This window comes from Equus quagga, chromosome 14 (genome assembly GCF_021613505.1).
Source record: "Equus quagga isolate Etosha38 chromosome 14, UCLA_HA_Equagga_1.0, whole genome shotgun sequence".
Taxonomy (NCBI): Eukaryota; Metazoa; Chordata; class Mammalia; order Perissodactyla; family Equidae; genus Equus; species Equus quagga.
The window spans coordinates 31,057,509-31,279,071 of NC_060280.1; the positions used below are offsets into that span (position 1 = coordinate 31,057,509).

The 221,563-nt window shown below is 41.8% G+C and overlaps 3 protein-coding genes across 28 annotated transcripts in view; all 3 read left to right on the forward strand.

Annotated features, from left to right (window-relative positions):
- The first annotated feature begins 59 nt into the window (after positions 1-59).
- On the forward strand, positions 60-14,244 carry TSKU (tsukushi, small leucine rich proteoglycan). 6 transcript variants are annotated; one of them, XM_046685959.1, is made up of 3 exons: positions 3,419-7,000; positions 7,083-7,201; positions 11,903-14,244. In XM_046685959.1, the coding sequence occupies exons 2-3, from the start codon at positions 7,198-7,200 to the stop codon at positions 12,982-12,984; spliced, it is 1,086 nt and encodes a 361-aa protein (XP_046541915.1). In that variant the 5' UTR covers positions 3,419-7,000; positions 7,083-7,197; the 3' UTR covers positions 12,985-14,244. The 6 variants fall into 6 exon arrangements, with proteins under 6 accessions (XP_046541919.1, XP_046541914.1, XP_046541915.1 ...); XM_046685960.1 differs by having other exon boundaries at positions 3,419-5,307; XM_046685961.1 differs by having other exon boundaries at positions 3,419-4,438.
- Positions 14,245-58,243: 43,999 nt separating this feature from the next.
- On the forward strand, positions 58,244-205,345 carry ACER3 (alkaline ceramidase 3). Of its 2 annotated transcripts, none has more exons than XM_046685662.1 (11): positions 58,244-58,446; positions 116,818-116,928; positions 140,573-140,625; positions 153,097-153,149; positions 155,115-155,196; positions 160,389-160,424; positions 173,674-173,732; positions 190,873-190,974; positions 193,070-193,174; positions 204,808-204,853; positions 205,271-205,345. In XM_046685662.1, exons 1-11 carry the CDS (start codon positions 58,344-58,346, stop codon positions 205,322-205,324), a joined length of 804 nt encoding a protein of 267 aa, XP_046541618.1. In that variant the 5' UTR covers positions 58,244-58,343; the 3' UTR covers positions 205,325-205,345. The 2 variants fall into 2 exon arrangements, with proteins under 2 accessions (XP_046541618.1, XP_046541619.1); XM_046685663.1 differs by having other exon boundaries at positions 58,339-58,446; positions 116,818-116,825.
- Positions 205,346-217,926: 12,581 nt separating this feature from the next.
- Positions 217,927-221,563, forward strand: part of B3GNT6 (UDP-GlcNAc:betaGal beta-1,3-N-acetylglucosaminyltransferase 6) — an 18,046-nt gene continuing 14,409 nt past the window's right edge. For 3 of the 20 annotated variants that reach the window (XM_046684635.1, XM_046684641.1, XM_046684639.1), the window contains exons 1-3: positions 218,608-218,619; positions 220,124-220,218; positions 221,238-221,357. Coding sequence is in view for 8 of the 20 variants with exons in the window: in XM_046684639.1 (XP_046540595.1) it covers positions 221,316-221,357 (42 nt within the window). In the remaining 12 variants the exon portion in view is untranslated. The other 17 variants (XR_006891853.1, XM_046684628.1, XM_046684637.1 and 14 more) reach the window with 14 other exon arrangements.

Consider the following 221,563-nt stretch of genomic DNA (forward strand, 5'->3'; position numbering starts at 1 on the left):
CCCGGAGCGAGGGGAGAGGGCTTCCCGGAGACAAAGGCTCGGGCCGGGGGCCCAGGGCGTGGGCCGGCGTCTCTGGGGTCTTTGTGCCGGCACGTGCATCTCGCGTTTGTGGGTCTTTGTGAGTTTGGGTCCGGGGACGTGAATCTGCCTGCGCCTTTGTGTGTCCGTGCCTTTGCGTGGTTGTTTCGCGCCTGTGTCCATGTATTGTGGGCCCGCGTTTGGTTTGGGTGTTGGTGGGTGCATCGTTGTGTCCGCGTACGTGGTGTGTGCCTGTCGACGTGTCTGGGTTGGGTGTCCGTGGAGTGTGTGCGCGCCGGGAGCCAGACGCCGCCCCGACTCCTCGCTCTCCTGCTGTCCCCAGGGCCCCCGACTTGGCTGCAAACTTTTCTCCCGGTTCCTGGGGCAACAGCCAGCCCCCGTCCTCCTCCCCGCTGCAGCCCTGGCAGGGGGCGCTGGCAGCCCTCCTCTCCTTCACCTCCTAGGGTCCTTAGGGCCGTGAGGGGACGGCATAGGATTGGGGTGGGGATCGGCCTCGTCTGGGGACCGTCCCGGGCCAGGGCTGGGCGGAGCGTGCCGGACACCCTAGCCGAACCGGCTACGGGGAGGGAGGGAGACGTCCGGTCCTGGGCTCCGCCGGGGGCTGGAGAGAGGAGAGGAGAGGACGGCCGGCGTTGCCTGCCCCGCGCTTCTCTGAGAGAGAGTGTGTGACCGAGAGAGACGTGTCTGCTAGGCGGAGAGGCCGGCCCCAGCCCCTGGCTCCGCTTTGAGATCTGCTCTCCGTTTGCCTCCCGCCTCCGGGGTGGGGGGACAAGCCATCTGATCCCATAGGTGAGAGGGCGATAGCTTCTTGGGATCCGGGCCTGCCCGAGGCGCAGGCTCCAGGCCCCCGAGCTGGGCTTCGGGGAGTGGGAACTTTACACATACTGGTGTCGAATGGGACGGCCACTGGCCCACTGTACGGCACTGGACAAGTTGCGCGGCCTCTCTGAGTCACAGTGCCCTGTTAGGGCTGGGGCTGAGAACTCCCTGGTGGCGCAGAGCCTGCGTTCGGGATAACCAGCGCAGCGGGAGCCGGCTGAGAGCAGGGCCCGCCCACACTTGGCCGGGCGAGGTGGTGACTCAGGAACTTCTCGGGTCCCTCCTCTCTTTGCTCTACCCTTCGGATAAGTCCAGACTTGCAGAGCCCAGGTGGCGGGAGCCTGCTGAGTTTTTGATCCTGAGTCGAAAAGATAACCCTGACACCTTCCTCCCTACCCCCACCCCTCCCCAGTCCTTGAGAACTTTGTTGGATGCTGCAGACCTGAAGCAGGAGCACAAGCCACTCACTTGGGAAGGAGGCAACCGTGGGCACTTTCGTTCCCCTCTCTGGGCCTCAGTTTCCCTTCTGGAAAGGGAAGTGTCGACTGCCTCTCTCCTCCCTTCCTGTTCTGGCTGACTGCTGGAGATCCCAGAGCCTGGAAACAACTGATGTTTATGTAACACCTCCCTGCATTCTGACCTGACTGATTCCCAGGCACTACTTTGCTCTTTTGAAGGAGGGGAAGGAAGGTGGCTGTGAAGTTAGGGAGGGACAAGTGAGGTGGGCCTGGAACCCCTGGAAGGGAAGGCTGAGGAAGCCAGGTGAATATACCTGGGAGCCAGGAAGTGTCTCCCACAGAGGGAACAGCGCCTCACTGTGCCTTCTGATAACAGCACAGAGATGGTCAGCCTTTGGGACTGTCCAAGATCTTGGCGGGAGGGAGGGGGAAGTGGAATTCAGCCTGAGGCTAGAAAGGAAGGCAGGCCAAATATGAGGGCCTTGAATGCCAGGTCTAGGAGCTGGGGTTTGAACCTGTAGGCAGTGGAAACCTGTTGGAGGTTTAAGCAAGCACGACAGGGTGAGATTGGTCATTCTAAGAAACCTAGGACTGGTGGTGGTGCTGGAGGCCAAGGGCTCCAGCCTCTTTGAGTGAAAAGACCTGGATTTTACTCCCACTCTTGCTTCCTAGCTCTGTGGCCTGGGGCAAGTAACTTGACCTCTCTGGTTCTTTGTCTCCTCGTCCTTCGAATGAGAATAGCAATTCCTGTCTCACTGATCTGCTGAGTGTTAAATAGGGTAATGAATTACCTGTGCTAATAAAATGAGAAGAGGTGTGCAGACAGCTGTGGGACTGCACTGACAATAGAAGGCGGAGACCATCTCCTGTGGTCCTGAGCCCGATTTCACCACCTGACAAAGCCCTAAGTCCCCTGCAAGCTTGAGCCAATTGTTATCCTCTCCAAGCAGAGGGAAGCTTTCTGTCCAGGACACTTCATTCATACGGTTTATCCCCCTTCACATCTCCCATGCAGGAGAAGAGCTGCACACGGTCAGATTCTGAGACGGCCACAGACTGCAAATTGTGTCGGGACATTGAGGGGGCAGCCCAGGGGCCACAGGAGCCCGGGGAGGGTGACCTTTTGCTGGATGAGGGGCTGGTTACACTGGGAAGGGCTCACAGAGGAGGTGGCTTTTTTTGTTTTCTAAGATTGGCACCTGGGCTAACAACTGTTGCCAATCTTTTTTTTTTTTTTCTGCTTTATCTCCCCAACCCCCCCACACCCCCCCCCCCACCCCGTACATAGTTGTATATCCTATTTGCAGGTCCTTCTAGTTGTGGGATGTGGAATGCCACCTCAACGTGGCCTGACGAGCGGTGCCATGTCCGCGCCCAGGATCCAAACCCTGGGCCGCCGCAGCGGAGCAGCGAACTTAACCATTCGGCCGTGGAGCCGGCCCCAAGGAGGTGGCTTTTGAATCAAATGAGTGAGGGTTTCCATGGTAGGCCGAGAAAAGAAGGGCATCTGTTGTCACCTTCGTCAGAGGGAGCAGCCTGTGCAAAGGCTCTAGGAGCGAGGTGGGGCTCTCTGCTGGCACACTGTCTTCCCGGGATGAGTTCAAACAGGGAGCAGTGGTGGGGTCTGTTGGAATTGCTCTCTGGCGCCCAGCCTGACTGGCAGTAGGAGGCAGGGGGTCAGGAATGAGGCTGTTGCAGGTGTCCAGGCCAGGAGGCCTCCTGAGCCAGCCCTGGGCGGGGTGAGGTGACTGCCTGGCTTGGGAGCAGTGGAGACAATGACTGACCCGCCTGGGGTAGCTGCTGATTCTGGTTCTGTCACAAGCAACACAACTACTTCCACCTGGCTCGGCCTCTGTGACCTTTCTGCTCCCCTTACTAATTCCCCAGGAGAGCCTGGGCAGCACTCATAGCCCGAGGGGGACTCTGGGGTGTGGGTGCACAGGAAGAGAATTCTAGGCCTCAGAGGATGCATTTTGGATTCTTGGTTTTTTTAAAGATTTTGTTTTTCCTTTTTCTCCCAAAGCCCCCCGGTACGTAGTTGTATATTCTTAGTTGTGGGTCCTTCTAGTTGTGGCATGTGGGACAGTGCCTCAGCATGGCCTGATGAGCGGTACCGTGTCCACGCCCAGGATTTGAACTGGCGAAACCCTGGGCCGCCAAAGCAGAGCGCATGAACTTAACCACTCAGCCACGGGGCCGGACCCGCATTTTGGATTCTTTATCCTCTGCCCCTGCCTTGCCTTTCTTGGCCCCTGAAATTAACCATTAGGGGGCAGGAGGCTGCATGCAATGAGCACCAGTGTGTGCCAGGCCAGGCCGAGTCTCCACTTTACCTCGTGTCATCATCCCGGTGACGCACTGGGAGCCGTGCTAGGATTCCCACCACACTACAGAGGCAGGCACTGTGGGGTTGGAGCCCGGTCTGCCTGGCTGCAAAGCCCACTTCCTCTGCCCCACGTTGCCTCCCTTGTGTCCAAACGTGCTGCCTCAGGCCAAAGGGAGCTTGAAAAGCTTCAGGAAGAAGACGCATTGGAAGGAGAAAATGGTATCTGGAGCCTTGCCCATTTCCCTGTGGATCATCCTCCTTGGATGAGGTTGCTGGGCCTCCAGGCCCACCTGTACTGGGGATGATGTCACAGAGGAGGCTAGGTACCAGGTGTCAGAATACCTAGATCCTGAGTCCAGCCCCTGTCCTCACTGGCTGTGTGACTCTGGACAGATCACTGAACCTCTCTGGGTCTCTATGCAGCTGTAAAATAGATACGATGCCATCTGATCTGCTGATCTTATAGGGTGACCAGACAGATAATAGTTGAGGAGGCGCTGGAAAGGTTGAGAATGTCCTTGGTGAGGTGGAGGTATCCTAAATACCTAGTATGTCTTCATATAGTACCTTCTTTGTGCCAGGCCCAGTGCTCGGCTCCAAGGACATTAAAATGAATCGAGCCCCATCCCTGGCCACAGGAGGACAGACAGGTCAACGCAACTACAGTTGAGCACGGTCAGCTCCAGCTGTCATCCACACGTGCCCATTTGTAAGCTGAGGCACAGCAGTAGAAGGAGCACTGGATTTGGAGCTTGGACATCTGGGTTGGAGTCCTGGTTCCTCTACTGCCCAGCTGGTAATGTCAGTCTCCTTGTCTGCAGAGCAGGGATGGTAATCCCCACGGTCAAGGATGGCAGCGAGGTAGAAACAAGATGCTGGCGGAGACGTGGGGGGCGGGCTGACGGGTTTGTACAGAGTGCAGCATTAGCGGTGCTGTTGGGAGGGCCGGCCCTCAAGGCTCCGGGAGTTGGCCCTGAAATTCTTTCTGCCTTATGTTTCTGGAACTGACTCAGTGGTCGAGGGGCAAGACATTAATGGCATTTCCACTTGGGGATTTCCTTGGCGTCAGCTAGAGGGAGCTGATGACGAAGGGGAGCAGGGTGGGGGGCAGCTCCAAATTGAGGGGTAGCCGATGGAGGAAAGGCCTGTCTCGGGTGGATGCCGGGGCCGAGGCTCAGCCCCCTGCCCACCTCGTCCTTGTGCCAGGGGCTCCCTCTCGGAGTTGTGATGAAGCGCTGGGAAGTTCTATGGGCCAGAGATGCTGTGGTGCAGCCCCAGGGGCAGGCAGCTGGGGCCAGGAGGGCCGGAGCTGGGACCCCTGACCCTAGAGAGGTCTCTTCAGACGAGCGGGGAGATTGGGGCCTTGCCAGCAACTCCTGCACAGTGACCGGAGAACCTTAGCACAAGCGGTCACAGGCCTGCCGGGTCCCTGGCACTGCATGGGGTACCTGGGTAGAGAGGAACGTAAAGAAGAACATGGTCATTGCCTTCAGGAAGCGTAATAAATCGTCACCATTGCTGTCTACCATGCACTGAGCACTTAACATGTGGCAGATCCTCAACTGAATGCCACACGTGCTGTCCCTTAATGCCTTCACCAACCCTGTGTTGTCATCCCTGCTCTGGACACTGAGACTTGACAAAGGAGAGAGTGGCCCAAGCCCGGTAGGTACAGGGCTGGCTTCACACCGGGGCTGAGTCCAGCGGTTGGCTTACCTGCCGGGCTCTCCATTCGTCCAGCAGTGTTTGCCGGGCCCGCAGGCCTGGCTGTTGCCCTGAGTTGGGGAGGGATGCGCAGGTGAAGAGGGCAGGGTCACCGCCCCTCGCCGAGTACACTTCAAGTCAGGAAATGGGCAGGTACAGGAGGGCAGAGAATTGACTGCGTTGTTTGGAGGTGTGCCCGTGGTGAGATGTGAGAGGAGGCAGGGAGGGCGGCCCGGGAGCCCGAGGGCACAGATGGGCTTTGTTCTGCTGGCGGGGCCAGGGCAGGCCGGGGGATGCAGGCAGTGCAGGCAGCAGTGTGTGGCATCGGGACCCAGGTCCCAGGTCCTGCTCTGCTGTTTCCTGGCCGTCACGGTCCCTCTCTGGGCCTCCGCCTCCTGTGGTCTCTGAGAGGCCGTCCAGCTCCCCAGCTCTGGAATTCCCTGAGTTGAGAGAAGCGTGAGCAGAGGCTGAGAGTCGTCCAGAGGCCGTCACCTTGGGTTCAGAGCAAGATGGGGGCTCAGCCGGGGCAGGGAGGAAGATGGGGACAACCTGCAGATGCCTCTATGCCAGGGAGAACCCGATTTCTGTAGGTATAAGTAGAAGTCAAGGAGTTTTGTGGCCAAAGCTGTTTTAGGGGCTCTAGCAGGGTCTGGGGTGTCACAATGGGGAGACCTGTAGGGCCACACCGTTTACCGACCTCACAGGCCATCAGCAAACTTTCCTGAGAGTCTCTGTGGGCCCAGCAATGAGTAACTCGAGGCCCCTGCCCGGAGGACCTTACACCCTGTCCCCCGCACCAGCGGCGGGTGCAGTTTCCGGGCCCTCGGCCTCCCTCCCGCCCTGGTGTTCTGCAACCTGGCCAAAAGTGCGTGTCTTATCTGCAGGTCAAGTTTGGAAAAGAAGGAATGTTATCTTGGGCCAAAGATCCCTTTTCTCCCTCGGCCTGCCTTGGTGGCCACCTCTGTGCCTTTCCCTTTCTCCCGTGGGTGGAGCACAGGCCCCAGAGGGAGGCAGAGTTCATACCTTACACAGAGGAGCAAACCGCGGCTCAGAGAAGTCAAGAAAACTGCGAAGGGCACACAGATAGTGCCCTTCCAGATGGTACCCGCCAGACAGTGGCAGACCTGGGGCTGGAGTCCTGGTCTCCTGGGTCCGAGGCAGGTGCTAGTGATCTTGAGCTGAGTTGGTGTCCTGGCCCACCCCCCTACCCCCCCAGCCCAATGCATACCTCACACGGCCTAGCACAGTGCCTTATACTTAGAAGAGATTCAGTAAATGCAGTTGTTTAATTCTGAGATGCTGGAGCTGGATTGTTTAGACTAAGCCCCTTATTATGAAGCAGGAGAAATGTTTAGAGAGGGGAGGGGACATGTCTGAAGTTGTGAACAGGCCACGCAGAGCAGGGACTAAGACTGGGGCTCCTGACTGCCTGCCAGGACTGTCTTGTCACTATGCACGGTTGCCCTGTGGCCTCCCCTCCAGTCCCCCTTCTAGCCTGTGGCCTAGGAGAGACACGCCACCCGCTGACTGTGCCTCTGTGGGTGTCCTGGCGCTGTGACCGCTAGTCCTCGCAGCAGCCCCTTGAGGAAGGGATTGTTGTCTCTGATGTGGAAACAGGCTGAGAGAGAGGAAGTCGCTTCCCAGAGTCTCCCAGGTTAGCAGGTGACTTCTGTTCCCCGGGCTGTAGCTCCTTCAAATCAGAGAATTGATCCCAGAATGACAGTTTTCCTCTCTAGAGCCAACTCCGATCGGTGGGTAGAGGCAGTCTGAGCACCACGTCCAGGAGAGTTCTGAGGTCCCCTGCAGATTGCCCAGGAAGCGGTGCTGCGATTAACTGTGTCTGCAGTGGATATGGGTGAGTTAGATGAAAAGGCACAGTTTTTCCAGTCTGTGGCTTCCACTCCTTGGGGCTTCCTTTCTCTGTGGGAGCGTTCAGCTTCTCAGTCTAATCTTCACAGCTTCCTCTCTGAGGCCGATGGGACCTGCATTACCATCCCAGATTGACAGTTGAAGGAACTGGTCCAGGGAGGTAAAGCGACTTGCCCGGTTCACACTGCAAGTTGGTGTGCAGGGCCTTCTGGCTCTCTGGGGGGGTCTTTCCTCTCCACAGAGCTGAGGCCGGTGGTTTTTGTCAAGAGGAACTCACATGACTCATCCTTCCCCAGATCCAGCAGCCCTGTTGAGAAACCGCATGGTGTGGCCTCCATGGAAAGAACTGCTCTCGGGGAGGCGCGGATAAGAGCCCTGACACATGTGGGACATGTCTGCTGAAGGAGGGAGGAGGAGAGAGCGCAGCAGGGGCAGGCCCACCTGCCCATCGCCACCTCGCCTCTCCCTCAGCTCCCAGGAAGCCAGGGCACCCACACTACGCCTTTCCCGTGTCCCAGGAGCCCTGCTGGGTGCCTGACTTCCACCATTTTGTTTCATCTTCATGATAGTCCTGTGAGGTGGCCGTTACTATCTCCATTTCACAGATGAGGAGACTGAGGTTCAGAGATAGTGACCAGCCCAGACCAGAGAGAGCAGAGATGGCCATGCAGCCATCCTACTAGGAGTCTTGGTTACTCAGAGTGTGTTTTTTATATATATATATATATACATACATGTTTTTTTATATATATATACACATATATGTATAAATATATATATAAATGCATATATATGTACATATATATTTATTTATTTATTTATTTTGGAAAGGAAGATTGGCCCTGAGCTGTCATCCATTGCCAGTCTTCCTCTTTTTGCTTGAGGAAGATTGTCACTGAGCTCACATCTGTGCCAGTCTTCTATTTTATGTGAGATGCCACCACAGCGTGGCTTGACGAGCGGTGCTAGGTCTGCGCCTGGGATCTGAACCCGCGAACCCTGGGCTGCTAAAGCAGAGTGCACAAACCTAACCACCATGCCTTCAGGCCAGCCCCTGTATATATTTTTACTATAAGAGAGGAAAGGAGATTGAGATGTTGAAGTCACTCAAAGTCCTGCCATCTAAAGGAAAACCACTGTTGTCTTGATCTATTTTCTTCTCGGCTTTCCAAAGTTAGGATTTAGGTGGGGTTTTTTTTAAAGCATAGTTATTATTTTCTTAGACATGCATTTTATCCTTATGATAGCTGGCATTGTGGTAGCAGCACCCTCCGTGAGGTTACAGACTCTTCTGAGCGTTACTTTTATGCCCTCAGTAAGGTCCGTAGGAGACTTAAACAGCCGTCCTGACAGATGGGGAAGCCCTGGGCCTGGAGTCTGAGTATCAGCTGCCACCGCCTCACTGGGTATCCGCAGACCAGTCACTGCAGACTCCCTGGGCCACAGATTTGTTGCTAAAGCAAGAGATTGCACACCCTGCTCTGTGGCCCTCACAGCATCACATAAGCAAAGGCCTCTTGTAAACTGTAGAGGGCTGTGCCCCAGCAGGAGTTTCCTTATCTTCCCTCAGTCTCCTGGGAGAGTTCTGCCTTCCCCTTGGCTCCAGAACCTTTTTGCTAAGGGACTTGGAGTAGCAGTGCCAGACGTCAGCATCTCCCGTGACGACTTGACGAGAAGTGCCCCTCCTTATATTACCCCAACGGGGGCATTTCCTCTGAGCAGAGCAGGGCGCTGACTCAAGGACTGCCAGCCCACACCCCCGCTTTGCCCCTCTCTGGGTCCAAAGTTGGGAAGCCTCTAGGGATTCCTCCCTTCTCTTCTCCCAACAGCCTGGGACACCCCTGAGAGGCTCTGGGCTCTGCTGTGACCTCAGGAAAGCCCCAGAGCCGTTGGGTGTTGAAAAGCTTGGCACCCATGTCATCAGTCTTCATGGCAGCCGGAGCCTGGCCCTCGGGCTCTGGACGCTTAGCTCTTCTGTCCCCAGCAACACAGAGAAGGTTGTGCGCCCACTTGAACCCAACTGATTACAAGGTTACAAAGCCCCGAGATCAGTTCCCGCTGTGCCACTTTCCTTTTCTGAGCCTCAGTTCCCTCCACTATAAATGGGTCCTGGAGGACTGAGGGTTGAACGAGAGAACAAGGGTCCAGCTCTAGCAGATAGTCAGGACTGGCTCTGACTGTCACCATCCATGCTTTCCACTGAATGTCCGCGTCTGGCACAGAGCAGGGGCCCGGGGGAGAGGTGTCCGCTGCGCAGGGCTGAGCAAGGACCCCATCCAGGGTGCCCTGGGAGCGTTCATAAGCGCAGGCATCCAGGTGGGTCTCAATCCACGCTTCTGCTCCCCTTACCCAGTCAGGTCCTCATCTGCAGCGGCCCCATGCTGACCCCCTGCATGCGTGCACAGCCCTTCGCAGTGGGCATTGCACTTCAGAGAGAGCTGGGTCAACTTCTGTGAGGGGGCAGGGCAGGATGACTGCCTCATGGTACAGGGGATAAGGCTGAGGCCTGGGGGGCGGCCAGAGGCCCTCTGGAAGGGCAGCATTTGGGCCATGTTGGGGCTGCCAGTTACATAAGCGGGAGCTCAGGAGGGGTCATTTGGCATTTAATAAGCACATTGTATAATCACCTTTGGGGACCAATGGGTAGTCTAGGGGCCTTTTGTGTGTGTGTGTGGTGTTTGTGTAAACCCCAGGAAGGACGGGTATGAGCAGATCAGCTTAGCAGGGGGGGTGCAGCCGAGCGGTAATGAACCCCTGTGGTGAGGGCCCCCCCCTCCCCAGGGACAAAGGCGCCTGAAGCAACTTAATATTTTCCTTTTTGTTCCAGACATTGGAACACTCTGTCCTGCCTCATTTGGGACCAAGCCCAGGATGCACCTGGGCCGGGTTTAATCCTCAAATTGGACTCTACAAAAGAAAGGGGCGGGAGGGGAGGGGCCCCACTTCTCCCTGCCCCTGCACAGGGCTGAGTGCGGATCAAGTGGCTGCCCCTTTCAAGTGTTCATGGAGGACTAGTAAAGCTATCCTGCCGCTCCCTCGCCACTCACCCTCAGTCCAGAAGGTGAGCAGGTCCCAGGTCCGCCCCTCCCAGAAGGCCGGTGGGAGGGACAGGTCCGGGGAAGACTGCAGAGGTGCAGAGGGGGCCACCCCAGATGAAAAGTCCTGCTGGGGTGAGGCTCAGGGCTGCTGTCCCCCGGAATGAGTGGCCGCTGTGTGATGGGAGGGGTAACCACAAACTGCAGTTAGAAGCTCTCTGTGCTCGTCCCTCATCCTCCTGGGAGCACCACTGAGCACCACTGTCCCAAGAAACACAGTGGGCGTGAGCTCGGGCCTTGGGTCAGACACGTGTGCGTGAGTATGAGGACTGAAGGTGGTGAGGTACATGTACCGCCTGGCATCGGTGGCAGCTGCTGTTATAGTTGTACAGGGAGGGAAACTGAGGCCAGGGTCATAGGATGTGTCAGCGGGGAAAACCCACTGGGGACCCTGTCTCTGCCGGCCACCCTGCCAGGACTGCTGGAGGCAGCAGGTGAAAATGGAGGAATTGGAATTGAGCAGGCCTGGGTTCTGATCCTGCCTTGCTTTTTACTAGTTTGCAGTAAGACCTTTTTCTTCTCTGAGCCCCATTTCTTCATCTGTATATTGGGGAGACCAGCCCAGCTGCCTGCGTGGGTTAAAGGAAGGGCCCAAGAGAGGAAATGGCTGTATCAGCTGGGGGTGAGGCAGGGCAGGGGGAAAGGGGCTTGGGACGGGTGTCCCCAGAGCCCTTCTTGAGGTCTAGACGCTGGGTCCCCAATTGGAATGAAGGGGGGTCCTGCCTCGAGGACAGGCCAGGTGAGGGGGCTTAGGACTGTGGGGATAGTCATTGCAGCCCCCCTTGCAGGGAGAGGCCTCGGTCTGGGAGGCTGGAGCGTGGGTCTCAGGCATGGCTCCTCCACCGCTGAACCACGATAGGGAGCCATGCTTCCTCTGTATGCCATGAGGTTCTGCTCCCACTATGTGTGGCCGTGCGTGACTCCTGAACCTCTCTAAGTCTCAGTTCCCTCTTCGAGAAGCAGTGACAGAAACTGCTGCCTTGCAGTTTTTGTGGTTGTGGGGGTTAAGCGAGACCGGGCTGTGAGGCAGCTGGCTCAGCACCCAGCACCTAGCACCTAGCACCTGTCAGCAGAGGTGAATGGAACCCCCTAACCCCAAGCCCTAGGCTGTGAGCCCGTCCCCAGTAGGAGATGGGTCGAGACTAGCCCATGGACCTAGACAGTTGGAGCTGGAGCAGCCAGCTGAAGACCTGTCTAGTCCAGTGGGTTTCCAACTGGGTTCTTTAACATCCTCCAGCACGGATGGTGAGCGGGCATGGAAGGCTCCAGGCCCCCACCCTCGCTTCAGCCAGAACAGCCCCCTTTCATCTGCTAATCTTACTTAAGAAAGGGTTCTGCTGTTTCCAGTTTAAAATCGACCAATCTGGCCTAACCCTCTTTACCATACAGATGGGGAGACTGAGGCCACAGAGGAACGGGGACTAGAAATTATATGAGGAGGGGTATCCAGGGAAAGCATCCCAGGGGACTGAGGGGCTGGCGGCAACCTTCAGCTGTGCCTAGACACATCGGCTGGTGTCTTAGGGGGTGGGGTTCAAACCATGTGGTCTGGGGAGCCTGCTGTGGCCCCTCACCTATGGCTCTCTTTCTAGCCCCCACCATGCCGTGGCCCCTGCTGCTGCCCCCGCTGCTGTTGCTGGCCGCAAGCGGGGCCCAGACGACCCGGCCATGCTCCCCCGGGTGCCAGTGTGAGGTGGAGACCTTTGGCCTCTTCGACAGCTTCAGCCTGACGCGAGTGGACTGCAGTGGCCTGGGCCCCCACATCATGCCCGTGCCCATCCCTCTGGACACAACCCACCTGGACCTGTCCTCCAACCGGCTGGAGACGGTGAACGAGTCGGTGTTGGCAGGGCCAGGCTACACCACACTGGCTGGCCTGGATCTCAGCCACAACCTCCTCACCAGCATCTTGCCCACTGCCTTCTCCCGCCTTCGCTACCTGGAGTCCCTCGACCTCAGCCACAATGGCCTGGCAGCCCTGCCGGCCGACAGCTTCACCAGCTCACCCCTGAGTGACGTGAACCTTAGCCACAACCGGCTCCAGGAGGTCTCAGTGTCCGCCTTCACCACCCACAGCCAGGGCAGGGTGCTGCACGTGGACCTCTCCCACAACCTCATCCACCGCCTCCTGCCCCATCCCGCAGGGGCCAGCCTGCCCACACCCGCCATTCAGAGCCTGAACCTGGCGTGGAACCAGCTCCGCGCCGTGCCCGACCTCCACGACTTGCCCCTGCGCTACCTGAGCCTGGACGGGAACCCACTGGCTGCCATCGGCCCAGGTGCCTTCACGGGGCTGGTGGGCCTGACACACCTGTCGCTGGGCAGCCTGCAGGGTGTCCCCCAGCTGGCACCCTATGGCTTCCGTGAGCTGCAGGGCCTGCAGGTCCTGGACCTGTCGGGCAACCCCAAGCTCAAGTGGGCAGGAGCCGAGATGTTCTCTGGCCTGGACTCCCTGCAGGAGCTGGACCTGTCGGGCACCGCACTGGTACCCCTTCCCGAGATGCTGCTGCTCCACCTCCCGGCGCTGCAGAGTGTCAGCGTGGGCCAGGGTGTGCGTTGCCGGCGCCTGGTGCGGGAGGGCGCCTACCCCCGGCAGCCTGGCTCCAGTCCCAAGGTGGCCCTGCACTGCGTAGAAGCCCAGGAATTGGCTGCCAGGGGCCCCGACACCTTGTGACAAATGGTGTGGCCTGGGGCCACACAACAGACTGCTGCCCTGGGCTCACTCAGGTCCCAGGTAATTCATATTTTAACGTGCCAATGCCAGTGGGGACTCTGCAGGCTTCTGTGGCAGCATCATTGAAAGAAAGGCTTTGGACCTGGACCAACACCCAGGAGCAAAGTCTTGCCCCTTTGTCTGTGTTGCCCCCCAAACCATTAGCAGAGGGTCTTCCATGCCAAACCACACAGCAGTCCCCTGCTGTCCTTCCCCACTTGTCCCCAAAGTGCCTTCCCTCAGGCCTGGGCCAACCTGACCCGTGACAGGAAAGGGTGGGAGGGAGATCCCACTGCGGGGCAGAGGTCAGGTCCATGGCTGAGCGCCCCTGGGCCCATGGTCTAGTCACTCAGGGGCATGGGTTTCTTTTATGACAAAGCCCCCTCTGCTCTGGGCACATGAGGCCCACTTCATCCTTTTCTTTTCCCCTAGAACCCTGGGTAGAACTTTGGTTGTAGAAAAGGCTGGAGAAAAAACCAAGTCCACCTCCTCATGTGACAGATGGGGAAACTGAGGCCTAGAGAAGGAAAAATGCAGATCTGAGGTACCACATCAGCAGAGGCAGCACTAGACCCAGCGTCCTGCCTCCCAGCCGGCCCCTCTACACTTTTCTGACTTCTCCAAATCATGCCCTCCCCTCCCCTTCCTGGGCTCCCCCTTGCTGCCAAGACCCACCTCCTGCTGTTTGTGACCTGTCCCTGTCATCCTCAGGACAGGCAAGGGCCTTGGACTCTGGGCCCTGTGACCGGCTGTGTGGCACAAGCTAAGTCAGTTCACTTCTCAGGGTCTCTGGAAGCTTCAGGCATGCCAGGCTCAGCCCTGCCAGTTTCCCACTCTGGGGTGGGGTCCCCCAGCATCAAGACTGGAAATGCGCCCACTGACCCCTGAAGTGCATGCTCCCCAAGGAGTTGCTGCAGTCCTGGAGCCCCACCTGGCCCTGAGCTCCGGGGGGCCTCCTGGATTCAGCCCCCACTGGCCCTGAGCCCAACAGTCCCTGAGTCCATCTCACCCTACTGAGGAGGCAGGGAGGCCCCACTTGTCTATGCGCCCTGCCCCAGGGTGGCATCTCAGCTTCCCAGCCCTGGGCTCTTTCCTTAGGGTTCCTTTTATAAAAGTTGTTGCCTTTTTAATGGACTGTCACTTTCAACCACGCCACCCCCCACCCCTGCTGGCAGGGGATGGAAACGTGTCATTTGTAAAAGAAGAAAAAGTTGCATTTGTTCACTTTTGTAATACTGTGTCCTGGGGATGTGCTGGGAGGAGGTGTTGGATGGAAGCCAGCCACCACTGGCCATGTGGGCATCAGGGGGCGGGGCCCACAGAGACGCCCACAGAACAATGAGGGCTCTGTCCTCCCCCACCAGCCCCACCCAGCACCTACTGGTCCTTGGTTTAATAAACACTATAAAGAGCCCCTCTTTCCATCGGTCGGCCAGTGTCCACTGACATTCCCTGGGCTGGGCCCTGAGGCCACAAGGATGAATCGGGACCAGCTCTGCCCTGGGCAGCTTGTTCTCCCTGAAAAGCCCGATGACCTCCCAGGATTTGGGGACTGAGGTGACATGAGGGAGGGAGTTGCTCCAGGGTGGGTGGGACCTCTCGCAGCAGCTTGCGCCCTGTCCACCTTCTGGATCCCCCAACTCCATGAACTCGGCAGGCCCCTGCACACTTCTGCCTTTGCTCAGGCTGTGGCTCTGGCATCTTGCCCTTGCCCCCACCCCTGCTTCTAAACTCCCTCCCACCCTAACGGACCCAGTTCCTGCCTCCCCTCGGGAGCTTTCCTTGAGGTCCCTCTCCTCTGAGCTCCAACAGTGCTTTCTTCCCTCTTGGCATTTGGACCACTGTGGTACCCTAACTCCTGTTTGCACACTCCCAGTGACAGGGAGCTCATTTCCAGCTCACCCCACTGGCTCTGCTGTCTAAGTTCTTCCTTCTAATTGGCCGATTTCTGCAGGAATACCCATCACCATCTTCACCAACAATGACAAGTTTTCCTGATATCTTCTCTGCCCTAAGGGGACTCACATTCCTGGGGTGGGGGGGGGGGGCCAGGGGGAGGAAGGACACAGGACAGCTGACTAAGAGCAGCACAGGTGGCTGTGAGTGCCCTATACTAGGGTTAGGAAGGCTTCCTGGAGGAGGCTCATCCACACAGCCAAGGACAGCGGGGGCTCACACTTGGGAGGGGTCATAGGTAAGCAATAGTACAGAATGCAGAACATTCAGGCCACAGGTATGGGTGGGGAGCTTGCCCATCTTGTTACTCAGGCTCCCCCGCAGGACCTGGGCCCCCTGAGCCTGAGGCTGCCCACCACAGTCAACACGGGAAGGGGCTGAGGCCTGGTAGGGGGCTGTCAGGGTGAGACCCCAGCCCCCACAGTCCTGGAATTAGTTCCTCACCCCTCCTCCATTCCCTGCAACGAGAGATGCTTCAAATGTTGGGTTAGGAGAGGGATCTCGGGGTCTTTCACCCAGTGGGGCTAGGCCCTCCCAAAGCCCCCTTGAAGGAGTCCTCCTTGGGGGTGGGCCATGGGACATGCGGCTCTTAAAGTCAGGGAGAAAGTCAGGGAGAAAGCGAGGCTAAAGGTAGGGGAGGGCAGGCCGGGCGCTCACAGTGAGCTCGGGGCAGGTCGCCTCCGCCCTGAGCAGCAGCTGCACGTCCGCAAAACGGGGCGGGGGGCGAAGCTCCAGTGGGAGGATGGGCCGACACTGTCACCCCCGCGGGGTCCTTCTTCCTGGTGGGGGCATGACCCCGCACACCCCGCAGCCCTGGCTCCCCACATGCCTTAGGGATAGCAGGAGCCCCGCGGGGCAGCGCCCGACCGGGTGTCCACGCGGCCCCTCCAGAGGCTCCCGGCCCGCAGCGCCACCTCGTGGTCGCGCATGGCCAGACACGCCAGGTCGGAGGGGTCAGCGAGCAAGGCCCAGAGCGGCGGGAGGCGCAAGCGGACCTGCGCGGTTTGCACGGCCCGACTGTCTTTCCCCATCCCGACCGCCTTCATTCTGCTGCGCTCCACCCTCCCGAAACCCTGGAGCCAAGAGTGAGGCATTAAAACCTTACAGAATTATAGAGATTTCGTTTTGGTGTTCACAGAAGAGGGTTAAAATCCTGGGTCCATCACAAACTAGCTGTGTGACTTTGGCCAAGTCACTTTACCTCTCTGAGGCTGGAAAATGGGGATGGAAATATCTCCCCCCATGGGATTATAGGAAGAATAATGGAAGTAACATTTGTCAAGAATGAAGTACAGTACCGGGCACAAAATACTCCCTCCACAAATGCTTGTTGCCTCCCTCACGCCACCATAGAATAATGAAACACAGAACCACGTAGTCTTAGACTCCTATTTTGATAACTGACTCAGAACTGAAGAATTTCCTAAAGGTTGAGGATTGTAGAATTGCGAATGCTGCAAGCAGAGGGTCTTCGCTCTGCGTGCCCACAGTGGAATAGGCCTTGCCCTCGCCCTTCAGCTGAGTTTCAGAGACGGGAAACAGCTGAGGCAGTTTGCCCTCATGGCCAGGCTGGGTCACAAACATTTCCTTGCATTTCATTAATACAGTTGCCATTTACAGGGCACGTGTTCTTGGACTTGGTGTGTGTGCTGTCATTTCCTCAGGGATAGTTGTCACCATCCAGATGAGGGGGACCAGCCTGGGCCTGGCTTCATCTGGGATTCCATTTATTTTTCTGTTGAAAATAAATTGGGGAAGTTACGCAGCTCTAAATACCTGCAATCAGACCATTGATTCTAAATCCTACAACATGAAAAGCCAAAGATCCAAGTCCCTCCCCTCCTGGCCCCGTTTCACAGATGGGGAGACTGAGGCCCAGAGAGGAGCAGCCCAAAGTCACATGGCAGGTGGCCGAGTCTGTGCTTCAGAACTGGCTACAGAATTTGTGGGACCCAGAGTCAAATGAAAATGTGGGGCCTCTTGTTCAGAAGTGTTAAGAATTTCAAGATGGTGAGAGCAGAGCGTTAAACCAAGCACAAGGCGCTTCTAAGGTCCGGCTGCCCATGAGGCCAGCCTGCCGCGCTTTGATCATATCATCTACAGAGAAGCAAGGGACACACGCCCGGTGGTGGTCAGGACGGCAGAGCAGAGTCTGCGTGGATGTATGTGTAACCCAATCTGTCTGTAACTCAGAGCTAATTAAACTCTTTCTAAACCCAGGAATTTCCCTCCATAGCTGTTGTGACACCACTCAAATTGTCATAGCCAAAGCGGTTTCAGAGAGAGAGGACAGACAGAGATGTATATACTAGCACCCACCAACTGCCTCCAAACCAGCTCAGAGGATGTTTCCCTGGACAAGACTGCCAGGCATGGGGCAGGTGGGGCAGAGGCCGACTCTGTGCTCAGACTTCATGTCCACCAAGACAGGAGAGGTCATCAGAGGCTAATAGAGCCTTGCCCATCAATGTTCAATGTTCCCTGTTGGCTTATGTTCACCAGGGATCAAATGTCCATTAATACCTAATATTTACCGATACCTAATATCCATCAGTGACGGCCCTCACCAGTGGCTGATGTCCACAAAGGGAAGATGTCCAGTGGTGGCAATGTCCACTACTGCTGAACACACACCAATGCCCAGTGTCCGCAGGTAGCTAATTGCAATCATAATTGCCCTGCGCATCGACCCCTAATGTCAGTCTGCATCTCAACATCTGGCAACAGCAAACAGCCATCCAGTTAAGTCACATGCCCTGTGTTTATTCTTCCCTTGTATTTATTTAAGTACCAGTGGTTGTGTTTATGGGGATTATTGTGTTTGTTGAGCTAGGCGGGAAATTCTTCCTGTGTTTACTGTTTAATTCCAAAAGCTATTTATTATTTTGTTTTGCATACCTGTTAGTCAAAATATTCTGAATTAGGAGCACAAACACATATTTATGTTTCTTGAAATATACGCATATGTCTAGGTACCATGTATACATAATGATTACACACATGACACAGCAAGACAGAGAAAAAGAGAAACTGGTTTGAGGACAGAAGTGTCAAGCTAGGAAAAATTTTCTAATTGGTTGATTCTTAGAAGTAGCAACTTTTCCAAATCTGAGTGATGGTTCAAGGCATCAGCCCCCCTGCTCAGGCAAAGAGGGACAAAGAGCCCTACTGTGGGCTGCAAAAAGCCAGGTTCCTTAATAAGGTGGAGGCACTGACATGAGCGCTTCCTTACAGCAACATAACCAGAGGTTCAGGCACAGGCTCAGAGGGAGAGCGCCTGGGCTCGGAGCCCGGCTCTGCTGCCGAGTGGCCTGGGCTAAGCCACTCCACCTCTCTGTGCCTCAGTTTCCACATCCATAAAAGGGAGATAGTAGCTACCTCATGGGGTTGCCGTGGGGAATGAGTAAGTCAATGTACATAAAATACTTAGAATAGTTCATAGCACATAATAAGTGCCATTTAATAAATAATATGAAATACGGTGACCCTCCACATCCATGGGTTCCACACCTGCAGATTCAATCAGCCACAGATGGAAAGGCCTGCAATGGTTGCATCTGTACTGAACACGTGCAGACTTTTTCTTCTTGTCATTATTCCCTGAACAATACAGTATAATAACTCTTTACATAGCATTTACATTGTATTAGGTATTATAAGTAATCTAGAGATGACAAAGTATACAGGAGGATGTGTGTAGGTCATATGCAAATACTCCACCGTTTTATACAAGGGAGTTGAGCATCTGTGGTTTTGCTATCTGTCGCGGGGAGGGGGGTGGTCCTGGAACAAATCCCCCACAGACACTGTGGGACAACTGTACTATGTTTTTGGAAAATTCTTTATTTTGTCAAACTTAGAAGCATGCTATGACTCAAAATATTCTCCGGCAGGGTTCTTCCGTGGCCATCGGCTCTCAGCAGTTGCCCTCATAGAAGCTGTTATGTTTAGGAATTTGAGAAGAGGCTCTACCCACCGCACCAGTACATCGAGACCGCCTCACCACGAGCTTCCTTCTGACCCAGCACTCGTACGGACACAGGGCTGAGGAGACATCGCCATGACCCTCCTCCCCAGGCCCGGAAGTCACGGAGGGAATGGCCCACCTGCTGTGATTTGAGAGCAGGGAGAATCTTCCACTCTCCTCGCTCTCCTGACAGCCTCACTGTCTGAGATTCCACCATTGCTCGCTGGCTTAAGCCATGATTGTTGTCTGGTGTCCTTGCTAGATAGGCAGGGGCCCAGGACAGCAAGAGTGCGATTGGGGGACGGAGGCCAGGGCATTCACTAAGTAATGAGGAGTGAGGGGTACCCGACCACTTCCCAAATGCGATCCACCCTAAGCATGATTTCAAGGCGGCACATGGCAGTTGCTAGGGCTGTGACGCTAGAGGCAGGACGGGAGACTGACAGAGAAGGTGGCTCACAGATGAGGTCTTTACACGTGCTGCCATCTCTACCAACCAATGTGATGCCCCGTCATACTGAGGCCCCATGACCCACACCTCTTAGTATTATCACCCTCTGTAGAACCTTCCTCTTGGATCCGGGCAGGGCCCGGGATTTGTTTTAGCCACAGAATACAACAGACGTGGCTCTGGGCCAGTTCCAGACCGAGTCCTAGAACGGCCTGGTGGCTTTCACTTTGCAATCTTGGGAGTCAGGAGCTTCCTTTTACGGAGTCCGGTGAGACCACGCGGAGAAGCCCTAAGGCTATCTGGAGAGAGAACAGCTCAACGGTCCAGTATCCCAGCCCATCTCAGACCCGGCCACCTCCGGCACACAAGAGTGACCAGAGCAAAACCAGGAGAAGAAGCAACCAGCTGATCCCAGCCCTGGTTGCAGGATCATGAGCAAATGAAATGACAGTTGTGCTAAGCCATTATGCTTGGAGGGGTTGCTTACATGACAACAGCTACAACCATGTCACAGGCTCCACGTCCCCCCAGCCCTGTTGCCCCTCCTCCACCCCTCTGGCTTCCCTGGGAAAAGAACTGCTAACCTGGCCATGGGACATGAGCAGCTGAAGATGCAAAGATGCCAAATGAGAAAGCAGACCACCACGGCCTCCTCGAGCATGGCCAGTCTGAAGGGACCGGGCAGAGAGGCCCAACTGAGAGAAAACACATGTACCCAGTGTTTTTAAAGTTTATGAGGGGCCGCCCTGCACATGAGGTCATCTCTTGTTATATTTTTGTCTCCCAGCCACCCCGCAGGCTTGGCCTGTCTCCCCGCAGCCTCACACTCTCCTCCAGCCCCCGTCCCCAGCCCAGACAAATGACTAGTGGTCCCCAGACCCACCCACTCTCGCTTCCCCTTGTCTCTCCCCACAGCCACAGCTGGGAACTGGCAGAATAAAGACCTAAAGCCACTGTCCTGCCAAGATGCCTTCTCCTTCCCTCAGGGGCTTGCCTCCAGACGGAGGGGCTTACATGAGGGGAATTGAGGCTGGTCGAGGCCAGTCATGGGTGGGGGCAGGTGAGAGCTGCTCAGAGGAGAGGAGGCAAGAGGGGAGCCGGGCAGGAACCCAGCAGCCCTCCCAGCAGACCCTGGGAAGGGTGTAGCTTTTTGGTGCTTTCCGCAGACTGTGGGCAAAGTCATACTTAGCACAAGCTTTAAAAATACCCTCCCACACACAGACACAAACACTGCCGTTCCCTTGACTGGCCCGACCCGCCAGTAAAATCCTATGTGGTGTGCAGACACATGGGGGTGTGGGGACCAGGATGGGTGCTTGGAGGGACTTTGTCTTGGGTTCTGAGCAGACCCCTCAGGAGCGACTACACAGAACTTCCCTTTGCTAACATGTTCTCAAGGAAAGTGACCCTCGAAGGAGAAGGGGAGGGGCAACGAATGCTTCCCTGTCCTCACACCCAGCAGCCTGATAACCTCCGACTTACCCTTCCTGTCTCAGGAACTACGCCACCTCCTCCAGGAAGCCTCCCTTGACCACCTCCCCCCATCCTACCTCAGGCAAGATTACATGCTCCTCTGCTGTGCTAACCTGGTACCCCATCTTCCCTCCAGAGTGACACTCATCAATTAGTTTCTGTTTAGTTTCCCAGCTTCCACTTTACACTGAGGGCAGGAACTGTGCCTACCTTGCTCCCCAAAGGGTCCCTAGCACCCAGGCTGGTGCCTGGCACATAGTTGGTTGTCAGTACACACCTGATAAATGAAAAAATGGGTCTGTTACGTCCATGTTATTTGATGGTTAAATGGAGGCTCAGAGAGGTTAAATGACTTTCCCAAGGCTGCAGAGCCAGCTTATGGCAGAAACCAGTTCTCCAGACTTCCAGTTCCTCTGCAACAGGAACCTCCCTTCCATGCCCCCTCTTCTCTCCCTCAGAGGGCAGGTGTGTGACTGATAGGCCTGAACCTGGGATGGAGCAGTTGTCCCCTGTGAGGTTCCACCTCCTCTCCAGCTCCCTGGCAGGGACCCACGTCTGCTCTGACTTCCTCCCGGTGACTAAGCCTGTGCCCCACCTCCTCCACCCCAACAGTAGCCCCAGTGGCTACAGAGCAGGAGGGGCGAGACCACCTCTCCGAGCCTCTTCCCCAGCCGTAGGACGAGTCCACACAGGAGACCACGCGGCTCCTTCTAACTTGTGCACCCTGTGAACAAGGCTGGCCCAGCGGCATGCTGCTGGCGGCAGGGCACAAAACACAAGCACCAGAAAGACCCCGAAATCTCATTTTTTCAGATGTGCCGGAAGTTTACTTCGATGTTGCATAAGTTTTCATCTTTCGCTATCGCGTGTGCGTGCGTGCACATGTGCCCATGAATGTCGATGGTGGTAGTTTCCAGGTTTTAAAAACAAGCAAGGCAGGCTGATTCTACGGCATAAGCAGGTTTGGGCAACACTTCACACAGATCTTACACGTCGCATCCAGACCTCGTGTGCTCTTCATAACCTTCTCGTGCGGAAGGCTGGGCAGGGCTTACCACTAACTCGTTTCACAGACGGGGACAGTGACGCCCAGAGGGCCCGGGGCCGAACCCGGGACTTGCACTCAGTAGTCCCGTTCCAAACGCCGTCTCCTTCCCACTTCCCACTCCTCCGCGGAGTGATTCAGGTTCAAAAAAAAAAAAAAAAGGAAAAGGGCGAATACGATTACTTGGCTGGTAGACCCGCGCGAAGAACTTGGTCAGCCCTGGCAGAGAGCGACATCGTTTGGTGGGAAGCCATCCTCTGGGAGATGGGGGATGACAAGAATAATAAAACTCTGGGACAAAGGCAACAGGATGCTGAGGGAGTGACTCAAGGGATCCGGGCAGCCCAGGGGGCGCGCCCGCGGGCCTCGGTGGGTGCCCAGGCTCCGCCCCACACGCACCCTGCAGCCCAGTGTTGGTCCAAGGGGCATCGCCGTCCCGGCCGCGGGCCGCGCAGAGGAGGACCAAACGCACCCCTGCCCCGCGGCGCCCGGTCCGCTGCGGCCCACGGTGGCAAGTGGCTACGCAGGCCGGGCTGGAATTCGAGTTCCCATCCGACAGAGGGGCAATATGGGGGGCCTTGCAAGACCCGAGCTGCAGGCAGAGCCCGGAGCAGAATGCGGGTCCCCGTCCCCACCAGAGGGCGCTGCCGGGGGCCCGGCTCCCCGGATTTGCCCCGTTTCTCCGTCCTGTTCCCGGAGTGGCCTGCTGCCCCAGGCCGGGGCTTCGGAGCTGCCCGCCGGAGAGCAGAAGGCGCACCCAGAGAAGCACAAGTCTGATGAACAGCGGCTGTCGGCGGTCACCAGGGCCGTCGTTGCCTTCACATCTTCCCCTCTGATGAAATAACTCCCAATTTTTGTGTTTTACAAAATTTTAAAACTAACATTTATTCAGGTGTTTTTTTTTGGTTTTTGGGGTTTTTTTGTGGGGAAGATTAGCCCTGAGCTAACATCTGTGCTAGTCTTCCTCCACTTTATATGACTGTCGCTGACACAGTATGGCTGACAAGCATTGTAGGTCTGTGCCAGGGATCCCAACCCGGGAACCTAGCCGCCAAACCTAACCACCATGCCAAGGGCCGGCCCCTCAGGTGTTTTTTTGTTTTTTAATTCAACAAATAGTCGGTGATTATATATTGACTTATTTCATGCTCACTATACAAAAACAAAAAATGTTTGATAGATGAGAAAACTGAGGCTCAGAGAGGTCAAATAATTTGCCCAAGGTTGCACAGCAGGTAAGTGACAAATTCCAGATTTTAAAAGCAAGTCTTTCTGATTCGGTAGCCCTTAAATAAGCTGCTCAGTGCATAGAACGGAAGGCAGAATGCTAACCTAACAGAATCAGAGACGGAGAACCCTAGAGTGTTAGCCTCCTTGGCTCTTCCCTCACAGAGGCCGACACTGGGGTTCGGTGAGGACCCTGGAAGGGACTCGAGGTCCTGCAGGCCAGTGGTCCAACTGCTTTGCCCCAGGCTCCAACCCTATCCGCCGACCTCTGAGCAGCATCGGGCAGGAGCGGCTTCCGGTCCCCACACTTGGTTGTTCTCCTGGCCAGGGGCCGTCACTCTGGGGTTGGGAAGCTCCCTACAGAAAAGCCATATGAGCCCAAGTCTTCATTCTTCCCCTCTCGGGGAACCTGCTCAAGGCCACCCAGCCGAGTGGGCCTGGCTTTGAACCTGGGTCCTCTGACCTTCCTGTCCAGGCCTCCTCCCTGCCCCTCAGGGCCCTGCTCAGCACAAGGGAAAGCTGAGAGCAGGTTGTGGGCCGCTGCGCCTGGCGGAGGAGGGTGCTGTGTAGTCCCTGCTCAAGCCCAAGTGGCTTTTGAACAGGGGCCGCAGAGAGTTAACTAAAAATAATTTTGTGATGTGGGAACACCTCCAGGCAGGAAGGTAGGTCAGCAGGGCAAATATTTTGCCTCTTAAGTCAGGTGGCAGGAAAAGTTGAGGGCACGACACATCCCATCGCTCTTGCCACTTTCTAGATGCGTCGCCCCAGCCAAGGCCTTTTACCCGCTGAGCTCCAGCTTCCTTGCTGGAAAGTGGAGACGTGAACACTGTTTACACGCTCCAAGCCCCCTTCACGTGGCCCGGCACATTGAGGGGCTCAGGCAGTGTCAGCTCCTGCCTCTGCTCCCCAAGGCTGAGGGTCAGGGTGCAGATCCCAGGACAGGACCCCACGTGGGTTTTCACTGGACAGTACTGGTGCACGCTGGTACTTAAATCCTGTGACTCTCTGCCTGCTGCCCCCTAAGCCATTAGGTCTAATCTGGACTCCAGTGGGGATTGGGTCATCGCTTCATTGACGCTCAGCCAGGGGCGCTGATCAAACAAATTATGCTAATGCAAAGTGTAGCCAGACATTATGGAGGAAAAGGAACTAAAAGTAAGTAAAATTTGTAGTGCTTATCTACCATCTGAACAGCATGTAATGTTTCAAAGCAATTGGATGTCTGTGTTGTTTTGATCTTAACAAAAATCTTAGGAGGAGCTAGGATGGCATTCTTAGCTCCCTTTACAGAAGAGGAAACTGAGGGTCAGAGAGGAGGTGTATGGTTAGTCCAGGGCCGTACATCCAGTGACAGAGAGGAAACTCTGGTCGCCCCATCCCCTGGCCTGCTGAGAACCAGTGAGTGGGAAGACACGGGGAAAGAGGAAAGGATGTGCGCACACAGAATCCCCCTGGATCTGCTCCCCAAATTACCCTTAGCAAACAAAGAAATACAAATGAAAACAGAGTGGAGATACCACTTGCAGTGTTCTTGTTTTATTTCTAGGAGTTGGTCCCTCCTTGGAGGAAAAGACTAGAAAGGAGACTGTCTCATGCCCAGCTGGAGAAAGAACGTTAGCACAAACTTCGCTGAAGAGCGGTTTGGCAATACAAGCCCAATGCCCTAAAAATTACCACGGTGATTCCACCTCTAAATGCTCTTCTTAGGAAACAGTCACAGAGAAGTAAAAGGTTTACCTACGAGGGTATCCATTGCTTATGGATAATAGCAAAATATCGAAAACAATCTAAAGATTCATCAATAGGGTGGCTGTTGGAATAACTTATGACGTGTCTAAGGACAGAATGTTGGCCAAGCGTTAAAAATTAAGCTGCACATAAGCAAAAGCAAAACAAACAAACAAAAAAACCCTTAATCTAAACTCCACACTTTATACAAAATTAACTTAAAATGGGTCACAGACCTAAATGTAAAATAAAATTATACAACTTTCAGGAAAAAAAAAACCAGCAAGATGAAATCTTCAAGATCAAAGGCTAGGCAAACAGATCTTTAGAATTGATATCAAAAACACAATCCATAAAAGAAAATATTGATAAATTAGACCTCATCAGAATTTTAATTTTTGCTCAGTGAAAGACTCCGTGAAGAGGGTGAAAAGACAAGATACAAACTGGGATAAAATAGTTGGGAACCACATACTTGACAAAGGACTCTATCTAGAATATATAAAGAACTCTTAAGTCTCAATAGTAAAAAGAACAAACACCTCAATGGAAAATGGGCAGAAACACATGAGCAGACATTTCACTGAAGAAGATACACAGATGGCAAATAAGCACGTGAAAAGATGTTCAACATCATTGGCCATCAGTACAATGCATGTTAAAACCACAGTGAGATATCACCCCACACCTATCAGAATGGCTAAAATAAAAAATAGTGATGACACCAAATACTGGCGAGGATGTGGAGAAACAGGATCACTCAAGAATTGCTGGCGGAAATGCGAAAGAGAACAGCTATTCTGGAAAACAGTTTGACAGTTTGTTATAAAACTAAGCAATGCACTCACCATATGACCCAGCAATCACACTCTTGGGCGTTTATCCCGGAGAAATGAAAACTTATGTTCACACAAAACCTGTACACAAATATTCATGATAGTAATTCGCAATAATCAAAAAGTGGAAACAACTTAAATGTTCTTCAACAGGTGAATGGTTAAGCAAATTGTGGTGTATCCATACCATGGAATACTACATAGCAATAAAAGGGAGCAAATTATTGATACATGTAACAACTTGGATGGATTTCAAGAGAATTATGCTGAGTTATAAAAGGCAATCCCAAAAGTTTACATACTATGCTATTCTCTATTTATGTAATAGTCTTGAAATAACAAAATTATAGAGATGGAGAACAGATTAGTGGTTTCCCAGAATTAGGGGTGGGGAGAAGAGAGTGGATGTGGTTATGAAGGAGGAAGCCTTGTGGCACTAGAACAGTTATGTATTTTTATCGTGGTGGTGGTCACATGAATCCATACAGTGATAACAATGCATAGAGCTATACACATGTGCGCGTGCACACAGAGTACGTGGAAAACTGGTGCAATCTGAGTTCTCGGTATATGATAGCGATGTCCATTTCTCAGTTTTGACATTGTGCTATCGTTATGGAAAATGTTGCCACTGGAGGAAACTGGGTGAAGGGTGCACTGGACCCTCCTTACATCTCTTTTGCAACTTCCTGTGAATCTATAATTATTTCAAAATAAAAAATTTTGAATGAAGCTGCAACTCCTGGGGTGGTGGGGGAGGTAGCGGCTGGGAGGAAGCCTGAGGGGACCCTCTGGGGAGGCTGCTAATATTCTGTACTGTTGATCTGGGTGCTGGTTACACAGATGAGTTTGATTTGAGAAAATTCAATGAGCTGTACACATAATGGCCCATGCACTTTTCTGTATCGATATTATACTTCAAGAAAAAGGGATTTTTGTTTAAACCTGTAGAAGAATCTTAAGGATATGAGAAAATGTTCACATATATATATATATATATATATATCTTAAGTAGAAAGAAAAGCAGGGTACAAATAGCATATATTCTTTGACACAGTAGTTGGGTTAAAATTATATAAATGTATATATGCACAGAAAAGTGACTAAAGGAAGATATGCCAAAATATTAACAATGGCTATCTCTGCGTGGTGGAATTGTGGGTAATTCTAAATTTTCTCCTTTGATCTCTGTATTTTCCATATTTGCTATGATAAATATGTATTACTTTTGAAAAAACACATGAAAAATTTGTTTTAGATGCTAATCTTTGATATTTGTTGGGAATTTCCTAGCTTACAAATTGTTTTTTTAATAACTGTGTTCTTGGAAAGATCAGCAGGACAGAGGTTATTATTCTATTTTATTTATTTTACTTTTTTAAGATTTTATTTTTTCCTTTTTCTCCCCAAAGCCCCCCAGTACATAGTTGTATATTCTTCGTTGTGGGTCCTTCTAGTTGTGGCATGTGGGACGCCGCCTCAGCGTGGTTTGATGAGCAGTGCCATGTCCGCGCCCAGGATTCGAACCAAAGAAACACTGGGCTGCCTGCAGCGGAGCGCGCGAACTTAACCACTCGGCCACGGGGCCAGCCCCTATTTTATTTTTTTATTTTTTTTTCAGGTCACCTTGGTTTATGACATTGTATGAATGAGAGATTATTATTCAATTTTAAAGATCAGGAAATGGCAGCCCAGGGAGGGGGAGCCACCCATCCAAAGTCTCGCCACAATTACATATTTGAGTGAAGGCTAGTGCTCAGGTCTCCTGGCTCCAACCCGGAGCTTTCCCTATCACTCCCCTGCTAACATGGGCAAAGGACCATGCTGGGCACAAACAGGACTTCAAAGGTACTTACAATCATAGCTTTCTGAGTTGGACCTCACATATCATTCAGTCCTATCCTACCATCCTCTGCATCATGCCCAAAATTGGCCACCTGGTCCCTACTTGCATATCTCCAATGACAGGGAACTCACTACCCACTAAGGCAGCCCCTTCGGTTCTAGAGCTGCTCTAGTGCTCAGTAAATTGCCCAGCACTCCCACTGATGCCAAATATACTGTCCCTGTCTCTAGTTCCCAGGGATAGGATTACAAGCATCTAATTTTCTTTCTTTCTTTCTTTCTTTTTTTTTTTTTGAGGATGATTAGCCCTGAACTAACATCTGCCGCCAATCCTTCTCTTTTTGCTGAGGAAGACTGGCCCTGAGCTAACATCCGTGCTCATTTCCTCTACTTTATACGTGGGACACCTGCCACAGCATGGTTTGATGAGCAGTGCCATGTCCGCACCCAGGATCCGAACCAGTGGACCCCAGGCCACCAAAGTGGAACGTGCGAACTTAACCACTGCACCACCGGCCCAGCCCCAAGCATCTAATTTTCTAGATCCAGATCCTCAGGCCCAGAGAAATTGAGTGACTTGCCTAAGGTTACACAGCAATTTCAATAGATGATTACTGAGTGTCTGCCATGGTATAGCACTCTGTTGATTCTGCTGATATGGCTGGAGCTGCCTGGACACTGGGGGTCCACCTGGGAGCCCCCTTTCAGGAGTAGGAAGTGGCAAGGAGACAAAGGAGATATCTCAGTGCCAAACCTGCTCTGGGGTCCTCTCGGAGCCATAATCACCATCCCCCACAAGATACACACACACACACGCACTCCAGCCACATACCTTGCAGCCCAGGAACCACTTCCAGGCCCCTGAAATCCCTCAGGTTCCACCAAGAATCCCAGCTCTGCTCTTGCAACCCTGAGGGATGAGTCAGGCAGGAGGAGCTGAGGAAGAGAATGTGAGGAAGGAAGGAAACGGTTCCTGGTCTCCCTCAAGAGGTTCTGAGGTGACCTTGAGCAAGTCACTTCTCCTCTTAGGACCTAGCTTCCTCTTGCCAACCAGGAAGCCGGTCCCTGCCCTCAACCAGGTCAGTGCCGCTGTGAGGATCCAATAGGATCAGGGGTGGGGCAGGGTTTAGAAAAATCAGGGACCTGGGCTAACAGAGGTGCTGCTGCTGTTTAAAGCCATCTGAGACCCTCCTTTCTTCCCTTCTCCTTCACTCACTCAATCACTCACTCACTTATTCATTCAGGCCTCCTCTCTTTGCCAAGCCCGGGGCCAGGCACTGGGGAAAGAGAGATGAGTCAGCCAGGGCGCTACCCTCAGGAGTGTCCATGGTGGCGGGAGGGGGATGGAGAAGGTGGTCAGAATACATACAAGTAAACCAACATTGCAAATAATCCAGAGCAGCTCAGGGCACTGTGGGAGAATCCAGAGAGATGGAGTCAGCTCAGTCTGCGAGCCACAAGGAAGGAGGAAGTAGCCTTGGGCTGGGATTCGAAGAAGGAATGAGAGTTCGCCCTGGTGGACAAGATGGGGAAGGCCGTAGCCTACTCACACAGCAAGGGCATGCAAGTGAGAAGGGGCCTCCCCCTTGTGGTCCAAGAAGAGCTGTCTAAAGATCCCTACGAAGATGGGAAGACCTCCTGGAAGGAAGGCATGGGAAAGAGCTGGCTCTGTTCGTGAGGCTCTGGAGAGACAACAGCAAGTCGAGAGCAGAGAGGCTGGAATAAAAGGCTTTTCGGGTCTTCCTGAGGTCTGAGATTCAGAGTTGACCCTGACTGGAAGGAAAACATAAAGTCATTTTTTCCTCTCCATCCAACAGGCAGTGTCACATCTCAGGACTACAGAAGTGTCTTGAGCCAAAGTCACAGGATTACAAAACTCACAGGTGGGGATCTGTATGCTGTTGCAGGCAACCTCCGACACGCACAGCCCTTCCTGCCCCCAGGGCCTTCGTTTTCCCAGAATCCAGCTTTTAGCATCCCATTCTGAGCTTCTTAAGGAAGGGCCTCACCCCACTCCTCCTGCCAGAGCGAGGACCTGTGACAGAGCAGGTTGGCAGAGGAAGGGCCGGGAAGGGCTGCAGCCAATGACCAGGGGCTGAGCTCGCGGTGGCAGAGCCAGTCCAGCCAGCGCCCTGACCCCCAGGACTCCCAACAGGCACCCAAGCGATTCACAAGTCCTTTCTCGTTCTGAGACTGTCACCGATTTCTCCTCTTTCCCAGACACCTGCCTCCTTAAAACAGTGGCACGGTGATCCCCATCAGATACGGTTTTCCTGCTCTGCCAAGACAAGCAGCTTTTGGCTTCTTTCTCTATCCTCCAGGATGGTAGGTGAGTAACCTGAGTATCATCCTGGTTCCAAGATGACTCAGGATGGAGAGGAGGAGAAACTGACGGGGCCTGCAGGAGGAGGCCTTTGTGACGGCCCAGAGAGGATGGATGAGGTCTGAGCTGGTGCTGAGACCCCGGGAGGAGAAGGCCACTTGGTGACTGACTGCACAGGGAGGGGTCAGGGTTGTCTCCAGAGTTCTGGCTTGGCTGATAAGTTGGGGGTGGAAACACAGAAGGAAAAACCAGGGGAGAAGGATACGCAGTGAGTTAGCAGGAAATGCCCATCATCTTTTTAAAAATTCACCTTTTGCATAATAGAAAAACATTGTAAACAACTTAGACGTCAATAGACACAGTAAGTGAAGTAAACTGTTACATCTAAACTAGGCAATATTATGAAATATGAGGTATGAGGAAATAGTCACAATAATTTATGCTTTGAAAGGGGATAGTAAAAATGTATTGCACAATAATCCTTTTTCGTAAAAATAGATGTATGTGTCTATACATGAATTTTGTTTAAAAAAGTGAAATAATAAACATCAAAATGTTGAAAGTGATTATCTCCTGATGATGAAACACAGGGCATTTTTACTATCTTCTTTGTGTATTTTCCTCATTCTTTTGTAAGGAACAACAAATGTTACTTATCTGTGTCCTCTGCCATGAAGATGTGGAGTCTGGATGGACAGTCCCTTGGAGCAATGCCGAAGGGTCTGAAGGTACTTCTGCCCCTGTGTGTGTGTGTGTGTGTGTGTGTGTGTGTGTGTGTGTGTGTGTCCTCGGCCCCCCGGGTGTTGTGTCCCACCGGGAAGCAGCCCCTTGGGCTGAGTGTACGCTTCTCTGCGCTCTGAATGGCACAATCCCTCTTGATTCTTGGGTCCTGGCCCAGGTGGGAGAGAGGCCACCAACAAATTGCATCAGGGTCTCTGGCTTAGGAGGGGCTGGGAGCACACTCCAAGTAGGATGAGGCCAAAATACCAGGGCCAAGAATCTGGCAGAGGAAAAGGACAAAGGGCAGAGCTGTGGAGCTGGCCCAGGGGCACATGGTAATGTTCAATAAAAATACATTGGATGAACTAATGAAAGGGCAAGATCAATGTTGTGAATCTTTTGAATACATTGGGAATTCTTTTTTTTCAGATGACAGGTGAATTAAACAGAATTATAAAGAAATTAAATCCAACACCAAATGCTCGTCACAGTTTCTCAGCTGCCCCAGATTCGCAGAGCTCAGTCCTAGCAAGATCCCACGGGCAAGAGACACCACCGGCCCCTTGAGATCCTGCTGGGTTCTGGAGCCAGAGGTCCTGCTCTTCTCTCACAGCAGGACCCAGGCCACAGTGGCGGCTCAGTTACATTCGGCTAAGTGAAGAGAAGGGGCTGGAACAGGGGCCTCACCAGCTTCATCCTGTCAGTCCCCTGAGCTCATTAGATTCTCACACTTCCTTCCAGAAGTTCTGCACAAAGGATGTCCTTAGACACTTGACTGAAATCGGTGGAAAGCCCCTGACCTTTTCCTAGCAAGAGCATTATTAATGTTCGCTGATTCTAGAATGACAGCTTGTTGTTTTTTACTTCCTTTCCTGAAAATCTATTAACGTAGGAGCGTCTGGGGAATTTCAAAGTTGGTAATGACCTTGACGGCTTCTCCAGATGCTCTGTCCGGGGAGCCCTCAGGCATTCAATGGTATTTCATGGGCTCACGTGAGCCCTCCAAGAAGATCCACGATTTCTAGGCCAATTCCCATCTAAACACTCTGACACCTTCTGAGCAGACGTGGTTGCCCTTCCCTGGTATTTACCCCTCATTCTGCTCCCTCTGTTGTGCATCCCTGTGATTTCTGCCCCCAGCATTGGCAGAGGTTTAGAATCAAACACTGAGTTCATGCCCTCACGAAGGTCAGAGCTGGAGGGGGCCTGGGAGAGACTTGGGTCCAATCCCCTCACGTGAGAATTCATTTCAGTGCTTTTCATCCAGCGTTACCAAGCCACTACTCTGTGCCAGGCTCAGTGCCAGGCTCTGGGGGCACAGAGCTGGCGTTCCTCAGTCTCCCTGGCAGCCCTTGAAGAATTTGCTCACAGTCTGAGGGTAGAGACAGACTGTAAACTTACCAAATTCGTTCAGTATGATAAAGCTTCAATAGAAGGCTGGGTAAAAAGTCCAGGAGTGGGGAACACAGGAGCTCGGAGGGAAGGGCTGACTGGACTTGATGAGGTCAAAGAAGGCATCACAAGTGGAAGGGACATTTAAAATTTAAAATGTGACATTTTAAGGATAACGGTTAAGGATTTTTCAGGGAGATGAGGGAGTGACAAACATTTCCAATAAAAACAGAGTAGCCTCATGATGCAGAGCATGAGCTCTGGGGTCAGGCGGATTCTGGGTTTGAGTCCACCGCTAACAGGCTGTGTGACCCTGGTCAAGGTAGTCAGCCTCTGAGCTCAGCTTCCTCAGCTGTAAATTCATAGACACCTCTATGCAGGTCTGTCACACACAGTCATGCAGAACGTCAGGGTGCTCCTTCTGAGGACGTGCCCTTCACCAGTAAGAGCTGTGTTTGTCGTGACAGTTTTCCAGTGGATAGTAGTCAAGGGTTTGCTTTCTCAAAATGTCATGATGCTTATGACAGATGGAAGGAAAGTGTCTCGAGGAAGGATGCCTTTTTCTAATTTGCACTAAGGAACCAAGTGAGCTACAGGTGGCCTGGTCCCCATGGTGTCTTTTTTTCTCCTGTCAAAAGTGAAACTTTTCTAACAGGTAGGGGTCAGAGGAGCTTCAATCTTCTTGCCTCTCTAAAGTTGTCCCCAGGAGCACTCCTGGCTGTTTGTGGCCACCGTCCGTAGGGCTGCAGGTCTCTTCCTAGGCCCCTGGGCCGAGGTCCCCTCAATGGGATGGTGACTACCTGCTTCGTGCCGGTCTCAGCCTGTCAATAACCAGTATTGTGGCTGCACCAGCCCTTGTGGTTCTTATTACTATTGCAAGACGCCCTTCAGCAACAACCATCAGGAAACTTTGAAAAAATGAAAGTTTATTACTTACAAGACCTGGAAATTACACAACACACCTGGGGCCACACAGCAAGGTCACAGGTGGAAAGAGAGAGAGAGAGTGGGCACACGGGCTTGGGGTTCTGCTTTTACTGGAGTCGGAGGTGAGGGCCTGGGGTTTTGTAGGCTCACTCTTCATTGGTGAATTTAAAACATAAGAGCGGGGATTTAAAGGGCGGGAAGAGAAAAAAGAAAAAACCTCAACAGCCCAAAAGGTCAGTTATTGAAAGCAACCGGGATCTCTACAACAAATGGGCTTCAGTTGGGGGAGGCGGCCTGGCTCTTTATCTGGGGTGTGGCTGGCAGTGTGTGTATCTGAGATAGCCCTCCTTGAAGTGGATACCATTTGAAAGGGATGCCTCGGGCAATCAAAACTTAAGTCGGGAACTTACATTATAAACAAGGAAAAAAAGCAACTGTTACAGTTGAAGCTACACCACCCTTCTCCCCAGAAGCCCTGGAGGAGAAACCCTATGGATCTTTCATCAAGGGACAGGTTCCCCCAGGGCACAGCCCAGTTTCTAACTTCCCCTCCCCTGCTCTGAGATTCACACCTCTCTTCCTCCAAATGCCTCTTTCTCTCAGGCCTCTCTATCCTCCTCTATTCCAGCCCCATGGAAATCCAGTCCCCACCAAGGGGAGGGAGGTCTCGCTCTCTGGATCCATCCTCCTCCACCCCCTCCCACCCCCAGGCCTGCTGAATCAGGATCCTTGCTGGTGAGGCCGGAAATCTGTGCTTTTAACAGGGTTCCCAGTTGGTTTTTAGACACACTGAGGCTTGGAAACTTCTTTTTTTCTTTCTTTTCTTTTTTTTTTGAGGAAGATTAACCCTGAGCTAACATCTGCTGCCAATCCTCCTCTTTTTGCTGAGGAAGACTGGCCCTGAGCTAACATCCGTGCCCATCTTCCTCTACTTTATATGCGGGACGCCTGCCACAGCATGGCTTGCCAAGCAGTGCCATGTCCACACCCGGGATCCGAACCCGCGAAGCTCAGGCCGCTGAAGTGGAACATGCACACTTAACTGCTGTGCCACCGGGCCGGCCCGAGGCTTGGCAACTTCTGCCCTTGGTTCTCTCCCTCAAATAAAGGAAGGACTCAGATTGACCATCCTCGTAAGGATTTTACTAAATTCTTTAGTTTTTCTCATGGTGTGTGTGGGATGTGTATGTGATGTAGATGCATGTGTTTTGGGGGGTGTGTGTGTGAGGTGTGCATGCGTGTGCGTGCGTGCGCGTGCGTGTGCGTGCGTGCGCGTGCGCGTGCGCGTGCGTGTGCGTGCGTGTGCGTGTGCATGTGGGTGTGTGGATGTTGAGAGGGTAGCGGGCGGGCGACCGGAGGGTAGATCAGTTTTTCACACCACTGACCAAAATGATAAAAGTGCTTATCTCCGGGTGGTAGGGTTGACAGCTGTTATTCTTTTGCCTTCTCTGTATTTTTCAACTTTTCCAAAAGGAAAATAAACGACTTATGTAATAAAATGAAAAAAATTAAAAGGAATTCACCATATTCTGTCATCATCCATCTTGAATCTCTTAGTCCTCGCAAATCTTGTTGGCATCCAGCTATCCTAACATGATGTGACAGTGGGAGAGAGATGACAGATTGCTCTCAGAAAATGAACTGTTCATTGGAGCCCTCTGGAAACGTGGACCCCACCCTGTTCTGTCATCCAGGGCTTGCTCAGATGGCCTGATAGGGCCTTAGCAGGGTCCTGAGCATTTGGTTCCCAGAGTTCCAGGCAGCTTTGGAATGGATCCTGGCCAAGGAGAGGGAGCCACGTGCAGGGGCCAGCTCTGGGGAGAGGCCTGGGGAGAGCCAGGGTGGCCCAGAGCAGTCCCACCCAAGGGAGCTGCCGCAGCTCCTCACCTCCGAGTCATGCACTGTTCTCCTTGTATTGTGTTTTGAAATCAGGGTGTATCTGGAAATTGACATGTACGTTACTGACGTGCTGTTTCTTGTTTTCCCAAAAGGCTCATATTAAATCTGCGAGTTATACACAGAATGGAGCACAGTGGCTGGCTCATAGGAGATGCCAATAAGCGTCTTTAATAAATGAATACATATATGAAAAAGGAAAAAATAGTATCTGTCTTTTTGTAAGAGCGATATGCCTCCACTCATCCCAAAGTAAATGATGTTTATTTTGGGGTCTCCCTTGGGCTTGGTTAGCTTGGCACAGTGCCCCTGGGGAATGTGCAGGACACAGTGACCTGTGAGCCCTGCCCAAGGAGACAGGCATTTTCCCCCATGTCTTTATACACACTGTGCTCCTCAACCATCTCCCCAAGAGCACGAGAAAGTTCCTGGTGCAAAGCTGATGCTCAGCGCTGGGTTCCACCACGCCACAGCCCCCTCTCGTCAACGGCACATGGAGATTCCTGCCAGAGCAGGGCTTCTCCTTCAGGAACATCTGTGCTCACAGAAGGTAAGGGATGGACCTGAGCTGCCACAGTGTAACCAGATGTTAATTTAAAGCAACAGGAACATCCCACTCCTTATTCCAAGGCAAAGGAATGACGATATTTAAAGGGACATTAGACAGAACCTTACTAATGTTAAAAAAAAAAAAAAAGTGATCCATTCCAGATGTGGAGTATTTCATCACTACCAGAAAATTCATTATTTTGAATAATTGTCGCCTTTGCCTCAGAAGGGAGTGACTGAGTTCAGTGTCCACAGGGGTGTGGCATCTAGCTTAGTAATCTCTAAGTGGGTCCCCTTGGTGGGCTGGGGCCCTCCACCCCATCCTTTAGCTGCTGTTGTCCCCCCACACACTCTAAACCCCATTAGGTTTAGGTTTAGGCTAACAGGAGGAGAGATAAGGGGCAGCCAGCACCTGACTTGACTGGTGCAGATATAACTCAGCACTGGGGCCTCTTCAAGATGGCCGTGTGATCGTGGCATGTGTCTTGAGGGAGGGGCCATGGGGAGCGCACACCCTTTCCCACCCCTGGAGATCTTCCACCTACAGTATCTTGACTTGGCTTTGCCTTCTCTGACTGAAAGCTTTGCCTATTCCCTCACCTCAGCTCCTGTTCGCCCTCTGAGGGGCCACCTCCCCTACTAGAAGGTCCTCTTAATCCAGCTCCTCTCCATGCAGCCACATCTGGCCATGGGAGACCCCCAGGCATCTGTGCCCAGCCAGAATCTGGGCCATTCCCAAAGCTCCAGTGGGCACTCTAGCTGAGCTTCTCAGCCATAGAGATTTTCAGGTGTGGGTCAGGGACCGGTCCTACACCCACCGAAGATCAAGCCACACGGACCATATTCTCTGGATGGTTCCCTGCAAGCCCCCCTCAATTGGCTTAAGTAAGGAAAAGGCTCCCCTTTGCCCTTCCCACATGGGGCTTGGGAAGGGGCCCAGGCAAGGACACAGATGGATAATAGGGTCCACTCTCCAATGAAACGTTCATTTCTTCATTTTCCACTGAAGTCCCAGCCTTCTGTGTATCCTCATGTTGGGGGTTTTAGTTTCTTAGCACGTCAGCTGTCTTGCCCTCGGTCTTTGGCGCCTCCTCGGACACTCTGAGACAAACAGGAAGTCGTTTCAGCCCTGTCAGGCTTCACTGGTTCCAACACCCCTTAGATTCACACAGAGTCAGTGGAATGTGGATCAGATCCCTGTCCTTTGTTTAACAAGCCCCTGGGGCAAGTAGCTGAACTTCTCTTGGCCTTAGCTTCCTCACTTGCAAATTGGGCTTAAAAATCCTTATTTCTTGAGTCTTGGGAGAAGTTTAAAAAGATAATATGCCCTGCGGGGCATTGGACCCAGTGCCTGACGTAATAAATGCTCACTAAATGGGAATCATCATGGACGCGGTCCTGCTGAGACGTGAGCTTCCTGCCCAGGAGGCATTCTGGCTTTCAAGCGCTCTTCTGCAGGTAGCGGGATAACCTCATCCGTTATGCTGCCAGCTGCTGGCTTGGCTCCCTGAGGCGGTGGGGAAAGACCACAGGTGTCGTCTTCACACAGGGCCTGGTTCGCATCTTACCTGGTCACTTCTCAGCTAGATGATCTTAACATTGCTGAGCTTCAGGTTCCTCCCCTGAAAAGTGAAGACAACATCAAACTGTCGTGGAAATAAACCCTCCTCAGCCTCACCAGGCTGCTGGTAGGATGAAATTAGGCGGCATATGGCAGGTGTCTGGCAGAAAGCTTGCGACCTCGTGGTGGGGGGGGGGGGGTCCCTCAGCAGTGGTTAATTCCCTCCCCTTCCACCCTGAGACGGAGCAGTGGGGGTGGCATCTGTCACCTACATGTCTTAATCCACAAAACTGTTGTGATGGTTGAAGAAAAGAGCACGCAGAGCGTACATTGTAAAGGGTCGCGTGCATCGTAAAGGGCGAGTGGGCTCTGCCGATGAGCAGGAAGAAAGGAGGGGCCAGAGGAGCTCTGGGAACTTCCTGAAGAAGGAGCCACCTTAGACTTCCCTCCCCAAGGAGGTTTCAAGGCAAGCTGCTCTGCAGAAATGTGTTTCTCCCTTGGAAGAGCTCGCACACGATTGGTTGAGGGCGCACAGCGTCCTTATGATGTTGAAGCCGCATGGATTCATATATGCAATATATTCCAGCATGTTCGTTTTGAAGTCCTCAGGAGCGAGCTTTCGCACAACTAAACAGGAAGTTGGACCATGTTTTGAAGCCCTTACGAGAATGCTGGAAATCCTGCAGAAGTGCTCTCCTCGGCGCGGGTGGTCAGAGTTAGCGGTTTTGAGAACCACTCTCCCTCCCGCGGTCGGGCTCTCTGGGGAAGCGGAGACTGCAGATGAAGAAGCTGCGAAGCTACTTCCCCACATATTTAAGAAAAAAAGATTTTGTTTTTGAAGAAGTCTAACCCTTAGATAAGGCTTTGATGAATCCAGTCTCCCTCTGTTGGAGGCGGATGCAAGGGTCCCACCCCTGGAGGAAGGACAAGCTCGGGGCCCAGGCTGCCCCGCGCTGGCGGCGCTTTATTTAGCCCTGCTGCTGTGTGATGGGCATCGGTGCTGTTTTTGTTAGAGCTCTGCTTACAAGGACCCATAGATTCTCAGTGGTCTGCCCCAAACTTATTTTTTTGTTAAACTCTATCATTTTTACACAACATGATTTTGTAAAAGCCTTTTGTTTTGTTTTCAGAATCACATATATTGCATTAGGGCAAAAATGCTGTGGACGAAAATAACCCATAACCAATCTATAAATGAAAATTTGGGTGAGTTTATTCTGAGCTGAAATCTAAGGACCATGGCCTGGGGCCCTTCTTCTCGAAGGAAGAAAGGGCACCAAAGAAGTCGGGTGCACAGAGTGGTTATATACCCCCAAACAGGACGTTTCACATATGATTGAAATGTCCCTCCCACAATAGTCACAAGATTGCCCTGTCAGCACAGCGCTTGATGGACACAGCAGGTAGTGGGTCTCCTATCTCTGAGGGCGTAGCAGGAGGCAAGTCTGTTGTCTCGAGCTGGGCGGTCACAGGTGAGCGCAGCAATCAGTTTCTAGCCTAAGGAAAGATGCTTAATCCTTAAAGAAATGCCAACGTTGGGAGGGGGAGGGAAGTTGCACCTTTATCTCAAGGGCCTTTTGCTCTTGCCATAGGGAATCTCTAAAGCAGATATACAATGCATGCTCAACGGCCTCGGTCAGGCCCTTTTGGAAAGACAAGGTCAGGCCGAATTAGGTTTACACAAGATGGCTTCCTCATATACTCCAATATATCCTATTACTTGCCAGTTTTATTTGTCAATGCCCACATCAGGATCCCCGTGGGCAAATCAGGATCCCCTAAACCTCCAAGAAGCAGAACTAAAGTGTTTTTGGGGTAGTTTGTTTCCCCTCAAACGCAGGTTTTCCAGGTTTGGTAAAAGCCATGACACCAGGACAACAGAAAACTTTTCATATAGAAAAAGGCGAGATTGTTACCAATTGAGCTCTCCCCTCAACGGGGAGAAACCTGAGGAAGAGCCCTCTGCCCCAGGCTTGTTCTGAGCAGGCTTCTGGTTAATGTCTTATGGGATCACTGGGCTGGGGAACAAATCTCAGATGTCACCTCCTCCAGGAAGTCCTCTCTGCAACCTTCTACCAGGTTGGGTAGGGTCTCCTCCTCTCGGTTCCCCCAGCTTCCTGTGTTTCTGTCTGTCTCTGCTCAGGTTACATCATGTGGTCATTGCCTATCCTATGTCCACTTCTGCCCCCACCCCACAACCTGGTCTCACTGGTCTTTGGGGCTCCAGAGCCCAGCACAAGGCCAGGCAGAGGGATGGCGTCAGGAAGCATTGTGAACAGAACAGAATGATATAGAAGTGGGGCTGAGGAATATAACAGTGTGACTCTCTGCCTGTCCTCCCCCTCAGTGAGAATTTATTTCGGAGTTTACCATTGTAAGCCAGTAGTAAGCCTGTGTGTAAACACTTTTTACAATGCTTGTGAAGTAGTTCAGTTTTGTTTACTAGCCCTGGCACAGGCTTCTTCAGAGCCTAAACATTCCTCCCCCTGAGCCTTGCGGAGATCTATGGATGCACACAAAACTGAGGGCAGGACCCAGAATGCTGTGTGTAAACAACAAATAAAGCCGGAGCAGTGGAGTGTAGGGGGACAAAAAAGCACTGGGCTCTAATAAAGCCACGCTCTAAGCCACACTCTGCCATTCACGTGCTGTGTGACCTGGAGAGCCACTTTGTAGTCTCTGGGCTACCATTTCCTCATCTGCAGAATAAAAGCCTTGGAGTAGGTGCCTCCATTTGTTCAACGTACACTGATCTGCAGGACCTGTGCAGTTCCACAGAGGAAATGATGAAGACAAAGCTGGCCTCAGGAGGTCACAGCCTGGAGAGTGAAACAGCTCAGGCCTGCAGAGCCCCTTGGTGCAGGGCGGAGGAATTAACATTGACTGAGCACCAACTGTGTCCCTGCCACCGTATATCTAATATCTAATTTAATGCCTCCTCTAAGGTAGGCTTTATTACCCCATTTTATAGCTGAGGAAACTGAGGCTCATGAGGTTAAGTGCCTTATACATGCTTGTGGGACTAGCAAGCAACAGGGCTGGCATTTGAGTCCAAGTCTGCCCGACTCTAAAGACTAAGATGAACACCCAATGAACAGTCTATGACTCCATGATTATAAAAAAAAGATTGGGGGCCAGCCCCGTGGCCAAGTGGTAACGTTCTCGCGCTCCGCTTCGGCAGCCCAGGGTTTCACCGGTTCAGATCCTGGGTGCAGACATGGCACCGCTCATCAGGCCATGCTGAGGTGGCGTCCCACATGCCACAACTAGAAGGACCCACAACTAAAATATACAACTATGTACCGGGGGGCTTTGGGGAGAAAAAGGAAAAATAAAATCTTTAAAATAAATAAATAAATAAATACATAAATAAATAAAATTTTAAAAATATTAACTCAAAACAATTCATGTTCATTTCCTTCCTTAGATCTGTGCTTTTAATCAATTAAATTAAAAAAAAATTCTGAGTTAGGAAATGGATAATGTCCTGTTCTAGAATATATGTTACAAATAGCTGAAAGATGGCTCATTTGTTCATTCATTCATTCATTTATTCAACAAATACCTATAGAGTGTCGACTATGCACCAACCACAAATTGTTCTAAGCACTGGATAATCACAATGAACAAAGACAGATGAGGTCTCAGCTCTCATGGAAGTGACACTGCGTTGGGAAGACAGACAATAAAGGTGTACACAACTACATACTATGATTTCAGTTTATTCTAAGCTCTAGGAGAATTGATGTGGCAGATTGGGGGTCCATCTCAGTTAAAGAAGTCAGAAATGGCCTCTCTGAGGAGGTGAAATTTGAGTTGAGATCAGAAGGTTAAGAAGGACTTAGCCATGTGATGGCATATGCTGTTCCCTCTTCTTTGAAGGACGCCCACCTCCACACCCGTCTGCCATTATCTGATAAATGGCTGTTCATGCCTTAAAACCCAGTTCTGGTGAAAGCTGTGAAGGAGGAGATGGCTGACTGCACGAACACCCCCCACAAATATGGGGCATTCACTGTGCACCAGATTATCCCTCTGGGCAGCTCCTGTCCGGGTCTGATAGTCAGATTCCTGTGGTTGCAGCCATCACCCTGGGTTGAGATGAACTGTGCTCCTACCTGCCTCACTTCCTTGCCTGGAGCCCTGAGGTCTGGACTGCTCCTGAGCGCTCACTGAGTGCTTCCGTTGGCCACTGAGTGCTAACACGGTGCGGGAGACCAGCAAATGAGATGCACTGCGTGGACGGGAGGGGAGGGGAGGAAGTCAGGTGGGGAAGAGAGCAGGACAGCTGTGAAGGTCCTACCCAAGGCTGACAGGGTCTCTTGCATCTTATTTTAGGGTCCAGGATCCTGCTGATCCACAGTAAAAAGACATTTCAGCTTCGGCCGTCCTGGGGCTCCTGCTCAGGCTTCAGTGAGTGGTTCTCAGTGGCAAAGTCCTCAGGAAATTCCTTGCACCCCCCAAAATGCTGGGCCAATGAATAGGTCATACAGGCTGCTGACAGCCCAGCACAGTGCGAAATAAGGCCTCCTTAACCGTGAGGGTGCAGGGAATAAGTAAGTCCTGGCCTTGGCTTTGACTATTCAGACCCTCAAGGTGTCCACTCTTCCCTTAACAAAGCTCGCTGATGCCCGCTCTGTGCTTGGCGCTGAGGACAGAGAAGGGAGTTAGATTGCTCCTGCCCTAGAGAAGCTCCTTGTCTGGGGAAGCAGCCCGTGTGCTCCAGGACACTTCCCTGACCCAGTCAGTCACCACGCGGCTGAGCGCCAAGGAGTGAGCTCCTGAAGGAAGAGGAGCATGGTACATTCTAGGAACTGAAAGAGGACGAGTGGGGAGCACCAGGAGATTAGGGAAAAGACCCCAAGGTGAACCTGGAGAGGTCGTGCAAGGCAGGGGTGGGGGAGCAGCACAGCCTCGTAACTCTAATGACAGTGAACGTTTCTGTGGCTCTCGCTATGTGCCAGGCACTCTTCTAGGTGTTTTTCAAACGTTAACTCCTTTCCTTGTCCCGATACACTATGAGGTTAATAATTGTGATTATTATCTGATGAGTCATGGGAAGTCATTGAGTGGGATCAAGCAGAGAAAAGAGATCAGTTCATATATGAGAAACTTCCTCTAGCTCTGGGGTGGAGCCACTGAAGGGGGTCTGAGTGGATGCCAGGAGCCCCATCAGGAGGCCTCCGCGGTGGTGGTTCAGGGAGAAAGGCCAGGAGCTTGGACTTAGGGGGGTGGCTGAGGGGGTGGAGAGGAGCGGACATATCTGTGAGCTATCAGGGGGAGAGCTGACAGGACTGGTTAGCACTTACTCATTCATCCGGACTCAGCCCTGCCTCCAACAAACCTCCCCTCCTCCGGGCAGGCGGGTGGAGCTAGGGCCCCTCCTCCAGGCTTGCCCACGCTCTGCTTCCTACTGACGGCTCTGATCTTCCCACACAGACTCTAGGTCAATTTCCCAACAAGCAAATCACAGAAAAACAGCTGCCCAAATGAATAATTCCTCAAGGCATCATTTTGCCAAATGGGTAATAAGCCAGAAGCTAATTCACCAAAAGCCAAATCCTTCAAAGCTAATTCCCTAAATTTGCTTGCCTCTTTTTAAAACTATTATGTCACTACTTACAGCAGTTGGTATTACTGGTATTACATGGGATGGGTTTTCAATTGTTGGTATTAATATTAAGTAGGTTAAAAAAGATACTTATAAAATACGCATAAGGTATAAAAAACAATGATACAACAAAACTCCTGCCCCCAAAACTAGTTTTTAAAAATGAACATTACTGGGGCCGGCCCAGTGGCACAGCAGTTAAGTGCGCATGTTCCACTTCAGTGGCCCCAGGTTCACAGGTTCGGATCCTGGGTGCGGATATGGCACTGCTTGGCATGCCATGCTGTCGTAGGCGTCCCACATATAAAGTAGAGGAAGATGGGCATGGGTGTTAGCTCAGGGCCAGTCTTCCTCAGCAAAAAGAGGATTGGCAGCAGTTAGCTCAGGGCTAAACTTCCTCAAAAAAAAAAAAAAAAGAACATTACATTTACCTTAAAAACCCCGAGTGCTCCTCCCTCATCCCATCGCCTTCTTTCTCACCCCAAAGATAATCACAGTCCTAAATTTTCTGACTTTCTCCCTTGCTTTTCTTTCTTTTTTTTTTTTAAGATTTTATTTTTCCTTTTTATCCCCAAAGCCCTCTGGCACATAGCTGTATATTTTCAGTTGTGGGTCCTTCCAGCTGTGGCATGTGGGACACGGCCCCAGCATGGCACGACGTGCGGCTCCATGTCTGCGCCCAGGATCTGAACCGGCGAAACTCAGGCTGCCGCAGCAGAGCTCAAGAACCTAACCACTCAGACACAGGGCCCGCCCCTCCTTTACTTTTCTTTATAGTTACGTATTTGTATCCTCAAAGAGTATTTTTTTTAGCCTGGCATATTTTTGAACTTTAATAAAGGAGTTAGAGTGTATATATTTTTCTGTGACTCATTTTTTTCATTCAACATCATGTTCCTGAGATTCATTCTTATTGATGCATAGAGTTCTAATTCATTCATTTTCTTGGCTGTATAGTGTTCTGTTTTACGATTCTTTACAACAATCATGTGATACATATAATTAGCCTTATTTTATAGGTAAAGTATTTGATGTCCAGAAAATTTAAATTACTAAAGATATGAGTCTGATAAGAAGTGCAAGACTTTTTTTTTTTGAAACAATTATAAAATGAGTATATATTTAAGTGTTGCAGGGGTTTAAATGAGGAAATATAAGGTTGGGAATATAGGCCTGATCCAGAGACTTGGGACAACTGCCTACAACAGATGCTGTGTTCTTCTCATCCTGGTTGGGAAGTGTTTGTCTCAGTCAGTCGAAGTCAGGTGTCAGAAACAGGAGTTGAAATCCACTCATACAGAGGAGCCTGGTGGGCTCTGGGGGCATCTTGGTGAGATGAGGGACCTCTCTGGAGACTGAAACATTGGTGGGGGCCATTGTTCTGAGCTGGTCCAGGCATCAGTGCAAGACTTTTACACATTGAATCTCCTCGTGTCATGAAGTGGTGTCTCAGAAGAGAGACCCATCCTCTGACCCATTCCCTAAGCAAAGAGTTCATCTCTGGACAACTCCTACCCTTTATTCCCTCCCCCAAACCCCCAGCCCATGCTTCACAGCATCCTTCCAGTCTCTCCTTCCCAACCTCATTCCTCCCTGTCTGCTTCCTCTCCATCCCTAAAACCCACCATTGTCCGTGTTTCAAATTGATGCTGACCACCCACTGAGTTAGAACTAAGAGCCAAGGAACTTAATCTCTATCTCTCAGCCTCTGGCCGCCAGGTAGGCGTCTTCCCGCCCCCTCTGACACCCACAGCTCTGCCCTGCTCTGATGAATTTAATTACTCTGCCCAGGATGCAGCATATCCCTCTCCTAGATGAGAGCTCTTTGAGCAAGGGACTGGGTCTTTCATGTCTTTTCCACAGCAGTTCCAGAGAACTTCACTAATGGTGTTTAGCACCTTTTATCTCATGTTATAAAGGACCAGTTTTATTCTCCTTTCTCTCCCTAGGACCCAGTTCAGAGCCTTGCACAGAGTAGTAACAAATATTTAATGATGGGATCAATTTTCACCCTAACCACTTCTCATCCCGTGCTTGGATTAATTTCAGCTAATGTTTACTGATCCATTTTAAAGTACCAAATACTGCGCAAAGCCCTCCTGCTCTGGGCGAGCCAATCCATTCCCTCCATCTCATCTCACCAGGCTCAAGCATAGGGCCGCCCCTGCATCTGGTACCTTGTTGGGCACAGTCTGCTTCAGGAGACATCTTAAAATTTTAGCCCACGGGGCCGGCCCCGTGGCCAAGTGGTTAAGTTCACCGCTCCGCTTCGGTGGCCCAGGGTTTCGCTGGTTTGGATCCTGAGTGCAGACATGGCACCGCTCATCAGGCCATGTTGAGGCAGCATCATACATGTCACAACTAGAAGGACCCATAACTAAGAATGTGCAACTACGTACTGGGGGGCTTTGGGGAGAAAAAGGAATAAAATAAATCTTTAAAAAAGAAAAATTCTACCCCCTAACAACAGGCTCTAACACTCACGTAGCTCTTTCAAGTTTAAGCAGTACTGTTGATGCGGGGTCGGTGAGCCGAGGAGTCGAAAGAAAGATTTCTTGGACTCTCAAGATCTGGCAGTAGTGCTCTTTTATTTAGAGAATAGTGTAGCATGGGGACAGGACCCATGGGCAGTCAGAGCTTCTGCTGCCACCATGGGGACAGGACCCATGGACAGTCAGAGCTGCTGCGTGGGGATAGGGCCCATGGGCAGTCAGAGATGCTGCTGGCATGGGGAGCTGCTGCTGCTGCCGCTGGCATGGGAACAGGACCCATGGGCAGTCAGAGCTGCTGCCGGCATGTTGCTGCTGCCACTTCTGCTGCTGCTTCTGCTGCGTGGGGACAGGACCCACGGGCAGACAGAGCTGCTGCATGGGGACAGGGCCCACGGGCAGGAGGAGCCGCTGCTGCTGCCGCTTCTGCTGCCCACATGGGTGGAGAGTAAGGCTAAATTTAAGGCATAGGTACGTGAGTTATCTCTTTACAAGACAAAAAAAAGTTAAAATGGTACCCATGCTGGTAGGGTCCGGCCATTGGGCAGTCCCACAACTTTTAGATAAGAATCAAACCGGATTGAGTAAATGGCAGAAGTCACCGCTTAAATATTATCCTCAGCTAAAGACAAAAGAGGATTTTGGGGGCGGGGGGGTCAGTTACATGAGGTTGCCAGACAGTAAACAACTTAAGTCCTTGCCTTCCCCATTAAGAGTTTCCAGAGATAAGGCCATCCCCCCTTCCTCCTGGGGCAGAGAGGGAGGCATGGAGATTTCCTTCACGAATGCAACTGTCTCTGATCAAAGGGCAAGCAAATTCCACTCCTCGGAGCCTGCTTCTCATCTGAAGTTTTAAAATTAACCAGCCTAAAATCCTCGTCACTCTCAGACCCATTTGATCTGTCCAGCCACTCACTGTTAAGGTGTCATCATCCCCATTTTGCAGATAAGAAAATCAAGGTCCAGAGATACCAAATGATTGCCGTGGTCCACACAGAACGTCTCCAGAATTGAATCCAACTTTTCTAACTGCAGAGCCCTTGCCTCTCCACTACACTAGCCATCTCCTCCATGAAGCCACCATCAAGGCAATGGAAGTTGACAAGGTAGCATGATGTAGTGGGAAAGGATGCCAGCTGGGGGTAAGTCAGCCTTTGAGTTCGCGTTTGCGTTTTAGCTCCATCACTTATTAACGGTGTGACCTTAATCAATTCACTGACTTCCCTCATCCTGAGTGCTTCATCACCCACCTCACAAAATTATGAGGATTCAATGAAAAAAAATGTGTAGTAATTGCCTTACATGTAGTCAGGACTCAGTACATGTTAATCCTCACCTGGCTCCACCATGCTCTTCCCCCTTCTCAGTCTCTATGACAGTGATCCAATACTCCAAATTCCGTGCCCTAAACCAAAGTATTAGTCTGTGCACAAGGCAGATTGCTCACCCACAGAAGATGGGGACACTGAGTTCAGCACAAAAGAAAAATGCATAGTAACTTCCTCCCTCTCTGCTCCAGCTCTTTCTTTTCCTCTTGTTGTTTGCCTTTTCTGAGACTTTTGAGAGCACATGTACTTGGGTGTGCCCACAGCCTCCTGTGGCCTGCTTTAGCTACAGACCATAGTCTCAGCCTTCCTTCTGCTACACTGAACCCTTCACCCCACCCACCCACCAGCTACGAAGCTACAAAGGAGTTTGTGGGTCCTTGAAACCCACATCACCTTCAAGGGAATTTTTTTTACAGCTGCTTTTCATCTCAGAAAATATTCCCTGCCAGGCAAACGATCTATCAGTCCATTTCTGGAGACTTAACAAGTGTCAGTTCATGTGCCACACACCCGTAATTACTATCGTGACTGCACCTGGCAGTTACCGGGCATTTGTATGTGTGCAATGGCATCAGGGCTTTAGACATATGATCTCATCGAATCTCTACAATAAAATCTTGGGACCAGTGGTTACCCCCATCTCAAAGATGAGAACACTGAGGATCAGAAAGGTTTGGTGACTTGCTCAGGACTACTCTAGTCCCAGAGCTATGGTTCAAAACCCTGAGTCCAAAGCTTGAGTTCTTTCCTGCCCTACGAATCTCCCTTAATGGGACACACAAACCCAGAAACAAATACTTCATTCATTGCAAATGTCCCTTTGTTTCTGATTATAAAAATTGGTTCTGAATACAAAAGTCCCCCTCCGGGAAGGAGGACTAAGGCACTGGAGTGCGAGGAAGACTTTCTTTTTGAGTACTTTTTTGTACTTTTGATGAATTTTTGAGTGTAATTATTATTTTTTTTACCTAATGAAGGGGGGTAGAATATACCACTGCAAAATGTGCCGCTCGGGCACGCACGTGGATCATTTTGAGCTGAAGGCAGTCAAGACCCAGCCGACTCAGGAAAAGCGTTTTACCTGACCTCCCTTTCAGCTGCCTAAAAGAATTTAGAAAGGGAGCCTGCACCAGGAAGAGAGCTGTTCCCACAGATAAGGCTTATCTGTATGGCAGGGCAAACATTTGCTTACCAAACACTTCTTCTCACCTTCCCCTGCATTGCCTTTCTCACCCCTCTGAAGCCCCAGGCCTCTAGCCCCTTCCTTAGCTCAGGCTGGTATATAAGCCTCAGTTGCCCAGCTGCCTTTGCGTCTGAAATCTTTGTGGGAATTTGTTTTTCTCCTGTTAATCTGTCTTTTCATTCCATGGGGGTCTCAGCCAAGAACCTAGAAGGGTGGAGGGAAAATGATTTCTCCTCCCCTATACTAGTTTTAAAAAACAATTTAAAAACATAGTAGAACATTGAGAAAACACAGTCAGCAATAAAAAAAATCATTCCTAACCCCACTTTACGTAGACACTCATTTCTGGCTTTTTTTCTAAGCACAGGCTTAAAAATGGGATTCTATTTACACGCACTGTTTTGTCACCTGCTTTTCACTTATCAATATTTTATGATATGTGACGACATCTTTTCATGTCCATGAATATAGATCTGATGGTGCTGACGGAGCTCAGGTAGCATGAGAAGGCTGAGGTGAACTTTTGCGAACGGGCATTGGCTGTGCCCAGTCCGTGCACGCCTGCGGCTCAGCTCCGGCTGACGTCCCATGCCGGGAGGCAGGGACTGCGGGCTGGCCGCAGGGCATGCTGGGTCCTGGCCAGCGGTCGCAGGGAGTGGGCGGGGCCGGGGCGGGGCGGGGCTGGGATCTGCCCGGGCTGGTAGCCGGTGGCCTGGTGTATGCAGGCTCTCCTGTCTGCCTTGCGCTGGGCGGAGCAAAGGTGGAGCTGCCTAGGTTCCTGGCCGGTCCTCGCTCCTGGAGGGGGACTTTGGTACCACTCCGGCCCTAAGCTCACAGGCACTGGCGGGCAGGCATCTCTGCCTGGGGCGGTTGCAGACCAGGTCACACGAGTGCCCAGGGCTTGCTAGACCTCAGACCTGCGGGCTCCCAGAGGCACCGGTCAGTTCTCTGACGCTGACCAAGGGCTCCTGTAAGGGTAGGCGCCCAGGCACCTAAGAGGCTTGGGGAGGTAGCCACCATCAGGGATGGCGGTAGAATGGCCCAAGGGAGATTTAGGATGTTTCTGGACCCCAAAGTCCCTATTCTATGTGTTCTTAATGAAGCCTTTAAAAAATTATAAAATAAGGCATACACAAAATAGAATAATGTAACTAATCTCTAAGTACCTAGCTTAGTCACATCTTAGTGTTTTCCTAGATTTGTTTCAGCTCTTTTGTTCTTTAAGAAATGAAGCATTAAATATACAGCTGAATGTCTCTGTATAGCCCTCTGTAGTTCCATTTCCTTCTCTCCCTATAGGTCACTGCCCTCTCAAATTCCAGGCTTATCAATTTATCAGCTCAATGTGTGGTTTGTTGTTTTGTTTTTTTGAGGAAGATTAGCCCTGAGCTAACTGCTGCCAATCCTCCTCTTTTTGCTGAGGAAGACCGGCCCTAAGCTAACATTCGTGCCCATCCTCCTCCACTTTATATGTGGGACGCCTACCACAGCATGGCTTGCCAAGTGGTGCCAGGTCCACACCTGGCGTTCCGAACTGGCCAACCCCAGGCCGCCAAAGCGGAGTGCGCACTTAACCCCCTGTGGCACAGGGCCGGCCCCTCAATGTGTGTTTTTATGTTTCTAGTACATATGTATTTATCCACAAAAATTGATGGATTGTTTTGCGTGTTTTAAGCTTTATATAAACGCTATCCTCCTGTGACTGTTCTGAAACTTCCTTTTTTTCCTCAATATTATGTTTTTGACATTCATTCAATATAACTGTTGTATACTATTTCATTTTGTGATTATACTTCAGTTCATTTAAACATCCTTCTGTTCAATAATCATGCACTAAATATTCTTGTACGTGCCTCCCAATACATAGGTGTGAGAATTTTTTTAGGAGTGTATTCACTGAGTCATGGTGTATGCACACCTTCGCCTTTGCCAGACATTGCTCTGGAAAGTGATTATGTCATTTTACATTCCAACCAGCGATGTATGAAAGTTTATGTTGTTCTACATGGCTGCCAAACTTGATTTTTTCTTTAATAAAACCTTAAAAACTGTCTTTTTTAACCAAGTCCAAATTTCATATTTTCCTTTGCTCTCGATTTTACCTTGTATGAATTACTTTGCCTCTCTAAACCTTGTTTTCCTTTTCTGTAAAATGAGGATAATGATAGTTATCTTGCTAAATGACTGGGAGAATTAAATGAAATAATGCATATAAAAATGCTTACTCAAACACCTGGCTGGAATTCTTTTATTTATTTAATTTGTTTTTGAGATAACATTGGTTTATAACTGGCTGAAATTTATTGGCAGTCCATGAATGGTAGTCGCCATTGTCGTCATCATCATCATCATCACCATAATAAACGGTCAGTCTGTACTGAGTTCTTTTGTGTGTCAGGCATTGTTCTAAGCGCTTTAAACTCCTTATCTCGTTTACTCATCATTACCTTATGAGGTTGGCACAAGTAGTAGCTCAGTTTTTCAGGTGAGGGAGCCCAGGTGTATATACTTCAAACTGCTCAGAGTCACAGAGGCACTGCTGGATTCCAATCTCAGGTCTGTCAGGGAGTTTGGACTTGAACCTGCAGATAATGGAGAATCACTGAAGGAGGATCACTTATTTATTTGTTTGTTGTTTGCTTATTTGCCCATCTGACAACAGTTTATGCTTCCCTGTAAATAGTAATCATTATTATGTGGATGAGGCAATGGAGAGGAGCGAAAGGAGAAGGGGCTGGAATTGGATAATGCACTTTGTGCCTGGCCGTCTGCGAGGCACAGGGACATCCTGGTGACCGAGCCACTTTCCTTGCCCTGAGTTGCCTGAGTCTGGCTCAGTGTTTCTCCAGATCCAGTTCCTGGACCATCGGCCTCACAGTGGCCAAGCCTGCTTGTTCAACATGCAGATTCCTGAGCCCCCAGAGATTCTGATTCTGTAGTTTTCTGGAGGAACATAACAAGCCTCAGTTCTAACGTTCTCATAAGTTTGAGAGCCACTGATCCTGCTGGTGAGGAAGACAAGTAAACAGACGGCTACACTGCGTGCGGAGTCATAAGAGTTCCAACGGCTTACAACGGCGGGCCCAGGAAGAGTTTCTGGAGGAAGCCTCGTCTGACCTGAGACCTGAAAGGCAGGAAAAAGTTAGCCCAGGCAGCAGGAAGGGAAGGGAAGATTCAAACTGAAGGGAAAGTGTTCACAAAAGCGCAGCTTGAGAGAAGTGGCCCTTTTAGGGAGGAGTATTTGAAAGTATTTTAGTGTGACTGGAGAGTGGAATGCAGCAACGAGGCCTGAGAGGTGGGAAGGGTCCTGGTCACAAAGAGCCTTGTTGATCAGTCAGGGAGTTTGGACTTCATCCCATAGGTATTGGAAAATTACTGAAATTTATTCATTTGGAGGAGGGCATTGATAGTTTTGAATTTAAGAAACAACCCCCTGGCAGCCACAATGTAAAGAATAAGCGATCAGAACAGGGCAAGACTTTCCTCAGGGTGATCAGGCAGGGCACAGGCAATCAGGACCTGGACTGAGACAATGACAATAGAAGAATCCATAGGGGTGATAACTGATTGGATGTGGCTGGATGGAGATAGAGAGAAGTCAAGCCTTCTTTCTTTAGCAAACTAGGTCAATGGTTGTAGATTTCACTGCAGTAAAAAGTCACTGGAAGAGAAGCCAGTGTGGAGGGAAAATGACCAGATCTCTTTAGGACATACTGAATTTGAGATCCTTATGAAATATCCAAGTAGAGCTGTCCAGAAGATAGTTGGAAATGTGGGTCTATGGGATATCCTGCCAGTTGCTCACTTAATAGCCTCTCCCCCTTCTTCTTTCCTAATAGAAGCCAACTTTGTTTGGGACAACTTGGATGTGCCCAGTTAAAACAGCCACCCTCCTAGACTCTCTTGCCAGTCTTCCCAGACTCTCTATGGTTGGTCAGGAGACCCAGTTCTGACCAATAAGCTCTAAGTGGACGTCACTGGGTGGCAGTTCCAGAGAAGCTATTGTGTTTCTGATAACAATGGAGAGGCCCAGCTGACATTTGCCTTTTGCCCTTGTCCTTCCTTCTTCCTGCCTAAACAGAGTTGTGATACTTGGACAAGATGCAGCCATTTTGTGACCATAACGATGAAGGGCCTACACTGAGAGAGGCAGAGCAGAAAGACAGAAGGATTCTGGCATGGTGGAGCTGTTGTAGGGCCCTGGGCTGTCTGCCATCTGAGAAAAATAAACCCTAATTTAGTTAAGCCACTGGGATTGGTTTTCTGTCACCTGCACCAAAACATGATCCTAATTGATTCAAGGGCTAAAGCTGCAGAGACAGATCTGGGTTAGAGATAGAAATCTGGGTCAGCCTCTAGACCATAACTGACAGCATTTGGGTCGATACAAGAAAACCAGGCACCCAAATATGCTCGTATGTAAGTGATTCTTATGAATTCAAGGACAGAGAGGGCTCCGCTTGTAAGCAATGTTGGAAGGAGGAATTCCTGTTCCCAGAGCCAGAGCCTTTGGGTTACTACTTTTTTATTGCTGATGTTTCCATAACCTCATTCAAAACAAAACAATCCATTTAGAGATATTCAATTAATACTCAGCCCCATTCCATTTATTTTGGAACAACTTTCCAGGTGCTTAACTAAGGTCTGATAACTTTGGCCATATGTGTGGTGACTTACCTCCCAGGGTGTAGCGTGTTTGGGGCTCAGGAGCCGACTTGGTGATCCTCAGCTCTCCTCTGCTTTCCACAAGGTAGGTGCCCCTGGATTTCCTTCCGGGAAAGCTAGTGTGAGGACTGCCCAGGACGTGTTTTGCAGATGAACTTGACTGTCCTTTCTCTTGCCAAGTTTATTTCCCACAGCCTCCTAATTGGTCAGGAGGCTGATCAGGCTAATTTTCCTCATTCCTCTCTTCTCCCCACTCTACCTCCTACAAAAAAATCCAAAAACCAAAAAATCTATTTTCCCTAACACATGGCAATGTGTTATTTTTTTCTTGAACATTTTTGTTATGTATAGGATAAAGCCCAAACGCTTTATGACCACAGAGGAGGCCCTAATCTTTCCATCGCAGTCCCTGATCGTTGTCCTCACCTCTCCCCCATCTCTGCACATACAGTGAGCCACACCAAATGTGTCATCCTGCCCGCATTTCTCTTGCCATTTCAAGCCCTTGCAGACTGTTTTCTTGTCCAATAATGCTTTCTCCGCCTCCTGCTCTGACTACCCCCATCCACCCACTGCAGCCAGATTAATTTTCCGGTCCTCCAGCAGCCGGGAACGGCTGGAAACTCAGGAGCGGTCCACCTCCTTCTCCCTCAATCCTTCCCCCCAAACTCTCTGCAGATCTTATTGATTCTACCCCCTGAACATCTGTAAATTTGTCCCCTTCTCTCCACCACTACTGCTACTGACCAAATCACTCCTATGGTCTCTTCAGGAGCCTTCATGTTTTCAGTCTTTTCCAAGTCAGTGACTCTGACCTTCCCTCTGCAGTTTCCCCATATCCACTTCTTCCTTAAAACCCTTAAGGCCCTTAATGGTGTTGTCCCTGAAGACCTCTCAAGCCTCATTTCCCACACTCTAGGTGCAGAGAGAAATCAAACCCAGTGCTGGCCCACAGTCCTCTCTGTCTTACACAGCAGCCCCCTCTTCTGAGCCCCTGCGGGGCCAGCTTGGCACAGTAGTTAAGACCATGGCCTCTGGCACCAGATTGCCTGGATTCTAGCCTCTGCTCAGCCATTTATTGGCTGGGTGCCCTTGGATGAAATATTTAATCTTACTGTGTCAGTTTTGTCATCCGTGAATGAAGGCTAAAGGTACCCCTCATTCATAAGGTTGTTAGAGAGATTTGAAAAGGTAATACTGAAGAGTACCCAAAACAGTGTTAGGAACAGAGTGAATTTTATACAAGTATTATTGTCTGTTACATTTCATTTTGATCCTTGAAATGTGTCTGTTTTGTCCTCCTCTGTTGCTTAGAGTAGTGCAGGAGACACAGCAGTGGATGGCTTGTGGCTAAGGTACTAGAGAGAGGGCTTCATGGGGAAATGTTGGGAGACCAGGGGCCGAGGAAGCTTCGTTATCCCAAGGAGTATGAAACTGATTTTTCCTTCTCTGTAATCCAAGTTTAATCGTAGTTTAGAAAACAGGTTTATGGGGGGCCAGGCTGGTGGCGCAGCGGTTAAGTTCGCACGTTTTGCTTCTCAGCGGCCTGGGTTCGCCGGTTTGGATCCTGGGTGCGGACATGGCACCGCTTGGCAAAAGCCATGCTGTGGTAGGCGTCCCACGTATAAAGTAGAGGAAGATGGGCATGGATGTTAGCTCAGGGCCAGTCTTCCTCAGGAAAAAAAGAGGAGGATTGGCAGTAGTTAGCTCAGGGCTAATCTTCCTCAGGAAAAAAAGAAAAAGAAAAGAAAACAGGTCTATGGGATAATAGGGCCCAAATGTTCCCCACCGCCTCCTCTCTGCCTGGTGGACAGTATGATTTCCTGTGCTTCACCAAGGAGGCTTTCTCCTCCCCTCAAAGTAGTGAGAATACCACAATACCGTGAGATGTGTTGATCTCATTCCATTTCCCAGGCACTGTATTTTGCAACTATTTTTTCATTTAATCCACACATGAAGTGGGTACTGCTGCTTCCCCATTTTATAGATGGGGAAGTTGAAGCTTAGAGAGGTTAATAGGACCAAAATCCCAGCTTATTAGGAGGTGAGTTTGGGATACAAGGTCATATTGGCCACGTTCCAGAGCTGATACCGTTAGCCACTTCATAAAAGTGGATTTGTTACTTAATCTGAGAAATATCTACGGATTTGCTCACACGTTAGGCCCAGTGTTGGGCACTAGGAACACAGAGATGAATATAGATGATCCTTTCTCTCCAGGAACTCATAGCTGCCTTGTGAATACAAACTAGTCAACAGACAGTGAGGCCAAGTGTGGGAAATGCAGAGGGGGCCAGGGAGCAAGGAGAAGGAAGCATTAACTCTGCCTGAAGAGTGGGGCCTGGGGTCCAGCTAGAGAGGCGGCAATTGTGGCTCAAAGTCTGGAATTGGGAGTGATGATTACTCTAATGATGTTTCTAAAAGCATAAGCATCAGCTGGTGCATAAAACATTTATTCTTGGGGCCAGCCCAGTGGCCCAGTGGTTAAGTTGGCGTGCTCCACTTCGGCGGCCCAGGGTTTTGCTGGTTCAGATCCCGGGCACAGACATGGCACTGCTCGTCCCCGTCAGGCCATGTTGAGGTAGCATCCCATATGCCACAAGCAGAAGGACTCACAACTAAAATATACAACTATGTACTGGGGGAATTTGGGGAGAAAAAGCAGAAAAAAAATAAAAAAAATAGAAAATAATAGAAAACATTTATTCTTTAATGCTTATCACATATTGTAAGTGAAAACAGGAAGCTCCAGAACGATCTGTATTTTTAAACTCTGCACATATTGTTAAACATACACACAGAGAAAAATGTTTGGCCAGTTATACAACAAAATATTATCAGTGGTTACTATCGAGTGATGAAATTTCAGGTGACTTTTTTTTTTAGGAAGATTAGCCCTGAGTTCTGCTGCCAATCTGCCTCTTTTTGCTGAGGAAGACTGGCCCTGGGCTAACATCCGTGCCCATCTTCCTCCACTTTATATGTGGGACGCCTACCACAGCATAGCTTTTGCCAAGCGGTGCCATGTCTGCACCCAGGATCCGAACTGGCGAACCTGGGCCGCCGAGAAGCAGAACGTGCGAGCTTAACCACTGGGCCACCGGGCCAGCTCTGTCTTTTTGACTGTAGCTTTCCTACCATATATGAAGTGACATCTTGTTGTGGTTTTGATTTGCATTTCTCTAATGGCAAGCAGGAACATTTTTTCATGTGTTTTTTGGCCATTTGTATATCTTCCTTGGAGAAATGTCAATTCAGATGCTTTGCCCATTTTTAAATTGTGTTATTTGTGTTTTTATTGAGTTGTAAGACTTCTTTATATATTCTGAATACAAGTCTCTTATCAGATACATGGTTTGCAAATATTTTCTCCCGTTTTCTGGGTTGTCTTTTCACTTTCTTGATGGTATCATTTGCAATAAAAAAGTTTTTAATTTTGATGAAGTCCAATTTATCTCTCTAGTCTTTTATTGCTTGTGACTTTCCTATTTTATATAAGACACCATCGCCTAACCCAAGTTTACAAAGATTTACTTTTATGTAAACTTCTAAGAGTTTTATAGTTTTAGCTTTTACATTCATTTTCAGTTAAATTTTGCTTATTGTGGCAGGAAGGAATCTAATTTCATTCTTTTACATGTGGACATCCAGTTGTCCCAGCACCATTTGTTGAAAAGATTATTCTTTCCTTATTGAAGTGCCTGGGCATCCTTGTTGAAATCAACCAATTGTAAACATAAGGGTTTATTTCTGGAGTCTCAAGTCTATTCCATTGAGCTACATATTTATCCTTATGTTGGTACCAACTGCCTTGATTAGTGCAGCTTTGTAGTAAGTGTTGAAAGGGGTAAGTGCAAATCCTCCAACTTTGTTCTTATTTTTCAAGATAGTTTTGGTTATTCTGGGTCCCTTAAATTTCCATGCATTGCTTTTATACCCGGGGGGAAAAGTATTTTAGAAAAGGGAGAAAGGAAGATACATATCTATTGCTGAAGGAACCGTGAAATGCATTTTGCGTTTTCTGAGATACTACTGTAGAGCACCGTTTCTCTTGAGTAGGGGAATTTTTCTCTCCTAGATTTTGTCCTGGTCATGGTAGTCCCCACCCCCACCCCCGCACCTGCTGTTGATGAACAATGTGCAGGGTGTTGATTTAGTCAAGCCCTCATCTCCTGCCTTGAGTCACCTGGCTGAGTCAGGTGTTCTTTCCATTTAGAGGATCCCACAACATTCTCATTTTGGGTTTACTCCTAGCAAAGTATTACTACACTCTATTATTGTGGTCTCTACACTGTTTCTTAAAAATTTATTTAATTTATTAATTTACTTTTTGCTGAGGAAGATTCACCCTGAGCTAACATCTGTGCCAGTCTTCCTCTATTTTGTATGTGGGTCACCACCACAGCATGGCTGCTGACCAGTGGTGTAGGTCTGCGCCCGGGAACTGAACCCAGGCTGCTCAAGCAGAGCACACCAAACTTAACCACCAGGCCTCAGGCTAGCCCCCTCTACACTGTTTTCATTGCAATCTCATCAGCAAATAATTTTTGAGTATGTATTTCTGCATATGCTTTTTGAGTATGTGAATATATGTATATTTTTTCATTTATAAATTATATACACTTATGATTATTATACATATTTAAAACATACACAAAATGGAAATTTTAGAGGATGAGATAAAAAATGACTAGAAACAGAAGTTTCCCCACACCTCAATGGCTTTTATTGATCTCTCTGGAGACTGACTGCCCTCTTGGATCTTCCATGTACCTCCACGTGTTTCTAGCACCCAGCCAAGGGCCAGGTATACCCCTGAAGCTTAATATCTTCTGTTCAAAAGAACCATTTCAGATATCCCACTATTTCTATTAAAATACACCACTTCTACTCCTAGGGTTTGCACCCTGAAGATAAAGGTTCTGCATCTATCACCTGCTAGGCTGGCTCACTTTGGAGAGGGGCTGTGGGCTCCTCATGTCTCCTTGTTTTCTTTTTTACCTTTGATTACAACTTATCTGACATATTTATTCAGAAAATAGCAATTGTATCATTCTTAACTAAACTCTTCATTTCAAACTACTTGGTTAGGCAGAGTCCTGGGTGCTAGAACCATAAAGAGTGAAAAGCAAGCTTTCTGATCAGGTTGCGTCACAGGATAATGTGACAAAGGGCAAGAAGGATCTTGGGGTGAGAGTCAGGGAGGGTTTCAGGAAGCTGGATTTAAAGGGCCAGTGGGAGTTTACCAAATGGCCAGGGAGGAAGGTGATCCTAGGTGAACCCCACGAAGAAAGGCAGGAAGAGGGGAGTAGCCCCAGCTCAACCTGAGCTAGGGAAGAGTTTGGCAGAGCTGAACACAAGAGGCAGGGGTGGGTGCACTTGTGTTGTAAAAAGATCCCTGGGGCAACTCTGTGGAGTATTAGAGTCTTGAGGCTGGAAGTAGGGGAGGCTGCTGGTTGTCTGAGAGCAGGGCACCATTTCAGTTAGAGGGTAGAAACCTCTAGGGTTGAAAGTCCAAACTGAAGCAGGCCAACTCTGCTTTAGCGCTCCGGCTGCATTCTTTTTTAGGATCGCAAAACTCTTTTTTTTTTTTCCGATCCAGGGTTGTTGCTCTTTCCCTCTGTTCCCAAGAGACACGTACTTATCCCTGTATCAGAAAATCACTGTTTTTCTCCTGGGAGTTCCGGGTGCTGGGAGTGTTGTGTGTCTGGGCTCCATTTGAGGCCTGCAGCCAAAGGAAGTGAATGAGGTGCATCTCTGCACAGGTCTTACCAAGCCAGGGCTTGACTGAAGGCTTCACGCCACCCCAGGCCCGATAAAATGAAACCACACACACAGATACAGACGTAGACACATCCTGACAGAAAACAGCCTCCGGGATATCAGGAACCCCGAATCTGCAGCCACGGGCGTGTCTGGGCGGGGCAGGCAGCGCCGACCACCGCCGCCAGCCTTCCCGGATCGCCAGCCTTCCTGGGGGAGGGGGGCGGGGCCGGCGCCGGTGGGCGGGGCCTCCGCCGGGCGGGGTCTGTGACGGGGTGGGGCGGGTGGGGCGCGCGGCGGCGGCTGAAGCAGGGCTGGAGCCGGCCTGGGGGCCCGCGGAGCCGAGCGCAGCGAGCGGAGCGCTTGGGCGGCGGCGGCGCGCGCGATGGCTCCGGCCGGGGACCGCGAGGGCTACTGGGGCCCCACGACCTCCACGCTGGACTGGTGCGAGGAGAACTACGCGGTGACCTGGTACATCGCCGAGTTCTGTGAGTGCGGCTGCCGGCGCCGGGGCCCCGGCCTGAGGGGGAGGGAGGCAGAGAGGGCGCCGGGGTGAGGGTGCCGCCGGGGGAGGCGGCAGGCCTGGCCGGGAGGCGGAGGGGGCCCGGCCGGCGGGCAGGGACGCCGGCGCTGCGGAGGAGGGGAGCGGACGGGGCACCCCGCGTCCGGTGAGGAGTGCCGGGGTCGGGACGGGTTGGGGGGGCCTCTGAGATGGGGGCAGAAGAGAAGAGGGGAGCCCCCGCCAGCCCTCAGGGGAGTCCGAGGGGCCGGGTCGCGCGGGGCGGCGGCAGGCTGGGGCAGCCCGAGAAGCGGTTGGGAGAGGGGAGGACTCGGCTCCTTTGAATGAGGGCCCGGGACACCTGCTCCTGGTGTCGCTGCCACCACCTTCGCCCTAAGGGCACGGGAGAAGGGAACAGTTCCAAGCTTAATCTTTCCCCTAGTACGTGAGGGGTCTTTCCCTTCTTCTTTCTCTGTTCCTATTAGACCTCTTTGGTCGCCTGCAGGGAACGGTTTTCCCAGGCTGAGATCCTGACCCCCAGCCCCCACCCCGCTCCCGCCCGGGCTGTCTTCAAGTGCGAGGGCTCATCTACTCTCCGAGTACGACTGTTCATTCAGCCATCTCCTTGCAGCACAAGTAGAAGGCAGAGGACCTTAGTCTGTACCTTCTTGCTCTTGCCAGGCTCCCAAGAGCGCAAGGGAGTAAGTCCCTGCTCCACTCTGCCTCCTATCCGACTACCTAAGGGTTAGGGTTCTTTGAGGACACTGCTGCCACTGATTGCACCTTCTGAGGACCCTGGGACGAGTCCTCCTCCAGCTGCTGCCCCTGACAGGCACCGCTGGCCCCCTAGGCTTTGTGTGTGTGTATTTATCCGGGTGATCCTTCCTGCCAGGCTTGGAGAGCACCGGAAAAATCTGCCATTTCTTTTTGTGTAGTTTACTTTGGTCAAGTTTGGAGAGCACAATGTTTGATCCTTCTTCAGGTCCCAGCTTCTGGCAAGGTACAGAGGATATTTTTTGGCTAACTATTACGGCCTTCTTTTAATTGGATCCACTTTCTCAGGACGTGAAGCAAAACTCTTTTTAGCTAACCTTCCCATTGTTGGGTCCTTCTCCCAGGCGAGCGTTTGGCTTTGCAGGAGAAAGGCAGGCGTTTCATGCCAGCTGATGCTACTTTATTCTGTTCATAGTTATTGGCTCAGTTAAAAAAAAAAAGGAAAACAGAACCCTTTTTGTAGTTTTCAAGACTTTAGTACCATTCTCTTTAAACCGTGACAGACTGAGAGTCACTTTTTCTGAACTACTAGTTTAAATTAATAATTTTTACGTAATAGCGGGAGACTATGGGCAAAGGGATCATTTATAGTATCGTTACTTGGCAGCCCAAATGTTGGCAAAGGAAGCGCTTTACCATTTTTTATTAGATCGTGTTGGCAAGCCCATACCTGGTCCAGAGGAGGTCCAGGAGGGAAGGGACTTAACATCATGCCGTCTGAGCTGGAAATGTGTGACATGGGAAAGAGAAACTCAAGGGTCTTCAAATATTGGATGGGCTGTCATATCGAGCTGTTAAACTTTCTGTATTTCTCTAGAATGTAGAATTATAGCCTATGGCTGGAAGCCAACTGTAAGGGGAGAGATTTTGCTTCAACATAAGGAAACTTTTTAGCTAAAGATATCCTCATGGAATGGATTGACTTGAGAGGTAAAGGGCTTTCTGTCGCTGAAAGCGATAAAACAGGTGTTGCTCAACTAACTCATGAATATTTTAGGGGGAATTAACTGTTTAGTAGAGAAAAGGGGTTGGCTTTAGTTGGCCTTCAGGTCCTTTGCAACTTTATGGGTTGATATAGGTAATAATGACTCTTAGTTTAGAACCGAGGATTAGAATCAAAAGAGAAAACTGCCAGTTAAGTCATGTGAGCTATGAGAGAGCAAGATACTACTGTTCTGGCAGATAGCTCTGAGAAATGGGAAATGGCTTCAGTCTTAATGTCCTCAGAAGAGGAAACTCCGAGCAGATGCAGGGGGGGTTTTGACATAGGAATCAGGGGTTGCAAGAAGAGGATGAATGAATGTTGGCAGCCCTTTGCACATGGACCTTGGGAGAAAATGATCCGGAGGAAGGTGAGGTCAAGTCTTCTTACCCAGCAAGTGGTGGGTATCTATCATATCTTGGAGTAAGAGAACTTGTTTTTGAAAAATATGCTGATTAATAATGATGTGTTTAAAATAAATGCAACTTTATCATCTTTATAATCTTTACATTAATGATTGAAATATTAAAGATAATGATAACAGCGATAACAACTATATCTAAGTGCTTACTTAACTATGTACCATACTTTGCTAAGCACTTTATATATCTTATCACTTTCGATATTTACCATCATTCCAAAAAGAAAGTATTATTATCCTCATTTCACAGATTAAGAAATTGAAGCTCTAAGAAGTAACTTCTGTAAGGTTGCAGAAAGTGGTGGAGAGGTAGTATTCAAGTTGAAGTCTGACTCTAAAGCTACTATACCATATGACTTCTATCACACATTCATTGTTTTGCTCCTGCATGCAAGGGATGAGGACAAGCAGAAAAGAGTATAGTACTATCGCAAGGGAGAAGCTGAAGAACTGTTTAAGAAGCCTGCCTTTTAGCATTAGGATGTGTGTATTTTGGGTAACATAAAGACGAGTTTGGGGAATAGCGTTTTCAGATATGGCAACGGTTCTCAGTCACTGAAAACCTGAGAAGCTATCTTCTTGACATCACTCAAGATCAGTTCAAATTCCTTTTTTGTTTGAGCAGATTGTAAGGACCAGGGGAAAAGGTCGAGGGTTTCTCTTTAGTTGTGGGAGGAGCGCCTTGCTGTGGCAGAAGTTGTAGTGCAGGCAGTGCTCATTTTTCATGGTAGTGTGGGATAGTACAAGTGACCACACAAGTTAGAACCTGGCAGAGCTATCATAATCATCGATGGGAAAAGGTGCAATTGTTCTGTGACCTTTAAACATTTTTCTCAATCATTGCAAACCCTTTTTGTTGATTATAAATATAAAGAGAAATGAAAAAAATAGTAAAACTAATAGTTATTTAGTACACTCATTTAAAACATTAAAGACAAAATTAAAATGTTTTATTTCTTTGTAAAAGAACTTCTCAAGAGTAGTTTGAACAGTGCTTGCCTTCTTCTTGTCATATAATTTATGATAGGGAATCGGTAGTTTTTCTTTCCCTTGGTGAATTTTTATACTCCTTTCTAAGTTTGAATCACCTCCCAACATTTTATTCTTTGCACTTTCAGTATTGTGAAATATCTCCGAGAGTTCCTTTAATGCACAGTTTTTTGCTGGCTCGCTTCTTCTGGTCCATCTCCATCCTTTTCTCACAACCACTTTCTTTGTTTATGTTGATAAGCTTGCCTTCACTAAATTCCTCTGGCTGGATTTCTAGAGTCTCGAATGGCAGCAGAGTCATTGTCATGGTCAGCTGTTTCTTCTATAACTCCGTTTATGTTTGATTGGAATTTCACTTCCAACATTATCACTATTTGTTTCTTTGCTGCACTTTCATCATTGTTGGTCAGTTCCCTCTTTCGGTTATTCATTTATGTAAAATGCCGCATATTTTCATCACCACAAGGCAAGGAAGCAACTCAACTATAGGTTTTGTTGTCTGTATGTGAACTGAACAACGGATGTGCGTTAACTAATCCCCAACAGACTTTGCCTTGATGTTTTATCCATAGTTAGACATTTAGGTAGAGAGTTACTTTTCCCCCAGCTCTGTGAAGATAATATTCCATTGTCTCCTGACTTATTGCTGCTGATGAGAAGTCCACCAACAGCCTAATTATTATTCTTTTGCAGTTTATTTTGTTAAATCCACCAACCGACTTGGAAAGAAGTGACTTGGTTAGTCGCTGGTCATGCTGTGCTTCAGTTATTTATCTAGTAATGTGGGGACTGAAGATCTAGTAGTGCAGTTTGTACTGTATTCAGTTAGAGTTAGTGTACTGTGGTAACTGAAATTTGAATTGTGTTGTTGGGGGATTGATATTATTTAACTAAACTGTGGTAGCAGAAATTTGTGCATATTAGAACCCTGTAAAGTAAAGATTTCCTGTGTACTTCTCTTTTTTTTGAGGAAGATTAGCCCTGAGCTAAAATCTGCTGCTAATCCTCCTCTTTTTGCTGAGGAAGACTGGCCCTGAGCTAACATCCGTGCCCATCTTCCTCTACTTTATATGTGGGACGCCTGCCACAGCATGGCGTGACAAGCAGTGTGTAGGTCCGCACCCAGTATCTGAACTGGTGAACCCCAGGCTGCCAAAGCCAAATGTGCAAACTTAACTACCGGGCCGGCCCCAATTTCCTGTGTACTTCTGATCCTTACAACATTCCTATTAAGTATGTGGTGTTATCCCCATTTTATAGATGAGGGTTAAGTAACCTGCTCAGCATATCATACAGCTAATAACTGGCAGAAATGGTGTTCAAATATAGGTCTAACAACTCTCTTTACAAGACATACTGTCTGCCAGAAGTGGAATTTCAGGTGCTGTTGGTTTCGTGGAACAAATATTACTTAAAGGGAAGTGGAAGGGAATTCTGTGTTTTGATTATGGTCTCAGAGGAGAATTACTCAGTTAAAAATTATTCAGAATGTTTCACTTATTCAGCAAATATTTATTTATTTGAGGAAGATTATCCCTGAGTTAACATCTGCCACCAATCCTCCTCCTTTTGCTGAGGAAGCCTGGCCCTGAGCTAACATCCATGCCCATCTTCCTCTACTTGATATGTGGGACGCCTACCACAGCATGGCTTGCCAAGCAGTGCCATGTCCGCACTTGAGATCTGAACCGGCAAACCCCGGGCCACTGAAGCAGAACGTGCGAACTTAACTGCTGAGCCACCGGGCTGGCCCCATCAGCAAATATTTGTTGAATACCTATTTTGTCAGTGACTCAGAATACAAAGCTATGTGACGTCTGTCTCTCTGTTCAAGGTAGCTAAGAGGCCAGTAGAGGTATGAATAGATAAGAACAAATAGGCGTTTATTTCCTACTTCAAGGGAAATGCATTCCTAAAAGTGTATTTGATAGAAGAATGTTTAAGTATTGGCACATCATGAAAGAGGGTTTATTTATCACAAAACTAAAAAATATTTTAAAATTTCTCATTATGGGTGTTATAGGGGCTACCTCAGTCTGAGGGGGTAACCTAGTTAGTAAGACTTTTATGGATGGGAAGAATGGATGGTAACTTCCGGTAGGATCATGTAGCCGTCTCCCTTTTGTCCTTGGGCTAGGATGATTCAAGCTGGGTAGGTATCGTCCCTTCTTACAGGTTTGCTGCCCCTCTCCCCATCCTACTCGTAGGAATTGGGCAGAAGGAAAGTAGGGCAACCCTCAGTCTTTCTGCCTTTATTATGGGCTTCACTTAGATGGGGTAAAGAGGTCTTTCTTTCCTTGCCACTGCAGCTCAAGACCAGAGGGGCTTTCACTAGCTGCCTCTGCCACACATGTGCCACTCAGGGCACCTAGCTGCTTGTGGCTCATTGCTACCTTTCCTTTTCTTTCCTATTTTCCAGGCCCCTTCCCACCATCTTCTCTGAATAGTAGCCTCAGGTAAGTAATCATGCTTCAGGCTTCTTTTGGTCCCGGGATTCTCTGGCCTGGCAGAGGTGACATCCTTGCTGCCTTAAGGAAGACAGTCTTTTTTCCTGAGGATTATTGACAGGCCAGCAGCACTGCCTCTAACTTATCGCTCAAAAGCACCTTAAGTCAACTGAAAAATGAAGGCCAATTGAAGGGCCAAATTTAGTGTTCAAAAGGCTTTAGATTTGGGGCCAGCCAAGTGGCGCAGCGGTTAAGTTCGCACGTTCCACTTCTCGGCGGCTGGGGGTTTGCTGGTTCGTATCCCGGGTGCGGATGTGGCACCACTCATCAAGCCATGCTGTGGCAGGCGTCCCACATATAAAGTAGAGGAAGATGGGCACGGATGTTAGCTCAGGGCCAGTCTTCCTCAGCAAAAGGAGGAGGATTGGCAGTAGTTAGCTCAGGGCTAATCTTCCTCAAAAAAAAGGGGTTTAGATTTAATGTATGCAAGTCAAAGACTGCCAGTGGATTGTTTCAGATGCTGTGATGGACATGTGACGTGGTACATTAGAATGGCAGAAGGTGCTGATTAAAAACTTAAAACAAAAAGGCTTTACAGTGTAAGTGCTGGAAGAACTGCCATACCAGCAATTCTTATTCTTTTTCTTATTTTTTAAATTGTGGAAAAATACACATAACATTAAAACTTAACATCTTAACCATTTTTAAGTGTACAGTTCCGTAGTGTTAAGTGCATTCACATTGTTGTACAACGAATCTCTGGAACTCTTTTCATCTTGTGAAACTGAAACTGTACCTATTAAACAACTCCCCATCTCTCCTCCCTCCAGCCCTGGGCAACCGCTCTTCATTCTGTCTCTCTGAATTTGATACTCTAGATGTGTCATACAAGTGGAGTCTTATGGTATTTGTCTTTTTGTGACTGGCTTATTTCACTTAGCATAATGTCCTTGTGGTTCATCCATGGTGCAGCATGTGTTAGAATTTCCTTCTTTTAAACGGCTGGGGGCCAGCCTGGTGGCTGAGTGGTTAAGTGTGTGCGCTCTGCCTCCGTGGCCCAGGGTTTCACTGGTTCTGATCCTGGGCATGGGCGTGGCACCACTCATCAGGCCATGCTGAGGCGGCGTCCCACATGCCACAACTAGAAGGACCCACAACTAGAATATACAGCTATGTGCTGGGGGGATTTGGGGAGAAAAAGGAAAAATAAAATCTTTCAAAGGCTGAATAATATTCCGTTGTATGTATACACCACATTTTTCTTATCCATCCACCCGTTGATGGACACATGAGTTGTTTCCACCTCTTGGCTATTGTGAATAGTGCTGCATGACATGAGTGTACAAATATCTCTATGAGACCCGAAAGTGGAATTGCTAGATCATATGGTAACATAGCAGCTATTTTAACCTTTTCATTAGAAAGAAGCCTTTTATTATTTTCTTTCTTAAGCCCCATGAAGTTATTATTACTCTTACATAAGTTGTAATTAATTATTACTTCTACATAAGTTGTAATTATTAATGTACTTTATCTCCATTTTAGTTAATCAGAGACACAGGTAACTGTCAATCAGAGATGTAGTCACTGTTACCACACTGTATTGATCCATATGAGATGCAGTCACTGATTACCTTAATGTATTGATAAATTCTAGTCCCTGTATATTTATTGCAGCCTTATTGTGTATAAATGGGAATTTTGAAATATTGGAAATAGCTAATAGAAATAATAATAGCTCACATTATGGGGCACTTAATGTGCAAAGTTCTCTGTCTATATTATCTCATAAGAACCCCTTATTATAATTCTTAAAACAAGCCTTAGAAGTTAGATTCTGTTAGTAGTCTGCTTTTAAAGATTTGGAAATTTGGGGCAGAGAGGGGTGAGATAATTTGCACAGTTTTCCGCTTTGCAAGTGGCAAAGTGAGGATTTGAACTCACACACTTTGACTCCAGAGCACATTCTCTTCTCTCTCTTTCACTTTTAAAATTAGTGTTTTGAGGTATAATTTACTTAAAATAAAATGTATCCACTTAAAGTGTATAATTTGGAAAGTTTTGACAAATGTGTAAATCTGTGTCACCACTGTCCCAATCAAGATGTAGAGTCTATCACCCTGAAAAAGTTGCCTAGCAAAGCACTCATTTGTGACCATATGATAAACTACTTGATCCCTGAGGTGGATACTATTATAATCCTAATTTTGCAGTTGAAGACATTGAAGTTTAGGAAGGTTAAGCGACTTGGCCTACGTTACACACTATTAAGTGGCAGAGCCTAAGTGACCCAAGGGCCATTTGATTCCACAGCTATGCTCTTAACTACCATACTGTCTAACCTCCCTCCATTGCCGCTTTGTCAGACTCTAGTGATCCAGGGGTCACAGGTTGGGAATTAGTGGTCTGACCTCATTTTACATATAAGGAGAAGGACCTTGAGAACTGAAGTGATTTGCCCAAGATTATGTTGTAAATCAGTGGTGAAACCTAGACCAGCATCCACGTGCAGTAGTTCCTTAGTATGGGAAATGGGGAAAGAGGAGGGAAGACAGTGACCAGTGTTGCTGATGTCATGTTGTTAATGACTTATCGGATCATAGGACTTCTTCTGAACAAAACAAGCTCCTAATGAACTGTTTTTTGTGGTGAAGATAGCTAACATCTGTAGTGTGACTTACTGAAGCAGTGCTTCTCAGACTTTAACGAGCATGTGAATCACACGGAGATCTTGTTGAAATGCCTTTTCCCATTCGGGTAGGTCTGGAATGTGGCCTTAGAGTCTGCATTTCTTATAAGCTGTCAGGTGATCACAGTGCTGCTGGTCTGGAGACTCTACTTGGAGAAGCAAGGCTTTGCAGTTCACAAAGCACTTTTAATTCTTTTCTCCTGTGAGGTGTAGATGTTATCTCTGTTTGTAAGGAAATCAAATTCAAAAGGATAAGTGACTTGTTCAGGATCACAAGCTAATACTGGAACCTGGATTTCTAACTTTGAAAACCAAGTTAGGTGTTGATTTGTCCCGCACAGTAACAGGCTAAGAACACTGCATGTGAAGGAAAGTTTGAAAATGATTGTCCTGGATAATGAACTAAATTGAACTTACTACTTTTTCATTTCAGAAACAGGTTTCATTCTCATTTGCTCCTAATACCTTCGCCAAGCTCAAACCAAGCCACCTTTTAGACTTGTCTGTAGTTAGTAATTAGAGCTTAGTAATACTTGAAGGCTAAGTACATTTTTAAGTCTAATCTTGACTTAACATTTACCCAGGTCATTCAAGATATTAGCTAGGAAGAATTGTGATTTGGTAGCACATATTGGAAGAAATGATTGATTTTTTTTTTTTAACAGAACGGTAATTGGTGTATGGGTAAATTTTGGGGAACTTCACTCAGGTGGAATACATAGAATAGTAAACATTTAAATGGAAGTCTCACCCAGTGCATTATTATTTCAGGTTAAAGTTTTAAGTTGTTTCTTCAATTTTGGGTTCTGCCCTTGTCCCTTTGCCAACTATTTCCCAGTCAGTGGAAAAAAACCTTACCTGGACAGTTTTAGGTAATGCAGAAGAGCATTTTAAAAGGAGTGGAAAAAAAATAATGAAAAAATAAAAGAAATAAAGGCATGAAGAAACATTTTAGGACCCAGAAATGTGATAAAGCCCAAAAGACACAGCAAAATCAGTTTATGGTGACATGAAAGTCCTACATGTTTTACTGTGGGGAAGGTATGTGGTATAATGGCTTGGAGTCAGAATCAAGATTCCTATGTGAACTTTGCTCCAATAAACCTTGTCACTTTGGGCAAATCACTCAATCATTCTTTGATCAGTTTATTTTCTGTAAAATGAGAATAATGAGATTTGGTAAGGTAATGAGAATTAAATGGCATGATATATGTGAAAGCTCATAGTGAAGTGCCTGAAATACTGGGTGCTCAATAAATATTAGTTGAACTGGAATCTAATGAGAATAAGTTGAAAAAAAAATAAACCATGCTTTGTTATAGTTGTGGCTTCCTACCTGTGATGGTTGGTTTTATGTGTGAATTTGGCCAGGTTGTAGTATACAGTTATTTAATCAAATACTAATCTAGGCATTGCTAAGAAGGTGTTTTGTAAATGTGGGTAACATCTACAATCGGTTGACTTTAAGTAAAGATTGCCTTCAGTAATGTGGGTGGGCCTCATCTGATTGGTGGAAAGGCCTTAGGAGCAGACCCTGGGTTTCCGTGGTAGGGTGGAGGAGGAGATTAGACTTTTATTTGGGGAGGGCTCCTACTTGACTCCTCACCTTAGTGGCCTTCCCTCCCTTCTCCTATCTTCCCTTTCTTCCTTCTCTGTTTCACTTGTTTGAATATATTGTGAACATACTGGAATTTTTAGATGTTTTTAGCTGGAAGGTCTGCTGGAGGATCTGGTTTATCACACAACCTTAACCTGATTGCTTTTGCACGTGCTGTTCCCTTGTTATTTGTAGCTGCATTCACTCAGTTAGTAGATAGTTCTTTAAACCCTGACTGATTACTCCTTACAGAAGTAGGTGCTTCTGCTATTTCCCTTTGAAGACTTTCTGTTGACTGAAAGATAAAGGCCAAATTCTAACATGACGTAAAAAGCTCTTCTTTTTTTTAATGAATATTTTCACACATAGAATAAGGTTGAAAGAATTTTGCAGTGACTGTCTGTTCACCTGCTACCTAGATTCTACCGCTAACATTTTACTATACTTGTTTTATCACTTACTTATCCATTTGTTCATTCCTCTCTTCATCTGTCAGTTCATTTTATTTTTTGACACATTTCAAAGTAAATTGCAGACATCTGTACACTTTCCCCTAAGTACTTCAACATGCATATCATTTACTAAAGTTCAGTTCTTTATGTTTTTTCTTTTGATGTAAAATTTATATTCAATGGAATGTATAATGCACAAATACTGTATCTGTTTGCTGAATTTTGAGAAATGTGTACATCTGTGTAACCAAAACCCCTATCAAGATATAGACATTTACTATCGAGCAGGAAAGTTCCTCATGCCCCCTCGCTGTTAATTCCCACCTCCACCTTCCTGCTTCTCTCCAGGGGCAACCACTGTTCTGACCCCCCCCACCCCCCCCATAGATTGGATTTACCTGTTCTAGAGCTGCATATAAGTGGAATCATAGTATTTACTATTTGGTGTAAGGCTTCTTTCACTCAGCATGATGTTTTTGGGATTCATCCATATTGTTGAATATATTGGTAGTTCCTGTTTATTGCTGAGTAGTATTCCATTGTATGAATATACCGTAGTTAATCTGTTTTCCCGTTGATGGATACCTGGCTGTTTTCAGGTTTTGGCAATTATAAATAAGGCTGCTGTGAATATTCTTGTGCAAATCTTCTTTTGCATATCTTTTTGATTTCTTGTAGGTAAATATCTAGGATTGGAATAACTGTGTCATAGGGTAGTTGTATGTTTAGTTTTATTAGAAACTGCCAGACCTTTTCCCAAAGTGGTTATAGTAGTTTGTATTCACAGCATTTGATCCACATCCTTGTCAACATTTGGTGTCAGTCTTTTTAATTTTTGCTGTTCTGGTGGATGTGTAGTTGTGGCTCATCATGGTATCCACTTTATTCTAAGCTCTTCAGCCTTTCTTCCTCCTTTTCCCTGTACTACATACTTTCCCTGCTTTCACTGTGCTCCTGCCCAAACAGGCTGTTTACATGTACGTTTATACTCCTGTCTACCTTTCATCGTTCATGCGGGCCCCTTGAGAGAGAGTAATAAATTGCTTTTTAAAGCCATGAAGGTTTGGAGTGGTTGTTATTCGATAATGGATAACTGAAACAGTGTCTGAAGTTGAGTTTTGAACAATTTTGATTTCCTGTTGTGTAAACTCAAGAGTGAACCAAATTACACCATACCTTCTATTCTTAGAAGATGACTTTAAACATAATAATAAAGTTTAATACTTTTATAGGCTCTTCGATCTGAAGATTTCAAAGAATTTTATAAGCATCATTTTATTTATCCCTATAATGAACTCATGAAACTCAAAAGAGGTACTTTACCCAGTGAAAGTAAATAAGTACTTCAAGGTTGAAATAATTCAGTTGTGGAGCTGGAAAAATCTTTGACTCATGGTAGGTGTGGACTCTTGCTCTTAAAGTTCTTTAACTTTACAGGGCAAGCTGCTTTTAGCAGCAAGTGGAAAGACTGAATAGAGTCAGAAAACAAAACAGAACTCCAAAGTTATGCATGTTAAAATCCTTTTTTTGAGGAAGATCAGCCCTGACCTAACTGCTGCCAATCCTCTTTTTGCTGAGGAAGACTTGCCCTGAGCTAACATCTGTGCCCATCTTCCTCTACATTGTATGTGGGATGCCTACCACAGCATGGTTTGCCAAGTGGTGCCATGTCTACACCAGGGATCCGAACTGGCTAACCCCGGGCCTCTGAAGCAGAACGTGTGCACTTAACCGTTGTGCCACCGGGCCGGCACCTGGATTGATTTTTTTTAAAATAAAACTTGAAATATTTTAAGTCAGCATATCTTCAGTATTTTTGCTACTTTGTTTTCTGTTTCCTCTTTCTAGTACACCAGTTATACATGTATTAGCATATGTTAAATAGTCTGATATTATCTCACCTGTCATTTCGTTCTTTTTTTTCTTGCCTTGTTTCTCTCTGTGCTTCAGTTTGTATAGTTTCTATTCCTTGGGTTCAAGTTCACTGATTCTTTTCTTCTGTTAAGCACATGCAATTAATTTTTCAGATACTGCATTTTTAAGCTCTAGAACTTCATTTGATTCTTTTTTATAGTTTATATTTTTCTCTTTGTTTTACTCATGTTTTTCTTTAAATCCTTGCACATAATTGATGATAGGTGTCTTAAATCTTCATCTGCTAATTCCACCCTTTTGTTTATTTCTAGGTCTGATTTTTTCCCCTGGTAATGGGTCACCATTTTCCAGATTTTTTACACATAGAGGAAAAAAAAGTACATATATTTACATGTAAATATAAATAAATATATATTTGTTTTAGGAAAAAAACACACTTTGAAAACAATCTCCAATGTAAAGAATAGTTGTAAGTACAGTACAAATAACTTTTTCTGAACCATTTGAAAGTAAGTTGCCAACATATCCCTTCATTACCCCCAGTACTTTATTGTGTATTTCCTTCAAACAAGGATGTTGTCCTACATAACTACAATACAACCACTAAAATCAGGGAACTAACATTGATGTATGGCTAACATCTAATCCTAAAATCCCGTTTAACTTTTCCTAGTTATCCCAATACTGCCCTTAATAGCAAGAGTATCCAATCCAGAATCATGTGTTACATTTAGATTTCGTGTCTTTTTAGTCTAATTCGATCTGGAACATTTCCTAAATCTTTTTTTAGCTATTATGACCTTGACACTTCTGACGCTTACAGACCAGTTGCTTTGTAGAATGACTGCTAGTTTGCTTGCTGTCTGGAGACTCCCCACTACTAGGAGCGGACTAATTGCAGTTTTTGTAAGGGAAATACCTCTTCCCTCAAATCAGATTAGGATTCTAACCTGATCAGACTCACAAAACCGGAAACCTGGCATCCAGGACAGAACTCAGACAGTCACTGCTTTAACTCGGCACGCATGCTGTGGATCTGATGGTCAGTAAAACTGTTTCTAGTAATCACGATAACCACAAGAGGTTAAATTCTGTTCTGCAGTTGCTTTGCACACTTGCTGATAACTCTGAAGATTCTTTCAGTGTAAACGGCTTGAAGTACGTGGTTCTGAGCAGTTTAGAAATGCACTGCAGAAACAGGCAGGCTCCTCAGGGGGACCCCGGTGAAGGTCGTTTTTATCTTTCTCTGCCAGCTCTTATCTGAGTCTCTTGAGCCACGGTTCTTCAGTTGCTGCTGTCATATGGGTTGCTCTTAGCGCTAATTGTTGAACTAAAAGAACAACAACCCTCAAATTCTTTATTTAAATAAGAAATCCGTTAGAATCATAGTTTTATTTTACTTTTATGTATGAAGGGGGAAGGAAATTCCCAAAGCTCTTCTAAGCAAATATTTATCTTTTAAAAAACATTCATAGCCCCTGAGATGACAACAGTTTAAATATTGTTACAAGGCAATAAATTATCAGGTTTATCTCTGGTTAATGTAGTTGGGTTTGGGTCTACCGTTTTATTACTATTTTTATATTAGTTTTCTCTATTCTTCATTACCTCCCTTTAAAAATATTTGAGTATTTTTGAGAATTCCATTTTAATTTTCCTGTTGGCTTTCCGACTGTACTTCTTTGCGTTATTTATTTAGTGGTTGCTCTAGGGATTACAGTCTGCAGCCTTAGTTTTTCACAGTTCACTTCATGAAAAATGTAGAAACTCACAGAATAAGGCAACTGAAAAGGTCTGTAACCGACCTACCTTGTTCTTTATGCTATCGTTGTTATATGTACTACATCTACGTATGTTAGGAACTTCACAACATTATATATTAAAAGTAGTTAAGTAAATGAAAGAAAAAGGCAAAATAATTTATTTTTGCCTTTCACTGGAGGTTTACCATTTCCAGAGCTCTTCACTCCTGAAGATCGGAATTTCCCTCTGAATCATTTCCCTTCAGCAAGTTGAGCATCTTATATCTATAAATTTCTGTCTTCAATCACGTTTTGGAAAACTTTGGTCATTCTTTAATTATTTTTTTTCTGCTTCGTTCTCTCTCTCCTATCATTTGGTTCCAATTACTGGTATGTTGGGCTATTTGATCACATCTAACAACAGGTTTGTTACGATCTATTCATTTTATAAAAAATCTTTTTTTCTCTATGCACATGCAGGTTGGATAATTTTGATTGATCTGTCTTTAGGTTCACTTACTTTTTCTTTCCTGTCATCTTCATTTACCTGTTAAATGCATCCAGTGAGTAATTTATGTCAGATATTGTATTTTTCAGTTCTAGAATTTCCATTTAGTGGCTGGCTCCGTGGCCAAGTGGTTAAGTTTGCACGCTCTGCTGCAGGCGGCCCAGTGTTTCATTGGTTCGAATCCTGGGCGCGGACATGGCACTGCTCATCAAACCATGCTGAGGCAGCGTCCCACATGCCACAACTAGAAGGACCCACAACTAAGAATATACAACTATGTACTGGGGGGATTTGGGGAAAAAAAAAGGAAAAAAATAAAATCTTAAAAAAAAAAATTTCCATTTAGTTCTTTTTTTTTTATCATTTCTGTTTTTCTCTGGAGATTTCATATCTTTTTATTATTGTTAGCATATTATGTTTTAATTCATTCAGGATACTTACAGTAGCTGCTTTTTTTTTAAAGTTTATTTTCTTTAACTTTTTTTTATTATTTAAAATTTTTTTTTACTGAGGAAGATTGGCCCTGAGCTAACATCTGTGTCCATCTTCCTCTGTTTTATATGTGGGACACTGCCACAGCATGTCTTGATAAGCAGTGCATAGGTCCGTGCCCTGGATCTGAACCCACGAACCCCAGGTTGCTGAAGCAGAGCACACAAACTTAACCACTATGCCACTGGGCCGACCACTACAATAGCTGCTTTAAAGCCCTTGTCTGCTTTTTCTAACATCTGGGTGATCTCAATGTCAGTGTCAGTTGCTATTCTTTTATCTCAAGTATGTGTTTCATGGGGCTGGCCCCATGGCCTAGTGGTTAAGTTCGCGCGCTCCGCTTCAGGGGCCCAGGGTTTTGCGAGTTCAGATCCTGGGCTCGGACCTAGCGCTGTTCATCAGGCCATGGTCAGGTGGCATCCGACATGCCACAACTAGAAGGACCCACAACTAAAATATACGATCATGTACTGGGGGTCTTTGGGGAGAAGAAGGAAAGATAAAAAATAACAGAAATAAAATCTTTAAGAAAAAAAAAAGAAGATACTTCATTTTCCTGGTTCTTCATATGTTGAATAATTTTAGACTTTATTTTGGACATTATGAATGTTAAATTGTGGAGATTCTGGTTTTGTTTTGTTTTGTTTCTGATGAATATTGTTTCTTTTGTTTTAACTGGCAGCTATCTTGACTAACTTGACTTGAACTCTAACCTTTGTTTCTTGGCCAGCGTCTTTTGGCCAGCATCTCTTTTGTCTTTAGCTGAACTTCTTTCAATCCATCATATGCGTGTGTGGTTCATGGATCAATTAGAGACACAGGCAGACAGAATTTGGGGATCCCTTCTCTGTCTTTTTCTCTTTTGGGGATTCCTCCATTCTCTTTAGTGGCCATGTTTGTTTCTGGTTTCTTTTGTTTTCTGGTTCTCCAGGCCAGAAAGCCTGTGGTGTTACATTCCTCTGCTCCTTGTGTGCTGTGCCAGCTGTTCTTGGCCTAAAGCCGAAAGCTGTGAAAATGGGAACTCACTTTGTACAACTCCCCTTCTTCTAGTATGTACTCCCCGTTAGAGTCTGTCTCCCTCTCTTTTACTCTCTAATGCTTTCAGGTAATCTCTTTTTGTATTATTCTAGATTTTAGCTTTTTTTTTTTTTAAGGAAGATTAGCCCTGAGCTAACTACTGCCACTCCTCCTCTTTCTGCTGAGGAAGACTGGCCCTGAGCTAACATCCATGCCCATCTTGCTCTACTTTATACGTGGGACGCCTGCCACAGCATGGCTTTTGCCAAGTGGTGCCATGTCCGCACCCTGGATCCGAACCAGCGAACCCTTGGTCGCCAAGAAGGAGAACGTGTGAACTTAACCACTGTGCCACCGGGCCGGCCCCTAATTAATATATTTTTAAATGCACAGCTGAGCTCCCAAAAGACTAAAGGTAATACCCAGAGGAGAAAAAAAAATGAGAGGAAACTGAACATCAATAATGGTAGCTGGGCTATGACTGTCTTACAGAGGGAAACAGGTAGGGCAGTAAATTGCCTGTCTCAGTACCATAGGAGGTTGAGTTTCAATGCTCACACAGGAATAGGAGATGAGTATTGAAAAATTTTGGACAACTATTTTGGACAAGAACTATTGATACATTTTTCAAAAAGCATATCTAGGTATTTGTAATGAGAGGATTTTTAGATTTTCTGCCATATTGCTCAATAGCTGTTTCTTTATTTTCTTTTAGCTAAGGATTTATGTATTTCAAAACTGGAAATACTATTTACTATTTGTACATATAAATATGTATACTTATATATAATAAGAACTTCAGATAATGAGGAATATATAGTTGACAAGTATAGTGTGTAAAGACTCACAATCTAGCCCTTGATGACTTTTTCCCCCCCTAAGGAAGATTTACCCTGAGCTAACATCTGTGCCAGTCTTCCTTTATTTTGCGTGTGGGTCACTGCCACAGCATTGCTGACGAGTGGTGTATGTCTGCCCCCAGGATCTGAACCTGTGAACCGAGGCCACCAAAGTGGAGTGTGTGAACTTAACCACTACGCCATGGGGCTGGCCCCCTTGATGACTTTTCTGATGTAATCTCTTGCCTTTCTAAACACTTATACCTTATACTTCAGGAATATAATTCAGCTTTTATTCACTCAAACACAGAATGCAACTTCATGGTTTCATGTGTTTGCATACATTATCCTTTCTGTCTGGAATGTCCTGCTTTATTCTCTTGTCTCTTTACTTGGTTAATTCAGCCTTATGTTTTTTTCTCCTAAATTCTCTTTTTCTCTGTAGTATTTTTAATTATTATATTTCTCATTTCTAAAAGTTTTATTGTTTCTTTTTCAAATCTGCCTCACAATTTTTGATAGTTTTTGTCTCCCTTGGTTATTTCCTGTTGCTTTCCTTTACTTCTTTAAACTTATCAAACTTACTTATTTGTATTCATTAATTTCAGTATCTTTCATCTCTGCTTGTCTGTTTCTGTTGTTTATTGTTTTACTGATTTTTCCTTTATGGCTGCATGTTTCCTCATCTGTTCTTGTCATTTTTGACCATGAGTTCCTTTTTCTGACATGTGGGAAATCTTTGAGGCCATGTTAGATTGTACAGTCGATGAGGGTGGGAGCCCTAGGGTCTTGTTCACTGCTGTATCCCAGGGCTTGTTAGAGTGTTTAGTATATGAGACTTTCAGTAAGTATTTATTGAATGAATGATGTGTGTACCCTTCACCCAGTGTTGTAATTATTTGTATACATGTCTGTATTCTCCACTACATTGATAATGCCTTAAGTTAAAAAACTTTTTAGCTTTGACTCTGTATCCGTAGCTCTTAGCACAGTGTCCAGTATAGATTAAGTTCTCAGTAAATTTGTTGAACCAGTGAGGAATTGCGTGGCATATTCTGCCCATTGTCATCTACATAATAAAAAAGATTGTTTTTACCATTATGAAGCCATTTTGATAAAATGGAGGATACTAGAGAAATGATGAATCAACTCAGATAACCAGTAGTATGTTTTGGTCGTGATTGATTAAAGCAGAACGCTTTTCCAGACTGAAATCCAAAATCAGAACTTTTAAATCCAGTGTCACTGAAGGCTAGTCCCATCATCAACTATTCAGGTACTTACTGATTTCAAGGCATTGTGAATGTACAAAATATTCAACCAACAAATATTTACTAAATACCTACTATATGTATATTACTTTGCAATGTCCTGTGATAGATTTTTTTCCTAATAGGTTATGTGCTAGCTGGGTATGAACTTAAAATGTGAAAAGGTAAGTAGCACAAAAGATAAATGATTCATATAGCAGTGAAAGAATTGTCTCGACAGGACCATTTCTTTAATCATATGGATGACAAATGAATGAATTCTATAGAAGTTCAGATGAGTCTAATATAGTTGCCAGAATTACATGATTTGCTTGCCTCTTAAGAATTGTTGTTATAGACCGACACTCGTGATCGTATCTCTTTTGTCCCTTCTTCTCTTTTGCTTTTTCTCTTTGCATGATGTGGTAGGAGGAGCGCAGCTTGTCAGCAAGAAAAGACGTGAGACTGAATCTAGATCTTCCCACTTAGGAGCTTTATGACACTGGGCAAGCTCCTTATTCTTGCTGTCTCCAGTTTTCTGATAGATAAACTAAGAATGGTAACACCTAGCTCACAACGTGATACTTTATATTAAAAGAGATAGTGTAAATAAAGTCACTAGCATGGTTCCAGGCATCTAAACTCAATAGATGTTAGTACTCTCCTGCTTTATTTTTTTTCTTTTGTTATCTAATTTGTGATTTTTTCCCACTATTTCATTCTCTCAGTTTTTTAAAATAAAATCAAAATCAAGTTTAAAAATAAAAAATCCAGTATTTAGATTAAAGGTTACTGGGAAAGACCATGGGACATATTCCAGTTGTAAGCGTGTGGGTGTAACAGTGCTGCCCGTTCAGTTGGATCACAGAGAAACCTCTGTTGGCCATATGGGCACTTGTCTTGGCTGACCTATCTCATTTTCTCTGGTTTTCCTTAAAGCAAGTTTTTTCAGATGTATTCTTTTGTAACAAATACTTAGTTGCTTACACTGTTAAAGAATGAAATACTGGGGCCAGCCCGGTGGTGCAGCGGTTAAGTGCACACATTCCCCTTCTCGGGGGCCGGCGTTCGCTGGTTCGGATCCTCGGTACGGACATGGCACCACTTGGCATGCCATACTGTGGTAGGTGTCCCGCATGTAAAGTAGAGGAAGATGGGCACGGATGTTAGCTCAGGACCAGGCTTCCTCAGCAAAAAGAGGAGGATTGGCAGCAGTTAGCTCAGGGCTAATCTTCCTCAAAAAAAAAAAAGAATGAAATACTGCTAAACATTAACAACTATTGGTACATTTTTCAAAAAGAATTCCACAACTCAGAAAGCTTTTCATGTTTAGAAAATACAAATCTAAATTTAGTTATTTGTTTCATTATTCATTTTGATCTGGAGGCTGACTAAAAGAAATGAATGATTTTTATTTCATTTGCCAAAAGGCTGAAATTACGAGAAGGTTAAAGGTATGTAATTCAATAAATATTTAAGAAACATATTTATAACCATTAATTAGAGAATGAAATCATCTCTAAGATTTAAATTACTTTATTTTACTTTAAAATTCTAAATTATAAATAATTATTATAAAATAATTAAATGTTTTACTTAATTATTTTCATTTTGTGGATTTTTTTAAACAAAAAATGAAATAGGATGTGTAAGTTCAAATTAACTGAAGAATAAGAGAAATAGTTTATAAAGTGTAAGGAAAAAAGATTATTAGTATCCTTGCATTTGAATCTTGACTTTGCCTTATATAAACTGTGTGATCTTGTATCTATTAGGATGAATTACTTCTTTTTTTCTTAAAGATTGACACCTGAGCCAACAACTGTTGCCAATCTCTTTTTTTTTCTTTTTCTCTTCAAATCCCCCCAGTCCGTAGGTGTATATGTTTTTAGTTGTAGGTCCTTCTAGTTGTGGCATGTGGGACGCCACTTCAGCATGGCCTGACAAGCAGTGCCATGTCCGAGCCTAGGATCTGAACCAGCAAAACCCTGGGCCGCTGAAGCAGAGCACATGGACTTAACCACTTGGCCATGTGGCTGGACCCCGAATTACTTATTTTTGATTTTCACTTTCCTTAGTTGTGAAGTTGGATTAAAAATACCTCAAGATTTGTTTTGAGAGTCAAATTAAACAAAGTGATGACCTTATATACTCTAAAGTATATAAATGTTGGTTAATGGCTTTCTTAAGAATTTAGAATATCAGGGCCAGCCCTGGTGGCCTACTGGTTAAGTTTGGTGCACTCTCCTTTCACAGCCCAGGTTTGGATCCTGGGCACAGACCTGCACCACTCATCAGCAGCTGTGCTGTGGCAGTGACCCACATGCAAAATAGAGGAAGATTGGCAAAGATCTTGGCTCAGGGCAAATCTTCCTCAGCAAAAGAAGAGAATTTAGAATATCAGATTATGAAATTAAATTCCAACTTTCTTTCATCCATGAACTGAAGAAGTATTAATTTTTCTGCTTTAAATTCTCTCACTTTTTCACTAAAATTGTAAGCTATGCCTAATACAGTGCTTACGCCCCCATGATAGGTACTCATATAATTGTGGAGTGAAGGAATGAATATATACAACCTCTTGATATCAACATTATATATTACTATTAACTTCTTTAATAAATAGGTAAATGCAGATGCCTGTGTCACTTGTTTCAAGAAGCCTCAGCAGGACACAGAGCTATTTCCTTAAACCCTCAGTTTACAGCACAGGCATGTAATTGCTGCAAACTTTCGAGGCAGCCTAGTACAATTGATAGGCTTGGACCTAGGCTTTGTCCAGTTCTGCCCCTTTCTGGTTGAGCAAATGTAGATAAGTCATTTAATCTTTTAAGCCTGAGTTTCTCCAGTAGATGTTGAGACCACCCCTTTATAGGGTTACTTTGGGAGTTTAGTGTTAGTGGATGTGAAAGTATTTATAAACCGTAAAGTAGTGTAATATGTAGAAATTTTTGTTTTATTGAGGTTGACAAGGATATGAACTGGGCCATGTGGCTTATTTTTCCATTTGTGAAAGTATATAGAAAATATTATTGCCAAGATTTCACAAGTTTGGCTATTTGAAAGGACTCACAAGTCTCTATAGAGCATATTCACTTAACACTTTTATTTAAAGGCAAAGGATATGGTGCAGCAAGAGAGGGCAGACAGCATTGAGGACGTGGGGCATCAAAGGAAAACTCCCCAGGATCCTATTTCACACACACATCCACTTCATCTCTGGATTGAACCACCAGGATCTGTGTGATAAATCTTGGGTGCAGGAGAGCTCAAGGCAGAAGTTCCCGGTGGGGTATTTTTATGTCGCTCTGGTTATGTAGTCAAGTCAGGCTGGCTTACCAGTCCTGTCAGGTGAGAACCGTCAGTAAAGAAACTGGTTCACAGATGACCAGGGGAGTTTTAGACTTTAAACAGTACATCATAAATCCAACTGACCTTATCTTCTCCAAGAGCCAGACATCCAGGTATCCCCAGAGATAAGGATAGAGCTTTCCTAGTCCAGCTGTAAATTAATTTTATCCTACACAACTATATTCAGAGCACCTCCTATGCGCAAGGTATATGCTATGCCTCTGGAATACCAAAGGGAGTAAGACGTCATCCTTGACAACTGGAGAGATCAGAAATTAGTGAAGAAAAAATAGAAAATCAACAAACTGGTATTGGCCTTTAGAGGAGTAAGTAACTATGTCAGGCTGTCTGGGTGACTTCTTACTGACTTATTTAAGGCTTCGCTGAGGAAGTAACAATTTAGATGATTTTAAATGTTGAATAGAATTTTGAACAAGTGCCTGCCTGGCCAAGTAGACTTTCAATTAGTATTTGATATGTTTAATTATAGGGCACCTAAATTAGGCAACAGTATGTTCAAATCCATAGATGATGAAACTGCAAAGCTTCTCTGGGGTACAGATAAGCTAATGTGGTTATACATAGAATGCATGGGGTGATGGAAAAGTGATTTAAGGACAGATTATTAAAGCTCTTATGTGACATCTTAATGAGTTTCAATTTTATCCTATAGGTAGTAGGATGTCCTATAGACTAGCAATTCTTATTATAATTTGGTTTTGGAACCTGTTATACTCTGACAACTTAATTGAGAACCACAAAGAGCTTTTGTTTATGTAGGTGGTGTCTATCAATATTTGCCATATTAAGAATAAACATATCAGCTCACCTCTCTAAGCATAGCTGCAAGCATCTTTGACTTGGCTCTGTGCGTGCATGGTTCAGGAAGCTGCCAGAGACCTGGGCAGAATTCATACACAGAATTTAGGGACTCCCCTTTTCTCTCTCCCTCCCATCTTTGTTTCTCCCATTTGTTTCATCTTTGTTTCATTCGGGGTGGCAGTGGTTGCCCTGGGCTCCTCTCCATTTCCTCAGGCCAAAGACTAGGCTTTCTCTCTGGGGATTACCTGCACCATTATGGCTGTAACTTGCTCTTAGGCCAGACTGCAACAACAGGAAATTCACTCCATGTCAGTACCTTCTCTGCGAAGGGATTATTGCTTTCAAATGTTTGAATTCTTGAAACATCTTTTACACATGCACTATCCATTAGATCCTTACTATTGCACCAAAGCCCAAGCTTCTGGAGCTGCATTAGGTTATCAGGAAGTTTCATCCTTCCTTTTTGTCGTCACATACCCTGGTTAAGGGGCATAAAAAAGCCTAATGGAATCTCCCTTCAGGCAGTCTCACTACTGTTGCACAAAGTGGAAATCTGTGAGACAGAGGTGCATTATGGGAACTTTGCTAAAGGAGACCCCTTTCCACCCCCACCTTGTGGCTGTTTCTGAAAGGAAGATTGGTAGACTGTGGAAAGTGTGCTAGGCTAGTGGTCTACTCTCCTGTTCTCAAACTTTTTGCTTTCAGGACCCCTTTCCACTTTTAAAAATTGAGGACCCCAAAGAGCTTTTATTTACATATGGGTTTTATCTTTTGATATTTACCATATTAGAAACTAAAGCTGAGAAAAAATTTGAGTATTTGTTTTAATTCATTAAAAAGTAGTAAATCTATTACATGTTAATGTAGCATTTTTATGAAAAATAACCAAAACAAAATTTAGTGATAAGAGTGTCATTGCTTTACATTTTTGGAGATCTTTTTAATGTCTGGCTAAATAGAAGTCATCTAGATTCTCACATCTGCTTCTGCATTTAATCTCTTGTAATATGTTCTTTTGACGGAAGTGTATAAAGAAAACCAGGCTTTACACACATATGTAGGTGGAAAAGGGAGGATTATTTTAATAATACCCTTTCTAGATAATGGTGGATGTTCTTCTTTGATAGTATACCAAAACTTGACAAGTGGCAGTCTTAGGGTTAATTGGAACGTGGAATCTAAGATCACGTCATTGAACTTTTCTTACTATGTTACATTAAAATCCGTTCGTCTGTCTTACACTTTGAACGGACTTTTACCCAGGCATGATTTTGTAGCCTCATGCATCAGTCACATGGAGAATACTGGTTCACTGTTGATGTGGATCTTCCAGGTTGACATATTTCTTAATATAATATGCACAGGTCACATTTATTAATATGTCATCTCTGATTTCATGAGAAAAATCTTTTAAGCATTGGGAAGCTGTCAAACTCACAGTGGTAGATGCAAGTTTTCCAAAATTCTAAAGCTTGGATTTTATCATTGGCAAAAATACTGTCAGTTGTTTTTCTTGAAGTGACAGGCTCAGTTTACTGATTTTCAGGAGAACATCTTCCAAATACCTACCCCAAAATGAATAATCTTAATTTACCTGTCAGTTCTTCTTTTAAGTAAAAATAACATTCCGTGGAAAGAGCAGCTAGTTGAGATCACAACTCAAAACAGTCACAGAAATGCTTTTCCTTGAGACAACTGTCATACTTCAGTATATAGTAGAAATTCTTTATGCAAGCTCTCACTTTATTACAGAGAGTATTAAAAAGATGTGCACTCAAGAGTTTAGATTTAATACAATTAGTAATTTTTATTTTCGTCAAAATAAAAGGCATTGTTAAAAGCCTTCATCAAAATAAAAGGCTTTATCAAAGACATTGTTAATTGAAACGGGTTTTAAAAAAGATTTTTTTTAACGGTGACTTTTTTTAAGTGGTGGGGAAGAACAGTGATTGTAGTATAGTGGGGTTGCTACTGCCCTGATTTGTGCAGAGTTGCCAGCAGTGGTACCTACCATTGCTTTTCTGCAGCAGTGCGAATGTCAATACAGTGAATAAAGTAAATAATTCTCAGTATGAAAATAACTTTGACCTCAGGGACTCCTGAGAGGGTCCACAGACCATAGTTTGAAGAACTGTTGCTCTACCCTACTGAAAAAGATTTGTCCACTCGCACACAGTGTTTAACCTTTAGCTTTTTGGAGTCTGTTACTTTGTAGAGGGGTTTTAATGGAGTATATTTTAGCAGGAAGTAAGAAGATATAATTAATTAGCTAATTAGGTAATGGATCCTACTCCATGCACAGACATGTTTAAAATCCTCATTGCTGACCTGCCTACCACTGTTAGATAGTTTTATGTACTTCCTCTTCTATTTAATGACTCTTTCAACAATTAGATGTGATGAAATTCCTTATGCCCCAGGCAGCAGGGAAGATTTAAAATCTGAGAACTCAGGCCAAGATTTCAAGGGGGAACCACTGGCTATTAGTTAAAGAATATACAGATTTCCAGGGAAAATGAGTTTCTTTTGTGGCCTTTTTGAGAATATTGAAAACAACAATATTAATAAAGTAGTTCATATTTATTGGCATTTACTATGTGCCAGCCACCATGCTAAGCACCTTATTTAATTATGATGAAAAATCTCTTTAGGGAATATATTTGATGATGGCCCTGCATATTTAAAGTTATTTCCTCCTTTCTTCTTTGGAAAGAAAGCAGGTAACTTTCTTAACATTTCTGACATTTTATTAGTTTTTTCAGTAGAGTAATGATTACAGATATGCATGCTTTTGGTTGCTTTTTGCATAACCAATTGGGAATATATTCTTTGATTATAGAAAACTCTCTTAAATGAGTCAAATTCATGCCTTCTCTTCCCTCTTCCGCATCTCACAGCCGTCTTAGTTCAATGTCTCATCATGTCTTATTTGGATTATTGCAGCAATGTCTTATTTGTCCCCGTTCTGCCATATCCAGTCTTTCAGGCTTATCTTAAAGTTCCTTGTCTTTTTATTATTCCTCTGCATCACGTGCTCTCCATTTGCTCTCTCTCCGGAATGGAGTGCAAACTTTTTACAGTTTGGTAGGGAGGTCACAGACATGTTATCCATGTTTATCTTAGTTCCGGTTTATCTTAGTAGCTTTATCTCCTGACCCAGTTTGCCCCCTAGACATAATATAAGTTACATCTTATGGTGTCCTTGGCACACCGTGTTTTTTCTTGCTTTTGCACATGCATGTATTATCTCTGCACTGAATACTGTTCTCTGCACTTGTCTAACTCCTATTCACCATTTAAGGCACACTCAATTATTATATTTTCTGTGAAATTTTTTTTTGAGGAAGATTAGCCCTGAGATAACATCTGCTGCCAATCCTCCTCTTTTTGCTGAGGAAGACTGGCCCTGAGCTAACATCTGTGCCCATCTTCCTCCACTTTATATGTGGGACGCCTACCACAGGATGACTTGCCATTGTGCCATTTCTACACCCAGGATCTGAACCGGTGAACCCTGGGCCACCAAAGTGGAACGTGCACACTTAACCAGTGTGCCACCGGGCCGGACCCTTCTGTGAATTTTTAATCATTTATACCAAGATGAAGCTTAATTAATTGACACCATTTTCTATCAGCCTCCATTATGGCATTTGTATTTTTTTTATTGGTGTTATGTTCATATGAATTTCCTTTGTGAAAACAGCTTTTCTCGTTTTTCTTATTAGAAAGTAATTACCTTCCTATTATAGAGCATTTTGAATCAGTCAGCAGATATTGATTGATTATTTTCAATATGGCAGGTACAGTACTAAGCCTGGGAGAAACAGTGGTAAAATCTTTACAGAGCTCATAGTTTAGACTTAAGGAAGTACTTACATATTTCAACTCTTCAGAATGTTGTGAAGGAAAAATATAGAAAATACAAAGAAGCAGAAAAAGAAAATGAAAAGCACCAGTAATCACTCTACCTGGGATTACATTATAAAATGAAATTGGTAAGAATGAGACCTGGCATAAGCAGGTCCATGAGGCACAACTAAACTGCACAAACCGGTGGCTTAGATTCCATTGTACCAGCTCCTACTGCATCACTGCCTCACCCTCAGCCCACACCTGTGATCTCGTGAAGAGTTTCTTATGACTAGTTAATTATTTGCTATGTATCTTCCAGACTGTTCTCTCTTTCTCTCTCTGTATATATATGTATATATATTTTTTTAAGTAAAAATATGATTATGCATTATGTAATATTTTGTGACCTGATTTTCTCACTTAAGGAGTATAGGGAACACTTCCATGTCTGTAAAAAATGATTTAGAAGATAAACTTTTAAAATTCTATATGAGCTTACCTTTATATTAGAAAATATAGAGGTCAGCCCGGTGGCACAGCAGGTAAGTTTCCTCATTCCGCTTTGGCAGCCCGGGGTTCGCTGGTTCAGATGCCGGGTGCAGACATGGCACTGCTTGGCAAGCCATGCTCCACATGTAAAATAGAGGAAGATGGGCATGGATGTTAGTTCAAGACCAGTCTTCCTCAGAAAAAAGAGGAGGATTGGTGGCAGATGTTAGCTAAGGGCTGATCTTCCTTGAAAATATATATATTGAACCTATATTTCTGTGTCAAAAGTGAAGCAATATCTGTTGACTCCCCTTGTATAAAATAATACATTTAGCATGCATTGTCCTTTTTCTTTTTGCTTCCTTTACTTTTTACTATACAAGTCAAGGGAAGAGGGCCTGCAATATGGCAGTGATAGAGAGGGTGCATGTAAGGGAACTCTGCTCTGTGAGCGTTCCCATCCCTTGTCCATTGACCTTCTGCCTCCTGTGATAGCTCAGGACCCCTTTCCATCTCTTTCTCCTCTTTTCCTTTTCTTCTCCCCCAACTAGGAAGACTATTCTATATGTATATAGAGGATAAAGCAAGACACTTGCATAAATGTACATAAAGAAGGATGTTCACTGAAATATTGTTTAATAGAACAACCTAGAATGTTCATTGGTATGGAAGTGGATAAGTAAACTTTGATATATTTCTGTGATACTAAACAGGAGTTGAAAGGGATGAACTAGAGTATGTATTTATCTATCCAGTGGATCTCTCAATCATAATTTTTATTGATAAAAACTGTATGCAGAATGATTTATACAGTTATCGTATTTAGATAAAAGTCAAAAATAAAAGTATATGTTTATGAACACATATATGTAAAGTAATTTTTAAATGAATTACAAGGATGTGCACTAAATTAACACTAGCTATTATCTCCAGAAATGCGTGAAGGGGAATTGGACTGGGGAGATGGGTGACTTTGACTTTATTTGTGGTAATTTATTTCCTTTAGTAAAATAGAGACATGACAATATGTAAATAGTGATCAGTTCTAGATGGTGGATGTGTTTGTTGTATTATTCTTTTTTCTGAATTTTAGAGTTTTTTTTTTTAAGGATTGGCACCTGTGTTAACATCTGTTGCCAATCTTGTTTTTTTCCCTTATTCTCCCCAAAGCCCCCCAGTACATAGTTGTATATTCTAGTTGTGAGTGCCTCTGGTTGTCCTATTACAGTTTCTGAAATTAACACAAAGGTCGTGTTGTATCGCAGCTGGTACCAGATAGATATTTAATGAATTTCAGTTCTCTGCCTGTTTTCTTCATCCACTCGTACAGGAAGAGTAGATCGTTAACTTATTTACACAGCCAGTTTAATAGTCCAGTTATTTAAAGCTTCTCCATCCACTTTAAAGAAACTCCCTTCCTTGATGATGTCCTAAGGTACAAATTCAGGAAACAAAAATTTTTCATGATAAATTGGGCCAGGAACTGGTTGTTATGAGAAATACTAATGATTCCTGTCTAGCAACTTTTGTGTTATCTGGTTATTACTTCTACACTTGAAAGTCTACTGTAAGAGAGAGTGACGTCAGCAACATTCAGCAACATGGCGGCATGAGCTCACCCGGGACTCTCTCTCCTCCAAACAAAAAGAGCAACTGCTTTCCAACCAAAAAAAAAAAAAAAATCGTAATAACAGAAATCGTGGGAGGCCCACAGCAGCCAAATGACGGAGGGCGGAGAGGCTGGAGCCGCCCTCGGAGGAGCTGGTATGGGGTAAGAGAGATCTTCCCTCCCCTAGAGACTGAGATCGCTCCCTTGGGTGAGAGAAGGAGCAGAGGAGGGCCTGCGTGTCTGCGGGATCATCCAGGACTCCCACGGCCTGTGCAGTGGAAACCCTCTAAAGCAGGAAAGCTTTTGTTTGGCAGGACCCCATCAAGCCAGGGCCCTGGGGGACCAGAGAGTGAGAGCTGATTGGAATCCAGGTCGTAGCAGGAGAGAAAGTGCCCCTCCTCCCCCAACCCGTGCTGCATGCCACCATCGGGCTGAAGGCAGAGGGCTCAGAATGCGCAGCTCTCAACCCCCATCTAGTGGCAACAGGCTGTAACTGCAACCACATAAAAGCATCATGTGCAAAAACCGCTCCTTTACCATCCAGCAATTTATAAAAGCTGCAGTCCACAAGGAAAATAATAAAAACACAGAAGTATGTCCTGAGGACTTGGAAATAGGCAAGCTAAGTGAAAATGAGTTCAAAATAGCTATCATCAAAAAACTCAATGAGGTAAAGGGAAATATAGAGAAACAAGTCAACGAGTTCTGAGGTTACTTCACAAAAGAGATTGAAACTATAAAGAAGAATTAATCAGAAATAGTAGAGATGAAAAATACAATGGATCAGATAAAACAGAATATGGATTCCCTGAATACCCGTGTAGACAACATAGAGGAGCAAATTTGCAGAATTGAAGATAGACAGTCTGAATGGCTCCAGACAGAGGAAGAAATAGAACTAAGGAAAAAACTGAAGAAAATCTCCTAGAAATAGGTGACTCAGTGAAAAAATGCAACTTAAGAATAATCGGAATTCCTGAGGGTGTGGAAAAGGAAAATGGAGCAGAAAGTGTGCTGAAAGAAATAATAGCAGATAACTTCCCAAACCTAGGGATTGAGAGAGAAATGTGTGTGGAGGAAGCTTTCAGATCTCCTAGATTTGTCAATGTAAAAAGACCTACTGCAAGGCATATAGTAGTAAAAATGGCAAACATGAATGACAAAGAAAGAATACTCAGGGCAGCAAGGCAGAGGAAAATAACCTACAAAGGAACCCCTATCAGACTTTCAGCAGATTTCTCTACAGACACCTTACAAGCTCGGAGAGATTGGATGACATATTCAAAACTTTAAAGGATAAAAATCTTCAGCCAAGAATACTCTATCCAGCAAAAATATCCTTCAGATATGAGGGAGAAGTTAAAACTTTTCCAGACAAACAAAAGCTAAGGGACTTCGTAGCCACAAGACCTGCCCTACAAGAAATCCTCAAGAAGGCTCTCATACCTGGAAAAGGAAAAGAAGAGAGAAAGAGGTACAAAACACAGAGTAGGGAGACAAATAGATAGAATCAGAATAGGATAGAAAATATTCAACTATAGCATTAGGATAAAGGGAAGGAAATCAACAAAGCAAAGACAATCTTATCACTCTAACCTCAAACTCACAACACAAGTTGGAATAAGAGAGGAAAATAATAATTTAGGAGGGGAGGAGGAAAGGGACTGAAACAGTCTAGGCTAAGTAAGTAAGAGACCACCAGAAAATGGACTGTGTTATATATGAGATTCTGAATCCAAACTGCAGGGTAACCACTAAACTGAAATCAGAACAGAGCCACAAAACTTAAATAAGGAAAAATCTAAGAAACCCAGCATAAGAAATTGCAGAAGTCAATGGGTAGGCTAAAACACACAGGGCGAGAAACAAAGAAAACACAGGAAAACCGGAAAACGAGCAACGGAATGACAGCATTAAGCCCTCATGCATCTATACTCACCCTCAGTGGAAACGGATTGAACTCTCCAATAAATAGACACAGAGTGGCAAAATGGATTAAAGAACAAGATCCAACAATTTGTTGCCTCCAGGAAACACACCTCAGCCCCAAGGACAAACACAGGCTTAGAGTGTAGGGGTGGAAGACAATACTCCACGCTACTAGCAAACAAAAGAAAGCAGCTGTTGCAATACTTATATCAGACAAAACACACTTCAAGATAAAGCAGGTAAAGAGAGACATAGAGGGCCAATATATAATGATCAAAGCGACACTGCATCAAGAAGAAATAACACTTATAAATATCTATGCACCCTACACAGGAGCACCAAAGTTCATAAAGCAACTATTAAGAAACCTAAAAGAAGATATCAAAAATAACACAATAATAGTAGGGGACCTCAACACCCCATTCACATCAATGGACACATCATCCAGACAGAAAATCAACAAGGAAACAGTGGAGCTAAACGCAAAGCTAAAACAGTTGGACATAATGGACATGTATAGAACACGCATCGAAAAACAGCAGAAAACACATTCTTCTCAAGTGCACATGGAACATTCTCAAGGATAGACCATATGTTGGGAAACAAGGCAAGCCTCTACAAATTTAAAAAAATTGAATAATGACAAGCATCTTCTCTGATCATAATGCTGTAAAGCTAGAAATTAATTACAAGAAAAAAGCTGAGAAAGGCACAAGAATGTGAAGACTAAGCAATATGCTATTGAACAAGCAATGGATCATTGAAGAAATTAAAGAATCAAAAAATACCTGGAGACAAATGAAAATGATAACATGCCATATCAACTCATATGGGATACAGCAAAAGCTGTATTAAGAGGGAAATTCATCGTAATACAGGCACATCTTAACAAACAAGAAAAATTCCAAATAAGCAATCTTAAACTACAGCTAACTGAGCTAGAGAAAGAAGAGCAAACAAATCCCGAAGTCAGCAGAAGGAGAGAAATAATAAAAATAGGAGCAGAAATAAATGCTGTTGAAACAAAAAAGGAAGTAGAAAGGCTCAGTGAAACAAAGAGCTGGTTTTTTGAGAAGATAAATAAAATTGAGAATCCCCTAGCCAGACTTACAAAGAAAAAAAAGAGAGAAAGCTCAAATAAAGAAAATCAGAAATGAAAGGAGCAATAACAACAGACTCTGCAGAAATACAATGGATTATAAGAGAATACTACGAAAAACTGTGTGTCAGCAAAATGGATAACCTAGAGGAAATGGATAAATTCTTGGACTCCTACAATCTCCCAAAGCTTAGTCAAGAAGAAGCAGACAATTTGAACAGACCAATTACAAGGAAAAGAGTTTGAAACAGCAATCAAAAACATCCCAAAGAATAAAACCCCTGAACCAGATGGCTTTCCTGGGGAATTCTACCAAACTTTCAGAGAGGATTTAATACCTATCCTTTTCAAGCTATTCCAAAAAATTAGGGAGGATGGAACACTTCCTAACACATTCTACGAGGCCAACATCACGCTGATACCAAAGCCAGACAAGGACAGCACGATAAAGGAGAACTACAGGCCAATATCGCTGATGAACATAGATGCAAAAATTCTCAACAAAATTTTGGCAACCCGAATTCAGCAATTCATCAGAAGGATCATACATCGTGATCAAGTGGGATTCATACCAGGGACACAGGGATGGTTCAACATCCGCAAATCAATCAACGTGATACACCACATCAACAAATGGAGGAATAAAAACCACATAATCAACTCAATAGATGCAGAGAAAGCATTTGACAAGATCCAACAGCCATTTATGATAAAAACTCTGAACAAAATGGGGATAGAAGGGAACTACCTCAACATAATAAAGGCCATATATGACAAACCCACAGCCAACATCATATTCAATGGGCAAAGGCTGAGCGCCATCCCTTTGAAAACAGGAACAAGACAAGGACACCCTCTATCACCACTCTTATTTACCATAGTACTGGAGGTTTTGGCCAGAGCAATTACGCAAGAAAAACGAATAAAAGGAATCCAAATAGGGAGGGAAGAAGTGAAACTCTCGGTGTTTGCAGACGACATGATCTTATATATGGAAAACCCCAAAGAATACATTGGAAAACTTTCAGAAGTAATCAACAACTACAGCAAAGTTGCAGGGTATAAAACCAATTCACATAAATCAGTAGCATTTTTATGCTCTAATAGCGAACTAACAGAAAAAGAACTAAAGAACACAATACCATTCACAATTGCAACAAAAAGAGTAAAATACCTCAGGGTGAATTTAACTAAGGAAGTGAAAGACTCATACAACGAAAATAACAAGGCTTTTCTGAGAGAAATGGATGACGACATAAAGAGATGGAAAGACATTCAATGTACATGGATTGGAAGAATAAACATAGTTAAAATGTCCGTTCTCCCTAAAGCAATCTACACATTCAATGCCATCCCAATCAGAATCCCAAGGACATTCTTTACAGAAATAGAGCAAAGAATCCTAAAATTCATGTGGGGCAACAAAAGACCCCGAATTGCTAAAGCAATCCTGAGAAAAAAGAACACAGCTGGAGGCATCACAATCCCTGACTTCAAAACATACTACAAAGCTACAGTGATTAAAAGAGCATGGTACTGGGACAAAAGCAGGTGCACAGATCAATGGAACAGAATTGAAAGCCCAGAAATAAAACCACACATCTATGGACAGCTAATCTTCGACAAAGGAGCTGAGGGCCCACAACGGAAAAAAGAAAGTCTTTTCAACAAATGGTGCTCGGAAAACTGGAAAGCCACCTCTAAAAGAATGAAAATTGACCATTCTTTTTCACCGTTCACGAAAATAAACTCAAAATCGATTAAAGACCTAAAGCTGAGACCTGAAACCATAAGGCTTCTAGAAGAAAATGTAGGCAGTACACTCTTTGACATCAGTATTAAAAGGATCTTTTCAGACGCCATGTCTCCTCAGACAAGGGAAACAATAGAAAGAGTAAACAAATGGGACTTCATCAGACTGAAGAGCTTCTTGAAGGCAAAGGAAACAGGATTGAAACAAAAAGACAACCCACTAACTGGGAAAAAATATTTGCAAGTCATACATCCGACAAAGGCTTAATTTACATAATATATAAAGAACTCACACAACTCAACAACAAAAAATCAAACAACCCAATCAAAAAATGGGCAGGAGACATGAACAGACATTTCTCCAAAGAAGATATATGGATGGCCAATAGGCACATGAAAAGATGTTCATCATCACTGATCATCAGGGAAATGCAAATCAAAACTACACTAAGATATCTCCTTACACCCATTAGAATGAGAAAAATAACTAAAGCAAATAGTAACAAATGTTGGAGAGCTTGTGGAGAAAAAGGAACCTTCATACACTGCTCGTGGGAATGCAAACTGGTGCAGCCACTATGGAAGCCAGTATGGAGATTCCTCAAAACATCACAAATACAACTACTATACGACCCAGCTATCCCACTACTGGGTATCTATCCAAAGAGCCTGAAGTCAGCATTTCCAAAAATCCCATGCACCCTAATGTTCATTGCAGCATTATTTACAATAGCCAAGACGTGGAAGCAATCTGAGTGCCCATCAACTGATGATTGGATAAAGAAGATGTGGTATATATACACAATGGAATGCTACTCAGCCATAAAAAAGAACAAAATCGTCCCATTTGCAACAACATGGATGGATCTTGAGGGAATTATGTTAAGTGAAATAAGCCAGATAGAGAAGGACACTCTCTGTATGACTTCACTCATATGAGGAATTTAAACATGTGGAGAAAGAGAACAGATCAGTGGCTACCAGGGGAAAGGTGGGGTGGGGGGTGGGCACAAAGGGTGAAGTGGTGCACCTACAACACGACTGACAAACAATAATGTACAACTGAAATTTTACAAGATTGTAACCTATCATTAACACAATAAAAATTTAAAAAAAGAAGAAAGTCTTCTGTAGATTACAACTCAGTAGACACTATTTCAAATGAGTTTATTGTGAAACCTGTGCTATTTAAGTAGTTTGTTCTTATTGGACATGCTGTTGGTGTGATTATATCTGTTTCCGTGGTTGCCTGTTTCATATTGTCAGCTACAAGCATAACTTAATCATGTGGACGTTATATCAAGTACATGTGAGTGACTCTCTTCAATGCTTTAGTTTTCACTTTGAGTTTTTCTTTGTTTTTTTTTGAGGAAGTTTAGCCCTGAGCTAACATCTGCCGCCAATCCTCCTCTTTTTGCTGAGGAAGACTGGTCCTGAGCTAACATCCATGTCTATCTTCCTCTATTTTATAGGTAGGACTCCTGCCACAGCATGGCTTCCCAAGTGGTGCCATGTCCGCACCTGGGATCCGAACTGGCGAAACCCGGGTCACTGAAGTGAAATGTGTGAACTTAACCGCTGTGCCACTGGGCCAGCTGGTCACCTTGATTTTTAACTGTACAGATTTACAAGGTTATTTTTGAATCGAAGAAAATAAGCCAACAGTGTCCAGTTTTATAAAACTATTGTTGCTTATCATGGAATACAAACTACAATTTTCACGGATGAGTCTTAGAATAACCATTTTTCATTTTGCTTTTTTTTGAAGATTATTTCTAATTCCAATGACTCTATTACTGTTTTTTCTAACAAATGACTATAGGTATATATTTTTCTAAACTGTTTTACCTTATTAGAATAAAACTGTTATACCTTATTATCGAATAAAATCTTTTTTTTTTTTAAAGATTTTATTTTTCCTTTTTCTCACGAAAGCCCCCCGGTATATAATTGTGTATTTTTAGTTGTGGGTCCTTGTAGTTGTGGCATGTGGGATGCCACCTCAGCATGGCCTGATGAGTGGTGCCATGTCCACACCCAGGATCCAAACCAGTGAAACCCTGGGTGGCTGAAGCAGAGCACGAGAACTTAACCACTCAGCCATGGTCCCAGCCCCTAGAATAAAATCTTAAAAACGAACTAACATTTATTGTGCACCTACTAAAATTACTTAGCGGTATTTCATCTTCACAGTGATAGGTATTATGCCTAATCTACACATGAAAAAATTAAGCCTCAATTTAGTTTAATAACCTGAATAAGCATTTCATGAAATAAAGTATACCATGAATAAACACAAAGAAGAATGAATAAACAAACATAAAAATAGTTCAGTAACCTAAAGAAATGTAAATTAAAACAACAGTCATATATAATTTTCTCTCTCTTAAATATATTGTTCAGTGTTACTAAGGTTATAGTGTGAACCAGTCACCCTACACACTGCTAAATGGGAGCATAATTGGTCCAACTATTCTGGAAAACAGTTTGCTAATGCTGTGTAATGTACCCACAAATAAAAGGATTAAATAAAGTGATTATTATATGGTGGAACATTATACTGCTGTCAAAATGACATTTTAAATGATTATTACATTACCTGGATGAATACTCATGATAATGTTAAGTAGGAAAATTGGCATTCAGTGCTATTGAAATTATAGTGTGATTCTAAATTATGGTATGATTTTGAATTGTTTTAAATCTTAGATGGAAATATATGAGAGTATTGGTAGTATTGTGGAGGGCTTATGGATGATTTTGATTTTATATTTTTGTATTTTCCTCTTTTTTTCAATGTGCCTATAGTGCTTTTAATTTTATTTTTACGTTTTTGAGGAAGATTAGCCCTGAGCTAACACCTGCTACCAATCCTCCTCTTTTTTGCTGAGGAAGACTGGCCCTGAGCTAACATCCGTGCCCACCTTCCTCTACTTTATGTGTGAGACATCTGCCACAGCGTGACTTGCCAAGCGGTGCCATGTCCACACTTGGGATCCAAACTGGCGAAACCCCGGGCCACTGAAGGGGAATATGTGAACTCAACCGCTGCACCACCGGGCTGGCCCTGCATATAGTGCTTTTATATTCATAAATACAATGACTATATTTAGAGCGGAAGAGTCATTTATAGTTATTAAGATTACTCTCTATAGTTTCTATCACCATGTGTTGTTTCCTGTCTGTTTCTATCTGCCCAATCTGCCTTTTTCCTCCTTCTCTATAGAATAACTTTCTGCTTCATTATACACTTGGCTTAAGTATGGATTTCTTTCTTTCTTTTTTTTTTTTCTGCTTTATCTCCCCAAATCCCCCTGGTACATAGTTGTATATCTTAGTTGCAGGTCTTTCTAGTTGTGGCACGTGGGACGCTGCCTCAACGTGGCCTAATGAGCAATGCCATGTCTGCGCCCAGGATCCAAACCGCCGAAACCCTGGGCCGCTGCAGCAGAGCGTGGGAGTTTAACCACTCGGCTGCGGGACCAGCCCCTAAATATGGATTTCCTGACTTTAGCTTTTATGCCACCTTCCAGTACAAGTATCCAAAAGAGTGTCGTTTTTATTTAAGTCCTAATCCTAATTTTCCAGACAAAAAGTCTGGAATTAGTATGAGATTTGTCGATGGGTATGAGGGAATGGGGAAGATCTCGAAACTTGCTGCCCACCCCAGTAGCCGCTGAGGAGCCAGATCTAAAAGGAAGCTGGGCGGTTTGTCCAAGAGGAGATTCTACTCCTAGAAATTCATCCTGTGAGCTTAGTAACAGTGAATAAACAAAGAAATACGTTCAAGGGTGTTGTGGCTTGAATGGTGTCTCCCCAAAATTCATGTCCACCCAGAACCTCAGAATGTGACCTTGTATGGAAATAGGGTCTTTATGGATATAATTAAGTAAAGATCTTGAGATGAAATCATACTGGATTTAGGGTGGGTGCGGAGTCCAACGATTAGTATCCTTATAAGAAGAAGAGAACCTGCAGAGACGCAGAGAGAAGAAGGCAGTGTGTAGATGGAGGCTGAGATGGGAGTGATGTGTCTACAAGCCAAGGAACACCAAGGATGCTGGTGTAGGGGAGGAAGACATTTCCATTTCCCAAGTGTGGGTTCGTCTGGCTGGAGAACGAATTAAATTCACATGAGACAGAATAGCAAGAGAAAATTAAACAAAGCTTTATGAGGAGCCATGGCCCGGGGCCTTTCTTCCTTCGGGAAGAAAGGGCACCGAAGAAGTGGGGTGCATACAGTGGTTATATATCCCCAAACAGGGTGCTTCACGTATGATGAAATGTCCCTCCCACAATAGTCACAAGATTGCTCTGTCGGCACAGTGCTTGATGGACACAGCAGGTCTGCTATCTCGGTGGGCCTAGCAGGAGGCAAGTCAATTGTCTGGAGCTGGGCGGTCACTGGTGAGCGCAGCAGCAATCAGTTCCTAGCCTAAGGAAAGATGCTTAATCCTTAAAGAAATGCCAACTTTGGGAGGGGGAGGGAAGTCAGTTACAGGAGGTTACCAGAGAAGCACAATAAAATGCAGATTTAAGTCTTTGCCTTTGGTGTTGATTAAGAGTTTCTAGAGAGAAGGTCATCTCCTTTCTTCTTCCTGGTACAGAGAGGGAGGCACCTTTTACAGATAGAGATTTACCTTACAAATGTAAACGTGTGCTAACAAAGGGCAAGTTCCATTCCTCAGAGCCTCTTTCCCTGTCCCAGTTTATCAAAAGCAATCAGCCTCAAATAATCCTCATGCCAAAGAGACATATCTTGGGGTGGCCAATTTCAGGTCTCCACACTGGCAACAAGCAGGAGCTGGAGAGAAGCATGGCAGTTTTTCCCTCGGAGCCTCCAGAAGGAACCAACCCTGCTGACACCTTGATTTCTGGCTTTTGACTTCCTGAACACTTTTTGTTTGTAATTTGTAATGGAATTTGTAATCTGTGGTGGTAGCCTTGGGAAACAAATACAGATGTTCACAGTATTTTTTTTCAGCGTCAAAACCTGGAAATAACATGACTGTCCACCAATAAGGGATTGATTACATAAATTATAATATATCTATATGATATAATACTATGTGATCATTTTTTTAAATGGTAAATCTCTATTTATAGATTAAAGAAGGCGATGATACATTGCTAGAGAAAAAGAAGATTATAGCACCCAGATTACTAATCTTTGAGGAAAGAGCCCTGAGAGTCTTGATTATGATGAGGATTTTTAGGCTGCTTAATTTTAAAATGGCTTATGATGAGGATTTTTAGGCTGGTTAGTTTTAAAACTACAGATGAGATTCAGGCTCCAAGGAGTGGAATTTGTTTGCCCCTTTGTTGGGAAACATTTACATTTCTAAGGGAAACCGCTATCTGTGAAGATGCCTCCCTCTTTGTGCCAGGAAGAAGGGGGGATGGTCTTATCTCTAGAAGCTCTTAATCAATGCCAGAGGCAAGAACTTAAGTTGGTTACTATCTGGCAACCTCATGTAACTGACCCCCCCCCCCCCAAATCCTCCTTTGTCTTTAGCCGAGGATAAAATTCAAGTGGTGACTTCTGCCATTTACTTAATCCGGTTTGATTCTTATCTAAAAGTTGTGGGACCGCCAAATGGCCAGACCCCACCTGCACTGATACCATTTTAACTTTTTTTCATGTTCTTTCCTTTGTCTTGTAAAGAGATGAATCATATACCTATGCCTTAAATTTAGCCCTAGCTCTGACTGCCCATGGGTCTTGTCCCCACGCACCAGCTCTGCCTGCCCCTGGGTCCTGTCCCCATGCCAGCGGGGGCAGCAGAAGCAGCGGCAGCAGAAGCTCTGACTGCCCATGGGTCCTGTCCTCATGCTATTCTATACTATTCTCTAAATAAAAGAGCACTACTGCCAGATCTTGAGAGTCTAAGAAATCTTTCTTTCGACTCCTCGGCTCACCGACCCCGCATCAATTAGAGTATCTTGATGGCAGAGTAGCACTCAAAAAAAAATTTTCCCCCCTTGTGCCTACTATATCTGAGAATATGCTATTTAAAAAACTTGTTTTGCATGTTTTAAGGCAATTTAGGAAATTTTTTATGCCATTCTAAAAAACTTAATGAAAATAATCAAAGTGTAGACGGTGTCCTTGGTGAGATTTTAATAGTAATAAATAGTCTGCATTTTTATTAATGTTAATTTAGTCTAAAATTTTAAATGCATTTTACAGGACTTGTAAGTTCATGATTTTTTTTTTTCCCAAGGAAGATTAGCCCTGAGCTAACATTTGCCACCAATCCTCTTTTTGCTGAGGAAGACTGGCCCTGAGCTAACATCTGTGGCCATCTTCCTCTACTTTATACATGATGCCTGCCACAGCATGGCTGACAAGGGGTGCCATGTCCACACCAGGGATCCAAACCAGCATACCCTGGGCCGCCAAAGCGGAACGTGTGAACTTAATGGCTGCGCCACTGGACCTGCCACTCGGTCATGATTTTTTTTTTTTTGAGGAAGATTAGCCCTGAGCTAACATCTCCTGCCAATCCTCTTCTTTTTGCTGAGGAAGACTGGCCTTGAGCTCACATCCATGCCCATCTTCCTCTACTTTATATGTGGGACGCCTGCCACAGAACAGCTTGCGAAGTGGTACCATGTCTGCACCCGGGATCTGAACCGATGAACCCCAGGCTGCTGGAGCGGAACGTGCGCAGTTAACTGCTGCGCCACCAGGTGGCCCCTCATTCATGATTTTTAACTTGCATTTCAGCTCTAGGTGAATTAAAGAGTGAATGTAAAATTATAGTGAAGTTAGTTTGGACTGAAGGATGAATCTGTTACATCAGGTTAATTTGGGAGAAAAGAATGACTTCATTACATCATAATTGAATTACATCTAAAATAATGCCTATTAGGTTTTACATATCTTAACTATTTTGTGAATTTGGTACTAGTTTAATTCGCATGACAGCAGAATCTGAGTGGTTTTCCTTTGTACTCCCTTATGGTGCCTTTCATAGTAGATGATCAGTATTTGCTATTGAATGAGTGAGTGAGAGGCTACTGCCTCTTACGAAATTTAACTTAAGGAGATAAGACGTAAATGTTTATATTCTAATTTAGTGAAAAGATTGTTATCTGTGCAAGACAGTATATGCTAAGTGCCAGATGAGAGGTTAGAACAGTAACTTTGCTGCAAGAAGAAAAGGGAGTGATCATTTTCAGTAGGGTGATTAGGCAAAACTTGCTTTGTTGAGTTGGTCCCTGAAAGAAAGTTTCAATAAAAATCGAGAGGAAGTAGGGATTTTCAAAATAATCATTTTCAGATTTTGTTATTTCAATAATGCCTCTTCATCCTGATTTGGAAACTTCCCCTTTTTGACCTTTGCGTAAATCTAAAATCTTCATCTCACCAAATATTTCTCCAGGGAGTTCAAGATCGTCTTACTTCCCTTATTTTTCTAACTCTTCTCTTTTCCATCATGCTTATCTGTTAACTGTTTGTTCTCACTGTTTGTCTTTGAACCTTCCTCAGAGCAGTGTTTACACAAGTAATGCTCCTTTCGCTGAGTCTTTCCCCTCCCCTGTACCCTCCATCTTGTTAGGTTGGAGTTTACCTGAGCCAGAAGTGATATGGAGCTCCCAAGTTCTTTTCTTATCTCTTTACCACTATGTACTTGAGCCTTTCTTTCCAAACCTAAAATGTACTCCCTCTTGAATTTAATATGAACATTTCCATTTTTACAATATGTAGTTTTTAAATATTTTTGTTATAATTTAAATACATTGAAGTGAAAGTGCAATGTATGTTTTTAAAAAGAATGTGCAAACCAGTTTTCATAGTATGTTTTTTTTTTAATGTATTTTTATTTTTGTTTGAAGATATTTTCTTTTCTTTTTTTTTTTTTTGAGGAAGATTAGCACTGAGCTAACTGCTGCCAATCCTCCTCTTTTTGCTGAGGAAGACTGGCCCTGAGCTAACATCCACGCCCATCTTCCTCTACTTTATATGTGGGATGCCTACCACAGCATGGCGTGCCAAGTGGTGCCATGTCCGCACCCGGGATCTGAACTGGCGAACCCCGGGCCTCTGAGAAGCAGAACGGGCGAACTTAACTGCTGCACCACCGGGCCAGCCCGATAAGTAATTTTTTGAAGCTACTGTATGTACTTCAAAGAAAATCGATGATTCTTGTATTGATGAAAATCCTTTTTATCTTTCTCTTTTCGGGGCGTAGCTGAAGTCCCTCCCCTAAGTGTCTTGTTGGTGCTCTTTGGTCCTGTGGTTCTTCCTCCCTTGCTAGTTCTTTACTTGCATCTCTTTCCTGCTAAATTATATAGACTTTTTCCTCAGGACAGGAACTAGGGTTATTCACTTGCTAACCTTTATTTATATGTCCCAATTCAACCCCTTACCCATAGAAAATACTTAGTAAATGTTTGTCAAATTGAACTGAATTTGTGTCCATCACTTTTTAAAGTAAGACATACCTGTTTTGGTTTCCTGGTTTTATTCCGCTATCTTTCTTAATTAAAAGCTACTGAGGAGTACCTAGTGCTGTAACATATTTATATGTTTTTTTTTAACTTTGGATGAACCAGAGTACCCCACAACTTTCTTTCTTATTGGTCTGGATTGGAAGGCATTCTCCCTTGTGACGACAGTTCTTGAGCTAGTCCAAGTACCAAGACAATTCTCAGTCATCACTTAATAGTTAGCATAGCAAAATTGTGGAAGTTCCTGTATAATGTTCAATGGATCTTTCTCATATCAGAAATGATCTTTATATGCATTATTTGGTTATATTTATTACTTCCATTGTATTTAATTATTTAAATAATTTAAATATTACTGGATTTTCCCCCCATTTTACAGGTCAAGAAACTAAGACTTAAGCATAAATAAGTTGCCCAAGTTCACACAGCTAGGAGTTGGTGGTAGGTATGAACAAAGTGTTGCTTGCTATAAATTGAGGAGATTAAATTAGATGATCTCCCTGTCTTCTAGCTCAGTAATCTCTGAAGTTCTGGGGATCTTTAACATTATTTGGACATTTGCATAAGCAGTAAACTATCTGACAAAATCAACTTGCTTTGGGGAAAGTGCCAGGTTGCTTTCAGGCTCACACCGGCTCCTGCTTTCGTCTGGCTCATTTGCTGACTGTGCAGGAGGGCTCCTTGCAGAGGCACAGAAGCTGTATAGATCGCTTTTTCAGCTTCACCAGGTTTTAATGGTTCTGTTTTTTGTCTTTAGCTCTAGGTGGTAGTTATACAATTGTAAATACCACTGAGCTCTAAATTGTCTACCCAGTTGCCCTAGGGCTCTGTGTATCCTGCCAAATTCTGCAGAGCTGACTGCTGTGCACACTGGCTCCACCTACTGTCGCAGGAGACAAACGTCTTCCTTCTTATCTTCATTCAGAGTTGTTTCAAATTTACTCTTTTGCGCATTGCTTTTCTCCCCCGACTTTCTTTCCTATACTTCTGATTTTTGAGTTTTCTTCTTGCTTGCCAAAAGATGACTTTACCTATTAAGGAATCTGGAAATTATTGGAATATTGTCAACCTTGCCTATATTTTGGGGGTGAGAATACAGAGATTGTGTTTGGGGGTATAAAAATATCATAGCTTTCATATTTTTAAAAATCGCTTAAGTCTTTATCCAAACAGGACTCTCCTCTAGAAAAGAATAAGATTTTTTTACTTTAATGTTTTAATACACTATTGTGTGGTATATGAATGAATCTTGTGGGGTTTTTTGTTGTTTTTTGAGGAAGATTAGCCCTGAGCTAACATCTGCCACTAATCCTCCTCTTTTTGCTGAGGAAGACTGGCCCTGAGCTAACATCCATGCCCATTTGCCTCTACTTTGTATGTGGGACGCCTGCCACAGCATGGCTTGATAAGCTATGTGTAGGTCTGTGCCCAGGCTGCCGAAGCAGAACGTGCGAACTTAACTGCTGCATCTCTGGGCCGGCCCATGAATCTCTTGTTTTTATTTCTGGAAAAAAACTGTTTTAATTGAATTTTCCAGGAGCACCCCAACCCGGTTAAACTTAGTAGAAGTAATTTAGCCTTTATTTTCTGTGATTCATTTATATTATTAATGTTTTAATTTTAAATTGTAAAAACAATATAACCACATTGTAGAAAATATGGAAAAAAAGAAGAGGGGAAAACCCCATTATTTCACCATCTTAAAAAACACTTATTCTTTTCTTTTTTTTAAGATTGGCACCTGAGCTAACATCTGTTGCCAATCTTCTTTGTTTTTGTGTATGTGTGTTTTCTTCTTCTTCTCCTCCCCAAAACCCCCCAGTACATAGTTGCATATTCCAGCTGCAAGTGCCTCTGGTTGTGCTGTGTGGGATGCTACCTCAACATAGCCTGACGAGCAGTGGTATTTCTGTGCCCGGGATCCGAACCCGGGAAACCCTAGGCCACCGAAGCAGAGCACACGAACTTAACTACTTCGCCACGGGGCTGGCCCCTTAAAACATCCATTCTTATCATTTTGGTGCTTGGGGGAACCCTTACCAACCATAGTTTTGGCCAGCCACGATTGGTGAAAACATAGTTTTATAATTGTGCTGGTTATCAATTTATTACCCCCAGCTCCAAATTCATCATTCATTGCATGCTCTGTGAAAATGGACCTGGGCCTTTTGAATGTTTCCTTTGACAGCTGGCAGGACATTAAACTTTGTCAGTAGAGGGCACTGAAGAGTCGTCGCAAGAGGAAGTTTTCCTTCCTGGTTGTGGTGTGCTAGCTTGGCAGCTTCTCCAGTACCTACCTGCCTATTGCGGTGCAGATGGTTTATCCAGCCTCTGCCTTGTGGGATGCCTGAGGATTCCACCAGTGTGCAGATCCTGAAACTTAGTCAGCTTCTCCACTGCCAGCTCTTGCAGAGGATTGCAGTTAGCAGCACCTAGTGGCCAGGAGCTCCCCTCTACAAGGGATCACCTTCCCCTGGCACTCCAGAGGGCAGATTAGGGACAATTTCCGAAGGGTGGATTTTTGGTAATCCCTGCAGGCATGGCGTCACAGCAACTTCTGCTGTTCGGAGAGCCATAGTCCTGCCCTCTCCGATCAGGTCTGGATCTCAGCCCTCGCTGCGACCTCTTCTTTAAGGGTGTTCTATCTCTGTCTTAGGGGTAGTGGCTATTTCTTACATCTGCTATTCCTAAATTCTATAGAGTTCTCTTTACTTCTTACTAGCTAATCCCTCATTACTCCAGTTCCCTCTTATAGTTAATGATTCTTTGTAGTAAACTTTCCCTGTTCAAATTAATCTGTGGTTTATCTCTCCTGATTGTACCCTAACTGATACCATTTTTTAACCAAAAATTTTTATTCTATGATCAATTGGTATGAATTTTTTTGGTTCAGTAAAGTTAAATTAGCTAATATTTATATATCCCCTTGTTTACAAAGCAATTTCATGTCTCTTATTCTTTAAAGCAGCTTTTTAAAAACAACTTTTTATTCTTTTTGACTTCATAATCTTAGCTTCTTTACTTTATAGTCTTTTTGCCTTTGTGGTTAATCCTTTTCACGTCCTGTTTAAAAACTCATTGCTACTCCAAGGTCATGAAGATGTTCTCCCATGTTTTCTCCTAAAAGTTATATTGTTTTATCTTTCACATTTAATCCACAGTACATCTGGAATTTATTTTTGTGTAACAAATATGAGCTTGGGGTCCAGATTCATTTTTTTTCCCATGTAAATATCCAGTTGATCCAGTACCCTTTGTTGAAAAGACTGTCCTTTCGATACTACACTGCAGGGTCATGTTGGTTATGTAACTGTTGACCGTAAATGTTAGTTCATTCTTGGAATCTTATCTGTTCTATTGTTCTGTTTGTCTGTCCTTGCTAATAGGCCTTGATGTCTAGTAGTGTAAATATTCCAGTTTTGTTGTTGTTACTCAAGATTGTCTTGACTCTTCTTGGCTTTTTAAATTTTCACATAAAGTTTAGAATAAGCTTATCATTTTAGAAAAAATTTTATTGAGGTCATAATAGCTTATAACACGAAATTTCAGTTGTGCATTATTTTTGGTCAGTCACCATATATATGTGCTCCTTCACCCCTTGTGCCCACCCCTTCTCCCTGGTAACCACTAAACTGTTCTCTTTGTCCATGTCTTAGCTTATCTTCCACATATGAGTGAAATCATACAGTATTTGTCTTTCTATGTCTTCCTTATTTAGCTTAACATAATACCCTCAAGGTCCATCCATGTGGTTGTGAATGGGATGATTTTTGTCTTTTTTTATGGCTGAGTAGTATTCCATTGTATATATATACCACATCTACTTTATCCGATCATCAGTCGATGGGCACTTGGGTTGCTTCACTTCTTGGCTATTGTGTATAACGGCTGCAGTGAACATAGGGGTGCATAAATCTCTTTGAATTGTTGATTTCAAGTTCTTTGGGTAAATACCCGGTAGTGGGATAGCTGGGTCATATGGTATTTCTATTTTTAGTTTTTTGAGGAATCTCCATATTATTTTCCATAGTGGCTGCACCAGTTTGCATTCCCACCAGCAGTGTAGGAGGGTTCCCTATTCTCTATATCCTCTCCAACATTTGTTATTTTTTTGTCTTGATGATTATAGCCATTCCAATATGTGTAAAGTGATATCTTCAGCTTATCAATTTTTATCCAAAAAAACTTGCTGGGAGTTTTATTAGTATTGTGCTTGCACATCTTTTGTTAGATTCGTACCTAGGTACGTGATATGTTTTGCTGCTGTTGTAAATTATATCTGTAGCACCACAGCTGCAGTTACAGGTTCAAGTTGTCAGTCTGACTCAGGAGTCAGAAGTGTCTTTAATACTATGTTTACTTGGCTTCAGAGAGAGAGAGTAGGTATAGAATCTTTATCTGATCTAGATGCCTAATAGCTGCTCAAATACACAGATTCAAGATAAAGAAAGAATTCATCAGGAGTCTAAGCAGAAAAGCAGGTCATTTACAAGGGAAAAATTCAGGCTAGCTTCAAACTTCTCCATCATAATGTTCAATCTGGAAGACAACAGCACTATACTTACAAACATTTGAAGAAAATAGAGACCTCAAAATTTTATAGCTAAGTCATCTTTTGAGTATAAAAGCTAAAGACAATATTCTCAAGCACTCAAGAAGTTGGGGAATACAGTACATGTAAATTCTTAAAAAACTGTATGAAGATGGATGATGAAATCTAAACAAGTAAAACTTGATTAGAAAAAAAAAAGAGAAAATGGAAAGAAAAGCCATGGAAAAAGACTGGTGGTGGGCACTGTATCCATTTAATAGAGAATTGAGGCTAAAAACAAGGATGACCATAGAATGACCGTATGACCCAGGAATTCCACTCCTAGGTATATACCCAAGAGAAATGAACACATGTCCACACAAAAACTTGTATATGAATGTTCACAGCAGCGTTATTCTTAATAGCCAGAGTGGAAACAGCCCAAATGTCCAACTGATCAAATGTATAAACAAAATATGGTATATCCACACAATGGACTATTTGGAAATAAAAAAGATTGGAGTTCTAGATATATGCATGCTTCAACATGGGTGAACCTTGAAAACGTTATTCTAAGTGAGAGAAGCCAGACACAAAAGACTACAGATTGTTTGATTTCATTTATACGAAATGTCCAGAATAGCCAAATCCATAGAGACAGAAAGTTTATTAGTGGCTGCCAGGGACTGTGGGGAGGAGAGATGGGGAGTGACTGCTCCTGGGTTTGGGGTTTCATTTTGGGCTGATAAAAATGTTCTCAAATTAGATAGTGATAATGGTTGCACAAATCTGTGAATATATTAAAAACCACTGAATTATACACATGAAAAGGGTAAATTTTATGATATATGAATTATGTCTTGGTAAAACTTTTATTTAAAAAAAAACACAAGGATAGAAAATGCGCTTTGCAGAACTAAATGTAAATCCTTGACAGTGTGAAATATATAGTCCTTGACAATCTGGAAATGACTAATAAAATCAGTAAGTAGGGGAAGGGAGATGGTAGAAAATCTAGGAGTGTGAAGTTCTTTATGTTTCACAGCAAGTATGCATTTGCTATAAAAGTTAAACGTGTAAAAATCAAGACTCTAACCTTTTAGTCATTTTCATATTCAATTTTACTTTCTTTTATTAAGATATTTTTAATACTTTTTTTAAAAAAGAGCATATCTAATATCCTATACAACTTCGTCTTTTCTTTCTTAATTTATCCATCCATTTGTCTCTCTCTGTATATGTAAAGCTTAGCAAATATTAATGATGATAATTTCTGGGTGTTGGGATATTTAATTATTTAATATTTCTTACACTTTGCTGAATTGCTCTAATTTTTTATAGTGAACATTTGTCACTTTTGTTAGAGTGAAGTCATTCTAAAATAAACAAGCCACCATCTACTGTCACCAAGTCAAAAAAGTAAATAATGCATAATTTTATGACTAATACCAGAGGATAAAGGAGAAGCCACTATACCCAGGTTTCAGCAAGCAAGCATTCATGGATTTATTCATTCTGTCAGACTTTCCTGACTGCCTGCTCTGTCCTTGCTACTGTGCCAAGTGAAAAGCTTTCGAGTAAGACGTGGTCCTTGCTCAAAAAAAGTTCATAGTCCAGTAAGGCAGCTTGTTAGATTTTTGGGGCCAGCTCTAATTTTAGAATGTTTTACCTTATATTGAGGGGAAATCAGCTTCTCTGTAACTGCATTGGCTTTAATTTTGATATTTTACAGCAATGAGTCTCCTTCACCTTTAGTTTAACAATCTCAGATATTTGAAGGCAGCAGTCACACTATTCCTCCTATGACATGTCTTATTTACGTAAATGATTCCTTTACTTTAGTCTCTTTTGTTTAAAGTAGGGTGCCACCAATTGGTAAGCATTTCAGAGAAGCTGAATTAAAGCAGAGGGAAGTAGGATGACCACTACCCAGCTCTTTCCATATTTACCTCTATATATTGCTTTGAGGTAGTATGTTGAGATTTTCCCGTTCTTCCCTAAGAATAGTCTAGTGTCTTCTTTCTGTCTTTGGATCTTTCTCTCAGAGTTGTCCTTATTTCTTCTCAGCACAGTAGCCTGTATTTATGGTTTGCAATTCCTCATTCTAATTTGTAAAACTTTGCATTGTCCTTAATTGAGTTTCATGTAGTTTATAGGACCCTCCTCCCTGCCTCCAGGTCATTTGAAATGTATTTCTGACTCCTGTGGTATTGACATCTAAGCTAAATTTAATATTATCTGTACGTTTGGGCATGTTTCAATTCCTTTATCTCAGTCATCAGTAGAGATTTTCATTAGTTTGAATTCTAGGGCCCTCCTGAATGGCGCAATAGTCACATCTACAGGTTTACTTAATTGTTGTCAACAGCTGTTGATAACTGCTGTTTGAATATATGTATAACTTTTGATCTGTCTGGCTCCCTACCTCACATTTTCACCTTCCACCTAGGCAAATTTCTTTGCTATCTGTACAGTTTGAAATTTACTTAAACATTTTTAATAGAATAATCTTTGATATAAGTTTTAAAATATTGGTAAGGACCTTCCTTGTGCAGACATTGTGCTAGTGCATTTAGGGGGAGGAACATTGGCTATAAGAATAGATAGACTTGGAATAAAGTCGTGGCTCCATCATTTGCTTATTGCGAGAACTTGGATAAATTATATAATCTCTTAGCCTGACTTTATTGTTTCTGTAATGGGGCGATAATTCTTCACAAGGTAACGTTGTGAGAAGCAAGTAAGTTCCCACACGTAATGTGAGGTCTGGCACCTGGTGCTTAATAGACTCAGCAAGTTTTAGCTCCTTTCTCTCCTTTCAGGGACTAGCTCAAATCTTATCACGTCTATGAAACTATCTTAACTATTTTATTCCCTTTCCTAAAAGGTTCTTTAATTACTTTTTATTTTATCAAAGCAATACATTAAAAAATAGATAAAAATCCAGCTAGTGCCGAAAGGCTTGTAACAAAACCAGGAAGCTGTGCCCTTCCCTCTTTCCTCTCTACCCTCTAGTTCTACTCCCCAGAGGCAAAACTTTTTTTAAAAAAAAGCTTTATTGAGGTAAAGTTGACATACAATAGAATATGCCTATTTCAAGAGTACAAGTTAGGTTTTGACATATGTATACAGGTGAAAACTATCACCACAATCAGGATAGTGAACGTATCCATACTTCCCAGTTTTCTCATGCCCCTTTCTAAATCCTCCTTCTCCATCCCTCCATCTCCTCCACCCCAGCCTCACCCCACCCACAACCACTGATCTGCTTTCTGACACTATAAGTTAGTTTGTATTTTCTAGACTTTTACGTGAACTGCTTTAATCCTTGTCTGCTAATTCTAACATCTGTGTCAGTTCTGGATTGGTGTCAACTGATTATTTTTCTCATCCTGGGCTATTTCTTCCTTATTTGTATGCCTGGTAATCTTTGATTGGATGCTAGACATTGTGATTTTTACCTTGTTGAGTGCTGGATATTTTTTGTATTGCCATAAGTAGTCTTGAATTTTATTCTAGGACTCAGTTAAGTTACTTGGGAATAGTTTGATCCTTTTGGATTTTTTTTAGGTTTATTGAGGTATAATTGAAATATAACACCATGTAAGTTTAAGGTGTTTAATGTGTTGATTTGATATACTTACATATTTCAAAATGATGACCACCATAGCATTAGCTAACACCTCCATCCCGTCACATACTTACCATTTCTATTTTTGTGGTGAAAACATTTAAGATCTACTCTCTTAGCAACTTTTAAGTATATAATACAGTATTATTAGCTATAATTACCATGCTGTATATTAGATATCCAGAGCTTGTTAATCATATCACTGGAAATTTATACCCTTTGATGAATATCTCCCCATTTCTCCCACTCCCAGCTTCTGATAAGCACCACTCTGTTCTCTTTTTCTCTAAGTTTGGCTTTTTTAGATTCCACATATATTTGAATACATGATATCATCCAGTATTTATCTTTGTCTGACATATTTCTCTTAGCATAATTCCCTCAATGTTCATCCAAGTTGTCGCAACAGGCAAGATTTCCTTCTTTCTCGTGCCTGAATAATATATCATTGTATATGTATACCACGTCTTTTTTATCCAATCATTCGTAGGTGGGCATTTGGGTTGTTTCCACATCTTTGCTGTTGTGAATAGTCCTGCAGTGAAGAGGAGGGTACAGACATCTCTCTCAGATCCTGTTTTTATTTTCCTTGGATATGTACCAAGAAGTGGGATTCCTGGATCATGTAGTCTTATATTTTTAATTTTTTGAAGAACCTCCATACTGTTTTTCATAATAGCTGTACCAACTTTACATTCCCACCAACAGTGCAAAAAGGTTCCCTTTTCTCCACACCCTCCCCAACAGTTGCTATCTCTCTCCTTTTTGATGATAGCCGTTCTAACATTGTGCTTTGATTTGCATTTCCCTGATGTTAGTTATTTGGAGCATTTTTTCATGTATCTATTGGCCATCTGTATGTCTTCTTTGGGAAAATGTCTATTGAAATCCTCTGCCTATTTTTTAATCGAAGTTTTTGTCTATTGAGTTGTATGAGTTCTTTATATATTTTGGATATTAACCCATTATCAGATAGATGATTTGCAAATATTTCCTCCCACTCCATAAATTGCCTTTTCATTTTGTTGATTGTTTCTTTTGCTTTGCAGAAGCTTTTTAGTGTGATGTAGTCCCCCATTTATTTTTGCTTTTGTTGCTTGTGCTTTTCATGCTGTGTACAAAAATATCATTGCCAAGACCAATATCAGGGAACTTTTCTCCTATTCTTCTTCTCAGAGTTCTACAGTTTCAGTTCTTATGCTTAAGTCCTTAATCCATTTCCAGTTCATTTTTGTGAGTGGTGTAAGACAGAAGTCCAATTTTGTTCTTCTGTGTGTGGTTATCCAGTTTTTCTAACACCTTTTATTGAGGAGACTATCCTTTTCCCACTGAGTGTTTTTGGCTCCTTTGTTAAATATTAGTTGATCGTATATGTGATGATTTACTTCTGGGCTCTTGATTCTGTTCCATTGGTGTATGTATCTATTTTTATGCCAGTACCATGCTGTTTTGATTACTATAGCTTTGTAATATAGTTTGAAATCAGGAAGTGTGATGCCACTGGCTTTATTTTTCTTTCTCAGGATTTCTTTGGCCGTTAGGAGTCTTTTGGCTCCACACAAATTTTATGATTGTTTTTTCTATTTCTATGAAAAATGCTTTTGGAATTTTGATAGGAATTTCATTGAATCTATAGATGGCTTTCGGTAGTATGGACATCTTAACAATATTAATTCTTCCAACTCGTGAACATGGGATAGCTCTCCATTTGTTTGTGTCTCCTTCAATTTCTTTCATGAAAGTCTTTTGTTTCTCTACGCTCAAGTATTGTCTTTTTTTTAATTGTGGTACCATTGCTTTATAACTATATAAATTTAGGGTGTACATCATTATATTTAGATTTTTGTGTAGATTACATCATGTTCACCACCCAAAGACTAGCTACAGTCCATCACCATACACATGTGCCTAATCATCCCTTTCATCTTCCTCCTTCCCTGCTTCCCTTCTGGTAACCACCAATCCAATCTCTGTCTCTATGTGTGTGTTTGTTGTTTTTATCTTCTATTTGTGAGTGAGATCATATGGTATTTGACTTTCTCCCTCTGACTTACTTTGCTTAGCATAATACCCTCATGTTCCATCCATGTTTTCCCAAGTGGCCAGATTTCATCGTTTCTTATGTCTGAGTAGTATTCCATTGTGTATATATACCACATGTTTATCCATTCATCCCTTGATGGGCAGCTAGGTTGCTTCCAAGTCTTGGCTATTGTGAATAAAGCTTCACTGAACATAGGGGTGCATATATCTTTACGCATTTTTGCTTTTATGTTCTTTGGATAAATACCCAGCAGTGGAATAGCTGGATCGTATGGTAGTTCTAGTCTTAATTTTTGGAGGAGTCTCCATACTGTTTTCCATAGTGGCTGCACCAGTTTGCACTCCCACCAGCAGTGTATGGGAGTTCCCTTTTCTCCACATCCTCTCCAACACTTGTTATTTCCTATCTTCTTAATTATAGCCATTCTGATGGGTGTGAGGTGATATCTCTTTGTAGTTTTGATTTCATTTCCCTAATAATTAGTGATGTTGAACATCTTTTCGTGTGCCTGTTGGCCATCCGTATATCTTCTTTGGAGAAATGTCTGTTCAGATCTTTTGCACATTTTTTAATTGGGTTGTTACTTTTTTGTTGTTGTTGAGATGTATGAGTTCTCTATGTATTTTGGATATTAACCCCTTATCAGATATATAGTTTGCAAATATCTTCTCCCAATTGTTAGGTTGTCTTTTCATTTTGTTGATGGTTTCCTTTTCTGTGCAGAAGCTTTTTAGTTTGGTGTAGACCCATTTGTTTATTTTTTCTATTGTTTCCCTTGCTCGGTCAGACATGATACTTGAAAGTATGTTGCTAAGATCGATGTCAAAGAGCATACTGCCTATGTTTTCTTGTAGAAGTTTCATGGTTTCAGGTCTTACATTGCAGTCTTTAATCCATTTTGAGTTAATTTTTGTGTATGGCGTAATATAATGGTCTACTTTCATTCTTTTGTATGTGGCTGTCCTGTTTTCTCAGCACCATTTGTTGAAGAGACTTTCCTTTCTCCATTTATATTGTTGAAAATTAGCTGTCCATAGATGTGTGGGTTTATTTCTGGGCTCTCGATTATGTTCCATTGATTGGTGTGTCTGTTTTTTTGCCTACCATGCTATTTTGATTACTATAGCTTTGTAGTGTATTTTGAAATCAGGGATTGTGATTCCTCTAGCTTTTTTCTTTTTTCCTCAAGATTCCTTTGGCTATTCAGGGTCTTTTGTTGTTCCATATAAATTTTAGGATTCTTTGTTCTATTTTCTGTGAAAAAATGTTATTGGAACTTTGATAGGGATGGCATTGAATCTGTGGATTGCTTTAGGGAGTATGGACATTTTAACTATGTTAGTTCTTCCAATCCAAGAGCACGGAATATCTTTCCATTTCTTTGTGTCTTCTATTTTTCATGAAAGTCTTATAGTTTTCATAGTACAGATCTTTAACTTCCTTGGTTAAATTTATTCTTAAATATTTTAACGTTTTGGTTTATATTGTAAATGGGATTGTTTTCTTTATCTTTCAGATGTTTTGTTGTTGTATAGAAACACAACTGTTTTCTGAATGTTGATTTTGTATCCTGCAACTTTACTGAGTTCATTGATTAGTTCTAGCATTTTTTTTTGAGGAAGATTAGCTCTGAGCTAACATCCGCCACCAATCTTCCTCTTTTTACTGAGGAAGATTGACCCTGAGCTAACAGCTGTGCCCATCTTTCTCTACTTTATATGTGGGACACCTGCCACAGCATGGCTTGATGAGTAGTGTGTAGGTCGGCACCTGGGATCTGAACCTGTGAACCCCAGGCTGCCGGAGCAGAGCATGCAAACTTAACTGCTATGCCCATGGGCCAGCCCCTAGTTCTAGAGTTTTTTTTGGTGGAGTCTTTAGGATTTTCTATATGTGATATCACATCATCTGCAAATGAGACAACTTTATTTCTTCCTTTCCTATTTGGATGACTTTTATTTCTTTTTCTTGCTTGATTGATCTGGCTAGGATTTCTGTTACTATGTTGAATAGGAGTAGTGAGAGTGGGCACCCTTATCTTGTTCCTGATCTTAGTGGAAGAACTTTCAAGCTTTCACTATTGAGTATGATGTTGGCTGTGGGTTTGTCATATATGGCCTTTATTGTGTTCAGGTGTGTTCCTTCTATATCCAATTTGTTGAGTGTTTTTATCATCAAAGGATGTTGTTTGCCAAATGCTTTTTCTGCATCTCTTGAGATGATCATATGACCTCTTTTATTCTGTTAATGTGGTGTATCACATTTAGTGATTTGCATATGTTGAACCATTTTTGCATCCCAGGAATAAATCCCACTTGATCATGGTGTATGATCCTTTTAATGTGCTGTTGAATTCAGTTTGCTAATATTTTGTTGAGAATTTTTGCATCTGTATTCACCAGGGATATTGGTCTGTAATTTTCTTATTTTGTAGTGTCCTTATCTTGCTTTGGTATCAAGGTAATGCTGGACTCGTAAAATGAGTTTGGAAGTATTCTCTCTTGTTCTATTTTTTTTGGAAGAGTTTGAGAATTGGTGTTAATTCTTCTTTAAATATTTGATAGAATTACCACTGAAAGCACTTGTCCTTAGCTTTTCTATGTTGGAAGGTTTTTGATTACTGATTCAATCTCATTACTTGTTATTGGTGTATTCAGATTTTCTATTTTTCCCTGATTCAGTCTTGGTGGATTGTATATATGCAGGAATTTATCCATTTCTTGTAGGGTTTCCAATTTGTTGGCATATAATCATTCATAGTAATCTCTCATGATCCTTTGTATTTCTCTGATATTAGTTGTAATTTCCTCTTGCATTTCTGATTTTATTTATTTGAGTCCTCTCTGTTTTTTTGGAGTTAGTCTAGCTAAAAGTTTGTCAGTTTTGCTTATCTTTTCTGAAAACCAGCTTGGCGCTGGCCTGCTGGCACAGTGGTTAAGTTCGCACATTGTGCTTTGGCACCCCAGGGTTCACCAGTTTGGATCCTGGGTGTGGACCTAGACATTGCTCATCAAGCCATGCTGTGGTAGGCATCCCACATATAAAATAGGAGGAAGATGGGCATGGATGTTAACTCAGGGCCAATCTTCCTCAGCAAAAAGAAGAGGATTAGCGGCAGATGTTAGCTCAAGGCTAGTCTCCCTCCTAAAAAAAAGAAAGAAAGAAAACCGGCTCTTAGTTCATTGACTTATTTCATTTATTTCCCTTTCCTAACTTTGGGCTTAGTTCTGTTTTTTTCCTCCTAGTTTGTGAGATGTAAAGTTAGGTTGTTTATTTGAGATCTTCCTTTTTTCTTAATGTAGGTGTTTATTGCTATAAACTTTCCTCTTAGAACTGCTTTACTGCATTGTGTAAGTTTTGGTATGTTGTGTTTCCATTTTTCATTTGTTTCAAGGTATTTTTTTTTTTTTAAAGATTTTATTTTTTCCTTTTTCTCCCCAAAGCCCCCTGGTACATAGTTGTATATTCTTTGTTGTGGGTCCTTCTAGTTGTGGCATGTGGGACGCTGCCTCAGTGTGGTTTGATGAGCAGTGTCATGTCCGCGCCCAGGATTCGAACCAACGAAACACTGGGCCGCCTGCAGTGGAGCGCGCAAACCTAACCGTTCAGCCACGGGGCCAGCCCCCTCAAGGTATTTTTTAATTTACCTTTTGATTTCTTCTTTGCCCCATTGGTTGTTTGGGAGTGTGTTGTTTAATTTCCACATATTTGTGAATTTCTAGTTTTCCTCTCATTTTTGATTTCTGGTTTTAAACCATTGTGGTTGGAAAAGATACTTTGTATGATTTCACTCTGTTTAAATTTGCTAACACTTGTTTTGTGACCTATCATATGATCTATTCTGGAAAATGTTTTGTGTGTGCTTGAGGAGAATGTGTATTCTACTGCTGTTGGATGAAATGTTCTGTATGTCTGTTAGGTCCATTTGGCCTCAAGTGTAGTTGAGTTCAACTTTTCTGTATTGATTTTCTGTTTGGCTGATCTATCTATTGTTCAAAGTGGGACATTGAAGTTCCCTACTATTATTGTATTGTTGTCTATTTCTCCCTTCAGATCTATAGCTTAATATATTTGGATGTTCTGATGTTGGATGCTTATATATTTACAACTGTTATATCCCCTTGATGAATTAACCCTTTATTATTATATTACATCATGGTCTTCTTTGTTGTTCCAAGTTTTGGCTTAAAGTCTGTTTTGTGTTATATAAGTTTAGTTACTTGTGCTCTCTTTTGGTTTCCACCTGCATGGAATATCTTTTTCCATCCCTTCTTTTTGAGCCTCTGTGTGTCCTTAAAGCTGGAGTGAATCTCTTGTGTCCAGCATATAGTTAGGTCTTGTTTTTTGGTCCATCCAGCCACAATATGCTTTTTAATTGGAGAATTCAATCCATTTACCTTTAGAGTAATTATTGATAAGTAAGGACTTAACTAATGCTGTGTTATTAATTGTTTTCTCGCTGTTTTGTAGTTCCTTTATTTCTTTCTTCCTTTCTTGCTGTTTTCCTTTGTGAATTGGTGATTTTCTGTAGTGGTATGCTTTGATTCCCTCCTCTTTATCTTTTGTGTGTCTACTGTAGGTCTTTGCTTTGTGGTTACCATGAGGCTTACATGAAACAGTTTGTAGATACAACAGTCACTTTTATGCTGATAACAATGTAACTTCACATACTAAAACTCTACCCTTTTAGGGTTTTGTTTTTTTTTTTGAGGAAGATTAGCCCTGAGCTAACTACTGCACTCCTCCTCTTTTTGCTGAAGGAAGCCTGGCCCTGATCTAACATCCATGCCCATCTTCCTCTACTTTATATGTGTGACGCCTACCACAGCATGGCGTGCCAAGTCTGCACCCGGGATCTGAACTGGCGAACCTTGGGCCACCGAGAAGTGGAACGTGTGAACTTAACCACTGTGTCACCAGGCTGGCCCCAGCCCCTTTTAGGTTTTTGATATCACACTTTACCTGTTTTTTATAGTGTATTCATTAAAAAATTACTGTAGCTGTAGTTATTTTTAATACTTCCGTCCTTTCACCTTTATACTGGAGTTAAATGATTAATACACCATCATGTTACAGTTATTAGAGTGTTCTGAATTTGACTATATACTTACTTTACTAGTGTGTTGTATATTTTCATGTTACTAATTAGCATCCTTTCATTTTAGCTTGAAGATCTTGTCTTTTTAATGTAAGCATTTATAGCTATAAATTTCCCCCTTAGCACTGCTTTTTCTGTGTCCCATTAATTTTGATATGTTGTATATTCATTTTAATTTATCTCTAAGTATTTTCTAATTTCCCATGTGATTTCTTTGTTGATCCATTGGTTGTTTAAGAATGTGTTGTTTAATTTCCACAAATTTGTGAATTTTCTCGTTTTCCTTCTGTTATTTATTTCTAACTTCATTCTGTTGTGGTTGGAGGAGATGCTTTGTATAACTATCTTTTTAAGTCTATTGAGGCTTAATTTATAGCTAACATATGATCTAGTAGCCAGCCCTGGTGGTCTAGTGGTTAAGATTTGGTGCTTTCCCCACCACAGCCTTCATTTCCTGTGGGAACCACACCACCCATCTGTCAGTTGTCATACTGTGTCTTTTGCATTTTGCTGTGATGCTGAAAGCTATGCCACTTGTATTTCAAATACCAACAGGGTCTCCCGTGGTGGACAGTTTTCTTTGTAGCTTATGGACTAGACATACTAGGACCTGGGCACTTCTGAAAAAATTGGCCATGAAAACCCTATGAATAGCAGTAGAGCATTGTCTGATATGGCTCCAGAAGGTGAGAGGATGGCGCAAAAAGACCAGGCAGGGTTCTACGCTGTACACAGGGTCACTAGGAGTCAGAATCAACTCAACGTCAGTAACAACAACAAAAAGCATATGTTCTATCATGGAAAATGTCCCATGTACTCCTGAGAAATGTATATGCTGTTGTTCTGGGTGGAGTGTTCTCTATAGGCCTGTTAATTGATATTTATCTTGAATCAGCTCCCATATTGAAAATCATTCATTTGGAATTTTGAATGTATTGTGCCACTTTATTCTACTTAGAATCAGTTTATAAAATAGTTTAGCCATTTCTTTTCTCATCTTACTACTTCTGCTGTTGGGGTTATTGTTTCTTTGCTATTCATGTTTGACCTTTGTTTTTTAAAGACAGGAACAAAAATCAGATTAGATCCATTACTTTTTGTCTTATACTAGAAACATAGAAACTAGAAACTAAAAACATTACTACAAAAATGAAATTTTAAAAAGACATGCAAAATGCAAACCCCAAGTTTTTGCTGTTTGATTCAACAGAGAAAATTAACTGAATTCTGTGTTTGATCTTGTCATGCTGTATCTGTGGATCACCCTTCCAGTAGCATTGGTGTAGGCTGCCTTCTTTAACTGGTTTTTTTTTGCTGTATCTTTGAGGTTCTTTCTGAGATACATTTCCTTTTTATGTTTGGAATGTAGAATTTCCTTTAGTTGATGTTCTAGTTGAAAATTCTTAGTTTCATATGTCTGAGGGTATCTTTATTTTACTTGGATTCTTGTAAGAAATTTTTGTTGAGTGGAGAATTATTTTTCTTTAGCGCCTTGTAAATATCTTTCCACTATGTTGCTGAGAAGTCACCTATTTTGTTTTTGTTAAGGGCCAAGTGCATGTATCTTTATTTAAAGTGGTATTGATGAATCTAATTATCTTCTTGTGTTTCTGTCCTATAGGGAATACAGTGAGTAACCTGATTATGATTATACCTCCAATTTTTGGTGCAATTCAGAGTGTTAGAGATGGACTGGAAAAGCGGTACATTGCTTCTTACTTAGCACTCACCGGTATGTATAACACTTCATCTAAAAAATGATATACAGTGTTCAGATGGGCTGTTTTTCTCATTCATTCCTAAAATTGGTTTTCAATTTTGTATTGTTTATTACAGAACTTGAATATATTCTGAAACGTCTGAAGTAAAATTCCACAAATCTTGCCAGTAAATTGAACTGCATTTTGATAAAATTTTTGAAAAATCATAAAATATTTTAAGCAGACAGAAACGAATGGAGATACCATAACAAATATACCCATGTATCTTACCACTCAGTGTTGTCAGAGCTTAACACTTTGCAATATTTGTTTCAGATCTTACTTTTTCTTTTTTAAAGAAATAAACTAGTATAGATAAAAATTGAAGCTCCCTTTGTATTCCTGCTTGATTTTACTTCTGTCATCTTCCCAGCTCACCCTCCAGAGTTAACTTCTGTACTGAATTTGATTATCATTTTCTCAAATGTTTTTGTCTTTATGCTACATATATATGTATCCTTAAAAGTATGTATACTATGGTTCGCAGATTTTTAAATTTTTGGTAAAGGATACCATACTGTATCTAACCTTCTGCAACTTACTCAATTTCCTGTGCTTGTCTGTGGGGCAGGGACTGTGTTTTAGGTATCTTTGTATCCCTCTTGTCTGGCAATTTAGTGGTCCTCGATAAATGTTGGATGGATAGATGAATGAACTTTACTAGAGCCTAAGATGGGAAAATCACTCTGTCATGTTCTTGCATTATCATTATAGAGACAAAAATAGCAAAGAAAGTGGATTCTAGTTTGTGTCTTCTATATAACTTTCTTAACTAAACACAATTTCTTCCGTTTTAGCTCATGGTAGATATTTATGCATGGGCAGAAAGGACTTTTAATCACCACAAAACTGTAAGCCATAGTGTATCATATCACATTCAGTCATAATTAGATTCATTATTGGATATGAGAGACTTGAATTTCTGAATCTGTTTCTCATATGCATGGTGTTTTAAGAAAGTTACTTGGTTTGTCTTCACAAGGAAGACTTGTTCACCAACTTAGCCCTTTGCTGTATTTCCTGGGTTGTTTGAAGAATGTTTATAAAATACTGCCAAATCACAATCAGTAATAACCAATAAGAATAAAAAAGATTTGAGGGACTTTAAGGTTGTCCTTGCATAATGTGGCCTCCTAAGTTAGAATTTGTCCACTCATCCTCCCAGAAAACTATACAGATTAAGAAGGAAAGTAAATAAAACCACACTTAACCCAGACTTTCACTCTTACTAGGAGAAAAAGAATACTGTGAACTTCAAATTGATTTTAAATAAGAAATAAACACCAAATTACAATAGAACTATCTTTGCTGTTTTAGACTGTGTCCAGTATTTTTGCCATAAACATCTTTGCTGCAAGCAGTTTTGCCACAAACACCTTCACTACACAACTAAATTGGTTGTAAGGCAATTTTGCTGTAAAAGAAAAATAACTTGTTGATTGGTAGTTTAGGTTTTATTTGGTTCCAAATGGCTTTCATTTGGTTCGTATGGTTTTCATTTGGTTACAACACTTCTAACTGAACTAAATAGTCTCAAACAAAGAAATGAATCAAAAATTTAAAAACTAATAAGAAAAATAGCCCCTTCTCCACCTAAAAGAAATAAAATTAGAATTGATTAAACCTAGGAAAGAAATTAAGGCTGAATCACAGTGTGTTGAATAATAAGGGCTATTTAAGAAAGACAGAGAAACAAGCAAGAACATGAAAATGAGATAGAGTCAAAGAGAAAGTGATTGAAATGGAAGACAGGCAAGGAAGATCCAATATACATATAATTGGAGACCCTGAGGAAGAGGAAGAGGAAGAGGAAGGGGAAGGGGAAGGGGAAGGGGAAGGGGAAGAAGAAGAGGAAGAAGAAGAGGAAGAAGAAGAGGAAGAGGAAGAGGAAGAGGAAGAGGAAGAACAACAATGAAACAGAACTTATATTTAAAACTGTAAATCAAGAAGACATTTTGGAAATGAAAGAAGATCTGAACCTCTATATTAAAAGGTCCATTTTTACCTCATAAAACTGACTTGGAATGGTCAGCTCTGAAACGTAGACTGGTAAAACTACTGCATTTTAAAAATGAAAAAATCCTCAAAGCTCTAGGGAAAAAGACCAGATTACTTACAAAGGCAAGAAAATTAGGCTGGCATTAGACTTCTGCAGCAACATACAAAGAAGGGTACCAGTGGAGCAGCATTTTTAGTGCAAGCCAAGGATTGTTTGTTCTAACCAAGTTGTTTTTTAGGTATCCAGGTTATAGAAAAACAGTTTTAAGCATGCAAGTTCTCGTTGAACACTGTGCACATGACTCCTTCCTGTCGAATCCACAAGCACTGCGTTGTCTAATTTGCATTACCACATTAATCTAATTAAATTACCACATGTGGTAATTTAAATTTAAATTAATTAAAATTAAGTAAAATGTAAAACTCAGGTCCTCTGTCACACTAGCCACATTTCAGGTGCTCAGTCCCCATATGTGGCTTGTGGCTATCATATCGGGCAGTGTAGATACAGAACATCTCCTTCATCACAGAAAGTTTTGCTGACTGCATTGTACTAGAGAATGATGTTCATCCAACTAAGAGAAGACTGGGGAACCTTTGGCAGAATGTCTAATGATGAGCATTTGATATATTTAACTATAGATCCAAGACTAAAGCAGAGGTGGGATAAAGATCAAAGTATATGGATGTCATGTGCTCTGATAAAGTAGAAAGAATGCAGTTTTTCAAATAGGGGAAGGAAAGGGCAAAGTAGAATAAGTTAATTGACTGCTGCCTAGGTAATAAGTTGAGCATTAAAGAATGTGATATAAAAGTAACAAACCAGATAGTAAAAGGTTAGGTAGGAAAAAAAAGGGGGGGCCAGGGTACTGTAAAAGGCATAAAATACGAAAGTAAGCCCAGAACAAAAAAACCTCTTTCCTCAATACCAAAAGAATTTTTTTAAAGAGCAATAAAAGACATCTCACTTACAGGAATAGACATTAAATATAAAATAATTATATATAGTAAATATAAAATAATATGCATTTAATATAAAATAATATATATAAGGTCTAATGCCAGCCTGATTTTCTTGCTTTTGTAAGTAATGTGGTCTTTTTCCTTAGAGTTTTGAGGATTTTTTCATTTTTAAATGCACATAATAAAGCAGTAATTATAGTATAGTAAAGTATATTAAAGCAATATAGTGAAGTATAGTCACGTACTTTATAGTATAGTAAAGCAATATAATGTGACAGAGTTGAGATTAAACATATCAGTCATATCAATCAGTATGAATCAGCTTAACTTACTTATCAAAAGAAAAAGATTTTCGCATTTGCTCACTAAACAAGATTGAACTTTATGCTTTATACGAAAGGCACACCTAAAAGAAAGTGATTCAGAAAAGTTAGAAACAGAAATAATAAGAAAGCAGGGATAGTGATTGTAATATCATATAAAGTAGAATTCCCTTCAAAAGGCATTAAATGTAACAAAGAAGGACTTTATAATGCTAGAAGCCATGCTTCACAATGAAAGTATGACAGTTATTAATATCTCTGCACCAAATAATACAGCCACCGCTTTTATATGGCTACAAGAGATAGAAACAGAAATTGATAGAAACATAAGAATAATAGAAGATTATATGCCACACTTAGGACAAGACAGGTAAAGTGAACAAAAAAAACTCAATATCTAAAAGATCTAAACAACAGAACCAATAAAGAAGATGTTGTGGATTTATGCTGAACTTTACATCCTGATGATAGAGAATATGCTCTCCTTTCAAGTAAACATAGAACAGTCATAAAAACAAAACAGTAAGTTCCATGAAGTAGAACTATTAAAACAATGTCCTCTGATCACAGTGCAGCCACACCAGAAATTAACAACAAATTCAAACCATAAAAAGGCTCTTTCTTTCTGAAATTTTAAAATCTTCCATTAACTCTTGGTTGAAAGGGAAAATACAAACTGAAATTATAGACTTCCCAAAATACAATTATAGGAAAACTCCACATACCAGAATGGATGGGGGTTGATTTAAAGCAACCATAAGATAATACGTAGATAATACATAGGCTTAAACACTTAAGTAATAATAAAAGATAAAAACGGAAAGTGAAAAAGTAAGATCTCAACTCAAAAGGCAAGAAAAAAGACCACAAAGTAGGCCAGATGAAAGTTCAAGGGAGAAAATTATAAAGATAAAAGCAGAAATTAACAAGATAGAGGACAAATATAGTTCTACTTAATGAATCAAAATCCATCTTTTTAAAGAAAAAGTCAATAACTAGCTAAGTTAAACAAAAAGGAAGCAAGCATAAACATGCAAAATAAATGACAAAGGGGGAATATTCATTGAAACAAAGGAAAAAGATTTTAAAACCTCTATATAAATAAATTTAGAATTGGATAATTTCCTAGGAAAATAAAGTTTACCAAAGTTGACCCCAGGAAAAAGATAGAAAGCTTTGAACAGGCCAATTTCTATGTAGGAAATAGAATAAGTTATGAAGAAACTCCTCCAAAAAAAAGCACACAAAAAAGCCCCAGGCCTGGATAGTTTCACACAGAGTTCTACTAAGCCTTCAAAGACCGGATAGTCCCAATACTACGTAAATTTTTCGAAAGCATAGATAATGAAGGAAAACTTTCAAGTTAATTTTATGAAACGAACAACATTGTTATGTAAATCTGAGAAAAATGCCATAAAAAAGAAAGTTAAGGACAAATATCATGAATGAATATCAATGAAGATATAAATAATTAGCAAACAAAAAGAAATGAACTACTGATACATGTAACAACATGGGTGAATCTCAAAAACATTATGCTAAGTGGGAAAAACTAAAACACAAAAGACCACAGGTTTTATGATCCTATTTATACGAAATTTCTAGAAAAGGCAAAAATAGAGAAATAATATCTAGAAAAGGCAAAAATTATTAGTTACCTGGGGTTTAGGGTGGGAGTAGATATTCCCTTATACAAATGGGCATAAGGGAAATTTTTTGGGTGATGGAAGTATCATAAAACTGGATTGTGATTATTGCACAACTCTTAAATTTACTAGAACTCATAAAACTGTACACTTGCAATGAGTGATTTAATGGTATATCTCAATACTTGTTTAAAAAATAAAAGCCAACGGACACAGGAAATGGAGGAATGTGCTCATTGTATGAGAGGAGGGATATTTAGTCCTTATATCTTGGATGGGGTCAAAGGAAGAAAGAAAATAGTAGAACAGAATAGAGAGAGAGAAAATTGTAAGTCAGTGGTCGCGTGTGTAGGTGCTGTAATTCTTCTCTAGTGAGGTACAACTGCAGTCACGCTTCCCGTAACGGCAGGGATGTGTTCCGAGAGGCAGCCTTAGGTGATTTGGTCACTGTGCAAACATCATAGAGCGCACTTACACAAACCTGGGTGTATGGCCTGCTACACACCTGCGCTTTATGGTACTAATCTTGGGGGACTGTTGTCATATGTGTGGTCTGTTGTTGACCAAAGTGTCATTGTGTGACGCATGACTGTTCTTTTCCCGTTGTTCCTGATAGTTAGCATCTGGGCAGCCACTCCTAATTGTTCAGTATTAGATAAATCCTATTTGTCACCCTGAGTTTGAGGATTTTCTCTTCTCCCTTAACAAGGATGACTGTCTGAAGTGATTTCCTTTGCATACTGATGACGAAAAGTCATTTTTTGATGTTTATACAGATGTGATGATTTGCGTAACTATTCCACATATTATGGTAATCTGCCCTCTTCTGATATTCCTGTGAATATATAGAGGTACGTATTTTCTAAATTACTTTTTCCTGTAACCTTCCAGCTGAAGAAGGTTGGGGGGTAATTAAGGGAGCTGAAGATATGGCTCAATAGAGGCACCATGATCCAGTTCTTAACAGGAGACAGGCCTCTTTTTGTATCAGTATTATCTCTTCGTGGAAAACATCCTTATAAAATTCAGTCTCTAAAGTTCAGAGAGGGCCCTTGAGCTCAATTCTTTTCTTTTAAAAGGCAAAAGACTTATACGATCTGAAGAGAAACCAGAGTCTATCAATGTTTTTCTTTTAATTTCTTCCAATTGCATCATTAATATGGATTGATGAGTCCTTATCCAAATCCTTGGGACCAGAAGTATTTCTGCATTCAGATCGTTTTGGATGTTGGAGAATTAGTAGATGGTGTATGCTACAGGGTACCTCCTATGCCCCGGGACTGGGGGCAGCCTTCTGGGCGAGCATGTTCATGTTGCTGCTTAGCAGATGAATGCTCACACTGACTGGGCCAAGGAATTCCTGTTAATAGCCTCATGTCCAGTCAGGTCAGTTTTTGTTGTCAAAAGAATTTGTGCCAAACTTAAAGAATAAAACAGCTTTTGGTTTTAAAAGCTTTTTTTGGAATTATATTATTAAACAAGAGATTTTGAATTATTTAACTTTGTTTTCTTATTTTAAAAAGTAGTAAATAGTAAACAGAATCTAGCCCAACATTTGGAAGATAGTACACCATAACAACCAGAGTTTGTTTCTAGAGTGAAAGACCATTCAAATTTAGGAGATCCGTTAATATAACTTACTATATTGATAGATTTAAGAAGAAAAGCCATATGGTTATCTCCATAGATGCTGAAAAAGCCTTTGTCAAAATTCAACACCTATTTGTGATTAAAGAAAAAAAACCTCAAGAAAATAGGAATTGATGAATACTGTCTTAACATGTTAATATACGTACCTCACTCCTAAAGCTAGCGTTTTACTCAGTGTGGAAGCACTAGAAGCATTTCTACAAAGGTCAAGAACAAGGCAAGAATGTCTATCTCCACTGCCATTTAACATAGTACTGGAAATGTTAATCTGTGCATTTATACCAGAGAAAATGATCAAGGGCCTAAGATTTGGAAAAGAAAGAAAAATCTCTCTTTACAGATATTGTAGTATTCCTGAAAACTCTAGCCTACAGAATTAATTAATTATCAAGCTGATTCAAACAATAAAACTATTTAGTTAGGTATCAGGTTTTAAGTTATCATAAAAAACAATAGCCTTCATATATACTAACAATATCACATTAGGTATAATAGAGAAGAAAACCCCATGTAAAATGGCATCCAAAAAAAGATAAAATATCTAGGAAAAATTTGATAAGGAATGTGTAAAGTCTGTATGAAGAAAATTTTAAAACACTTCTGAAAGACACGAAAGGTTTTAAACCTGGACAAATGAGAAGTTGTTTTTGGAAAGACAACTTAAAGATGTCAGTGTGTCTAAGTTAATTTATTAAAATAAATAATACTAATAAAAATACTAATAAGGCTTTTTTAGTAAGACAAGTTGATGCTAAAGTTCCTATGAAAATAAAAACATGCAAAGATATCTAGGAGATCTTTTAAAAAGAAGAGCTATAGGGATGTACAAACTCTCCTATATATTAAAACTTACTGCAAAACCTGCATAGGTAAATAGTGTAGTACTGGCATGCCGATAGGTAATTCAGTGAAATGAAAAAAAGGCATGAATAGACCCAAATCTACCTTAAAGTTTAGTATATGATAAAGTTGGGATCTCTAATCACTGGGACAAAAATGAACATTTTAATAAATAGTGTTTGAAAAAAGAACAGATGTATTCCTTACATCATACATAACAATAAGTTCTAAATTGATCAGAGACCTAAATGTAAAAACTAAAATCTTATAAATAGTAGAAGAAAACTTGGGAGTTCTTCTATATCCGGTGTATGGGGAAAGTCTTTGTAACTATGAGTCAAAATCCAAATATAATAAAAGAAAAGGTTGGCCAGATAAATAAAAACTTTGGCATGGCAAAAACCACCATAGGCAAAGTCCAAAGCAAAAGGCCAAATGGTGAAAATATTTATGACATACACTACAGGTAGAGATTTAATGTCCCTAATACAGAAATGACTTTTAAACGTTGAGGATAAAAAGGACCAAAAATCTAATAGAAATAAATGGTCAAAGGCAGACAGAAAATTCTCCAAAAAGATATTAAAAAATAACCAACACATATAAGATACTCAGTTCACTCATAATAAAAGAAGTGCAAATGAAAACTACACTGGCATATTATTCTCATTTATCAGATTTGCAAAAAGTGAAACACTTGACAACATACTCTTGGCAAGGCTGTGGGAGAGAGAGGCACTCTTCACACATTCCTTGTGAGAATGTAAAATTTTTGTAGGTGAATTTGGCAATAGCTTATATATGCGTTTATCCTTTTGACTCAGCAATCACATTTTTAAGAATTTTCTATGAAGATATATCCCCAGTAATTCAAAATTAAATGTAAATGTGCACAAGATTATTTATTGCTGAATGATTTCTAATTACAAAATAATGTAAACAGCTTGAAAGCCCATATGTAGGAAGTTGGTTGAATAAACTGGTATATCTACATAGTAAGTACTGTGCAGATGTAGAAAGGATGAGGAACATCTCTGACTGATACAGAGTGATTTCCAGGATTTATTGTCAAGTGAAAGATGCGGAATGTAAAAGTGTGTGTGTGTCTGTATACACACATATAAGTATACATATATGACAGTGGTCCCATAAGATTAGTACCATAAAGCCCAGGTGTGTAGCAGGCTATACCATCTAGATTTGTGTAAGTACACTCTATACATGAGAATGTTAGATGAATGAATGAATACTTTATTTTAAAAACCTCTAACAACAGGCATGTTTTGCGAAGACTTTTTTTTCATATACTAGTTTGAATTTTTCAGTGAGATGTCTCCCCACCACAAAAATATATGTGTGTGTGAGAGAGAGAGGGAGACACACACAGACAGAGCAGACTTTATCTGGAAACGGATATATGATTAACAAATCAGGGACATTTACTGAATACCATAACAAAATTTACAGTATTTTAATTTTGTGACCAAAAATCCATAATAATTAATTTATATGCACTTAATTTTTGGAGTTGAGGGAGATTTTGTAGAAAGAATTGGGAATTTTGGCTTTGTGTAGAAGTGTATTAGGAACAGACTATTAGTAATTTATGAGGGCATTGTGTTCTGGCTTAGAGCCTAGATCCACTAAGAATTTAGTCACTTTTTAATTAATTCAACAGATATTTACTGAGAATCTATTATGTGCTAGGTATAGTTCTCAAACCGTTGTTCATTGGAGCTTATAGTTTAGCAGGGGAGACAGACATTAATCAAATAATTTTATAATTAAGAATGTATTAACAGTTGTGTTATGAAGAAAAGGTGCACAAGTACAATGAGGAAGAATTAGGGAAGTTGAGTTAAAAATATTACTTTCTCATATTTTTTCCCATCCTGTGTCCCTGAGCACTTGCCAGCTCTTCCAGTCCTCTGATCTGTTTCATGCACCATCCCAGTTACAGCTGCTTTGGAACCACCCAGTTGCTTTGTCAATGTGTTTCTCTTCCTCTTGGTTTATTTTTCTACTATAGATTGTCCCAAATATACACATTTTATGAAAGGAAGAGACTCTCATAACAGATCAATAGAAGAATCAAAGATGTCTCTCTGATTATTTTTCTAATAGATCTCTTAGTAAAACTTGCTGTTAAATTGAAGGGGGAATAAGAACCTAATATTTGTTTTAAGTAAACATTTTTAAAAGCAAAATTATTTTTCCTTTTGTATAGAGAGAAAGATGATGAAGAATTCAAATGAGTGTAATACTCCTTGTCCCATAATAAAACCAGGAGAATAAATTGAAAAGTAAAAGCAAGTTATTTGAAGTGAAATTCTGCCTGCCTGGTTAGTATTTAGTGTTTGACATTAGAATTCTTAGAATTTCCAAGCTTAATGTGATATTGGCTTAGTCATTAATTTTTATGAGGCCGTGAAATTTGCTGTTAATGTTGTGGAGTTTCAAGAGACAACAGTAATTATCATTCATAGAGCATTTATTATCTACTAGGCTCTGTGGAAAGTACATTAATTTATATTATGTCATTTAAAACTTTCCACAACCTATGAGGAACTCCTTAATTTTGTTTTATAAATGTATATTTGAGAAGAGAGGTAACTTGACCAGGATCACACAAGTAGTAAATGATAGAGCCATACCTTGAACCCAGATCTATATGCTTTTAATCTTTATGCCATAAGCCAGTAATTTAAAACTGTGTATTATCTGAAATAGAACCAAGCCAAAAGAAATCTTTTCCATGAGATTTAATTTTTTTTCATGAGATTTAGTTTTTCTTTTTATTCTCAGAGTCACACATTGTGGTTTATCTTATTCCTTTAAAATAGAAGTGTGTTCACTTGTTCTTTCCTTAACAAATATTTTTTGAGTACATATTATGTGCCAGCAAAAAGACAAAGTCCTTGTCCCCAGAGAGCTTGTGTTACATTGAGGGGAGATGAACTGCAAATAAATAAACAACAACAAAATCTATTTGTAGTTGTACAGATGTATTTGTGCAGTTATCTCAATGAGTAGGTAATTGGCAACAAGAAAAATAAAATGTTGTAAAATAGTCAAATCATAAATAAAAAAGAAGGAAAAAGAAGTCTATTAAAGAGTTTTATTATCTCTTTCTAAGTCCAATGCTGAAATAGAAAGTTACTGAAGTAGAAATGTCACAGAGACACAAAGTTATTTCCCCATGAAAAGGACCATTGGAAATTCTTTGCATGGAGCAGCCTTAAGTTTAAATGTGATCATACCTATAGTGTGTCACTACCAGACTGAATCAGAGTCATCTGAAATGATCTTCACGTTATGCCTCTTGTCAAGGGGAAGGTGAGAAGACTGCATGCTAGACTCATAACCTTTTAGATTATAGCAATTATGTTTAGTCGTGAAACATAAAATCAGTGTACTGTGGAAAGGACCTTTGGAAATCATTTTATAACTTGCCTGCTAACTTACCTTTTCAAATCCTTATTTAGTCCCAGTTTTCCAGACAGTACCAGAAACATCAATGATTTTTTTTCTAGTTTGTTGAAAAAAGTAATGTGATAGTAACAATGAAGACGAATTTAGAAAACAATGCAAAATACCCATAATCTCATCACCTAAGAAACAAAATATTTTCCTTTTTTGGTTAATAGTTCCTAATCTTTATACGTCTGCAGTTGTGGTTTTCATGTGACTACACTTTGAATAAACATGTCCCACCTAGTTACCAAAACTCAGGGACAGGCTCAGCCAGAGAAGCAGGAACTACAGATGGCTGAGGAGCCTGTGTAGTCAGTGGCCACGAAGTGAGGAAATGAGGTGGCCAGGAAAGCAGCTTGGTAGAAAGTAAAAGTAGAAAGGGAGAAAGCCTGGTAGAATAGAGCCTGAGGCAGAAAGCAGACAGCTGTAAGGGCTCTTCATCTGGTTCCTGTGGCCTCACTTGTGGCTTATATTTCAGTGTGGTTTATGGCCTCAGTGTGGACTTTTTTTTTTTTAAAGATTTTATTTTTCCTTTTTCTCCCCAAAGCCGCCTGGTACATAGTTGTACATTTTTAGTTGTCACTCCTTCTAGTTGTGCTATGTGGGACACCGCCTCAGCATGGCTTGATGAGCCGTGCCATGTCCGCGCCCAGGATCCTAACTGGCGAAATTCTGGGCCGCCAAAGCGGAGCGCGTGAACTTAACCACTCGGCCACACGGCCGGCCCCCTCAGGGCGGATTATGTTTCAGTGTTTTAGGCTGGAGCCCGAATAAGACAATAATTGAATGCCAATTATTTTCTAGGAAAATAAGTATAAAAAATCCTAACAGCTAGTCTCATTTCTGTTATTATCATGTCTGTTGTTATCGCGCTAGCTCCGTTCTGTTTACCCTCATTTGGCTATAGATATCCTTGAACAGAATTATCCTTGTTCTCCCTTCACTTGCCATATTCTCTCTCAACCACTGTTATCATTGTTATCTTGTATTCTTACTTTTCCTCTGCCTGTGGAACGTTTGTCTTTTGCTAACTTAACCTGACTGAAGGCTTGGATAGGTGTCCAGAAATAGTATGAACAGAACTAAAGCAAGTCACTTAGGTGGCAGTGCTTTGTTGGGCAAAGTGTATTTGGAGCACAGCAGGCAGGAGGTTCCCCTCCCAGTTCTTTGTTTTTTTAAGTTGAGGTATATTTCATATATAGTAAAATGTAGAAATCTTAAGTATATATACAGCTCAATAAAATTTGACCTGTGTAACCACTACCCAGATCAAGATACAGATAATTTCAGTCACCCCAGAAAGTTCCCTTGTGCCATTTCTCAGTCAACATACCCCCTAAAAGATAACCACTATTCTGAATTCTATTCACATATATTAATTTACGTGTTCTTGAACTTTATAGAAATGGAATCATATAGTATGTATTCTGGCATCTGGCTTCTTTCACTTGATGTAATGCTTTTGAGATTCGTCTGTGTTGTTTATATCAGTTCATTCTTTTTTAATCATATGTAATATTCCATTGTGTGAATATAATAAAAGTCATTTACCCATTTTCCTGCTAATGGGCATTTGGGTTGTTTTCAGTTTGGGACTTTTATGAATGAAGAATCTATGGATATTCTTGTATATGTCTCTTGATGGACATATGTAGTCATTTCTTTTGGGCATGTGTCTGGGAGTAGAATTGCTAGGTCATGGTAGTCTGCATTTAAATTTATTAGAAACTGCCAACAGTTTTCTAAAATGATTGGACCATTTTAGACTCCCACCAGCACCATCTGAGACTTGCAGTTATTCCACATTGTTGCCTACACTTGTCAGTCCTTTTTAATTTTCGTCATCCTGGTTTAGTGTGCAGTGGTGTCCCACTGAGGTTATGATTTGTATTTCTCTGATGAGTAATGATGTTGAGCACTTGTCAGAAATGTATTTGCCTTTTGGATATCGTCTTTTGTGCAGTGCCTCTATAAGTCTTTTGCCCATTTTTAGATTGGGTTGTCTGTCTTTTTCTTACTGTTTTTTGTATCACATTTTCCAGATATCAGCCTTTTGTCAAATATTATATGTGTTGAAAATATTTTCTCTCAGTCTGTAGCTTGCCTTTTTACTTTTCTAATAGAGATTTCAGATGAGCTGAAGTTCTTAGGCAAGAATTTTAAAAGACACTTAAGATACCAGTTTAGTAACTAGAATACTAGCCATCTGTTAGTAATTGTATTGGTTTTCTATTGCTTCTGTAACAAAGTACCACCAATGAAGTAACTTAAAATAATAATTAAGGTAAATTTATTATCTTACAGATTTGTAGATTATAATTCTGACACAAGTCTCACTGGGCTAAAAAAAGGTGTCGGCAGGTCTCTATTCCTTTCTGGAGGCTCAAGAGTCAATTTCCTTGTCTTTTCCAGTTTATATGCCTGCCCACATTCCTTGGCTCATGGCCCCTTTCCTCCATCTTCAAAGTTAGTAACTTTACATCTCTCTGGCTATTCTTTCATAGTCACATCTCCCCCAAATTCCCCCTTTTGAGGATTGAAGTGATTAAGATGGGTACACTGGAATAATCTGTGATAAGATAAACTCCTTGTCTCAAGGTCCTTAATTTAATCACATTTTCAAAGTCATTCTTGCCACTTAAGGTAACATAGTCACAGGTTCTGGGGTTAGGACGGAGACATCTTTGGGAGCCATTATTCTGCCTACCACACTAATGTAGTTCCTACTATAGCCCACGAGTTGCTAAACTAATGTAGTAGCCTGTCTGCTACTAATGTTGCAGCAGCCTTATTGGGAGTGGGAAGGGAGAAAGTAATCCAAAATACATTGATAAGGTTAAATGGGATATTCTGGCCTCTGTGTGTGTGTTGCTATAATAAGGTTATACACTAGAAAAGTGGTAGATTAGAAAAGGGAGTGAGTGATCAATTCCCTTTAGGGTAGGTGGGGAAAAATTAGAAAAGCTCTTTTTAAATACCCTAAGTGGCTTCCCATCTGCTTAGGGATAAAGTCCAAACTTCTTAGGACAGCTCTCCAAAGTTCATGCTTTTAGTCACTACACTCTGCTGCCTCTCCAGTGTGATAGTGCGTTTGTTTCTACTGTGAATGCTAACTTCACCTGGAAAGGACTATCATGCATGCCCTGTAATTGTAGCTGGCATTGTTCTGACACCCCCAGTAACACTAAAAACCCTACCTGAGTTCATAGATTTTAAAAATAATCACACATTACACCATTAATGCCTTTGATACTTTATAGTAAATGCCCATCTCCTTTTTTGTTTATTCTGGGTCCCTTCTTACACATCATGGTAAATTATGATGTAATTTAAAAGGAACTCATAGTGTTGTTTGGGCCTTTAATTTTCTGTCATGGTAAATAAGCCGACCTACTTCCAAAATCGAATGACTCTTATTTTCTGTGCATTTGAGCTTTTTCATAGCTTGACTTAGGGACTAGAAAATAAAATTTGTTGATACCTATTCTATGCCAGGTACATGCTAAGTAATCCTCACAGCAACCTTTCATGATAAACATTGTTATCCTTATTTTACAGCTGAGGCAACTGAGTCTCAAAGAGATTTAAGCCACTTGCCAAAGTTGATAAGTGATAGACCTAATTTAGATCTGATTTAATTTAGATCTGATTCTAATTTAGATCGGATTCTAACACCCTTGTACACCTTCCCACAATGTGATCAGTCAAGTGGCTCAAAATAAATGTGTATCAGAATATACTGTATTCTTTTGTAACCTTGAAAATCTTTGACTGGTACCATGTCAACATATTTGAATCAAGAGGTTCCAACTCAGTGAAATTCTATTATATGCTTGAGAGACTCTTAAAACTGTAGTAAAGTGCTATGAATATGAACATCTAATTATAAGATGCAGATGGTATGTTGACCTCTTTATTCCAATTCCATTACTGTTTGACTGCCTCAGTTTTCACATTAGTCATAGCCATGTAGGGAAACTTGTCCCTGTTATTTGTTTTTTGAAATGCTTTGGATAATTCCTACAAATGTGTATTTTATTTTAACTTTGATGCCTTAGAGTTTATAAGGGGAACATAGTGATGAAATGTTGGCTAAGAGCTACCCTTATATTAATTAAATGTTTTATTCTCCATGTGACTGAATCAGTCAGTTTGCATTCAAGAGGAAGAAAAGGAAAATGCTTAGATTCCTCTTTTAAATATCTCCAGAATTTCTAATTTGTATAATTTAAGGATCAATGAATGTTCTTTTGCTTTCACACATTTCACATTTGTTCCTTTGGCTTAAATAACTCAACTTCCCTATTCTTGAATTTCTTATTTGTGCCAATTTGGATAACATTTCAGAAAATATACACCTGTTGATGAATTGTAGCATGTCAATGGTGAAAACTGGTTTATTATGCTAAATTTCACCAGTGTTCTCCGGTCAGGTGTGCCTCTTTCAATTCACCCATTTTCTCTTTAAATGAGAAAACCTATTTGAAAATCTATATTCCTTGGCAGGTTGGTCCTTATTAGCCTCATCTTCCACAAGTCTCCATGTGGACCTTACACTTTAGCTGTATCAAACTACTTGCTGTTTTGGTACCATATATATGTTTACATCTCTGCCTTCACCCTCTCTTGTCTGATGAACTCAGCATGTTTGTCACTTAGGACTCAGTTTAAGTGTCGTTTCCTCTAGAAAGCCTTCTTTTAAACCTTCCTCAGCCCCCTCATAGAATTAGATGACCCTTTTCTGTGCTCCCACTGAACAATGCATGTCCTTGTCACAGTGCTTAATGCACCGTATTGTAATTATCTGTTTCCTTTCTACCTTTTCCCTTATATTCTGTGGTAGTTAAGAGGAAAGTGGCAGAATATGAGGTTGGAGAGATTTAGGCAGGGGCCAGATCATTCAGGGCCTTACCATAGACCAGAGTAAAGAGGATGAATTTTATTCTAAAAGCCAGCAGAGAGTTTTAGTGAGAGAGCAACATGATCCTATTTATGTTTTAAAAGATCACTCTTGTGGCCCTGTGGAGAATAGATGTGAGATTGAAGTTCAGAGGTGAGGCTTAGGCATCATTGTCATAAAGCTGGTATTTAACACCTTGGGAACTAATGAGATCACTGAGGGAAAGAATGTAGAGAGAGAAGAGGGCCCAGAGATGAACATAAATATCACAAGTTCATCACCCAAAGGCAGAATCTGGCATGCAGACATGTTTTAGTTGGCCCATATTTAAAACTTAACCATGTTTTAAGTTAGTTGCCTACATGTGAAAATTGAGAGAGTTCCCATAAAAATCCTTTTTTGCCTTCCCTTGATAATTGGAAGATGCACCATCACTGGGCCTGTATTTCTGTGCAGTAACAGTCAGCTCAAGCTATTCTCTTTAGTATGATCTGTCCAGTTGACCACAATCTCTACACTGCTCCTTATTTTTCTTTCACTTAGCCTATTTTACTCAGATGCCTTTCTGGGCGTATGAATTTACAGTCCCTGGTTTAGATCTTAAGGATAGTGGGAGCCAAGAAAGGAACCGATGAAGAAGCAACGATGAGATAGGAAAACCAGGAGAATAGGATTATAGAAAACTAGAGAAGAGAATGTTTCAGTTATTAAATGCTACTGAGAGATTGGGTAAGATGAAGACACAAAAGCGCTGTTTCAGTGCTGTGAATAGATTTGAGGAATGGATGGGGAAGAGAGGTGAGGAAGTCTGGAGGCAGTTCTTTTGAAAACTCGGGAAAGTGTAGAGGCACAGGTAAATGGGGCTGGAGGGTGGGTTTTGGAGATAGTAGAGAATATGTGAACAATCCATTAGACAGGGAGAGATTGATGATACAGGAGAGAAAGGTGACAAAGTGAAGATCTTAGAGAAGAGATGATATCCTAGAGCACAAGAGTCTGCTTGGCCTCGGCCAGGAGGAGGCATGCTGTTTCAGGGACGGAGGGAAGGAGGGCATTGGTCCTTGACTGAAATCAGTCGTGCAGATCTTACTAACTCTGGTGGGGCTTTCAAAAAATTGTTCTTTTGCTTTTGTGACTTGTTGATTTTTAGAGCTAGAAGAGTTTTTACTTCCCTCTACCCCTTTAAAGCGTTGCTTTTTTTTTTTTTTAAAGATTTTATTTTTTTCCTTTTTCTCCCCAAAGCCCCCGGTACATAGTTGTATATTCTTCGTTGTGGGTCCTTCTAGTTGTGGCATGTGGGACGCTGCCTCAGCGTGGTTTGATGAGCAGTGCCATGTCCACACCCAGGATTCGAACCAACGAAACACTGGGCTGTCTGCAGCGGAGCACGCGAACTTAACCACTCGGCCATGGGGCCAGCCCCCCCTCCCCCTTTAAAACATACAAGCACATTATAGTTTTCCCTTGCATCTGGGTATAGTCAACATGATAAACCATTTTAAGAGACTCAAAATATCAGTGTTTATCCTCTTGGTCTTGTTTTCTTTCCAGTATTTTACTGTGTCTGGAGAACACTTGAGTTAATCACTGATTAGCGAGGAAGTAACCAAAATAATTCCTGAACACTCCTTTGATTACTTGGGAGATGTGGAGATGAGGCTGAGTCTCCTCCATCTGGCTCACATTAGAGAGCTGCTTCTGGGCAGCCTAGTTTCTCCCCCATCCCTTTGCAAACCACCTCCTGCTCTTGTTTCCTGTGCCCCACGTTTGCTAGGTTCTGGGCACAAAACCAGTTTCATCCTTGACTAGTCCTCTTCGTCCTCTTCTCTGGACTCCCATATTCCTTCATTTGCCAGATCTTCAGGTTCTATCTTTGTGATTTCTAGAAGTGGTCACCTTCTTTCCATTTTTAGTGCCATCATTCTATTTGAGAACCTGTTTTTTCCTCACCTGGACTTCTCCTTATTAACATCACAGGTGGCATGGGCCACCATGCAGTCTTTTCCTAAGTAAAAGTTCTGTTCTTTTGGACACCTGCCTACAAGCTTAGCAAAATTCTGAAATTTCTCTTCATTGCCTCCAAAGGTAGATGTGACACAAGGAAAGGCTTTAGGGCCAGACAGACTTTGTTTCTTTTATTTTTTATTTTTTAAATTTTTTTGTGAGGAAGATTGGCCCTGAGCTAACATCTGTTGCCAGTGTTCCTCTTTTTGCTTGAGGAAGATTGTCACTGAGCTAACATCTATGCCAATCTTCCTCTATTTTATGTGGGACGCTGCCACAGTGTGGCTTGATGAGCAGTGCTAGGTCCGCACCTGGTATCTGAACCTGTGAACCCCAGGCCGCCAAAGCAGAGCGCACGAACTTAACCACTACGCCACTGGGCGGGCTCCCAGACTTTATTTCTAATCTCAGCTCTGCCCCTTAACTAGCTATTTGACCTTGGCCAATTTCTAGACCTTTCTGAACACCACTTTCTTCCTATGCAAAATCGGGATAATAATGTAGGAGTAATGATAATGTAGGAATTACCTTGTAGGTCTTGTGAAAGATTTGGAGATAAAGTACATAAAGTACCATGTCTGGTGCTAGTATCATAGATGCAAACTTTAAAAACCACTATATATGCTCCCAGCTCACCCCTCTGCCTTGTTTTCTATTCCTCTCTTAGACTCACTGCAGTCCTACTGAATGAAGTGCTTATCCCTAAACATTTTCCACATCTCCATACCTTTACTCGAACTGTATATATGTTCTCCCTCACTATCTCTGCCTGTGAATCTTTCTAAGTTCTATGTCAGATGTCAGCTTGTTAAGTAAACCTTTCCATTCTTATTGTCCACGTTCCACTCAAATAACATTCTTTCCTCTTCAGAACTCGTTTCCTCTATTATATTTTCTCAATTCAGGGACGTTCCTCACCATCCTCTGCCGTATCTGTACATACTCTTACTCTAATGTGAAATGCTGGATCGTCAAGGGAGAAGGAAAAAAATCACCCAATCAGCAAATACTTAGTAATGCATGGCACTGTGCCAGGTTCTGGAGTTTCTTTAGTGCACTATGGAGAGCTGGACCATGCCTTTATGAATCTTAGAATTTAACAGTGGTCTTTGGCTTTTGATGTTCAACAAAATCATTAGCAGGCCTTTAAAAGACAGGTACCAGGGCACCCACTGAATCAGGACTTTCTGGACCGAGGGCCGAGTATATATAAAGCTCTCTGGGCAAAATAGTGTTCCCCAAAAGCTGATAACTACTGACCTTGCCAGACATTATTTCTTAGATGCCTTGCACAGTTGACTTCTTGGGGAGGAAGCGGAGAAAGATTTGATTTAGGAGGTGACATTTAAAATGGATTTAGGATACACACTGAAGTATTAAGGGGTGAAAGGACATGATGTATCCAATGTACTCATAAATGGTTCAGAAAAATAATAGTAATATATATATAAACATAGCAAATTGTTAAAATTGGTAAATCTGAGTAGAACATATACAGGAATTCTCTATACTAGTCTTTCAACATTCCTGAAGTTTGAAATTGTTTCAAAAGAGAAAAACTGAAAGGAATAAAGAGCAAAAAATAAGTTGGATCGAGAAGTTGCATAAGATTTCAATAAGCAGAGACATAGGTTAGGGGCAGGTAGGATTGGACGACAGAGGGGATGGGTATTCCAGGCTGAAAGGACAGGGTAAGCAGTGAAGAGCAAAGGCAGAGCAGACTGGAGGTTGATGATGGGAGATAAGAGATCAGTTGGGTAAACGGTCAGTGTGACTGAACTACAGGTTGCGGTAAAAGAAACTGGGGGAGCCAGGTTATGAAGCCCCGTGTATGCCTTGCAAGGAGGTTAGTCTTTTTCATTTAAACTAGCGGTCACCAAGTAGGATGCGCACACCACAGGTGGTGAGACAAATGATCTGTTGGAGTGCAGAAAGAAGACTTTGTGACTTCTTTTTGTATATATGTTATTTTCTTAGCTCATTTTTCTAAATATATTTTATATGTTTTAAAATATATGCAGTATCTTAACAGAGCAGTATATATACAACTTATAAAAAATTTTTTTTGCGGTCAAAGTTGGGAAACTACTCATTTAGATATTTTCCTGCCTTGTAACCAGAGTGATATTTTTTAAAATGCAAAACCAATCATGTTAATCCCTATATGTATAGATATGTATGTATGTATTGTATGTGTATATGTATTTGTGTATGTGTATGTAGTTTTTCAGCGTACTACTTACACATATGCAACTTTGTCTTCAGGATAAAGTCCAAATCGGAATCAGACTGTAACCTGACTTTAAAAGCTCTTCTCAGTCTATTGCCTACAAATCATGCCAGTCTCCTCACTGGATCCCTATTCCAGCATTGTTCGTGGTCTAAGCCAAGCTCTTTCAGTTCTTTGAATGCACTACCTTGCCTTTACTCTGGATGATCCTTCTACACAGAATGATCTCATTTAAAAAAAAATTCTAGGGCTGGCCCTGTGGCCGAGTAGTTAAGTTCGTGCACTCTGCTGCAGGCAGCCCAGTGTTTCGTTGGTTCGAATCCTGGGCGCGGACATGGCACTGCTCATCAAACCACGCTGAGGCAGCGTCCCACATGCCACAACTAGAAGGACCCACAATGAAGAATATATAACTATGTTCCGGGGGAGCTTTGGGGAGAAAAAAATATTAAAAAAAATTTTTCTCACCTAGTTAACTCCAATTTATTCTTCAGGTCTTAGCTTATGTGTTACTTCCTCTGATAGCCCTCTTCTCCCTCCCTAGACAGGGCACAGACTCCATAGCTGAAGCAGCCCCTTTCGTATTTTTAATGGCTTGCTTTGAGTTCTGAGGACAGGAACTATATCTTTCTTGTTTACTTCTTTATGCCAGTGGAAATGCTAGGAACATTGTTAAGTGCCCAGGAAATAGTTATTGAAAAGGGAATGGGGTTGTGGAGCAACAGGAACTCTCACTCATTGCTGGTGGGAGTGCAAAGTGGTCCAGCCACTTTGAAAGACAGTTTGGTGATTTCTTACAAAACTAAACAGTGTCTCACCATATGATCCAGCAATCAATCACACTCCTTGGTATTTACCCAAAAGGGTTGAAAACATGTCTACACAAAAACCTGCACACAGATGTGTATAGCAGTTTTGTTCATAATGCCAAAACTTAGAAGCAACCAAGACGTCCTTCAGTAGATGAATGGATAAATAAACTGTGATACCGCCAGATAAAGGAATATTATTCATTGTTAAAAAGAAATGAGCTATCAAGCCACGAAAAGACACAGAGGAACCTTGAGTGCATATTACTTAGTGAAAGAAACCAGTCTGAAAAGGCTACACACTGTATGATTCTAACTATATGACATTCTGCAAAAAGGCAAAATTATGGAGACAGTGAAAAGATCAGTGATTGCCAGGGGTTAGGGAAAAGGGAGAGATGAAATGGCAGAGCACAAAGGATTTTTAGGGCAATGAAACCATCCTGTATGATATTATAATGGTGGGTATATGTCATTATAAATTCGTCCATACCCAAGAGTGAACCGTAATGTAAACTGGACTCTGTGTGCTAACGATGTGTCAGGGTAGGTTCACCGGTTGTAACAAATGTGCCATTGTGGTAGGGGATGTTGATGGGGAGGAATGTGAGGGGGGTTTATATGGAAAATCTCTGTACCTTCTGCTCAATTTTGTTGATAACCTAAAATTGCTCTAAACAATAAAGTCCGTTAAGAAAACAGAATCAGACAAATCTAAAATTTGGAACATTCTACTAGAAAAGAACAGGGAATAGGACAGTCATTAGGGAAATGCTCGTCAAAACCACAGTGAAATACCACTTCAGTTCATTAAGATGGCTACAATCAGAATGACAACCAATAGCAAGTATTGGGAAGATGTGGAGAAATTCATGTATTACTGATGGGCATGTAAAATGATGCAGCCACTTTGAAAAACACTATGGCAGTTCTTCAAAATGCTAAATATAGAGTTTCCATATGACTTGGAAATTGCACCCTTAGGTATATACCCAAGAGAAATGAAAACATATGTCTGCACAAAAACTTGTATGTGAATGTTCACAGCAGCATTATTCATGATAGCCAAAATATGGGGAAAAAAACCTTAATGTCTGTCTTAGCTCAGGCTGCCATAACAAAATACCATAGACTGGGTGGCTTGAACCATAGACACTTATTTTTCACAGTTCTGGAAACTGGAAGTCCAGGATTAAGGTGCTGGTTGCTTCGGTTGCTGGTGAGAGCCCCCTTCTTGGCTTGCAGCCAGCCCCCTTCTCCCTGTGTGCTCATGTGACCTATCCTTGTCGCATGTAGGCGGAGAGAGAGAGTGAGGTCTTGTTTCTTCTTCTTCTTGTTGGACACTATTCCCATCATGGGGACCCCACTCTCATGGCTGGTGTCTATTTTCCAAAGGAGAAATTAGAAGGTGCAAAGGTGGATAAATCAACGGAAGGGGGAAAAAATCAAACCCTGTGAGTTAAAGTCACACAATATACCAGAAGTAAAAAAATAAAACTGAAGTGGGATGACTCTTCATCCTGAAGGCAGACTGGCCACTTGATCAGGCCTCGCTCAAGGACTGTTTTGCTTCCTCCTTTCTTTAGTAGAACGAGTACAGTAACTCTTTCCTTTTCTTATCTCATCTTGAGCAATAAAAAATGATGTGATAATGTACATAGTGATTTTTTAAAAAGCAAGAGTAACAAAGAGTTTGACATTTTTCTCAAGTGGCTTTGTACAGATTATTTGGTGACACCCCCGTTTACCGTGTTTATTGGGCTAACTCCTTTGGCATCATTCTTGCTTTCTCCTGACATATGTGCCCCTCTTCTGTGTTCCCATGGCACTCTGTGCATATCTCTATCATATCTCCATGTACTGGCATCTTCTATTTATCTGCCTGTCTCCTCCATTAGACTATATGCTTCATTAAGGCCAACGACTGGATCTTTTCTTTGTCCCTCAGCATCTGTAACTGAATTTGGTGAATAGGAGGGGCTCAGTAGATGCTTGTTGAACTGAACTTAATGAATCACAGTGGAAGCCCTATTATCAGATGTGATAGGGGCTGATGGTTGGTCAGTTAATTTTTAAGACGTGAAAGAATATAATTATTGAAAAGTATGTATATACTGACAAAGTTTTATTTTAATTGAAAACATATAGTTTTATAATCTTTGACAATTATTTGATGTAGGGCATGGCCTTTGAATATGGGACCCTAATTATAGTTCTACTTAGTCTTTCTTGCATTAAGAAACAAAGGAAAAATTTTAAAAACCCTAGAGTGAAAAGTTTATTTAAAACAGAGGCACTTGGGAAGAACTTTGAGACGTGAATACAGAATCTTTAGATTTTTACTGTTTTTCCCAACCTGTAACAGATATCTTAACCACACCTAATTCAATAGAAATTTTTATTAGTAACTGTCTTTCATTGAGTATGTTTTAAGCATTTTAAATAGTTTTGGTAGAAACAATAGCTCTCTTTTTGCAGTCATATTTCTGATAACTAAATACAGTGGTGTTAACAGGTTTGGGAAGAGACATAACTGACTGGCTTTTAGTAAGCATACAGTTTAGCTATTTGGATCAGAAGTGCAGGAAGTACTACACCAAAATTCCATCAATTATAGAGCTTATGCAGAGTCTGCTCTATCCTGCCACAAGATTTCATAAACTTTGTTCTTCTTAAAACTCAGTGTTGTGAAATGTCTTATTGTCTTCTCAGGTTAGTCTGGCCACCCCCAAAGACTTTTATGCTAATTGGTTTTTTTATTTGTTTGTTTTAATTTCAGTGGTAGGAATGGGATCCTGGTGCTTCCACATGACTCTGAAATATGAAATGCAGGTCAGTAATGAAATAATTGACTAACTGCTTATTTCTCTTAATCCAGTGACACTTCAAATTTGAGAAAACAGCACATCACTGGAGGATGGTATTGAGACAAGAGACTGAAAAGAAAAAAGGGACTTGTAATCTCTGGAGTTCTGTACTTCAGGCCAAAGAATCCAAATTATCTAAGTGAAGTAAAGAGGCAAGCAAATAAGTTGTGCGTAGAAAAAACAAGTGAGAGCAGTATAGCTGCCTGACCCCCTCTTGCAGGCCTGTCCAGTTCTAGGGCAGGATTAGAGAGTAGAGGCCTATGGAGACGTCTTAAAAGACATAATCAGTTCACCCAAATACTGTATTCTTACTCTTAGATGCCTGCATTCCCTCATGTCTCTCTTTTATGGCATCCAGTCAAATAGTCTTGTCCCTCTAGCTAGCGAAGTTTTAGAGTGATGCAAGAATTTTTATTTACTGTCCTTGCTCTAAGGAGGCCATATAGCTAGTCCTCAGTCTTTTGACCTCTTTGTTCCCCATCACTAACCCAGAAACTACTAGAATAGCACTGTCCAGTAGAAATATAATGTGAGCTACATATGAAATTTAAAATTTTCTGGTAGCCACATTTTAAAAAGCCACATTAAAAAGAAATAGGTGAAATTAATTTTAATAATATGTTTTATTTAACCCAGTATATCCAAAGTATTATTTCAACATGTAATCAACATAAAAATTGATTAATGAAATATTTCGTGTCCTGAAATGAGATATATATTTCACACTTGCAGTGTATCTCAATTTAGATTAGGTTTATTTGAAGTGATCAGTAGCCTCATAAGTCTAGTGGCTACTGTATTGGACAGTGCTATTCTGGAAGGATCTGTGTATACAACACTCTATGAATTATTAATTACAACTATATTAAATGTATAAGAATTAATTCCTAGGATTGATTCTAATGTTCCATACATATTTATAATAGGATGTCGTGTGCAGTGCATGCTGTGCTTGACTTGGAGAATACACAAATGACTAAAACACGGGTCTGAGCTAATCAAGCAGAGAACACCCTTCTTCCCACACTTTCTGCCTGGGAAAACAGACTTATAAATAATAATATAGTATGAAAATTATTTTTAAAGAAGTACAAATAATCTATGGTAACATGGTGGAGCTTGAAAGAATCTATGAAAGTTAGACATTTAAACAAAATCTGAAAGAATTAGTTGAAACTTTTTAGGTAGTGAAAGGATAGAATGACGTACCAGACTTGCACTATGACATAAACAGAAGCAGGGAGTCATTACAATGTGTAGTATATCTGACAAAAATGGTAAAGCTAGAACTTAAAATGTGTTTGAAGAAATGGCAGGAATGATATTCAAAATATTTAACAACTGTATGGCAAAAGTACCAACAATCAGAATGGTGATCCTGTGGGCAACAACTGAGTGATAATCCTGACAATGAGGCTTTGCATTTTATCATACTAAAAAATAATTGGAATTTGTCCAGCTCTGGCAATCATCAAGTGCTTTTATATATAGTATCTTAGAGAGTTATTACTCATGTTTTACAGATTCCAGTACTAGAACTGAAGGAGGCTAATTGATTTGACCAAAACCACACACAGTTTATAAATATCTCATATATATTTGTATATGAATACATATTTCTATACACACAACTATATGTTCATTCTCTAGCTCCGTCCATGAGAGCACCTGGGAGCAGAGAACCCCAGTTCCAAAGAGCACACCAGCAGCCAGATCTGGTTTCTAAATAGCATTCTCCATTTAAAGGAACCAGAGCTGATTCCAAGGGCTGACGCAGAAAAAAAGGACAATATGAGCCTGGAACATCTTTTTGTGCCAGAAAGAATAGAAATGCTAAAAGAGTGATGGGGACATGTCAAAAGGACACTGAAGCCAACTTGAAGGGGTTCCCACTGGCCAAATTTGGGATAATTTGAGCATTAAAATAAGTAATGATAGTAGTAGATTATAGCATTTATCAAACCCATTGAATATATACCCCATTGAGTAAAGTGGGAAATCATGAGTCCACACTAAAATAATAGACAATATAATAAATGAAGCGATAAGTGATTATAGATAAACGAATAAATTAGAAGTTATGCTGAATTTACATAGTTTCAAAGTACCTCATCACAAAATAATTATATTGGGAAATAGAGTAACTATACAATGGAGGAGCCTAGGAGATATTGACCTTATTTAAGCAATCACAATGAGTCTCTTCAGTAATGGGACAAATCAAAATTGTGTGCCGTCTGATAGGGCACAGTGGCAAGAACATAGCATCACTTCTCTGATGTTCTTACCAAAGATGCATAATCTGAATCTAGTCATATGGAAACATCAGGCAAAATCAAATTGAGTGACATTCTGTAAAATAACTGCCATGTAATCTTCAAAAGTACCCATGGTCATAAAATTGAAAGACTGAGGAATTGTTCAAGATTAAAGGAGACTAAAAAGACATGACCACTAAATATATCTGCTCCTGGACTGGATACTTTTTGTGTGCGTATGTGTGTATGCTTATATTTATGATATTATTGAGACACTTAGAAAAACTTGAATGGGGTCTAAGGATTACATGGTAGTAATTAACCAATGGTAATTTCTTGATTTTGTTGATAGTATTGTGTATTTGTAGGTGAATTTTTTTTTAAAGATAGAACTCTCATACCATAAAATTCACCCTTTTAAATTATACAAGTTGTTTTGAGTATGCTCACAAAATTGTGGAACCATCACCATCATCTCATTCCAGAACATTTTCATCATCCCAAAGAAAGACCTCATGCTCATTAGCAATTATTCCCATTACTCCCTCCACCTAGCCCCTGATAGCCACTAATGTACTTTCTGTCTGTATGGATTTGCTTCTTCTGGACATTTCATAGCAATGGATAATATGTGGCCTTTTGTGTCTGGCTTCTTTTACTTAGGCCAAATAATATTCCATTTTATGGATATACCACATGTTGTTTATCTATATATCAATTAATGGACGTTTGGGTTGTTTCCACTTTTTGGCTTCTATGCATAATGCTACTATGAACATTCATGTACAAGTTTTTGTGTTGATGTATGTTTTCAGTTCTCTTGGGTATATTCATAGGAGTGGAATTGCTAGGTCGCGTGGTAACTCCATGTTTAACCTTTTGAGGAGCTACCAGACTTTTTCAAAGTGGCTGCACCATTTTACATTCCCACCAGCAATTTCTCCATATCCTTGTCAATACTTTTTATAGTCCGTCTTTTGATTATAGCCATCCTAGTGAGCGTGAAGTGATATCTCATTGTGGTTTTAATTTACATTTCCCTATGACTAATGATATTGAACATCCTCATGTGCTTATTGGCTATTTGTGTATCTTCTTAGGAGAAATGTCTATTCAGATCCTTTGCCCATTTTTAAATTGAGTTATTTGCCTTTGTATCATGGAGTTGTAAGAGTTCTTTATATATTCTGGATACTGGACCTTACCAAATATATGGTTTGCAAATATTTTCTTCCAATCTGTGGGTGGTTTTTTCACTTTCTTAATAGCATCCTATGAAACAAAAATGTTTTCAATTTCGCTGAAGTCCTTTTACCTATTTTTTTCTTTGGTTGCTTGTGCTTTTGATATCACATCTAAGAAACCATTACATAATCCAAAGTTATGAAGATTCATACCTATGTTTTCTTCAAAGAGCCTTTATGGTTTTAGCTCTTACATTTAGGTCTTTGTTCCATTTTTAATCAATTGTTGTATGTGGTGTAAGGCAGGGGTCTAGCTTCATTCTTTTGCATGTGGATATCCAGTTCTCCTAGAGTCATTTGTTGAAAAGACTGTTCTTTCCCCTTTGAATTGTCTTGGCACCACTGTCAAAAATCAGTCAATCATAAATGTATGAATTTATTTTTTAACAGTCAATTCAACTCTCAATTCTGTTGCGTTGACTTATGTGTCTATCCTTTATGCCAGTGCCGCACAGCTTTGATTACTGTAGATTTGTAGTAAGTTTTGAAATTGGGAGCTGTGAGTCCTCCAAATTTGTTCTTCTTTTTAAAAATTGTTTAAGCTATGCTGGGTCCCTTGCATTTCCACATGAATGTTAGGATCAGCTTATTGATTTGTGCAAAAAGTTGGCTGGGATTTTGAAAGGGATTATATTGAGTCCACAGATCACTTTGGAGAGTATTGCCATCTTAATATTAAATCTTCCAATCCGTAAATACAGGATGCCTTCCTATTTACTTAAGTCTTTAATTTCTTTCAATAATGTTTTGTAGTTTGTGTGCAAGTCTTGACTTTTTAAAATTAAATTTATTAATATTATATTCTTTTTGGTGCTATTGTAAATAGAGTTGTTTTTTTAACTTCTTTTTCTGATTTCTCATGTCTGATGTATAGAAATACCAATGATTTTTGCATATTGCTCTTGCATTCTGCAACCTTGCTGAACTTGTTTTTCACCTCTAATAGTTTTGTGTGTGTGCATGTGTGGATTCATTAGGGTTTTCTGTGTACAAAATCATGTCATGTGCAAATAGAGATAGTTTTACCTCTTCCTCGTTGATTGGATGCCTTTTACTTATTTTTCTTGCCTAATTGCCCCGACTAGAATTTCCAGTACACTGTTGAATAGAAGCAGAGAGAGCAGACATCCTAGTTTTGTTCCTGATCTTAGGAAGACGGCTTTCAGTCTTATACCATTAATTAATGGGGTTTTGTGTAGATGCCCTTTTTAGGCTGAAGAAATTCTCTTCTATTCCTAGTTTGTTGAGTGTTTTTATCATGAAAAGATGTTGGACTCTTCAAATATTTTTTCTGCATGTTTTGAGATGATCGTGTGGTTTTTCTCTTTTATTATATCACAGTTATGCACTGCATAACAACTTTTCAGTCAATGACAGACCACATATATGATGGTGGACCCATAAGAAGCGTATCATATAGCCTAGGTGTGTATTAGGCTATACCATGCAGGTTTGCATCAGTACACTCTATGATGTTCGCACAGTGAAAAAAATCACCTAGCAGTGCATTTCTCAAAACGTATCCCTGTTGTGAAGTGACGCACGACTGTAGTGTGGTCTAGTACAATCTGATACACTGACTGATTTTCATATGTTGAACCAACTTTGCATTCCTGTGATAAATCCCATTTGATCAAGGCAAGTAATCCAAGTGAATATCTCTGTAGGAAACATGCATTAAAGTACTTAGGAGTAATGGAACCTCATGTCAGCAACTTAGTCAAATGGTTCAGGGAGAAAAAAGTTCTTTGTACTGTCCTTCAAACTTTTCTGTAAGTTAAAATTCTTTCAATTTTTTTTAAAATAGAAAAACAATGTACATATCCTTTGACTCAGTAATTGCACTCCTAGGAACACATCCTAAGAAAGTAATCAGAGGCAGAAAAAAGATGTTTCACAAGGATGTTTATCACAGTGTTATACGTGATAAAGATTTTTAAATAGTCTAAATGTTTAATAGGGAGATTGTTAAATATACTATCATATATCTATGTGTTGAAATGCACTGTAGCCATTTAAAATAATATTGTGAAGACTTTTAACATGGTAAAATGTTATAAAGACTTAAAACTTTCTGTATATGATATCAATTTTATAGACAATAGAAAAAAGACTGGAAGTACATTTTGCCTAACTTCTCTTACCGTTTTGCAAAATTTGTAATGTGTGACCCAAAATTATAACTCCCACCCACCCAGACAAATATCCTTAAAGCTCTTGCCCCTCTTTCTGAGCAATGCTCAACCCAGATCACGCTCAGTTATCTGCCTGTCCTGTGCCTGCACTGAGTAGCTAGATATGGCTCATAGATCACATCCCTTTGTTAAATGATTTCACTTTGAAATTATTGAACAATAATCTCAAATAACCACTCGGTTCCACAAAGCAGAACCATTACATTTCCCTGCCAATTTTACCTTCCATTCTCCAGAACTGTTATTTCACCCCGTTCCTCTTTCCTTAGATTTCTTTTTGTGTTTCTTTTGCCTCATACCCCCTTCTCTTTGCTCAGCATTTCACTGAGAATATAGAAAGAATCAATCAGGAACTCCCTCATCTTTCTACCACCACCTTCTTCCTCCTATTATTATGGAAGAAATGTCCCAACTTCTATCAAAGGCCAGCGTCCCCTTCCCCAGGCTCTGAATTTATCCTCCCTCCTGCTCGAAAGAGTTCACTCCTGTGGCTACATACCCCACCCCAGTCTCTTGCTCCACCATAGTCTTTAGAAAGTCACTAGTCACTGCCATCTGCATACAACCATCCTCAAATAGCTCCCATCTTTAGAAAATTACTCTTCCCTTTACCCTGTGTCCAGCCCCAGCTATTGAGTCATTTTTTGTTCCCTTTCACATATAAACCACTTGAGTGTCTCTGCTCTCTCCACGCTTACCTGCTTCTCTTTTCCTCCCATTCCAGTTAGGTATTTCTTCCCTTCACGTCACAGAAACTGCTGTTGTCAAGGTCATCGGTGACCTTCATCTTGCCAGATCCAATAGACACATTTTTATCTTCTTATTTAACCTCTCAGTAGCATTCCACATATATTTGCTTGTTTCTTCATGAACCATTTGTCTTGGCTTCCCAGTTTTCCTTGTCTTAAGGAAAAGGAAATTCCCTTAGCTTTCTTCCTTGCCTCACTGGTCACTCTTTTAGTCCTGGGCCACCTTCTCTATATTCTTTCCTAGGTGATCTCATATAATCTCATGGCATTAAATATGACTTATATGCTGCTGATTCAAAATATCTATCTTCAGCTCTAATCTCACCTTGGAGCTCTAGATTTGTATGTCCATCTGTGCGTTTGACATACGCTTCAATGTCTAGTAGAAGTCTCAGCCTTTAACATGGGCATTATGTAATTCTTTATTTCTTTTCCCATACCCATTCTTTCCCTAGTGTTCCTGTAGTATTCCCCATGATGCCATCACCCACCCAACTGCTGAAGCCGAAAACCTAGAGTTATCCCTCATTTCTTTCTTTCCCTCATCCCTCACACCTAAACTGTTAGTCCTTCCGCTGGTTTTACCTTTAAAATACACTTGACAGGGGCTGGCCCAGTGGTGCAGCGGTTAAGCGCGCACGTTCTGCTTTGGCGGCATGGGGTTCGCTGGTTTGGATCCCGGGTGTGGACATGGTACTGCTTGGCAGGCCATGCTGTGGTAGGCGTCCCACGTATAAAGTAGAGGAGGATGGGCACGGATGTAGCTCAGGGCCCGTCTTCCTCAACAAAAAGAGGAGGATTGGAAGCAGATGTTAGCTCATGGCTAATCTTCCTCAAAAATAAAATAAGATACACTTGGATCTGCCTACTCTCTCTGATTTTACTACTCCTACCCTAGTGTAAGCCATCACTGTCTCATTTCTTGATCACTGCAGTAGTCACCATTGCCCCTCCAACCAGCAGGGTGATCCTTTAAATTTTAAAGCAGGTCATGTCATTCTGCTTAAGACTCTCCAAGGTATCCTTTTGCACTTGAAGTGAAATCCAAATTCTTTAGTGGCCTCCATGATCAAGCCGAGGTCTAGTTCTCCAACCTCTGCGTTGTTCACTACACTCCAGCCACGTTGGCCTTGCTGTCCTTTCGAAACTGCCTCAGGGCCTTTGTAATTGTTATGTCCTCTGCCTGCAACACTTTTCTCAGATCTCTGCATGTCTAGTTCCTTCTAATTCCTCAGATATGCCTTTTCTGACCATTTTGTGTAAAGCAACCCCTTCTGCAAATTACTTTATGTTATGCTTTTCATAGCACTTATCACCATTTGAAATTATCTTATTTTGCAGTCTCTCCCAACTAGAATAGAATGTAAAGGTCTGGAGAGCAGAGATCTCACCTGTGTTAAATACCACTGTATCTTCAGCATAGAGAATAATGCTGGCGCGTGACCTGGGCACAGTAAATGCATCTTAGAAGGGAGTGAGGAAGGAAGGACATTTAATTAACCATTTGCGTGAATGACTAAGAGATGCATTGAAATATTAAATTGTAGTTATCCCTGGATTGTGGAATTATAGGCAATTATATTTCTTTCTCTCTGCATTTCTACATTTTCCAAATTTTCTACAATAAACATGAAGCACTTTTATAGTAAGGAAAATACATGTTTATGTTTATCTTTTAAAAAAGAGACTTTAAACGACTCCAACGTTGCTTCCGAGGAATAATAGTACTAATCAGCCAGTCAGAATACCCACCATCCTAAAGCAAACTATCTTGTTCCTGGGGTTTTGAGTTTTATTTGTGTTGTAGATTATTGTGTTTTCCAAAGATATCTACACCACTATATCCCATCCCACCTGCTTTTCTTACAGGGTGGTGTTGACCCTGCTCAAGAGGTAGGATCTTTGTTCCTTGCCCTTGAATCTGGGCAGGACTGTGACTGTGGTGGGCATGAAGCTATACACCTTCCAAGACTGAGTCTCAAAAGGCAATAAAGCTTCTGCCTAGTCCTCCTGGGATGCTTACCCTTGGAACCCAGCACCATGTTGTAAAGAAACCAACTAGCCACGTGAAGAAGCCATTATAGATGTTTCTGCCACAGCCTCACCTGAAGGCCCCAGACTTCAGCCAGCATCAGCTGCCAAGTATTTCAGTGAGTGAATCTTTAGATGATTCCAGCCCCCAGCCTTTGAGCTATCCCAGCTGGCACTGAGTGAAGTAGGGATGAACTATCCTCTCCTAACCCTGCTCAAAAATGCACACTAATGAGCAAAATAAATATTGTTATTTTAAGCTGCTGAGTTTTAGGGTGGCTTGCTATACATTAGCAGATAGCCAGAACAATTTACAAAACATCTAGTCTAATTCTGTGCATACAATAACCTCTGACATTTCCTTAACACCTGTTTTCTAAGACTTAGATAAATTTTAAAATCTCAAGGATCATTCTGCTGTCCATTATATTATTCCTAAAACATTATTCCTGGAACTAGTGTGTTCTGCCCCATATATGAAGGAACAACTGGATGAATGTGTTGAGACAAGATGTCAGGCGAGACTAAGCATCTCAGTGAGGGAGGGGATAGGCTCCCCTACTGTGCGCTGAGCAGATCATGACAAGAAAATTGCATTCATTTCTGAGGAGTGATCTGGCTTGTGTTCAAATGAGAAACACCAGAAGAAAGAACTAAAACTCTAGTCATGATGCCCAAGAGGAAGGACCAGGAATATTTAACCTGACAAGAGAAGACATGCTCACTCACCCCCACTCAGCTGTGCACACCAGACTCTGTCCATTCTATGCTCTGGCCCTGTTGTTCATGTCTGACCCTATTGACTTCCCCTTCTCCCATGGACAATTCCTGTGCGTCTTTAAAGTCTCAGCCAAAGTGGCAGCTCCTTTAGGAAGCCTTCCATGGCCCCAGGGTGGAATATGTACCCCTCATATGTTCTTCCATAACACTTTGTGCATTTCTGTTACTGCCCTTATTGCTGTTGTTTTATAAATATATTTGTATGTCTGTCTTGTCTATCAGAATGTGAGTTACCTAAGAGCAGAGACTCTCTCTGGTTAACCTTGGTGTATCCTTTACTTCTATCACGGGTCTGGAACATAGCACTACATAAATCTTTTAAGAATCAATGTTTGAAGGGTTGACATGTTGAAGAGAGTTAGGTTTATTCTGTATGGTCCTAGTGGGGTTAAAGATAAAGAGACATCTTGCTTAACACAGGGAAGAATTTGTTGAGCCAGTAGGTGGTAAGGGCTGCCTTGGGAGATCTTGAGCCCTCTGTCCTTGGAGGTGCCCAAACTTAGGTTAAACAAACACTTTGATTAGTTCAAAATTTTTTATTTGGTACCTGGGCAACAGCTATGCATAGGTAAAGATGATATAGTCCTTCCCTCAAGAAGTCTATGCTCTAGGATTGAAGATAACATGTTAGTGAATGCAGTGATAAAGGGACCTACAGGGTGCTATGGAAATGGAAAGAGAAACTATTTAGGTCAGGAAGGTCAGAGAGGGCGTTCACATAGATGACTCAGATCCATGTTTGAGTTGCATCTTCAAAGATGAATAGGAATTTGCCAGGCCAACTAGAACCCACAGAGTTGTGAGAGTATGTCTGGCATCTCAGGGCACTGCAAGAGGTACATTATGGTTGTAGCCATGGAGTGGGAGTATGCGGTGATGGTGGTGATAGCGCTCCCAGTAATAGTAGCTAACATTTGTTACATTATCGAGTACTTGCTCTGGGCCAGGCATTGAACTAAGTGGCGGGAGATGTGGTTTAGGAAACTAACCGGAGGCTAAATCTAAGCCTCTTGGATTTTATCTTCTGTGAGCCATTGATGGATTTTAAGCAGAGGTGGGACACACTTTGATTTGCATATAAACTTAATTGTTGGCTAGGTTGTTACCTAGATAGCACAACGTTTGGATGGACAAGATGGCCTTTGATGCTGAGATCTTTGATTCTACTCTTTATCATTACTGTAATACTGCTTTATCAGCTTCATGGACAAATCATACAAGTGCTGTGTTTCCTTCCTCTTTTGAACTACAAAGTTGTGGTTTTTGTGCTTGCTTAAATGGGCAGAAATGACCTATGACCCATTTTCCCAGTGATTGAGGAGGAGGGAGGAATCATCAATTTTGAAGGACTTGTTTCAACAGCTTCTTCATCTCTTTTAATCTGAACATATGATCATGAATATTCCTTGCAGGCTCCCTGTCTTGTCTCCACAAAGCTGGATAAGTTTGGCTCAGGTGGGCCATCATTTGTTATGCACAGTCACTGAAACAAAGTAAGAAAAGGCAGTGCTGCCGCGACCTGTCTTTGGTGGTCAGTGAACCATTCCATCAGCCTGAATTTAGCGTGTAGGTGTAAAGAAATTGGAGGCCCATGTTTCACTTCCGCCTAAACTGAGCACGAGAAACATTGACAGTTCTGTGTTAAGAATGATTTGGAGCTTGGATGGTATTTTCTTCAGATTTATTATCGCCAAGTGGCTGCTTGAGTCCCAGGTCTGATTCTATTACTTTACTACCTATTTGAGCATAGACATGCCATTTAATCTTGCTGAGCCTTAGTTTTCTCATCTCTCTAATGGGTCTGTAGGAGTATTGTGAGGATCAGTTGGTCAGCATGTATGAAACTGCCATCATAGGATCTGGTAAGTAAGTGTATGGATTTTTGAAATTTAGTCCAATCTACAAATTTTATAAATGGTAAAACAGGCCAAGGGAGGGGAAATGACTTGACTAGAAGTTACATGGAAAGTTAGACAAGATTGGGGTCCAGAGTTTGTTTTGTATTCTTTGTTTCCTTTACCTGTCTTAGGACTTTGTCCTATGTTGATGATGGTAAGAGTATAAAATCTTTAAGTTTTTAGGAGACTTCTCCCAGATTTTCTTTTCATTTAGTCACTCATTCAACTCATTCTTTTTTGCCGTCACTAACTGAAATAAATAGTTATTGATAATCTGGGGGAGGGTAAAATTAAAGGCAATTTCTCAATTTTTTCTTTATGTTTTTCTGCTTTTTCCAAGTATTCTGTACTGAGCATGTAGTTTGTTGGATATTAGGAAAAAAATCAATGCTAGTAATAAAAGGCAGTATTTACCTGTTTCTCATAAGTAAAAATAAATAAATTTATCTTAGAAAATAAAACCAAAGAAAAATATTTGTTCACCTATAACTTTATTTATAATACAAAACCAAAAATAGCTTAAATGTTAGGTAATAGTGTAAGCTAATTCAGACTTTGTAATGTAAACAACAAATGTTCTGTTACAAATACTACCCTCTTTCTCCTTTGCTTCCTATCTCAATGAATGGAACCACCTTACACTGAAAGCCCAAGGCAAAAACCTATGATTCATCTTTAATTTCTCCTACTTTCTCACCTCTGCAAACACTAAAACCTCTCAATTGAACTTTCGTGATAAGTCTTGACCACATCTACCTCTAGCTGTCTCCATTGTCGCTCCCTTAATTCATCTTCTCCAACCCAGATTCCTGTAACTGTCTCCTAATTGATGTGCCTGTTCCCCAGTCCCTTTGTCACACTGGAACAGAAATGCTCGTCCTACAAACAAAACTGTTTTCATTCTTTGACTAATGTTTGCTAGGCTTTTACGAGTGTTAGGGATGAGATGTGTAAAATACAGTCCCTGCTCTCCAGATGGTGTGTCACTTTCTAAATCTCTTTAATATTTCCCGTAGTTCGAGCTCATAAAGTGAACCACAGGCTCTGTGATCTGGTCGTGCCTACCTCTCCAGACTCCTCTTCAGAATGAATGAAGCTTATTTGTTCACAAACAATAAACTGAATATACACACTCAGAGTAAATTAGTTGATGATAAATATATAAAAGAATTAGTAAAAGATATTATATAGTTAGAGGTAACCATATTAATCATTCTGATGTTTTAATTTGCATAATAGTTGCAACTCTACAGTATTCATATCTGTCTTTGTTTCTCATAGCTATTGGATGAACTCCCGATGATTTACAGCTGTTGTATATTTGTGTACTGCATGTAAGTATTTATGTTTAAAATTCACTTGTTTGATGTATTTTAAAATTTATGTTTGCCTCATAGCGAATTAAGTAGTGTAACTAACTCACTCATGTTGCTGGCGATTGTAATAGTGTAGAAGATTATAACTTTGTGATCTAAATGTAGACTATAATCTCTGGGAAGGGTAATAATGTTGTTCATTAACTTTTGTAATCTCAAGACCCTATAGCTAATTTAGATAGACTCTTCCTTAAATTTGACTTAAGTTGTATTTTTGCCTTTCCTTGAGTTATGAATGTGTACAAATTTAAAGTTTTGTATATTATGCCATAAAAATAATATTTATCTACTTTGTACCTGTAATTGTGCTAGGCAGCATACCAAGTCATCTCTAATTCTCACAGTTGTGCAAGATAAATGGGTATTGTTCCCACTTTATAGATGCTGAAGTGAAGCACAGAGAGGTTTAGTAACTTGTTTGCAGATATGAGCAGAGCTTATCTTAGATGTCTTGCCTAAGGTCACGCAGTTAGGAAGTGTCAGAGTTGGAAATTGTACTACAAGTTTAATAGCTTTGCCTTCTAAGTATACTTTCTGTTCTCTAGCACTAATAGTTAAGACTTCTCTGAACCCCTTACGAGATGGTTATCTGATTTCTTTCAATATGGTTGTCACTGATAGCTCAAGAATATCTTCTTCTAAAGATATGTAAAAATCAGAATAGTTTGAAAAAATACGTTATTACAAAGAGCTCATCTGAAACTCTTTCTGTAAAGGGCTAGATAGTAATTATTTTAGGCTTTGTGGGCCTGTGGTCTCTGTTACAGCTCTTGAGCTCTGCTGTTGTAGCGTGGAAACAGTCATAGATAATAGGTAAACAAATGGTTGTGATTATGTTACAGTGAAATTTTATTTACAAAAATAAGGCTTAGGCTGAGAAATTGGCTCTTGGACTATAGTTTGCTACCCTTGACTTTAAAAAATACTTTTAGATGAGCTCCTGTTAATAAGTCATCAAATCGCAGACTTTAAAGGTAAAAGAGATCTTAGAAATCATCTGGGGCAACCACCTTTCTTTACAGATGAGAGCTAGGAGTTGGGTCCAATTCCCACAGCAAATTAATTAGTAAACTGAGAACTGTCCCTCAGCTTGTACCAAAACATAGGCTCAAAGGTTGGATACTTAATTGATGGCTAAATATTTGTTGATATTTCCTTATTTACTGAATCTTTCCTGTGTGTCAGATAGTATCCTAGTGACTAGATATATGAAAAAAGGTTTTATCCCTGCACACAAGGAATTCTCAGTCTGGTTAGGGAGACAGATAAGTAAAGAGACAATTATAATAGAGTGATATTTTCTGTAATAGTGTGTCTTAGTCAGGGATCCTTAGTGGCAAGATGTACAAACCTACTCCGGCCAGCTTGAGTTGAGAGATTTATTTATTGTAGGGACATGAGGAAATTCTATAGGATCCAAAAGCAGGAGAGACAGCCTCACTAGAACTGGAAGGACGGCTTCTCTCTCCCTCCCTCTTTTCTCCATTCCTTTCTCTCCACATGGTTTCAAGTCTTTGTATCTGCTTTGTTTTTCTCTCCCTACAGATCACTTCTCTGCTCATTCATCTGCTCGTTCATTCAGTTTTGTTGCCCAAATATCAGCATCAGATCTTGAATCCGTATGCCTTTATACTTTGACTCTACATGTAGTTGATTCAGTCTAATTCAGTCTGTGGCTCCCAAACTCCACATTTCAGAGGCGAGCCTCTCATTGGCCCAGTTTAAGTCAGGTGCCTACTCCTGGTCCCCACTGCCTCTTGAAGGCTGTAGACAATGTGGGTTCTCTAGGATGAGAATGTGCGTGGGAGGAAATGATGGGCATCACTGGACCTACAGGCATGTATGCAAGTGGCAAAACAGCATTGTATTTGTTTTCCTAGTTATATGTTCCCAAACATGTTTCTTTTTCTCTCTTTTTTTAAGGTTTGAATGTTTCAAGATGAAGAACTCAGTAAACTATCATCTGCTTTTTACCTTAGTTCTCTTCAGTTTAATAGTCACCACAGTAAGTCACATTTTGTTTCTGAAAGGTTAAGCATACGGAATAGCCATTTATGGAATTTGGCACATTTTGCTTCCAGTGTTTGCTTCATGCTTTTCAGACTGAAATGTTTCTGCACGAAACTCACAGATTTGTTCCATTGTTTTCTGTTTAGGTGTTATTTCTCAACAAAAAGTTGAAACAACTTTTTAAAAAATCTGTTTTTTTTTTTTTTGTGGAAGATTAGCCCTGAGCTCACTACTGCCATTCCTCCTCTTTTTTGTTGAGGAAGGCTGGCCCTGAGCTAACATCCATGCCCATTTTCCTCGACTTTATATGTGGGACGCCTACCACAGCATGGCGTGCCAAGCGGTGCCATGTCCACACCTGGGATCTGAACTATCGAACCCCGGGCGGCCGAGAAGCAGAACGTGTGAACTTAACTGCTGTGCCACCAGGCCGGCCCCTGTTTTTTTTTTTTTTAAGGTGGGACAATGTCAAAAGGCAAATATTTAGTAGCAATGGAAAAAAATTAACTTTTTCTCATGGATGGACATGTTACCTCCTATTTGTTAAAAAAAAAGAGATTGGGGGCCGGCCCCGTGGCCGAGTGGTTGAGTTCGCGCGCTCCGCTGCAGGTGGCCCAGTGATTTGTTGGTTCGGGTCCTGGGTGTGGACATGGCACTGCTCATCGGGCCACGCTGAGGCGGCGTCCCGCATGCCGCGGCTAGAGGGACCCACAGCGAAGAGTGTGCAACTATGTACCGGGGGGCTTTGGGAAGAAAAAGGAAAAAAATTAAAAAAAATCTTAAAAAAAAAAAAAAGAGATTGGCTCTGCTCTGTTGGGCCTAGTATGACTATTTAATGGTTAACCTCCTAATACATTGAGATAACTGGTCATTTCTGATTCTACCCTAGTGCTTTTTTTCCTCAAGTGTATTGCATTTTGTATTAAGAGAGACTCATTTGGGGGCTGGCCCCGTGGCCGAGTGGTTAAGTTCACGTGCTCCGCTTCAGCGGCCCAGGGTTTCGCCCATTCAGATCCTGGGCGTGGACATGGCACTGCTCCTCAGGTCGTTCTGAGGCAGCATCCCACGTAGCACAACCAGAGGCTCTCACAACTAGAATATACAACTATGTACTGGGGGGCTTTGGGGAGAAGAAGACGAAAAAAAAAGATGGGCAACAGATGTTAGCTCAGGTGCCAGTCTTTTACAAAAAAAAAAAAAAGAGATTCATTTCAACAAACCTTTATTGCAAACCTACCATATCAGGCAGTAGAAAATACAAAGATGACTGAGAAGCAGTTGCGGTGCTTGAGGAGTACAGTCTAGTAGGAAAGTCAAACATGTAAACAAAGAATTGCATCAAAAGATGGTAAGAGAGGTAAAAACTAGTTATACAATGATGAGATGAAGGCAGATCAATGAAAACTGCTTGAGGGGGTCCAGGAAAACTCCAGAGAGGAGGCACTCCAGCTGAGTGTTAACTGATGATTAGGACTTCGCCACTGTCCACAGGGGTAGAACCTTGGAACAGTAAAATGAATTATCATTTTTAAGTGCTTACTATGTGCCAGATACTGTACTGAATACTTTACATTTATTTTCTCATTAAATCATCACTGCTAATAAAACTGGGAGAGATTTAATATGGCTGGAACGGATGTAACGTGGAGAGCAGTGAATGAATCTAGTGAATTAGACAAATGTCAGATTGTAAAGACCTTTGTACACCATGTTTAAGTTTGAATTTTTATTCTCAAGTAGTGTAGAGCCATTAACTGGTTGAAAGTAGAGGAAAAACATAATTAGATATGTGTTCTAGAAAGATTACTTTGCTTGTAGAGGATGGATTAGGGGAGTTGGAGGCCAGACCCATGACTTTTGCATTTGCGTAGGGCAGATATGAGACTCAAACTGAGGTAAAATAGCTGTGGGGAGGAAAGAAGCTGTCATAATAGCAATCCACACGACTTGTGACCCACTAAGTAGGGGGTTGGGAATGGAGTCAAAAGAAGGAATTGTCTAGAATGATTCCTTAGTTTATGGCCTGTCCATCAGGATACATCTAGTAGGTCCTTAATTAAGATAGGAAACTTGGAGGAAGAGCGGATTTTGCAGGAAATGTAATGTTAGGTTTGTGTCATGGGATAGGGGTAGCTAAGTTCCGTTTGGAATGTGTTGAGATGGAGGTGCCTGATATTAATGATATCTGAGGCTTAACAGGTAAGATGGACTAAAGATGTGGATTGGGGGCTGTCAGGGTATAGGGAGTACTAGAAATGTGGGAATAGATGAACTGGCACAGAGAAAGCATAGACCATTAAGATGACCAAAGATATGACCCTTTGGAACACTGACTTTTTTCTTTTACAGAGATAAACAAAACAGTATAATTTATGATATTATATCCTAAAAGTTACAGTTGATTTGTCTCTCTGACATTCAAAGCCTGTCAGTATGCAAACTCTTTATGATAAAATTAGGATACCTCTTTTCATAATGCCTAAAGATTTCAATAAGAATCAACATTTTTAAAATAAAAATTGTATACATTTAAGATGTACAACATGATGACTTGATATACATAGTGAAATGATTACTACAGTCAAAGTAATTGATATATCTTCTCGCATAGTTACCGTTTGTGTGTGTGATGAGAGCAGCCGAAATCTACTCTCAGCAAATTGCCATTGTTCAGTCCAGTATTATTAATCACCATGCTGTATGTTGGAACACTGACATTTGAGGGTCAGGTGGAAGAAATGAAGCCAGCAAAGGAGACTGAGAACAAGTAATCAGAGTTGTAGGAGAACTCAGAGAGCCTGATGTCACAGAGTACAAAGACATTTCTAGAAGGAGTAACAGTATTAGTTGCCTCTGAGAGGATGAGTGAGATGAAGATTGAGGTTTGACCCATAAAAATTTCGGTTAAAAGACCAAGTAAACGTAATAAGGATATTGTGAGCAGTAGATTGTTGGAAGCAGAAGCTTGATTTCAGTGAGTTGAAAAGGTGAATAGGAGACTGAAGGAGCATTTTCTTATGTTTCTGCATTGCCCTGCATACTCCTTTGCATAAACTACACACTCGTTAATCATGAGAGAATCCTAGAATTTCAGAGGTGAAAGGAAGTCTTGCTACTGTATAAAAGAAAAAAATAAAGTCCAGAGAGATTTATGACTTGTCTGGCCAACCAAGTTCACATGGAGAATTGGTAGGAGAGTCACGACTAGACCCCTTTGTAGGTTAAGAGCTGATGTGGTTGAAACACAGGCTTGGGAGTCAGTCAGATCTGAGTTTGGACCAACACTGTTACTTAAGAAGTGGGACGTTGGGGAAGTTACTGAATCTCTCTCTGCTTTGGTTTTCCTCATCTGTAAAATAAAGATAATTGCATACATTGCATATTAGTTCTGAGAATTAATACCTGGCACATAGTAAGGACTCCATAATTCTTTTGCCTTAAAAACATGTCTTTAGGGGGCCAGTCTGGTGGCATAGTGGTTAAGTTCACTTGCTCCACTTTGGTGGCCTGGGGTTCATGGGTTTGGATCCCAGGTGCAGACCTATACAGTGCTCATCAAGCCATGCTGTGGTGGTGTCCCACATACAAAATAGAGGAAGACTGATGTAAATGTTAGCTCAGTGACAATCTTCCTCACCAAAAAAAAGAAAAAATACCTTTACTAGACATGTCCTTTTGCATTTCTTTTATTAGCAACAGTAGAAACCTGAAACTATAAAAAGGGAGATTAGTATTTTGAAGTAATAGATTTCAGAGATTAAAAGCATTCTTCCTCACTGAGTTTAGACTTACAGATACCTGTATAATGTCTCATACACATCTTACTGTTAAAGCTCTGTGAGTGCTTACTTAAAGGAAATAGCGTGCCCTCGTTGCAATGAGGGTAGGAACTTCCTCCAGAAATAAGAAATTTTGTAACCAAATTATAAAATTATGTAAAATTTTGTGAGCTCAGCACTGCATTAAATGGGGATATAGAGATATCTAAGCACAGTCCTTGCTGTCAGAGAGATTACTACTGCCTTGTAGGGGAGAGAAACAAATATCCTAATAAATGCCGCAAAGTTTATACTTGGACAGTGAGGGTACAAAGGAGGGTGAGTGGTTGCTTCTGCCGAATAGAGAGGGATCAGAAAAGGCCTCGAGCACGAGGTATAGTTTGAGCTGAGTGTTGAAAGATGAGCTTTTGCCGGCAGGGGAGGATTTCTGAATAAAGTAAAGAGCAGCATGTTTAAAGATACAGAAGAATGAAACTAGCGCATTTGGGGAAGCGCTGTATGCTCTGGAGCCTAGGATGAAGGAGACAAGAAGAGAGCAATGAGGCCAAACAGAAAGGCAGGAGTGAGATCATGGAAGGCTTTGAAATTTGGACTTTGTGTTGTAAGTGATGGGAGTCATTTCAGGGTTATAATTTGCATTTTGATTCCTCTCTACCATGTCATTTTAAAGGTGTACTCCTATAGGGCAATAAATGCATGCTAAATCTTAAATAGGCATTGAGCTTAATCACCCACATGGCCGTGGAGCTGAAAACTAGGGTTTGTGTAACGGGGAATGCATCTAGGTGAGTGACTTGTGTGTCTAGGTGAGTGAGTGAGAGGTTTTTGGAAGCAGAGGAAAGCACAAGAAATTTGTTTTAAATGTTTTCACTTATTGAGCACCTATTATATGCTACACTTCCACATATTTTAGCTTATTATTCCTTACTGATATTATTCCTGTTGTCCAAATAGGGAAAAATATGTCTTTTGGTTAAGTGACTTGCTCAAGGCATGTAGCAAGTAAGTGGCAGTCTGACATTTAACTCCTGTCTCTACCTCTAAGCGCTCTAGAGCAGATCTGCTATAGGGATTGTCGGCATAACCTCTTCAGCCCTCTTGAGTATCTGTGCATCTTTGCCCCTCCTTGATACTGATGCGGAGGCCAGGAGACCAGAGTAATGCACAACAGCTTTGAAACATTTAGTTTACCATGGTAAACTAGCAGTAGGGGATCCCCACCTGTGGGTACTAGCCCCTCTGTAGCATGCCAACTAACCTAATTGGTTAGATCTGGCTGGAGTCACATCTAAGCAGCAGGACTACAGAAGCAGGAAATTTACTTGGGATTTGCAGAATTGTTGGAATAGGTTTTCTTCCCTCTCCATAATGCACTTCATTCATATGTGTTTCTTTTAATATTTTGCAGGTTTACCTTAAGGTAAAGGAGCCTATATTTCAGCAGGTAATTTTTAGAAATTATTACACATTTGATTGTTTAGCAATACTTGCTGCCTTGTGTTTTCCTTTTCTAGTAAATTATACGCAGATACAGCTTCTGAAAATGAAATCGTAGATATCCTGAGAAAGTCCATTGTTTAAAACGGAGGTTGCAAATGCAAACGCCTAGAGGAGCCAGGTGTGGATAATAGGAGTATACCTGGGACAGCCAGTGCCCAGGCCCGGCTGGCTGTGGGGAGTCAGTAACGCAGATGCGGCATGGCTCTTAGAAGCAGGAAAAAACCGGAAGCGTTATGCACATACACATATAAAATCTTTTTTATGACAGTATTTTCTAGAAAAGATAGACTGAAAAATCCTTGAATATTTTCCCCTAATGTATATTTTAATGAGACTTTTGTGGGGGAGGTTATTTACATTGAGGGAAGCAAACATAGGAAACTTTGCTGTAGGAAATAATGATTTGAGTGCATCCCACAATGAAACGAGAGTGAAATAAAGTAGCAGACCCTAAATAAAGAGAGCTTTTGTTTATTGAGTGCTACCATGTGCCTGGCACTATGCTCATTACTACACCAGACTCTGATCTCCCCAGCAGTCCCACAAATTAGCAATTATTGTCCACATTTTAAGGGAGATGAGCTCAGAGATATTAATTTGCCCCAGGGTTACACAGTTATCACAGGGCAGAGCCAGAATTGTAACTTAGATTTGTTTAAATCTTGTCTCCCTTTTTTCAACAAAGTAGCAAACAAAAATAAATAAGCACACGTTTCAGGAGTATTGGAGGCTTTGTAGTTTTAGAATATTTTGTGCTTATATAACAAGTAAATGTTCCTGTAACTTTTTAAGCTTAAACTAGACGATAATCATCTGACTGAGATCTGTTTTTTGAAATAAATTCCAAAACCACATTATTGTGCCTTCCTTTTCTACAGGCCAGCTGAAAGTAGATGTCACGGGAGAGGTCATTCTCACTTTCCTGTTGATCATAGCTTGAAATGGTGTCATTGTGTAATTACCCCTTTATTTAGAAAGATTTATTGACACAGTGTAAAAAATGAAGTAAGTTTATTTATATGAAGAATACTTCAGTTTTTATGAATTTCTTGTTTGCCTTTATAAGAAAGAGAAATCATAACCACCAAAAACCAAAATTTAGAAATTTGGGATTAATTTTTATAAGTTTATGACCATCAAGTTCCCATTTTCTATTTTAGACCTATTTTGACAGTATGTTTATGTAATAAAAGTAAACAATTATTCATATAACTTCCAATGCTGCAATTTCTATGTGTTTTTCCCGTCATAAATATTGTCTTGTCTGTATATGGTGGGGATGAGGTTTGCTGATAGGAGGGGAAGCAGGATGAAAGCTTACAGCTATGGTTTATATCCTAAGCCTAGAGATTACAAATCAGGATAGAGAAGTGCAGAAGGAGGGCAGTGCTCAGGTAAAGTGGATAAGCAACTGAGGGTAGAAGACATTCATTCATTCAACAGATGTCCACTGTGTACGTTCTCAGTACCAGATTCTGAGCTGGGAGTTGGAAGGAGAGAGGCAGCAGAGCAGAGACTTTAAAATCTGAAGTCAGGCAGACCTAGATTCAAATCTAGTCTCTCCACTTACTAGCAGGTTTGAGCTTTGGTTTCCTAATTATTCAACAAACACTTTTTAACGGCCTTCCAATATGCCAGATGCTGTCCTAGACACAGGAGATATACTCATGAATGAAATAACGAAGTCCCTGCTCTTAAAGAGCTCATCATACTGCATCTCTGAAATTGGTATAGTAACCTCCTGAGGTTGTCTGAGGTGGAATGAGACAATGCGTGTAAAACCCTTAGCACATAGTAAACACTCTGAATGTTAGCTAATACCAAAGCAAATAAGACATGGCTGCTGGTCTCAAGGAGCTCACCGTCTGGTCAGGAAGATAGACTTGTAAAAAATATGTGTAGTTTATGTCTTGTAACGCATATGCAGAAGCAGTGCTAACATAGACGGGCACAATCTGCCTGCTTAGATGACTCAGGGTAGGATTACAAAATACATCTATTGCATACAGCTACATTATTACTTACTCTGGTATTGAAAAACAAGTTAGGGAAAGTGACCCACTATTGTGATCCAATGGTATTTCTCACTGCTTTATTTGAGCTTTATTCAAAGAGGCCTTTGCCTCAGATGTCTAACCTGGAATGTCCTGTGCTGATCTAAGTAGTTAGAATTGATACTTTCTGTTTATACTTAGGGCTTTTAAAAATCTATCCCTGATTATTTTCTGAGTATCATTCTTAAGAAAAAAGAACTGCTTTTTATGAGAATCTTCTATTTGTCAAAGTTTAGAGTATTGCTCTCATTCTTTCATATGACTGTTGGTATTCTTATGTACCAAAACTTAGAAAAATTGTTTAGGAATTTCTAAGTGGAAAAATTGTTTGGGAATTTGTGGGTAGATTTATAATAACTTTTAAGATCTTTAAAATTATGGAAAAGGAGAAGAAAGCAATGTTGTCTAACCTGAAGGACCTCTAACTTGAGAGTTTAGAATCTTGATTTCTTACCACTTTGATTTCCTGAGCTTTGGAATCTTGTTTTTTGCCACTTCACTATCCATGGGCAAATTTCATGCTGTGCCTGTTCTTACCTATAATACCCCATTCTCATCTGTAAAATGTTCAAAACTGGGAGAGGTATTATTTCACAACGATAATGTAAAAATAATTAATATAAGATAATGCAAAGCACAAGGCAATAAACATAGTAACACAGTGTGATACTAAAAATACACATTAAGATGGAAGGTGACATGCATAAATTTCTACCTGTGATAATCACGAAAGCTTCTGAAAGGAGATATTTGAGTTGGGCCCAGATAAGTATGTAGTGATATACAGTTAAGAGTTAATAAACACTTTAAAAGTATCTGTCGCCAGCAGGATGATTGCTAATCAGATTAGCTTCCCTGAGGGAGAAAATACTGATAACAGTCCTACTTTACTGTATCAAATCCAAGGTGATGCAAACATCTCCAAAGGAAACCCAGTGCTGTTTGTTTAATTCAGTGCCCTTGCAAAGGACAACACTCAAATCACATCGCTGTCACACTCAATAGAGACACCAGTATATCTTAAGAAGGAAACAAAAAGAAAAGCATGCATGAGAAGAGATTAAAAGACCATTTAAGAACAATGGAATACTACTCAGCTGCAAAACAGAACAAAATCATTCCATTTGCAATAACATGGATGGACCTTGAGAGAATTATGTTAAGTGAAATAAGCCAGCAAGAGAAAGATAATCTGTGTATGACTCCACTCATATGAGGAATTTAAAACTATGGACCAAGAACAGTTTAGTGGATACCAGGGGAAAGGTGGGGTGGGGGGTGGGCACAAAGGGTGAAGTGGTGCACCTACAACATGACTGACAAACATTAATGTACAATTGAAATTTCACAAGATTGTAACCTATCAATAACTCAATAAAAAAAAAGAGAGACAAAAAAAAACATTTAAGAAGTTAGTGAACTCTCTTTAAGTAGCTAACTGACAAATCAGTAATTGAATATCTCAGATGAGATCTCATCTAATGTCTCAAAGAGTCCTGTTGCTTAAAATCTTCCTGCCAAAGCAGATGTCGCCTCAAGATTGTTTCTAGACATGACTGTCATGTCATTGCCTTCCAGTTTGACCCTCAGAGTTTGCAAGAAGGAACACACTATGTACACAATTTGAAAAATGGGAACTTAAGCAGATATATTTAAATTTTATTCTTTTCTTCATTTGTGCCATTTTATTACAAATTGGAGATGTAAGAAAACTACTGTGTAAGCACACTTGGAAAGGAAGCAAAAGAAGCTAACATTTTTGAGTGTCTGCTCTGTGCTAAATATTGTATAATCTGTCGTGTAGTTTATATAGATTGACTTACCTGTTATCTTGCTAAAATATCAGCAAACCTGTGTAGAAATTCTCACCTTCATTTTATAGGTGAGATAGATAACTGAGAGTCAGAAAGGTTAAGTAATTTGCCCAATATTTCTCACCTAGTTACTGCAGAGCTAGAAATTGAACCCAAGTGTTTTTATTCCAAAGCCCATATTCCTTCCATGATATGATGATGCCCCTGCAGCAGAATCTGTACTTTGAAATCTAATTTATCAGAAAGATTCATTTTTAAAAAGAATGAAAAATACTATTTAGATTTTAGTGTGATGATGAAATTATTAGAAAAAATGTGAAGACTGAATATGTAAAACTTAGGTAGAGCTAAGCCAGAATTCAGTTATCAACTTTAAAAACTGCCCAGAGTCAAATATAAGTGAAGTACTTTGGGAATAAAAAGAGATTAAGTAATTTCTATAGAAGGATTTCAGCAAGACTTCACACAGGAGATGATGTTTGAGTAGGATTTATTTGACCATTGAAATTTTTTTGTTTATTTATTTTTTTTGCTGAAGAAGATTAGCCCTGAACTAACATCTGTGCCAGTCTTCCTCCACTTTATTTGTGGGTCAGGTGGTATACATCCGTGCCCATCATCCAAACGCATGAACCCGTGTCACTGAAGCAGAGCGCACCAAACTTAACCTCTATGCTACAGGGCCCAACCCCCGTAGAACTTGTTTTTATACATTATCTCTTAACATCTCCCAGCACAATAGTATTCTGGGGGATACTATTTGGGAAATCCTGTGCTAAAATACAAGCTCCTGCAGGACATAAGAGAGGAAGGAAGACTGGTCCAAATTGGGAAGCACTAGATGTCATGCTAAAGTTTGGATCTCATGCTTTGCCATTGACGGAGGCATGGCATTCTAAGATCTATGTCAGATGCTTCTGGCAGTCATGTGTAGGAGGGATTAGAAGGCTGTATAGTTAGGATTTTAAATCATTTCTAAGTGTCTACAAAAGCTTTTCTTTTTACCATTAGACCTCATTGCCTTATGAGACTTGTGAAGTTGTTTTATAGTTACAAAGTAATATCTACATTTAGCCTTTTAGCATTTAAACTATCATCTAATTATGTAGGAAACACCAACCTTTTAGTCTTATCATATAAGAGTAACTTATATTAACTCCCAAAATAAAATGCTTCCTTACATCCCTATTTTGACTATAATTATAGGAAGATGAAACCACAGTCACTAGTTCAGTCTCTTTATTTTACAAGTGAGAGTCCAAGGCCAAGGTAAATGAAATGACTTGTTTAAGATTATATAGTGAGGCAGTAATCAGTTTGTAGAAAAATCTAGATCCCCCAACCCCAGCCCTTGGCTTTTTCTGTTAGAGGTTCTTTACCATGTTTGGGCAATTAATTATGATAATTATGATTGTCATTAATGTACTGAGTGAGTCAATTACAAACTCCAAATGCCTAAATCCCATTTCCTGTCACCACAGGTTCCCGCTTACTGGGGCTTTATCCACAAATCCCTACGTGATGTCCCACTCTGATGAATTGTTCTCTTTTCTTTCTTTAATTATTTTATTGAGGTCATATCAGGTTATAACATTATATAAATTTCAGGTGTACATTATTTTATGTCAGTTTCTGAATAGACTGCATTGTGTTCACCACCAGTACTCTAGTTTTATCCGTCACCATACAGATGCGCCCCTTACCCGTGTTGTCCGCCCGCCCCCGTCTGATGAACTGTTCTTGATCACAGGCGAGCTGAGTGCCTTTCTCCCAGAGTGAAAGACTTGAGCTCCCTCTGGAGATTCAAATGTGAAATTAATGATTATTCTAGTGGGTTAGTATGGAATTGTTTCTTTATTGTTTAAATATGTCTATTTTTAGACACTACCAAACTTACAGAAAAGTTGCAAGAACAGTACAAAGAACCTTTTTCCCCTGAACCACTTGAAAGTATGTTGTCAACATGTTGGAACATGATCACTTAAGATAGTGTCCACCAGACTTCTCCACTGTAAAATTATTGTTTATCCCCTCAAAATTAATAAGAACTTTGTAGTAGCTTTGAGATTTATGAAAATACTCTGTTAATTATTAAACTTTCAACTTATTTATTTTTATTTCTGTGGACTCATATATTCCTACTTTATTCAATGAATTATGATTTGTTACTCATTTATTTTGGTTTACAGATTGTCTGAGATCTGGTGTTTGTGTCCTTTTGACATGTTCCCATCATGCTTTGAGTATTCCTTACTCTTTGGCATGAGAAGATGTTCCAGGCTCATCTTGTTCTTCCCCTGCCCAGGCCTGGAGTCAGCCATATCTCCACGGAGCCCTAGATCCTTTTAGTGGAGAATGGAATTTAGAAACCAGATCCAGGTGCTAGATATTCGATGACATATGTGTCTCCTCTACTAGACTGAGCTCACTGAGGTCAGGAATAGTGTGTCTTTTCATCTTGGAATGATGGATGCCTAGTCCAGTGGCTATCACCCAGTCAATATTCAGTGAGCACTTGTTAGAAAATAAACTGGTCAGTTATGTGGAACTCCTCTCCGTGTTTTGGCTTAATCGGAGGAATAGACCGTAAGGAATGAGTTATGGAGAATGTTAACTCTGAACAAATATTGAAAGTCAGTCTTCCTCATTATCATCAGAATAATTATTGTATATCTACAGTCTCCAAGGGCCCACACTACAGCCCTATCCCACTTACTTTGCCCTCTTTTACCTCTCAGTTTCATCTGTCTTCAAATCTTTCCACACAGGCATCTGACTGCCAACTCACAGAACAAAACATTTGTCTTTTTCTGCTTTTCTCAAAATACCTTACCTTTCTTTTTAACTGATAAATAAAAATATAATATGCTTTTTTCCTAGGCTATAGGTTCCTTGAAGATAAATACCAGGTCTCAGTTTATACACAGCATATTTCTAGGATGCTTTAGCAGAGAGAAAACACTAATATTTTCATAGTCTTTGGAGCTTGGAGACTGAAAAAATAATTAAATATGGAAAGCTATAAAAATTCCTCATAGGGCTGGCCTGGTGGCCCAGCGGTTAAGCGTGCCTGTTCCAGTTCGGCGGCCCAGGGTTTACTGGTTTGGATCCCAGGTGTGCACATGGCACCACTTGGCAAGCCATGCTGTGGTAGGCGTCCCACATAGAAAGTAGAGGAGGATGGGCACGGATGTTAGCTCAGGGCCAGTCTTCCTCAGCAAAAAGAGGAGGATTGGCAGATGTTAGCTCAGGGCTAATCTTCCTCAAAAGAAAAAAAAACCTTGTAAAAATATTTTTAGATGAAAATTGCAAGGAGCAGAAAAGTATGTATTCTATTTTCTTTTTTATTTTAAAAAATGACTAATATTAGACTATGCATAGGAAAAAAGTTGCGAGTGTCATGTTGCCACCTCTAGCTGCCAATCTTTTACACTTGGACATATTGCCAGCTGAACAAAATGAGTCTTCTATAAAAACAGAAGGAGAAAATGGATACTGAGTAGACCACTAGGAGGTTCTGCCACAGATTCCTAGGGGAGAATCAGAATATATGGGGTGGAGGTGCTTGTGGAGAAAAGAAAATTAATTTGCAAAAGCCCCGTTACGCTGCCAGGGTATAGGTTCTGTCTTATCCAGCATTTGCTATGTCTAATGTACTCCCTGACAATCCGTTCTGCTTGACTTCTGTATGCTGATGATTTATGTATCTGTTTCTTTAGCTCACATTTTTCTTGTAAGTTTAGACCCAGATAATCCAACTCCTGCCAAAGAGCTCTACTCGGATACCTCAGCAGCAACTCAAACTCTGAATATATCTAGAAATGAAGTTGCCATTTTCCTCCCCAATCTTTCTTCTCTTCATGTATTCTCTAACCCAGTAAACAATTTCACCATGCACCTAACTGCCCAAATCATAAACCAGGCCATCATTGACTTTCCCAATGTTTCCTAACTCCCATATTAAATTAATTGTCAGTCCCAGCCCTAAGTATCTCCCTAATCTGTCCATTTCTCTCCATTCCGCTGATACTGGCCTAGTTCAGGCCCCATCTCTCGCCTAGGTTACTGCAATAGCTTATCATTGGTCTGTTTTCCATCAGTCTTACCTCCCTCCAATTCATTCTCCACCCAGCAAGACAGGGACGTCTTTCTAATACGTGAATGATCATGTTGAGCTACTACTGGAACTGTCATTGAGTTCCATAGCTCTTAAGATAGCATCCAACTCCTTAACGTGACTTGGAAAGCCAAACTTGACCTCTACTTACCTTTCTGGCTCCATTTTTCTCACTCTTTGCTCCAACAATGTATTCTAGACATGCTGACTTTCTTCTAGTCCCCAGAATATAAGCTATGCCAGTTACTCTCTTCCACTTTCTCTTAATAATGTTTCAGTTATTAATAATAATGCTTCTCCTACTAGTGCTTCAGTTATAAAATATCATATCCTCCATGAAAGTCTTTCTGATCTTCGTAAGTCTGGATTAGGTAGCCTTCCTACATGTTTACAAAGTACTCTGTCCAGTCCCTCTCACAGAGTTAAAATACTACATTTTAATTGCCTGGTTACTTATCTCTCCTCACTAGACTGTAATTGCTGTGAGGACAGGGAGCACGCCTTTACTGTTCACCGTTACAGCAGTGTGGCTACACTTATGGATTCAAGCTGGCAATCAGACTCTCACAGGCTTTAATCTAATACTGTGTTTACTTAGCTTTATAGGAGGATAGAAGTTGGAGGATACAGCAGGTACAACACTATCATCGGGAAATTCAGAGCTGTCCATGTACACAGCTTCTTTTGCCCTCTCATCCGCATAAGTTACATACAGCTGCAGGGATGAGAGCTAAGCGCAGTCGAGGTTGTTGTAACACATAGAAGCTACAGCCCCTTTTTCTGATCATTCTTTATAATAGGCATCTTTTAGACTGTTCTGCTGCGGATCCCAAGCCTCCAACCTAGATACAGTCCTTCACCACAACCACAGCAGACACAACATTCCCCATTTATCTTAACTGTTGTATTCAAGGCTGGGACACTGAGGTCATTTTCAACCAGGCCTGCATCAGCCCACTCCGGATCTTAACCCTTTACTCACAGCACTATATCCCCTCGGTGTAGTATAATACTCAATAAACGCTTGTTGAATTCCACTTAATAGAGACCGCAAGTAGTAGGCAAGAGTCATATCAAGGCCTCATAAGAGAGTCCACCTAAAACATCAAGATATAGAAATGTTGAAAGTAAACGTATGGGAAAATGTAAACCATGCTAACACTAAGCAAAAGAAATATGATATAGTTGTTTTAATATCAGACAAAATAGACTTTAAGGGGACAGCGTTTCTATTGATAAAGAGGGATTACTTCATAGTATTAGAAGTATTCAATTCATCAGAAAATTATGATAATCAAAATTTATATGTACCTCTAATGTATATAATGCCTCAAAATATATAAGGCAAAGATTGACAGAACTAGAAGAAAAAGAATACAAATCTATAATCTTAGGTGACTTTAATACATAGCTTTCAGTAATTGATAGAGGATATAGAAGATTTAAACAACATGATTAAAAAACTTGACCAATAGGGCAAATGTAAAATACCGCACCCAGCAATCGCAGGAACACGTTTTTCTGTAGCGCTCAGAGAACAGTTACGAAAATTGACCATGTGCTTGCTCACACAGCAAGTCTTAAATTTCAAAGTATTGGAATCAGAGTATAATTTTTGACTATAATGACTTATGTTAGAATATAAGTAATATAATTCTAAATAACACATGGATCAAAGAAGTCATAGAAATTGGAAAATATTTTGAATCATAATGAAAAAAATACATGTTAAAACTTGTAGGATTCAGCAAAATTAGTACTTGAAGGGAAATATCTAGCCTTAAAATGTGTATAGCAGAAAAAAATCTAAAAAAGGAAAGATTTAGCATATATGTCAAGAAGAGAGGGAAAGATAAAAAGAAAAATGAATACAATAGAAAACAAACATACTATAGGGAAAGTCAGCAAAGCCAAAAAGTGCTTCTTCAAAAGACAAGTAAAATTAACAAACCCTTGGTGAATTCAAGGGAGAAGAAGGCAAGCACAAATAATATCAGAAATGAGGAGATACCACATGAAGTCCTAGAGGCATTAAAAAGTTAATTGAATATTATGAACAACTTTATGCCAATACATTTAAATTTTTATTTTTTTTAATGGACAAATTCCTGGAAAACTTAATACAGCAACTTAATAAAAAATAGAAATCCTAGGGGCCGGCCCCATGACTGAGTGGTTAAGTTTGTGTGCTCTGCTTCCACAGCCCAGGGTTTTGCCAGTTCAGATCCTGGGCATGGACATGGCACTGCTCATCAGGCCACGCTGAGGCCGCGTCCCACATAGCACAACCAGAGGCACTCACAACTAGAATATACAACTATGTACTCGGGGGCTTTGGGGAGAAAAAGGAAGAATAAAATCTTTAAAAAAAAAAAAAAAACCACAATGAGATACCACTACACACCCAACAAAATGGCTAAAATCAAAAGGACTTTATAGGGGCCGGCCCCGTGGCTGAGTAGTTAAGTTCGTGCACTCTGCTTTGGCAGCCCAGGGTTTCGCTGGTTCGAATCCTGGGAGCAGACATGGCACCGCTTGTCAAGTCATGCTGAGGCAGCATCCCACATGCCACAACTAGAAGGACCCACAACTAAAAATACACAGCTATGTACCAGGGGGCTTTGGGAGAAAAAAAGGAAAAATAAAATCTTTTAAAAAAAGGACTTTATAGTACCAAGTGCTGGCTGGCAAGGATGTTAAGGAACCCTCATACACTGCTGGTGGGAGTGTTAATTGGTATAACCACTTTGGAATACAGTTTGTGTAAACTACTAAAGTTGAATTTATGTATACTGTGTGATCCAGCAGTTTGACTCCTAGGCATATGCCCAAAGAAATCCCTGAACATATACACCAAAAATATATATTAAAATGTTTATAGCAGGGTTATTATAAATAGCTAAAAATCAGACCCCAGTGTCCATCAGCAGTAGAATGAATGTGTAAAATACACATATTCAAATAATGGAATATTAGATAGCAGTGAAAACTAATACGCCACACAGTTCATATAACAAGTTAAATGAGGCTCACAAACATAATACTGAGTAAAACAAGCTTGACACAAATAAATATATACTATAGAGTTCTTTTTTTTTGTTTTTTTTGTGTTTTTTTTGAGGAAGATTAGCCCTGAGCTAACATCTGCTGCCAATCCTCCTCTTTTTGCTGAGGAATACTGGCCCTGAGCTAACATCCGTGCCCATCTTCCTCTACTTTCTATGTGGGACGCCTACCACAGCATGGCTTGGCAAGCGGTGCCATGTCCGCACCCGGGATCTGAACTGGTGAACCCTGGGCTGCCGAAGCAGAATGTGTGCACTTAACCCCTGCACCACTGGGCCAGCCCTAGAGTTCCATTTATAATGAGGTTCAAAACAGGCAAAACTAAACTAATGTTAGAAGTCAGCATAGTGGTAAACCTTGGGGAAAGAGGTTATTTTTTGTGTGATAATCATCAAACTGTGTTTATCTTTCGAGCACTTTTCTGTGTGTGTGTTATAGTTCAATTTTTAAAGTTTTTTAAAGCTAAGAAAGGAACGAGTAAGTAAGAAAATGACAATCAAATGAAAAAATAGGTTTGAACAATAGAGGACATCAAATGGCCAGTAAACATAACATACAACGTTCAGCTTGTAATCAGGGAAATACATATTAAAAACCACATAGATTGACAAAACTTTAGAAGTCTGACTATAGCATGTGTTGGTGAGTATGTGGCACAAAAGAAACACTCATACACATTGATTGGAGTAAACATTGGTATAAACACTTTGGAAAATAGTTTGACTTTTTCAGTAATTTTGATAATGCACATAGCATCTCACCCAGCAGTTCCATTCCTAAGTACATAGCCTAGAGAAACCTGCGTGCATGTGCACTGAGAGGGGTAAGAATGTTCATAGCAGTGAAAACTGGAAATACCCAGAAAGTCCATCAACACAAGGGTGGGTAAATAAATCGTGGTATTTTTATCCAGTTAAATGGTATATAACATCAAAAATGAGTGAACTGTGTCTACATACATAACCTAACCGAATCTTAAGACAAGATAAAAACAAATGTATGCAATATTCTATTGTAAATTAAAATTCAAAAAACAGTATTTTTTAGGAATGCATATTTAAGAGACCAGTTCAAGTTAGTAAATATGTAAAGAAAATCAAGAAAATATTTATTATGAAAGTCAGGAGAGTGGTTTCCTCTAAGGAGCAGGGGAGAGGGTGAACTGGGAAGAGATGCCTGCAGCGCTTCTGGGCTGTTAATGGGGATCCGTTTCTTGACTTGAACGGTACCTTCCCAGCTATTGGTTTTATAAATACTTGTTAAACTGTGCATTTCTATTCTATGCAAAATTTTTTGTATTTAATATTTCATACTTTAAAAGTTAAATTTTCCTACCAGGTTCAATTTTCCAGACAGTAGTACCTAACCAGTGCTCAATATAGAGAGAAAGAGGTTAGTTGATGGAGCCAAGTCTAGAAAGATGTGGGAGCATCTAGAATAAACACAGGGGAATCGGTTAACCTCAGTCAGTAAGAAATGGACACCTGTTTCTCTAGAGATTAGGAATGGGAGAAAGAATGCAGGGAGAGGGCCAGCCCCAGTGGCCTAGTGGTTAAGTTCAGTGTGCTCTGCTTTGGAAGCCCATGTTCAGTTTCCAGGCGCGGACCTACACCTCTCTGTTAGCAGCCATGCTGTGCTGGCAGCCCACATACTAAAAAATATAGACGGAGATTGGCACAGATGTTAGCTCAGGGCAAATCATCCTCAGGAAAAAGAAAAAAAATGCAGGGAGAGGATACATATGAATGTGGAAACATTTAGGAGGAGAGTTTAAAAGAGTTCAGATTTATGTTGTTACAAAATGGGAAGTAGAGTCATGTGCTGAAAGTGAAGCTAAAGAGAAATGAAGGGTCTGGGGAGTATGAAGCCAAATTATACCATTTGTTCAGGTTTCAGCAGATATTTAAAATGTCATGTAACCATTCAGAATTAAAATTGATTATGGGACTTCTGATATTGGTTGTTTATAAGCAGGCTCTTAATTCTTCATAATTACACATTTTAAAAAATCCTGTTCTTTAAAATGTATGAAAGAGAATAAATATTTACATTTAATTGGGAGGGCAATTTTTGTAGGCAAAATGTACTTCCTTTGCCAAAGAATAATGATTTTACTAACTTCATTTTTCCTTTCTTATTCAGGTCATGTATGGAATGTTGGTCTTCACATTAGTACTGCGATCTGTTTATATTGTTACGTGGTAAGTAGTTTGGGTCACCAGCACTATAATTAGGGTATATTCGGGTGGTAAATCTATAGCCTAAATTGAAAAACCACGTAAAACCCAACTCCAGCAGGGATGTTGATAGAATACCATAACTCAACATTTATTATGGTGGATTACGAGAATATAAGTTGTTAATAGGCATTACAAGAAGACAGGAGTTTCAAAATTAAAGAAATTTGAGAAGAGTTGTGTATGATGGCCTCCTTTTGAATATTTATAATGTATGTTAATATATTAAAGGCCGTGAGAAATCCTACAAAAAAAAAATTGTTTTTATGTTTCTCAAACTACTTGACTAGGGAATGCTTTTTACAGAACACCTCTCAAGGAAGGCTATTAATGTCACAAAGAATCAGTGTTCCAGAAAGATCACTTAGGAAATAGGCATAATCTTTATAGGGTTTATGAAGATTAAATAAGAAATGTTCATGTGAGTACCTTACATAGGGCCTGGCCATACAGCAGGTGCTCAGTAAATAAATAGCATGATTTATAGGTTTCTTCTTTTTTTTTTTCTTTCTTAATGAAACTTTTTATTTTGAGGTGATTGTAAAAGCTTATTTGTAAAAAATAGTAGAGAGCAATCCCCTCTACCATTTACCAGTTTCCTCTAATGATAGCATCTTGTAAAACTATAGTACAGTATCACAACCAGGATTTGACACTGATGGAATCAAGATACAGAACAACTCCATCACCACAGGATCCCTGTGTTATCCTTTTATAGCCACACCCACTTCCCTCCCACCCTACCCCCACCCCCATCCTTAACCCCTGGCAAACACTAATCTGTTCTTCATTTCTATGATTTTTTTCATTTCATGAATGTTATGTAAATGGAGTTATACAGTATATACCACCTTTGGGATTATCCTTTTGCACTTAGCATAATTCACTAGAGGTCCATACAAGTCATTGAGTGTATCAGTAGTTTATTCCTTTCTATTGCTGAGTAGTATTCCATGGTATGGGTGTTCCACAGTTTAACTGTTCACCTGTTGAATGACATCTAGATTGTTTCCAGTTTTTTTTCTTAAGATTGGCACCTGAGCTAACAACTGTTGTCAATCTTCTTTTTGCTGCTTCTTCTTCCCCCAAAGCCTCCCAGTACATAGTTGTATGTCGTAGTTGTAGGTCCTTCTGGTTGTGCGATGTGGGACACCGCCTTAGCATGGCCTGACGAGCAGTGCCATGTCCGCACCCAGGATCTGAACTGGCAAAACCCTGGGCCACTGTAGTGGAGTGCATGAACTTAACCACTCTGCCACGGGGCTGGCCCCATAGATTGTTGGCAGTTTTTGACTATAATGAATAAAGCTGCTATGAACATTTCTTTACAGGTTTTTGTGTAAATATAAGCGTTCATTTCTCTGCAATAAATGAACAAAGTGGAATTGCTAGATTGTTTGATAGTTGTATGTTTAGTTTTTCTCAAAAGCGCCAAACTGTTTTCCAGAGTGGCTCTGCCATTTTATATTCCTACCAGCAGTCTATGAGTGATCCAGTTTCTGCACATCCTTATCAACATTTGGTGTTGTCACTATTTTTTATTTTAGCCATTCTTATAGATGTTCTGGTACCTTATTGTGGTTTCAATTCTAATTTCCCTAATGTCTAATCATGTTGACATATTTTCCTTGCTTATTTGCCATCTATATATCCTCTTTGGTGAAATGTCTGTTCACGTCTTTGCCCATTTTCTAATGGGGTCATTCTCTTCTTTTTCCAGTTGAGTTCTGAGAGTATATTCTAGTTACTAATCTTTTATCAAATATGTTGCTCACAAATATTTTCTCCCAGTCTCTATCTTGTGTTTTCACAGAGTCTTTCACACAGCAGAAGTTTTTAGTTTTGATGCAGTCCAATTTATCAATTTTCCTTCTATGGATCATGGTTTGGTGTCAAGGGTGAGGACTCTATGCTGGCCCTAGATTTTCTCCTGTGTTTTTTTCTAAAAGTTTTGTATAGTTTTACATTTTACATTTAAGTCCATGGTTTATTCTGAGTTAATTTTTGTACAAGGTGTGAGGCTTCAGTTGAGGTCCATTTTTTTACCTATGGGTGTCCACCTGCTCCAAGACCATTGGTTAAAAAGATGATCCTTTCTCCGTTGAATTGCTTTTGCACCTTTCTCAAAAATTACTGCATATATTTGTGTTGGTCTACTTCTGGGTTTTTTGTTCTGTTGCATTGACCTATGTGTCTATCCCTCCACCAGTGCCACAATCTCTTGATTACTATAGCTTTCGAATAACTCTTCAAATCATGGAAACTGAGTCCTCTCACTTCTTTCTCAAAATTGTTTTCGCTGTTTGGGTTTTGTTTTTTTTTTTTCTTTTTTGTCTTTCCATATAAATTTTAGAATAGCATTGTCTATATTTAAAATCTTGTTGGGATTTTGATAGGAATTACATTAACCCTGCATATCAATTTGTGAAGAATTGATGTCTTTACAACGTTGTCTTCCAATCTGTGAACTCAATGTCTCTCTCCCTTTATTTAAATTATCTTTGATTTCTTTCATCAGCATTTTGAAGTTTTCAGGTTTTGAGCAATTGTAAATGGTATTGTATTTTACATTTTGGTGTCCACATGTTCGTTGCTATCATATAGACATAAAATTGATTTTCTTTATGTTTATCTTGTTTTCTGCCACCTTGCTGAACTTAATAGTTGTGTGAGACTTCTGTAGATTCCTCAAGGTTGACTGCAAATAGGGAGAGTTTGCACCATCCTTTCTAGTGTGTGTGCTTTGGAGTTGCTTTTTTGCCTTGTTGCCCTGACTAGAACTTGCAGGGCTACGTTGAATAAGACTGGTGAGAGCACATAGCCTTGCTTTGTTCCCAGTCTTAGGGAAAAGTACTCAGTCCTTCACCGTTGAGTATAACATTAGCTGTATGGGTTTGTAGATGCTCTTTATCAGGTTGATCATCTCTTTACCTCATTTTCTGAGAATCTTTATCATGAATGGGTGTTGAATTTTGTCAGATGCTTTTTCCACATCAGTTGATTTGATATATGTTTTTTTCCTGTAGTCTGTTAGTATGGTGGATTGCATTGATTGATTTTCAAATACTGAACCAGCTTTTATTCTGAATGAACCCCACGTAGTCAGGGTGTAAAATTCTTTTTATGGATTGCTGAATGATACTTGTTAATGTTTTGTTAAGGATTTTTAAATCTATATTCATGAAGGTTATTGGTTTATTGTTTTATTTTTTGTGCTGTCTTTGATTTTGAGAGCAGGGTAATACTAGCTTCATAAAATGAATTGGGAAATGTTCCCTCTTGTTCTGTTTTCTGGCAGAAATTGTGTAGAATTGGTGTTAATTCTTTAAATGTTTGGTGGAATTTTCCAGTGAAATCACCTGGGCCTGTAGTTTTTTCAGGGGGAGAATTTTAAAATTACGAATTCAATTTTCTCAGTAATTAACAAGGCTTTTCAGATAACCAATTTCCTATTGGGTGAGTTGTGGTAGTTTGTGTTTTTTGAGGCATTAGTCCATTCCATCTAAGTTGTCAAAATTTGTGTGTGTAGAGTTGTTTTTAATATTTTCTAGTTTTCCTTTTGATGTCTGCAGGGTTTATAGCAACAGCCCATTTTATTCTTGATATTGAGGATATGTGAGTCCTCTCTCTCTCTGTCTCTCTCTCTCTCTCTTTTTTTTTTGGTCAGTCTTGCTAGAAATGTGTCAGTTTTATTGATCTTTTAAAAAACAGATTTTTTTTGTTTCATGGATTTTATCAATTATTTTTCAGTTTTCAGTTTCACTGATTTCTGCTCTTTCTTTATTTCCTTGCTTCTGCTTGTTTTGGGTTTATTTTGCTCTTTTTTTCCAATGTTCTTGAGGTAGAAGCTTAGATTATTGATTTGAGACTTTTCCTCTTTCCTAGTAAGCATTTAGTGTTATAAATGTCCCTGTCAGCACTAGTTTAGCTGTGTACCAAAAATGTTGATATTTTGTATTTTCATTTTCATTCAGTTCAGTGTATGTTTTTAAATTTCCCTTGAGACTTCCTTTTTACCCATGGATTGTTTAGAAGTATGTTGTTTAGTATTCAAGTCTTTGAATATTTTTTTGTTATCATTCTTAATTGATTTCTAGTTTGATTCCATTGTGGTGAAAGAACACATTCTGTATGACTTCATTTCTTTTAAATTAGCTGAGGTTTGTTTATGGGCCAAGATATGGTCTATCTTGATATATGTTCCATGTGTGCTTGAAAGGAATATATTCTGCTGATGTTGGGTGAAATGTTCTATGAATGTCTGTTAGATTGTGTTGTTTGATGGTTGTGTCAGGGGTCCCCAAGACCACCCTCAGGTTCAATGATTTGCTAGAAGGACTCACAAAACTCAGAAAAACTGTTGTACCCGAGGTTACATTTGTTACTCAGAGGTCAAACTGTTACAGCATGGCCCAGGGCCCCAAGCACACAAAAACAGGCATTTACTATTAATCACATTATTAGTATAAACTTTATTCTTTGGCCCAAGATGTCAGGGGATATAAGACGGTCTTATAGAGCAGGATATTCTAAGAACTAAGGTTATCTCACAAGAACCAGCCAAGGGCCACTCCTTTCTTTGGATTGTGCAATGTTTGCATACCCCAGGCCGACTGAATTAGCCATTTGCTGCACAGCGGTGTTGCTGAGTTCCTTTATATCCTTGTTGATTTTCTGTCTAGTTCTTCTATCATTTGTTGAGAGAGGAGCTTTGAAGTCTCCAAATACCAATGTGGATTTGTCTGTTTCTCCTTCATTCTATCAGTTTTTGCTTCATCTTGTCATTCACCTCCTTTTGCAGTTCTTTTGTTTGCTGCATAGACATTTAGAATTGTTATGTCTTCTTGGTGGATTGACCTTTTCGCCAGGATGTAATGTCTCTGGTCATTTTCTTTGGTCTGAACTCTACTTTATCTCATATTAACATAGCCATGTTAATGTAGGTTTGTTTTGACTAATGTTTGCATGATATTTTTTTTTCATCCTTTTACTTTCAACCTGTCTATATAGTTATATTAGAGGTGAGTTTCCTTTGGACATTGTATATTTGGGTCATGATTTTTAATCCACTCATCCAATCTTTCTCTCTCTGGCTCTCTCTCTTTTTTTTTTTTTTTTTTTTTTGCTGAAGAAAATTCACCCTGAGCTAACATCTGTGCCAGTCTTCTCTTTTTGTATGTGGGCCACTACCACAGCATGGCCACTGACAGACAAGTGGTATAGGTCCACACCCAGGAACCAAACCTGGGCTGCCAAAGCAGAGCATGCCGAACTTAACTACTAGGCCACAGGGCCAGCCCGCTAATCTCTCTTAATTGGTGTATTTAGATCATTTACTTTAATGTAGTTAATATATTAAGGATTAAGTCTGCCATTTTGTTTTCTGTTTGTTCTGTATGTTCTCTGTTTTCTTTTTCCTGCCTTCCTATGCGTTACATGAACATTTTTTAGAATTCCATTTTAGTATATCTGTAGTGTTTGTGACTTGTTTTCTTCGGCTAGCTTTTTTAGTGATTGTTCTTGGTATTACATTTTATATATATTTGACCATATATATGACCAGAGACAGAGAAGGACATTACATCCTGACAAAAAGGTCAATCCACCAAGAAGACATAACAATTCTAAATGTCTATGCAGCAAACAAAAGAACTGCAAAAGGAGGTGAATCAGAAGATGAAGCAAAAACTGATAGAATGAAGGAGAATATATATATATATACACACACACACACACACACATCACAGTCTAATGGTGTCAGCATTTTACCAGTTCCAGTGACGTATAGAAACCTTATCTCCTCTTTACATACCTGTATTAGTGTCCTAGAGCTGCTGTAACTAAGTACCACAAATGGGGTAGCTTAAAATAACTGAAATTTATTGTTTCACAGTTCTGGAGGCTCTAAGTCAGAAATCAAGGTGTCAGTAGGGCCATGCTTTCTCTGAACCTTGTAGGGCAATCCATCTGCACTTCTTCCTGGCTTCTGGTGGTTTGCTGGCAGTCTTTGGCATTCCTTGATTTTTCCCTGCATAATTCCAGTCTCTGCCTTTGTCATGACACGGTGTTCTCCTTGTGTCTCTGTGTCTTTACATGGCTCTCTTCTTATAAGGACAACAATCATATTGGATTAAGAGTCCACCCTACTCCAATATGACTTCAATTGAACTTAACTAATTATAACTGCAATGACTCTATTTCCAAATAAGGTCACATTCTGAGATATTAGGGGTTAAGACTTAAACATATCTTTTTAAGGGGAAACAATTCAACCCATAACAGTTGAAATATTTCAAATATTATAAATATTATAATAAACATATATAAAAACTGCCCCATTTAAAATATAATTATCTTAAATATTTTCTCTACATGCATCTGTAACCATATTAGACAATATTATGTTTTTTGCCCCAACCATAAAACATGATTTAGAAACTCAAGAGGAGAAGGAAAATGTATTCTATTTTCCCATATTTTTACTCTTTCCATTTCTTTTTCTTCCTTTTTAACATTCCAAGATCCTTTTCTCATCGTTTCCTTTCTGTTTAGAAAACATCCTTAGCCATTCTTTTAGGGTAGATCTGTTGGCAACATATCCTCTTAGTTTTCCTTCATCTGAGAATGTCTTGATTTCTGTTTCATTCCTGAAGGATATTTTCACTGGATATAGAATTCTAGGTTGACAGTTCTTTTCTTTCAAAACTTGAAAAATGTTGTGCCACTTCCTTCTGGACTTGAAGTTTTCTGATGAGAAATCCTGTCATTCAAATTGTTTTTCCCCTGTAGTGTAGGTGAGGTGGTGTTTCTCTCTCACTGCTTTCAAGATTTTTCCCTTGTCTTTAGTTTTCAGAAGTTTGACTATGGTGTGTCATGATGTGCATTTATTTGGATCTAACCTGTTTGAGGGTGGCTCAGCTTCTTGACTCTCTGGGTTTATAGTGTGTTTTTGTTTGTTTATTTATGGTTATTTTGCCAAATCTGAAAGTTTTCAGCAATTATTTCATCAAGTACTTTTTCAGCTCTGCCCTCTTTCTCCTCCCCTTCCTGGACACCAGTAACATGAATGCTAGATGTTTTGTTATAGTCCTACAGGTTCCTGAGTGCCACCTCCCCCCTGCAGGTACTGGTAGCAGTCCAGGTTTCTCCTCAACCTCTCTTGGCACATCATGGGGGAAGGAGCTCCTCATTACTGCTGGGATCAGGTAGGAATTCCCACTCTCTGCTGGGCCTTTCTGATGCCACCCTAATTATTTCTTACCATGTGGCCTCCATTGACACCTCAGTGGTTTGACCTTTTTACCTCTGGCCTGTGGTAGAATTTCAACTCTCCAGTAGATCTCCTCTCACACCACTGTGGTGGGGAGGGAGAAGAACACCTCATTGTTGCCACATGAGAATGGAAGTCCAGGATCTCCACATGGTCTGCAGGGAATGGGGAGCTCATGACTGCTGGGTGAGGGTGAAAGTCCCAGCCTCTCCCTCCTTGGCCTTAGCCTGGCAGGAGGTTGGGGCATCTTCTTACAGCCTGATGAGGAAGTAAGTTTAGGCTCGCACTCAGCCTTTGCAGCATGGATGGAGGTGAGGCCACAGTTTTTTCTGTGGTGTTTGACTGTAGAATAGTGTTTGTTGTGTAAGTTTTCTGTCTTGTTAGGATGCTTCTTTCCTGGTCCTTTGGCTAGAAGGAGCAGGCTTTTGTTGGGCAGTTTTTTTGTTTGTGCCTAGTGGCATTTCTGGGTTGCTAGCTTCTTCAGTCCCAACTCTGGGACATATGAGGCAAAAATAAAATACATGGAACTCATCACTGTAGTGTTACTCAGGTCCCAAAGTCCCTAACCAGTGTGCCTTCTTCTCTCTACCTTTCAGAGTTTCATGTTTATATATACTATTCAGGGTTTTTTATTTTACCTAGAGGGAAGAATAGGGGATTGTATGTCTGTTTCATCTTCCCAGAGCAGAAGCCCCTAGTTCACTCTGTTTTTAGTCTAGGCACTTTAGAGAAATGTAAAGAAGCATAAAACACAGTCCTTGCCTTAAATTAAGTCTGATAGGATACTGATACTTTTAGAAACACAAATGACAGACCTTTAAAAAGTATGTAACAGTGGAAATCCTATGAAATAAAAATATCTTTCTTCCATCTGCCTCACCACAGCTTTTTTCTTGTATATCCATTTCTGGGTCATTTCATTTATTACTGTTCATTGTTTACTTATCTGTCTTCCCAACTAGAGTGTGGGTTTGTTGAAGTCTTAGTTATCTTGGTAAACTCTGGAACTCAGAATAGTGCTTATCAGTAAAGATTTTTTAAATCAAATTGAAATTCTGACACTTCTGTTTCTTTTAATATGTCTAACAAGATATCTGAAAATCTCTCCTGTGACAAAACATCTAGAAATTCTGGATAAAATACAACAAACATCCTTTTAAATGCATAACTGAGCTCAAAAGACTATAAAGAAAATTCCAGAGCATGAGCTCCAAAGAAGGAGCTGCAAACTAGATTGACAGATGAGTTCTAAGATCATGATCAACTTGAAGGCATTTGCATATGCCAGGAAATCAGAGCCTTAGGTTTGAATAGCTTCAAGGGAGATAGAAGACAAAGCTTTCTGCATATGTAAGATGGGCAGTTGGAACTGTTTCCCCACTGCCCCACACACCTGTACACATAAAGCCACGGCCATAAAGAGATACTGTCGGTGAAAGGCTAGGCTAGAAAAACATTTGCCCTTCAGTAACAGGAGGTTACAAGACCACTTGTCTTTCAGACTCAGTTTTAGGTAGGAAACATGACTCCTCTGAGAATTTGTAATCACTATTCTGCCTTCATATAGGTTTGGGATTCAAATGTACATAACCTTCATTGTCTGGGAGACCTCAAGGTGTAAAATTAACTCTAAATTGATTCAGCTTTCTCGGAGCCCCAGTTTTCTTATCTGAGGGATCTGAGGGAAGCAAAAGCAAATTATCTTCAAAGAAATGTACCCTTAATGTAGGCCTCTCAAGATTTCTGAAGATTTGGAGATCAAACATGTGCTAACAATCAATAATTCCAAAACCAGAGGAGGAAATAAGCTACCATAAGCAAAAGTCAGGAGAAAGAGAAAACAGCAGAAATAACACCTCCCCCCCAGCATGAGATGCTGAAATATAAAATAACTACTTTAAAAATATTAATGAAATGATAGACAAAATGAAAATGTGACCAAGGAAAAGGAGATTATCAAAAGTGAAATTCCAGATTTGAAAAAGAATCAGAGAACTTCTGATATTGAAACAAAACACATTGAAATAAAAAACTCAATGGATAAATTAAAAGTAGATTAGACATAATTGAAGAGAGAATTGATTGAATTGGAAGACAGATGTAAAGAAATAAGCCAGAAAGCCTCACAGAGTAATAGCATGTCTAATTGCAGTTCCAAAGGGAGAGGACAGCAAAAATGGAGAAAGAAGAGATATTCAAAGAGATAATAGGTGAGAATTTTCTAGAACTGATAAAAGACATGACTCCTCAGCTTCAAGAACAATTCCCAAGAAGGATAAATGAAAGAAGATCTTTTTCAGGTATGGCAGATTTGCTAGATTAGCTCATTCACCATTTTTCCAGCCTCCTTCAAATGTGCCTTCCTGTAATGTAGATGCTAAAAAGCTAAAAGGTATATTTCCCATATTTCCTTTGCAGGTAATGTTCCAGATACATTCAGGTTCTGCCAATCACATGTATTCACATGAGACTTGAATTCAGAACCAAGTTAAGTGGAGGAGAGAAGTGGTAGTCTCTAAGGCCTCCATTTATTGGTATGGATCTAAGATATGCGTCATGGCTCTGCAACAAACAGGTGTGATGGCAGCTTCCTGATATGTGAATTATAGCTAAGATGCTGTGATGCTGGATGCAACAGTTGGTTCAGAAGCTTCCCAATTCTTCAGCTTACTAAATGTGAAAAAGAGAAAAGTTCATTTGGCAAGATAATTCTGTGATAATGTTCATAAGTCATCCTGGAGGACCTAAATCTTGCTCATTCAGCATTTCTGTTGGAATTAAAAGTATTAAATTCTTTTCTGGTATAAATAGAGATATTATCTGCAGTTGAATCCTCATTGAGACCTGTAGGAAAAGCATACTGGAATTGCTGAAATCCAAAGGCAAAGATCTTGGAAACATCCAGAGATAAAGTACGTATTACCAAGAAAGGAATAGTAGTCTATAGCAGACTTATCAATAGCAACAATGGAAGCCAAAACAGAGTACACTGTTATCTTCAAAATGCTGAGAGAAATTAACCATCCACTTAGAATTGTATATGCAAATATCTTTCAAGAACATGGGTAAGATAAAGACATTTTGAGACAAGCAAAAATGGAGAAAGTTTACCAATACACCTCGCTAAAAGACCTACGAGATATTCTTTAGGATGAAGAACTGAGATACAAGAAAGAACAATGAAGGAGAAAAAATGACAAACCTATGGGACTATCTGAACAAAAAATTGTGACTTTAAAATAATAACTAATTTGAGAGATTAAAAAATGGAACTAAAATGGTGGACAAAATAACATGTGAGATACAAGAGGATGATGGTTAGTTACATAGTTTCTAAGGTCCTTTTTATTTGGGAAGAGGGTGTTTACAATGATTAGTTTTAGATTTTACATTGTGCGTTTTTGGTAATCACTAAAAACAGTAATTGATTTTACAATAACTTTCAAAAAAATAAAGGAGTAAGTGGAATTATAAAAACTGAATCCAAAAGAAATCAGGAGAAGAAGAGGGAAAGGGAAGAAGAGAAGAGCCAACACAAATACAATAAATAAGAGAGTAGAAATAATTCAAAATACATTGGTAATCATGGTAAATATAAATGGACAAAACATAGTTAAAACATAAATACATAGTAATTTTGAAAGAATATGGTATAAAAACATATGTCACACAAATGACTAAGAGAAAGTTAGACTAGCTATTTTAATAATGGTCCAAAAAAAGTTAAGGCATTATTTGAAACAGATGTGTTCACTACATTATTATTGAAAGATTTCGTTTACCAGAAAAAAATGACAATCCTAAACTTGTATGGAAAATTTTACGCAAAAATTGACAGAATTGTCTTTGACAATTACAAAGAGAGATAGATAAATGTTCCGTCTTGCTGAAATATTTTAACACAGTAACTCAGACCAAAAAAATATGAACAAGGATATAGATAACACTTGAGTAACACAATAACAAAATGATCTGATACACTCAACAATTAAAGAATGCATTGTCTTCTTAATCATGCATGGGATAATTAATAAATCTACCAGATACTAGCTTTAAAGCAAGGTTCAACAAACTGAATTGGTACCATGCATAATGTGTTCTCTGACTGTAGTACAATTTGTCAAAATAAGCTTAGTCAAAATAGCCCGTATAGGGGGCCAGTCCCATGGCCGACTAGTTAAATTTCCACACACTGCCTCAGTGGCCCACGTTTGCAGATTCATATCCTGGGCGTGGACCTACTCCATTCATCAGCCATGCTATGGAGGCATCCCACATACAAAGTAGAGGAAGACTGGCACAGATTAGTTAGCTCAGAACTAATCTTCCTCAAGCAAAAAGGAAAAAGGAGAAAGATTGGCAGGGGATGTTAGCTCAGGCCAAATCTTCCTCACACACACACACACACACACACAATAGCCCATATAGTTGGAAAATTAAAACCACACTTGTAAATACAAGTAAAAAAAGAAATCATAATAGAAATATTGAAATACTTAGAATGGATTCATAATGAAAATACTACATACTGAAAAATCAAAGTGAGATGTAGCTAAAGTGGTTCTTAGAGGGAAATTTGTAGCCTTAGCTGTTTACATTAGAAATAGAGGGGCTGGAGAATAATGAACTAAGCATCCAACTTCAAATATTAGAAAACAGATGAATAGAATAAACCCAAAGAGAAATGAAGAATGGGACTAATAAAGGGCAGAAATTAATGAAAAAGAAAATAGAGATATAATGAAGATCAACAGGTATCTAATTTTGCTCCCTTCTGAAACTCTACTAAGACTACAACAAAGGAATTTATTTACAAAGCATAAACCCACAAAGAGGATATTCAATAAAATTTTAGAAGCTGGAAACTAAATGGATTACTGCTAACTGCCTTAACTAACCCAAGAAAGCCAAAGTTCTATTCCAAGAACCTCCAACTTAGATCAGAGAATTTTCTTAAGTATCAGGCATTAGCAGCAACAGGCAAGTTTGGAAAAGGAGATGGAGGAGGGGTCTAAAATAAAGAGGATCATTTAAAAGCTTTGAGAAGCTGTTAAATGCGTAGATCCCTTCACTCACTTCATCCCTGAGCAACTCTAGAAGTCTGGAGGTTTATTCTCCCAAAAGGGTGAACAGTATCTCTAGATTGGATTTTGCTGGGCACAGCTGAGCCTGTGAATACCATATTGAAATCCAGGAAATTGGGTGACCTTATGCGTTCTGAATACTGAATGCAAAGATCTCTAGGAAGAAAATTGGAAGTCTTCTTTTAGGGAATATGAGCAGCCTAAAAGACCTAAAGATACTGATATTGGGAGTTCCCTAACTATTGCCCCAGCAAAATAAACGTACAGTGAAGGTTACTAGTATAAAGGCCTCAGCTATATGCTTAGAGGTTGTGGTCACCTTTTTAGTTTCCCATTCTTAAGAATGAGGAGATAGTGCCAGACATAGGATGAAGCCGTCCAATATGAAAGCTAGAGACCAAAATAAATAATAAGGAAAAAATGAACTTGGAGGAAACAACTTATGCGTGAAGAAGAAAACTTCAAAAACAACAAAACAGTATTATTAATTCACTAATATTCCTTGAAATATACTGTATCTATGAATCAAAGAATAGGATGCTAGACAAAAGGAACATCTAGAGAATACAATAAAAAATGATATTAAAAATATAAAATGAAAAACTGTAGTGATGGTTTTGAAAGATAAAGTAGGCACTGGAATCCCATCTCCTGTACACACATTGTGATTGGATTGTGATCCATCACCCCCCCACCCACCAGCAAGCATCCACCACAGGTGAAGCACTAAACCCATGGTATTGTCCAGAGTAAATAAGACAGCATGGGGCCTCAGGACCCTTGGGCCCACTCCCGCCACTGCTATGGCAAAAAAGCAAGATGTTTCCTCAAGCCCATCAGTGGAAAGGGCAGAAGTAAAGACAAACACACACACACACACCCATGCACACATGCACACACACCTTGGGGGCCATCAGGACGATGAGAAAGAAATGGAGACTAGAAGGAACTCAACAGGAATATTACTGGGCCAGAATAGAAGGACCAACAAAAAAAGGGGCAGGGGGAAGTGTGCAAAGAAAATGAAAGGGAGGAAATCATCACCAAAATAATTCAAGATAATATCCTATAATTGAAAGACATGAGTTATTAGATTGAAAGAACCCGCTGGCACAATGGGTAGAAATAGACCCACACCAGTTTAAGAATTCTAGACAAAATTCCACAAGTTTATAGAATTAGAAGGCAGGTATACATACAAAGGTCAGGAATCAGAATGGCTTTGGATTAAACAAAGCAAAACTATAAGCTAGAATTACAGAATTCTAATTTAGAATTCTGTAGCCAGCCAAAATATCAATAATATATGGGGACAAAATACATTTACATAAGTTCTCAAAAGTACTTAATATCCCATAAACTGTTGCTCAGTAACATATTGGAGGTTGTGTTTGACCAAAATGAGAGAGTAAACCAAAGAGGAGGAAGATGTGCAATGTAAGACAGGAAATCCAACACAGAGAAAGGTGAAGGCAATTCTCAAAGTGAAGGTCAAGGTCAAGGGAAGGGATTTCTCAGATGATAGCCCTACCATTAGACAGGCAGCCAGTCCAGAATGAAGCCGTGTGACTCCAGACACACACATGTTGAGGGCCTTCTGTACCTGATAATATGTGGGTAGTCTGTCCCCAGAGTCTTACCTGTACTTAGCTTGCATGGACCATGTGCTGATGAAGTTCTTGCTCTCTCCTGCCCACCCTGCTACCTGGATAACCAAAGACATTCATTTCACCCCACAGAGGAATTTTGCTTTGAACTGCTACTGAGAGCTGAAGATTGGCCCGGGTAAGTAAGCTTAGAAGCAGAAAATAGAGAGTATCCTACTCCCCCCACTGATCATATTTCTGTCACATGTCAGCACCTTGCCTGCACTGCAACCCTGTCAGATGCCTTCACTATGTTGAGTCCTATTTTCCTGGGACTCATCTTCCCTGCTCCACATGGGGCTATGAGAAATTCTCTGAAAAGCTGAAGACAGACCATGACTCTCTTAAGCTCATCATCTCTGACAACCTCCATCAAACAGTGGCAATAATTCCCTTTTCATGCACAGCCAGGTTTGTGCTTTCTTGATGATTTTTAAATTCATCAACTTTTTCATTCATTTATATACAAATACTTATAGTTGAAATAACAAAAATATTTGAGAAAATCTGTTCTTGTCATTCTCCATATTAAATAAGGGAGAAAAACTACATGATGGTAGCAATAGTTTAGAGAAAGCATTCTGTAAAATGCAACACCTATTTATGATCTTAAAAAAAATAAAACCCTTTACAAATTAGTAATAGAAGAGAACTGTCTTAACCTGTAAACTCTACAGCATCTAACACATTTAATCATGAAACGTTAAAAAAATTCTCTTTAACATGAAGAATAAAACAAGGATAAATATTATCACCACCTCTGTTCAACATTATACTGGTAGAAGTCCTATCCAACATAGTATTTGCAAATGACCTGATCATGTACAGAAAGTATCACAGGACATATACCAGAAAACTACTAGAAGCAATTAAGTGGAATTCATGAAGGTCACAAGATTCAAGTCGATATTCAACAATTGTGTTTCTATGTACTAACAGTGAACAATTGGAAAGTGAAATTCTCAAAAGTACAATTTACAGTAGCATCAAAAAACATCAAATGTTTACGGATTAAATTTAGCAAATATATGCAAGACCTGTATATTGGAAACTACAAGGAACAGTTTTTTTGCTGAGAGAAATTAAAGAAGACCTAAATAAATAGAGAGATTTACCAATTTTCATGGATTAGAACACTTGAGATTATTAAGGTGTCAGTTCTCCCCAGATTCATCTATACAATGCAGTTGCAATCAAAATCTCTGCAGACTCTTTGGTAAAAGTTGAGAAACTAATTCTGAAATTTACATGGGAATGTAAAGGATCTAGAAAAGCCAAAACAGTGTTGAAAAAGAACAACAAAGTTAGAGAACTTAGACTACTTGATTTGCTCTGCACTACACTAATCAAGACAATGTGGTATTGGTGCTAAGGATGAACTATAGATCAATAGAACATCCAAAAATAGACACACACATCCATACTGACCTGATTTTAAATAAACATTCTAAGGTAATTCTGTGGGGAAAGGACAGTCTTTCCAACAAATTGTGCTGATACTACTGGATATTCTTATTTAAAAAATGAACTTAAACTCACGCCATTATAAAAATTTACTAGAAGTGAATCATATCCCCAAATGTAAAAGCTAAAATTATAAAACTTCTAGAAGAAAATATAGGAGAAGTCTTTGCAACCTTTGGTTAGGCAAAGAGTTGTTAAATAGGACGTAAAAAGTGCAAACTATAATGAAAAAATTGTTAAGTTAAACTTCATCAGAATAACAAACTTCTTCAAAAGACACTGTTAAGAAAATGAAAGGCAAGTCACAGACTTGGAGAAAATATTTGCAGATATATATTTAACAAAGGACTTAAATTTAGAATACACAAAGAATTCTTACAACTCAATAAGAAGAAGTCAAACAACAATTTTTTGTATTGATGGCAAAGATTCAACAAACACTGTATTGGATGGCAAATAATCAGATGAAAAGATGCTCGATAACATTAGTTGCTAGGGAAATGCAAATTAAAACCACAATGAGATACTACTACACACCTACTCGAACAACTAAGATGAAAAAGACTGACATCATACCAAGTCTTGGTGAGGATGTAGAACAGAAAACGCTTGTACACTACTGGTGGGAATGTAAAATGATACAATCACTTAGGAAAACAGTTTAGCAGCATCTTAGAAAGTTTAACATTCACCTGCCATAGAATCCAGCCATTCCTCTCCTAGCTTTTTACCCAAAAGAAATGAAAGTGTATGTCCATAAAAAGACTTATATATGAATGTTCATAGCTACTTTATTTGTTATAGAAAAATCTGAAAACAACACAAATGTCTACCAACATTTGGACAAATAAAACAAATTGTGATATATCCATAATGTGGAGTACTACTTAGCAATAAAAGGAAATGAAGTATTGATGAACATAACAACATGAATGAGTTTCAAAATAATTACACCAAGTGAAAGAAACCATATAACAAAGAGGGTATACTGTGTTATTCCATTTATATAACATGCTAAAAAAAATACAAACTAAGTTTTTGGAGGTGATATAGATAGGTTTATTATCTTGATTGTGGGGTTGGTTTCATGGGCATTTACAGATGTCCTCATCGTATGTACACTGTAAATATATGTAGTTTAATGTAAGTCAGTGATACCTCATTGAAGCTATAAAAAATATATAAGCTACTGTTAATATTTTGGATAACTCACCAAGCTTCAGTTTCCTCATCAGTGAAGTGAAAAGAATAATACCTGCCTCATAGGGTTTATTTGAAGATTTTATTCGTAGTTGTGTGCTTATTTATGTATATTATGTGTTTATCTAATTTACAGTAGTGCCTGACACAGATCAGGTGACTCAGTCAATGTTAATTCTCTTCCACCACCCCTGCCTCTTCCGTGGGACTGATAAAGGTGTTGGGGGCGTTCAGATTGCCTTCTTGATACCTTTAGGGAAGTCTTACTGGCACATTCTCTCTCAGTACCTTTTAATGGCAAATGTATTAGAGAATTTAGTGGATAGGTTTGCTTTTAATACTAATGAAAACCTTTCCTTCGCATGAAAGTGGTGACCTCAAGCCCTGATTATGACATGACTTGACAAAATTTCATTTTGCTTTTCTTTTTTTCCCCACAGGGTTTATCCATGGCTTAGAGGACTGGGTTATACATCCTTGGGTCTATTTTTATTGGGATTTTTATTATGGAACATAGATAACATCTTTTGTGAATCACTAAGGTAAGATATATTTTCAATCTTTGAGAATTATTTTTGGAAGCAGTCTGTTATACAGAGAATTTCATAGGCATATAGAATTATTAGTGCCCCTAAGTGAAATTTTGCCATTGTTAAAGTTAAAAAGATATGTACAGCACATTAAGGTCAAATACTGGGAATACTTGTTTAAATTACCTACAATTTGGACCTGAGAATATTTCATAACATCTGTAGGGATTTATGTGTGTGTGTGTCACAGAACTATACAGTTAATCAGATATTGACTAGGTCTTTGAAATCTGCCTCATCTGCATTACTGAAGACCTAAGAATGATCTATAATAAGTGTATGAAATACACGTATATAATTTTGTACTTTAATATGCTTAAAGTTATTTTCTAAGAAAGGCAAGTGTTACTTTAACCATCTTGTAAAAAATTGTATATTGACTCACCCTGGGTTTCTGGACCCTAGTCTGTCACTAAGACACTATCTTTCTGGGCCTCAATTTCCATAAAATAAACTTATTGAATAGGTTAAACTAGTGGGTCCTTCCAACTCAAAATTCTGTGACCTAACAGTTTTTCAGAAACATAGAGGACAGAGGAAAATATTGAACAGCACCATAGAGAGGCCATCAGCAACATTCAGCCTGTGGGAAATCTACAGGAAGAGTGACATGGTCTCTTCAGCAAATGAATTGCAGTGGGGAAAAGGGGAGGAGGAACACACAGACTAAAAGAGACTTAAGAGACACAGCAACTAAACACAATGTGTTGACCTTTTTTGGATCTTGATTCAAACAAACTGTAAAAAAAACCAAAAACTTATGAGACGATTGTAACTTTGATTACTAATTGAATATTTGATGATATTAAGGGATTATTGTTAATATTTTAGGTGTCAGAGTGGTATTATGGTTAGTTTTAAAGAGGTTTTAATCTTTTGGAGATATATTCTGAAATATTTAGAGATAAAAAGATACAATATCTGGCATTTGCTTCAAAATAAAATGAGAGGGGAGAAGTGGATGAGAGTTTAGATCACACAAGGTTGGCCATAAGTTATAATTGTTGAAGCTGGGTAATGGATATATTAGTATGTTGCCTATTTTTGCACATGTTTGAAATTCTCCATAATAAAAAATTAAATAAGTAAATGTAGACTTTAAATGTACACAAACAGACAAGTACTTAGAAAACTAAGATCTAAGTGAGTGTTTCTGAATCACTAAGATCCATCAGACCCCCTACTGGAGCTTTCACACTGTGGACATAAGTCATCACCCTCTGGGGGAGAGTCGCTAAAAAACAAAGTAGGTTCTTAGAGATGGCAGTCGTCCCAAAAATTCATGGGAGTATCTAGACAAATAATATGTTTCACATTGATTTTTCCCCTCTAATAAGTGAGAATATTAATATGGTATGCACTTAATCAGAAGATCTAGAATTTGAGATTCAGCTGTGCCACTAGCTGACCGACTTGGGCAATTCAATCTCTCTGAGTTTCAGGTTCCTAATTTATAAAGCAAAGGTCATAATAGCCACCTCAAAGACTCACTGTGAAGTGAAATAGCCGATATGAAAGGACTTGGTAGAAAGGATGGTGCTCTTCTAATGTGATGGTTGTATGTAGGGCATGGGAAAAGCGTGCATCTAGTTTCTTGAGTGAACAGCTAAGCAGATCAGTGTTTCCCAAAGTGTGTTCCAGGAAACACGTGTTCCATAAGGTGTTAAGATCTTACCTGAAAAAAGGGCTTATGGATTAGATTACCTGAAAAAAATGAAGATAAACTCTTTTAATTATGGTAGGACTTTTCAAAGCCTTTAATCTGTTGTTAATATGCATTACAAATCTCCAAGAGGGCAATAAACTGTGTACTGTTTCTCACATTTATTTTGACCACAGGTTCATTTCTTCATGGAACTTCTGCTAGGAATACTATTCCTCAAAATGCACTTTGGAAAACGATAAGGCAGACTACAGCAGACTTAAGGAAACTAAATAATAGCTATCTTTGAGAATGACATTTCAGAATGCTCTAAGACTGTCAGCATTAGTTGCTAAATATGAAAAAAAAATTAACATGATCATTTTTTTTCCCCTCTCCACACAGGAACTTTCGAAAGAAGGTGCCACCTATTATAGGTGTTACCACACAGTTTCATGCATGGTGGCATATTTTAACTGGCCTTGGTTCTTATCTTCACATCCTTTTCAGGTAGGAAATAGAGACTTTTAGCCTAGTATTGGAGTGTTTTTTCTTTATGCTTCTAATAGGAGGTGTAAATATAAAATGTCAGAGACGGAATAAGGAACTTACGTTCCAGCTTTGTCTCTGCCGCTAGTGACCTTAAGCAAGTCCTTTCCCGCCTCTGAAGCTCGATTTTCTCATCCTTAAAGTGAGAGAATTGTACTGACTGACCTCTGACACATGATCTAGATTTCAAGTAGATGATTCGTCTCCTTTTTTAGTGCAGGTAGGATATAAACATTTCCGTTTCTTGTTGATCAGCGGAGCTTTGTTTATAGAGAACAAATTGGGGTGGGGGGAGCAGCCAGATCCCCTGACGAGGGGACTGGGAAGGCATCAGTAGCTGAAGTCCCAGCTTAATTTGTCTCCTTTCTGGAAATAAATTGATTGCCACTTCTCTTCCCCTGCTCCCCTAATAAAGGGGCTATTGGAAGTCAGCCATTTACAGCAAAAATGGCATCAGAATTCTCTGTGGTCACCCTCTTCAAATAGTACCTCCATCTCCCTCCCCCTTACCAGACCTTATTTTCCTTCAAAGCATTTATGTATGTCTTTATTTACTTGTTCACCTCCCCCAACTAAACTGTAAGTTCCTTGAGAGCAGAGGCTTTATCTTATTCACTGCTCCTCTCCCAAATGCTGAGAACAATGCCTGTCACACAGCCATCAGTATATATTGTTAAATGATTTAATGAATGAAGTGTACATATTGATCTCTTTACCAGGGGCTCAGGCTATGTTTAATCTCAAATTCTTCTCGAGAATTGAGAGAGCTGAAATATTTGTAGAAAGGGGAAGGAAATTTTCCTTAAACCATTGTGAAAATTTACTCAAGTGAGATTTTTAGAATTCCTCCCCAAAATAACATTTGCACTTCACCTATGTGGAGAGCTTATTCAGGCAACTTGAATGATTTGAAATCTAACTGACTCAGAATTACATAAAAAGAGCTTCCGGGCAACTTTGAATAAGAACCCCTGAATCCACGCCGTGAAGAGCTCAAGGTTATTGATCATGGAAGAGCTCTGTGAACTCTGCGCTCCAAGTACATTTATTTTACTATTACTTTCTGCAACTTCTTAGTGCATTGATTATTTGGATTCTCAGCCCATAGCATCTGAGAAATGTCTGATTTAAAAGGAAAAGTATATGGGTGGAAATATTTGGGGAAATTGATGAGTGATAGAAAAGGAGAAACAAGAATAACTATAAAGCAAACCCAAGAATTAAAAACTTGGCACCTTAACACTGCCAAGAGGTCTCAAGGACGTTTCTGCAGTGTAATACAATACAGTAAGGAGTTTCTATAGTAACTACTCAAAAAGAGGGGAAATTAGACTCATTTCATTTTAAAAGGCCGGGGCTTCCTACTTTCCTCTTCCATTTTCCACCTTACCCTTTCGATCTTGCTTTCGCTTTCTCATTCTTCTCTCCTCCTGGTGTGGAAACCCTTCCAGGAAGCAGGGCAGTGAGGGGAAGAAGTGCTGTGCAGAGTTGTCAGCATTCAATGTCCAGGAACTAGGGAACGTGAAAAGAAGGGGTCAGTGGTAGCAGCATGCTGAGCTTCCAAGAAAATCTGGCGGTGAAGAGGAAGGGGCTGCTGTGTGGAGCAAGGAAGTGGGGTGATGGGGGCAGGGCTGTGGAGGGGGGAAATGAGAAGGTAGCTGGAGTTGGGAAATGGGTTACATTGAACAAATAAATTAATTGATTAAACAATAAGTAAATACATTGAGGATAACAAAAGCCTGATTTCTCCACTGTCTCAGAAGGGATTTGCAAATAGAGAGAAAACTAAAAGGAACTCTGAGCCGTTTAGATCGGAATTAAAAGTATTGGTGTGAACTCATGAGTGTGTGACACACACATACATACATATGTACACACACTCAGATATAGAAAAACTTAGATGTACGTGTGTTGTATAAATTTTAAATATATGTATACATATGTTTACACATACCTATATTGCCTACCTCTGTCCCCTTTGAAGGCTGCAAAGCAAGCAAAAGCAACCGTTGGCCAAAGCTAAGATAATTTGAGTATCAAAATTAAATAGGAAGAACATCAGATTATAATCTATTGAATAAAATAGGAATCTGTGAGTGCATACTAATGTAAATAAATAAATGAATAAATAAATGAGGAGAAGGGAAAGATGTTCTTTACAGAAAAATGCCAACTAATAAATGTAGAAGGAACAATGGAAACAGATAATCATCATTTGGCAGCCATCTTCGGGATAGTTGATAGGCATTAGTTATCAATGGATACCCTGGCTAATGGGCGGAAGTTTGATGAGGAACATGTATTGGCGTAATTCAGAATGTCTTCCAATGAAATACTAATACAAAAGGGAAAATGGTGACTTTACAGTGAAGAAAATTGGCAGCAATCAACTTGACCATGCATCTGAGGCTAACATTGCCCATGATGGAGCAGTCAGTGTAGTGTGTCTCCTGATGTAATGCACTGAGATGAGCTCAGCATCATTTTAGTGGTATTCCTGCCAAAAATACATGGCCTGGCTTTGGCCGTGGGGAAACAATGCTGGACCCATGTTGAAAGTCCTACAGAATGAAAGTCCTACAGAATGAAAGTCCTGTACTGTTTAAGACAATCAAGTACATGAGAGACAAGGAAAGACTGAAGAACTTTCTAGTTAGAAAAACACTGTTAAGATATGACATAAAGGGGCTGTCTCCATGGCCGAGTGGTTAAGTTCGCACGCTCTGCTGCAGCGGCCCAGGGTCCGGATCCTGGGTACGGACATGGCACCACTCATCAGGCCACACTGAGGCGGCATCCCACATCCCACAACTAGAAGGACCTGCAACTAAGATATACAACTGTGTACGGGGGGCGGGGGGGGGGGGGGGGTGGGGGGGGTTGGGGAGATAAAGCAGGAAAAAAAAAAAAGACTGGCAACAGTTGTTAGCCCACGTGCTAATCCTTAGGGGAAAAAAAAAGATATGATATAAAAACTAAATGCAATGCATCTTTCTGGATAGGAACCTGGATTAGCTCAGGGCTACTCTTCCTTAAAAAAAAAGAATTATTTTATTGAGGTCATTTTGGCTTATAACATTGTGTAATTTCAGGTATACATTATTATATATCAGTTTCTGTATAGACGGCATGATGTTGTATTTACTTTAGCCTTTGTCCACATGCAATCTAGTTTTTACACAGGTTAATAATTACATATATATGATTTTAGTCTAACTTAAAAATCAAAATATCTTTCCATGTTACTATAAATTTTACATATTTATTATTTTAAATGGATGAATAAAAGACATACTATAACTTACTCTGTGATTGATTCTGCATTAATAGGTAGTTGTTTTATTTTTTTTCTATTGTTGTTTTGCTAAACTAGATAACCCTGTGATAAACATTTTTGTGTTTACATACAGATTTTCATTTTTCTGGGTTATTTCTTTAGGATAAATTCTGAGTAATACAATAACTTGGATAAAAAATATAAATATTTTCATGAACACATGTGTCAAATTTCTTTGAAATGGGTTGTATCAATTTTCACTGACAAGTAATGGGTGATCATACCATTTTCACTGCAACTAAAGAATACAGAAGGAAATTTCAAAATGCTGTAGCTCACTTAATGGATATAAAAAAAATCCCATTGTTTTATTTTTAAATTATCTTTTGAATAGGTAATATAATCATTTGGTAAAAAATTCAAACAGTATGAAAGAGTATACAGGAAAAAGGAGGTTTGTCTTCTACCCCTGCCCCTCAGCCCGGACATAACTGCTATTACTTACCAGTCGACATATTCTTACAGTTTATGCATCTATAAGCATATATGTAAATTTAGCCCCTTCTTTTTCACAAAAATGAATATCCTGTTGTTTTAGAAGGCATTTTTTGACTACCAGTGAGGTGATCATTTTTCTACTTGCTCGTTTACTACAAATATCTCAAAAACACATATTCTGGAGGCCAGGCCTTCTCTCTTCTCTCTCTCTCTCTTTTTTTTTTTTTGGTGAGGAAGATTGGCCCTGAACTAACATCTGTTGCCAAACCTCCTCTTTTTTTTTTTTTTAAAGATTGGCACCAGAGCTAACAACTGTTACCAGTCTTTTTGTTTTTTCTTTCTTTTTCTCCCCAAATCCCCTCCTTGTATATTTTAGTTGTGGGTCCTTCTAGTTGTGGCACGTGGGATGCCGCCTCAATGTGGCCTAATGAGCAGTGCCATGTCTGTGCCCAGGATCCAAACCAGCAAAACCCTGGGCCACCGAAGCGGAGCGCGAAAACTTAACCACTCGGCCACAGGGACAGCCCCCAAACCTCCTATTTTTCCTTGAGGAAAATTGTTGCTAACATCTGTGCCAATCTTCCTCTGTTTTGTATTTGGGACGCTGCCACAGCATGGCTTGATGAGCAGTGTGTAGGTCCATGCCCAGGATCCAAACCCATGAACCCCGGGCCACAGAAGCAGAGTGTATGAACTTAACCACTCCGCCACTCGTGCCACTGGGCTGATCCCTCCTTTTTTTTAAATTAAAAAATAGCTTCAAACTTACAGGAAAGTTACAAGATTGCTGTGAAGAATTCCTATATCCCCTTCTCCCAGATTCCCAATTGTTATCGTTTAACCACATCTGTTTTATACACACACAAACACCAATACACATATGTACGTGTGTATATATATTCTATAGTCATTGTATGACGTGATGCCCATCACGCCTTAACTATTCCAGTGTGTATCACCATGAAACAAGGGCACTCTTAAGTTACCGTAATAGCACCCTTCCACTCAGGAAATTAACATTAATTCAATACTACCATCCAAGTCAAGGCATCATTCAAATTTTGCTAACTGTCTGAACAATTTCTCTTTCTTACTTTCTTTTTTTTTTCCTCCTTCGTCTCTCCAAAGCCCCCCAGTACATAGTTGTATAATTTAGTTGTGGGTCCTTCTAGTTGTGGCGTGTGGGACACCGCCTCAGCAGTGCCTGACAAGTGGTGCCATGTCTGCGCCCAGGATCCGAACCAGTGAAACCCTGGGCTGCCAAAGTAGATCACACGAACTTAACCACTTGGCCACGGGGCCGGCCCCTGTGTAACAGTCTTGAACCAAGTTATTTACTTGGCTCTAAGCCTCAATTTCTTAATCCGTTAAATAAGGATAAAACTATTTACTCCCGTAGATTGTTGAAATGATTAAACAGGACTTCCTTTTGCAATTACGTCAGCCTAGGTTATTCAAACAGATTACCTGTCAAAAACAACTAAAAGTGTTGGGTAAAATATTAAAACCTTGAAAGACTGGCAAGATTAAAAGAAACTAACAAGTCATAAAGTGTAAGAGAAAGCAGGTACCTAAAAAGGAATACCACAGCAACTTTGGGCCAAAAGAATTTTTGTCAATCCATCAAATTTAGTCTCTGATTTCATGGCTTCATGGAACAAAGGGGACAGAAATCACGGCCTAGGGCTAACCTGAGGAGAGGAGCCAGCCCAAGGGAGGGAGTCAAATGGAAGACTCCCCCACATCAAGCTCGATGAATCAGCAGTAAACTTGCTCTATACTCCATCCCCAATTAACTGCAAAGTAAGCTGTTTTGGCACTGAGCAGAACAAGAAGAAGAAAAGTGGAGAAGAGGAATATGTTCCACAGAAGTCATGGCCATCAGCCACCCCTCGCAAAGATTTGCAGCCCATCCACCTGAGTGATCTGGGGAACTTCATGCCATGGAGTTGAGGAAGGTTGTCTTAAACCTGTAATATTCCCCAAGTGCCTGGCAAAAGCGAACACCAAACCTTTCTGGAGAAAGACTTCATCACAGTTTCCAAAGAATCTTCACAAGCAATTCTTAAGAAGAGTAAGCAGTGCACTGTCAAAAATAACCAAGCACACAAGGAGACAAGACACCATGAGCAAGAACCCAACAGAAATAGTACAGCAGAAAGAGACCTGCAAAAATATCAGATATTATAATTATTAATGATTATAAAAATGTTAATTCCTATGCTTGAAATCAATCAAACTTAAAAATAACTTCAAGGAAAAAGAAAAATTATTTTCTTTTATAATCATTTAGTTTTTTATTTCAAATAGTAAGGTTTTAATTTTATTATTTGTATATGACAGTTTTTTAGAACACTGGAAAACCTCAGCCACTTAAATCACCTGATATATCTCCCTTAGACTTCGTCTTGTGGGGTCATGTCAGATTCTCAAGGATGCATCAGTACTTCATTCACTGAATAATCCAAGGCCAGGGTTACAAATGTAATCCCTTTAGTCACTAAGGAGCAGCAACTGGTGAAAGTTTTTACCGAGTTTGACATTTTTTTTATTATTGAGTTCATAATAGTTTACATCGTGAAATTTCAGTTGTACATTATTTCTTGCCTGTCACCACATCAGTGCTCCCCTTCACCCCCCATGCCCACCCCCACCCCGCTTCCCCTGGTAACCACTGACTGTTTTCTTTGTCCATGTGTTTATTTATATTCCACACGAGTGAAATCATATGGTGTTTGCCTTTCTCAGTCTGGCATATTTCGCTTAGTATAATTCCCTCCAGGTCCATCCATGTTGTTGTTAATGGGATGATTTTGTCTTTTTTTATGACTGAGCAGTATTCCATTGTATATATACACCACATCTTCTTTATCCAATCATCAGTCGAGGGGCACTTGGATTGTTTCCATGTCTTGGCTATTGTGAATAGTGCTGCAATGAACATAGGGGTGCATATGTTACTTTGGATTGTTGATTTCAAGTTGTTTGGGTAGATACCCAGTAGTGGGATAGCTGGTTCGTATGGTATTTCTATTTTTAGTTTTTTGAGGAATCTCCATACTGTTTTCCATAGTGGCTGCACCAGTTTGCATTCCCAGCAGTGTATGAGGGTTCCCTTTTCTCCACACCCTCTCCAACATTTGTTATTTTTAGTCTTAGCAATTAGAGCCATTTTAATGGGTGTTAGATGGTATCTTAGTGTAGTTTTGACTTGCATTTCTCTGATGATTAGTGCTGTTGAACATCTTTTCATGTGCTTATTGGCCACCTGTATATCTTCTTTGGAAAAATGTCTGTTCATATCCTCTGCCCATTTTTTGATCGGGCTGTTTGTTATTTTGTTGTTCAGTTGTGTGAATTCCTTATATATTATGGAGATTAACCCCTTGTAGTATATATGATTTGCAAATATTTTCTCCCAATTGATGGGTTGTCTTTCTGTTTTGATCCTAATTTATTTTGCCTTGCAGGAGCTCTTTAGTCTAATGAATTCCCACTTGTTTATTTTTTCTTTTCTTTCCTTTGTCTGAGAAGACATGGTATTCGAAAAGATCCTTTTAAGTTTGATGTCAAAGAATGTACTACCTATATTATCTTCCAGGAGTTTTATGGTTTCAGGACTTATCTTCAAGTCTTTGATCCATTTTGAGTTTACTTTTGGGTATGGGATGAGATGGAATGTCCCTTTGATCATTATATACTGCCCCTCTTTGTGTCTCTTCACCTGTCTCATCTTGAAGTCTTCTTTGTCTCATATAAGTATTGTGACACCTGCTTTCTTTTGTTTGCCATTAGCTTGGAATATCGTCTTCCATCCCTTCACTCTGACCCTGTGTTTGTTGTTGGAGCTGAGATGTGTGTCCTGGAGGCTGCATATGGTTGGGTTTTGTTCTTTAATCCGTCTCACTGCTCTTTGTCTTTTTATTGGAGAATTCAATCCATTTACATATAGGGTGATTATTGATGTATGAGTGCTTAATACTGCCATTTTATCACTCATTTTTCTGGTTCTCTTGCATTTCCTTTGTTTCCTACCCCATGTGTTTCGGTCTACCAATTGACTTATATAGTTTTTTATGTTGGGTTTCTTAGTTTTCTCCTTATTTATTATTTGTGTCTCTGTTCTGCTCTTTTGTTTAGTGGCTACCATGAGATTTGTATTCAAAATCTTGTAGATATTTTCTGATGGCTCTTATTTCCTTAGACTAAACTGATTCAGTCCCTTTCCTCTTCCCCTCCTAAGTTGTTTTTTTCATATCTTATTCCATCTTGTGTTGTGAGTGTGTGCTTAAAATGACAAGATTATCTTTGTTTTTGGTGTTTTCCTTCCCTTTATCTTTAATGTTATACTTGAGTATTTGCTATCCTATTCTGATTTTGTCTGCCTATTTATCTCTTTACTCCAAGCTTTGTAACCCCTTCTCCTCCTTTTTTTTTTTTCAGGTATGAGGACCTTTTTGAGCATTTCTTATAAGGGGAGGTCTTGTGACTATGACCTCCCTTAGCTTTGGTTTTTCTGAGAAAGTTTTTATTTCTCCATCATATCTGAAGGATATTTTCGCTGGATAGAGTATTCTTGGCTGAAAGGTTTTGTCCTTCAATGATTTGAATATATCATTCACGTCTCTCCTAGCTTGTAAGGTGTCTGCAGAGAAATCTGCTAAAAGCCTGATAGGGGTTCCTTTGTAGGTCATTTTCTTCTGCCTCGCTGCCCTTAGTTTTTCTTTGTCATTCACTTTTGCCAGTTTCACTATGATATGCCTTGCAGTAAGTCTTTTTACATTGACATATTTAGGAGATCTGGTAGCCTCTTCCACATGGATTTCCATGTTCTTCCCCACGTTTTGGAAGTTCTCTGCTATAATGTCTTTGAACAAGCTTTCTGCTCCCTTCTCCTTCTCTTCTCCCTCTTGAAAATCTATAATTCTCATGCTGTATTTCCTAATTGCATCGGATATTTATTGTAGACTTTCTTCACTTCTTTTTAGTCTTAGTTCTCGCTCCTCCTCTATCTGGAGAATTTCAACATGTCTATCTTTGATTATGGTGATTCGCTTCTCTATGATGTCCGCTCGAGCATACAGGGAATCCATATTTTGTTTTATCTCATCAGTTGTGTCTTTCATCTCCAGTATTTCTGATTGATTCTTCTTTATAGTTTCTATCTCTTTTGTGAAGTAGCTCCTGAACTCGTTGAATTGTTTCTCTACATTCTCTTTTAATTTGTTGAGTTTTTGATGATAGCTATTTTGAATTCTCTGTCATTTAGATTACATATTTCTGTGTCCTTGGGACTGATTTCTGGGTACTTGTGATTTTCTCTCTGGTCTTGAGATTTAATATAATGTTTGATACTGCTAGAGGGTGTGGCTTTGTTCTTTCGCATCGTGGTATTATTTGGTTGCAGTTACCACCTATCGCCACTGGATGGGGAGTGAAGAGCCACATATTCCGAGCCCTCTGCATTCCGCTGGGATCCTAGGCGCTGGGTGGATGGGGGAGAGGCGCTTTCTCCTATGAACTGTCCGAGGCTTACTTGCTCTGCTCTGGCTGTCTGCTCTCCTGGGATGTTTGCTTGATGAGCTCACCCCCCCGCAATAGCTTTCACCACAGTAGGGAGCTTCCCCCTAGGCTGCAAGGGCCCTCGGGGATCTTTGATGTTCCCACAAATGGGCATCCCCTCCCCTCTTCGAGGCCGCTTGCAGTCCCAGATCACAGTCTTTTGGGGAGGGAGTGAAGTTTTCTCTTACCCCGTTGCACCTCATCTGAGGGGGGCTCCAGCCTCTCCACCCTCTGACATCTGGCCGTGTGGGTCTCTCAGACGTCTTTTGTGTTGTGTGGATGTCCTCTGTTGGAGTGTGAATTTTTCGTTGTATCCTGGAGGGGAGAGATCGCCAGGAGGACTGACTCTGCCATGATGCTGACGTCACTCCTGAAAAAGAAACTTTTTCAAGGAACTGTGAAAAAGAACCAAATAGAATCTCTAGAAATGAAAACTATAGTAGCCAAAATGCAAAACTCAATGTACAGTACAGGACTAATAACAGATTAGATTCAGTTGAAGAGGGAATTAGTCAACTAGGAAATAGGTCAGGAAAAAATTACTTAAATGCAACAGAGAAAAATACAAAAAATATGGAAGTGAGGTTAAGAGAAATGGAACATAAAGTGAGAGAGTCTAACATACATTTAATTGGAGTTCCAGAAGAAAAGTAGAGAAGGGCTGGGGCATATTTCAGTTAGTAATGTTACACAACAACCCCAAATTTACCATCTTAAAATAACCATTTTATTTGCTCACACTTTGTGGGTCTTGCGTTTGGAAGGGCTCAGCTAGGTGGTCCACACATGGAGTCTCCATAGGGTTGGTGTCAGATGTCAGCTCAGGCTGTGGTCATCTGAAGGCTCCACCCAGAATGGACACCCAGGATGGCTCACTTAGGGTGTCTTTTGATTCTGGCTGTCATCTAGGAGCACAGCTAGGTCTGTAAACTGGAGCTGCCTCCACATGGTCTCTCCAGTCTCAGTGTTGTCAGCCTTCTTACGTGGCAGATGGTGTCTCCAGGGGGAGCATCTCAAGAGAACCAGGCAGAAGCGGCAGGGCCTTTTATAACCTAATCTCAGAATTCATATGGTCTCATGTCCACCAAACTCTGTTGGTCAAAGTCACAGATTCAACTAGAAGGAGCACAGATCCTGTCTCTTGATGGGAAAATTATTAAAGAATTTGGGGACTCCAAACTCAGGTGTGAAGAGGAGACATGGCTCAGCTGGTGCTGGTGTCTGGGCTCACAGGAGAGACGCCAGGGGCTGGGACCCAGGCCTCTTCAAGGCTCTGCTGCTAGAGGGACAACCTGCTGCTGCCACTGTGACAACGTTCTGTTGGGATGCTGTTGACAGGAACCACAAGCCAACAACCCCTCACAAAAATAAAACAAGAAGGAACAAGTCCCTTCTTTCTCCTCCAGTTTTGCAGTCTCTCTTGAATTTTAAGACAGTGGAGTATTCTTCATAATATCTCATGCTCCTCTTTACAGTTTTTGTTGTGGGTAGAGCAGAGTGGCATCGTAGCCACATTAAACTACACAAATTCAACTAGCCATGCTCCTTCACTTTTTCTTTCTCTTGTTTAAAAGAGAAAACTTTTCACAATATAAAATTATGTTTTGCATATGTATTCATGATAAACTATAGCACTATTCATAATAGTGTACTGTACATAAAACTGTGTATGCTATATGTTATGGACAGTTTAATGAATTTTTCGAGGATAAATTTAACTTTACTTTCGCTAGATGCACTGGTTTTAGAATCCGAGCTTATCTTACAGAGGTGATTCACATTAAAGGAGAGTATGAAGAAGACTTTCCGTTACCTTCCTGCTTATCTCATTGTAACTCTGATAAAGCTGATATAACCATTTCCAAAATATTCTAAGAATACTCTGCTTTAATCCTTACTGCCTCTAATCCTTTAATCCTTACTAATCCTTACTTTAATCCTTACTTACTCAAAGATGAAACGGGCACTCGTGATATGAATCATATCAAGCATGAGTGGAATGCTCCCTACGAAGCTGCAAACATCCTGAGGTCACAACCTGAGAGTTGATGATTTCTCCATCTTCCTTGGCTTCTTGCCAACTGTTCTGCACAGAGTAGATGCTAGAAAAAAAGCTTGCAAAATGAACAAAGGATATACTAATGTTGCTTTTTCTCTGTATATACTGAGGCACTATGGTTAAATTTGTCAGTAAGCCAGTTTGCATGGATTAAAAATTTAGTCTGAAGAGCTTTCTCCCTCTCCCCTGTTCTTTCAGTTTATATACAAGAACACTTTACCTGAGATACAGGCCAAAAGTGAAGGTAAGGCCCATTCCTGGGGGCGGGGGGGGGAGGGGGGGGAGGGAGGGGGGGGGTGTGTGTGTTGAGGGAATGGGGGGGCTGGGAGGATGGGATGGAGGTGCAAGAAGGTAGTGGAGAGAGTACAGGCTTTAGAACCAGATGCTCTTGAATCGTAAGTCTTCTGCCTACTGTTCTGCAAATGCCCAGCTCCATGCTTGACAAAGTAGATGCTTAATACATTTAAATAAATTAAATAAGAATAGTTTTTGAGATCTTGTGCAAGTCTGGAAAGAATATGCCGCACTCAGGCTACTAATACCAGGACAACTGCTGGCAAAGCTACCAAGCACTGTAGTCATAACCCATAGATTCTATTTCAGGGAAAACGTGGAACAATTTTATCTTCTTTCATTTTGTCCTAACTTGTTTCCCAAACAGTTTCTCTTTGGAATCTGGCCAGTGATCCTGTTTGAGCCTCTCAGGAAGCACTGATGAATTATTCCACCAAGAAAACAAAAAAGCACCTACTACAGGCCAAATGAATAAGGAAGTTCTTAAAGATCTACGCATTCAAGTATATCATGACCATCACAGCAAATGAGTGACTTTCCGACTAATGCTGCCAACCACACAGAGAATGAGGAATGGGGCTTGTTGGATGTTTAGCTCATGCCTTTATCTCATTTGTCCTCTTCCCCCTCCCCGACACCAAAGATGTTTAAAATGAAATAGATGTGATGTGTGTATATACTTGAAAGCTGGAAAAATTGGGCTTTTCTTGATGGTTTAACAGTTTGTGGTGATCATAGGAAATTAACCTTTTTCTCTTTTTTGACAAGGGTTGCATGCGAATTATACTTTTCTTAACATTTGATTAAATAATGAAAGCAGCTAAGGGCTGGCAAAACCCCATATCCAGATGGCCAGCAGTGAGCTGGCACTTAGCTGTGTCAGCCTTGATTTATATTTTTGTCATAGTAACCTCACGGATGGTTTTCCAAGGTGAAAAAGAGCTGTCTGTGGGATTCTGGCTGCCTCCCTCTGTGTAGTTGGAGGGTCATAAGCAAGCTCAGACCTGCCACTTGGTCCTATACTTGTCACATCCCAGATTTGTGGTGGGCTCTGGGGTTGTCTGTGTATGGCCATAGCCAGTCAGAGTGGGCGGGTCATCTTGTAACCTTTCTGAAGGTCCACAAGGCACCTGTAGAATGTTGCACCTCCAGCCAGTTAAAGTTGCTCTGTTTCCTTTGATCTTTGCAGATCTTTAAGTTGTCACTGTTTTTATGGCTAGGCAAACTTGATTTGTGGTCTGGCCTACCCATATTCCATCCTCCTAGCATAGTTTATTTGAAGTTACCAGTTAAGGTCATTATACTCTGACTTTTTAAATTATGCAGTATTTTCCAGTTTTCAGAGAGGCCATGGTTATGCCCAGGGAAATGTGTCGAGTTAACTAGAGCTAAAATGATCAGGATTCTATTTACATAAACCCTATTAGAATACCTGATCCTTCATTTTTTGAAGGAAATAGATATAAGGATTAAGAACAGCTCTAACTTACTTGAACTTGTAACAGAACTCCCAAAAATTAAAGTGCCAAGAAATGGTAGTGAAATCTCATTGTAAGGCAGCTAGTTCTAATTTGGATTTGAATGTATAACAAACTGAATCGCCTTTCACAAATATAACACCTGCCTGGAGTAAACCCCTCATCTGACCCCTTTGCTCGTATATCACTGTATTTGGAGCTCTGTGCCGTGTAGCAGTTTACCACTTTTCCTGCTTACATTATTATAAAATCCAGATTGTTTTTATCACATGGTGACATTACCCCAGATTAAATGCTGAGCTACAGCTTCAAAAAGAACACCTTTTTTTTCTTATGCAAAGGTATAAACACTTCTGTCATTTTCCCAGTATTCAGTAAGTAGCCTTGGTACACATTTAAAACCAGTACAAATTTCTTTGTTTTCCTTCACCTACTGACTTTAGTTTTTGTCCAAGTAACTATTTTCCTTACTTTAGCAAGCCAACATGCCATTAGGCAGATACTTCCACCTACTTTCATGATCTTCCAGCGGGAGAAACACTTGCCAAAACAAATCTAAAAAAACTTTGGTTGTGCCTTAGCAAAGTATAAAATTAAACAGTTCTAAAACACTGTTCTTTCTTTTGCCACAAAATTCTGGCTCCTGGCCACATTTCCTGTGCAGCTACCCTGGCTATCAGCTGTCTTACATTTCTTAATGAATGCATTTGTTTCCCCCTATTGTCCTTCTGTACTGCTCATTTACGATATACTTGGGTGTGCTTGATATAACAACAAAGGCACTTCCTTCCTGACAACGCTGCTGAACACTGTGAGCCTGAGGCTCTGCAGGGTTAACGGCAGATTAGGGTACAGGGACACACCCTCGCCCTGCGCAGTTGAGTGCATAGTGTTGAAGAAGCAGTTCAGCCGCCCCCAGCGCTGTCGCTTGTTGAATAAAGTTGTCCAGACCTCACTGGAGGAGCATCACACCACTGGTTGAGTTGTAACACTGCCGCCAGTTCTTCAGAGACCCTTGTTTCTCTTGTGAAAACAGACAGCATGAAAGCGCAGCAAAAAAATATTTTAGGAGTGTTGAGCAGAAAGCAGAGACTAAATTTAGGCTCTTGAATTTTCTACGTTACTTTGTGGCTCTCTTTTTCACAACCTAAGTGTGAGCACACTCAAGACTCTCACTCTGCCATTTAGTCTTATGGAAATACAGCTGACCTTCAGGATATTGCTAAACTGTCTTTATTTCACTGGCTTTCTTTTTTTCCTTCTGGGATTCTGGGTGGGCATTACAAGTTGGATTACCACCCCCTCCCTTCCTTTTATCTTCTTGAAAGACTTCCTGTTAACTAGAGTGTACAAAAAGCCTGTCTCCTGCTGAGCCAGTGATGGGTTTTTGCATGTCACCTGATGTGAAAGGTGCTCATCGCAAGCCCGGTGGCAAATTATACTTTAGGAAACATTATTTTATGAGGACCTGAAAGAAGCAGTTTGCTAGCACATTTTAATATCCTTCCCGTGCTGACATTTTCACTCCAGAAAATTGAAAGCAGTTCGACTTTTTTTTAAGGGAAAACTAAGTGAAAGGTGGTGGTTCATCTGCTTGGTCACTCCACCTGCCGCTCCCCACCTTGGTGCTTTCAAGAAACATTGCCTCCACCTGAAGTGATCTCTTTTATCCTTTGCTATTATATAAATTGATGATTAACAGGAGAAACATTTGTTTTTGAATAGTCTACAAATGAGAACCCCAAATAGTGGTATTTGGTTTAGCAGAATTGCAATTAGATCAAATATTTTGGTTGAACCTTAGTGCAGATTTTCCAGGACTGTTAATCTGGGCTTTCCTTATACTAAGAGGGCTTTCTTATATGAAGGAGAGGAGGTGTGAGTCAAAGAAAACCAAGAGATCAAAAACTTCAGGTACACTGTGCATGAAAATCTTTAAATGCCTGAAAAGAGTAAGTTCTGTTTTAATGCAGCATCTTCAGAATTTAACCAATGCCCCTAAAAGTGTCTAATAATTTAGTTTAAGGTTTTCTCATGAGTCCTATGGGTTCCATATTACTTTGCTCTTGAAAAAAAATAGTTTGTTGCTAAGTTTGACGGTTTTAGGTCTCAATTCCACATTTACATGACAGAAGAAATTCTTTTAACCCTGTGGTTTATGCTGTGCTGCCGGATAAGCATTTATGTAAAATTGCTGTCTTAAAGAGAAGCAGTTAGAATTGGCATTGGCAGCTGTGTGGTGGCTTGTGGATCTCCCTCTGTCTTACGTTTTACATCGTATCAATGCCATGATATAATCAGTTTGACCACTTTGTCTTGTTTTTCAATGTGTAAAATTACAGCTTATTCACTATGCTGTAAACATTTGGAAATAATGACTGAAATTTGACTAAAAGCAGGTAAACTTTACTCCTTTGTGGAGGAGGCTGCAAAATGAAAAAAAAAGAACAGTCATGACCCATCTGATTGCAAGACTTCAATGCTGTTTTTTAAACCGTTGAACTTCCTTTAAGAATAAGAAAACCTTTTTTTTATGTATATAACTAACTGTAGTTGCTAGATGAGAAGTTGCCTGTATCGCTGAGGTTATGCGAGCACGCCACTGGACTCAACCATTGCCTGCTGGGGAGAAAAAATCTCTCTGCTACCCTCTTAGATTCAGTGCTTGAGGCCTGTGAATTAAACCGACGAATCAGCAATCAAAAAGGCAGATTTTTATTCATGTATGTACATGAGAGTTCAAAGTGACTCAAGGAGGCAGAATTAGGGGCTTATATCCCATCTTAGTAAGGGATGGGGAGGGGGAGAAAGGGCACTGATGGGAAAACAAATGATTTTTAGGAAAAATAAATGGTCCCTTAGAAGAATAGATGAGAGATATGATAGTTTTGTGATGATGTCTGTTTTGGTACCAAAATTCCCCCAGGGGAGAAGATTTACGACAGTTGAGTTCTTTTGGGAAGTTCTGCTTTTAGGAGGACACAGGGAGTTCAGGAAAAAAGCCTCTACCTGCATCTGTTGATTCTTAGATGCCTTCAGCTCAAAATAATTTTCATGCCACATGGTGTATTCTGGACGCCTTTATTTCCCCTGTCTAAAACTTCCCAAGAAGTTTCACAAACCAGAAGCCGAGTTGGAGGCTGTGGAGAGAAGATTCGAGTTAGAAGTTGGGAAGTAGGAGATGTGCAAAGGGAAAGAAGACAAAGACATAGACATAGACATTTTGTTTTATGGAAAAACAAAAACTAATGGCTGGAGCAGGTTATAAACTCAGTTTTTAAGTCAAGAGGGCAGTCAGTCAAAAGGATTTCCAGACCTTGGTCTCAAAGCATCTTTAGATGGTGGAGTAAGGATGGTAGTGGGAGTCTCACAGTCATGGCTATTTCCCAGAGCTCAAAGGATTATGTTCTGGTGAACTTCCTGAGTGGCCCAAACTGTTGTGGTAAAGCCTATAACGTTATATCAAGTTGTCCAGCTTCAGGAAAAGAGCATTTTTAGTTCTTCGTGATGCTAAGTCAGAAGGGTGGAAGGAAACTAGAAATGTTAATTACTGACAAAAGGCTCAAGATGGCAGGATCCAGCTTACACAAAGGTGAAAATAGCTCAAAGAGAACGAACAAGACTAGAATCTGATAATCCACAAAGGAGGATTAGTGTTTTCCATTGAAGCATAAGATCTCTCTCATAATCCCTCCTATTTTTATCAAAGATAATCAAGGTAAGACTATTTTTGTTTACAAGACAAGTCTAGTCTCATCAAACTTGGCCTGATTGTTTATGTAAGTTCAGCAAGAATAGTAACTGACAACATAGGTCTTTTTAAGTTTGTTTTGCTGGAACTTTTAATAGGAATCTCAGATTGGATTTTTAAAAGCCTTGAGGCTAGGAAGCCAAGCCAAGAACTTACCATCAGACTTCACTTGTGGTACCTACAGATTGGGATGAATTCTTCGTTCTCAAGGTCCCCAAAATATCCTAAGTGTCTTGGGGCTGCGAGGAAGCAGGCGCCCTGATGCACTTGTGAGGTAGGAGCACTGTAAGCCTGGTCCCAGGCCGGTTGTCCAGGAGGGCTTTGTAGGCACTGGCTCCTAAAGTCAACCTTAGTCCCTTAAAACTGGTCACACCTGGTTCTGCGCGCATCATTCTCAAGTCGGACATTCCAGTCAAAGCCTTGGTGATAGAGCCAGTGTTTCCAATTGTGTCTCGTTACAAGGAGAACGAATTCTCATTGAACTTACTCAAATAACTATATTGCCATGAAAATAAGAATATTCAATAAGGGTTTCCAAATTTTGGAGGCATCAGGCAGGGAGAAAAGATAAATGTTTCATTTTTGTTTACAAAGATATAATTTACTAAGTTGCCCTAAGTCATAGATAGGTTAAGAGAAAAAGGGTTCCTTAAATCCAAAAAAATAGAACATAGAAGAACCAGCGGTATTCCGAGCAAAAGTCGAAGAAATCGTAGTTGTTCTTTATCGGTCCACTCAGTCCCATGTGATAAATCCAGGTCTTTGTTGATCTTGGGTTCCATTAGTTCTGGAAATCATTATTCAGTTCAGTGGTATGATCTTAAAGTTATGTAAGCAGTGACATCAGAAGCCTGTACCCCAGAGTATCTGTTACAGTCTTTTCCATGCTTCTCTGAGAGAGTCCTTTTTTTTGTTGACAGTGAAGCCTGCAGCAGATTACAATAGGTTTCAGAAAAGTATCAGTAACACACTATCTGTGAATGACATAAGGCTTAAAATGGCCATGCTTAAACATCTGATGTGTTCATTATAATACAATTGACAAGGAAATTTGGTTGTCTCTGTGACAGTCAACATGTTAAGATAACTGGAGTTGTGAAGGATAACATTATACCAGGACAGATCATCGACAGCTAGGATGAACAAATTTCTACCGGCCGGCCCAGTGGCGTAGCAGTTAAGTGCAAACGTTCCACTTCAGTGGCCTGGGGTTCGCCAGTTCGCATCCTGGGTGCAGACATGGCACCGCTTGGCACGCCATGCTGTGGTAGGCATCCCACATATAAAGTAGAGGAAGATGGGCACAGATGTTAGCTCAGGGCCAATCTTCCTCAGCAAAAAGAGGAGGATTGGCAGCAGATGTTAGCGCAGAGCTAATTTTCCTAAAAACAAACAAAAAACACAAATTTCTAGAAATTTCATATGCTTTCTGAAATATTTATATTAATAACATATACCCATACAAATATAACCTAGAGAGGGTTAACCATCACTTCTTATTTGGCAGTGCTTGCCATGCAATTTAACTTATCAAGTAAACCCAATTAGTTTAACATCTCTCTTTTTACGAGTGAGACACCAACTCCTTTGAGATTTTCCAGGGGTCCTCTGGGAAAAGTCAGAGGTCAAGAATACTTCATTTAGAATTCTATTTGGGGGAAGACGTCTCTAGGTTTGAACACCTGATTAAAGAAGATCTCATGTGACTGTGAAACACTAGTTACCCACGTGACTGGAGTGACAATAACTACAGTCTCGTACTAGGAGCAGACCAGGAATCCAAGAAACTGTCCTTTTAACAGAGAATTTCAACCTCCAGTTTTGCATCAGTACATTACTGAGCTCATTAAAATATATATATATATAAAAATATAAATAAATGCATTCAACCTTAGCCTGATATGAATAAGGTATTTGCCCCCCCACTTCCCTCCTCTTTCCCCCTCTCCCTCCCGCCCCTCCTTCGGCAGACCCTTTACAACTTGCTATACTCGCTCAGGTTTTTCTCCTTCACTTTCCTCCTCATTCTGGAACAACCTTTAAACCACCACCAAACAACTACTTTAGGACCAAACTGCTTTCCTTTTTTCCTTAACAAAAACACATCCTTCAGACTTTTCAGACCTTTCTGATTGCCTCCCTTCTTTACTGTTTCTAGTATTTTCATTTACTTATTGAGTAGAGTTCTTAACCCTTGGTAACCTTAATTTTTAGTGAAAATGAAGTAGACAGTTGTGATCTGTCTGTCACACAGCAGCAAATGAGGAAGTAGACATCTGTGAACTGTCACACAGCAGCATTCTCTAGGAGATTAGCAAACTTATGACTAAACCACCTCTATTTCTAGAGACACGTGTTTCTTTATAGTATAGTTTTTGTGGTGAAAGAACATGTTTATTAACAGACCCGAATATCTTTTAATCTCTCAGTAAAAATAAGTCAAAAGTAGATAAACTTATATTTAGTAATTAATGTTTCAGTATTTTATCTTATTTGGTAAGATATAGATACTGCTTCACTTGAAATTCAAATGGAAGATAAAACTCTAGCTTTGGACCATAAACTTTCACCTTGGGTAATGAAACCTTGCCATTGTAGGGGAGGAAGACATGTCCTCTACCCTCTCTGGGTTCTTCTGGCCAGAGAACGAATTAAATTCACATGAGACCAAATAACAGGGGAAAATTAAACAAAGCTTTATAACTTGTATACATGGGAGAGGCTCAGGCAACCTGAGCAACTCGCCAAAATGGCCAAAGCCACCACCTTAAACATCATCTTCAGCTAAAGGCAAAAGAGGATGTTGGGGGTGGGGAGAGTCAGTTACGGGAGATGACCAGACAAGCACAGTAAACAAGAGTCAAGTTATTGTGCAGACTTGAGTCCTTGCCTTCCGCGTTGATTTACCAAGAGTTTCTAGAGACAAGGTCATCCCTCCCTTCTTCCTGGTACAGAGAGGGAGACACCTTTACAGAGGGAGATTTCCTTTACAAATGTAAATGTCACTTAACAAAGGGTAAGTAAATTCTACTTTTCAGAGTTTCTTCCCTGTCTGCAGTTTTTTTAAAAGTAACCAGCCCAAAATAAAATCCTCATGCCAAAGAGACATATTGGGTGGCCAATTCCAGTCCCCCACATCTACTACGGTTTCTATCTTTGGCAGTGACCAAAGTGCCATCTACAAGACATAAAACAAGTTAGAATTCCCACAACTCACCGTTTCCCACACCACAGCTTTCCTCTTCTTTTTGAGGTAACACTGGTTTATAGCATTACGTAAGTTTCAGGTGTGCATCATTATATTTTGATGTCTATGTAGATTACATCATGTTCGCCACAAATATTAGCTTTTCCAGCCAAGCCGGCTTGGATGGGCAGTTTCCATCACTGCTTCACTGCTGACCATATGGTAGATTCTTCATCAAGTCCTTCCTTCATGTGTCAGGGACAGACAGCCTTGCCTGGACCAACAGACAGATGCTGGCAAGAGATGAACCAGGAACCCTTGCTGACAGAGAACACGAGAGAATCTGCAAAGCAGTTTGGACTGTGTTTTGTAAAGGAGATGACTGAAAAGGAGTTAGGATTGCTTTAATTTCACCTCTAAGCAGTACACACCTTTCTAAACCAGCCTGCCACACAGACACAGGCATCCATTACTTGATTTAACACATTTTTATTGAGCTTACTCTGGGCTCAGCTCTGGCATGTGTTGACGCAAATAATCCATAACCAAACTATAAATCAAAATTGGGGTGAGTTTATTGTAAGCCAGATCTGAGGACTATATAGCCTGGGAGAGTCCTTTCACAAAGGAATGGAACACTCCAAAAAAGCGGGAGTGTACAGAGCGGTTATATACCATCAAACAGCATGCATCACATAATGATTGGAATGTCCCTTTTACAACAGTCATGAAACTGCCTAGCTGGCACAGTGATTCACACAGCAGGTGATGAACAGAGCAGGTAGCAGGTCTGTGGTCTCCAGCTGGGTGGTCACTACAGGTCAGCAATCAATCCCTAGCCTAGGGAGAGATGCTTGCCCTTAGGGACACGCCCATGTGGGGTGAAGTTACATCTTTCTTCAAGGGCACTGTTCTTGTCTTTGGGACATGGTAAATACTTAAAGCAGATGGACAATGCATGCTCAACGGCCACATCAGGCCCTTTTGGAAAAGCAAGATCAGGCCGAATTAGTTTTACACCAAATGGCTTCCTCAGATCCTCCAGTATATCCTATTGCTTAACATTTATTTATCACATGTCTGGGATGTCCCAGCTTTTTTTCTGGCTTCAGCCCCAGGCTGCAATGCAGAATGGGTCTACCCAGGTGAGAGAGAAAACAAGAGCTGTCTGATGTGGTAGGGTGGCCTAGTCTCAAAATAGGGCTGGATTCTCAAAGGACAACGTAAAGAAAGCATAAAAAGAGAAATAGGATTCATTTCTTGAGCCCTACTATATGGGGGCCATAAGGCATAGTGACATTCATTCAACAAACTTTGGAATGCTGTGTCCGTGTTAGATGCTAACAGTACCGTGCAGAACAAGACAGATGCCTCACAGCACTGACAGTCTAGTGTCTCACAAATAATGGTGCCAGTTACATTTGGGATAAGTGTCATGGAGGAAGGGTGTAGAGACCTCTGGGAGGGGGCACTAGCGAACTGGAGAAGGGAAAACTTCCCTGAAGATGAACATTATGTTAAGAACTGAAGGATGAGAGGAATCAGGGAAGGAAAAAGAGGTTGGTTATAACAGAGAGAGCAAGAGGAGAGATGAGCAAGAATTAAGTCACCCAGGGCTTTGAAAGCCATGTTAACAATTTGATTTGGGAAGCTCCTGAAAGGGTGGAGAATGGCTTACAGGGAGCCAGTGTGGATATAGGGATACCAAATAGAAGGAGAAGGCAGCAGTCCGAGTGAGAGAGAGTGATGGATGGTGGCACTGGACATAGAAAATCAAATATATCTGAGTTACATGGGAAAAAGATTTGAGTTACGTTATCAAGTAAATCCGGGATTCACTGAGTTTGAAGTCTGAGTGAGATATCTATCCTAGTGGAGAGCTTAAGGATAGTAAAAAGTGGATCTGGAGCTCAGCTGAGAGATCTGGGCTGGAGATATAAAATTGAGAATCAAAAGTATACATGATATTTGAAGCTACGGGAGTAGATGAGATCACAGAAGAAAAGAGGGTCTCAGACTGAGTACTAGAAACCAAAACCATTTAAGGATTAGGTAGAGGAATTTTGATGGACAAAGTCACCTCCAGCCAAAGGAAGCCTGGGGTGAGGGCCTGAGCTCTCATTCCCCAGGGTCTGTGGATGCCAGTGGCTGGGCTGTGTACAGCTGTGGCTGTTGGCAGGGCTAGCTACATACGTGGTCCTTCACGTGGCATCAAGGATGGAGGGCAGTAACCTTGACCCAAGATGGCGCTGAGGCAGCAGGATCTGGGTTGGAGTCCATTGGCATTAGTCCTATCAGGGTGCGGTTACATACTCTATATCCTTGTCGGTGTCTAAAGACCTGGCTTAGAATCCTGGTCCCCCACTGAAAAGCTGTGTGATTGTGGCCCGGTCACTTTAACTGTCGGATTCTACATCTGTAAAATGTAGGATTGTCTTAAAGGTTAGCACCATGATGTAGCATGGACTTAATCATCTTGGGTTTTCTGAATAGGATTCTTTCTGTAAGAGTAAGAGTGCCTGGCCTGGGCCTGCCAGGGGTACCTCAAAACTGCTGGACAAACCTGAGGTGTCAACCCCTCTTCCGGATCCGTCTCCCACTACCAGTTGGACCTGGAACAAGAGACCATCTGACTTTCCTTCCTGGTTGTCAGGCACCGGTCTGTGCCCACAGAACCTGTTTGTCTTGGAGATGGGGACAGGTTCCTCTGCCTTATGCCACCCCAGTTTTTCAGACTAAGGTGTGTCAGACTAAGCACTGGACTGGTAAATTTTACATGAAAACCCCCACCCATTGTAAAGGGGAGGCTGAAAAGGAGTTAGGTATGCGATAATTCCGCCTCTGAACAGTACATGCCATTCTGAAGCCACCCTGCCACACACACCCACTACATACATCACACTCACTTCCTCCCCGAGCACCCCAGAACCTTCCTGCAGAGGTCACAGCTGCCTGGCCTCAAGTTTACTTTACTCCAGTAAACTTACCCCCATTTAACTTTCTCCCCCCTTCAATTCATCCCCAAACTTCCAAAAATACATTTCTGCTAAGGAGAAAAGATGAATTTGGGGGGCTTGAAGAAAATGAGTTAACAAAATTAAGTCATTTGGGGGGCCGGCCCGGTGGCATAGGGGTTAAGTTCGCACGCTCAGCTTCGATGGCCCGGGGTTCACCGGTTCAGATCCTGGGCGTGGACAAGGCACTGCTTGTCAAGCCATGCTGTGGCAGACGTCCCACATATAAAATAGAGGAAGATGGGCACGGATGTTAGCTCAGGGCCAGTCTTTCTCAGCAAAGAGAGGATTGGCAGCAGATGTTAGCTGAGGGTTAATCTTCCTCAAAAAAAAAAAAAAATTAAGTCATTTGGCCAACCCGAATAGATGTCGGCTCTGTGCCAGCCTTTATCTGTCAGCCATGAGTCAGTCTGGAGAGGAATATGGTCAGGTCCCTCCCTGGAGCTGACTCTTGCCATCACTTATCTCAAATTTAATTGGTGTTCCCATCCTTTTTCTGTCCTTCACCCACCCTGAAGTTGCCAGTAAGTCTGGGCTTCACTAATCCTCCAGATATATCTCGCTATCTCCATCTGAAACCTATCCTACCCTCGAGCCCCCTGCCCAACTCTCCCCCTTCCTCCCACCACTCGCTTCCCTCCTTGTCCTTGTCTCTCACTCTTCTCTTATCCAGACATCCCCCCTGCCCAGGACCCTCAAAATTAGCAAGAAGGACAAGGAGCCTGAGGGGTGAGCATTTTCACAGAATACCCAGGAAGTCACCAAGCTAGGAGGACACCATCCCTACCACTCTGACGGCCCCTGCCAGACCTGGGCCTCACCTCTCTCCCGCGATCACCGTAAGAACCCCCACCGGGTTCCCTGCCTCCAGTCTTGCCCTCTCCAGCATCTATACCAGCAGGGGCTGCTATAATGGACTCGAAAACAGATTTGGACTTGTCGGAACTTTCAAAGGATCAAGGTAAAAGTCCAGGCATAGCATTCCAGGCCCTTTTCCGGATCCCTCCAATCTATCTTTGCACTTTCAACTCCCAATATTTACCCCTCCAACCACATTAAACCTGGAATATTTCCCAGACACGTCCTGTTTATTCCCACCTCTGTACCTCTGCCCGGAGTGCCCTCCCCCTCTCTACACCGCTCCTTGCCTCCTGGGAAAACTCCTGACCGCCTCAAAACTCAGGTGGTAGGTTAAATATGGCCACAAATCTTGGGGACTCTTCCTCACCTCTTGTATCTGGGCTGGTCTTTGACTTGCGTTGACCAACAGAATGTGGTGGAAGTGACGTCATGCATGTCCTGAAGCCCAGGCCTCACGAGGTCTTGTAGTCTCTGCGTCGTCCATCTCGGAACCTGAGGCCACCAGGCCATGAAGCAGCCCAAGATGCAAGAACACAAGGAGAGGGAGGCCCAGCCGTCCCAGCTGAGCCCAGCTCCCAGCTTACACATTACCTGAATACAGACACATGAGACAGTCCAGGTGGGTCTAGCACAAGAACCTTCTGGGCAACCCACAGAATCTTGAGAAATAAGAAATGCTGGTTGTTTCAAGCCATTAAGTTTGGGGATGGTTTGTTACACAGCAATAGATAAGTGATACAGTCCAGTTCTAACGGGAAGTCTTCCCTGACCTACGCAGGTTCCCTTCTCCAAGCTCCCTCTCTGTGTTTTGGACACATCACATCACTTGATAACCATTTAGCATCTGGCTCTCCCAAGAGATGGTGAGCTCTTGAGGACCAGGACTGAGTCTGCTTCACCTCTCTCCCAGCCACTCACAGTGGTCATGGAACGAAGCCCTTCAACACTTGCCAAATTCAGTATACTCAGATGTCATTAACGTGTTCAGAAAGTATGTCTGTCTGAACCTTTTACATGCAACTCACTCAACAAACGTTTTAAAGCACCCCCTATGTTCACAGAACAGGTCCCGGCCCTGGAGTTGCCCTCAGTCTAGCAGGGAAAACCCATCATTACAACACAGCACTAAAGGGTCATCGCTGGGGGAGTGCAAGGCAGCTGGTAGGTGGAGGCGTCAAGAAAGCTCTCCTAGAAGAGCCGACATTGAGCTTCATCAGGAAGGGTAAGCAAGCAGTCTCTGCCGGAAGGAAGCTTGGAGCTGTCCCCCCTTCACCCGGCCCCTCGGGAGGAGGAGGGATGTCATGGATTGGTCAGGTTCAAGAATACTGAAGTACGCCACCCTCCTGGGGGTGGGGCTTCAGGTGTGAAAGAAGGGAGTCAAAGGTAGGTTCAGTCTGGGGACTGCCTCTCTCTCAGACACTCAAGGTAAGATGGGGGCTTGGGCTTCTTCCCACGGGCAAGGAGGAGCGTCTTCTCCTCCTCCCCACTCCCCTCTCCTTAGAGCACCAAGCAAGAGCCAGAGGGAGGCCAAGGGCAAAGGAACCAGGACAAAGCCCCTGGGTTAGGGCTCCACATGGGGGGTTGGGGCCAAAGGGAAGACAAGGTTTATTTACCTGCCATAGCCACTGTGCATAGGGTCCCGAGGAATACCTTGTGTTCGTAGGGGGCTGGTGCAGGACCTGGGAACCTGCATTGCAATCATTCGTCTCTTGGCATCAAGCCAGAGGAGGGAATAACCAACAGGAACTTTTCCTGTTCCTGGGAGAATAAGGGGAAAAACATTCCAGGCAGAGCAAATAGCATTGTAAAGGCAAGCAAACCTCTATGTGGAGCAACGAACGGGACAGGAGAGGATGGCGATAGTCACAGAGGAACTTCATAAAACGCTGTGTGAGAAGGCTAGACTTAACCCATAAAACGATGATCTACTCTGTCCCGTGAACACTCCTGGGTTAGGTGGTACTTACTGTGTGCCGGGCATGGTTCTAAGTGCCTTATGCCAATCAACTCACGTCACCTCCTGAGGTGCCAAGATAAACAACTTGCCCAAGGTCCCACAGATGAGGGACCCGAGGCTCAAAAGGGTCACATAAGTGGCAGGTCTGCGCTCTTTCACGAACACTGCGGCTCTGCAACCATGTTATCAACAAGGACACAGGGTCCATTCAGCGGGACTTACCAGGAGGTTTCCTGAGGAGGCGGGACTTGAGCTGAGTACTGAGGGTCCATGGATCAGGGTGAGCAGAGGCCAGGAAAGCTTAAGCTGCGGGGGCTCCAGGGCACTTTGAGAAAAGCAGGGAATCCAGAAAAAAGAACCACAGAGGGGACGCCCAAAGCTTCAGAGCGGCAGCATCCGGAAACAGTTCAGCAAACCAGCGCCACCCTCAGGACAAGGCCTGGCCCAACTTTTGGTGCCCTTTATATCAAAAGGCAGCATTGATCCGCGTTCCTGGATGAAGTTTATCAAAGTAAACGCAAGTCTGACGGAGACAAATTACTGTTGCGTTAACATTGAGATGGTTTTTGTTTCTGGAGATGATTCTACACGGGGAGAGGAGGTAGAGAAGGCTTTTTCATCATTTTTTTAACTAGCATCCGTCCGGCACTTTAGCATTGACAAAATCATTTTCTTGCTCTTTTTTTTTTTATTTCCTTGAGTGATGAGTGTTGACTTTCTCAATTTTTCAGATGAGGAAACTGAAACCTAGGAGGTTCACGCATTGAAACAAAGGCGCACAGGCAGGGAAAGAAGCCCACTCAGGCCCATTATCCAGACTCCAAATCCTGTTCTCGTTCATTCTTTTATTCTCTCATTCATCGCAAAAAAAATGTACCGCATGTCCCACGTGTGCCAGGCACGGGACGAGGCCCTGAGCACATGGTGATGGCAAAACAGACTCAGTGCCCCTCGCTGTCTCTCTTCTCTCAGCGCAGCGAACACTGAGGCAGGCCTACTTAAGAGCTCCGGGAACCCACCTCCAGGATTTCTAATGGACTCAGCGATTCCACCAACACCTCTGCCAGGTCTGTTACTTTTCTTTGTGGTTAACTGCTGCCATTGTTCACTGAACACCTGCTTTGTGCTCATCTTGTGCTGGACATTGTGTGTGGACTATAACACCCAAGCACTAGAGAACAATGCTATCCAGTAACTCCTCTGTGTGCTAACGACCCAATCTCAAATTATTTCTCGAGCACATAGTTTGCACAAAGTGTTCATTTAACAAATATTTATTGGTGCCTCTGATAATCATAATAGCTAGTATTTGCTGACCACTTACCATGTGCCAAGTACCATGCTAAATTCTTTACATACATTATCATTTAACTTTCACAATAACTCTTAAGAGATAGGTATTAGCTTAAATCAGCTTACTCAGCACATGCAGCTAGAAAGTGGGAGAGGCAGAATTTGAACCCAGGCCACTAGTATTTTCCATCACTATGTGGTCCGGCCTCCAATCCTGTGCAGGTCACTAGGGAGACAGCGGAGCACAACACAGGTGCCATCCCTCCCTCAAGGTGCTTACAGACTAGAAGAGAAGATAAACTTTAAACAAATAATGCTCTGGTCTCCTTTGAGCCACATTAAAACTTTGCCAAGGAGATGCCTCTTCAAGCGGACCGAGAGGAGGAGGCTGTGCCGTAGGCGAAGGAGGGGGACAGAGGTCCATCCAGGCAGGGGGACACACCAGGGAAAGCTTCTAGGGAGGGAGAGCTCTGCCTGACGGCCAGGGACGGTGGGTGGCAGTGGGAAGCTGAGGAAAGGAGTGAAGAGCGGCATGGAAACCTGCATTGTTCACAGGTTCCTCCAGCCGCTGTAGCGGGGCATCAGGAGAGAGCGAGAGCGCGTGCAGAGACCCAGCAGGACCCCCTCCTCCGAGCAGCAGGTGCCAGTGTGGCCCAGCCCCTCGATGGTGCGAATGCAAGGGGACAGACTGAGGAAATACTTTGGAGTTATAACTGGTCAGCTTGGGTGGGGCGATGAGGGAAGGGAGAGAGCTGTTATCCAACACAAACACAGGTTCATTTACCTGCCGCAGAGGAGGGCCAATAGCTGGAGCGTCAGACTTGTGGCAAGGAAAAAGAGGTTTACCATCGACGGGCAGCCAGAGGAGGAGATGGGAGGTAACACTCAAATCCACCTCCTCAAAGGGAAAAAGGTAGGGGTTTTAGGGAGAGGAGTGGGGAGCCTGCCTGGGGCTGTAGGTAGGGGAGAGGAGGGGAGCCTGTCCTGGGGCTGTGGGTAGGGGAGAGGAGGGGAGCCTGCCTGGGGCTGTGGGTAGGGGAGAGGAAGGGAGCTTGCCCTGGGGCTGTAGGTAGGGGAGAGGAGGGGAGCCTGCCTGGGGCTCTAGGTAGGGGAGGGGAG

What these genes read in the sequence shown, in the direction of transcription:
- ACER3 (XM_046685662.1), top strand. Translation starts at nt 58,344, where the DNA reads ATGGCTCCGGCCGGGGACCGCGAGGGCTACTGGGGCCCCACGACCTCC. An exon ending in CTGGTACATCGCCGAGTTCT is followed by an intron (nt 58,447 to 116,817) that starts GTGAGTGCGGCT and finishes TCTGTCCTATAG; the next exon opens with GGAATACAGTGAGTAACCTG. An exon ending in TGTATATTTGTGTACTGCAT is followed by an intron (nt 153,150 to 155,114) that starts GTAAGTATTTAT and finishes TCTTTTTTTAAG; the next exon opens with GTTTGAATGTTTCAAGATGA.